This window comes from Oncorhynchus mykiss, chromosome 30 (genome assembly GCF_057628025.1).
Source record: "Oncorhynchus mykiss isolate SJ-2025 chromosome 30, ASM5762802v1, whole genome shotgun sequence".
In the NCBI taxonomy this organism is placed as follows: domain Eukaryota; kingdom Metazoa; phylum Chordata; class Actinopteri; order Salmoniformes; family Salmonidae; genus Oncorhynchus; species Oncorhynchus mykiss.
This window is the reverse complement of record NC_143051.1, coordinates 22,691,300-22,979,027: the sequence shown is the minus strand read 5'-3', so window position 1 is coordinate 22,979,027 and position 287,728 is coordinate 22,691,300. Positions and strand designations below refer to the sequence as shown.

Below are 287,728 nucleotides of genomic sequence, written 5' to 3'. Positions count from 1 at the left end.
TTTTTTGTCCACACACACATACTGTACACACACACACCTCTTGTCACATTGTCACACAGTCTCCACACACACACACACGTCACATGATCCCCGGTGGCGCACCATGCCTGGGCCACTGTTGATGTTATTTCACGGCCCCTTGGGTACCACATAGCACGGTGCTGCAGCTTCTACACATCCTGAGAGGAGCTGAGCCCAGCGGTTTGGTTTGGTGCTTTTGTCCACCTTTCAACTATCTCTTTCTCACACAAAACACACACACACACACACACACACACACACACACAGAGAAATACACATATACACACATACGCACAGACAAGGCGTCCAAGCTGCCCTGCCTCAGCCAGGAACTTCCAGTCACAGTGAAGATTTATGAAGGCCCTCACCGTCGGGGGCTCAGGCTCTCTGCAGAGGGCAGAGGGGTTTGTTCTTTAAACAATAACATCCAACCACACCACCACAGAGGAGAGACGAGATGGAACTCTATGGGCCATAGACTGTAACTCTCTGAGACGGCAGAGCAGAGCTGGGGCCAGGCTTGGCTTGGCTGGACAAACTGTACCTTCTAATAACTATTTACTTCAAGGGTCCTATGTCGGATTCTAGGGAAATGGTCAGAAGCAGATGTATTACATTCAGTTGTCTTTGTAATAACACTGTTTTATTTCTTGTAATAATATTGTCTTAGCATGTTGTTACATAGCATCATGACCATAAAGACACCACATAGGGGCCGTCACATTGCGACCACTCCTATTGACCGTGACCAGGCAACAATGTGAACACTGACGGTCTCTAGTTTAGATCTACTGTGGTCCATGGCTTTAGAGTGAAGTGCTCAACCGTGTGATATTCTGAGTAATATTGCTGACAAAGGATTTTGAGAAGTACCATATAGTTTGTTTTATTTCATTTTGTTCAAGTGCTTTCTACTACCTACCTTCCAATTACTCTCTCTTTCTCTCAGCTTATTCACTCCCTTGCCCCCCACATCTCTCTCGCTTTCTCTCGCTTTCTCTCTCTCTCTCTCTCTCTCTCGCTCTCTCTCTCTCTCTCTCTCTCGCTCTCGCTCTCTCTCTCGCTCTCTCTCTCTGTGTCTCTCCCTCTCCCACTTTCTCTCTCTCTCCTGTTCCGGACAGTTTAACACATGCCAGACATCTCCAGTCCATGCAGAAATGTGTGTGGGGGTAGTGGAAGTGATGAAAGGTCGGTCATAACATGTGCAAAAGTCTGCCATTAGCACATATGCTTCTTTCATATTTCACATTTGTCCTTTTCATTATTCCAATTTGAAAGGAAAAGCCATGGTTTATTATTTAATGACCAATAATTGCTATGAATAGAAGGCAACCACTGCTGAGAAAGAGTCAGGCAGATGTAGCATAAGGATCCCTGTATTCTATCGGACACACACACACACACACACACACACACACACACACACACACACACACACACACACACACACACACACACACACACACACACACACACACACACACACACACAACCTGTAGATCCCTGGACAGTCAGAGACATTTTGGACAGCTTTGGCTGATAATGTCATTCGGAAGTGAACATGATTTATTTTGTTGACCTCTGACATTTTTGGTCGCGGGTTAAAAGTTGTTCTTCAGGAGACGTGATGAGGTGCTACAGACGGGAGACTGGAACTAGGTGCACTGTACTATACTCAGTACACACACACACATAAACCACAAGCATGTACGCACACACACACACACACACTCTCTGTCTGACTGACAGCCTGTTTCCTGTGCCAGATCACATGTGGGAAACAACATGTGGGCATCTGGTTCTCAACCAAAGAGAAGCAAGGTAACTACTGTAGGTAAAAGTAGCCTAACTGGGTTATGGAAGTGCTACAGTAAGTACAAGTCTGAGGGTTATGTGTTTGGGTTATTAGACAGTATTGTTCACATAAGAAAAAAATATTCAGAACTCAGAATAAATACAGTAGTGTAAGAGTATAAGAGTATACAGATGTTGAAGTTGTTTTAAGAATATAAACATGATGTCCTTTTCCAGTGGGTGACAAGTTGTACAAAATGGTATTGATGGTTTTATTTCCGTATACCAAGTACCTGATAATCCACCAAGGTTGTGAGGACTTCTGAGCTATGTTGCACTGAGACACTCCCCACCAGGGCCCCATATTCAAAACGTGTCTCAGATTAGGAATGCTGTTCTAGTCTTAATCATTATGACCTAAAAGGCTAAATTGATCCTAGATAAGTACTGCTACTCTTAGACTTTGTAAATAACCCCTAGTGATCTGGGTCCGTATTCACAAAGCGTAACAGAGTACTGTAGGAGTGCTGATCTAGGATCAGGTCCCTTTCTTATTTAAAGGGCAAAAACTGATCCTAGATCAGCACTCCTGCTCTTCGACTGTGAATAATCCCCAGGGATCTGGTTTATGCTGTATCCCCTCACAGGCTATAAAGTGTTTTAAGCTCTGTGGCCATAAGGAAAGAGGAAAGTGCTGGTCACTCACATTATGTCTCCCATGGCATTTGTTTATAGCTCTCTGTCCTCCTCTCTTCCTCTCTTTACAGCTCTCTACTTCACTCCAACCTTTATCGTCTTCAAACAAACCACCTGTCGAGGCTCCAGTCCTTCTGAACGCTTCCCCTTCTCTTCCCTGTCTTTTTCAATCTAGCATACTGTTTAACTGGCTGCATTCAGACCATGCAGTGGAGCAGCGTTAAAACTTTACCTGTGTGTGTGTGTGTGTGTGTGTGTGTGTGTGTGTGTGCGTGCGTGCGTGTGCGTGTGTGTGTGTGTGTGTGTGTGTGCGTGCGTGCGTGTGTGTGTGTGTGTGTGTGTGTGTGTGTGTGTGTGTGTGTGTGTGTGTGGAGTAGTGTTAAAACCTCAACCTGGCTGCCTCCTGTGGTTTTAATTCAGGACATTCAATTGATGAATTTAAGTTATTTAAGTTATATTTTTCAAGATTCATTCATTCATTTTCACACAGGAATTTCAGCCAGGACTGAAACATACAGACTTCCTAGGATGGAGAGGCCTAGACAGAGTACAGGGGTTGTCTGTCAACAATCTGCTCTCTTCCACTTCCCTTCCTCTCTTTCCCTCTCCTCACTTCTCCTCCACTGCCCTCGCTCTGGTCTCCTGATTTATTTAGTCCCCAAAGACCAACCACTGCCTCGCCACAATACCCCTTTAGCAAAACACCTTCATGGAGACTCTCTTCCTTTCTTTCTTTCTTTCTCTCCCTCCTTACTTCTGCCTGTGTGTGCCTCTCTTTTTTTGATCTGGCTTTGTAATAAACACCTGGACAGTTAGTGGCATAACAACGAACAATCAGCGCTGTTCCTCCCAGAAGCGGCATGTTCCTATTTTGAAGGGGCATTGACGGTCAAATTCAATATCAGTGAATGAAGTGTGTGTAAAGGAAACTGCATCTTGTACGTTTATATCCTACAAATGGATACGAGGGAACATTTGCAATAGGCATGACGTCTCTGTTTCCTCAGCTGCAAGAGGAAAAGGAAGCGGTCACTTCCCAGTAGTCTGAATGTTTAGTAGTTTCTCCAGGAGCCTCAGCACCGTGCCAGGGTCCTATTCATTAGGCCACAAAACATACTAAAATAAACGTTTTACAATGGAAAACAAAAATGTGTATTTCCTATTGGACAAGTGCGGGTAGTCCCTTCTTGATTCAGTGTGTTTTCTTCCGTTTAGTGCCTAATGAACAGGGCCCAGGTCTGCCCAGCATTGGTGTGGAGTCAGGGATCTAGCGGTTGGAAAAGCCAGCGGGGCAGCAACAGCATGTAGCACTTTGGCAGCAGAGAAGAGAAGATTGGTAGTGGTGAACTAAAATGTCCTGATGACTGCTGGGAAAAATAAAAAAACGTTGGAAAATTGCTCAGCGACTGGGACAGGGAAAAGACATGCTGGGCTGAATGGAGTATAGTGGAGAAATAGCAAGAAAATAGCATTGGAAGAGCTAGGGAAGACCTTGGAAATCCCCAGAAGAAGAAAAATCATTGACTTACTGTAGATCAAAAGTGCAATGTGGGTGACATATCTGTCTTCAACTGTGCCATGGGTCAAGGAAATTATACTTATGTCATACCAAACTGGGTGAGTTTCCACTTAAAGAGAATAAAAACAACCTGCAAACCGTTTTTGGTATTGAATAAAATAACAAATATATTACTAGAGATAACACTGGCAGGGCCATAGCTACATATGAGGACACTGAGGTCTGAGCCATGTTAATAATACAAAATAAATAAAACATTTAGGAACTGTCCGGGTCTCAACTTAATGTTGAGAGTTAGACAAGTAGAATACACAAGGTTCAATTTCGAATCTTGGCTGTGCGTCAGCAGTTATATGTTACTCACTGACAGCCACTTAATAAGCCCATGTCAATTAAAACGTTTTGGATTGGTAAATGAATCTAATTAGTATTGCCAGCTATCTAAACTTGTAAACTCAGCAAAAATAGAAACATCCCTTTTTCAGGACCCTGTCTTTCAAAGATAATTCGTAAAAATCAAAATAACTTCACAGATCTTCATTGTTAAGGGTTGTAACACTGTTTCCCATGCTTGTTCAATGAACCATAAACAATTAATGAACATGCACCTGTGAAATGGTCATTAAGACATCAACAGCTTACAGACGGTAGGCAATTAAGATCACAGTTATGAAAACCTAGGACACTCTGAAAAACACCAAAAGAAAGATGCCCAGGGTCCCTGCGTGAACGTGCCTTAGGCATGCTGCAAGGGGGCATGAGGACTGCAGATGTGGCCAGGGCAATAAATTGCAATGTCCGTACTGTGAGACTCCTAAGACAGCGCTACAGGGAGACAGGATGTGGCATACCACGTGTAAGAACACCTGCACAGGATCGGTACATCCGAACATCACACCTGTGGAACAGGCACAGGATGGCAACAACAACTGCCAGAGTTACACCAGGAACGCACAATCCCTCCACCAGTGCTCAGACTGTCCGCAATAGGCTGAGAGAGGCTGGACTGAGGGCTTGTAGGCCTGTTGTAAGGCAGGTCCTCACCAGACATCACCGGCAACAACGTCGCCTATGGACACAAACCCACAGTCGCTGGACCAGACAGGACTGGCAAAAAGTGCTCTTCACTGAAGAGTCATGGATTTGTCTCATCAGGGGTGATGGTTGGATTTGCGTTTATCGTCGAAGGAATGAGTGTTACACCGAGGCCTGTACTCTGGAGCGGGATCAATTTGGAGGTGGAGGGTCTGTCATGGTCTGGGGCGGTGTGTCACAGCATCATAGAGCTGAGCTTGTTGTCATTGCAGGCCATCTCAATGTTGTGCGTTACAGGGAAGACATCCTCCTCCCTCATGTGGTATCCTTCCTGCAGGCTCATCCTGACATGACCCTCCAGCATGACAATGCCACCAGCCATACTGCTCGTTCTGTGCGTGATTTCCTGCAAGACAGGAATGTCAGTGTCCTGCCATGTCCAGTGAAGAGCCTGGATCTCAATCCCATTGAGCACGTCTGGGACCTGTTGGATCAGAAGGTGAGGGCAAGGGCCGTTCCCCCCAGAAATGTCCGGGAACTTGCAGGTGCCTTGGTGGAAGAGTGGGGTAACATCTCACAGCAACAACTGGCAAATCTGGTGCAGTCCATGAGGAGGAAATGCACTGCAGTACTTAATGCAGCTGGTGGCCACACCAGATACTGACTGTTACTTTAAATTTTGACCCCAATTTATGTTAGTTACATGTCTGTGGAACGTGTTCAGTTTATGTCTCAGTTGTTGAATCTTGTTATGTACATACAAATATTTACACATGTTAAGTTTGCTGAAAACAAACGCCGTTGACAGTGAGAGGACATTTTTTGCTGAGTTTAGTAATCATGTCCGAATTGCCGACCAAGCACGCAGGGCACATTCCCAGGGGCCCTGATCTTCCTATGTGCATATTAAATTACAATTATTTTTAATCCCGGTGCTGAGTTAATGTGAGTTATTGTGTAGCGGCTAATTGTATAGCTAATAGGCTATGTGTTTGTAGATTGACTGAGGTGAATGAAGCTACAGCAACCAATGTGATAATGTCTGGGGTAATATTTGCTTGTTTTTCTTTGTTTCCAAATAGAACATTTTATAGAAATGTAGTAAATGAGCTTTAACTTTGTTAAATATTCCTCCGGGCCTCACTAAAACTCAGACCCTGGCTACGGACCTGGACGCTGGCCTAACTGCCACAGCAAAAGCCTGGACCCAGATCTGTTTGTGCTGTCTTGCCAGCTCCTATGGTCATTGTCACACCAAGTTGTACAAGACAAGACAATTGGATCTGGAACCAAGCTACTGCAGCAACACTTTTACCTCTTGGATACCAACCCCTGGAAGAAATAGTGTCTTTGAAGAATTCTGTGATGTAAAAACAGTTGGCTGTCAGCTTTCGAGATAAATGAGACACAACAGATCTGCCTCATCCTTTTGATTACCCAGAAAATCTGCTTTCTTCTGCAAACATAAATTCCAAACCCTTTCTGCTCTTTCTGCTCTGATCTGGTTTTCAGAGAGCTTCTAGTAACCAAGGACTGAGTCTGCATTCTTCCAGACTCACCCCCTACCGTGACATCGTTAACATCTCAACGACATGTATTTATGTTGTCTTTGTGCGAAAGTGCAGGTCAGACAACCTGCCCGGTTTAAAACCCTCTCACTTCAACATCTGGACGTTCTAAACCATCTGGAGAGCAGCAGTAAATCACGGCTTCCTTTTGTAAATCCACTAAAACGTTTGTGTGCCTTTTTCATCTCAGGAGTTTCCCCCTTTAGACTTGGCTTCACTGACCATGCACTAATTTGTCACCAGCCTCCTATTTTAGCTTGTGTAACCACCAAGAGGAGAGGAGACAACCACAGGGGAGCGGAATAGAAATAACCAATGCAAGACAACACAGCATCTCTAAGATCTGAGCAGCCTATTCCATACATTTAACTCGAGATATAGTGGAGTTGTCTAGGCAAGACCAAACTACAGTAGATTTACAAGTCAACACCCTCAAGAAAAGCAATTCCACTCTTCCATGCCATTACTATTAATCCTTACTCATCATCCTACTGATGATAGCACTTACAAGCCTCTTGCTTTTCTTTCCATCCCAAATGGCTTTGCCAGAATGTTATGGCCAAGCTGCATATGTCTACAGGACCAAGATCTACGACCCCAAGACACAAACACCCGTCATTTCTGTGTTTCTGTTGGCCAATAATCCCCTGAAACACCATGGATGAGAGCAAATGTAAACTTGGTAGCATGCTGTTCAGTCATTCCTTTTGGCATCGGGTCAATGCAGGAGGTATTTACTACAGACATTACCACCAACGATAGAGGGATTTGGGTATATTTCTCTAAGTGATCCTTAAACTGTGTCCCTTCAACCTAACCTAATTATTCATTCAGCATTCTGGAATGCAATGGGAACACATTATGTTAGCACTCTGTTTTGTTTCTAACTGTATGAATGTATCATATGTTGATTGTCGGAGCGATTGATTGGTCAGAACTCAAATTTTCTACACCTGAATCATCCATTAAAGGGCATGAGACCAAGCTGTACTGTACATAACGGATACAGCCACACTCAGAACAATAGAAACTGTCGCCACGTGTTTCCATGAGTTGCAGCCAGCTGCTGTAGTCTATGTGTGTGAAGACAAGAGGGGGATAAAACTTACACAAAGTCCTTATTAAAAACACTTTCACTAGACAGAGTCCCTCAGCTGACACGGGATAGACTAGGCATCTAATGCAGGTGCACATCTCTGGCAGAGAGTCCATGGAGGGAGGGAGGCGAGAGAGAGGGAAGGAGAGAGAGGTAGGGAGAGGGAGACAGAGGCCGGGAGAGAGAACATGGTACAGTACGGGTCAGATCTGACAACAATTTGCAGTTTTCCACAGCAGGAAAATAATCCTGCAGCAACAGGAAATGCGAAATATATGTGGATTATAATTGTTGATATATTTTTCAAAAAGGGACAATCAAGTCAAAAATGTCAGTGGAAATTACAAGTTTCAGAGCCCTTTTAAACCTAAATATACTGGAAATACCCAGAAAAGTTCTCCTGCAACAGGGTGATCAAATTAAGATCCTACACCTGTATATGGTACGCAATGTTGTCTCAACTTTACTCTGATGTTGTGTAACAGCGTAGAAGATATTACTGTCCACTCAAATGACCAACTGGGTTAGGAACGTTCTGACGGCCCTTTCAGATGATACCCCAGAAATCAGTCATCATTGAGCAGATGTTTTCAGCTTTAATGGAGACTTGGAGAGCTTTTCATGAGTGGATTTTTTTACACAGGTTTTGAGCACAAAATCTATACACAAACACTTCGTTCTGCACATCATCTGTCACTAGAATATTAGAAACATCCATTTTGCAAAAGTCCTAGAACAGCACTATTGTTCCGAACCTAGTGACCGATATGAGACAGTCAACAGCACACCTCAACACCTTGGCTACGGCCAATCGTTATGGAAAAAGACAGCCCACCTAAATGAAGTATTTCTTAGATGTACTCTCAATCTCATTCACAGTGATTTTCTACAGCCAACCATGCAACAATTGAGACATATCTTCCATAAATGGTAGTATTTTCTTCTCCTAGGCTGCTGAGAAGGGGGAGTTGACCATGTTGCTGTTTCTCATTGCATGGTGACTTATTATTGACTGTAACGTTCACAGTAGCCACAGCTGTATGCCTTGTAGTCAGATAGGTGGTTCGAATAAATACTCACTGTCTGGGAAGATGTATCAAGTCCTCAGTGCAGGAAACTCACACAGCCACAAATATTAATTCTGCGCTGGCAGGTGTGTCCATCAGTGTCAGTCCCTGGGGAAATCCCAGTCACATGGGACCAGACTGCGTGTGGCAGGAAGGAGACTCTAACTAATGTCCCACTTGCTAATCCTGGGCTGAGGCCAGTGGCAGAACCATGGAAGCTTCTGGAAGCCATATTAACTTTTCCCTCTTTATAAATTGAGTTTTAGATTGATTTTCCGATCTCATTTAGGGACTACCCATGAATATGGAGAGGGTGTGCAAAGAATAATTGTATTGTGTTTTTAGCTGACTGTCAAGCACATAACTACATGTATGCAATATAATCTTGAAATAATACAAAGATAAAAGCGGTGCAATTTGTCTCTCAGAAAAATAAAACATTATACTTTAAAACAAAGTAAGTGAACCCTCAAACATTGGCCTTTATGTGAAGTTGCCAAATGTTAAAACTGATGCAGTTTCACAGTAAGTCAAGTTCTGGGCTCAGGTCTTGCATGGAAAGACAATGACAGCATTTGTTGAACAGATGTTTGTGATGTGTTCAAAGTGAACGATCTGGCAGGTCTCAGGATGGCTGCTGTGCTGTGTGTGAAGACTGGTTTTCAGTGAGAAAATCAGTGAGGAAATACATGTAATAATAACAATCATTCCTTTCAGCCTTCAATCAATCAACTTCAATCGATTAGTATATTCATTTTGTTAGGTCCAGTAATGCATTGAAAGCTTTTTGTTTCTGTCCTGAAGAAAAATGAAATACATTCTTAGAAGATTGAAAATACAAACACACAATAAATGTTGTTCGATAGTTTGGAATTAAGATATTTTCCTATATAGCCCTGCTTTTTATTAAAACATTTAATCTGTATTGTTTATGGCCACTTTTAATTAAAATAACAATGACATGCTTGGATAGAAGCGTTCAGGCTGTAATATCATTTTTGTATGTAAGTTGTACTAGGTTACATTTAAGACTAACGGTAAAATGTGATTACCGTGAATGCAGTCTCCACGAACGCAGAAACATTGCCTTTAGATTTCAATCGAGCTTTAACGTGTTACGGATTGAATCCAGACCTTAGTGTTCCTATTTCACATTGTTTATTACCATAATCAATTGCACAACTATTCAATGAAAAATTCTGTATATCAATTTTTTTTTATTTTTCTGATGATAGATGAACATGATTGTGATAGCTAAGTCATTTTAAGCTAATTATCTTTAACTGTATAATATACATACAGTGCATTCAGAAAGTTTTCAGACCCCTTCCTTTTTTCCACATTTTGTTACGTTACACCTTTATTCTAAAATGGATTAAATTATTTATTTTCCTCATCAATCTACACATAATACCCCATAATGACAAAGCAAAAACAGATTTTTAGACATTTTTGCTAATAAAAAGTTAAAAACAGAAATGCCTTAGGACTTTGTGCACCCTCTCCTTCATAAGGGACGCGAGTGGCATTTCCCATATGATTGATGAGTATCTCCACATTGCAAGTGTAAGGTCCCTTGGTGTTATTAAAATAGGCCGACGACCTCAGGTTGTCCCCCAGGGCCTGGTCTTCCCGGGATGTCATCAAATAAAGTCTCTCTGACATTTGGATTCAACGGCATAAAATTTGACATTTATTGACATTTTTCTGCTGTAACAGAAAATTCCACTAGATGGCGACTGGCTGTATATAGCAAATGTACAAAACATCACCAAATGGACATGGCCGTTTCTCATAAATGGAAAAGACTTTGAAGACGAAACTTGGTGAGTACAGGTTTGGCCAAATGTACTTTTAGCCCAGAAACAAGATGGTGTCGAGGCCTCAACGCTCTTAGAGTTTAAAGCCCATTTTCTGGGATTAAAGGTCAAAAACGGTAATACTGCGCTAATTTGACCGCTTCACGTCAAAGTACATAAACCTACTGTGTGAGGAAAAATAGAACCAGCCATTTATTTATCGTAATTCACTGGGAAATCGTACAATGTCCGTTTGATGACGGTTAATATAGATCCAGTTGCGGCATGTTAAGGCAAATCTGTTATTCTGTCATTTCTGTGATTTTCTGTACTCACACACAGTCAATGTGGAGTGACACTGTGTGGGGTTTACAGACACACGGAGCCTGCAAGTTACCTGCGTTCTAACCATGTTTTTATCTGGGGTGTTTTCTGCCCTTTTTGGAAGGATTACAAATTCCATATAGGTAGTGCTATGTATCCATGTGTAGTCTGAATTTAATATATTTTATGGTTGGGGGGCATATAAAGAGCCACATATGTGAAGAGCTAATTCTGTCTCTGACGTTTTTGTGGTAAGATATTGACATCCAGAAAGGTCTTAGCACAAGGCCCAAAATAAAGCCTGACCTAAATTTGTGATGCTTTTGGGTGACAGTGGCAGAACCATTAAGGCTAGAAGCATAATTCAACCACAGGAACGTTCCTAAGGTCCTCCCGATCTGTGCAAACCTAACCTTGACTGTGTGGAATTAACCCTTAACAGTGAAAACAGGGTGTTTTCTTCTAACAGTTTACATTGACATCTCTTCCCATAGGAATACATTGCCTGTTGCTCTAACTTCAACCTGATGCCTATGTGGGTTATGATTGCCAGAAGGTGTTAAATTAACCCTAAAAGTGGTTTTGATTTCACTACAGTTAGTGAAAAACACTGCATTCAACCCTCTGTAAATCAGTCAGTTCTTAACGTAAAGACTTTAAACTCAGGATTCTGTAAAAGCCTGCCCCACTGAAGATATGCGTTTACTTTCAGCTTCCTGTGACAACCGGAAGTGCCTTAAATTGGTGTCACGGGGGCTATTTCAAAGGGTTAAAAAGGTCACATCTTTCTAAAATTTTGTATGTGTGATTAGACAACGCTCATGAACTGTAAATCAGTCATTTCTTCCACCAGATGTCCAAGAAAAAACACACAAACACACACACACACACATACACACACACACACACACACACACACACACACACACACACACACACACACACACACACACACACACACACACACACACACACACACACACACACACACACACACACAGCCTGGATGGAGTGACACACAGAGCCTACAATAGTTACCGGCATTCGCACCATCAAAGAACCGTCAGACCAAGAGCTCTGAAACGTTATAAACTTGTTGTAGAGCTTAACCTCTCTTGGGTAGGGGGCAGTATTTTCCCATCCGGATGAAACGCGTGCCCAAAGTCAACTGCCCAGAAGCTAGGATATGCATATAATTGGTAGATTTGGATAGAAAAGACTCTAAAGTTTCTAAAACTGTTAAAATAATGTCTGTGAGTATAACAGAACTGATATGGCATGCGAAACCCTGAGGAAAAACCATCCCAAAAAGTATATATATTTCAGCTTACCACTATTTTCAATGGCTGTCACTTTTCTTATAAGGCGAAGTCTTCCCAGATTGCAGTTCCTAATGCTTCCAATAGATGTCAAAAGGGTTTAGAAAGAGTTTCAGGCTGGTTTTTGGACAAATGAGCCAGAAATTGTAGTTTTTCTCGGTGGCTCCCATTTTGTCTGTAATGTGTCCAAGCGTGTGAATGAGATTGCGTTCTTTGGTATTTTTCTCCGGTAAAGACAATAACGATTCTCCATCTTAAATGTTATAGTTCATTTACATATTATGGTACCTAAGGTTTGATTATAAACATTGTTTGACTTGTTTGGAAAAGTTTATTAGTAACGTTTGGGATTCATTTTGTATGCAGGGAAACTGGGGAAACTGGGTGGATTATGTATTTTGATGGAGGGAAACTGGGTGGATTATTGACTGAAGCGCACCAGCTAAACTGAGTTTTTATGGATATAAAGAAGGACATTATCTAACAAAAGGACCATTTGTGATGTAACTGGGACCTTTTGGGGTGCCTACAGAAGAATATCATCAAACGTAAGGAATGTTTTTATATCGCTATTTCTGACTTTTGTGTCACACCTGCCTGGTTGAAATTCGAATAACAAGAAGTTAAGCTTTATTTTGATGTATTACACTTGTGATTTTATGAAAGTTAAAATGAAAGGTAAAAATGTATTTAACGAGGGATTTAAGATCACCAAATGGAAAGGCTGAAATCAACACAACCAAGAGATGGAGAGGAACCACTATCACTGCTCGGCCATCCCGAGTTCAATGAGCCAGTCAATTGGGCATTTCTGCAGTATATTAGAGCATGTCCAATTCGTAAATGCCCATTGTAAGATGAGGGATTTTCCATCACCAAATGGACAGGCTGAAATCAACACCAACAAGCGATTGGACAGTGTCCATTACACATATGCTATATTGTCAGTGTGAACATGCTCTTCTGCAAGTTGACAGTGTCCATTGCCAATGTATAAGGACTTCCCATTATGAAATGGACATGCTGAATCAACATCAATGAGAAATTCTTACTTCCTATGACTTCCAATTATCAGACATGACAAATAGACTTTCTATGTTGATTCAGGGCTTAACATAGTGATATATATCAGTTGGTCAGTATATATGCCATTTGGACATTTCTTATGCCATTTGGACATGGTTCCCTGACTTTTTGGGTTCAGAAGCCGACTTCCTATGATCCAATATGGCAAATGGACAAAACATAGGCCTTATGGACAAACTCAATAAAATAAGATAAATGTATGTCCATACACTTACTAGATTTGTATTATTGACCTGACTTTGTGACCATTTCTCGTATGAAAATCTATGGTGGAGCGTGCTCACCCCCTATGGGATTTTTGGTTTATTACACTTGGCATTTGTAATGTTCCGTTTGCAATATGGTTTTGATTAACTGCCGTCCATTTGAGTGGTATTTGCAATTGTGTATATGGTTCGCCCAATGCCAATAAGTTGCCAGTCATTATTGTCCATTTCATGGGGGTCTTCCCTTACTCTGCCAAGATAACAGCTCTGAGTTGTCTCCTATAATGTTTAATGAGGTAGGAGAACACATAGGAAAGGATTTGAGACCATTTCTCCATATGGAAACTCTCCAAATCCTTGGTCCTCGCTTGTGGACTCTCCTCTTCAGCTCAACCCACAGGTTTTTATTGGGGTTTAGGTCAGAGAACTGGGATGTCCATTGCAAAAGCTTTATTCTATGGTCAGTGAACCATTTTCATGTGGATTTGGAGGTTTGCTTTGGATCGTTGTCCTGTTGGAAGATCCAACGACGACCCAGTTTCAGCCTCCTGGCAGAGGCAGATGGGTTTTGGCCTAAAATCTCCTGGTACAGTCCTTGATGGAGTCCATGATACCATGTATCCTAACAAGGTTCCCAGGGCCTTTGGAAGTAAAACAGCCTCACAACATCACAGATCCACCACCATACTTCACAGTGGGGACTATGTTATTTTAATTTTCTGCATGACCATGGCTCTTTTTATGCCAAACCCACCTCTGGTGTTTGTTGCTAAAAAGCTCTATTTTAGTATCATCAGACCATAGAATCTGGTTGCAATCAAAGTTTCAATGACATTCAGCAAACTCGAGGAGTGTAGGCTTGTGGTTTGGTGACAGCACAGGCTTTCTTCTGGCAACCATTACAAATAACTTGTTGGCATGGAGGTGGGGTATAATTGTAGTTTTGGAGACTTAATGACCTCAAAATGTTACCAAATTCTGCAATTCTCCAACTGTGATCCTTAGAGATTATTTTGACACTGTGCGTGGGGGGAAAATACAGTGCCTTGCGAAAGTATTCGGCCCCCTTGAACTTTGCGACCTTTTGCCACATTTCAGGCTTCAAACATAAAGATATAAAACTGTATTTTTTTGTGAAGAATCAACAACAAGTGGGACACAATCATGAAGTGGAACGACATTTATGGATATTTCAAACTTTTTTAACAAATCAAAAACTGAAAAATTGGGCGTGCAAAATTATTCAGCCCCTTTACTTTCAGTGCAGCAAACTCTCTCCAGAAGTTCAGTGAGGATCTCTGAATTATCCAATGTTGACCTAAATGACTAATGATGATAAATACAATCCACCTGTGTGTAATCAAGTCTCCGTATAAATGCACCTGCACTGTGATAGTCTCAGAGGTCCGTTAAAAGCGCAGAGAGCATCATGAAGAAAAAGGAACACACCAGGCAGGTCCGATATACTGTTGTGAAGAAGTTTAAAGCCGGATTTGGATACAAAAAGATTTCCCAAGCTTTAAACATCCCAAGGAGCACTGTGCAAGCGATAATATTAAAATGGAAGGAGTATCAGACCACTGCAAATCTACCAAGACCTGGCCGTCCCTCTAAACTTTCAGCTCATACAAGGAGAAGACTGATCAGAGATGCAGCCAAGAGGCCCATGATCACTCTGGATGAACTGCAGAGATCTACAGCTGAGGTGGGAGACTCTGTCCATAGGACAACAATCAGTCGTATATTGCACAAATCTGGCCTTTATGGAAGAGTGGCAAGAAGAAAGCCATTTCTTAAAGATATCCATAAAAAGTGTTGTTTAAAGTTTGCCACAAGCCACCTGGGAGACACACCAAACATGTGGAAGAAGGTGCTCTGGTCAGATGAAACCAAAATTGACCTTTTTGGCAACAATGCAAAACGTTATGTTTGGCGTAAAAGCAACACAGCCCATCACCCTGAACACACCATCCCCACTGTCAAACATGGTGGTGGCAGCATCATGGTTTGGGCCTGCTTTTCTTCAGCAGGGATAGGGAAGATGGTTAAAATGGATGGGAAGATAGATGGAGCCAAATACAGGACCATTCTGGAAGAAAACCTGATGGAGTCTGCAAAAGACCTGAGACTGGGACGGAGATTTGTCTTCCAACAAGACAATGATCCAAAACATAAAGCAAAATCTACAATGGAATGGTTCAAAAATAAACATATCCAGGTGTTAGAATGGCCAAGTCAAAGTCCAGACCTGAATCCAATCGAGAATCTGTGGAAAGAACTGAAAACTGCTGTTCACAAATGCTCTCCATCCAACCTCACTGAGCTCGAGCTGTTTTGCAAGGAGGAATGGGAAAAAATTTCAGTCTCTCGATGTGCAAAACGGATAGAGACATACCCCAAGCGACTTACAGCTGTAATCGCAGCAAAAGGTGGCGCTACAAAGTATTAACTTAAGGGGGCTGAATAATTTTGCACGCCCAATTTTTCAGTTTTTGATTTGTTAAAAAAGTTTGAAATATCCAATAAATGTCGTTCCACTTCATGATTGTGTCCCACTTGTTGTTGATTCTTCACAAAAAAATACATTTTTATATCTTTATGTTTGAAGCCTGAAATGTGGCAAAAGGTCACAAAGTTCAAGGGGGCCGAATACTTTCGCAAGGCACTGTACACTTGCGTCCTCTTCTTGGCAGGTTCATCACAGCTCCAGTTGTTTAAAAGGATTTCCCTAATATTGGAGATGTATATTTTCAGGCGTGAAGCTATCTTTTTACAGCCACTGCCTGATTTGTGAAAGTCAACAACCTTTTGTTGCATTTCATTTGTGTGTTCTCTGGTCTTTCCATGTTGATGGATGATTGATGGAGTTTAGCCTGTGTGTCACCTCACATTTATACCCTAGTGAAACAGGCCATCACTACAGACCCTGGTTCAATCCCAGGCTCTGTCACAGCCGGCCGTGACCGGGAGACCCATGAGGCGGCTCACAATTGTCCCAGCGTCACTCCTGGGTTAGCTGTGATTTCCTTGCCCATCATGCTCTAGCGACTCCTTTTGGTGGGCTGGGTGCCTGCAAGCTAACTTCGGTCCCCAGCTGGACGGTGTTTCCTCTGACACATTGGTGCAGCTGGCTTCCGCGTTAAGTGAGCAGTGTGTCAAGAAGCAGTGCGTCTTGGCAGGGTTGTTTTTTGGAGGACGCTTGTCTCTCGATCTTTGCCTGTCTCGAGTCCGTAGGGGAGTTGCAGCGATGGGACAAGACTGTAACTGCCAATTGGATATCACAGAAAAGGGGTAAAAAGTCTTAATCAGAATACACATCAATTTAATTTTGTTCTTAAGAATTTCTAGGGGTGTCAATAATTGTGACACATGTTTTTGAATACTTTTTTTTCTTGATCATTTTTTTTCTTTGAACAATTTTAACTAAATTAATGATTAGATTCATATGATATTTTGAATGTACGATCAAGCTGATAAACAAGAATGTGATTTTTTTCCACAACCTTTTTTGTTCATATTTACCTAGGGTGTCAATAATTCAGGAGGACACTGTAGTATACAGACATATTTTGCTGTGATGTCTGTATTGTTTATGATAGCATCTAGTTTGGCTGTAGTATTAATATGCGTGACTGAGTCCTTTATCGCTCCAGGTGTGAAGTCACTATCTGCACCCTTCAGTTCCTGGCCCAGGCCAGAACCATTTCTTCATACCAGCTATTGTAAAAGTGTCTCTTATGCCAATAAATAAGGCTCTAAATGGCTAAAACAGCTGTCACTCATGGTCCCCTGCCAGTTTATTGGAGGACTTGTGGTTTCCTGCATTTCGTCATCCAATATCATCCGGCCATAATCTTGTGATTCGGAACAATTTCCTGAGCACGAGTTCAATCCCTTAGTGTCTCATATTCTGCTCTCTCCACTGTCACAACTATAACTACATTATGATATTAGACTTAACTGTGTTATTATGTTATTACACAAATTCCATCATTATTGTATTAAACAGTGACGTAACCAGAAATTTGCCAATGTCTGAGGAATTTTGTGATGCTGAAGAACTTCATGATGTGGGTCAGTTTGAGCCTTGAGTAGGCCTAGATAATTTTTTGGGCAGAGTGCTGTTTTGTTCAGATCATTATGATATAAAACCCAGGTAAAGAAGATACACTGTTGGCCTTAAACACCCTGGAATGCTAACCAGCCATGAAGCATGTGATGTGACCTGATTTGTGAGTTATGCCTAATTATTTAAATAAACATGTAGTTGTAGATTTTTCAGTTGGCCTTTTTAATTTATCCCAGATGTACCATGTCTTGGACATGTCCCAAACTGCCTGTATAAACGGTGAGAAATTCAACACAGGCATATCCACGGTTAATGTTATTCTCAAAGCAACTCAGTCACTGAGAAAAAGCTAAAAAAGTTTAAACTCACTTTGTAAACAGCAAAATGTCAGTATCTGCTTACATTGTGTTGCTGGAAAGCGATTCTAGATTCAAGACAAGGATTCTGGCACTCCGAGTCTGGATCGCGGTGTGTTTAAACATATTCCGCTACCAGAGAGAAACAGAAATCACAATATTCACTATAGTTTTGGGTATCGTACTACAGTGTACATCATCTTTCAACACCTACACTATACTGAGAATAATACTAAATCCTTTCAGTTGGAAAAGCAAAGGAGATGCTCAGATTCAATGTGGAAAAGACTTTAGTTGGCGTGTGTTGTTCTTGGCATGGAGGGTTGTAATGACAACATTACCCTTCCTGCAGAACGAAAGCTGCTCCCGAAGGGATCAAGGTAGAAGGTTCATTCAAGATCAGAAGTTACACGGTGCAGAGGTATTCCACAACGACAGGCTTTCGCCTGTACCGCACCGTCCCTTCACACTGTAATGCAGAACACTGGAGCACCATTGAAATGGAATTAGACACAATTACGTTAGCTGTCTACATTTGACTACGTGTCATATCAATGGGTATACAAAATGTAACACATGTTAAGTGTGTGATCTACTCTGTCAAAGAAAGCTTTACAAATCTTTCAGATGCTGTTCTTGGGTTGTCAATGTTCATGTTCTTTGTGTACATTTGTTTATCCGCTCATGTAGGAATTCAATTGTCTTGTAATTGTTGCCTCAGCAGGGTCAAATCCATCACACTGTTTAGACAGGTCTCTGATCACTCCAGCTGAACATATGGCTAAGCTTCACGATAAATCCTCATGAATACATTCCTCATTCTAATTTATTCTCCAACAGCTCTGACCGACATTCCTGATGAGAACCGTCTATGTGTTCTACTTTGATCAGGCGATGTCATATACAAACAGCTAAATCAGACAGTCAGCTAATAAAAGAAACAGAGAGAGAAAGCAGGGTTCTGGAGTCTGATGAAATCTGACCACAACTGAACACAAATCCACTTTGTCTGTGATTCTGAGGGAGCTGGAAAGCCACAAATCAGTTAAATCCAAACTTGCGGTTATTGCATAACCAGCTGGTCCTGTACTTTAGGAGGCCACGGTTCTGCCTCGGCCAAAACCAGCTGGTTCTGTACTTTAGGAGGCTACGGTTCTGCCTCGGCCAAAACCAGCTGGTCCTGTACTTTAGGAGGCCACGGTTCTGCCACGGCCAAACCAGCTGGTCCTGTACTGTAAGAGGCTACGGCTCTGCCATGGCCAAAACCAGCTGGTCCTGTACTTTAGGAGGCCACGGTTCTGCCACGGCCAAAACCAGCTGGTTCTGTACTGTAAGAGGCTACGGTTCTGCCAGGGCCAAAACCAGCTGGTCCTGTACTGTAAGAGGCTACGGCTCTGCCACGGCCAAAACCAGCTGGTCCTGTACTTTAGGAGGCCACGGTTCTGCCACGGCCAAAACCAGCTGGTCCTGTACTGTAGGAGAATACGGCTCTGCCACGGCCAAAACCAGCTGGTTCTGTACTGTAAACGCTACGGCTCTGCCACGGCCAAAACCAGCTGGTCCTGTACTGTAGGAGAATACGGCTCTGCCACGGCCAAAACCAGCTGATTCTGTACTGTAAAAGGCTACGGCTCTGCCACGGCCAAAACCAGCTGGTTCTGTACTGTAAGAGGCTACGGCTCTGCCACGGCCAAAACCAGCTGGTCCTGTACTTTAGGAGGCCACGGTTCTGCCAGGGCCAAAACCAGCTGGTCCTGTACTGTAAGATGCTACGGCTCTGCCACGGCCAAAACCAGCTGGTCCTGTACTTTAGGAGGCCACGGTTCTGCCACGGCCAAAACCAGCTGGTCCTGTACTGTAGGAGAATACGGCTCTGCCACGGCCAAAACCAGCTGGTTCTGTACTGTAAAACGCTACGGCTCTGCCACGGCCAAAACCAGCTGGTCCTGTACTGTAGGAGAATACGGCTCTGCCACGGCCAAAACCAGCTGGTTCTGTACTGTAAAAGGCTACGGCTCTGCCACGGCCAAAACCAGCTGGTCCTGTACTGTAGGAGAATACGGCTCTGCCACGGCCAAAACCAGCTGGTTCTGTACTGTAAGAGGCTACGGCTCTGCCACGGCCAAAACCAGCTGGTTCTGTACTGTAAGAGGCTACGGCTCTGCCACGGCCAAAACCAGCTGGTCCTGTACTGTAGGAGAATACGGCTCTGCCACGGCCAAAACCAGCTGGTCCTGTACTGTAGGAGAATACGGCTCTGCCACGGCCAAAACCAGCTGGTTCTGTACTGTAAGATGCTACGGCTCTGCCACGGCCAAAACCAGCTGGTCCTGTACTGTAGGAGAATACGGCTCTGCCACGGCCAAAACCAGCTGGTTCTGTACTGTAAGAGGCTACGGCTCTGCCACGGCCAAAACCAGCTGGTTCTGTACTGTAGGAGAATACAGCTCTGCCACGGCCAATACCAGCTGGTTCTGTACTGTAAAAGGCTACGGCTCTGCCACGGCCAAAACCAGCTGGTCCTGTACTGTAGGAGAATACGGCTCTGCCACGGCCAAAACCAGCTGGTCCTGTACTGTAAGAGGCTACGGCTCTGCCACGGCCAAAACCAGCTGGTCCTGTACTGTAAGAGGCTACGGCTCTGCCACGGCCAAAACCAGCTGGTCCTGTACTGTAAGAGGCTACGGCTCTGCCACGGCCAAAACCAGCTGGTCCTGTACTGTAAGAGGCTACGGCTCTGCCACGGCCAAAACCAGCTGGTTCTGTACTGTAAAACTCTACGGCTCTGCCACGGCCAAATCGACACAAATCGACACAAATTAGAATGCACACTCATACAGAAGGCAAAGAAACTCTAGGTCTACATATGGTTTTAAATTACATTAACATGTTTTTTTTACAGATCTAGTAACATACCAATTGTGCAATATTGTGAGAATGTTCAAGAACCGGACAATGACAAAAATGATTTTGATTGATCAGTTTTATTCACTTCAGAAACCATTATGTCCCAGATTTATATGTAATAAAAGTATACATTTTTCACAAAAAAAATTAACTTTTAAGACTCTTAGTGGAAGCAAAATGTAAAACCAATGGAGATGTTTGCTAATATGCACCATTCAGTTATGTTGTAAGTAAATCAGCATAGTAGAACTCACGGTAATAGCCTACTATTCAATTAAATTCCACATTTTTACTTAAAACTAATTGGATGACTTTTGTATTCCAAACGGAGTAAATACAGTAGAATTTTATATTTGACAGTTCAAAAATCCAAGCCATTCTATCAAGGCACGTGTGGAATGTTCACAATAATATACAATTTTATTCCCAATTTACAGTCTCATGAGGTTGAGGCTTTGCTCACAAGCATATCATTTGTTGTTTTATTTCACACATCCAGTTGTTAATTCCATGCTCCTTCCATTCCTTCTTCTTCTTGCTAACCTTGACTTCTTTCTTTCTTCACTCCTCAACAAACACCTTCAGTCAGAAAACCTGTTTGTTGCTGGTTCCTGAGAGAAAAGGCCTAGGTGTTCTTTCTGAGTTCTGAGTCTAATCTCAACATACTGTATGTAATGCTGTACCTGTAAATGCAACATGATCTCATCAACTCACTGCATTTTTAGACGTTTGTTCAAATGGCCGCAAACTTAACCTTTGACCTCTGCGTGGCATATGTGGCAGGTCAGGGTCATAAGTGAGCATGCTCTGAGCTCTGGTCACTGTCGTGACTGTCCTCATTACCAGGGGAACCAGTGGAGTGATGTAGTCCTCCCACCATGCCAGAGTACTCTGAGGGTAACAGAGTTCCCTTCTTCACGTTGACCAGTTCTTTCTCTCGCGCTGCTGCCCCCTGTTGACCTCCTTTAACACGCTTCCACTTCATCCTTCTGTTCTGGAACCACACCTTTACCTGGAGGAGAAGAGAACAATTAGTTTACAGGGAAATAGCGTGGAAGTTATACGGCGGGGGTCCACCTTAGAACCTGGAGGGCGACAGTGACTGCTAATTTCGTCTCATTCCTTTGGTGTCTGATTTAGACACTCCTATGAGGAATGAAAACCTGCAGATGCTGTGGTCCTCAAGGACTGGAGTTTGACACTTGGGTTGTTTTCAGGAGGGCTGGGGGATCATAGCCCTTCTCAGTAACAAGGGCAATATTAGCCAAGGTTTAAGAACATGTATTTAGTATAATAATAACCACATGAAGAACATTTCAATACATTTGAAGTGCACAAAGTGTTCAGGCATTGTTGTGAGCGAGTGGAGATGGGGTGTATATTGTGTGTGAGGTTCTGAGGTAACTCGATGCCATTGTTGGTTCGTGGCGTTCTGGAGTTCTTGGTATGTAGGCCCATCAATAAAACCCTAGCGTCCCCCCACCTCTTCCCTCCCGTTCCCCCTCAGTAAAACCCTAGTGTCCCCCCACCTCTTCCCTCCCATTCCCCCTCAGTAAAACCCTAGCGTCCCCCCACCTCTTCCCTCCCGTTCCCATTCAGTAAAACCCTAGCGTCCCCCCACCTCTTCCCTCCCGTTCCCCTTCAGTAAAACCCTAGCGTCCCCCCACCTCTTCCCTCCCGTTCCCCCTCAGTAAAACCCTAGCGTCCCCCCACCTCTTCCCTCCCGTTCCCCCTCAGTAAAACCCTAGCGTCCCCCCACCTCTTCCCTCACGTTCCCCCTCAGTAAAACCCTAGCGTCCCCCCACCTCTTCCCTCCCGTTCCCCCTCAGTAAAACCCTAGCGTCCCCCCACCTCTTCCCTCCCGTTCCCCCTCAGTAAAACCCTAGCGTCCCCCCACCTCTTCCCTCCTGTTCCCCCTCAGTAAAACCCTAGCGTCCCCCCACCTCTTCCCTCCCGTTCCCCCTCAGAAAACCCTAGCGTCCCCCCACCTCTTCCCTCCCGTTCCCCCTCAGTAAAACCCTAGCGTCCCCCCACCTCTTCCCTCCTGTTCCCCCTCAGTAAAACCCTAGCGTCCCCCCACCTCTTCCCTCCCGTTCCCCCTCAGTAAAACCCTAGCGTCCCCCTGTGCGTCAGGAAACCAATGTCCTGAATCTGTTGGTGTGAACCCTTCTCTATCAGTGTGTGTGACAGAGATTTACAGCCTCAGTGAAACAGACCTCTGTCTGAGCAGAGCATGTGCGCGCACACGCGCACACACACACACACACACACACACCCACACACACACACACATACATACATACATACATACATACATACATACATACATACAGGAGTGTGCAACCCAGCTCCCCCACCTCTCTTTTCACACACACACACACTCCTCCCGACACACCATTCCCCCCCCCCCACCCTCCCACACACACACAAACACAAGTGTGCAACCCAGCTCCCCCACCTCTCTTTTAACACACACACACACTCCTCCCGACACACCATTCCCCCCCTCGCACACACTCTCTAGCTCCCCCACCTCCCTCTTCACACGGTATGATCTTACGTAAACCCTGAGAGACACCTCGTCTACCAGAGCTGGCAGCCGAGTGCTAAATCATTATCTACAAGAACATTACAGTCGCACGCCACTTGAGTCTTGGTTCCCCCATTGTAGACGACGGGGTACTTTGGGTTTTGACCCCACTGTGTACGATGTAGGTTGCACAGGGTGACACTGAACCCTGGGTGTAGGGTATAGGTAGCACTCGATGACAGTAGGGCCAGTTATTGTTGGCTGTCGTGGTTAGTGTTGGCTGTCGTGGTTAGTGTTGGCTGTCGTGGTTCGTGTTGGCTGTCGTGGTTAGTGTTGCCTGTCATGGTTAGTGTTGGCTGTCGTGGTTCGTGTTGGCTGTCGTGGTTAGTTTTGGCTGTCGTGGTTAGTGTTGGCTGTCGTGGTTAGTGTTGGCTGTCGTGGTTAGTGTTGGCTGTCGTGGTTAGTGTTAGCTGTCGTGGTTCGTGTTGGCTGTCGTGGTTAGTGTTGGCTGTCGTGGTTAGTGTTGGCTGTTGTGGTTCGTGTTGGCTGTCGTGGTTAGTGTTGGCTGTCATGGTTAGTGTTGGCTGTCGTGGTTCGTGTTGGCTGTCGTGGTTAGTGTTGGCTGTCGTGGTTAGTGTTGGCTGTCGTGGTTAGTGTTGGCTGTCGTGGTTAGTGTTGGCTGTTGGGGCGTCTTATTTCGACATGGCCAGGTATGTGCTGATGCATGGGTCACGTCCGCACACTGGCGGGGGGCCCTGCCTCGGATCCTGTTCCTGACTCCACAGATCCTTCAGTATTTGCGTCTCTTCTTCGTGATGATTAAGCTGCTGCCTAAAACGGCCCGATCGGATCGGGAATGAGCGAAGCTCCCTTCCCCATCCCCCACTGACGACCCTTCACAGCCCTACCCCTCCTGTTGGTCCTCCCCATCCCCCACTGACGACCCTTCACAGCCCTACCCCTCCTGTTGGCCCTCCCCATCCCCCACTGACGACCCTTCACAGCCCTACCCCTCCTGTTGGCCCTCCCCATGCCCCACAAACTCCAACCCCCTCCTATACTCCCTTCATCCCCACCCCTCTCTTATCCACCCCCCTGAGCGACCTGCTTTCTCACAGGAGTCCAAAGCTCTCCTGGATTTATTTTAGGCATTGTGGCCTGCCACTCACAGGCCCAAGACAGGAGTTAAGTTTACAGAGTAAACACGCATGTGTGGCTCATTTTCGAATAAACAGGTTTAGCATCGACCGCCTCATAAAACTAAGTCCTTCGTATGTTTTTGTTTTACATACACACAAACACACAAATGCACTCGGACACACATATCCACAAGCCATACAAAATCTTCTGCCAGCCTTGGGTGCAACTCTAATTGGGCAATCAGTAAGTTCTACCTAAGTTGTTGCACACACACACACACACACACACACACACACACACACACACACACTCGCAGGGTTCAGTGGCGAGACGAGATGAGGATTGGTGTCCACAAGTTGTATAAACCCCTGCCACTGTATATGCCCTTGGGCTGAGGCCAGAATGTACAATCATTATTGGTAAAGCTATATAGTAGTTAATAGCAAGATCAGGGAGGTAGAAGCTGCACTGTAAGATAATAGCCACGAGGATGTTAGAGTGGGTTTAACATCCAAGATCAACCCCCACACACGTACACACACACACACACACACACACGTACACACACACTCACTCACACACACACACACATGTACACACACATGTACACACACACTAACACACACAGAGACAGACACAGACACACAACCCCCACGCACATCCAGATTTATAGGCCTTGCATTGGGAATGTGTGGAGAAGAGAGGACAGGAGAGGAGAGAGGAAGAGAGGAGAGGCAGCCAATATGAGTGGGAGTGATTGTGAAGGACAGGGCTCCTAGCTGGAAGGCCTAAGTCCTCAGTGGGTTGTTGCCTGGCTGCCTGGGCCTGGCCTTGAAAGTCTGATTGGACTTATACAACAGACTATGATTTCCAAAAGCACTTATGGGTGTGGTGAGTGTGTAGATTGGTTTGGTTAAACGCATCACTACCAACAGACTTATGCAGACCAACTTTTTAGATCAAGGCAGATTAAGACATTAAAAAATAAATATTTAGATGAAAAGTGTGTTTCTTTTTATCCTGGCCCCAGTTTAATCCTACATACTGGACTAAACAACACTTTCAATAGAGATTCTCCCTTCTGCATACTGTGTGGGAATCCGCCCCTTAATGTCAGTGTACTTCCTATTAGAGTCTGAAGGGAATACAGAAACATCTGGTGTCTGACACATGCCATGAGACAGTCCCTGCACACACAGAGACAGACCAGTGGTGCTGACAACACACACACACACACACACACACACACACACACACACACACACACACATACACACACACACACACACACACACACACACACACAGACCAGCGGTGCTGGCAACACACACACACACACACACACACACACACACACACACACAGACACACACACACACACACACACACACAGACCAGCGGTGCTGGCAACACACACACACACACACACACACACACACACACACACACACACACACACACACACACACAGACCAGTGGTGCTGGCAACACACACACACACACACACACACACACACACACACACACACACACACACACACACACATGCAGCACAGATATATCAAAAAGCCTCAGTGGTTTTGGTTTGGAAGCGATGAGATTCAGAACATTAGCATGACAAGCGTTTGGTAATGTCAAAACATACAGGGTTTTCATCCTGAGGCCTGTGCAGTTTTTAATAGAATCCCTAACAACTGCTGTTAGCTGACATTTCTGTGTGAGTCTTTGAATACATGAGTCTGTGAGTTCTTAGGGTAATTACAGAATCAGTCCTCTAACCGTGATTCTTTCAGATAATTTGTTCACACAAAATGTTCGGATTTATTTGATCATCAAAGAGAGAAATGAACTGCATAATGTTTTGTCATTAGATGATTAGATGATAAGCCAATATGATAAGCCAATATGGTAAACCAATATGATAAGCCAATATGATAAGCCAATATGATAGGCCAATATGATAAGCCAATATGATAAGCCAATATGATAAGCCAATATGATAGGCCAATATGATAGGCCAATATGATAAGCCAAAATGATAAGCCAATATGATAAGCCAATATGATAAGCCAATATGATAGGCCAATATGATAAGCCAATATGATAGGCCAATATGATAAGCCAATATGATAAGCCAATATGATAAGCCAATATGATAAGCCAATATGATAGGCCAATATGATAGGCCAATATGATAAGCCAAAATGATAAGCCAATATGATAAGCCAATATGATAAGCCAATATGATAGGCCAATATGATAAGCCAATATGATAGGCCAATATGATAAGCCAATATGATAAGCCAATATGATAAGCCAATATGATACGCCAATATGATAAGCCAATATGATAGGCCAATATGATAAGCCAATATGATAAGCCAATATGATAAGCCAATATGATAAGCCAATATGATAAGCCAATATGATAAGCCAATATGATAAGCCAATATGATAAGCCAATATGACAAATTAACTTGTTTTGTTTTATCAACACCACACAGGTAAGATACTTATTTTTTTCTTTGTCACTTTTCACTTGTTTTATATGCAAATGTGTAGATTTGATTGCTTCCACACAACAACAGGTAACGTACTTGTCTTTCTGTGAGGTCGAGGTTGACTGCTATCTCATATCGCCTCAGTCTCGTCAGGTAGTTGTGGTGCGCAAACTCTGACTCCAGTTCCCGGATCTGTTCTTTGGTGAACGCTGTCCTCTCCTTCCTGGGCTTGCTGTTCACGTCAGACTTATAGCTCCCGTCCTGGGAATCTGAAATGAAAAACAGAACTTTTTCCAGACACTGTTGAGTCGCCAAAAACGAAAGGAGAGGAAAACGTGGTGAAAAAAGAAGGGATTGTGTGATAAACTGCAGGGCTGAAATGCAAAATGAAAGCAAAACAATTAGGGGTGACAATCACCTTTTATTATGGGGATACTGTTCATGCACACTTTATAGTGTCTTACTGGAGGAGGGGGAAGCTGCATGAGAGGTGGCAGGCAGGGAGTTCTCTACAGTCTCAGAGCCCAGCTCCCTCCAACAACTACCCTGTGTTCTTTCTCTGAAACAAACTCACTCATCTTCACTCCTTGGAGCATAGAAAGAAACAGACTGATATCACTCAAATATTATCAAGTTGTAACACATTCTTACCGTATGTGGAAAATCCACAAATCAATTTTCTATTGCCTCATTTCATTTAAACCTAGGCAACACAGAGAATACTGTAGGCCCTATAACAATCATTTGTTTAACTGGAAAGTTGGTGGAATTGTCTTTGCCTCTCTCCAGTACTTTATCACCTGTTCTAAATAGAAGTTTCATCCAAAAAGAGGGCTAATATTTGAGGCTAGCCAACTCGATACTGTAGTTCTATTGTTCTAAGACAAAAGTGATTCCAAGAGTTCATCTCTGGTGGACCGGAGGGAAGGTGAAGCTGAGGTCAGTCAGGTGTGGGGTAATGTGAAGCTGTAATGCATGTGGTAATGTCTGATGTAATAATGCATGTGATAGTGTGGAGCTAATGTCCCTTGTAACTAAATGATGAGATGGAAGGTATTCTTTCTTTTATTAAAAATGTAAGTAAAGCTATTGAATTTGGCCATCCTACTCATGCCCCAAAAATGAGGTGCATGCTGCCTCTGCTATGTGGGATGTGGTAGCGTGATAATGTGATGTGGTAATGTGGGGAGGTAATGTAGGGTGTGAACCTCCCACCTATCACCTGGCAGACTGAACAATAGACCAATAGATACATAGATCAGCTAAGCACCACCCACGGGCCTAGACATCAAATGGTGCATGATTGGAAATCTTACACCGGCCCACTCTACATACAGGCTGAAGCGTTTCTGCAGATGCCACTGGTAAGAGTGTGTGGTGCGATTCATTGTATATTTGATTGAAGTTAAGTAGACTTCAGAAAGACTTTCCAGATTGTAATTTATTTTGGTCTAATTGTCTGTATTTAATCCAGATTGCTCAATTGGATTCTGAAAAGGGTACATTTAATCAAATCCTTTACAAATGTTTTTTTCATATAGATGTGTCTTCAAATTGGGTGAACCTCATTCAAATATCTCTTAATAACACTACAATTCATCAAAAGAGTTGAGCTGTAATTGACATGTTGTTCTCTAGTCCACGCCAAATAAAACCAGCTAACATTCTCTCAGTTCAACTGTAATTGTTGGACGTTCTGGATGTGCTGACAAATGAAATAGTGTCAGGAAAGTATTTCTCTCTGCCACATCCAGTCCCCTGTATTCATGGCACTCGATTTATAAAAACAGAATATGGGACGAAGACATTTCTGGAAATAAAATCTTCAAACAAAATATCTTTCACATGGTTTAGGTATTTTATTTTATTTGAAACAATTGTTTAATGGTTTATACCGTACAGTGTCTTGCAACACTCCTTTAGTATTCCTACAACATGAATCTACATTACATCTTTAACTTTTGTTTAGCATCCTTTGTTATGTATCAAGAAGGTGCATTTGACCATTATTTTACCACTTATTTCACTATTGCCACAGCATGTTACCTCATAAGACCGTTACCTCATCAGAAATAGGACCTCAAATAAAGCCCATGTTGCCTTTTATAACGCGCAATGGAGGTTAATGTTAGGAAACGTGATTGGTGTTAGAGGTGCAGCTCCTGGGTAGGGCTTCACAGTTCTACTGGCTGTCAATTACAATTGCACCCCGGGGTAAAACTAACCTGAGAGATGGCAAATGGAAGTGGAAAGTTAACTACTGGGAACAACAGCACTTCTACCTGGTGGGTTTCCCTGCAGGGAGAACGATACGATACAGACAGTAGGACCTGGCAGAGCCTTCCTGCTCATTCAATTTGATACATTTTTAGGATGAAAAAAGGCACAATACAGTATAACTAACAGAATGAATGCAAAGGGAATTTGGCCATCCTATCAGTGCCCCAATAAAATTTGTTGGTGCACGACACCACTGGAAGCTGGTGTCAGTGAAATGGCTTCTGGATACAGAGAGCAGTGCTCTTGTCGTGACCCTGCACTGATGACCTGAATCAGCCCTCGTGTAGCCGCCAGGAAGTCCAGACACTGTGCTAGTAACTTATTAAGGGCCTGACTTGTCTGGTCCCCAGCCCAGATATGGATGGAGCTTGCATTATTATGATGACTGCTGATAATGAGGGCTACAGCCATATACAGCCATATTAGGTCTAGTGCGGTGCCCTGCATGACGTGTCCAACGCATTTAGCCATCGGCCATTTTGAGACTCCACCCGGGGTACAGATCAGTTTGTCCTTACAACCTCAGTGCTCTCAAAGGCAACATAGTCGTTGGGAGGACAGTGTGTAAAATTATCTATAATATCACTGACTTAGGTACACATTCCCACGTGCCACTGAATGGGCTCATCTGAAAATAGTTGTTTAACAAATGTGGAAATTGGACCTAAATATAGAGCTTTTTGTTACGTCACCAATGGACGAATAGTTATATTCTATTCTATTTTCTTCCATTACATTTCATTCTATCATCCATACTGTCGATGACCAACAGTGATTTCCAGAAGTGTTATGGATTAATTCTCCACCCACATTATTATTATTATTAAGAGGCGGCTTTTTCACACAGCTGTCGCGGCTAATGCTATAGGTACATACGTTCTACAGCCATAAATACTATGTAGGTTTAGGCCTATGAAAAAGCCCAGGTGTGCCCATTGTAACAGTTTAAAAGGAGGCTTCACAGAAATCACACCTGCAGGCCATTAATACCCTGGAGGAAAATGTCACTGTTGATTATCCCTGGGAGCCTGAAGAGAGGGACAAATAAAATATTGGCTGTGCCAGGCTATAACCTATAAAATGGGGTTGAGGGGGTTGAGATTGAGGAATGTTAAAGGGCACTTTGATTCTAATGAAAATGGAAGATTGTCTCAGTGACTTTCTACCGGTTCAATCTATGTCAATATTGCAGCAAATAACAGAAGTAAATCAATTCCCTATTGCTTAACACTGAGAGAGGAAACCAAAGTATCTTGATATCTGTTAAAACAAATGTAGGCAGAAAGGTAATGGATCTAATGCTTCAACTAACAGAAGATGACTGCAAATCTGTAATGCATCACACTTGCTCATTTCTTCATATAAGATTATCAATAGAATAGTATGACTATTGACCTTAGTATTTAGAAAGACAATTTAACCTTTTTATCAAGTCAAATGGTTTAATTGAATTGTGATTATCATTTTGCTTCCAAAAAAAAACTTTTCCATAATAGATATATTTATAAAAACATTAATTCATTATTTATCTCTTGTTTTACTGAAAAGATAACTAAATGATGGTGTGAGAATAATTTGATTCATTGAATTCAGGTGAAATGAAGTACAAGATCATATTTTAAGTGTGTGGCCTTGCCGCCTAGTGTTTCACACATCAAGGCGCTGTTTCTAAAAAGCACTTGCCTGCATTTAATTTAAATATCAATAAAGTTAGCATAATCCTACCTCGTAAAATTCTAGACAGTAATTCCAGATATGAATGAATGTCAATAGAGCATGGAAAACAGTAGCGATAAGACATAATCGAGCTCAAATAAGATCTTTAAAGATCCTACAACACAAGGTGTTATAGTACTGAAATGTGGGTATACATATCTTCCCATAAAGAGATGCTAATAGAGTTTAATGTTCCATTACAGCTAACTGTAGTGCAATAGCTAGTCATTGAAATGAATGAATTACATTTGCAAGTAGACAATTAAGAAAACAAAATTATATCCAACATTGAACCATGAGCATCAAGCAGTCGGTAATCAAATAAGACATCGGTTTCAATTATCAGAACTAAGTCAGTTTCAAATAAACCTGAAGAAAAATGCCAATGACACACGGCCCTCAATATTATCTGGACAACCAGTGTAAAAACAAGGCCCAAATGCTAAAACAATAAGCCTACCTACTTGTTAGTAAGGTTCAAACTTTGAATTGACTTTGAAACTAAAAAGTATGCACTGAACCCTGTTGTCATTGCACAACTTCTCATGAGGTTCTCGAATTTAGGAGCATTGACGCAGAAGACTACAGCGCTTTCAGTGATCATGAAAACATTAGCCAATTAGTTCAAATGCAAACGATTCATTTGTGTGTTTTATTACTGTATCACAAACTGTTCTCTCCGGTTTCAACATCTGTGGACTGTGTTTGCTTACACACAGATGGTGAAATCCCCAATATGAGAATAGACAAACCAAAAACTTAAAATCGTTATACTCCCTCGCTATGTGATGAAAATTCCTCAGTGAGTTTTGAAAGAAACAATCAAAACTTTGAGCCTGAACTCAAAGCTAAGAAAAGCATAGAGGAGAGAAGAGAATAATGTCCTCATTGTCCTCATCTTACCTGAGCTGTGCAAATCATCTTTCCCCTTACTGTTCCGTCTCTGTTCAGTCTCGTCCGGGGACATCGTCTGTCGTCCAAAGTCCCCAGGGACACAGGATACACCTGTGGGGTCACTACTACCTCCCAGACTGGGGTTGGTGTTGGAGCCACACAGATTTGGGGTCCCCCCACCACACCGTTCTGAGACTTGGCTGTCTGGGGGAGGTAGGCAGAGGCCATGCCTAGTGTTGGTTGAGGGCATCTGGGGGACATGCCAGGGAGTCTGGTGGGTCTGGTGCTGTGGGTGGTGGGGGTGCTGCTGATGCGGGTGTCCTCCACGATGGTGGTGTTGCTGCCCTCCGTACACGCCCTCCTCCCCGGGTCCAGGGTACCCCCCACATGGGGGTGAGGAGCCAGGCAGGTCAGGGTAGGATATGTGGTCAGAGCGTCCGTGCAGCGCCAGCGGGGACTGGCTAAATGCAGGGTGGGGGTGCAGACCCTGGGCCGGGGCGTGGGGGCTACGGAGGCACCCAAACAGGGAGTGATCCATAACAGTGCTCCACAAGATCCACCCAAAAGACGAACCCCCCTAAGTCCACCACACACACAACCACAAAAACTTACAGGAACTACCAGAGTGACTAATTGAGGCCACAAGACAGCGATGTTGCAGGACAGAGAGTAGAGCAGACTGAAGCCAGTTGAGGGAGGTGGGTGGACCCAGAGCCTCAAATCAGGGCTCTCCTCCACGGCTCTCTCACCTCTCACCTCCGTGCGCTCCCCGTTAGTTCCCAGGGAAAGTGATCGGAGGAGGCTGAAGGAAGGCAGAGATCGCAGCGTTGAAAGGTAGGGCCTCCGGTTATCCCGAGCATGCAGCCTGTTGCCAGGCACAGCGCGGGTAAACACTGACTCTGCTGAGCTGGAGCTCGGGTGTCAGGACACAGGGAGACGGTAGACAGAGAAGAGAGACGGAGGAGAGGAGAGACGGCTGAGGCCAGAGTGGTTCCAGGGAGAAGGTGGTTCCAGGGAAGTTGGGAGAGAGAATGAGAGGGAGGGAGGGTGGGAGGAGGCCAGGAGCAGGGATGTTATATATAGGACGTAACGTGAGAGGGAGGCCGGGTCACTGGTGAACTGACTCACTGCTAGGCTTCTGACCACATGCATACGATCTTCCTCCAAAACGCAACGCACAATAAATCTAAACCATTCCAATGGCCTGGCCTCCAGAAAAGTGGGCAATTTATTTTGGACCCACCCGACCCCCTCGACACGATTTCTGAGAAGTGCAGTGTTGCGTCAGACTTTAGGGGGTTGGATATGAGGGTTTGGGGGTTCAACACCCCAACATTATCTGCTGTTTGTGTGTTTACTGCATATAGCTGCTGATGCGTTGCATTTAGGTGTATAGGTCATTTGAAAATATGTTTACTGTGTGTATGTGGCCCAATATTGGACTCCATTCAGCATCTGATTGATTTGATCAACTTTTTATCCAAATCTTCAAATATTGTATGTGTGTTAACATTACCCCTTAACCCCTCCACTCTACTCCCCTCACCCTCACACGCACACACACACACACACACACACACACACACACACACACACACACACACACACACACACACACACACACACACACACACACACACACACACACACACACACACACACACACTCCTAAGCATTTAAGCCCTAGTAATTTTAAACATCACTTTGTCATTCTTTAAATGTATTTTCATGTTTCAAGTCTTCATTAAGTTTTTCCCTTTTTCACTGTGTGTTTTAACTGTCAAAGTATCTCTTTGATCTGAGTTTTTTCAGCCATTAGAAAAGACTTCATGTGAATTCATTATGGAAAATTATAGGGGGGTTGTATAAACGCAATAGAGTGAGAAAAACTAATTTAGCGCAATGAAATGAGTTATTGTTTGTCAAAGTGATTCACTTGGCAGTTGTTTTTACCAGCTTTCATTTACAATTACAGTACCAGTCAAAAGTTTGGACACAGAGACTCATTCCAGGGTTTTCTTTATTTTTACTATTTTCTATAATGTAGAATAATAGCGAATACATCAAAACTATGAAATAACATATATGGAATCATGTAGTAACCAACAAAAATGTTAAGCAAATCAAAATATATTTTATATTTGAGATTCTTCAAAGTAGCCACCCTTTGCCTTCATGACAGCTTTACACACTCTTGGCATTCTCTCAACCAGCTTCATGTGGTAGTCATCAGCAATGCATTTCAATTAACAGGTGTTGCTTGTCTAAAGTTCATTTGTGGAGTTTCTTTCCTTCTTAATATGTTTGAACCAATCAGTTGTGTTGTGACAAGGTAGGGTGGTATACAGAAGATAGCCCTATTTGGTAAGAACAGCTCAAAGAAGCAAAGAGAAATGACAGTCCATCATTACTTTTAGACATGAAAGTCAGTCAATGCGGAAAATATCAAAAACTTTTAACGTTTCTTCAAGTGCAGTCGCAGAGTAGGTGAATGGATGATCTCTGCATATGTGGTTCCCACCGTGAAGCATGGAGGAGAAGGTGTGATGGTGTGGGGGTGCTATGATGGTGACACTGTTTATAATTTATTTAGAATTCAAGGCACACAACCAGCATGGCTACCACAGCATTCTGCAGTGATACGCCATCCCATCTGGTTTTCGCATAGTGGGACTATCATTTGTTTCTCAACAGGACAATGACCCAACACACCTCCAGGCTGTATAAGGGCTATTTGACCAAGAAAGAGAGTGATGGAATGCTGCATCAGATGACCTTGCCTCCACAATCACCCGACCTCAACCCAATTGAGATGGTTTGGGTTGGACCGCAGAGTGAAGGAAAAGCAGCCAACAAGTGCTCAGCATTTGTGGGCACTTCTTCAAGACTGTTGGAAACGCATTCCAGGTGAACTTGGTTGAGAGAATGCCAAGAGTGTGCAAAGCTGTCATCAAGGCAAAGGGTGGCTAATTTGAAGAATCTCCAATATATAATACATTTGGATTAGTTTAACACTTTTTTGGTTACTACATGATTCCATATGTGTTATTTCATAGTTTATGTTTAATTCTATAATGTAGAAAATAGTACAAATAAAGAAAAACCCTTGAATAAGAAGGTGTGTCCAAACTTTTGACTTTTACTGTACACACAGCACCTTCAGAAAGTATTCATAACCCTTTACTTCTTATTTACAATGACGGCCTACCCTGGCCAAACCTTAACCCAGATGACACTGGGCCAATTGTCCGCTGCCCTATGGGACTCCCAATTACGTCCGGTTGTGATACAGCCTGGAATTGAACCAGAGTCTGTAGTGATGATTCTTGCACTGAGATGCAGTGCCTTAAACCGCTGCACCACTCGGGAGCCAAAAATGAAATAGATTTTTTTGTCTCACCCATCTACACACAATACACCATAATAACAAAGTGAAAACATTTCTTTATTTAATTTTAGCACAGTATTGAAAATGAAATACAGAAAAATCTCATTTACATAACTATTCACACAGTCTGTTGGAAAACGGACTGAACTTTGTTTTTCTATAGGATTTTGCCTGTACATAGCTCTATTCCATTTATTTTCATGCCCCAAAACTCCCTAGTCCTTGCCGATGACAAGCCTATCCAGAACATGTTGCAGCCACCACCATGGTTGAAAATATGAAAAGTGGTACTCAGTAATCTGTTGTGTTGGATTTGCCCCCAAACATAACACTTTGTATTCAGGACATAAAGTTAATTTCTTCAACAAATTTTTTGCAGTTTTACTTTAGTGTCTTATTGCAAACAGGATGCATGTTTTGGAATACTTTATTCTGTACAGGCTTCCTTCTTTTCACTCTTTCATTTAGGTTAGTATTATGGGGTAACTACAATGCTGTTGATCCGTCCTCAGTTTTCTCCTATCACAGCCATGGTGAAATCCCTGAGCGGTTTCCTTCCTCTCTGGCAACTGAGTTAGAAAGGACACCTGTATCTTTATAGTGACTGGGTGTACTGATCCACCATCCAAAGTGTAATTAATAACTTCACCATGTTGAAAGGGATATGCTTCTTTTATTTTTACCCATCTACCAATAGGTGCCATTCTTTGCAAGGCATTGGAAAACCTCCTTGGTCTTTGTGGTTGAATCTGTGTTTGAAATTCACTGCTCGACTAAGGGACCTTAAATATGTGTGCGGTACAGAGGCGATGTAGTCATTCAAAAATCATGTTAAACACTATTATTGCACTCAGAGTGAGTCCATGCAACTTATTATGTGACTTGTTAAGCACATTTTTGCTCCTGAACTTATCCTGAACTTATTTAGGCTTGACATAACAAAGGGGATGAATAATTATAGACTCAAGACATTTCAGCTTTTCATTTTTAACGAATTTGTGAAAATATCTAAAAACATAATTACACTGACATTATGGGGTATTTTGTGTAAGCCGGTGACACACAATCTCAATGTAATTCACTTTATATTCAGGCTGTAATACCAAAAAATGTGGAAAATGTCAAGGGGTGTGAATACTTTCTGAAGGCACTGTGGTTCTAATAAATGTTATACAGTTTGTTTCAGTGTTATGCTATTCATAATTTCAAGCAGATTTCTATTCCCTTCTCACCATTTCATCAAAACAATTTCTACATAATGAACACTATAACAAAAGTAGCACTTTAGATTTGAGAAATAAATGCACTCAAAATGGTGGTTACTTGGTAATAGTCTTTGTTTTGGAGACTGATTATGTCTATGATTCAATTCTTTCCAGACTATTCCCTACGATAATTCACTCAATCTCACTCAAACAAACTTTAGCATTTGAGTTAGAAATATTACCTTTGCTGGTTTGCTTTTAAAAGCATCTACTGATATATATCTGCGTCCTGGCTATTTTAAAGGCGACCTCGGTGCAGGAGAAACCACACACACATGAAGCCGGGTAGTGGGAGAGGAAATTAGATTCATTTTCAAGGAAATTGTTTTAACAGAAGGAGAGGGAGTGAGAGCCGTCCCGCCATCCACTGTTGGAGTAGATCTCTCTGAGCTGTAGCCGTATACAAAGAGTCTTAGGCTGCACCAGCACATCCGGTGGTCCTATAGCTAGGGGTCCTGGAGAAAAATACTGTGTTTACTTTACAAATTAGGCCAATTAGTAGCTGTGTAAAGTAATCCGTGGGTTTAGGACCTCACTTATATGCTCATATGGTTTCGTTTTGGTCCTGGGTATGGAGACCGGCTGTAGCATGGAGGTAGGTTTCCCCAGGGGTAGATGTTGCTCTCCAGCCCAGTCCGGGATGCACTTGCAGCCCCTTTCGCAGAACGACGAAGACCCCTAAACCTCCGTAACTAACACCCGGTCGATAATTTGACTGCTCCCTGGAGGAAAGGGATTTTCAACAGGTGAGTCCTTTGACTTTTTTCACACTGTGGGCCATGGCAGGTGTGTGTCAATGTGTGTGTCTGTGCATGTGTGTGTGTTCCTGTGTGTGTTTATATAGTGTCTATAGTGAATATGATGTTAGACATTTAACTGCAGCTGTTGCTCACCCTGTAACCTGGCTTTGTCAATCAGTCTGGGTTTACACTGTGAGAAGCAAAGCCTGTGGCATACCGCTAGCATACAATGCATTACAAACAGTAGCGCCTCACTAAACTTCATAGTTTAGTTTTGATAATTAAAATATAAATATGAATAAAAATTGTGCTTGTGATTTATTGCATCATTGTCAGATTTTACTGTCTTAAAATGTATCAAATTAAATAAAGTTAAACTGAAATAAAACATACATAATGAGTATACCATTTTCTTGTGTGCTGTTAGGTTTCTATATTTTATACTGGGATTCCTCTGAACTTTAATTTCAATTCTTTCAGAAGTCTGAAATTGTTACATATTCATTTAAGGAGTTTTCAAACGACAACTTACCAAATGAAGAACTATAATGAAAGCCTAACTTTGGTCTGTCCTACTCCTTTATTGTGGTGCTTTTAGTGTTGAGCCTCAAAGATTTCCCTGGATCATTTCTCACAAAATTAGAAACTACTGTAACTCTGTTGTTTTGTGATACAAGAAACGGAGAAGGCGTGTGTGTGTGTGTGTGTGTGTGTGTGTGTGTGTGTGTGTGTGTGTGTGTGTGTGTGTGTGTATGTGTGTGTGTGTGTGTGTGTGTGTGTGTGTGTGTGTGTGTGTGTGTGAGACTAACTGTAAAACTCTCCGTCAGCCAGCGTATCAGATAGATTCAACAGCCGTTGCGTCTTCCTTCTGCCGATGCCAGCTACTGCTTCACTGAGATAACACTATATCAAAGCATGTAAAGACATTTCAGATTCTTTCTACAACAACATAATGATTAATAGTTGTCATGGTAATAGTCAATTAATCATAACAAAGGGATAATGTACTTTCAACGCATACAAAAGCAATTCAGACGCTTTCTATATAACAATATACAGTATAATTTGGATGGGTTTTGATGTCATACACAAAATAATATCCCATACTCTTACACCTGTTGTATTACTGTATAGCATGGTGTTAGAGGTTTTATTATGGGATTTGAACTGTCATACTGTCACTATGTGTCTGTTGAGTGAAAGGGAAAGTCTGAAAGTTAGTATGAAATGTAGATTACTATTCCATACTATAAGTACAATAATGAACTACAATAGCTCTACAAATCACTTTCCTATTTTTGAAGAAAATGTGTCTTCATAAAATCAGCATCATTTGTTTAGATCAGGGATGGGCAACTGGCAGAGGGGGTTCAGTCGGGAGCTCAACTTACTGTTGGGAGTTAGAATCGACAAGGTGCAATTTCAAAATTTGGAAAAAATGTGTTCAGCAGTTTTTCTCTTGGCAGGTTTCCGTTGACCCAGGTTTTTACTGACAAAAACAATGTTGCAAAACAAATGTAATGGGAGACATTTTCTAATGAGCGACAACATTTTTATTCGTTCGACAGAGGTGGATTTTTATTTTGTCAAACTTTCTTAATTGCGACAAATGATGATGGAAACAGTGCTTTTCTCATAAATGATGGTAACAATATAGCTCCACTTAATATTTAATTCTAAATGTTAAATAAAATAATTCAACTATAACAATTGTGTTTCTTTGCAAGACTTGTCCTGACTTTCAAGAATGCCTGAATTGCTTCGCCTTGCTTTTCTGGTAGACTTGCAAGTTTCACCATCAATTATTTCAGATCTACAGGAGTTCAAGTTTCACCATTGCACAAACCTTGACGATACGTTGGCTACCTGAAACAAGAAACAGACAAGTAGGAGGGCATACAGGCTTTCACCAGTTTATTAAAGAGCAGTTTGCCTAAATGGGTAATGGAAACTTTCCTTTAGGTGTGACGTCATTACGTCCAGCTGTTTTTATCGACACAAGATACACTGAACAAAAATAGAAATGCAACATGTACTGTAGTGTTGGTCACATGTTTCATGAGCTGAAATAAAATATCCATGAGAATTTTTCCACATGCACGAAAAACGTATTTCTCTCAAATTTGTTTACATCCGTTTGTGAGCATTTCTCCTTTTCCAAGATAATCCATCCACCTGACAGGTGTGGCATATCAAAAAGCTGATTAAACAGCATGTCCATAACACAGGTGCACCTTGTGCTGGAAGCAACAAAAGGCCACTCTGAAATGTGCAGTTTTGTCACACAACAAAATGCAAAATGCAAACTGCAGGAATGTCCACCAGAGCTTTTGCCAGATAATTAATTTACCATAAGCCGCCTCCAACCGGCCTTACAACCACGTGTAACCAAACCAGCCAAAGACCTCCACATCCGGCTTCTTCACCTGCGGGATGGTCTGAGACCAGCCACCCGGACAGCTGATGAAACTGTGGGATTGCACAACCGAAGAATTCCTGCACAAACTGTCAGAAACTGTCTCAGGGAAGCTTATCTGCGTGCTCGTTCTCCTCACCAGGGTCTTGACCTGACTGCAGTTAGGCGTCGTAACCAAGTTCAATGGGAAAATGCTCACCTTCGATGGCCACTGGCACGCTGGAGAAGTGTGATCTTCCCAGATAAAACCCGGTTTCAACTGTACCGGGCAGATAGCAGACAGTGTGTATTGCATTGTGTGGGCGAGCGGTTTGCTGATATCAACGTTGTGAACAGAATGCCCCATGGTGTCGGTGGGCATAAGGTACAATGAACACAATTGCATGTTGGCAAGCTGAAAGCACAGAAATACCATGGTGAGATCCTGAGGTCCAATGTCGTGCCATTCATCCACCTCCATCACCTCATGTTTTAGCATGATAACACATGGCCACAAATTGCAAGAATCTGTACCCAATTCCTAGAAACTGAAAATGGCCTGCATACTCACCAGTCATGTCATCCATTGAGCATGCTTGGATGTTCTAGATCAATGTGTTCGACAGAGTGTTCCAGTTCCCATCAATATCCAGCAACTTTGCACAGCTATTGACTAGTTTTCTGATCCACTCCCTACCTTTTTTTAAGATATCTGTGACCAACAGACATACATCTATCTGCATTTCCAGTCATGTGAAATCCATTGTCATGACTGTCCTGACCAGGTCAGGTTACAGGAGACCACAACCCTACAGATTATCTCTCAACCCCAACAGAGGAGGAGAGATCTAGGGGTCTGAACATGTGGGGGGTTTAATGACCCCTCACGCCGCTGGTAAATCTCAGGCCACAGACAAATTCCTTTGTCCTGTTACTATGGCGAACCAGCCTCAGAACATTAAACATGAAATAAAGGGACTTTGGAACAATGGTTTCCGTCAGCCACAACGGTGGTCATGACGATAGATGGAATATGAAAATGTATGTCATTTTTGTTTTGTTATTAAAGGTTAATAGATGACGTTATTAGGAAAACGTTGTAATGTGAAGAGTTTTCCTAGTATAGGTTTGATGTTTATACATTGTACGTTGTATGGAAAATATCCAAATCAAAGAGAATGTTTTGGGGAAGATGAAATGTTAAGTTAGTTGTCTAAAATTGGATTTGAATCAAATCTAGAACTTGCTTCATTAACTTGGTACACCCAGAGAATTGCCCTAAAGGCGGTTACGCCCACTTCTGACTCAAGGGTATAAAACCTGTGAGTATAGAATTTACAGAGGAGACTACGTGACCCAAGCTGCAGCAAGGTCTAAAAAGTCAACGAACCCAGAACACAACGCAAGTTTGGAGACAAAGAAATCATTTTCTACGCAAGCTATGGATGAGTAGCTGTGTCTAAGCGAGTGAATTCAAGTCGAACCACCTAGCCTCCATCTCCCATCGAATCGTGGTATCTAAAGGGTTTCATTCCTATGCTGTGAGCTCTGAGCTACAGAGCTGTCTGTCGTCAGAAGACCCCTTCCACAGCAAAGGGTGAGGGAACAGACTCCTAAGCCGAAAGGACACTGACATTGAGAGGACGACCAGAGAGGCGCTGGAGTAGTGCGTCATCGAGCAGCCTGAAGGCCTACGTAGAGAATCATCGGAGATCATCCCCACGTAATTACATCTGACCCATAAGAGCGGCAGTTTGGGGCAAGGCTAGGGTTAGAATAGCATAGCTGACAAATTCACCCAAATGTATATTTCTCTGTGTACTTTCTTTTTTCTCTCTCTTTTGAAATCCTCATTGTGGGTAACACGCGCCATAGTGTGTTGGCCCGTTATACTAAGTTCTAATTAATAGCCTATAATGTGTTTTGTCTATGTGTATCTTTTATCATAATTTGAGCTTTTTAGTAAATAAATATTCAACTAAGATTGGTGTGGTACGAACTCATTGGTGAGACCCGGGTCCGTGCAGATTCACGGGCTATACGACGTTCAGAACGATATTGTAGAGGCAACTGGTTAATTAGCGACTGTTGTAAAATCGATATTCTGATATTCTTTGAGTTAATTTGGGAAATAGAAACTCAATAAAAATGCATTTTCCCATGGTGCCCCAGGTTAATGAGTTAATAATTGCTTGATTCAGTTAATTACGCAATTAGAAACTTTAATCTTAATGAACTTTAATGAACAACAGTCGTCACATTAAGTAATACAACTTCACGACACCATAAATGAAGGCTTAATGAATTGATTTAACTTGACTGATTTCTTTAACTGTAAAATCAGTAAAATCTTTGAAATAGTTGCATGTTGCGATTATATTTTTGTTCAGTGTAGTTAAATGGAAACGTTCCCTAGCAGACAATTGTCTATTTTCTATGCAAACTTTCTAAATGTCGACAATAACAACATTTCGCTTAGGACCCCCAAAGGTCTAGGGCCAGCTCTGACTGCATGTGGGTATGGATGTGGATACCCAGATCCGAGAGCCACGGCAGCCCCTCATGATGATTTCATCTTTTTTTGTGGCCCCCACTCCAAACAAAGTAGTGTAGTTATGTTATATACATATTTATAGAGGCATGAAATTAAACACCATATTTTACTGGGGAGAATTTACGGTGTATTATCAGTAATCCAGCAGACATTTGACACTGTGCAGAGTGTGTATCTATGTGAGACCATCTGACCCCAGTCGGTGACGCAGACTCTCTTGACCAATATCAGGAATAAAGGATTCCATGCTGTGTACATCACACTGTCAACCCTTCTTAAAAGTCAAATGGTTTCTAACAAACACAAAATCCACTGGCACTTTTCAGCAGTCACAATCATGAATTACAGAGAAATCCTCTCTCTCTCTCTCTCTCTCTCTCTCTCTCTCTCTCTCTCTCTCTCACTCTCTCTCTCTCTCTCTCTCTCTCTCTCTCTCTCTCTCTCTCTCTCTCTCTCTCTCTCTCTCTCTCTCTCTCTCTCTCTCTCTCTCTCTCCACATGTTGTTCTAATATTAACTGTATTTCAGAAAAGTGAAGCTGACATGTCATGGTTTAATGGTTTCCTCTCCTTCCCTTCTAAAGGTCTTCAGGCTCTCTGGCCAACATCCTAACTGCTATTTCATTCTGCCAATGGCTTTGTACTGAGCAAATTCCCGCATAGATCTAAATGTATGACTAATGATCTTTAAACATATGATTCATTCATCCAGCTGTTTTCCTCCTGCCACAGAATGTAACAAATGTATTTCTCCTAAATGTGTTGCACGCATTCACTGCATTTGTGATCAAGTCCAATGATTCATATGTTCCAATATGTCTCGCTGCCAGTGCGGTTCAATGGGGGCTGGTGACTAATCAGTGCCTATACTGTACATACCAGACCATGTACTTTGAGACTGGATCCCAATTTACTAAACATTGGGGCGTCATGCCCATAGAAACTGAATGGGACACATGTCTATTCAATTTCAACCCTACAGTGTATCCCGCTCAAGGGGTGCAGGCTACTGTTTGGACACACTTCCCTCTACTGGTCTGGAGTGATATTACACAATGAGGTCCAGATAAGGTCCAGTGTGGGATCTTAATTTGATCACCCTGTTGCAGAATAACTTTGCTACAACGCAGGACATGTTTTGTATGTATTTGAGGTTTAAAAAGGCTTCTGAACTTTGTAATTTCCACTTCGGAATTTCAAACTTGATCAACCTCTACAAAAATGTCCATTCATTATAAATCACATTATAATTCACATTTCCTGTTGCTGCAGGATTATATTCCTGCTGTAGCAAACTGGCTCAAGTGAAGATCCTACATTTGTACAGTAACATCAGCTGGAGAGTATAAGGTCTGACTCTGAACCCCATCCATGGTCCTATAGGCTGATCCTTAAATCAGGGGTGACCAACCTGGTCAACCGTGTCATGCAGGCTTTTGCTCCAGCCCTGCTCTAACACACCTGATTCCCCTAACAAGGTCCTGAGGAGCAGCTGATTAGTACAAGAGGTCAAGAACAAAAGCATTGCTTGGTTCACCCTCAAACCATCACAGAGTTTTGGACACAAAACCCACTGTAGAATCACTTCAGTTTTTACATGAGGTGCTTCAATCAGCCTGTTTTAAACAACACACCAGTCGAGGCTAAGCGTTTAATTCTGCCTGTAAATCACAGACCCACATTCTGGAACACATGTTCACACACACGCACACACACATGCACATGTTCAGTCGTGGTTGTTCTCTAATCAGGGACACAGTTTCTGATTTTCCCCCAGAACTCTGATCCTGTTGGAGGATGAACTGTAAACAGAGGGAGCGTGCACACATACAAACACACACAGAGCCCTGTCTGCCATGCTTGCATTGTGGTGTGGGTCGTAAATACAGCATGTACCGCTCCTTTAAAAAAGCCACAATCAAATGGGCCTGAATGCCGCATTTTCTTAGCTAATGGGCCATGACACAGCGCTGAGCCATGTTTACATGGAGCCAGACTGGCCTCTTTACAGAGCTGATTAATCCCAAACACTGTAGGCCTAATTAAGGGAAAACCTTAAATGTTAGATAGCTACACTCTCTCTACTTCCCTGTTACAAGTGGGTAATACAGACATGGACACACACACACGTATGCAAACATGCACACTCTCTTAAAACAGACACACTTTCTCTCTCTCTCTCTCTCTCTCTCTCTCTCTCTCTCTCGCTCTCTCTCACACACACACTCACACTCACACACACACACACACACACACACACACACACACACACACACACACACACACACACACACCAGACCCTGTCAAGGATGTTCATCTGACAGAATTACTGACAGAATTGTAGGAGATAATCCTATTTATTGTGATGATGATGGTGATGAAGGGTAAATAGTACATCTGTTGTGTTTCTGTGATCACACTGCCTGTCATAAACACTGTGATAAACAGACGTGCATAAACCATCAGGTGTGGTAGCCTGGCTCTGTTCTCTCAGTTCTGTCTGGAGGACAACACAATATGTGGATGTGTTCACTGTGTTCATGTCAATATCCTGGGAGTCCTATTTTCATTATGACTGTAATGATTGAGGTGGCAGAACCAGCACAGCCTGAGAGGGACTTGAACCAGTGACCCTTGTGCCATAAAGGTCAACACCTCTTCAACGACTATCTATCCTGCCCAGTCATACAGCAATGATAAAGAAGAGACAGACAGCCCCGTCTGAGAAAGAGGAGAGAGAGAGAGACTGCATCGCTGGCCATTATAACATTATAACTCTCATGGTGAGAGTCTAAACAACAATCCGATTAAATCTGACTGAAGGAATGAGATTATTTGGCAGGCTGTGATAGGAGGAAAGACCACTTTCACTAGTCCCATAGTCTCTGGCCTTCATATGCTTGCCTCCATATAAGACAGAGTGGAAGAATATAAATCATGCTGTCACTCACAGTTCAAACCCTGAATCCAGCCGGTATAGCGCCAAACACTGCCTCTTTCTAAAGCCAGGATCCTGAGGCATATGGAACTAGAGGTTGACCACGGCTGAATCATCCACATGCAATCAGAGCTCTCTAATTGAAGACAAGACCAATGTGTCATGTAGGGCAGCCATGAAGCTGAAGGATGAAAGATACAGCTGCTCCCTCTCTCTGGGTGGAAAGTTCAGTAAGCAGGCAGTTCTCCTCCACCAAGAAAGCTGTTTTATTTATGGCCAGATGATGCCCTGTGGACGACCGGCCTAAGGATATCACACACACGCACGAACGCACACACGCGGAAACACACACACACAGTCACACGCAGAGATCACTGGTATTCCACAGGGCCTCAGACGAGTGACCAACATATCTATTATAGCCTGGCGCAGGCTCAGCACACCAATACAGCCAACGCTAACACAGGTTTGCAATTGGCTACGGTGGCTTATGTCTCCTACCTCATGATTGTCTGTTCAGGAACCCATCATCAACCCAGTCCTGATGGGTCCGGGATGGGCCCCAGAATGTCGGTACCACCGGGTCGACCGCAGACGTCTGGTCATGTGAGCCACACAGTAAATCCAGAGCCCCCACATTAGTTAACGTCTACATTACACAAGTGATTTTGCCAGCATACTGTTTGGGTGAAGCTAGCTGCATGCCATCTAAACCACAAAGATGATTTCATTTCCTGCTTTTAGGAGGGCAAATATTGCTGTGCGATGCTGGAGAGGGACTGAAGGGGGGCTGGTTCAGGGTGCAGGGTGAAGAGTGGTGGAGGGTAGAGAGAGGAGGGCTGAGGGTGGTGGAGTTGGCTCCGAAACATTCTATTTCAGATGTTAGGAAAGAAAAGAGGCCCTGGAAGGGCATGGAGCCTCCATCTTCCATCTAGGGGGCTACCGGCACGTGACGAGAGCATTTCCAACATGACTCACCACCACCACCTTACCACAAACTGAAAGGCAGCAACGTCTGAGCATGCTGAGGATAGGAGGAGGAGGAAGAGGGAGAGAAGGAGGGACAGAGAGAAAGAGAGCGAGAGAGATAGAGAGATGATAAGAGATATGAGAGGTATGAGAGGATATGACAGAAGCATTTTGCTACACTCGCAATAGCATTGCTAACCATGTGTATGTGACCAATAAAATTTGATTTGACTCACAGTTTAGCCTATAACCATGCAGAGAAAGCTGCTCTAAACCTTGCACTCTACTCTTCTCTCTGTGTTGATCTGTTTATGGACCATTGGTTTGTGGTGGAAGTCATATAGGAGTATTTGGATTTAAGACATAGGCCTACAGATGTAGGATCTTAATCCTGCAGCAACAGGAAATGTGAATGATTATTTTGATTATAATGAACAGACATTATTTTGTAGGGGTTGATACATTTTTCATGAAAGAAAATCAAGTCTGAAATTTCTACGTGGAAATAGCAAGCTTCAGAAGCCTTTGTAAAACCTCAAATACACTAGAAGGTTCTCCTGCAACAGTGTGATCAAATTAAGATCCTACATCTGTACAGTACATGGTATTTCAAACCCTGGGATATTCCATGTTTGATGACTAGAGAGTCATTCAGCACAATGCCATGCTATCAATCAAATGTATTTATATAGCCCTTCTTACATCAGCTGATGTCACAAAGTGCTGTACAGAAACCCAGCCTAAAACCCCAAACAGCAAGCAATACAGGTGTAGAAGCACAGTGGCTAGGAAAAACTCCCTAGAAAGGCCAGAGCCTAGGAAGAAATATAGAGAGGAACTGGGCTATGAGGGGTGGCCAGTCCTCTTCTGGCTGTGCCGGGTGGAGATTATAACAGAACATGGCCACGATGTTCAAATGTTCATAGATGACCAGTAGGGTCAAATAATAATCACAGTGGTTGTCGAGTGTGCAACAGGTCAGCACCTCAGGAGTAAATGTCAGTTGGCTTTTCATAGCCGAGCATTCAGAGTATCTCTACCGCTCCTGCTGTCTCTAGAGAGTTGAAAAGGTCTGGGACAGGTAGCACGTCCGGTGAACAGGTCAGGGTTCCATAGCCACAGGCAGAACAGTTTAAACTGGAGCAGCTGCATGACCAGGTGGACTGGGGACAGAAAGGAGTCAGCATGCAAGGTAGTCCTGAGGCATGGTCCTAGAGCTCAGCGCCTGAGAGAGACAAAGAGACAGAGAGAGAGAATTAGAGAGAGCATACTTATATTCACACAGGACACCAGATAAGACAGGAGAAGTACTCCAGATATAACAGACTGACCCTAGCCCCCCGACACACAAACTACTGCTGCATAAATACTGGAGGCTGAGACAAGAGGGGTCGGGAGACACTGTGGCCCCGTCCAACGATACCCCCGGACAGGGCCAAACAGGCAGGATAAAACCCCACCCAATTTGCCAAAGCACAGCCGCCAAACCACTAGAGGGATATCTTCAACCACCAACTTACCACTTACCCTCCTAGGGACGGCATGAAAGAGCATCAGTAAGCCAGTGACTCAGCCCCTGTAATAGGGTTAGATGCAGAGAATCCCAGTGGAGAGAGGGGAACCGGCCAGGCAGAGACAGCAAGGGCGGTTCGTTGCTCCAGAGCCTTTCCGTTCATCTTCACACTCCTGGGCCAGACTACACTCAATCATATGACCCACTGAAGAGATGAGTCTTCAAAAAATACTTAAAGGTTGAGACCAAGTCTGCGCCTCTCACATGGATAGGCAGACCATTCCAGAAAAATTGAGCTCTATAGGAGGAAGCCCTGCCTCCAGCTGTTTGCTGGGACAGTAAGGAGGCCTGCGTCTTGTGACCGTAGCGTACGTGTAGGTATGTGTGGCAGGACCAAATCGGAAAGATAGGTAGAAGCAAGCCCATCTAATGCTTTGTAGGTTAGCAGTAAAACCTTGAAATCAGCCCTTGGAAGCCAGTGTAGAGAGGCTAGCACTGGAGTAATATGATCCATTTTTTGGTTCTAGTCAAGATTCTAGAGGCCGTGTTTAGCACTAACTAAAGTTTATTTAGTGCTTTATCCGGGTAGCCGGAAAGTAGAGCATTGCAGTAGTCTAACCTAGAAGTGACAAAAGCATGGATTAATTTTTCTGCATCATTTTTGGACAGAAAGTTTCAGATTTTTGCAATGTTACGTAGATGGAAAAAAGCTGTCCTTCAAACAGTCTTGACATGTTCTTCAAAAGAGAGATCAGGGTCCAGAGTAACGCCGAGGTCCTTCACAGTTTTATTTGAGACGACTCTACAACCATTAAGATGAATTGTCAGATTCAACAGAAGATCTCCTTGTTTCTTGGGACCTGGAACAAGCATACTACAGTATAGTTAAAGACCGATTCACACACTGCAAATCCATTTTTACAGATATGGTGCTGACAGGCTTTTGACGATGATGGAGTCTCTGGCACCATGTTTTCCATCTCAAAGAAAACTATTTTTGTCACCGACAGCAACGAAACGAGGAAACATTTGGTTTGAATTTTTTTACACTTAGAGTGGATGGATGTGTTTGTGTTGTCAAAGGCTGTAGCAGAATCACCACATGGATCATTCCGGGTCTATTCTGCTCTCTTGTGACCTGTCAGCTTATAAATATAATTAGAACACATTCTAGAGCTGTGTAGGTTTATAACATCAGCCACTCTAGTATAGTTTCTCTGGCCAGCCAAGGACCCATCTCACAGTGCAGTAAACTAAACTTGTCACCATGTTGGAGGTTTATATCCTGGGATGTGTCAATTACATAACTCAAAAACCTGTACCTGCCGGAAGTGGAAATGGCTGCAAATCTGATGTGGGTTTTTTTAGGCTCCCCCAAAAAGACTTTCACACAAATAGGTGCAGTGAATTGCCATGGCTCTAGTTAGATTTATAAGGTGACAGTACTGAAGTAAAAAGACTTTGAAGTACTACTTAAGTCGTTTTTGGGGGTATCTGTACTTTACTGTACTATTTATATTTTTGACAACTTTTACTTTTACTTCACTACATTCCTAAAGAAAAGAATGTACTTTTTACTCCACACATTTTCCCTGACAACCAAAAGTACTTAGCAGGACAGGAAAATACTCACACACGTTTCAAGAGAACATCCCTGGTCTTCCTTATTCTGAACGAGGCCATACATTTTCTCCTGCAGAACATTTCACCCCTTCATTCCCACTCTAAATATCAGTTCACATCAATAACTAACAATACAGAGAGTAAACACGCTGTATTTTCATTGACTGAAAGGGGTGTGGTATAGAGGGGAAATTGCAGTGGTAATGAGTGATTTCTTGGCCCATTTCACTTCATTCATTTTGGGTTTGTACATTTTGAGAATGCAAAGGACAGAACTGGCATTGGCATAAAATGTCCTTCTCCCTTGTGGCTAAAGGTCTATTTGTGTTTATTTTCTAACCGGAAAGACCAAACCACCACAGTGTTGTGATGTGGAAGGGCAGGTTTCATATTTATTCTGTCCTAGAGTATGTCTGTTCACAGTTCTGTGGTCTTACTGTAGACGCTAGCCCTGTGAGACCCTTCCCTGACCCTGACCTCTCATCCCTAACCACAAACTACGGTCTTGTTCAAACCAAAAACAAGCCTTTCTTATTGGACAAGTTCAGGTAGTCTAAACACCACACGTGACTCCACACTGCGAAAAGACTGCAGCTAAGTAAAAGCCCTCTCTGTCCTCACCAAGCAGTTGACATATGGTTAGAATTACTGACACACACCACCAGGTGACACTGTCCTCTCATAATTCAGATGTAGTATTTTATTAGGATCACCATTAGCTGTTTCCAAGGTAGCAGCTACTCTTCCTGGGGTCCAAACTTAGATAAAATATTACATCAGCTCCATTCTTACATTACAATATTACAGTACTACATGGCATTACTAAGAATAATGTATGGGTGTGTGTAGAGTGGGTGTTTTAGAGTGGGTATTATATGTGTGTGTGTGTCTCTTCACAGTCCGCATTGTGCCGCTAAATAGAGGTTTTCATGAATAAAATGTAGGTTTTCATGAGCCTGACAGAAGCAGTTAAATATACAGTGGCTTGCGAAAGTATTCACTCCCTTGGCAGTTTTCCTATTTTGTTGCCTTACAACCTGGAATTAAAATAGATTTTTGGGGGGTTTGTATCATTTGATTTACACAACATGCCTACCACTTTGAAGATGCTAAATATTTTCTCTTGTGAAACAAACAAGAAATAATACAAAAGAACAGAAAACTTGAGCGTGCATTACTATTCATCCCCCTGAAGTCAATACTTTGTAGAGACACCTTTTGTAGCAATTAAAGTCGCAAGTCTCCTGGGGTATGTCTCCATAAGTTTGGCACATCTAGCCACTGGGATTTTTTCCCATTCTTCAAGGCAAAACTGCTCCAGCTCCTTCAAGTTGGATGGGTTCTGCTGGTGTACAACAATCTTTAAGTCATAACACAAATTCTCAATTGGATTGAGGTCTGGTCTTTGACTAGGACATTCCAAGACATTTAAATGTTTCCCCTTAAACCATTTGAGTATTTCTTTAGCAGTATGCTTAGGGTCATTGTCCTGCTGGAAGGTGAACCTCCGTCCCAGTCTCAAATCTCTGGAAGACAAACAAGTTTCCCTCAAGAATTTCCCTGTGTTTAGCGCCAACCATCATTCCTTCAATTCTGACCAGTCCCTGCTGCTGAAAAACATCCCAACAGCATGATGCTGCCACCACCATGCTTCACTTTGGGGATGTTGTTCTCGGGGTGATGAGAGGTGTTGGGTTTGCGCCAGACATAAGCATTTTCCTTGATGGCCAAAAGCTCAATTTTAGTCTCATCTGACCAGAGTACCTTCTTCCATATGTTTGGGGAGTCTCCGACATGCTTTTTGGCAACACCAAATGTTTTTTCTTATTTTTTTCTTTAAGCAATGGCTTTTTTCTAGCCACTCTTCTATTAAGCCCATGGACAGATACTCCAATCTCCGCTGTGGAGCTTTGCAGCTCCTTCAGGGTTATCTTGGTCTCTTTGTTACCTCTCTGATTAATGCCCTCCTTGCCTGGTCCATGAGTTTTGGTGGGCGGCCCTCTCTTGGCAGGTTTGTTGTGGTGCCATATTCTTTCCATTTTTTAATAATGGATTTAACGGTGCTCTGTTGGATGTTCAAAGTTTCTGGTATTTTTTATAACCCAACCCTGATCTGTACTTATCCACAACCTTGTCCCTATCCTGTTTGGAGAGCTCCTTGGTCTTCATGGTGCCGCTTGCTTGGTGGTGCCCCTTGCTTAGTGGTGTTACAGACTCTGGGGCCTTTCAGAACAGGTGTATAGATACTGAGATCATGTTACAGATCAAGTGACACTTAAGTTAAGTCCACGTGTGTGCAATCTAACTAAATCATGGGACTTCTGAAGGTAATTGGTTGCACCAGATCATATTCAGGGGCTTCATAGCAAAGGGGGTGAATACATATGCACGCACCACTTTCCCGTTTTAAATTTTTTAGATTTTTTTTAAACAAGATATTTTTTTCATTTCACTTCACCAATTTGGACTATTTTGTGTATATCCATTACATGAAATCCAAATAAAAATCTATTTAAATTACAGGTTGTAATGCAACAAAATAGGAAAAATGCCAAGGGGGATGAATACTTTTGCAAGGCAATGTAATGAGTAAGTTTCAAAAGTTTTCCAAAATAATAGTTTCCCCCCCCAAAATTCCAAAAGCTGGGCAAACTATTTTTAATCAGTCTCAGTCTACTCATGATGCATTGCATACCTCTCACAGTGAAACCCTTGGTGCTGTTTCACCAGGCCTACTACACAACAGCTTACCCTACAGTAAGACAATGCAAACACTGGTGCATGGGTCTGGACTACCTGCTGTGGTAAGGCACCTCGTGCAATGAAGCTTAAACAAATGTTTGGTTGCTAAGAGACACTCTCTGACAATTATATGAATTACATAGCAACCCACTGTATGTCAACAGCTCCCTGTGGTACTGTCTAATGTCGCTATGGCTGAATGAACTTGTGTCAGGTAAAATTATGATCATAGTCATTCTCTCTTATAGTTATCTAAGTAAATGTGTCCAACTAGTATCAGTACAAAGGGAAGTAATGGTCCTCTGCTAGAGGCGTCTCATGTTTATGGAGCTATTGGCAACTGGACAAAGCACAGCGATATAGCTGAAATCCCCAAGGGACAGAAACAGAGTCTGCAGCTCTTAGACAATCATAATCCTATCTCTTAATCCTGTACAGTATCTCAATAAGATAAAGTGCATTCGGAAAGTATTCACACCCTTTGACTTTTTCCACATTTTGTTACGTTACAGCCATATTCTAAAATTGATTTTTTTTTAAATAATCCTCATAAATCTACACACAATGCCCAATAATGACAAAGCAAAAAACAGGTTCAGAAATGTTTGCACATTTGTTACAAATAAAAAACAGAAATTACATTTACATAAATATTCAGACCGTTTGCTCAGTACTTTGTTGAAGCACCTTTGGCAGCGATTACAACATCGAGTCTTCCTGGGTATGACGCTACAAGCTTGCAACACTTGTATTTGGGGAGTTTCTCCCATTCTTCTCTGCAGATTCTCTCAAGCTCTGTCAGAATGGATGGGGAGCGATGTTGCACAGCTATTTTCAGGTATCTCCAGAGATGTTCGATCGGGGTCAAGTCCGGGCTCTGGCTGGGCCACTCAAGGACATTCAGAGACTTGTCCCGAAGCCACTCCTGCATTGTCTTGGCTGTGTGCTTAGGGTCATTGTCCTGTTAGAAAGTGAACCTCCGCCCCAGTCTGAGGTCCTGAGCGCTCTGGAGCAGGTTTTCATCAAGGATCTCTCTATATTTTGCTCTGTTCATTTTTCCCTTGATCCTGACTAGTCTCCCAGTCCCTGCCGCTTTAAAACATCCCCACAGCATGATGCTGCCACCACCATTCTTCACTGTAGGGATGGAGCCAGGTTTTCTCTAGATGTGACACTGGTATTCAGGCCAAAGAGTTTAATCTTGGTTTCAACAGACCAGATAATCTTCTTTCTCATGGTCTGAGAGTCCTTTGCTTGCCTTTTGACAAACTCCAAGTGGGCTGTCATGTGCCTTTCACTGAGTGGCTTCCGCCTGGCCACTCTACCATGAAGCCTGGTTGGTGGAGTGCTGGAGAGATGGTTGTCCTTCTGGAAGGTTCTCCCATCTACGCAGAGGAACTCTAGAGCTCTGTCAGAGTGACCTTCGGGTTCTTGGTCACCTCCCTGACCAAGGTCCTTCTCCCCCAATTGCTCAGTTTGGCCGGACGGCCAGCTCTAGGAAGAGTCTTGGCGGTTACAAACATATTCCATTTAAGAATGATAGAAGCCACTGTTCTTGGGGACCTTCATTGCTGCAGAAATGTTTTGGTACCCTTCCCCAGATCTGTGCCTCGACACAATCCTGTCTCGGAGCTCTACGGATAATTCCTTTAACCTCATGGCTTGGTTTTTGCTCTGACATGCACTGTCAACTGTGGGACCTTTTATAGACATGTGTGTGCCTTTCTAAATCATATCCAATCAATTGAATTTAACACAGGTGGACTCCAATCAAGTTGTAGAAACATCTCAAGGATGCTCAATGGAAACAGGATGCACCTGAGCTCAAAGTCGAGTCTCATAGCAAAGGGTCTGAATACTTATGTAAATAAGGTATCTGTTTTTTTTTATTTGTAATACATTTTCGCTTTGTCATTATGGGGTATTGTGTGTAGATTGATGAGGGGGAAAAAATATCCCTTTGAGAATAAGGCTGTAACGTAACCAAATGTGGAATAAGCCAACGGGTCTGAATACTTTCCGAATGCACTGTATATTCCGCAGTTGCAGACAAAACTGGGAAATCCATGAGTTCACTGGTTGGGCCGGCCAAACTGTTAGCACTGGTTTGGAGGCAGAATGGATACATGTGTGTTCTAGAGTCTCAGACATATGTGAGGACATAATCACAATATGCCGATTTGCAACAACAATCTATTTGCATGTAATCCTTTGGAGTTTGAACTAGGAATGCATGTGGGGCAGAACTTCAGAACCATACATCGAGTCTATAAATGGAAAAATCCTTGACAAATAATCCAAAACATGTGCTATTTCACTGCTGTAGGTCCTCTCTAGTCTAGAAGGCCTCGTAGTGACGGTAACAAATCTCCACCCACTCCAACAGACATCCTAATATCACATTGGTCGTTAGCAGAATCTTACATCCAATAGTTTGACAAATGACTCGACGTTGGAAGTCCATCCATTGTTTATGTATTTTACACAGACCTGGGATCACTTTTTGTTATCTTTCGAATACTTTGGCCGTGCTCAACTGAGCTTGCCTGGTACAATGGAATCAATGGAATAGCCCCAAAAGTGCAAAACCCTGCACATCTGGCACTCCAGGGCAGGCTCAATCAAACGCTCAAAGTATTTGAAAGAAAACAAATACTATTTGAACCCATGTCTGTGTTCTGCATGACCCTAATTGGGATCTGATGCTCACTACCATAAGAGGCCAACTCTGTCAGCGGGGCTCACAACACTATTTGGCAAAGCAGTAGCGCTTTCTCTGTAACTCGAAACAGATTTTTAGGATTTTAAAGCTGCAGTTATAATTTGTCATAGGAGAAGATATTCTATCCACAGCGATGTTCTTTTCCCATAATATTATTATTATTCACCATTCAACAGATGTATTTTTCCATTACCCTCCACTAAACCACTCACACTCCCCACTAAGCTCATTTATACACACTGCCTCGGTTTGTGGAGCTTTGTCAATCACCCACAGATATATTGGGTTGCCATTTGTATGTTCGGCAAACGTTTTACCTTCTATTTGCCCAAATTATGAGGGCTTTAGTGTCTGTTCACCTCAATGGCATTGGCCTAGATCCCAAAAAGCTAGCAGAAACACAGTGACAAGGAAGACACCTTGAGAGGAACCCATCTCTCAACAGGTGAGGCCCATTTTCCTTTGGCTATACTGGGTTAAGATTAGTGTACACCACAGTAGAGTGTACTTGAGTGCTACCAGTCCTTTACTCTGTCATTTCAGAGCATGGTGCAACCAGCAGCATGAAGTCATCCACAGAGGAGCAGGAGTATCAGGTGGCTGTTGTATATTCATCTCCAGTCACACAATACTCAACAAGAAACAAATAACATCACTCTTTCTATTTCCTGTATTTCAGGATCAGGTGTCTGTCACAATAGCACAGTCTTGTGTACGGGGATAGTTTAATCGTCAGTGATTATGGGGCCTGAGCTCATGCCTAAAGTGGTCCTGCACAGTGACATCGACAGGTTTCACAGTAAAGCTGTGAGCAACGCTTATTACACAGACAGAGAGAGGAGCACTTAACCTTTTAAAGTGGATGAATATAATGGCTTGTCACACTAGATGATTCAAATGTATTCTGATACAATAACCATTATGGGTAGCTATTTCTCATCATCTCAGGCATTATTTCCTCCTACTTTATACTAGCGACTGGGTTTGAACCTGGGTTGGCTTCCAATAGACTTTGTTAGCCCGCTGAGCTAAAGTCTAGGAGTTAGCTTGGGGAGCTATTGCAAGTCTTCAGATCTCAGACAAGATTACTCATCATGTGAGAGCAGCACACCGAACCACCTCTATTACATGGGCAGAAGCCCGTGTAGAAGTTCACTACCACTGCTTGGACAGGTAAGTGTCATTCTACACGTGATCTCACTGCAAAATATTGAATTATAATCATTGAATAAAAAATGTTACATACTGTACTTTCAGGAATCATAGCTTATGTAAGGTAGGGATGTGGATATGATGCATGTACATACAATAGGTAAATTAATATCAAATATACATTTTCCATAGGAGTACTAAAAGCCAATGTAACTCATCATGAATCATCAGGTTGCAGTTTTACAGTGCTACGTGAGCTAGTGAGTTTACCCTAACGTTACCCTCTCTCTCTTTACCTGGGGCTATGAGCTGTCAATCTCCTGTATAACTCTTCGTGTTACAGCCCCTGTCCTGTTGACTATGAGCCATGCTATGCTAATCTGTCATATTTCATCCAAGCTTGACTCTTGACAAAATAACTTGTTTAATCAGATTTTAGTATACAACTTTTCCAGTGATTAGGAATAGTTCTTAAGGAGCAGTGTTGACTAAGAGCCAGGGAGCTGTTTTCTCTCTCTAACACTTTGTTGTTCTTCTAACCAAACTTTTCCAGAGGGTGAAAAGGTTACTTTCGCATGTGGAGATAACACGTTCTTTTATGTTCACTTCCTGTGTGTGTGTACAGTACTTTGGATCAATATGTATCATCACGAGGTTAATAGATTTTCCACAGATCTTATTCAGTACAGATCAAGATCAGGTCAAGAGTTTGATTCAGAGGGAGAAAGTGTTCATTGAGTGAGTGAGTGAGTGAGTGAGTGAGTGAGTGAGTGAGTGAGTGAGTGAGTGAGTGAGTGAGTGAGTGAGTGAGTGAGTGAGTGAGTGAGTGAGTGAGTAAGAAAGAGAGAAGGAGTCCAGTGAGACTACCCCTCTTGGACTGGCTCAGTCTCAGTTATGTGACTCCCCAGCCGGCCCACCCAAGTAGAACCCAGTGATCTCTCCTGGCGATGACTGATGAGCACTCACCAGGAGGAAGAGAGGCTTATCATCGTCATCATCCCGGCAACAAAGCTTGGTGACACACACAACCTGACACACACACACTCTTTGCCTTCTGCAGCTGATGACCTGACAGGCTTGTTTTTCATGGCACACCTGGGACAACACAGACGAGCTCACCTGGGAAGACTCAGAGAGAGAGAGAGAGAAAGAGAGAGAGAGAGAGAAAATGAGAACGAGAGAGAGAGGACCACAGGCTGAGAGTAAAATGCTGAATCACTCCTCCAAGTGGTATTTCAACAGCATACATGTATACCACACAATACACAGCACAGCTAATCTAAACCATATTACAAGGTGACGATGTCTGCCATCATCTCTAGCTGACAGTAGACTATTGACTCACATGAATCAAAGTAAACACCTACAATACAGCATGGCTGGAGAAACAACAGCACACAACATGTCTGCCTGCCTGTCTGTCTGACTGTCAAGATCTCTTAACAGCATTTTCACCACAATAATGATTATAAATATTTAGAGTGTTCAAGTATAGAAACATTATTTATTTGCCCATCTGGTTTCTGCTTTCTGAGTTGTAATCCAGGCTATATCACAACCGGCCCTGATTGGGAGTCCCATAGGGCAGCGCACAATTGGCCCAGCGTCTTTCGGGGTTGGCCGGTGTAGGCCGTCATTGTAAATAAGAATTTGTTCTTAACTGACTTGCCTAGTTAAATAAAGGTTAAATAAAATAAATCAATTGTATTTCTATGTCGTGGTGAGAGGCTGAACTATCACTAGAAATGTGACAATGTTGACCTGACTGGGAATGTCCATTCTATTGTGCTAGTCATCCTTGTAATGGTGTGTGTAACTGGCTACAGGGAAGTCAGGCGCAGGAGAGCAGAAATGGGTAGCAAACGGAGCCCTTTATTGAGGCGAACAAAACACGGCACTCAGAAAACTAAACACACACGGTTTACAATAACCCGGCGCAAACCAGCCTGGAGTACACATACATTTACAAATAACAATTCCACACACAGATATGGGGGGAAACAGATGCAAGACGAGTAATGAGGGAATGCAAACCAGGTGTGTGGGAAAACAAGACAAAACAAATGGAAAATGAAAGGTGGATCGGCGATGGCTAGAAGACCGGTGACGTCAACCGCCGAACGCCGCCCAAACAAGGAGAGGGACCGACCTCGGTGGAAGTCGTGACAATCCTATTTCTTTGGAAACCTACCAACCATCTGCTGGGATCAGGAGAATATTACTGTACTCTTTAGCCTTAAATCAGTCCATCATGTGACCCGATCAGGTGTCTCTTTGTCGTCCTGTCAGCTCTGAGTTGAAAGGGTGTTAAGAGCATACTCAGTCTAGCACTCCCCAGACCACTCTCACTGTTGATATCTCTCTGTAGATGTCTGGAAGCGCTCCCCAAACTCTCAAGGGCCAGATATCTTACGCTCTCTGTCAGGTAAGAGGAATGAACTGAAGATAAGGACATGAGTACCCATGAAGGGCCTCTGTGCAAAGTACCCTCTCACGCAGGCACACGTGTGCCCACACACACACACACAAACACACACACACACACACACACACATGCATGCACGCTCTCACACACACACTTTCAATTATCATTCATCAGTTACGCTGGGGCCAAAAGAACATAACTCTTCCTGTGTGTGACATTTATTTCTCTCAGTGTCGCTGCCAGTTACTGTGCCAGGTCATTACGGAACTAAAATGGCCGTTTCTTCAGATGAGGTGACAAAACCAACACTTCTCACTAATGAGGGAAAATCCTACAGGTGCCAATGAAGAGAAAAGGAAAAAGACTTGAAATGAAAGCATTTATAGATCTGTCAAGATCTAGACGTTTTGAAGTTGTGAGGATAATGATGACAAAATGTCTTAGGAAAATATCCCTGTGTTGCATTTTATAGACTGGGTTGAGGCTTGAACATACTCTATGTAAGGGAGAGTACATTCAGCATCACTCCGTCAAGGGAAACGCATGTATAGTATTCTTTCTAACAATTATGTCTACATATATTTCAGGATGTTGTGTATCTCTGGAGTTAATCAGAATTAGAGGTCGACCGATTATGATTTTTCAACGCCGATACCGGTAACGATTATTGGGGGACCAAAAAAAGCCGATAGCGATTAATCTGCCGATTTTTACATATATATTTGTAATAATGACAATTACAACAATACTGAATGAACACTTTTATTTTAACTTAATATATTACATAAATAAAATCAATTTAGTCTCAAATAAATAATGAAACATGTTCAATTTGGTTTAAATAATGCAAAAACAAAGTGTTGGAGAAGAAAGTAAAAGTGCAATATGTGCCATGTAAGAAAGCTAACGTTTCAGTTCCTTGCTCAGAAGATGAGAACATATGAAAGCTGGTGGTTCCTTTTAACATGAGTCTTCAATATTCCCAGTTAAGAAGTTTTAGGTTGTAGTTATTATAGGAATTATAGGACTATTTCTCTCTATACCATTTGTATTTCATATACATTTGACTATTGGATGTTCTTATAGGCACTATAGTATTGCCAGCCTAAATCTAGGGAGTTGATAGGCTTGAAGTCAATAACAGCGCTGTGCTTCATGCATTGCGAAGAGCTGCTGGCAAACGCAGGAAAGTGCTGTTTGAATGAATGCTTACAAGCCTGCTGCTGCCTACTACCGCTCTACTGCTCTATCAAATATCAAATCATAGACTTAATTATAATATAATAAACACACATAAATACGAGCCTTAGGTCATTAATATGGTCAAATCCAGAAACTATAATTTCGGAAACAAAATGTTTATTCTTTCAGTGAAATACGGAACCATTCTGTATTTTATCTAACAGGTGGCATCCCTAAGTCTAGATATTGCTGTTACATTGCACAACCTTCAATGTTATGTCATAATTATGTAAAATTCAGGCAAATTAATTACGGTCTTTGTTAGTAAGAAATGGTCTTCACACAGTTCGCAACGAGCCAGGCAGCCCAACTGCTGCATATACCCTGACTCTGCTTGCAATGAACACAAGAGAAGTGACACAATTTCCCTAGTTAAAAGTTAGTCATGTTAGCAGACAATATTACCTAAATATGCAGGTTTAAAAATATATACTTGTGTATTGATTTTAAGAAAGGCATTGATGTTTATGGTTAGGTACACATTGGTGCAATGACAGTGCTTTTTTCGCGAAGGCGCTTGATAAATCATCACCCGTTTGGAGAAGTAGGCTGTGATTCGATGATAAATTAACAGGCACCGCATCGATTATATGCAACGCAGGACAAGCTAGATAAACTAGTAATATCATCAACCATGTCACATTCTGACCTTAGTTCCTTTGTTTTGTCTTTGTTTTAGTATGGTCAGGGCGTGAGTTGGGGTGGGCAGTCTATGTTCCTTTTTCTATAATTTGGGATTTCTGTGTTTGGCCTGGTATGGTTCTCAATCAGAGGCAGCTGTCAATCGTTGTCCCTGATTGAGAACCATACTTAGGGAGCCTGGTTTCACGTTTGAGTTGTGGGTGATTCTTTTCCGTGTCAGTGTTTGTTCCACACGGAACTGTTTCATTTGTTTTGTTTATTCACATTGTTATTTTGTATTTTAGTGTTCAGGCAAATAAACAAGATGAACACAAACCATGTGTAGTTAACTAGTGATTAAGATAAGTTTAATGCTAGCTAGCAACTTACCTTGGCTCCTTGGTGCACTCTCGTAACAAGTGGTCAGCCTGCCACGCAGTCTCCTCGTGGAGTGCAATGTAATCGGCCATAATCGGCATCTAGAAATCGGCCATTCAACACAATCACAATCGCTTTTTTGTATTTTAATCGTTTTAAGCAGATGCTCTGCTTTTATGACACTGCACTCCAAAAAGTAAGTCCTGCAGGCTCTAGCTTTGACTTATCTTGATTATTGTCCACTTGTGTGGTCGAGTGCTGCAAGGAAAGACCTAGTGAAGCTGCAGCTGGCCCAGAACAGAGTGGCACGTCTTGCTCTTCATTGTAATCAGACGACTGATATAAATACTATGCATGCCAGTCTCTCTTGGCTAAAAGTTGAGAGACTGAGTGCATCACTTCTTTTTATAAGAAACATTGTGTTGAAAATCCCAAATTGTTTGCATAGTCAACTTACTCAACTCTGACACACACACTTACCCCACCAGACATGTCACCAGGGTTATTTTCACAGTCCCCAAATGCAGAACATAATTCAAGAAAGGGTACAGTATTATGTAGAGCTATATTGCATGGAATTATCTTCCATCTCATATTGCTCAAATGAACAGCAAACCTGGTTTTAAAAAACAGATAAAGCAACACCTCACGGCACAACGCCTCTCCCCTATCTGACCTAGATAGTGTGTGTGTATGTATTGACATGTAGGCTACATGTGCCATTTTTACATTCATGTAGTTCTGTCCTTGAGCTGTTCCTGTCTTTTAATGTTCTGTATTATGTCATGTTTCATGTTTTGTGGGGAGCCCAGGAAGAGTAGTTGCTGCTTTTGCAACAGGGGAGCCTAATACAATACCAAAAATACCAAATCACAGGTTAAAACACTTTTAACATAGGCCAGGCCCTGTAGTTACCTCATATTTCAATGATAATGCCTTGCATTACAGTTGGGAAGAAAACACTTCAATTTGCTCAACTTGCATTGGCTCAACCATTGGCTCAACCATTGGCTCAACCATTGGCTCAACCATTGGCTCAACCATTGGCTCAACCATTGGCTCAACCATTGGCTCAACCATTGGCTCAACCATTGGCTCAACTAACTCCAAGGCAAACATTATGACAATATTAGCCCACACAGCTACAGGGATGTACTTTCATGCTAGGTTAAGGACCTCATATTGAAGATTATAGAGACCCCAATTGGCATATAGAACAATATTTAAAGTATCTACTTTGGTTTAAATACAAGCATCATGAAACCTGTAACACAATAAATTCATTTGACTTCGTGAAAATCTGTTTTTTAGACCTAATTTACCACTTTTCCCATGTGGTTTCTTGCTTCACAGACTCCGTGAAAGTATGAAGCCTCACTAAATATTTGGTCAAATGATATATTTTGTGTATGGTTTCCTAGAAACAAAGGTGGCTCGACTCACCCCTTTTGGCTCAAGGGTCAACTAACCCCACTATCCACTTCCTTCCCTGGCTGACACTAGCCTATATCAACTCTTGACGATGCTCACTGCCCATCACCTCCGACATTCCACTCCATTGCATTTTCCTCATATTTGGCATCATCCACAGTTTGCTAATGTTTAGATATCATGCTAGCATTTTCAAGAGCGTTCCTACTGCTAGACATGTTCCACGCTTGTTATACAACATATCACAAGTGAGTAGAGATGATAACATTGACTGGTTATTATAAAGGTAGCCTACATTGTATCATCGACCTGTAGGCCTAATCACCACAGCCTATTGTCTGTGGACTGTTTGGGATGGTGCGTGCCGGTCACGTAGATATCCAGCCGGTTCGCACGCTCATTAACTAAAATGTTCTATCTGCTCATCTACGTTTTCCTATCTGTGTTGTGTATTGGCCACTGATATTTAAACTGTTGAGAACTATTGACTACAGAGTGATATACTGTATGAATGTTAAAAACCTTTCCAAATCACTCTCTAGTGGCGTCATGTGTGGAATGTTTTAAACATGTTTCATCATTTCATAATTAATCAACTTTTTTTAAAACGCCAAAAATCTGGTGTTTCTATGTCAAACGGTTTCCTTATATTTCAGTCTTCTGTGATGTGTATAACATGTGATGTACTGTATACAAACTCCAAACGTAATACATTTCAACTCTATATCTGACATGGTACAGATGTCTTCTTTTTAGTGAGCCCATAACCTTGTGTGTGAGGTGTAATACTTGTGTTTCCAAGTAGAAAGACTACCAAGAAACACTGTTTGACCCTGATTTAGCCCACTGCAGTAAAATGTTCATTAATAAAATACCTGTTTAGGTGCATTTTTTATTATCCCAGTGTTAGGTGTTGGGCTTCTACTAGACTCTCAAAAGGTTATATTGTAGTAGTTGTCCCAGTGAGGCAATGATGTCAGACTGAAGGGAGAAAATGGGTGACGAGGGCATGGGGATAGAGCCAGCTGTCACAGCATGGATAAACAGGTCATATAATGTAAACAAATAATAATAATAATAATTAAAAACTGTCATTAGAACAGGGTGAAAACTAAATCCACACTGCACTTCTAAGCTCTGGCTTCAAGTCAATTTGGACACTGGATTTTCTCCTGAATTTACATATGAGGTCAACTGCCATTACATTCCACCAATGTACTCTAAAACAGAAACTAACTGAAATTTCAGTTCTAAGATTTGATCTTTTAGAAACGGAAACCCAGGGGCCTCCACTGGGCTGTAGTCTACCAATCACAGGCTGTCTTTGTCTAGCAGGACAGATTCTGTACGGTCTGGATGAAGACATCCTTGTGTAACATCCTGCAGGAATTAGAATCAGGCGTGCATCCCAGAGATTAAACTCCTCTCTCTCTCTCTCTGAGAATTAAGCAGCCATTCCCTGACACCCTGGCTATTGGTTTCAGAATCGGAACACACATGGAGACCGCCCGGCTCGCCGTCCATCTACAAGGCTCTGGCCAAATGTTGTGCACTAAATACTTTAAACAGGGGTGCCATTCCGGAAGTAGTCATTTTATTTTGACTACGACCAATATGCTCTATGCTGTGCAAAAGGGATACGATGTTTGGTTGCAAGGAGATGGATTGATGCAGTGTTGCTGCTTGCTGTGACTGATCATTTTTCCCATCAGTGTCAGATCAGTGTCAGATCATGGAAGCTGCTAGCCCATGTATCCTCATGTCTACTATTGGTGATAGGGAGGATTAGCCTTGTAGTGGCATTGGCTCTAAATGACACTCTGGTTTGGCAGCCAGCCTGGTAATAGCAGATAATTATGTCATAATTAATTGGGCCTCATTATAATGAATCGTTACCACATGGACACCGCTCAGTTCAGCTCCGACCCCCACCTGCCCAGCACCCGGCTGGGGTGAGAAGGTCACCATCTACCCCCTGTCATCAGATCAACCACCTGGTTGAGTTCAGTTGGGCACACCATAGAAAAGGAAACAAAAAAATTTTTTTATGGAAAATGAAAATGACTGTTTTTGATTGGAATAGTATGAAGTCCAAGTAGTCCCTCCCTGATTTAGTTCTTGTTTCTTCAGGCGCTAATGATCATGACCCTAGTTTCTCAGGTATAGGTTCTGGAGGTAGAAAGAAGAAAGGTGCCTCACACTTCCTGGGAAAGTATTCGATGCAGTTCTATCAGTGTGAGACATCAGACTACGACAGGATGTGGAGTTCTGTACAAGTCAAGTATTACAAGATTACAAGGCTGAGCTTCAGAAGTGCTTCCATAAGCATGTAATTATGGTTCACAGTCCTACACAGAGCCAGGGTTGAACAGCGAGAGAGAGAGAGAGAGAGAGAGAGAGAGAGAGAGAGAGAGAGGGGGGATGTGGTGGGGCCAGCAGTGTGGAGATTGAAACACTGGCAGGCTAGGATGTGATGAGAGGGTATAAGTTACAAATTGCATGCTTCAAGATTAAAGAGAGGTAGAGGGAGAGCGAGAGAAAGAGAGAGGGGGAGAGAGCGAGAGGGAGAGAAAGAGAGGGGAGAGAGAGAGGGGGGGGGTGAGAGGGAGAGAAAGAGAGGGGAGAGAGAGAGGGGGGAGAGCGAGAGGGAGAGAAAGAGAGGGGAGAGAGAGAGGGGTGGGGGGAGAGTGAGAGGGAGAGAAAGAGAGGGGAGAGAGAGAGGGGTGGGGGGAAAGCGAGAGGGAGAGAAAGAGAGGGGAGAGGGAGAGAAAGAGAGGGGAGAGAGAGAGGAAAATAATGAGTAAGTAATATGATTGCAGAGTGTCGGACAATGTCTATAATTCTTTAACGGCATCCGATTGACTTTGCAAATATGAGTTTATTGTAAGAGCATTTTTTCATAGTGTGTTTGTGGTAGTTACAATTCAAATTAAAGGTAGTAGTTACAAGTCCTATAGCATCACTGCTACTCAGGAGGAGAATATGTTGTCAGGGACAATTACAGAGAGGAAGTTTTACAAGCCTTGTATTATTGTGTCAATGACACAAGCTCTGCTCTGAGATTCACAGACATGATTTCCCTATGCTTCTTCCACCTTATGGTACACACCACTCTGGTGCTGTCAGATTTAGAACCACTCTGTCCTAATGCCAAAACTAGCTGCCATCCCCTAACTAGGAATATCAAGGGTTCCCAATGCTCTTTGAGGAAGACATAACTTCCCCGTAATACTTGCACTGCAAGTACTAAATATATAGCTTTCATGGTATTACAATGAAGGTGTATCTGACACAATCATGTATGTTAACATGTAGCTCCTGACTGGAACATGCCCAGTAGCCTGAAGGAGAGAGGATTCCTGCACAGAGTACAGTTTCTATTACACTCAATAGAACATTTCATCACTGGCTAATGCTTCTGTTGTTACTGACTTCCTGTTTGCTGTGAAGTTATAGCTCCTCTGCCTGTGGCCTCATGCTCAAGGCATTTAACTACTAATGATTAAAGCACAATTTATTGACAAGTAAATCAATTGTTATTATACAAATAATTAAAGAAAAGTCATTTTTTTATATTAAATCAGTGATTTAATCATAGTAGACAATATTTATTTCATTATCCAAAGGCAAATAATTTGAGACACAACTTGTCCAGAAAGTGATTACATGGAATGTAGCAAATATATATATAAAAAAGATGAGCTTATTTCTATTAAGTTTAGCTATCTCCTTACAAAAATATATTACATTGTCATAGTAATCCGTTACATACTTTTAAAAGTAATTATAGATGTGGCTGATGTACCTAGTGTAACTTTATGAACAAATGCACAATGTTCAATCACCTTATTACGGGCAAGGTCATTAGGATTAAAGGCATGTTCCACAAAAAAAAAGTGATATACCTGATCAAGTGTATTTGTGGCCTATGCCTAACTCTGAAAACAAGGATATCAGAACACAGGAGTAATACCGGGATACTTGTACAGAGAAACCCTGTGGCTGCGTATTTCATGGAGGCTCGTCACGACATCAGCTCTCTGAGATACATTGGTATTGAACATGTAAAGACTCCTAGGAGGGGGTGAGATACTGATCATCTATTACTGAGAAGAGGATTGTATTGGATTCACCGTTGTGGTACCATGTCTCCTAAAGGTCTGAACCAAGAGTTTAATATCAGACTCTTTCTTACATGAATTTGTCACTTTGATTTGCCTTGCCTTCCAGGTCTCTTACTTGGTCCTTTTGTACCTAAATATTATTTTCTGAAACTACTATATGTGCCCGTCTCATTGATATCACATTATTAGAGATGCACAAATTGTTTTTGCCCCCACCATGCATCATGTGCTTATTTGGTCATGTGAGGTGAAATGTGTATATTTTGGGAAGTGAGCACTCAGTCTGTTGGACAAGAAGAAGATCTGTTTGGGTTGGAAATGTTGTCAAGAAAGCGATGATTTGGGAGTCTTAACAGTATGAGGGCCTTCTTGTTCTTTACTAGTATACTTTGAAAAGTAACACAAAGAGTATAGAATCACTATTTATATACATACCATGCCATTTTATGTTATTATAAACATGACTATTTGGACAACATACTCAGCTGTTGATAGGAACACTTCATCTCACGTTGTCTAATGTGGTTCTTGTACTAATCAAACTAGTCTTCTATCACATACAAAAACACATACATTTACAAACACATCCACAGTGGTCAATATTTGGCAAACCAGTTGCACTGTCTGAAGAATCATTGCATAGCCTTCTCCATATAGCTACTTTAAACATAGCGAACACATTGGCTCCAGCTATACAAAACGAGTGTCTGTTGGTGCTGCAGTTGTTTCTTAAGTGGGGGCACAGAGAGACCTTCCATCCCCTCAGAGGTGTACAGAGCACCCCTGACCAGAAGTCTCCTTTCAGTCATTTTTAGGCTGTTCTTCAGCCCAGTCCTCCTGCCCAGAAGGTCCATTCTTCCCTTCCTTTCCCTTCCTCCTCTTGGGCCCCTGGAGTGTGGAGCCCTGGCCCTGGCCCTGCCCCTGGGCCTGCCTGACCTCCACCTCTGACTTCCCATTCCCTGAGTCATTGTTCTGCCTGGAGTAGCGTTTACACTTGCAGGAAGTAACCACAGTGATCTTATAGGTCCTGGAGCTTCCGTTCTGACACTGCAGTCTGATGCGCTGGGTCCGGGTCCGGTCGATGACGCAACGCCACTCCTGGGCCTCCCGCCGGCTCCAGAACTTTCCGGTGTAGCCGGGACCGGAGCCGATCCAGTTGGGCAGTAGGTGGGAGGGAAGACACTCCCCGGCACAAACCAGCTCCTTGACCGGGTTCAGGCTGGTGCACTGGCCATCTGAGATGTACTTGGTGGAGCGCAGCTCTCTGCAGCCCACCTGGCTCTGTGCCTGGCCCTGCTCTGTGACAGAGCGAGAGAGACTGTTACCTTCTGTCAGATACATATTGTCAAAACCTAATCTTGCTGTCACACTTTTAGGCAGAACATTGAGTAATCCCAAAAATTCTAACTAAAATATAAATCAAACGATGCTCAAATGATAATGACATGCAAATACTTGAAAGTATTTTAGGTGTGTTTGATTTATTTTGGAGTTGCATTTGGGATTATTCCATGTAATGCTCTTATTAAAGATTGGTTTTGACAGTTCAACAATAACTGTGGCATGGTCAGGGTAATCTGATGTGCAGCATGAGTTAACAAGAAGTCCAACACAATTACAAATGCTTGAACTTTTAACTTTTCTCCCATTCAAACACTCAAGTCTCCCATTCAAGTCTATGATTCAACTTTAGTTTATTTAACTCCCATTTTTGTCTGTGGAAAATGTGCCTATATACAGAATTATATAAATTCCAATACTATATAATCAATACTTTAGCAATATACATATTGACCTTTTGCTAAATTACACTTCAGGATCAGTGTATACAATGATTCTGTTTGGTCCACTATGAATTGTTGAATTAATCCATTTAGAATGTGCATAAACATGCAACTCACCTTTCCTCGCATCGCTGGTCAAGCGTCTTCCTCCGTTGCGTGCTTGATTCATTGATACATTACTACTCGGTGTATCCTGGACCGTGCTGATCAACTGAGCGTTTAACGTTTCCGTGGCGCCGTTCTTGACAGCTTGACAGCTTCTTATCAGAAGGCAAAATAGCGCAAGCTGGTACCCACTCGTGGTAAGAAGCATCTCTGCACCTCCCCGTAGGCACTCGGCAGGCAGGTAGGTAGAGAGTGAGAGAATGTATGTGCAGCGATCTAAAGGAGGAATTAGGTCGTTATGATGTTACTTTACCTATTGTTCAGTCGCTTATATACCCGCCTCTTGTTTTGCCACAACATCTTAGTGCGCATGCAGTGCATGCTTTTTCTGAATGACCTAGGCGTTTTCACTCACAGCTACGCCCACAAAAGCAAAGGGCAGTGCGTTTTTTTACAGCTTGTATACTCCTCCAAGTACTATGTACATAGGCGGCCAGTCAGTTGAGTCAACACATAGACAGACAATTAATAGATGTTTCTGTCAACATAGTTTGATGAACGTTGCTGTCCTCTATGGATAGGCCAGTGGACAAAACATGATCAACACCTATATAAAGGTTTATAACAAACTAGCAATACTACTGGTTTGTTGACCATCAGGTAAATGTATTCATTATTGAATGAATGTATGCAAATCATATGTAGATAATCAAAGAGTGCCACATACCAGTGGCATATCCTTTGATACTCTATTTCATGATGATTTGTAAGTTTATAGTTTTAAAAAAAATTCAATTTCTGAACGGATTGATTTGTCTTAACAAGGAAGCTCAGCTGGAGACCCTGCAGTCAGACCAGGTGAGTACATAACTCTGGTCCAGGGCGATAGTGTGCGTTCCTAGCGGAAAGCACTAATGCCCTGGATCAGAGGTAGTGATTACTGTAGTTCTCATGTGTTCTCTCATCCAGTGATCTCTCCATCTCTGCAGTTCAGGTGCTTCAGGTAAACTCACCAACATGATGTATGATGCATTACCCAAATCAGAGAATAAGACAAACGTTTAGATCTCCTCCTTCATCCCTCCATCCACCCATTCATCCTGTCGACTCCTTGCCCCTAAGAACCAGTGTCTGTTTTCACTCCTTTCCCAGGCCTGCCCTGACAATGAATTCACCCAACGTCTCCTCAGCTATGTCCCCTCCTTTGATAAGAGTGAAAATAAATCCACTGTAAAACTGTCCAGGCTCATGCCATATTGTTAAATAAGTAGCTTTTCTTTTTCATATCTTATTTCTTCTTTCTTTTTAAAAGCCCCGCTGTCCAAACAATCTCCTATTACCTCCAAAAAGCAATGTTAGTCATACTGTCTGGAAGAAGGGGAGGGAATGGATGAGGCTGAGGGGAAACTGAGAGGAGGGAACCTGGGGGCTTAAAAGAGGACTATCAAAGTTATATGATACCATGACGCAGGCAGCATTCGCACATTTATACATCTCAAAAAACTGAAATTTGAGATCAATCCTTTTATGCTTCCGTGAGTGACATGACATATAGGTGAAGAGAGAGGGATAATAGAGGGGGAAACAGGGGGATGGTAGGGGGGGGGGTAACAGTGGGGATGTGAGGGATGAGGAAACGGAGGGGATGTGGAGGATGAGTTAACAGAGGGGATGTGGAGGATGAGTTAACAGAGGGGATGTGGAGGATGGGTTAACAGAGGGGATGTGGAGGATGGGTTAACAGAGGGGATGTGGAGGATGGGTTAACAGAGGGGATGTGGAGGATGGGTTAACAGAGAGGATGTGGAGGATGGGTTAACAGAGAGGATGTGGAGGATGGGTTAACAGAGGGGATGTGGAGGATGGATTAACAGAGGGGATGTGGAGGATGGGTTAACAGAGGGGATGTGGAGGATGGGTTAACAGAGGGGATGTGGAGGATGGGTTAACAGAGGGGATGTGGAGGATGGGTTAACAGAGGGGATGTGGAGGATGGGTTAACAGAGAGGATGTGGAGGATGGATTAACAGAGGGGATGTGGAGGATGGATTAACAGAGGGGATGTGGAGGATGGGTTAACAGAGGGGATGTGGAGGATGGGTTAACAGAGGGGATGTGGAGGATGGGTTAACAGAGGGGTTGTGGAGGGTGGGTTAACAGAGGGGATGTGGAGGATGAGTTAACAGAGGGGATGTGGAGGATGAGTTAACAGAGGGGATGTGGAGGATGGGTTAACAGAGGGGTTGTGGAGGATGAGTTAACAGAGGGGTTGTGGAGGATGGGGGATGAGTCAGTTATGGCTCTATTCAGACAGGCAACATGACAGCACCATGCTCGTTAGTTAGCTGGCCCCTATGAGCAGCAACCACACACATACACTATGAGCAGCAGCCACACACACTATGAGCAGCAGCCACACACTATGAGCAGCAGCCACACACACAAACACTATGAGCAGCAGCCACACACACTATGAGCAGCAACCACACACATACACTATGACCAGCAGCAGCCATAAGAGGCAGGGGCCACTGTCTGTTCTCCCGTGGGACCCTGGGCAGTGGAAGCTTGAGAACAATACTGACAGGAAGCGGAGACAGGGGTCTATAGAATTCAACAGCATGGCCGTAGGACTTAACTACCTGAAGTATCTGATGTTTGTGTGAGAAGATGGTCCATGAGTGCTCCTTTCCTGCCCTTGGGGAACTATAGTTATTATATAGATGGTGTTGAAGACCCACTCTGGCATAGCAACCAAGAGGAGGCCGCTAACAAAAACAGGTCAACAATGGAGTTATTGAAATATTGGGAGATGTATTTGTTTATGAAGACCTTGTGTCTTGACTGGCTGACACATGACTATGAATTAAAGGTTACTGTCTGCACTATGAGAATTGGAATGAACATTGTTTTATGTAGAGAATGCTCACTCTCTGCAAAGAAAGTCTGACAGCATATTGTATAGAACTATAGATTCAGCCAAAACATCATGCTCCAGTACCCTTTGAACCCTGCCGACAGAGTGCAGTAGCTGAATAACCAGTCATTAGAATCATTGCAATGGATGGCAATAAAGGGGAAAGCTGCCATCTAGTGGCAAAACAAAAATATGGGAATGTCCCCATAACAACAAAATGGACAGTGAAGGACAACTATTAAGGCACTCTTTATTGATGTGATTGCCATTTGTTTTGGTTCCCAGTTTTACATTTTCAATTGGGTGTAAATGTTGGTCCAGCATTGAAGTCAGATCGTCATTGGGTCATCCGTGGATCATCTGTGACATGGACTGATATGGATACATCACTGGTAAGATGATCCATGGGTCTCAAGTTATAGAAGGAAATCACAAGTTTAGAGTAACACATATTGTGTGTTTTATCCACTGCCATAACAATGACACGTATTGTTCAGTCAGGTGGTCCTATTTATACATGAAAGTATTTTTCACATTACAAATGTAAGGGAGGAAATTGTTATTTTAAGACGTTAAAGATTATTAAAGGCTCACATTTGAAATAAGAAAGAATTTGCTCAAAAGACATGCAAACTAGCAAGTCACATTAGAGCCAATACAACTACACCTCAATGGCTGTTTTTACACTGGCAGTCCAATTCTTATCTTTTGCCCAATTTTCAGCAAAAGATCTGATCTGACTGGTCAAAATATGTTTGGGGGGCAAAAGATCAGAGTTGGGCTGCCTGTGTAAACGCACCCAATATGCTATTGTGCATCATATACACACCCTGAATACTTCAGTCTCCCCTATTCTAAACAGAATAGACCTCATTGGGTCCATAGTAACAGTCCTTCCTTAAACTCCAGTCCAGCTGCTTGGTGAATAAAGCATTCATCCTCACTCTCCCCTTTCTCTCAATCTGGACATCCTGGCCAATCAGTAATAATGCTGATTTTCATCATTCCCCTTTCTCTCAATCTGGACATCCTGGCCAATCAGTAATAATGCTGATTTTCATCATTCTCCTTTAAATCAGGGATTGATTCAGACCTCATACACCAAGTGAATGGAATCAATTCAGTTCAATATAACTTCATTATTAATTTCACTGAACTCTGGCCAATCAGTAACATTTCATCAATGAATCAATTAACTACCCAGTAGAAAAGAACACCAGCAGTCCTTCTCATTCCTGGTGGCAGGACAGTGGTCCCTCTGAGGATGTGGAGGGACAGTTTAGCTGGTCTGGCGCTGAGGGACTGGGACACCCTAACGACGCAATGCTCCTCTGCCTTAAAAACGCAGCTCTGCCAGGAAGCTGGCTGTCTCCTTCACCATGTCACTCTCCTCGTCTGGACCCAGGATAGAGAGGGGAAACAGTCTAAAGCTGAACTTTGAAGGCATCAGAAAGCTACAAGTATGTAACAAGCTACAGTAGTAAAGTAGGCTATTGTGGCCTGTATCCCACACTCAGAATAAGCCTATTCCTGGTCTAAAAAGCATGTCCAGTATGGAGCAACATAGCACAGTGTAGTATAACTATAGCAAACCTATTGTATATGTTTTCAACAGATAGGAGTGCGTAGTTTACCACAGTGCTCCCTCAGTCTCGGGGTATCCTTCTCCTGCAGTCCTCTACAGATCTTATGGGTGGGGCAGTGGAGTCGCTGACAAATCAGGCCACAGTAAGTCACCTGTAGTAGTAAAATAAAACATTTATTAGCATATAAGCATGGCGTATTCATGGCTGAAATCATTAAGTGTAACCAAAGTAATAGAGAGGGAAACAAATGAGAGAAACCACGTGCTTCTGTATCAGAGTTCGGAGGTGGTTTTCCTACCATGTTGCAGAGGGAACATCTCTTCTCTGCCCCTCTCTCTCCACACGTAGTGCAGAAATCAGCATCTATGAAGGTCATCTTACCCATGAGAGCCTGGGTTAATACTGAGAACGCTGTCTGGTCGTTACCCTGGAGACGAGAAGCAGTGGAACATGGAATGTTAAACATTGAAGAGTGAACATTGCCATACAGAAAGGCATTTGTAATAACATCAATTGTCAATATAATCTAAATTAATTGAGAATGAACATGGTCTCCTTAATATGCAAATTACACATTTAAAATGTTTTGCATAATCCAATCCATCTTCAATTGATTCATTTCCGCAGGGACAAATTACATGAGTCCATAGGAGCCTTACACCAAATCAAATCAAGTGTTGTTTGTCACATGCACCGAATACAACAGGGGTAGAACTTAGTGAAATGCTTACTTACAAGCCCTTAACCAACAATGCAGTTTAAAACAATTTTGGGGGATGAGACCTAAGTCAAAGGAAGGTTTGAATGGATGAATGAGTGGAAGTTCACTCACGATCTCCACTGTTGCGATGCTCATGACCTGCTGCTGTAGCAGTGCGGCTTCACAGCAGGGAAACTTCCTGATGCAGTCTCTAATGAACTTCTCCTGGTACTGAGGAAAACCATCTCCATCCCTCCCCTTCAACAGGCTGAGAGAAGAGATTTACAAAAAAATATATTTTAAAGACAATGAAACATGGAAATTGTCTAGGGAACTGTCGATACAGTTTACATAAGGTATGCACGCAATATAAAGCACTATAAAACACAACAATTAGTACCCAATGGTTAGTCTGTAAATGTTAAAAGAAATAATTAAATTGGATGGGTACAGGTTAGAATGCTAGCAATGCAATCTTTTCTTTTGTTCTACTGTATTATTGACTATATGTTTTGTTTATTCCATGTGTAACTCTGTGTTGATGTATGTGTCGAATTGCTACGCTTTATCTTGGCCAGGTCGCAGTTGCAAATGAGAACTTGTTCTCAACTAGCCTACCTGGTTAAATAAAGGTGAAATAAAACATTTTTTTAAATCACAGTCCAGAAGAAAGGCCATGCATTTCTGCAGCACATAGCTAATGTAGTGCATCTTCATGGCCAGCACCACGTTCATATCCTGCTACTTCACACACTGCTCACATAGCCGGTCCATGACATGGTAACACTTCTCTAATGCGCCCACGTCCACCAGCAGAGGGCATTCCCTGATCAGAAGCACCAGCTGGGGGAGGGGGGTAGAAAGTGTTAGAGAATGTTAGACAAAGAGACGGAGCGAGGGAGAGAACGAGAGAACTATAAAGAGCGAGGGAGAGAGAGAGAGAGAACTATAAAGAGTGAGGGAGAGAGAGAGAGAACTATAAAGAGCGAGGGAGAGAGAGAGAACTATAAAGAGCGAGGGAGAGAGAGAGAGAGAGAACTATAAAGAGTGAGAGAGAGAGAGAACTATAAAGAGCGAGGGAGGGAGAGAGAGAGAGAACTATAAAGAGCGAGGGAGGGAGAGAGAGAGAACTATAAAGAGCGAGGGAAGGAGAGAGAGAGAGAACTATAAAGAGCGAGGGAGGGAGAGAGAGAGAGAACTATAAAGAGCGAGGGAGGGAGAGAGAGAGAGAACTATAAAGAGCGAGGGAGAGAGAGAGAGAGAACTATAAAGAGCGAGGGAGAGAACTATAAAGAGCGAGGGAGAGAACTATGAAGAGCGAGGGAGAGAACTATAAAGAGCGAGGGAGAGAACTTCACTATGGTGAATCACTAAAACAATACAGAAATACACTACGGAAAAAGAAGGAACAGCATGTCAGAAATCAGCTCAATGCAATTGAAGAATCCATAGACTCTAACCACTTCTGGGAAAATTGGAAAACACTAAACAAACAACAACAAGAAGAATTATCTATCCAAAATGGAGATGTATGGGTAAACCACTTCTCCAATCTTTTTGGCTCTATAACAAAGAATAAAGAGCAAAAACATATACATGATCAAATACAGATCTTAGAATCATCTATTAAAGACTACCAGAACCCACTGGATTATCCAATTGCATTGAATGAGTTACAGGACAAAATAACCCAAAAAGGCCTGTGGTGTTGATGGTATCCTCAATGAAATGATCAAATATACAGACAACAAATTCCAATTGGCTATACTAAAACTCTTTAACATCATCCTTAGCTCTGGCATCTTCCCCAATATTTGGAACCAAGGACTGATCACCCCAATCCACAAAAGTGGAGACAAATTTGACCCCAATAACTACCGTGGAATATGTGTCAACAGTAACCTTGGGAAAATCCTCTGCATTATTATTAACAGCAGACTCGTACATTTCCTCAATGAAAACAATGTACTGAGCAAATGTCAAATTGGCTTTTTACCAAATTACCGTACAACAGACCATGTATTCACCCTGCACACCCTAATTGACAACCAAACAAACCAAAACAAAGGCAAAGTCTTCTCATGCTTTGTTGATTTCAAAAAAGCCTTCGACTCAATCTGGCATGAGGGTCTGCTATACAAACTGATGGAAAGTGGTGTTGGGGGTAAAACATACGACATTATAAAATCCATGTACACAAACAACAAGTGTGCGGTTAAAATTGGCAAAAAACACACATTTCTTCACACAGGGTCGTGGGGTTAGACAGGGATGCAGCTTAAGCCCCACCCTCTTCAACATATATATCAACGAATTGGCGCGGGCACTAGAAAAGTCTGCAGCACCCGGCCTCCCCCTGCTAGAATCCGAAGTCAAATGTCTGCTGTTTGCCGATGATCTGGTGCTTCTGTCACCAACCAAGGAGGGCCTACAGCAGCACCTAGATCTTATGCACAGATTCTGTCAGACCTGGGCCCTGACAGTAAATCTCAGTAAGACCAAAATAATGGTGTTCCAAAAAAGGTCCAGTCACCAGGACCACAAATACAAATTCAATCTAGACACTGTTGCCCTAGAGCACACAAAAAACTATATATACCTTGGCCTAAACATCAGCGCCACAGGTAACTTCCACAAAGCTGTGAACGATCTGAGAGACAAGGCAAGAAGGGCATTCTATGCCATCAAAAGAAACATACATTTCAACATACCAATTAGGATTTGGCTAAAAATACTTGAATCAGTCATAGAGCCCATTGCCCTTTATGGTTGTGAGGTCTGGGGTCCGCTCACCAACCAAGACTTCACAAAATGGGACAAACACCAAATTGAGACTCTGCACGCAGAATTCTGCAAAAATATCCTCCGTGTACAACGTAGAACACCAAATAATGCATGCAGAGCAGAATTAGGCCGATACCCACTAATTATCAAAATCCAGAAAAGAGCCGTTAAATTCTACAACCACCTAAAAGGAAGTGATTCACAAACCTTCCATAACAAAGCCATCACCTACAGAGAGATGAACCTGGAGAAGAGTCCCCTAAGCAAGCTGGTCCTGGGGCTCTGTTCACAAACACAAACACACCCTACAGAGCCCCAGGACAACAGCACAATTAGACCCAACCAAATCATGAGAAAACAAAAAGATAATTACTTGACACATTGGAAAGAATTAACAAAAAAACAGAGCAAACTAGAATGCTATTTGGCCCTAAACAGAGAGTACACAGCGGCAGAATACCTGACCACTGTGACTGACCCAAAATTAAGGAAAGCTTTGACTATGTACAGACTCAGTGAGCATAGCCTTGCTATTGAGAAAGGCCGCCGTAGGTAGACATGGCTCTCAAGAGAAGACAGGCTATGTGCTCACTGCCCACAAAATGAGGTGGAAACTGAGCTGCACTTCCTAACCTCCTGCCCAATGTATGACCATATTAGAGAGACATATTTCCCTCAGATTACACAGATCCACAAAGAATTCGAAAACAAATCCAAATTTGAAAAACTCCCATATCTACTGGGTGAAATTCCACAGTGTGCCATCACAGCAGCAAGATTTGTGACCTGTTGCCACGAGAAAAGGGCAACCAGTGAAGAACACACACCATTGTAAATACAACCCATATTTATGCTTATTTATTTTATCTTGTGTCCTTTAACCATTTGTACATTGTTAAAACACTGTATATATATATATATATATATATATATATATATATATAATATGACATTTGTAATGTCTTTACTGTTTTGAAACCTCTGTATGTGTAATGTTTACTGTTAATTTTTGTTGTTTTTCACTTTATATGTTGTCTACCTCACTTGCTTTGGCAATGTTAACACATGTTTCCCATGCCAATAAAGCCCTTGAATTGAATTGAACTATAAAGAGCGAGGGAGAGAACTATAAAGAGCGAGGATTCCAAAGGGCTTATTCAGCTGTCCCCATTGGAGAGCCCTTTGAAGAACCCCTTTGGGTTCCATGTAGAACCCCCAGTGGAAAGGGTTCTATCTGGAATAAAAGGGTTTTACCTGTAACCAAAAAGGGTTCTCCAAAGGGCTCTCATATGGGGACAGCCAAAGAACACGTTTAGGTTCTAGAGAGCACCTTTTTTTTCCTAAGAGTGTGTGAGAGCGAAGCCGTCACAGCTCATGTTCTAGAGAAGATGTCAAACAAAGCTGTTCAAGAGAAACAAATTAACACTTTCCAATGTTTCAACAAACTGAAATCCTATTACGTAAAGAAGCACTAATCTTCACAGAAACACTGTGGCAGAAACCTCAAGCTGAGTACTGACTGGTCACTTGGTAGGCTACAGAATAAACACTCTCCTATGACTTCATAACTGACTCAGAAAAACACTTGTAAATAACTAGGTTCTCTCATCTAACTGAAGAATGACAGCCACCAGGCGTATGCAGTTGGTTAGACAGTCAAAACAGATCAGACTATTCTTGTACATTGGTGCACTGCCCTGACGATGTATACCATGTGTAACCTGTACATACAACTAATAAAACATGACTGTAGCCAGCAGGCTTATATAGAAGAGGTCTGAGAGTGTTACCTCTCTCTGTGTCCTGCGTTCACGTCCAGACAGATAGATCTCTTCAGACAGATCTAAAGCGGGCAGCAGCACCAAAGTATATACTGTCATCTCTGCTGCCCCATCTGATTCTGACAGACTGGACACAACACAACACAACACGTGGTCTGAAGTAGTCTGTGGGTTACATCTAGTGGCAGCGTGATGCTATTGTGGAACGTCCTGGAGTACTGCATCCTGCCCTCAAGAGTCTTCGCCATCTGTCTACATAACAATGGAAAACACACGCTGCAGGCCTACACCCACGTTACACACGCCTCTATGGCTACATCATCCCAATTACATCACTCTGTTTGTGGCACTAACCATTAGCATGTATGTGTAGAGGATTTTAGTGAAATTCACTTTTAAATGACAGTTATGGTTTATAATATTCTAAACATCTCAGGGGTATTTATGGCTAGCATATGGATCTGGGACAAGGATATCTTGTGCAAATGAATGACAAATCTCATTTTAGCATTGACAAATGACACAAACGCCACAGGTAACATTGTCAGATTTCCACAAGACTCCCTAGCCCCATCCATACCTCATCAGACAGTTGACTCTGACATCATTGGAGCCCAGCAGCTCTACAACATCTTGCACATCACCTGAGAGAGATTTTAGATATAGATTGAAACATGCAATACCTCGATCTCATACATTCTCTTATAAATGATCTGTGCAATATCTCATTCTCACCCCATAGGTATACAATTTGGCAAGAAACTGCGATTGTGAAAACAGCTGCACTCCAGCAGTTTGGTATACAAATATATTTAATTTGTCATAGTGTTATTGCGACTACTATGGGAAGTAACCTAGGCTAATGAAATTATTACTATAAAATTATTACAGCTGTAACGAGTGTGCTGAGAGTCAGGAAGCAGGTACAGGGAGTGTTTTAATTAACAACCCAATCAACATCACCCACAAACATCTCACCGACATGAAAACAAAGTCCATAACACCTGAGGAAAGAACCAAGGGGAGTGACAGATGTAGGGAAGATAATCAAGGAGGTGATGGAGTCCAGGTGAGTGTCATGAGGTGCTGGTGCGCTTGACGTTGGTGACAGGTGTGCGGGATAATCAGCAGCCTGATGACCTAGAGGCGGATGAGGGAGTATACATGACAACAGCAAAAATGCCTGTGGATAATTGCTTTAATCATATTGGTGTCACAACGCAAGACAATATTGTGGCAATATGCACTGAAAAAATCAATATAACAGAAAAGCGTGTTTACAAAGTCAGGCAAAAAAAAATCTTCAAGCAATTTACCTGCAGCAATAACCTTAAATATTTCCCGCTCGTGTGCTGAAATATCACCTTTCTTGGGAGCAGCCATTATCTTTGTTGTTCACATGTAATTAATATTCTGAGTTCACAAGTGTTGACAAACAATATATGGCTGTGGATATGGATTTATCCCAAACTCGTCACTCCATTTGACATGACGACAGTAGAAGATGATTTACTTCACCAAATTTCTAAAAGGAATAAACCATCCTTGGACTACACCACAATGTGAAGAAAGCGGTGACAGAATGTCCATAGCGTTAATGTCATGCATGTATATCGAACATATATATTATTATTCTTTATAATCAAATTGTTTGTAATAAATGTATTTGAAGTACAAAGATCGCCGTATGTTGTCATCGTTTGGTATATTTAATTCTGCCTGGATTCCACTATGCTGACGTCTTTGGTTTATCCCGACTGTATTTCAAGTGGTCAGTCCGACGCTGCGATAAGTGCCTATTCTTTATTCTCTTCTGTCATCTCAACTTGTTGTAGAGTCAACCACTGCAGGGTAAGTCCCTCAAGTATTTCACATCGTGAAATGTAATACTATTTCAGGTTTAACTGTTAAACTTGATTAGTTTGGCGAGATTTTGTGACAAGTTTAGTCATGTAACGGAATTTAAATCATGCCTTACACTCTCCTAAACTGTTTGTTGTTCGTCGTAAGTACTTCTTTATAGAAGTTGTTTTATTCGACAAATATCAAGCTGGTTCTGCCGACCATGAGGTGCGCTACAGGTGCGCGCAGGGGTTGGGCGGTTTTTGGAAATGACTACGGGCATGGGCTACTTACTGTACAATGTAGCTACTACCTATTATGTATCATTTTAAAGAAGCTTTATAAACATTATTTGTGACATGATAGTGCCCACGTCCTCCAAAGACCTAATAACATATTGGAGAACGAGACTGGCATTCGGGTATATTTGGAATTGAATAGCCTCGGGGCTCCCGAATGGCACAGCTGTCTAAGGCACTGCATCTCAGAGTTCGATTCCAGCCGTGATTGGGAGTCCCACAAGTCCCACAAGGCGACGCACAATTTAGCCCAGCATCTTCCGGGTTATGGTTGGGCCGTTATTGTAAATAATAATTTGTTCTTAACTGACTTGCCTAATAAAATAATCATATGCAGCTCTCTCTGTCTTCACGTGTACAGATTATCAGTGATCCAATAATAACGATCGAGGTAACCGCTCTGCTGCTGAGCTCGTTGGGAGTGCATTGGCTAAATGGCTATAGTAGACAGTTTGCTACAGCAGCAACAGGGCATTTGAATTATCATGTGGATTATAAATCATTTACGGTTTTGTATTGAATTATACCTTAACCGTAAGGGAAAATAAAGTCTGAATCATGAGGCTTGTCCTTGAGGAAGAACTTGAGCTATTTCCCCTTAGCTGCAAAGTCAAAATAGTGTCTATTGTAAAATTTCATGAAACAAAAATAAGGTTTTTGGTCTTATTTTATGGTTAGGGTTAGCGGTGAGGTTAAGGTTCGGGCTAGGATTAAAATCTGATTTTATGTGGTTATTGTTACAGAGTCTAGCTAGTACCTCCAGAACAAACATGACAAAATGCCAACCTACAATATGATAGGGCACTCACTTATTGAGGTGCATTATTTTATACCAACCTAATCTCAGAGCATTTCGTATTATTCTGTACATAAATCCGAGACACCCCATTTCGTATGATATTGTAACGACCCTGGGTTTTATCCCACTTCTGACACCAGTGTAATCAAACAGCAGGGAGCAGGTCTCGAACCCTCGACCTTCGAGCCCGAGCTCCGGCGCGCTATCGACTGTGCCGTAAAAGCATGCTCAAACGGCAGAGTCGATTTCCGCGCTTATAAACCCAGGGTCGTTACACTATGTTACAAATTTACAAAACATACAATATTATATGAATTCTAACTTGGTGGTTAACGTTAGCTAGGCTAGGGGTTAGTGGTTTGGGTTCATGTTAGGGTTACCTAACATGCTAAGTAGCTCAAATGTAGTAAGTAGTTGAAAATTGCTAAGGTTGTCCCTGATGATATTCAAACTCACAACCTTTGGGTTGCTAGACGTTCGCATTATACACCTAGCCATCCAGCCTGACCAACCACTCTACTTTTGTTTTAACCATCTGTCTTATTTAACCGTACCAAATGTAACATGTTTACTATGTTATGTCTAATCTATGAGACCAGTCTGTTTATACTGTAGTCACGTTTCAATGTCATTCTCTCATACCAGCACACACTTTCTGTAGTTCTTATCAGAAACATTGAGCTCCACAGAGGCTGTTGAGTCTCCCTGTCAGCATTCTCTGGCGACTGTTGCCTGTTTCCAGGAATTGTATTTTGGGCATTGAATGTCAGTTGGACAGGCCTACAAAGCCTGTGTGTACAACCTGTCCGAGTCTGTAATACCAACATGTTTTAAGTAGACCACCATAGTCCCTGTGCCCAAGAACACTAAGGTAACCTGCCTAAATTACTACCATAGCACTCACATATGTAGCCATAAAGTGCTTTGAAAGGCTGGTCATGGCTCACATCAACACCATCATCCCAGAAACCCTAGACCCACTCCAATTTGCATACCACCCTAACAGATCCACAGATGTTGCACTCCACACTGCCCTTTCCCACCTGGACAAAAGGAACACCTATGTGAGAATGTTATTAATTTACTACAGCTCAGTGCTCAACATCATAGTGCCCCCAAAGCTCATCCATAAGCTAAGGACCCTGGGACTAAACACCTCCCTGGGCTGCCGCCAGGTGGTAAGGGTAGGTAACAACACATCTGCCACGCTGATCCTCAACACGGGTGCTCAGGGGTGTGTGCTCAGTGCCCTCCTGTACTCCCTGTTCACTCATGACTGCATGGACAGGCATGACTCCAACACCATCATTACATTTGCTGATGAGACAAGAGTGGTAGGCGAAACAGTCTATAGGGATGAGGTCAGACCTGGCCGTGTGGTGCCAGGACAACAACCTCTCCCTCAATGTGATCAAGACAAAGGAGGTGATTGTGGACTACAGGAAAAAGAGGACAGAGCACACCCCCATTCTCATTGACGGGGCTGTAGTGGAGCAGGTTGAGAGCTTCAAGTTCCTTGGTGTCCACATCACCAACAAACTATCAAGCTCAAGCACACCAAGACAGTCATGAAGAGGGCTCAACAAACCTATTCCAAATGGCTACCCAGACTATTTGCAGTGCCGCTACCCCCCCCCTTCACACCGCTGCCACTCTCTTTTGTTATCTATGTCACTTTAATAACTCTACCTACATGTACATATTACCTCAACTAACTGGTGCCCCTGCACATTGACTCTGTACCGGTACCCCCCGTGTTATTTAACTGCTGCTCTTTAATTACTTGGCTCATAAGTAAGCATTTCACTGTGAGGTGTTATTCGGAGCATGTGACTAATAACATTTTTTTGGGGGGGGGGGATTTTACCCCTTTATCTCCCCAATTTCGTGGTATCCAATTGTTAGTAGCTACTATCTTGTCTCATCGCTACAACTCCCATACGGGCTCGGGAGAGACGAAGGTTGAAAGTCATGCGTCCTCCGATACACAACCCAACCAAGCCGCACTGCTTCTTAACACAGCGTGCATCCAACCCGGAAGCCAGCCGCACCAATGTGTCGGAGGAAACACCGTGCACCTGGCCACCTTGGTTAGCGTGCACTGAGCCCGGCCCGCCACAGGAGTCGCTGGTGCGCGATGAGACAAGAATATCCCTACCGGCCAAGCCCTCCCTAACCCGGACGACGCTAGGCCAGTTGTGCATCGCCCCGCGGACCTCCCGGTCGCGGGCGGCTACGACAGATCCTGGGCGCAAACCCAGAGTCTCTGCTGGCACAGCTGGCACTGCAGTACAGCGCCCTTAACCACTGTGCCACCCGGAAGGCCCATGACTAATAACATTTGATATGTGTCCGTGCATGCATGTTGGTGGCAGGTAGACGTGTGTTGATGGTGACAATGCACATGGTTTGACGTGAAATCACAAGGGGTGTGTTTTTGAAAGCACTGGTTGTGACTTGGGTTGCACATTTTGGGGAATATTCACAGATGGAAACATTCCGTCGGAATTAACGGGAATATACGGGAATTAACGGGAATATATGCATATAAATACCATTTAAATGTCATGTTTTTTGCATTGAATATATTTACCATATCATATGGAGACAAACAAACCTTTTGCCTTATCATACGTAGACATAATTGCAAATGATTAAATCCTTCCAATATAAATCATTTTTAAAAACAATTTAGTTACAAATTTAATTTTAATTAAATTAGTTGACTCTTCACATGGGATGATTTCACTGAACAACAAAAGAAAGGGAATATTGAATGATCCATCACATCTCCTAAATCTGTAAAATGATCTAGAAACTAAAGCTTTGGTTGTCTTCCTCTCAGGTTTCCATGTCTTCTCCCTGGACCTCCTCAATGTCCACCTCTTGAACATCAGACTCTGAGGCCTCATCTTCACTGTCACTTTCCAACCTTGAGGATGGCTGGTTGTCAGGCTCAAAAAACCTCAAATTTGCCCACATGGCCACCAATTTTTCAACCCTTGTATTGGTCAGTGTTTGTGTGTTCCCAAACAAGAACCAGTTGCGCTCTGAGGCGGCTGATGTTGGTGGGATTTGGAGGATGATGGAGGCAACAGGGGAAAGAGCCTCAGATCCACAAAGTCCCTTCCACCAGGTGGCTGATGAGATATGTTGGCACGACTGCCATATTGCATCTCCATCCCAAAGCCCTTGCTTGGAAGTGTACTTCGCCACACTGCCAAAAACCTTGCCCTCATCCAGGCCAAGGTGGTGAGACACGGTAGTAATGACACCAAAGGCCTTGTTGATCTCTGCACCAGACAGGATGCTCTTGCCAGCATACTTGGGGTCCAACATGTACGCTGCGGCGTGTATGGGCTTCAGGCAGAACTCTTCACTCTTTTTGATGTATTTCAGAATTTCCTCTGCTTGGCACAACAGTGAAGTGGGCAGTACAGATTTATTCTTTTACATCGGCAAGCAGAGTCTGAACATCAATCAGGATGGCATTGTCTCCCTCAATCCGTGCAATGGCTACTGCTATAGGTTTCAGGCTGCTTACCATTCTCCCCCAAAATACATCATCCTGGAGGATCCTCTTGATGGGGCTGTCCATATCGGCAGACTGTGATATGGCCATTTCTTGGAGAGAAATCCTTCCTCTCCAGGAGACTGTCAAACATGATGACAATACCACCCCAACAGGTGTTGCTGGGCAGCTTCAATGTGGTGCTCTTATTCTTCTCACTTTGCTTGGTGAGGTAGATTGCTGCTATAACTTGATGACCCTTCACATACCTAACCATTTCCTTGGCTCTCTTGTAGAGTGTTTCCATTCTTTTCAGTACCATGATGTCCTTGATGAGCAGATTCAATGCATGAGCAGCACAGCCAATGGGCGTTCATGTTCGCAGCATTGTCTGTCACCAGTGCAAATACCTTCTGTGGTCCAAGGTCATTGACTGCCTTCAGCTCATCTGCAATGTGGAGAACAGTGTGTCTGTTGTCCCTTGTGTATGTGCTCTTATAGAATACTAGTTGAGATGATGTAGTTAATTATTTCTTGCCCATGAACATTCGACCACCCATCAGAGACGATTGCAACACAGTCTGCTTTCTCTGATTTGCTTGACCTTCACTTGAACTCTGTTGAACTGCATCCAGCAAATGAGTAGATAAAGCATGTCTGGTTGGAGGTGTGTGTATGCTGGGAGGAAAAACATTCAGAAATCTCTTCCAATACACATTGCCTGTGAGCATCAGAGGTGAACCAGTTGCATACACAGCTCGAGAAAGACATTCATCAGCATTTCTCTATGTTCTTCCATTGAGTAAAAAAAACAACTTCTAATTCCAGGAGGACCATGAGCTGTTGCTATCGATAAGGTGTCTGATTCATCACTTTTCACCTCGACTAGAACTAGAGGGACTTTTGTCAGTTTGCTTGTTGTGAGCGCTGAGGGAACTTTATGCACTTGGCAAGATGATTCTGCATCTTTACATTCTTCACGTATGATTTGGCACAGTATTTGCATATGTACTCAACTCTTTTTGTAAGATAAATATTTTAAAATGAAACATGTATGGAAACAGGTGCATTAACACTCTTCAGTTAGCAGGCTCAAGCAAGCTAAAACCCACATGGTAGCAAAAACTAACTAGCAGAAATTGTTAAATTAGAAATTATTTTAAACACACGTTGCTGTAAGCTACTATTTACTAGTTAATAAAAAAATAGTGTCATATAAAATTATATTCACCCCACCCAGTATTGTAATCAAAACTTACCAGAAAGCATGTAGTCCTTGGCTCAGACAGTGTAGTAGTGTGAGCTCAATAGCATCTCATTAGTGTGGAAGATCTTGAGAATCAGCTGTACATGTGATGGAAGAATGCACTGTGCATGTGATGGAAGAGTGCACTGTGCATGTGATGGAAGAATGCACTGTACATGTGATGGAAGAGTGCACTGTGCATACAATTGCGGATAGTTTAACCAAAATATCCTGCAGGACCTAGAATTTCCTCATGTTTATCCCACAAAAAAGGTTCACTGTTATAAGCTAACTTGTTGTTTTTTTAATTCCCCTAATTCCAGGGCTTAACGTCCCATGGAAAATTTACTGGAAAATATCCTATCCTTTGCAACCCTAGTTGTGACTGACCATATCTACGTGTGGTTATGAAACTGGTCCGCAACGTTACTAGCGCAGCCATCCACATCAAATTGGTCCTCTGTCATGGAGTCAATGAAGTAGAGTAGAGGTCCACTAACAGAGGAGTCTCTCGTGACAGACTGTTACCCTGAGATTTGGCTCTAGATGCCTAAATGAACAGAGGAGTAATATTGTGAAAGGAGGGTTGATTTTTATCTCCCCCCCACCTAGTATTGAAAAGGGACATTATTCAGATTGAATTCCTCATCACAGAAAATGTCAGATTTTCTTCTCCTTTTCACAATGTTACATCTGAGGTGACACAACTGTGTGGAGGTTTACATCAGGTGAGTCCTGTTTACATCTTCCACACTGATAATTGCTGTGGGACCACTTCCACCATCCCCCAAGGCAGACTATCCGTCCTCAGCTCTCTGTGCTCTCACTGTGGTAAAAAGACTGAAGCCGTGGGTATTGTCTGGTGCTTTCTAGAGGTCTTTTTACAGAATAAACATTGTGCAGAGCTGTAGGGAGACAAGAGGCTCACTCTAACCTTAAGTAACCCCTAACCATCAAATGTGATTTGTTGGTAACACTTGCATCTATAATGCTTTATAGATTGTAATAAGCATATATGTGTAACGGTTTTCTTCCTGGGAAGGAGAGGAGGACGTCGTAATTTCTAAACATCTTTAATGAAAGATGAAAACGTGAACACTATACAAAATAAGAAACCGTGGAAAAACCGAAACAGTCCTAACTAGTGCAAAACACAGAGACAGGAACAATCACCCACAACATACCTAAAGAATATGGCTGCCTAAATATGGTTCCCAATCAGAGACAACGATAAACACCTGCCTCTGATTGAGAACCACTCCAGGCAACCATAGACTTACCTAGAACACTCAACTGAACACAACCCCATAGACTACAAAACCCCTAGACAAAACAAGACACAGGGGTGATGGTCGGATTTGCGTTTTAGCGTCGGAGGAATGGGTGTTACACCGAGGCCTGTACTCTGGAGTAGTGAAAATAGTGAAAATAAACGCTGGTATGAGTAGGTGTGTCCAGACTTTTGACTGGTCCTGTATTTATATTACGGTCTCTGACATTGCTCGTTCTGATGAGTGCATTTTTACTTTGGGATTATTTGCATATTGTTTTCTAGCTATTGTTGGCGCACCTGTGATAACTTCTCCAAATCTGTTTACGTGACCAATACACCTTTTATTTGATTTCAGATACAGACAGCCTAAACCCATCTGTAAAATTCAGACAAGTCCTCCCTGCTCTGCTCATTCCTTGTCATGCCAAACATATTAGATATTTCTTTGTCGAAATGTCTGATTTTTGCTTTACGTACAAGAGAATGCACTGCGAAATGGTGAGCGAGATGGCATGTCCCTATTGTTCTCCTTATTTATTCATCAGGGTCAGTTTGTGTGGCACACATGGGAGTCTGTAGTGCTTCCTGGACGGCAGGAGCGCAAACTCTTGAGTTGAACCCAAATGGGAGGGGTACTCTGCTATTTTATTTGCCATCCTCAGCATTTTTGTTTAGTAGCTGTCCAGAAATGTTTTGGGTTTTTTTCCATTTTTTTTCAGCAGACTTGTCACCCTGGCTTTTGCCTGTACCCTGACACTGCTGTACCAATTATGATATGTCACCCAGTCAGAGAAGTTGGCTAAAGCACATCCAGGTCTGGGACAAGGTTACTACTGTGTGCTCTGTGGAATCCCCTCCAGACAACATGTCTTGGTGTGGTAAAGTAGATTATACAGTACCTTAATCACTTGACCCTCTAGTACTGGCCTGTCTGACTGTATATGTCTGTCCTAAGGAGGAGTGTGCCCTCAAAGAACCTTTGTGTGTGTGTGAGTGTGTGTGTGTACCGTGGTCCGACATGTCCTTGGTGTAATTTGACACGCGTCTAAGAGAGGGCGAGGGGGGATTCAGAGGGAATTAGATTGAGCGAATCAGGGAGAGACTAGTTTACGCTGCAGGGACATGGACCGGGATGAGCCTACAACATACAGTATATAGCACAGGGCACAAGGTTGACAGGCAGGACAAGTCTGATACATTCACAGGGCATTCAGTGACACTCTAAATAACTCACTGTCACTGGTAAGAGGGACTCACAGCCGGTAAGCATAGAGCTTTCACCTGTTCCTTTAGCCGTCTGGACTCTAGTTGGGCATAAGAAAATAAGACTTTTAGTTGTGGAAGCCTGTAGAAAATAAATGGTTGCTCAGTGACATTTTGAAGGTCTGAGGTGGACTGAAGCGCTTATAAACTATTATTAAATGGTTTGTTGGCTGTTAGTAAACTGTCAGACATTGTATATTTTGGGCATATTAACACGTATAAATAATGTTACAGGCCTTTAAATATGTTTTGTTTACAGACTGCTGTTGCAGTAGGCCCGACAGAAACAAAGTTATTCTGTCATTCGATGGAATGGTACTATTGTATGTTGTAGTGCTAATGGTCTGCTCATTTCCTGATTCTGTGTGTGTGTTTTCTTCCTCAAGACTTTTATGAATACCGGTAAGCAACAGAAGCCAGTGCTAACAGGCCAGCGGTTCAAGACCAGGAAAAGGGGTGAGTTGAGTTACAGCCACAGACAGCTGTCAACGCCCAATGTCAATGCCTAATGTTTACCACATACAGTATGTTGGCAAGACAACATGCATGGTGTGAAATTGCAATACCAATATGTTGTCAAGACGACAGACAATGTTACGTTGCAGTACCAAATAATTGAACCCGTTTCTTAAATCAACTGCCTCTTTAAGACTGTGAGATGTCTTGATTATCTTTTTGAGTCTCACGACCTCCAGAGTGTCAATGCACACTTTTAGCGTAGATTTCTCCTATTAAGATCTGCTTCTTAGTAAGGGACCAGCAAAGGTTTAGCAGGGTTCTCCTGTTCTCTTCTGTCCTCTCCACACATAAACAGACTATAAATACTCTTTGTGTCTAGGGTTATCTTGCAGCAATGGATTGTTGTGGCTTTACATTCCCTCTTACACAACACCTACTGCGATCCAGGCTGGCTCCCAGTCAATAAGATGTTTAAGTTCCTAGAACGTCAGCTCTCTTGTTTGTGCTCTCTTGGCAACTCCCAGACATGACCACCCAAACAGATCTGGGACCAGGCTATAGCTGAACTTCCTGCCAGTCCAGAAGCAGTGGGTGTTGTTATATATATTACTCACAGAGCAGAAGAACGTGTAGTGTCGTAGGGACATTGGGTTCATACTCCGTGGGGCACCTTGTTGATTCTCTTGAGCCGTGTGTTGATACCCAGTGATCTGTTAATGAAGGGGATATCGTTTGGACACTGTTCTTTGGGAAAACCACAGAGGATCAATCGGGGAGGCTAACTCTCCCCCAGGGTAAGTAGTGTCCCATCAGGGCAGGGTCCCTTGTCCTCATCACACCTTGGCTAGGGAACTGAAGGGATGTCTTATTTGGCCCGACAAGTTTTCTGAGCACATTTTTATTTTATTTGTATTGTAAAAGATTGTGAAAATACGCTTCAAGTGATTTTAATTTAGGAAAATCTGTATACAAATTTAAGCGTGATTGTTTTAGTCAAATATTAAATCTGTTTAGGCTTCTTGCGGTCAATTTGCAGTCTACCAATTATTTGTAATTATTGTTCTGGCCCCCTGACCATCCACTCAAGAAAAAAATCAACCTGCAGGTGAATCTAGTTGATGATCCCTGGCATAAGGAATCTACTGTATTATGCATGGTTTACCATACCTCACTTTCTGATGTTAACTGTGTTAAGGTTTAACACACATTAGTGTACATGCAACAAGGATGTTCTCCTCTGCCCTTTCCTCCCCACCCAGATGAAAAGGAGAAGTTTGAGCCCACAGTTTTTAGAGACACAATTATTCTGGGCCTCAACGAAGCAGGAGGGGACCTCGATGCTGTAGCCAAGTTCCTGGACGTTACCGGGTCCCGACTCGACTACCGTCGCTATGCCGACACTCTCTTCGACATCCTCATCGCGGGGAGCATGCTCGGTGAGTAGATTGCGCCGAATTTAGCAGGCAGCCCGACCGGGCCTTGAATCCAGGTCCCAGGACTGTCAGTACATAATCTTTGCCATTACACCAAGAGGTCTGCCCCGCTTGATGAGGTTGCTAGGTGTTGTACTAAGGTAGCTACAGTATCATGGCCATCTGCACCTGGTTTCAGCTCACTGCTCCGTAATGGGCCATCCTGGTCCCTTCGTATCAGTATTCGCACTAGGGCACCAAGCATGCCCATGTCCTCTCAGGCAAGGACAAACAGATCACTGCTGGCTTTGTCAGATTACCAGGGTCAAAGACATCCTGGCCTATCAGAGAACCGGATACACTGTTCCTCCTGTATGTGTCAGTGGACTGCTCGTTGAGCTGTATTCACTTGTTCTAACTCCCACGTTTTCCTCACTAATAGATGAGGGTACTTGAACACATATTTGTGTTCAGTGAGGTGGGGGGTGGGGCATTGATTAATATGCTGAACCCTTTGTCCTGTTAACTGGTGGTCAGTGTGACCCTGCAGACCTAAGCTGGTAGATTTATTCTATAATCACTGTCTTTCTCCCCACACACTCATTGTTTACATGGCATGGAGTTCTCACAAAGAGTATGTCTTTGACCACACTCACAAACACATGCTCATTCACATCCTGCAGTGTGTAATCTTTGTAGAATGAATTGAATGTAAAGTCTCTGTCAATCTGTCTCCGTCTCTCACACACACACACACACACACACACACAGGATGGGGCCTGTGTCAGTCACTGCATACTGCATGTCAAGCCCATTAGAGATAACCGGTTTACCCTGCTCCTATAATAAGAGCCTGGCAGTGTCAGGGGAGAGACAGCAGCTCAGATGGAAACCAGGGATACATGAAAGGAACCAGCCTCTCGGTACCTGGTTCATGCAGGCACACTATTAATAAAATGTGCTACACTGACGGTATGATATTTGCATGAATACATACAGTAAGTGATGATTTTTTTTTAATCCACCGCAGTCCTATGAAGCAGTTATGAAGTCAACAGGGATAGTAGACATTAGATCCAGATCTAACAGGTCGGCTCTAAGACTTCAGAAAGTGTAGTGAGTAGTTAAGCCCTCACATACATCCTCATTTAGCCCAAACAGGATACAACAATGGATCACCCTATGTCAACAGCCACCTCAGGGGTGGAACAGATAAAGGGGGAAAAAATGGAGAGATGATAGTAAATAGATGATTGACTAGGCGGAAACAAAGCGCGCTCTCTCTCTCTCTCCTTCCTGTGAATGGGTGTAGTAATGTTGTGTAATAATCCAGTTAACGTGTGATTACTAATTACTGTACATCAGGGTCTGATCTCTCCCATCCTTATGCGCCACTATCTCCATGATATCCACAACTTTTTGTTAAATCAATCAATCATGAACATAGGGTAGATAGGTAGGTCTCGCTCTGATTATTCTACAGTTATAGCTGACAGGAAGGACATACCCATGCTGCTAGCTAACGGGGCTAAAGCTTTAACCCTTGACCCTGATGACTTGCCACGTCTTTCTGTCCGTCTGTCTATGTCCGTTCGTCTCTTCTTTCTAATCGCTTTATGGCTGGGCGGGATAGATGGTCATTGAAGTGGTGTGTTGATCTTTATGGCACCAGGGTCACTACCCTCTCCGGCTGTGCTGGTTCTGCCCTCTCAATCACTACAATCGTAATGTAAATAACTGTCTGTCTCAGCTCCCGGTGGGACACGCATTGACGAGGGGGACAAGACCAAGGTGACAGAACACTGTGTGTTTACCACCAAGGAGAACCATGCCAACCTCCGCCACTATGCTCAGGTTGGTACACACACACACACACACACACACAATCAAATACAGCAGCCTCTAAGGTGCATGGTAGAGTAACTAGGTGGTAGTCGACTAGTGACAGTGACCAAATTTAGGGTACTGGGTGGAGGCAGGCTAGTGATGGCCATTTAACAGTCTGATGGCCTTGGGATGGAATCTTTTCTTCAGTCTCTCTGTCGCAGCTTTGATGCACCTTTACTGACCTTGCTTTCTAGATGATAGTGGGGTGAACAGGCCATGGCTGTTCATGAATGCGTGAGCACACATGTATACACATACTCTCTCTGTTTTACCATTGACTGGGGTAGAAGGGGATGTCGGAGGGAGACACCCGCAGTGGAGTGGTATTAGATCTGCTAATACCCACCAATCCCCTGGGAGTATCCAGTGTGTCCACAACAACAATTTTTATATTATCCTCCTGGATTAAAGTCACTGCACTCCTTCACGATCTGTTTGTCTCTCTCTGTCCCAGCTCTCTGTGTCTGTCACTGAATCTCATGTCCCTCTGTGTGTTTGTGTAGGTTTTTAACAAGCTTATCAGGAGGTACAAGTACCTGCAGAATGCCTTCGAGGAGGAAATCAAAAAGGTAAAGTATTCACAGGAAACACGCTCGTATGAAGTCGCTACAGCAGTTCTACTTCAGTTTTGGATTATCCTATGTTTTGGATTATCCTTAGACTTTGCATCTTCAACTGTGTAGATATTTTTTATCCTGTTGTCTTTAGTTTACATAATTTCCTGTCCTGATGTTTTATCCCGTAGCTTCTGCTGTTCCTGAAGGCATTCAGCGAATCAGAGCAGACCAAGCTGGCTATGTTGACTGGTATCCTATTGGCTAACGGCACTCTGCCCCCACCCATCCTCACCAGCCTCTTCAGTGACAATGTTGTCAAGGAAGGTGTGTGTGTGGGGGTGGGGGGGGGGGGGGGGGTCTTGAGGCATATATTTTTGCCATATATTCATAGCTCTGGCTTTCTTCCAAGTTGCTCTCTAACTCTTGTCTGTTATTGGTATCTTGCAGGTATCTCTGCATCCTTTGCGGTGAAGATGTTCAAGGCATGGATATCTGAGAAAGATGCCAATGCAGTCACCTCAGCCCTGAGGAAGGCTAACCTGGATAAGAAACTCCTGGTAAGAAACACTTTTTAGGCAGGTATCCTAGAGCAGTGGTTTTGAACCCTGGAACGGAAAAGGTTGGGAACTTCTGGCCTAGAGGTTAGTGCTACAATTTGTTTTACTGTGCTCAGCCACAAAAGGGAACTGTTGTAGTGAATTTGTAGGGTTGAAGCTCATTGGAAGTTGTTTGAGTCAAGACTTCTTGTTGTTTCTCTAGGAGTTGTTTCCTGCCAACAAGCAGAACATGGAGCACTTCTCAAAGTACTTCAATGAGGCGGGGCTGAAGGAGCTGTCAGACTTTATGCGTGTACAGCAGTCTCAGGGAACACGCAAGGAGCTGCAGAAAGAACTGCAGGAGCGCCTCTCTCAGGACTGCCCCATACGAGAGGTGTAATACCAGATACCATGTCCTGCCTTTGTGCCCTTGAACAAGCTCCAAGAGCACTGCATTGCGTCCCCCTCTGCTTTCAACCCCTCATTGGGGTGTGTTTGTCTCTGGGTTGGGTTGTAGAAGCAAAAATGATAAATTCCATTCTCCAACATAATGGACAGTAAAGAATTATTCTGTGGTTCTAGATGGTGGTGTACGTGAAGGAGGAGATGAAGAGGAGTGCTCTCCAGGAGCAGGCTGTGATTGGTCTGCTGTGGAACATTCTCATGAATGCTGTGGAGTGGAACAAGAAGGAGGAGTTGGTCACCGAGCAAGCCCTCAAACACCTTAAAGTACATCATAACATCAACCATTAATAACTTATCTCACTCCTAACCCAACCACTCTATAACATGAGAGCTGGTCACTGTGGAGGCCCTCAAACACCTTAAAGTACATCATAACATCAACCATTAATAACTTATCTCACTCCTAACCCAACCACTCTATAACATGAGAGCTGGTCACTGTGGAGGCCCTCAAACACCTTAAAGTACATCATAACATCAACCATTAATAACTTATCTCACTCCTAACCCAACCACTCTATAACATGAGAGCTGGTCACTGTGGAGGCTCTCAAACACCTTGAAGTACTGCACAACGCTAACATCAACCATGAATATAATGACAGTTGATGGGGTGTGTATCCTCTCCCCTCCAGCACTATGCCCCCCTGCTAGCAGCGTTCAGCACCCAGGGCCAGTCAGAGCTGGTGCTGCTACTGAGGATCCAGGAGTACTGCTATGACAATATCCACTTCATGAAGTCCTTCTCCAAGATAGTGGTGCTCTTCTACAAAGGTCAGTGTTATCATTTTATACAGGACAATGTTTCACAGTTTCTATGTAAAACAAAGCCTCCTTCACTCACGCCGCCAAGCTTACCCTAGTAAAACTGACTATCCTACCGATCCTCGACTTCGGCGATGTCATCTACAAAATGGCTTCCAACACTCTACTCAGCAAACTGGATGCAGTCTATCACAGTGCCATCCGTTTTGTCACTAAAGCACCTTATACCACCCACCACTGCGACTTGTATGCTCTAGTCGGCTGGCCCTCGCTACATATTCGTTGCCAGACCCACTGGCTCCAGGTCATCTACAAGTCCATGCTAGGTAAAGCTCCGCCTTATCTCAGCTCACTTGTCACGATGGCAACACCCATCCGTAGCACGCGCTCCAGCAGGTGTATCTCACTGATCATCCCTAAAGCCAACACCTCATTTGGCCGCCTTTCGTTCCAGTACTCTGCTGCCTGTGACTGGAACGAATTGCAAAAATCGCTGAAGTTGGAGACTCTTATCTCCCTCACCAACTTCAAACATCAGCTATCTGAGCAGCTAACCGATCGCTGCAGCTGTACATAGTCTATTGGTAAATAGCCCACCCATTTTCACCTACCTCATCCCCATACTGTTTTTATTTATTTACTTTTCTGCTCTTTTGCACACCAATATCTCTACCTGTACATGACCATCTGATCATTTATCACTCCAGTGTTAATCTGCAAAATTGTAATTATTCGCCTACCTCATGCCTTTTGCACACATTGTATATAGACTCCCCCTTTGTTTTCTACTGTGTTATTGACTTGTTAATTGTTTACTCCATGTGTAACTCTGTGTTGTCTGCTCATACTGCTATGCTTTATCTTGGCCAGGTCGCAGTTGTAAATGAGAACTTGTTCTCAACTAGCCTACCTTGTTAAATAAAGGTGAAATAAAAAATAAAAAAATAAAAAAATAAAAAAACCAAAGTTTTTAAGTATCTCTTTCATTTGTCTTAGTAGTCAGGGTTGCGGTCAATTCCATTTCAATTTAGGAAGTAAACTGAAATTCCAATTTCACATAACTTCTCCTTGTGGTGCTATGCTAAATGTTCCTGTTCTGTCCGTCTTCTCTCCACCCAGCTGATGTGTTGAGTGAGGAGGCCATTCTGAGGTGGTACAAAGACACTCACACCACCAAAGGGAAAGGTGTCTTTGTCGAGCAGATGAAGAAGTTTGTTGAGTGGCTGCAAAATGCAGAAGAAGGTACCATTTACAGGTTAAATACAGGTTACAGTTACAGGTAACCTAATCAATAACTGAAAAGAAAGCCATTGCATTTTCAGAAAATCATTGTTGAATCAATGAAACTGGACTATTAACATTCTGTAGACTTGGGCTGTGATGAGCACTCACCTGTAATTCCTATTTTGACCACTAAGAGGAGCTGTTTAATAATAATCTGTATATTTTCTCATGTAGAGTCCGAGTCTGAGGGAGAGGAGGACTAGCAGACCAACCCAACAAGGAGTCTAACTCTGAAGTCTGCTGCATCCTGTGGCCTGTATATGTCAATCAGCCTGTAGTCCCCATCTCGTATTTTTAGAAGATTTGCTAGACTATCATATTAATGTGGTTCCTGTTACATTCAAGATAAATACTTATCCAGGCATTGTAAGAAGTATGAGATAATGTGTGCAGTGTGACTGCAATAAAAAACGACCTGGAACACGCCCATCCATATTGCCTAACCGACCAGGGGTCCTAGACTCCTCAATCACAGTGCAACCCTCAGTGAAAAACCACGGGACCTCCCGACTCAACTTCAGGAGGATAGGAGACTAGATGTCATCTATCAATAAAAACGACCTGGAACACGCCCATCCATATTGCCTAATCGACCAGGGGTCCTAGACTCCTCAATCACAGTGCAACCCTCAGTGAAAAACCACGGGACCTCCGACTCAACTTCAGGAGGATAGGAGACTAGATGTCATCTATCAAGACCACCCATCTGTGATATTTAAGCTTTTTTCTTTTTTTTTAAGAATTGGATTCATTAGAGGTCAGTCAGTGAACTCCCTTTACCAACATTGTTCATGTTTAGAGAGGAAGTCAAGACCTCAATCTGCAGTAGATTGTCATCCTCGTTTTATGAAAACTCAACTTTGTGTAACTTGGCAATGCTTTAATATTTTTATTAATAAAGTGTTTTTCTATGTATTCATTTGTTTAGTATTGTTTCTGTGTTGTATTCTTAAATAAATTGGCAAGTAAATAAGGCTTCTGTTCATATGTCTGATGGAGGTTAAGAGAGTTTATTGAAAGACTTCCTAATTAGTTCGGTGCTCAGTAACTCAGAACTGAATGAGAAAGTGGGTGATTGTGATGGCTATTAAAGAGAGGTGAAGTCTTGCCAATCGTTGTGTAACTTTCATGCACCTGCTTCTGCCCCTGCGTATACACAGGCCAGGTGAAGGAATGCTGTTGACACTACTGTGACCTCTGTCCTGTGCTTCAAGTGAAAAGGCCCAGAGTTCTAATGGACCTTGGGTAAACAAACTGGGTTTGCATTCCAAATGACACCCTAATCCCTATCTAGTGCACTGCTTTTGACCAGGGCCCATAGGGAAGAGGTTGCCATTTGGGTCATAGACTCCAGGGAGTTAATGAGCAACAGGGACCTCCACTGTAGAACTAGAGAATTACATCAACGCCATACTACTGCATTTACTGTAGGTCTGTTTCTCAGAGCAGCATGTTGCCTGCCCTTTTTTTTTCTTGCTTTGGTACTATTTTCACAAGTATGTGGTACAATTTCACAACTCCGTACAAAACTCCAAACAGATGAACAAAAAGGCTGTTTTTTCAAAACTTTAAGCACCTTTTCAATTGACTAAGTACAACACATGAAATCACACTAACTTTTTCATCAAACCTAAATCCGTGTTTCATCTAGAAATACCTTTCATATAAAGTAATTGCCTTTCACAATGCAATGCTCACAATACTTTTCACACGATTCTCTTAATTATTTAAATACATTTGACCATCACTTAATCCAACTGCACTTAATGGTTAATCACTAAACTAACCGTTTGGTAAACCTATAGATTTGTAACTATTTTGTCTACTCTATATGGATTTTGAGAACTACAGAAATGTGTGTGAAGTCTAAACATCTAAATGACATGTAGGATACATGATAACCTTACGTAATGACTACTCATTATTGCTAATTGATTTCACATAGTGGTAACCACAGTTGGTCACCATATAGATGCTAAAGGGGATGTGTGAACACTTGCAATTTCTATCAACATTTGAATTTATTTGATTTATTTCACCTTTATTTAACCAGGTAGGCTAGTTGAGAACAAGTTCTCATTTACAACTGCGACCTGGCCAATATAAAGCACAGCAGTGTAACAGACAACAACACAGAGTTACACATGGAGTAAACAATAAACAAGCCAATAACACAAACAAGTCAATGACACAGTAGAAAAAAGAAAGTCTATATACAGTGTGTGCAAATGGCATGAGGAGGAGGGCAATAAATAGGCCATAGGAGCGAATTATTACAATTTAGCAGATTAACACTGGAGTGATAAATGAGCAGATGATGATGTGCAAGTAGAGATACTGGTGTGCAAAAGAGCAGAAAAGTAAATAAAATAAAAACAGTATGGGGATGAGGTAGGTAGATTGGGTGGGCTATTTACAGATGGACTATGTACAGCTGCAGCGATCGGTTAGCTGCTCAGATAGTTGATGTTTGAAGTTGGTGAGGGAAATAAAAGTCTCCAACTTCAGCGATTTTTTGCAATTCGTTCCAGTCACTGGCAGCAGAGAACTGGAAGGAAAGGCGGCCAAATCAGGTGTTGACTTTGGGGATGATAAGTGAGATATACCTGCTGGAATGTGTGCTACGGGTGGGTGTTGTTATCGTGACCAGAGAACTGAGAAGGCGGAGTTTTACCTAGCATAGACTTATAGATGACCTGGAGCCAGTGGGTCTGGCAACGAATATGTAGCGAGGGCCAGCCGACAAAAGCATACAGGTCGCAGTGGTGGGTGGTATAAGGTGATTTGGTATCAAAATGGATGGCACTGTGATAGACTGCATCCAGTTTGCTGAGTAGAGTGTTGGAAGCTATTTTGTAGATAACATCGCCGAAGTCGAGGATCGGTAGGATAGTCAGTTTTACAAGGGTAAGTTTGGCGGCGTAAGTGAAGGAGGCTTTGTTGCGAAATAGAAAGCATCTCCGCTGACCATGTGGTAAACAGAGGCCTTACCATGGACAAATCTGCCAGATTATTTCACCCCAATCTGAAAAGATCAACTGTCAATTTGATCATGATAACGTTTCGCCAAGAAAACCAGTAAGTCTGCAGGATATGAACTATGCTTCACCATGACATTTACAGGAAATTACATATTATAATGCATGTCAATTCACAGAACATGTTCCAGTATTCTTACAGTATGATATATTGACAGTATACTCTGTTCTACCCTCAGAATTGACAGAACAGCCCATATTGTTGGCCGTGGCCGTGTGCTGACCGACCAGGAGGAGTGGACAGTGGTGGAAATGGTGAGGGCCAGGAATGACAGACGGTTGTCTGAAATAAATCAGGCCGTTGAGGTAAACGATGACACCTTTGCCAATGTGGCATCCCTCAGCCTACCAACAATCGGACACCTTTTGAAGTGGCACCAGGTATCTATGAAACACATCGGCCAAATGCTCAAGACAGGCTTGATGCAAATGAATATGTGCTAAGCCTTATGTTTTATTTTCATTCATTTAATTTGTTTCATTTAATTTATTATATTTGATTAGAGACAGTTGCAATTATATCAGGATTTGTTTTATTTTTTTTGCATGAATGATCGTAGAGGATGTTTTCATTGAGCACACCTTTGATTGGTATAGATTTCTGTCAATTGTTTTGCGTAATGTAGGTGTATTGCCTTATGTGAAAACTGTGTAATCTACTGTAATCTACAGTACTGTAGCATATTACTTTCAGCACTTCTAAGGGCATTGTTTGCTATTGGATTAACTAGTAGTTAAAACGACTAAATTGAAAAGCTATCAATATGTTGTGTTTTGGTGATTAAACCAGTGTTCTCATTACATTTCACAATAAACGTACTGTATATTTTGAATCAAAAGTTTTGTGGGGAGAGATGTTTACAATCCAAATGAATGCACAATGACAGGTTTGCAATGAAAGACTGACTGCGTTACACGTGTGACCAGTTTTGAGTTTTGTACTAAGAGTTGTGAAAATGTACCACAAACTTGTGAAAATAGTTCCAAAGCAATAAAAGAAAACTGTAATATTCACTAGAGCCATAACCTGATATCAGACTGTTTTTACTTCATCCAGGGCATGAGAGTCCACTCTCTTTGGGGGTTTCAGCTTATTGGTGCATGTAGGTCAAGTAAATGCCTGAACAGCTTTCACTCTGACATAGATATTGTGTGTGTGTGTGTGTGTGTGTGTGTGTGTGTGTGTGTGTGTGTGTGTGTGTGTGTGTTTGTGTGTGTGTGTGTGTGTGTGTGTGTGTGTGTGTGTGTGTGCGCGTGTGTGCGTACGCGCGCGTGCGTGCGTGTCATTTCTGGGTATCTGGATGTCCCAATACCCAAACCTGTCTGTCTGTCTGTATTTGTTTTCCTGTCTCTGTCTGTCTGTGTTCAGGTTCAGGTGAGCATGGAGATCCTAGCCATGCAGGGCCTGATTGACCCACAGAGGATGATGAATTATTCATGAACTAGGCCTTCCTATATCTGTAATGTGACTCTGGCCTTACATGCACTTCCACACATGCACTCTCACTGAGAACCTCAACTAATTAGCCAGCTCCAATTCTCATGGGGGTATTCAGATATAGAGGAGGCTGTCATGTGTCCTGAGAAATTAGGTTAGTTGGAGTCAAGGCCTACAGTTGGATTTGGAACTTTAGATGTCAGACTAAAGGGGAGGGATTGGGTAAATTCCAGACACATACTGGACATTCTGCACTGGCAAAGGAAGCACATAAATATGGGCTATCTATCTGGAAGGCACCCAAAACCTGCACCAGTTGGAGCTGTCTGGCGGTGAGACAACAGTTTGAAACCCTCTACCATCATCACTGCCACCGCATCACCGCAATTATTTATATATAAATTACAAACGTGATCCTTTAACCAATCAGAGCACTGTGGAAGCTCCAGAGCAACCTCCCTTTTAGGCATGTCATCCCGCATTACTGTTCTCCTAGCAGCAGAATATTATGCTGGCAGCACGATGCGGACACATTTTTATTTGAATAGCCCCCCTGCAAAGACATGCTAAATGTTGAGAATGTCGATGTATTTTATGACTCTAGTGCAGTACAACTGTTTTACACAGCATTGCAACCACCTTTGAAAAAATAAATGGATAATTTGAAGTATTTTATGTGTAATATTGTATTATTTATAACAGCATTTCTTTTGAAAGTTTACAAAAAAACTGGTATGTTGAAGACTTTTGTGTAGGCTATATTTAAAGAAATACATGTTTAATTAAGACAAATATACACTACCGTTCAAAGGTTTGGGGTCACTTAGAAATGTCCTTGTTTTTGAAAGAAAAGCCATTTTTTTGTCCATTAAAATAACATCAAATTGATTAAAAAAAATACAGTGTAGACATTGTTAATGTTGTAAATGACTATTGTAGCTGGAAACAGCTGATTTTTAAAGGAATATCTACAAAGGCGTACAGAGGCCCATTATCAGCAACCATCACTCCTGTGTTCCAATGGCATGTTGTGTTAGCTAATCCAATTTTATAATTTTAAAAGGCTAATTGATCATTAGAAAACGCTTCTGCAATTATGTTAGTGTAACCGATATGAAATGGCTAGCTAGTTAGCGGGGTGCGCGCTAATACCGTTTCAATCGGCGAAGTCCCTCGCTCTGAGACCTGTGATTATTATTATTTGGCCATGCTGGTCATTTATGAACATTTGAACATCTTGGCCATGTTCTGTTATAATCTCCACCCAGCACAGCCAGAAGAGGACTGGCCACCCCACATAGCCTGGTTCCTCTCTAGGTTTCTTCCTAGGTTTTGGCCTTTCTAGGGAGTTTTTCCTAGCCACCGTGCTTCTACACCTGCATTGCTTGCTGTTTTGGGTTTTAGGCTGGGTTCCTGTACAGCACTTTGAGATATCAGCTGATGTACGGGCTATATAAGGGCTGTATAAATACATTTGATTTGATTTGATTTGATTTGATAGTTGGAAGAATCTCCAATATAAATATATTATGATTTGTTTAACACTTTTTTGCTTACTACATGATTCCATATGTGTTATTTCATAGTTCTGATGTCATCACTATTATTCTACAAGTAGAAAATAGTTAAAATTAACAAAAACCCTTGAATGAGTAGGTGTGTCCAAACTTTTGACTGGTACTGTATGTCCTCAGACACAGTGTTGGTACGTAATAAACATTGTAGTGTAATGCAAACTTCAACTATTATACATTTTTTATGATTTATAGACAAACTACAGCAACATATTTTGTGTTTTATTCAAATAAGTTAGGTTTTTCAAAATAAATGTTTTCATAAAATTAATTTGAATTTCGCAAATGGGAATTTGGAGTGAAAATGTACAAAATACAGGCGAAAATGTACAATAAAAAAAAATAAGACAGATGCATCTAAGATTTGTAGATGCATCATGGTATTGTAACTCAATTTACTACAGACATTTTAAAACTGGTGAAAGTAGGGTATGCTTTAAGACTCTTTCATACTGGTTGAGGGGATATGCCACCCCTCCCCTTTAACAGATAGGCCTATCAAATGATAGATTTCTGTAGGAAATGTTACCCAGCAATAGGAAGCAAGGTCGAAGGAGCACAAGTTAAAACAACCATTATTTAATCAAATATTAAACAGGTGAAAAGGTATTTCATCCTGGTATTGTGCTTGCTTAGGACTTTAAATAAAACAGGTCTTCTAATAAGACAAAGGCCAAGTAATAATCATTTGTATTTTCTCACAAATTACAATTTGTATTGTCCAAGAGGCCAACCTTTGGATTGATTGCGACCAAGGTGGGTTTAAGAAAATTGTTGGAAGGCTAAACTTATAGCAACATGAGTTTACTAGGATAAGGCCTAGAAAATGACCTGATGCATTTTTTGGCACACATCAATGCTGGCCTTGGGCTGATTTACATCTGTCAAGGTGCAGCCACTGCCATCGCCATTGGGCTAGGCTGTTAACAGGTACGCCATTCCACTATTGTTTACATTTTATTTCACACGGGAAGCTAACAGAGTGTTCAAGTGTTTTGTCGTTACAACTGACATTAAACACAACAACAGTACATTCATGTTTTGTTTTGGAATTAATATACATGCAGGACTAAATGTATATGGATAATGGTGCCCGAGGAGATGGCTGCCGTTTTACAATCCCCTAAGTGAGTGTTTTTTTTGCATTATTTGTAACTTATTTTGTACATAATGTTTCTGCCACCGTGTCTTATGACTGAAAAGAGCTTCTAGATATCAGGACAGAGATTACTCACCTCGTACTGGAGGAACACTTCTTCTTTAACGAGTCAGACGGGAAGGATTTAATTCAGACGCCCGACAAGGCCCTCATCCCTGTCATTCGCAGGAGAAAGAGACGGAGATATCGAGAACGAAGGTCTGGGTGCCTTGAAAGGATCTGACAGCGAGTAGGTAATCTCCATTCACCATCGGTCCTATTAGCCTAGAGTTTTGAGAATGACACAAATATTATTTTTCACAAAGTCTGCTGCCTCAGTTTGTATGATGGCAATTTTCATATACACTGCTCAAAAAAATAAAGGGAACACTAAAATAACACATCCTAGATCTGAATGAATGAAATATTCTTATTAAATACTTTTTTATTTACATAGTTGAATGTGCTGACAACAAAATCACACAAAAATTATCAATGGAAATCAAATTGATCAACCCATGGAGGTCTGGAGTCACACTCAAAATTAAAGTGGAAAACCACACTACAGGCTGATCCAACTTTGATGTAATGTCCTTAAAACAAGTCAAAATGAGGCTCAGTAGTGTGTGTGGCCTCCACGTGCCTGTATGACCTCCCTACAACACCTGGGCATGCTCCTGATGAGGTGGCGGATGGTCTCCTGAGGGATCTCCTCCCAGACCTGGACTCAAGCATCCGCCAACTCCTGGACAGTCTGGACAGTCTGTGGTGCAACGTGGCGTTGGTGGATGGAGCGAGACATGATGTCCCAGATGTGCTCAATTGGATTCAGGTCTGGGGAACGGGCGGGCAAGTCCATAGCATCAATGCCTTCCTCTTGCAGGAACTGCTGACACACTCCAGCCACATGAGGTCTAGCATTGTCTTGCATTAGGAGGAACCCAGGGCCAACCGCACCAGCATATGGTCTCACAAGGGGTCTGAGGATCTCATCTCGGTACCTAATGGCAGTCAGGCTACCTCTGGCGAGCACATGGAGGGCTGTGCGGCCCCCCAAAGAAATGCCACCCCACACCATGACTGACCCACCGCCAAACCGGTCATGCTGGAGGATGTTGCAGGCAGCAGAACGTTCTCCATGGCTTCTCCAGACTCTGTCACGTCTGTCACATGTGCTCAGTGTGAACCTGTTTTCATCTGTGAAGAGCACAGGGTGGCAAATTTGCCAATCTTGGTGTTCTCTGGCAAATGCCAAATGTCCTGCACGGTGTTGGGCTGTAAGCACAACCACCACCCTCATGGAGTCTGTTTCTGACCGTTTGAGCAGACACATGCACATTTGTGGCCTGCTGGAGGTCATTTTGCAGGGCTCTGGCAGTGCTCCTCCTGCTCCTCCTTGCACAAAGGCGGAGGTAGCGGTCCTGCTGCTGGGTTGTTGCCCTCCTACGGCCTCCTCCTCCATCTCCTGATGTACTGGCCTGTCTCCTGGTAGCGCCTCCATGCTCTGGACACTACGCTGACAGACACAGCAAACCTTCTTGCCACAGCTAGCATTGATGTACCATCCTGGATGAGCTGCACTACCTGAGCCACTTGTGTGGGTTGTAGACTCCGTCTCATGCTACCACTAGAGTGAAAGCACCGCCAGCATTCAAAAGTGACCAAAACATCAGCCAGAAAGCATAGGAACTGAGAAGTGGTCTGTGGTCACCACCTGCAGAACCACTCCTTTATTGGGGGTGCCTTGCTAATTGCCTACAATTTCCACCTGTTGTCTATTCCATTTGCACAACAGCATGTGAAATTTATTGTCAATCAGTGTTGCTTCTTAAGTGGAACTGAGAAGTGGTCTATGGTCACCACCTGCAGAACCACTCCTTTATTGGGGGTGCCTTGCTAATTGTCTACAATTTTTACCTGTTGTCTATACCATTTGCACAACAGCATGTGAAATGTATTGTCAATCAGTGTTGCTTCCTAAGTGGACAGTTTGATTTCACAGATGTGTGATTGACTTGGAGTTACATTGTGTTATTTAAGTGTTCCCTTTATTTTTTTGAGCAGTGTATATTATGAAGAGTGATCAGATGAATTGCAACAGTGTATATTATGAAGAGTGATCAGATGAATTGCAATTAATTACAAAGTCCCTCTTTGCCATGCAAATGAACTGAATCCCCAAAAAACATTTCCACTGCATTTCAGCCCTGCCACAAAAGGACCAGCTGACATCATGTCAGTGATTCTCTCGTTAACACAGGTGTGAGTGTTGACGAGGACAAGGCTAGAGATCACTCTGTCATGCTGATTGATTTCGAATAACAGACTGGAAGCTTCAAAACGAGGGTGGTGCTTGGAATCATTGTTCTTCCTCTGTCAACCATGGTTACCTGCAAGGAAACAAGTGCCGTCATCATTGCTTTGCACATAAAGGGCTTCACAGGCAAGGATATTGCTGCCAGTAAGATTGCACCTAAATGAACCATTTATCGGATTATCAAGAACTTCAAGGAGAGAGGTTCAATTGTTGTGAAGAAGGCTTCGGGCGCCCAAGAAAGTCCAGCAAGCGCCAGGACCGTCTCCTAAAGTTGATTCAGCTGCGGGATCGGGGCACCACCAGTACAGAGCTTGCTCAGGAATGGCAGCAGGCAGGTGTGAGTGCATCTGCACGCACAGTGAGGCGAAGACTTTTGGAGGATGGCCTGATGTCAAGAAGGACAGTAAAGAAGCCATTTCTTTCCAGGAAAAACATCAGGGTCAGATCGATATTCTGCAAAAGGTACAGGGATTGGACTGCTGAGGACTGGAGTAAAGTCATTTTCTCTGATGAATCCCCTTTCCGATTGTTTGGGGCATCCGGAAAAAAGCTTGTCTGGAAAAAATCAAATCAAATCAAATTTTATTTGTCACATACACATGGTTAGCAGATGTTAATGCGAGTGTAGCGAAATGCTTGTGCTTCTAGTTCCGACAGTGCAGTAATAACAAGTAATCTAACAAACAATTCCAAAACTACTGTCTTGTACACAGTGTAAGGGGATAAAGAATATGTACATAAGGATATATGAATGAGTGATGGTACAGAGCAGCATAGGCAAGATACAGTAGATGGTATCGGGTACAGTATGTACAAATGAGATGAGTATGTAAACAAAGTGGCATAGTTTAAAGTGGCTAGTGATACATGTATTACATAAGGATACAGTCGATGATATAGAGTACAGTATATACGTATGCATATGAGATGAATAATGTAGGGTAAGTAACATTATATAAGGTAGCATTGTTTAAAGTGGCTAGTGATATATTTACATCATTTCCCATCAATTCCCATTATTAAAGTGGCTGGAGTTGTGTTAGTGTGTTGGCAGCAGCCACTCAGTGTTAGTGGTGGCTGTTTAACAGTCTGATGGCCTTGAGATAGAAGCTGTTTTTCAGTCTCTCGGTCCCAGCTTTGATGCACCTGTACTGACCTCGCCTTCTGGATGATAGCGGGGTGAACAGGCAGTGGCTCGGGTGGTTGATGTCCTTGATGATCTTTATGGCCTTCCTGTGACATCGGGTGGTGTAGGTGTCCTGGAGGGCAGGTAGTTTGCCCCCGGTGATGCATTGTGCAGACCTCACTACCCTCTGGAGAGCCTTACGGTTGAGGGCGGTGCAGTTGCCATACCAGGCGGTGATACAGCCCGCCAGGATGCTCTCGATTGTGCATCTGTAGAAGCTTGTGAGTGCTTTTGGTGACAAGCCAAATTTCTTCAGCCTCCTGAGGTTGAAGAGGCGCTGCTGCGCCTTCTTCACGATGCTGTCTGTGTAAGTGGACCAATTCAGTTTGTCTGTGATGTGTATGCCGAGGGACTTAAAACTTGCTACCCTCTCCACTACTGTTCCATCGATGTGGATAGGGGGGTGTTCCCTCTGCTGTTTCCTGAAGTCCACAATCATCTCCTTAGTTTTGTTGACGTTGAGTGTGAGGTTATTTTCCTGACACCACACTCCGAGGGCCCTCACCTCCTCCCTGTAGGCCGTCTCGTCGTTGTTGGTAATCAAGCCTACCACTGTTGTGTCGTCCGCAAACTTGATGATTGAGTTGGAGGCGTGCGTGGCCACGCAGTCGTGGGTGAACAGGGAGTACAGGAGAGGGCTCAGAACGCACCCTTGTGGGGCCCCAGTGTTGAGGATCAGCGGGGAGGAGATATTGTTGCCTACCCTCACCACCTGGGGGCGGCCCGTCAGGAAGTCCAGTACCCAGTTGCACAGGGCGGGGTCGAGACCCAGGGTCTCGAGCTTGATGACGAGCTTGGAGGGTACTATGGTGTTGAATGCCGAGCTGTAGTCGATGAACAGCATTCTCACATAGGTATTCCTCTTGTCCAGAAGGGTTAGGGCAGTGTGCAGTGTGGTTGAGATTGCATCGTCTGTGGACCTATTTGGGCGGTAAGCAAATTGGAGTGGGTCTAGGGTGTCAGGTAGGGTGGAGGTGATATGGTCCTTGACTAGTCTCTCAAAGCACTTCATGATGACGGATGTGAGTGCTACGGGGCGGTAGTCGTTTAGCTCAGTTACCTTAGCTTTCTTGGGAACAGGAACAATGGTGGCCCTCTTGAAGCATGTGGGAACAAAAGACAAGGTGAGCGTTACCATCAGTCCTGTGTCATGCCAACAGTAAAGCATCCTGAGACCATTCACGTGTGGGGTTGCTTCTCAGCCAAGGAAGTGGGCTCACTCACAATTTTGCCTAAGAACACAGCCATGAATAAAGAATGGTACCAACACATCCTCCGAGAGGAACTTCTCCCAACCATCCAGGAACAGTTTGGTGACGAACAATGCCTTTTCCAGCATGCTGGAGCACCTTGCCATACGATAAAAGTAATAACTAAGTGGCTCGGGGAACAAAACATCGATATTTTGGGTCCATGGCCAGGAAACTCCACAGACCTTAATCCCATTGAGAACTTGTGGTCAATCCTCAAGAGGCAGGTGGACAAACAACAACCCACAAATTCTGACCAACTCCAAGCATTGATTATGCAAGAATGGGCTGCCATCAGTCAAGATGTGGCCCAGAAGTTTTGACAGCATGCCAGGGCAGATTGCAGAGGTCTTGAAAAAGATTTGTCAACACTGCACATATTGACTCTTTGCATCAACTTGATGTAATTGTCAATAAAAGCCTTTGACACTTATGAAATGCTTGTAATTATACTTCAGTATTACATAGTACATCTGACAAAAATATCTAAAGACACTGAAGCTGCAAACTTTGTGGAAATTAATATTTGTGTCATTCTCAAAGCTTTTGGCCACGACTGTACAGTCTATATGTCACGACTTCCGCCGAAGTTGGCTCCCCTGCCTGTTCAGGTGGTGCTCTGCGGTCGTCGTCGCCGTCCTACTAGCCGCTACCAATCCCTTTTTCGTTTGTCTGTTGGTTTTGTCTTCTTAGTTTAGTTTCACCTGTGTGTATTTTGGTTTAATTAGCTTCCCTATATGTAGTAGTTTGACCCGCCCTTGTTTTGTGCGGGATTGTCTTTTGTTACGTGTGTACATATTAGGTCGTGGTGTATTTTGTTTTCTATACTGGACACCCTGTGGTTTTGGGTTGTCTGGTATAGTGTCCTGCGCCCTGTATTTTATTGGGCTTATCAGTTTGGTGTGCAATAGTAAAGCACTTTACTCCGTTACTCTCTCTCTGCGTCTGATTCCTGCACACACACCTAGTCCCGCGTGACACTATAGTTAAAAACATAGATGAACCATGATCACATATATCCTACCAACGGGACATTAAAAACTGTAATATCTTATTTTTCACAGAGTTGGAGCGGAACGACGACATGAATAACACACAGATGGGGTGTTTTATGCTTTTCGGCAGGATAGTACAGCGGCCTCTGGTAAGACAAGGGGTGGCGGTCTATGTATATTGTAAACAACAGCTGGTGCACTAAATCTAAGGAAGTATCTAGGTTTTGCTCGCCTGAGGTAGAGTATCTCATGATAAGCTGTAGACCACACTATTTACCAAAATATGTTTTATCTATATTCTTCGTAGCTGTCTATTTACCACCACAAACCGATGCTGGCACTAAGACCGCACTCAATGAGCTGTATACGGCCATAAGCAAACAGGAAAACGCTCATCCAGAGGCGGCGCTCCTAGTGGGCGGGGACTTTAATTCAGGGAAACATATCCGTTTTACCTCATTTATACCATCATGTTAAATGTGCAACCAGAGGGAAAAAAACTAGACCATCTTTACTCCACATACAGAGACACGTACAAAGCTCTCCCTCGCCCTCCATTTGGCAAATCAGACCATAATTCTATCCTCCTAATTCCTGCATACAAGCAAAGACTAAAGCAGAAAGCACCAGTGACCTGATCAATAAAAAATGGTCAGATGAAGCACATGCTAAGAAACAGGACTGTTTTGTTAGAACTGGAATATGTTCCGGGATTCTTCCGATGGCATTGAGGAGTACACCACATCAGTCACTGGCTTCATCAATAAGTGCATCGATGATGTTGTCCCCACAGTGACCGTACGTATATACCCCAACTAAAGCCATGGATGACAGGCAACATCCGGACTGAGCTAAAGGGTAGAGCTGCCGCTTTCAAAGAGCGGGGTCTAACCTGGAAACTTATAAGAAATCCCGCTATGCCCTCAGACGAACCATCAAACAGGCAAAGCGTCAATACATGACTAAGATTGAATCGTACTACACCGGCTCCGATGCTCGTCGGATGTGGCAGGGCTTGCAGACTATTACCAACTACAAAGGGAAGCACAGCCACAAGCTGCCCAGTGACACAAGCCTACCAGATGAAATTACTTCTATGCTCGCTTCGAGGCAAGTAACACTGAAACATGTACTCTGAGCATGCCCTGACCAACTGGCAAGTGTCTTCACTGACATTTTCAACCTGTCCCTGACTGAGTCTGGGATACCAACATGTTTCAAGCAGACCACCATAGGTCCTTTACCCAAGAACACTAAGGTAATCTGCCTAAATGACTACCGACCCGTAGCACTCACATCTGTAGCCATGAAGTGCTTTGAAAGGCTGGTCATAGCTCACATCATTATCCCAGAAATCCTAGACCCACTCCAATTTGCATACTGCCCCAACAGATCCACAGATGATGCAATCTCTATTGCACTCCACACTGCCCTTTCCCACTCCACACTGCCCTTTCCCACCTGGACAAAAGGAACACCTATGTGAGAATGCTATTCATTGACTAAAGCTCACAACATAGTGCCATCAAAGCTCATCACCAAGCTAAGGACTCTGGGACTAAACACCTCCCTCTGCAACTGGATCCCGGACTTCCTGACAGGCCGCCCCCAAGTGGTAAGGGTAGGTAACAACACATCCGTCACGCTGATCCTCAACACAGGGGCCCCTCAGGGGTGCGTGCTCAGCCCCCTCCTGTACTCCCTCTTCACTCATGACTGCACGACTCCAACACCATCATCAAGTTTGCCGATGACACAGCAGTGGTAGGCCTGATCACCGACAACGATGACACAGCCTATAGGGAGGAGGTCAGAGACCTGGCCGTGTGGTTCCAGGACCACAACCTCTCCCTCAACGTGATCAAGACAAAGGAGATGATTGTGGACTATAGGAAAGGAGGACCGAGCACGCCCCTGTTCACATTAATGGGACTGTCGTGGAGCAGGTTGAGAGCTTTAAGTTCCTTGGTGTCCACATCACCAACAAACTATCATGGTCCAAACACACCAAAACAGTTGTGAAGAGAGCTCGACCACTCCTATTCCCCCTCAGGAGACTGAAAAGATTTGGCATGGGTCCTCAGATCCTCAAAAGGTTCTACAGCTGCACCATCGAGAGTATCCTGACTGGTTGGATCACTGCACTACAGAATTGTCAAAGACTCCAGCCACCCTAGTCATAGACTGTTTTCTCTGCTCCCGCACTGCAAGAGGTACCGGAGTGCCAAGTTTAGGTCCAAAAGGATTCTTAACAGCTTCTACCCCCAAGCCATAAGACTCCGGAACAGCTAATCAAAGGGCTACCCAGACATATCTTTTACGCTTCTGTTTTTTATCTATGCATAGTCACTTTAACTCTACCTACATGTACATATTACTTCAATTACCTCGACTAACCGGTGGCCCTGCACATTGACTCTGTACCAGTACCCCCTGTATATAGCCTGCACATTGACTCTGTAGCAGTACCCCATGTATATAGCCTGCACATTGACTCTGTACCAGTACCCCCTGTATATAGCCTCGCTATTGTTATTTTACTGCTGCTGTTTATTTATTTGTTACTTTTATTTTCAATGTTTTACTTATCTATTTTTTACTTAACACTTATTTTTCATAAAACTGCATTGTTGGTTAAATACTTGTAAGTAAGCATTTCACTGTATTCGGAGCATGTGACAAATACAATTTGATTTGATATGTCCATAAAACATTCCCCTCCAAAACTAACCATATTTGGGTGAGTATTTTTCACCCCACTTTAGCTGAGAAAGGTAGAAAAGTGTTCTCCCTACAGCCCAATATTGTCAGTATACCAGTGTCAACATTGTATTTTTTCCATTATAAACATTGTTCATTTAAAAAATATATATTATTTGTAATTTGTTTTCAGAAATTACTTATTGCATTTTCTTGTTGGCACAATAAAAGTGGCCATTGATTAAAATGCAATATCACATTGCAACGAGTTATCCTCATTGCAATGTTTTGAAATGTAGGCTTTTATTTTTGAAGGTTTCCTCATTACCATACACAAGTCACGTCAACGTTTGTGCTGCTGGCAGGATACTAGTTCATCTCGCGACCAGACTTTGTAGTGGGGACAATCATAACCGTCTTGATTTGGAATATTTCCATTTTTATTTCGTTTTTACAAGGATTTGCTTTATCTTATTATTCGTTTGGTTTATTATCAAAAATCTCAATGATGGCCTGCTCCGGTTTCACCTGCTCCAAGCACTGCCTCTGTGCGCTCAATATCCTTTATGTTGTGAGTATGCGATTCCAGAATTGACCATATGGAGTATTACTAAGCTATACTGTAACAGGTTTTGGGCGTTGGTTCGGTAGCCTATATGACGTTTTTTATGCGGTCTGTGCGGGTGTGTAAGAAACATTGTTGCGGTACAGCCTGTTTTAAAAATACATTGGGTCAGACCAGGCTCTGCTGCTATAAATAATTAAAACTGAACCTTTGTCTTGAATACGATTTGCGTCTCCTGCTTGACAAAGGCAACCTCAGCACGTACAAATATTAGGATTTATATTCAGTATTTAGGCAACTGAATATTTAAAATGCCCTATATATATTATTTCCTCTCTCTATTTCCTATCTCGTTTCCTCTCTTGAGTCCTGACACTTTCCAATGCAAGGGTGTATCCTATCTGTGTTCAGCTCTAACCATTCCTGATATCTCTTATCAAGTGGTTGTTACTGAAAACAACATTATATGGGACATAGGGTGTGTGTAGACTCCATAGCATTCCAATACAAACCCTCAACATAGGGCCTCAAATGTTCACAACACGACCCAATGTTTTGCAGGAGTGCTTGTGGCATCAAAACAGACCACAGTGGTGACCTATATTTAAACTGAATATACATTTACAGGCATATAAATGTTTTAATGATAGAAAATTATGTTCCACTTTTGACTGTTGCTTCTTCTATTTCCAGGGGCGCAAATTTCACTGGGGACATTGCGCCCCTGTCTATTTCTAAAAGCACACAGTCTTGAGGTGTAGCTTGTGTCCTTCTGACAGGTTATACCACTGCAATAACATCACTCACTTTGTTTTATTACATATCATACATAACCTGTAACCCTATCTGATAGTTTCCGGTCAATGTCCACACTCACTTTCTCTCTCGCTCTCTCGCTCTCTCTCTCTGTCTGTCTCTCTCTCTCTCTCTCTCTCTCTCTCTCTCGCTCTCTCTCTCTCTCTCTTTTGCTCTTTCTCTCTCTCTCTCTCTCTCTTACACACACACACACACACACACACACACACACACACATACACACACACACACACACACCGGCACAGTGCAGTTTTTACTCTTTGACTGTGGAGAGTTTATACAGTTCATACAGTGCCTTGCGAAAGTATTCAGCCCCCTTGAACTTTGCAACCTTTTGCCACATTTCAGGCTTCAAACATAAAGATATAAAACTGTATTTTTTTGTGAAAAATCAACAACAAGTGGGACACAATCATGAAGTGGAACGACATTTATTGGATATTTCAAACTTTTTTAACAAATCAAAAACTGAAAAATTGGGCGTGCAAAATTATTCAGCCCCCTTAAGTTAATACTTTGTAGTGCCACCTTTTGCTGCGATTACAGCTGTAAGTCGCTTGGGGAATGTCTCTATCAGTTTTGCACATCGAGAGACTGACATTTTTTCCCATTCCTCCTTGCAAAACAGCTCGAGCTCAGTGAGGTTGGATGGAGAGCATTTGTGAACAGCAGTTTTCAGTTCTTTCCACAGATTCTCGGTTGGATTCAGGTCTGGACTTTGACTTGGCCATTCTAACACCTGGATATGTTTATTTTTGAACCATTCCATTGTAGATTTTGCTTTATGTTTTGGATCATTGTCTTGTTGGAAGACAAATCTCTGTCCCAGTCTCAGGTCTTTTGCAGACTCCATCAGGTTTTCTTCCAGAATGGTCCTGTATTTGGCTCCATCCATCTTCCCATCAATTTTAACCATCTTCCCTGTCCCTGCTGAAGAAAAGCAGGCCCAAACCATGATGCTGCCACCACCATGTTTTATTTTTCTTTTTTTTTCTTTTCTTTTTTTCTTTTTTTTTTTTTTGAATTTTACCCCTTTTTCTCCCCATTTTGTGGTATCCAATTGTTGTAGTAGCTACTATCTTGTCTCATTGCTACAACTCCCGTACGGGCTCGGGAGAGACGAAGGCTGAATGTCATGCGTCCTCCGATACACAACCCAACCAGCCGTACTGCTTCTTAACACAGCGCGCATCCAACCCGGAAGCCAGCCGCACCAATGTGTCGGAGGCTACACCGTGCACCTGGCAACCTTGGCTAGCGCGCACTGCGCCCGGCCCGCCACAGGAGTCGCTGGTGCGCGATGAGACAAGGAGATCCCTACCGACCAATCCCTCCCTAACCCGGACGACGCTAGGCCAATTGTGCGTCGCCCCACGGACCTCCCGGTTGCGGCCGGTTACGACAGAGCCTGGGCGCGAACCCAGGGACTCTGATGGCACAGCTGGCGCTGCAGTACAGCGCCCTTAACCACTGCGCCACCCGGGAGGCCCGCCACCACCATGTTTGACAGTGGGGATGGTGTGTTCAGGGTGATGAGCTGTGTTGCTTTTACGCCAAACATAACGTTTTGCATTGTTGCCAAAAAGTTCAATTTTGGTTTCATCTGACCAGAGCACCTTCTTCCACATGTTTGGTGTGTCTCCCAGGTGGCGTGTGGCAAACTTTAAACAACACTTTTTATGGATATCTTTAAGAAATGGCTTTCTTCTTGCCACTCTTCCATAAAGGCCAGATTTGTGCAATATACGTCTGATTGTTGTCCTATGGACAGAGTCTCCCACCTCAGCTGTAGATCTCTGCAGTTCATCCAGAGTGATCATGGGCCTCTTGGCTGCATCTCTGATCAGTCTTCTCCTTGTATGAGCTGAAAGTTTAGAGGGACGGCCAGGTCTTGGTAGATTTGCAGTGGTCTGATACTCCTTCCATTTCAATATTATCGCTTGCACAGTGCTCCTTGGGATGTTTAAAGCTTGGGAAATCTTTTTGTATCCAAATCCGGCTTTAAACTTCTTCACAACAGTATCTCGGACCTGCCTGGTGTGTTCCTTGTTCTTCATGATGCTCTCTGCGCTTTTAACGGACCTCTGAGACTATCACAGTGCAGGTGCATTTATACGGAGACTTGATTACACACAGGTGGATTGTATTTATCATCATTAGTCATTTAGGTCAACATTGGATCATTCAGAGATCCTCACTGAACTTCTGGAGAGAGTTTGCTGCACTGAAAGTAAAGGGGCTGAATAATTTTGCACGCCCAATTTTTCAGTTTTTGATTTGTTAAAAAAGTTTGAAATATCCAATAAATGTCGTTCCACTTCATGATTGTGTCCCACTTGTTGTTGATTCTTCACAAAAAAATACAGTTTTATATCTTTATGCTTGAAGCCTGAAATGTGGCAAAGGGTCGCAAAGTTCAAGGGGGCCGAATACTTTCGCAAGGCACTGTACTTCATACAATGATATAAGATACAGTGGGGAGAACAAGTATTTGATACACTGCCGATTTTGCAGGTTTTCCCACGTACAAAGCATGTAGAGGTCTGTAATTTTTATCATAGGTACACTTCAACTGTGAGAGATGGAATCTAAAACCAAAATCCAGAAAATCACATTGTAAGATTTTTAAGTAATGAATTTGCATTTTATTGCATGACATAAGTATTTGATCACCTACCAACCAGTAATAATTCCATCTCTCACAGACCTGTTAGTTTTTCTTTAAGAAGCCCTTCCTGTTCTCCACTCATTACCTGTATTAACTGCACCTGTTTGAACTCGTTGCCTTTATAAAAGACACCTGTCCACACACTCAATCAAACAGACTCCAACCTCTCCACAATGGCCAAGACCAGAGAGCTGTGTAAGGACATCAGGGGTAAAATTGTAGACCTGCACAAGGCTGGGATGGGCTACAGGACAATAGGCAAGCAGCTTGGTGAGAAGGCAACAACTGTCGGCGCAATTATTAGAAAATGGAAGAAGTTCAAGATGATGGTCAATCACCCTCGGTCTGGGGCTCCATGCAAGATCTCACCTCGTGGGGCATCAATGATCATGAGGAAGGTGAGGGATCAGCCCAGAACTACACGGCAGGGCCTGGTCAATGACCTGAATAGAGCTGGCACCACAGTCTCAAATTGGTCTAAACTCCACTCGCTGTGTTTGGAGGAAGAAGAAGGATGAGTACAACCCCAAGAACACCATCCCAACCGTGAAGCATGGAGGTGGAAACATAATTCTTTGGGGATGCTTTTCTGCAAAGGGGACAGGACGACTGCACCGTATTGAGGGGAGGATGGATGGGGTCATGTATCGTGAGATCTTGGCCAACAACCTCCTTCCCTCAGTAAGAGCATTGAAAATGGGTTGTGGCTGGGTCTTCCAACATGACAACGACCCGAAACACACAGCCAGGGCAACTAAGGAGGGGCTCCGTAAGAAGCATCTCAAGGTCCTGGAGTGGCCTAGCCAGTCTCCAGACCTGAACCCAATAGAACATTTTTGGAGGGAGCTGAAAGTCCGTATTGCCCAGAGACCCGAAATCTGAAGGATCTGGAGAAGGTCTGTATGGAGGAGTGGGCCAAAATCCCTGCTGCAGTGTGTGCAAACCTGGTCAAGAACTACAGGAAACGTATGATCTCTGTAATTGCAAACAAAGGTTTCTGTACCAAATATTAAGTTCTGCTTTTTTGATGTATCAAATACTTATGTCATGCAATAAAATGCTAATTAATTACTTAAAAATCATACAATGTGATTATCTGGATTTTGGTTTTCGATTCCGTCTCTCACAGTTGAAGTGTACCTATGATAAAAAAATTACAGACCTCTACATGCTTTGTAAGTAGGAAAACCTGCAAAATCGTCAGTGTATCAAATACTTGTTCTCCCCACTGTATCTGTTGTTTAGGGTCATCTTGGCTGTCTGTCTCTGTTTTTGTGTCTGCGCCTGCCTGTCTATTTATCCGTCTTTCTGTCGGTCCGTCTATCCGTCCCTCCCTCTCTAGTTGGTGAGTCTGCTGATGATCGGCATCGCTGCGTGGGGGAAGTGGTTCGGCCTGGTGTCCAGCTTCCAGGTGGTGGGCGGAGTCATTGGAGTAGGCGTTTTCCTGTTCTTCGTGGCGTTGGTCGGCCTCATTGGGGCCGTGAAGCACCACCAGGTCCTACTCTTCTTCGTATCCTAACCTTCCACCAAGGCAGACTTGACCTGACCCAAGACCCAAGTGAATTTGGGGTCTAGAATTTGAATTATGGCTTGAGTTCAGGTTTGGGGTCAAGTTTCAGGTCAAGTAGATGTGTTAAATTCAAAAGAACTGAAGTTTCAATAAGCTTTTCCAATAGCTTCAGCAGCTCGCCAAAAGGGATCGTCTGAAAGAGACAATCCTCTCCACGTTGTCCTTTACCCTCACCCGCTGTGCTTTATTTCAATAAGACTCATAGCCCCTTGTGGTATATCCACTAGTTGTTTTCCAGGCTGTGCTGATATCTTACCCCTCCCTACCCTACTGTATGTTGTGGTATATCCATTAGTTGTTTTCCAGGCTGTGCTGATATCTTACCCCTCCCTACCCTACTGTATGTTGTGGTATATCCATTAGTTGTTTTCCAGGCTGTGCTGATATCTTACCCCTCCCTACCCTACTGTATGTTGTGGTATATCCACTAGTTGTTTTCCAGGCTGTACTGATATCTTACCCCTCCCTACCCTACTGTATGTTGTGGTATATCCATTAGTTGTTTTCCAGGCTGTGCTGATATCTTACCCCTCCCTACCCTACTGTATGTTGTGGTATATCCATTAGTTGTTTTCCAGGCTGTACTGATATCTTACCCCTCCCTACCCTACTGTATGTTGTGGAAAAATCCCTGCCTATTTTCCATTCATGCATGGCATGCACACGCAATAACATCTGTGAGACCAGGTCTAGTATCGTATTGCACATTGTAGTCAGCCTGCGTAGACACTGCCGACCCCTGCTTCTGGCTTAGTCATCGGGGCATAATACCGACTGGCTTTCAGTCATTATTACAGTGTTATTATTACATTATTATAGTATTAATCTATAATATTCCATATTACTAATACAGAAGTTTAGAGAAATAAAACAGTTGACTGTTGAAAATAAGTAACCTTTGCCTTCGGAAGTGTGACCAACTGGTTCAAAACTACAAAAGCTCTGTGTTGAGAATGTGTGTATTGGAGTGTTGTTCCTTGACAGTGGAGCCCAGTATATGATCATCCTCTTCATGGTGTTCATCGTCCAGTTCTCTGTCTCCAGCGCCTGTCTGGCCATCAACAAGGATCAGCAGGTAGGAACACAAACTCCTGTCAATCACAACAACATTCCTTTCAGTTCTATAGGAACAAAAACAACTTTTCAGACAAATCACAGAAATCTTGTGATTCAATTCTAGATAGATACAGAGACAACATATGCTAATGAATCATGATGTGTCTGTTATTGGTTAATGTTGTGGTGAAATCTCAGATCTAGGGACCTCCCATGTCTCGGCACTACGGTGTGTTCCGGTTCCATGCGCTATGGAGTACCTTTCAAAATCACTATTTCGGGCCTCCCGTGGTTAAGGGCGCTGTACTACAGCGCCAGCTGTGCCATCAGAGTCCCTGGGTTCGCGCCCAGGCTCTGTCGTAACCGGCCGCGACCGGGAGGTCCATGGGGCGACGCACAATTGGCCTAGCGTCGTCCGGGTTAGGGAGGGATTGGTCGGTAGGGATCTCCTTGTCTCATCGCGCACCAGCGACTCCTGTGGCGGGCCGGGCGCAGTGAGCGCTAGCCAAGGTTGCCAGGTGCACGGTGTAGCCTCCGACACATTGGTGTGGCTGGCTTCCGGGTTGGACGCGCGCTGTGTTAAGAAGCAGTACGGCTGGTTGGGTTGTGTATCGGAGGACGCATGACTTTCAACCTTCGTCTCTCCCGAGCCCATACGGGAGTTGTAGCGATGAGACAAGATAGTAGCTACTACAACAATTGGATACCACGAAATTGGGGAGAAAAAGGGGTAAAATTCAAAAAAAATAAAATCACTATTTCATTCAGACTTACCTCCATCTGGTTCAAGAACAGCAGACTACCTTAGAAATGTCTGGTCCTGTGTATACAGGCATTGTAATGCACCTAATGTATATGTATATGGGTGTATCTATGGTGGTCAGTGCTTGCTGTTGTACCCCTGTTTTAGGAACAACTGTTGGAGGTGGGATGGAACAACTCTCACACCACCCAGAGAGACGTAGAGAAGAGTCTCAACTGCTGTGGCTTCTACCACGTAGACAACAACGGGACCTGTGACGCTGTAAGCATTAACAAATGAACCCTCTGGTGCACTGAATCTGAATGTACAGTATGTTGTCTTTGACCTCTCCATCACAGGTCACAAGCTCTGTTGGTACATATCAAGATGTATCATTACAACAAATGGGATTGTCTAAAAAACGTGTGTTTACCCATACATCTGTGTTGATATGGCTCTGATATTTTTAGCAAACTGGTTCTGATGATATCAGCTGCTGTATATTCAGTATTGTGACTGTGAAGCCGTTTTCCTGACTACCTGGTCTGTGTGGTGTTTCTGTGTCCCTCTACAGGCCTGTTTCCCCAACCACTCCTGTTCACCGTGTGCTGAGCACATCCAGGCGCATGCAGGAGAGGTGCTGCGCTTCGTGGGCGGGATAGGCCTCTTCTTCAGCTTCACTGAGGTGAGATCTCCCTTTATATACAGTCAGAGAATGGTCTGGGGTCTCAATCAAGCATTCAATCAATTGAACTTAATGACTTACAGTAAACTGCAGTTTATAAAATCTAATAGGGAATGAAAATGTATATTTACAGTATACGATCTGTTATTTGTAGGGTCAGTATGATAAAACTGGGCTCAGTAATGTTTATTCTTTATTCCTGCTTCAGATCCTGGGGGTGTGGCTAACGTATCAATACAGGAACCAGAAAGACCCTCGAGCCAATCCCAGTGCCTTCCTGTAACTGCTGGCAACTGCTGGCTCTGCGCCCTGCCCCCCTCACCCCACATCCTGGAAGTGGCTAGCCCTCCTCCTGGAGAGCTAATGGATGTGCAGGCTTTTTCTCAAGCCCTACTCTAACTAACACTAACACAGCTGATTCTAAACAAATGAGTTGCTCATCGGGACCATTTTCAGCTGAATCGGTTGTGTTAGTTAAAGTGGGGCCGGAGCAAAAGCCTGCAGTAGCTCTCCTGGTGGGTTTGCCGCCTGTTTTAGGGGCTGTGTTTGTAGATAAGCGAGTGACTTGTGTGTGTTTTCACCAGCTGAGCGCAGCGGCAGGCCTTTGTGTGGTGTTTCATAAAGGTGTGTGTCTGGAAAATAACTGGGTCGCGTTCGTTAGGGCACTAAACAGGAGAAAACTGACTGAGACAGGAGGAACTACATTTTCCTTTACATTTTCAGTTGCTAAATGTTTTCTGTTGTGTGCCCTAAAGAACACGACCCGGCTGTATATTAAAATGCTGCATGAGTCTATTACCCTAATAGGACACCTGAAGCCACTCCCAATCCCAATCATATCCTGTATTTAACCTCTCATACGTATATGGCTCTGCTTCCGATGACAAATCTCTTGGATTCAACGTTTTCAGAGAATACATTTGATATTTGATACACCGTTGATGGGCAAGCGTTCAGTATGCTCAGACCAGTATTAGAGCATGTGAACTGTGATGTTGTGACTACTGAATGACTCCTGTAGTACAAACAACGACTGACATAATGAAGAACAGTTTGTATTATTTTGAGCGCATGGCGATTGAAGATATCATTGAATATTTGTACATTTGATTTTAACACTCAATAACAGGACTGTAGCGCGCTGTTGACAGTTGTGTGCTGTAACTACATAACTACAGCTATTTAAGCAGCTTGTTGTTGCCTTTACTTCACGTCATCATGCTACACAGTATTCAACAAAGAAGTTGTTCTGTATGTGTATTTCTGTGTAAACATTCCTAATGATTAGAAATCTGCTAAACCAAATGCATTAATGTAAGAGTCAGTTGCTTATGCCGTCTGAATATCAACACTATGTCATTCTGGGGAAGTCTGACCTGAAAACACATATGATACACTTTGTTCTGCTGATAGTGTTACAAAGCCTGGCAGTCGATTGTGTGCTGCTGTATCGTGTCTCTGCTAGGATGTGCTGCTGTATCGTGTCTCTGCTAGGATGTGCTGCTGCATCATGTCTCTGCTAGGATGTGCTGCTGCATCATGTCTCTGCTAGGATGTGCTGCTGCATCGTGTCTCTGCTAGGATGTGCTGCTGTATCGTGTCTCTGCTAGGATGTGCTGCTGCATCATGTCTCTGCTAGGATGTGCTGCTGCATCATGTCTCTGCTAGGATGTGCTGCTGCATCATGTCTCTGCTAGGATGTGCTGCTGCATCATGTCTCTGCTAGGATGTGCTGCTGCATCATGTCTCTGCTAGGATGTGCTGCTGCATCATGTCTCTGCTAGGATGTGCTGCTGCATCATGTCTCTGCTAGGATGTGCTGCTGCATCATGTCTCTGCTAGGATGTGCTGCTGCATCATGTCTCTGCTAGGATGTGCTGCTGCATCATGTCTCTGCTAGGATGTGCTGCTGCATCATGTCTCTGCTAGTATGTGCTGCTGCATCATGTCTCTGCTAGGATGTGCTGCTGCATCATGTCTCTGCTAGGATGTGCAGCTGCATCATGTCTCTGCTAGGATGTGCTGCTGCATCATGTCTCTGCTAGGATGTGCTGCTGCATCATGTCTCTGCTAGGATGTGCAGCTGCATCATGTCTCTGCTAGGATGTGCTGCTGCATCATGTCTGCTAGGATGTGCTGCTGTATCGTGTCTCTGCTAGGATGTGCTGCTGCATCATGTCTCTGCTAGGATGTGCTGCTGCTTCATGTCTCTGCTAGGATGTGCTGCTGTATCATGTCTCTGCTAGGATGTGCTGCTGCGTCATGTCTCTGCTAGGATGTGCTGCTGCATCATGTCTCTGCTAGGATGTGCTGCTGCATCATGTCTCTGCTAGGATGTGCTGCTGCATCATGTCTCTGCTAGGATGTGCTGCTGCATCATGTCTCTGCTAGGATGTGCTGCTGCATCATGTCTCTGCTAGGATGTGCTGCTGCATCATGTCTCTGCTAGGATGTGCTGCTGCATCATGTCTCTGCTAGGATGTGCTGCTGCATCATGTCTCTGCTAGGATGTGCTGCTGTATCGTGTCTCTGCTAGGATGTGCTGCTGCATCATGTCTGCTAGGATGTGCTGCTGTATCGTGTCTCTGCTAGGATGTGCTGCTGCATCATGTCTGCTAGGATGTGCTGCTGTATCGTGTCTCTGCTAGGATGTGCTGCTGCATCATGTCTCTGCTAGGATGTGCTGCTGCTTCATGTCTCTGCTAGGATGTGCTGCTGTATCATGTCTCTGCTAGGATGTGCTGCTGCATCATGTCTCTGCTAGGATGTGCTGCTGCATCATGTCTCTGCTAGGATGTGCTGCTGCATCATGTCTCTGCTAGGATGTGCTGCTGCTTCATGTCTCTGCTAGGATGTGCTGCTGTATCATGTCTCTGCTAGGATGTGCTGCTGCATCATGTCTCTGCTAGGATGTGCTGCTGCATCATGTCTCTGCTAGGATGTGCTGCTGCATCATGTCTCTGCTAGGATGTGCTGCTGCATCATGTCTCTGCTAGTATGTGCTGCTGCATCATGTCTCTGCTAGGATGTGCTGCTGCATCATGTCTCTGCTAGGATGTGCAGCTGCATCATGTCTCTGCTAGGATGTGCTGCTGCATCATGTCTCTGCTAGGATGTGCTGCTGCATCATGTCTCTGCTAGGATGTGCAGCTGCATCATGTCTCTGCTAGGATGTGCTGCTGCATCATGTCTGCTAGGATGTGCTGCTGTATCGTGTCTCTGCTAGGATGTGCTGCTGCATCATGTCTCTGCTAGGATGTGCTGCTGCTTCACGTCTCTGCTAGGATGTGCTGCTGTATCATGTCTCTGCTAGGATGTGCTGCTGCATCATGTCTCTGCTAGGATGTGCTGCTGCATCATGTCTCTGCTAGGATGTGCTGCTGCATCATGTCTCTGCTAGGATGTGCTGCTGCATCATGTCTCTGCTAGGAAGTGCTGCTGCATCATGTCTCTGCTAGGATGTGCTGCTGCATCATGTCTCTGCTAGGATGTGCTGCTGCATCATGTCTCTGCTAGGATGTGCTGCTGCATCATGTCTCTGCTAGGATGTGCTGCTGTATCGTGTCTCTGCTAGGATGTGCTGCTGCATCATGTCTGCTAGGATGTGCTGCTGTATCGTGTCTCTGCTAGGATGTGCTGCTGCATCATGTCTCTGCTAGGATGTGCTGCTGTATCGTGTCTCTGCTAGGATGTGCTGCTGCATCATGTCTGCTAGGATGTGCTGCTGTATCGTGTCTCTGCTAGGATGTGCTGCTGCATCATGTCTCTGCTAGGATGTGCTGCTGCTTCATGTCTCTGCTAGGATGTGCTGCTGTATCATGTCTCTGCTAGGATGTGCTGCTGCATCATGTCTCTGCTAGGATGTGCTGCTGCATCATGTCTCTGCTAGGATGTGCTGCTGCATCATGTCTCTGCTAGGATGTGCTGCTGCTTCATGTCTCTGCTAGGATGTGCTGCTGTATCATGTCTCTGCTAGGATGTGCTGCTGCATCATGTCTCTGCTAGGATGTGCTGCTGCATCATGTCTCTGCTAGGATGTGCTGCTGCATCATGTCTCTGCTAAGATGTGCTGCTGCATCATGTCTCTGCTAGGATGTGCTGCTGCTACTGATGGTTCTGTGAACTAGGTACCTGAGCCTTTGTACAAGAAATCACAATAAAATTGATATTTTACATCTTTTTCATCCCGTTTCTGTTCTCCTATCAACATTGATAGTAACTCATTTCCCAACGATGCCCAGTCAAGTTGACCAGTCGACATTCACTGGGTTAGTTGTGCTCTGTTTCAATAGAAACACAACCTGTGAAGTTGCAAAATGTTGAGCTCAGCTCACAGCAGGAGCCTAAGCATTTCCAAGAAACTAAAATCAGTTTTGTAAGTAATGCTTTTATTTGCTTTCTGGCATATCATTTGCATAGATTCCCATGAAGAGCAAAGATAACTACTCAGGTCACTGTGTGTGTGTATGTGTGTGTTTTTTTTTTTTTTTAAGAAGGAAGCCCCGTTATACAACAAAGGCATTGGTTGAGGTTCGGTAGCCAGGCAACCAGGCTGTGACCGGTTCAGTAACCAGGCAACCAGGAGTGACTCAGAAAAAGTTCTTTCATACCCTCAATGGCCAAGCCCATTCAGGATGTGACCAGGATGTCAGCACTCACTCCCTAGATACACACATACACATGCACACACACATTCATGCGCACACAGTTTCTGTCTTTTTAATAGCTCTTTTAACTTGAGTCAAAAAATGTAATACTGGTAACTCTGGTTTTACAATAATACACACATAATTTAAGAATTGCACTATATTTAATAAAAATACATCTTAGATGTACAGCAATACATTACAAATGTAGACAGAGTTTCAGGGAAAATCCCCCCAAAACATTTAAATTAGTTTGTGAAAGTGAAGACTAGTTTTTTCCAGTGCTTAGGTTTACATGGTGACAGTATCCCACTGGCTGACTCCTAGGCTCCAGAGATCATTCTGAGAATGTTCAGAAAACCTCTGAAGTCACAGGCAAAGGTCAACGGGTCACATGCATTGTCAGTGCTTACAACTCAGTCTTCAGCAGCTTCTTGGCCTTCTGCATGTTGCTCAACACTGTAGGGAGAAGGGAAAATGAAGAGTCACTCAAGAGAATTCAAGACTAAGTCACACAAGAGTCGTTCAAGAGCAGGTTGTTTCTCACAGAGGAGTAATTTGTTGTTGTTGATGATGGCACTAATGGCCAAATGTAATATATTTGAATTATAAAACAATGTCTGGTTACAATTTCTAATACTTTACATTTATAAAACCTTATAAATGTGAATAAATGCTTAAATATTTATAATCTACTAAATACTGATTTATTAACAGTATGTAAACTGTTAGTATGCAATCAAACATTCAAGAGGGAGATAAGATCAAGTTGTACTCACAGAGTTGGGTGTCAGAAGGCTCATAGGCGTACATGCGGTTGGAGTAGCGTCCTGTGATGTCAGCTCTCACTGTCATAGAGGGATCTGAGGGGAGAGAAAGAGAGAGAGAGGGGGGAGGGGGAGAGAGAACTATTGATTCAAATCTGGCACTTTTGTTTGATGCCATCAGAGACAAAGTATTGAAATGTGTTAGCATGTAATGCTGCATGGAAAACGTGACCTCATCACTCACCGACAAAGATGATTCTGGGGACATACTGGCCATCAGGGGAGAGATGCTTGTCTGTGGTTTCATACTGATAACACAGGGAGAGAAACACAACGTCATTATTTATGTCTTTCTAGATACTAAATGTCTGTTTAAAAAAACTAAAACAAAAGTCAAAGTAAAATATGAATACAAAAAAGTATATATACTATAAAGTAAAATCATAAAATAGATCAAAAGATAATTCATGTATGTATTGTGCTTGGCATGATTCTAGTCACGTTTTCCAAAGTCTGAATTTAAAACTCACCACCAGATTGAGAATGATGAAGTCTTCATCAAGTACCTTCTGGATGTCCTTGTCTTCAGCGAAGGCCTTCTTCATGGCTGGATACACGAAAGAGATCATGAAATAAATGATGGAAAACATTATATTGACTTAAGAGATCTCCATCTATTAACAGTTGAGTAACATACTAGGATAGATAACACCTTGGAGATATATAACACCTTGGTAAACAGAGTCCTGTTTGTTCTACTACGAGTTTGATAATTGTTGTTTAAACAAGTCCTGGCATCTAATACAACTGAATGATGCATCACAATTTGGGAGAATGCCAGGATGCATAACTAGCCAAGGGAGTGACTTTGACCTGAGGTCTGTTCAGGAAAGTGCAATAAAGTGGCAGTTTATTTGCTGTAGGTCAGGGGTTAGAGGTCAGGGGTTAGAGATCAGGGTCTTACATGCGCTGTGGGGACAGTCCTCCAGGTGAAAGATGACCATCAGAGGCTTGTTCCTGTGGAGACAAAGTAGTTCTGGTTACAATAGATTAGAATAGAAAGGAGATGCCAAGAAATGCCTTGAAATGTATTTGCTTTTTTTGCGAAGACAACACATCAGTTATCCAGATCTATTATACAGTGGGGCAAAAAAGTTTTTAGTCAGCCACCAATTGTGCAAGTTCTCCCACTTAAAAAGATGAGAGAGGCCTGTAATTTTCATCATAGGTACACTTCAACTATGACAGACAAAATGAGAGAAAAAAAATCAAAATTATGGTGGAAAATAAGTGTTTGGTCAATAACAAAAGTTTATCTCAATACTTTGTTATATACCCTTTGTTGGCAATGACAGAGGTCAAACGTTTTCTGTAAGTCTTCACAAGGTTTTTACACACTGTTGCTGGTATTTTGGCCCATTCCTCCATGCAGATCTCCTCTAGAGCAGTGATGTTTTGGAACTGTTGCTGGGCAACACGGACTTTCAACTCCCTCCAAATATTTTCTTTGGGGTTGAGATCTGGAGACTGGCTAGGCCACTCCAGGACCTTGAAATGCTTCTTACGAAGCCACTCCTTCGTTGCCCGGGCGGTGTGTTTGGGATCATTGTCATGCTGAAAGACCCAGCCCCGTTTCATCTTCAATGCCCTTGCTGATGGAAGGAGGTTTTCACCCAAAATCTCACGATACATGGCCCCATATGAATGGGGTCTTTCCTTTACACGGATCAGTCGTCCTGGTCCCTTTGCAGAAAAACAGCCCCAAAGCGTGATGTTTCCACCCCCATGCTTCACAGTAGGTATGGTGTTCTTTGGATGCAACTCAGCATTCTTTGTCCTCCAAACACAACGAGTTGAGTTTTTACCAAAAAGTTATATTTTGGTTTCATCTGACCATATGACATTCTCCCAATCTTCTTCTGGATCATCCAAATGTTCTCTAGCAAACTTCAGACGGGCCTGGACATGTACTGTCTTAAACAGGGGGACACGTCTGGCACTGCAGGATTTGAGTCCCTGGCGGCGTAGTGTGTTACTGATGGTAGGCTTTGTTACTTTGGTCCCAGCTCTCTGCAGGTCATTCACTAGGTCCCCCCGTGTGGTTCTGGGATTTTTGCTCACCGTTCTTGTGATCATTTTGACCCCACGGGGTGAGATCTTTCGTGGAGCCCCAGATCGAGGGAGATTATCAGTGGTCTTGTATGTCTTCCATTTCCTAATAATTGCTCCCACAGTTGATTTCTTCAAACCAAGCTGCTTACCTATTGCAGATTCAGTCTTCCCAGCCTGGTGCAGGTCTACAATTTTGTTTCTGGTGTCCTTTGACAGCTCTTTGGAGTGTGACTGTTTGAAGTTGTGGACAGGTGTCTTTTATACTGATAACAAGTTCAAACAGGTGCCATTAATACAGGTAACGAGTGGAGGACAGAGGAGCCTCTTAAAGAAGAAGTTACAGGTCTGTGAGAGCCAGAAATCTTGCTTGTTTGTAGGTGACCAAATACTTATTTTCCACCATAATTTGCAAATAAATTCATTAAAAATCCTACAATGTGATTTTCTGGATTTTTTTCCCTCATTTTGTCTATCATAGTTGAAGTGTACCTATGATGAAAATTACAGGCCTCTCTCATCTTTTTAAGTAGGAGAACTTGCACAATTGGTGGCTGACTAAATACTTTTTTGCCCCACTGTAAGTATGTGAAATAACACCCTACTCCCTATTGTGCACCACATAAGAAATAGGATGCCATTTCGCATGTAGTCATAAAGGTTTGTTCACTCACTGTGCCCTGGCCCAGTACAGAGCCTCCTCATAGGTTTGAGCCCAGATCAGCTGATCACCCCAGCCTACAGGAGACCGAAAGGAAGAACAGTGTCAGAATACCTGGGGTCCGCTCACGAAGATGCAACATTACAGAACATTCAGGTAGAGATATATTGCGTAGAACAGACATGCCTCCGCTGACATGTAGAATAAGGAATCGTATGTCAGCTCTATTCATTAGATATCTTAGACCACACAGACCAGTGCTTTGAGAATAAGGAAAAAGTGTACTGTACTCTTTAAACCTTTCTTTCATTCATTCAAACACCACACTGTGATAAGCCTTGAAAAATAGTAAGGGGAGGGAGTGTTACCTCTAGAGAGAGTCTGAGGGATCCTCTTCCCCCTCTTGGCAATGTTCTTCTCAGGCTTGGCCAAAGATGAAGACACAGCTACGGCCACAAGGACAAACAACACCGACAGCAGACCTCGGATCATGATTAATACCTTTCTGGAAGGAAACAAGAGTTTATTATTGAGCATCTCAGAGTAGGTAGGAGTGATGATTGGGGATCATGTTCCCCCTGTCCATATCATTTTAATCATTGTGATCTACAAGTCAAAACTGATCCTATATCAGCACCTCTATTCTGTATCATTGTGAATACAGACCCAGATACCACATGCATGTCACAAAACTGCACAGATAATCTGCTTCTGTCCTCATATCATTATAACTCAAAAGTATAGCTGAGTGGAAACAATAATGAATAACTGCCATGCAGAATTACAAGTAATTGCACATCTATTCAGAGTTGTTCACGTTTTTATAGACTGAAAGAGTCTGGAAAAGTTCACAGCATTTAAGGCACATTTACCAGGAAAAGGATCAGATTGAGGGATAAGGGATAGTGAAGAAAGATTTGTGGTAGAGAGGGAGAGATATATTTCCTACCTGTTCTCCGTGGCACCTTTGTAAGTCTCCTTTTCTCTGCTGCTACTCGCACTGCCGTGTCCCTTCTCTATCACCTGGACATGCTCTTATACACCGGCCCCAAGCTCACCTGATGGCCCCTCCCACACACCAACCCTCTCCCTCTCTCCCCCAAAGCTCTGATGGAATATGTAGAGGCAGACAGTTCCCTCGTTTCTAGAATTTTAACTTTCTCGCCATTATTTCACTATCAGACAGCCATTTTAAGGTATATCATTAAGTTTGATTAAAGTAGAATTTGATAGTGTTGTTATGTACGTTTTCCTTTTATAATAAGAATGGGTAACGGAACTGTTGAATCGTAATAGTTGGCACAGATCCAAGGACAGGTCAGCATTAAATCTAGCAATCTGTTTGATATCGGGGCTATTAGTCAGTTCATGGATCAGGTCAGATCCGTAAGATTGACATCATTCTCAATAAAATCAGATAAACTACAGTGAAATGCTTACATACAGGTCTTTTTCCAACAACGCAGAGTTAAAGATAAAATATTTGTTTTAAAATTTGAAATAGTAATAAATTACCTTTCATAAAGTAAACAAAAAGATTTAACAGATTAAAGGGGAAGTTAACCCATTTTTTGTGGCCTTATTTTCACTCTTTTTGTGCTTTCACTTTTTTAGTTTACTTTTTAGTTTAATAAAAAATAATATTTTGTTTCATTACTGAGATAATTGGTTGTCACATTTTGCTTAGTCATCACTTGCCATTGACTATAATGCAATATGAAATAGGTCTAAAGCATATTAGGAAACACTCTAAAACACACCACTTCAATGCATATTACATCCCAATCCCATTCTGAATGATGTCTGCACTCATTTTTTTATTTATTCCACTGTGCCATAAATCCATGTTTGAATGATGCAAATCTGGATTTATGGGATTCTGATGTAATATGAGTTGGTGTGGAGTGTTTGTTACTTAACCTATGTGAAATGCAAAAGGATAGGGCTGTGTAGTATATCACATTGGACCGGAAATCAGGCTGCCATGAATTCTAGTGTGGATGTTGGAGCAGTGGAATGCTGTGCTGTCCTTAGTATTCTCTCTTTCTTACTTGATTCTTCGCACTCTCAGAATGCTGAGGTGTCCTTAGCTCCTAAGGCACTGACTATCCTCCTTTCTCTCTGTTCCTGACGTGGGTTGTCCCCGGGTCAATATTTGCAGTGTAGGGCCGGGTTAAAGCCACTCCCGGTTACACATTGCATCGTCTGCCACCTGGGCCACCTGTCATTAGCCTCGCCCTGAGAACACGGATCTACCACACACTACTATGGTAATAGGACGTAGGAGCTTGGATTAGGTTGTGTGATGTACATGATGACGCTTGAGATTGTTTAAAGATCCCCTGAAACTTTTGTATGTTCCTTTCTTGGGGTCTTCTGATTATATGAAACCTTCTTCATTGATATTCCAAATAAACAAGTTTAAATAATGGCAGTTATTTTCAAAGAAACTGAGGTAAGAATTAATTCATATAATGAAACATCTGTTAGATAAGAACTTGAAACGAAACTATTAATGGATTACATCTCATTTTCACACCCCAAATGTATTTATAAAGCCCGTTTTACATCAGCAAATGTCACTACAAAGTGCTTCTACAGAAACCGATCTTAAAACCCGAAACAGCAAGCAATATAGATGTAGAAGCATGGTGGTTAGGAAAAACTCCCTAGAACCTAGGAAGAAACCTAGAGAGGAATCAGGCTCTGAGGGGTGGCCAGTCCTCTTCTGGCTGTGAGATCTTCAACAGAGATCTTCTGTTGAATCTGACAATTAATCTTAATGGTTGTACAGTCGTCTCAAATAAAACTGTGAAGGACCTCGGCGTTACTCTGGACCCTGATCTCTCTTTTGAAGAACATATTAAGACCATTTCAGGGGCAGCTTTTTTCCATCTACGTAACATTGCAAAAATCAGAAACTTTCTGTCCAAAAATGATGCAGAAAAATTAATCCATGCTTTTGTTACTTCTAGGTTAGACTACTGCAATGCTCTACTTTCCGGCTACCCGGATAAAGCACTAAATAAGCTTCAGTTAGTGCCATACATACCTACACGTACGCTACGGTCACAAGACGCAGGACTCTTAATTGTCCCTAGAATTTCTAAGCAAACAGCTGGAGGCAGGGCTTTCTCCTATAGAGCTCCATTTTTATGGAACGGTCTGCCTACCCATGTCAGAGACGCAAACTCGGTCTCAACCTTTAAGTCTTTACTGAAGACTCATCTCTTCAGTGGGTCATATGATTGAGTGTAGTCTGGCCCAGGAGTGGGAAGGTGAACGGAAAGGCTCTGGAGCAACGAACCACCCTTGCTGTCTCTGTCTGGCCGGTTCCCCTCTTTCCACTGGGATTCTCTGCCTCTAACCCTATTACAGGGGCTGAGTCACTGGCTTACTGGGGCTCTCTCATACCGTCCCTGGAAGGGTTGCGTCATCTGAGTGGGTTGATTCACTGATGTGGTCATCCTGTCTGGGTTGGCGCCCCCCCTTGGGTTGTGCCGTGGCGGAGATCTTTGTGGGCTATACTCAGCCTTGTCTCTGGATGGTAAGTTGGTGGTTGAAGATATCCCTCTAGTGGTGTGGGGGCTGTGCTTTGGCAAAGTGGGTGGGGTTATATCCTTCCTGTTTGGCCCTGTCCGGGGGTGTCCTCGGATGGGGCCACAGTGTCTCCTGACCCCTCCTGTCTCAGCCTCCAGTATTTATGCTGCAGTAGTTTGTGTCGGGGCCTAGGGTCAGTTTGTTATATCTGGAGTACTTCTCCTGTCCTATTCGGTGTCCTGTGTGAATTTAAGTGTGCTCTCTCTAATTCTCTCTTTCTCTCTTTCTTTCTCTCTCTCGGAGGACCTGAGCCCTAGGACCACGCCCCAGGACTACCTGACATGATGACTCCTTGCTGTCCCCAGTCCACCTGGCCGTGCTGCTGCTCCAGTTTCAACTGTTCTGCCTTACTATTATTTGACCATGCTGGTCATTTATGAACATTTAAACATCTTGGCCATGTCCTGTTATAATCTCCACCCGGCACACCCCACATAGCCTGGTCCCTCTCTAGGTTTCTTCCTAGGTTTTGGCCTTTCTAGGGAGTTTTTCCTAGCCACCGTGCTTCTACACCTGCATTGCTTGCTGTTTGGGGTTTTAGGCTGGGTTTCTGAACAGCACTTTGTGATATCATCTGATTTACGAAAGGCTATATAATTAAATTTGATTTGATTTACGTAGGAGCAAGTCCATGTAATGCTTTTAGGTTAGCAGTAAAGACTTTGAAATCAGCCCTTGTCCTAACAGGAAGACAGTGTAGGGAGGCTAGCACTGGAGTAATATGATCAAATGTTTTGGTTCTAGTCAATATTCTAGCAGCCGTATTTAGCACTAACTGAAGTTTATTTAGTGGTTTAACTGGGTAGCTGGAGAGTAGAGCAATGCCATAGTCTAATCTAGAAGTGACAAAAGCATGGATAAGCTTTTCTGCATCATTTTTGGACAAAATGTTTCAGATTTTTGCAATGTTACAAAGACCGAAAAAAGGTGCCCTTGAAATATTATTGATATGTTCGTCAAAAGAGAGATCACGGTCCAAAGGGATGCCAAAGTCCTGCACAGTTTTATTTGAGACGACTGTACAACCAATATGATTCATTGTCAGATCAAACAGCTATCAGGTATGAAGGTAAGACCCAGATGCAGACAACGTCGAATGAACAATGGTTTAATAATCCAACAGTGGCAGGAAATAGACAGGTCAAGGCCGGCAGGGGTCAGTAAACCAGAGGTGGGGCAACAGTACCGGACGGTAGGCAGGCTCAGGGTAGGCAGAGGTCAAGAATCCAGAGGTGGGGCAAAGGTACAGGTCGGCAGTCAGGCACAGGGTCAGGCAGAGTGGTCAGGCAGGTGGGCTCAGAGTCAGGACAGGCAAGGGTCAAAACCAGGGGGGCGAGAAAGACAAACAAGATGAACTGGCAACAAACAAACAGAGAACACAGGTATAAATACACAGTGGATAATGGGGAAGATGGGCGACACCTGGAGGGTGGTGGAGACAATCACAAATACAGGTGAAACAGACGAGGGTGCGACACAGCAGATCTCTTTTTTTCTTGAGACCTAGAACTAGCATCTCTGTTTTGTGCGTGTTTGAAAGCAAACAGTTTGCCACCATCCACTTCCTTATGTCTGAAACACAGGCTTCCAGAGTAGGCAATGTTGGGGATTCACCATGTTTCATCGAAATGTACAGCTGTGTGTTGTTCGCATAGCATTGAATGTTGACATTGTGTTTCTGAATGACTTCACCAAGAGGTAGAATATATATTGAAAACAATAGTGGTCCTAACCTTGAGGAACACCGAAAAGTACAATTTATTTGTCAGAGGACAAACCATCGACAGAGACGAACTGATATTATTCTGTCAGATAAGATCTAAACCAGGCAAGAACTTGTTCGTATAAACCAATTAGGGTTTACAATCTCTCCAAAAGAATGTGGTGATTGATGGTGTCAAAGGCGGCACTGTCTAGGAGCACGACGAAAGATGCAGAGCCTTGGTCTGACGTCAATAAAAAGTAATTACCACCTTCACGAGTGCAGTCTCAGTACTATGATGGAGTCTAAAACCAGAATGGAGCGTTTCGTATACATAATTTGTCTTCAGGAAGGCAGTGAGTTGCAGCGCAACAGCTTTTAACATTTTTATTGAGAGGAATGGGAGATTTGATATATTTTCTGGGTCAAGGTTTGGCTTTTTCAGGAGAGGCTTTATTACTGCCACTTTTAGTGAGTATGGTACACATCTGGAGGATAGGGAGCCATTTATTATGTTCGACATAGGACGGCCAAACACAGGAAGTAGCTCTTTCAGTAGTTTAGTTGGAATAGGGTCTAGCAGGCATCTGGAAGGTTTAGAGGCCATGACAATTTTCGTGAATGTTTTGAGAGATACATGATTAAAAAACATGAGTGTCTGTTGATTTTAGGTCCTGGCAGTTTTGTGCAGACTCAGGATAACTGAGTTTTGGAGAAATACGCAGATTCAAAAAGGAGACTGTAATTTGCTTTGTAATGATCAGGATCTTTTCGTCAAAGAAGTTCATGACTTCATCACTGCTGAAGTGAAGACCATCCTCTCTTGGGGAATGCTGCTTTTTAGTTAGCTTTGCAATGTTGGATTGTTTTTATAATCCTCAATCAGGTTAGGAAAGTAGGCTGATCGAGCAGCAGTGAGGGCTTTTCGATATTGCAAGGTACTGTCTTCCAAGCTAGTCGGAAGACTTCCAGTTTGGTGGAGCGCCATTTCCATTCCAATGTTCTGGAAGCTTGCTTCAGGGCTCGGGTAGGGAGCTAGGTAGGGAGATAATTTCTTGTGACAAATGTTTTTGGTTTTTAGAGGTGCGACTACATCTTGGGTATTACGCAAGGTTCAATTTAGATCCTCAGGTGGTTAACAGATTTCTGTACTCCAACGTCCTTGGGTAGGTGGAGGGAGTCTGGAAGGGCATCTAGGAAACTTTGGGTTGTCTGAGAATTTATAACGCGGCTTTTGATAATCCTTGGTTGGGGTCTGAGCAGATTACTTGTTGTGATTGCAAACATAATAAAATGGTGTTCCAATAGTCCAGGATTGTGAGGAAAAACATTTAGATCCACAGTTTTTATTCCAGGGGATAGAACCAGATCCTGGGTATGACTGTGGCAATGCATAGGTCTGGAAACACGTTGGACAAAACCCACTGAGTCAATGATAGCTCAGAAAGCCTTTTGGAGTGGGTCTGTGAACTTCTCCATGTGGATAGTCACCAAAAATTATAATATTATCTGCCATGACTACAAGGTCCGGTAGAAATTCAGGGAACGCCGTATACGGCCCAGGAGGCCTGTAAACAGTAGCTATAAAGTGCTTGATTAGGCTGCATAGTCTTCATGACTAGAAACTCAAAATATTAAAAAATATATATTTTTAGTTTTTATATACATTTAAATTTGCAGCAAAACATTTTTAGAATCTCTTCTGCTTTTGCGGGATGCAGATATGGTCACTGGAGGAGAGGCCTCATTTAATTTAGTAAATTCATTAGGCTTAAGCCTTGTTTCAGTCAGGCCAATCACATCAAGGTTATGATCAGTGATTAGTTCATTGACTATGACTGCCTTGGAAGAGGGATCTAACATGAAATAGTCCTATTTTGAGTTGAGGCATTATCACAGTATCTTTCAAAAATTATTTTCAGTGAGATTGCTAAAGCAAACACTATCATGTTTATATTTTTCACGACCTAGATCGAGGCACAGACACCGTCTCAATGGGGGAAACTAAGCTGACTTCACTGACTGTGCTATCAGCAGACAGCCTGCCGCCTGGCCTGCACACTTTCTACTTTCTGTACTCTCTGGTGGTACGGATACGGTTTCATCCTTTCCAAACGATTGCGTCTGAAATTGGGCTTGCAACTCGGTTTACCCTCACCCATAAGGCGATAGTTCTCCTCCATATTAGGAGTACAGCGACTGTAATTAATGGCATTGCGTTAATGTCACTACTTAGCTGTTTCTGTAGAAACACACCCAGAATCTGTCAGGGTGAAAAAGTTGAATAAAAAACATAGAGCGAGAACAAAACCAAGCCAGTGATAGATTTGTTAATAGCAGATTCTTGATTAAATGGTTATTAAAAGTTTGGCACGTAGCCAAGTAGCAACAAACAGTACAGCAGCAGAGACAACGCGGATACATTCATTTTAGGACATTTATTAATACATGTACAAAATAAATGGATACAAGAATTTAACAAAAACGTGGACCTAATTGGAGAGATCCAACTCATCAGTATCATATCAAAATAAAAATGCAATAAATCCAACCCAAAACTAAATTTGACATAATTATAGTCCCACAAGAGACATGAAGGCCACGGTTTTCACAGAAAACACTTTGAATTAGTTGACCCAGAGAATGATTCCTTAGTTTTACCCCGTTGGACATAACACTGACCGAACACTGAAGCCCATACAAGCTAATACAGGCCTGTGTATGAAGAAGCACTTCTATAAAAGGGGACTGTGTGTCTGTCACAGGGCATCCAACCATCGCTTTTGTCACATGGAAGAGATATATACTCCTGGTGGTACAGGTTATACAGTTGTTGAAATATAAAAATCACAGAGGCTTCCATTAGACCAGAACTTCATTCACTATAATGTACTCTTCTAGGTAAAAGGCTCAGTCAAATCAAGCAATGCTTTTTCCTGTTGTTCCCCTCTCCTGTGATAGGCTGACCACTAGTACTCACTATCAGAAAACGCAACACGTTTGTTCGTTCAGTGCGTAGGCATTCATCTATGGGTGTTTCAGCTAAACGTTTTCTTAATACTGTTTCATTCATTTGATCTTGAGGGGAAGTGTTTGAGGCAGGCCTTTCTAGAGCAGGAGCTAGATAGTAGTAGAACAAGCAGCGTGGTGGGTCCTGTCCTGACAGTCAGGCTGCCTGGTGGAAACAACTTGGATTTGGCCCTCATCTTTCCTCTTAAAGTGCTTCCTAACTGATAACTCTCTTGCCTATGGGGAAGTTGGCAAACAACATCAAACAATGTTACAATTATTTGGTCGACTTCACATTCATTGTCTTGTTTTCTGTTGAAATCCTACGGTAGAAAAAGTGGCATGTCTTTCTTGCATGCCACTTGGCCGTAAATATGTTTTAAAATGGTGTACTGACCATTGTAATTTGGCCACGTCTTTTTGACTACAGTTTGAAAACTCAGAGGACCACAGCGCTACATTGTCATTCAGGAGGGAGGGTGGGGCTTAGACTCATTCTGGAGCTGACGGTTAGCTAAAGATCCTGTCTGTCAGGGGAACATGGTCCAATAGACACAGCCAGGTCAGGAGTGACGCTACACAACTACAGAACAGAATGATGTTAGAGTAATTTAGCTTCAAGAAGTCCAACTCAATACTGGGGAGATCCTGGAGATGTTTCTATTGATTTGCCATCTTCATTGCTGACCTCTTAGCTCAGTGCTGATTGAAGTAGCAGACAAAGATGTAGAGACAAGTGCATTAGACAAGGCTGGCTGATAGGCTATATGGGAAAGTGACAGACCGCAACCATAAGTCATAGTGGTCATAGTGTCTGGTTACTGTACATCTTCATCAACCTGAAGCAACTGTGTTAAAAATGATCACAATAAAACATTTAAACAAACCTACTAAATGATCATCTCAAAGCTATAGCAGTACCTATACTTTTACAAAGCCAGGGCATGAGCGTCTGTGTATTCTGGTGTACAAGCCATGTCCTCTGTCCCTGATCAAGGGAGTATGAGCGAGCAGGGCAAACAAAAATGGACGTAGGAAGTCGAGAATTTCTTGGGGGGACATATTGTGTTGGTGTGGGGAGAGAGGAAGAGAAAGTAGTAGATAAATGTCTGATTCTGCCCTCTATATTCAGTGTCTTCCTCTGCTACTGGTGAGCCTTCAAATCAAAGTCTCAGTCACACAGTAGGAGAACAGTAGTGGAACTGCTTCTTCAACAGACCTGCAGAAAAATCACATTGAGATTACCAGACCAGAGCAGCTGTTAAGGCTGCAGGACACAGCCTTGTCTGTCTCTCACATTGATGGTCACATTCGACTCTCTTTCTAGCCTGGTGGGCTGTCTGTCTCTCTGTTCCAGTGGTGAAACTAAACCAGCAGCTCATGAATTCGGAGTTCTGCCACCTAGTGGTAGTATCAGGGTATTGTCATGTATTTGTGTTCGAGGTGTGTTGGTGGTCTAGTGCCCGTGTTGGGGTCCGTGGTCATTGTACTGGTTGTGGGCAGGGTGGTTGGGGGGCAGGGGAGGACCGTTGACGCCAGGGTGGTAGAAAGCACAGTTGCTCTCGTAACGGCAGTTTCCTTTCATCATGAAGTGGCGACACACTGGCCTCTTGGACATGTCTGAGAGGAGAGAGAAAAGAACAGAGTTAGTAAACTAGCCAGGCAAACCAAACGTCTGTACTGACTGCATCAAGGCTAGAAGATGGCAAACGGAAATCAACTTCGTCTTTACTTTTATTGCACGATAGTGGGGCAGAGTCCTACATGGGCAACACAGGGTGGTGTTTCAGACTGGCCCTATATGTCTAAAATAAATAACATTTGTAGAAGGAACATTCCCTTTCTAAGTCAACTCACCTCCCATGTTGTGTCCTCCTCTAGGCCCCCCTCGTCCTCTCCCTCTGAAGCCCACCTGTTCCCCTCCTCTCCCTCGGCCCCCTCGGTGGAAGTGGCCCCCTCCGCCCCGGTGTGGGCCCCCCCTCATTGAGTCGTCCCCCCAGTAGTTGCTGTTGTCTCCTCCGTGGCCCTGGGGTGGCGGGGGGCCCATCATGCGGGGGTTGGCGTTGAAGCCAGGGGGTCCATGGTTGTGTGGGGGCGGAGGATGGTTATAGTGGGGGCCTCCAGGGCCCAGGGGCTTGCCTGCAGGAGGGTACCCAACTCCGTTCATGGGCATGCCCATGTTGGGCATGTTGTTCATGCCTGGACCGTGGCCCAACAGGCCCTGGCTCACTGTGGAGGAAAGACATACTTTAACAACCATTCTAGTATGCATATCATGATATACAGTTAAGAGTAGGAGGAAATGTAAGAATATTTGGCTTGTGTTAGAACTAGAGAGAGGAAGGTGTGTATTTATTATGGATCCCTATTAGCTGTTGTCAAGGCAGCAGCTACTATTCCTGGGGTCCAGGACAATTAAGGCAGTTATACATTACAGTACATTCACAACAGATTTCACAACGTATTAAGTGTGTACCATCAGGCATATCTACAACACAAAATCAATGTGTATGTGTGTATAGTCCGTTTGTTATTGTGTGTGTGTGTGTATGCATGTGTCTGTGCCTGTGTTTGTGTTGCTTCACAGTCCCTGCTGTTCCAAAAGGTGTATTTTTTATCTGCTTTTTACATCTCATTTTACTACTGGCGTGAGTTACTTGACGTGGAAAAGAGTTTCATGTAGTCATGACTATGTAGTACTGTGCGCCTCCCGTAGTCTGTTCTGGACTGTGACGAGACCTCTTGTGGGATGTTTTGTGGGGTATGCATGGATGTCTGAGCTGTGCGCCAGTAGTTTAGATAGACAGCTCGGTGCATTCAACATGTCAATACCTCTCATAAATAAAAGTAGTGATGAAGTCAATCTCTCCTCCACTTTTAGCCACAAGAGACTTACATGCATATGATTAATGTTAGCTCTCTGTGTACATCCAAGGGCCAGCCGCGCTTCCCTGTTCTGAGCCAATTGCAAGTCTCTATTTGTGGCACCTGACCACACGTAACAGTAGTCCAGGTGCGACAAAACTAGGGCCTGTAGGACCTGTCTTGTTGATAGTGTTGTTAAGAAGGCAGAGCAACGCTTTATTTTAGACAGACTTCTCCCCATCCTAGCTACTGTTGTATCAATATATTTTGACCATGACAGTTTACAATCTAGTGTTACACCAAGCAGTTGTCTCCTCAACTTGCTCAATGACCACATTATTCATTACAAGATTTAGTTGATGTTTAGTAAATGATTTGTCCCAAATACAATGCTTTTGGTTTAAAATATTTAAACTTATTCCTTGCCACCCATTCTGAAACTAACTGCAGCTCGTTGATGCAGTCATTTCAGTCGCTGTAGTAGCTGAGGTGTATAGTGTTGAGTCATCCGCAAACAGATACACTGCCTTTACTCAAATGTCGTTAGTAAAGATTGAAAGAAAGGGGCCTAGACAGCTGCCCTGGGGAATTCCTGACTGTGCCTGGATTTTGTTGGAGAGGCTTCCATTAAAGAACACCCTCCGTGTTCTGTTAGACAGGTAACGCTTTATCCACAATATAGCAGGGTGTGTAAAGCCATAACACATACCTTTTTCCAGCAACAGACTATGATCAATAGTGTGTTGTGTAGGGGGTTTGTGTGTGCTTATGTGTGTGTGTTGTAAAGGTTTGTGTGTACCTCCGGGCGGGGGTCCAGTGGGGGGGCCCTGGTTCTGGGTCTGCTGTAGAGAGCCCAGCAGCTGTTTGATCTTCTCAGAGAAGTCTGGCTGCTTGATCAGGTCCTCAGTAGACTGGCCACCACTAGCTCCCTACAGGGGAGGGAGGGAGGGGTTAAGCCAAATCATGACAGACTAAAATAAACATCACAGATACACTGGTTACAGGGCTTTTCCGGGGGTACCAGAAGGTGTTTTATAACAGTTACGGTAAACACATTAATACTTGTAATCCTCCAATCATAAAGTTTCTCAATGAGATTACATAATGGCAGGGTTACAAAAACAGGATTAGTTCATGCTATATCACTTACCATGATGGAGGTGAGTAACTCCTGTACGTTGACGGAGGGGTTAGCAGGGGCACCAGGCGTGCCCTGGGCAATGTTGCCTAGGTTACTCAAAAGGTTGTTGGCCCCCAGGTTGCCCATGAGGTTGGCGAGGACGGGGGGCAGCTTGGAGCCCTCCACTCCCCCGGGGCCCACGCCAGAGCCAGGCTGGGACGACGTGTCCATGGGCTCCATGTAGCTGTCATCCACCATGGTCGAGTCCTGGAGAAGAGAGGGAGTTAGTTCACTGGACAGGATGTTTGGAGCATTGAGCGTTATCTTTATGTATTACAGGACTTTAGAACTTTTTTCAGATTCAAAACGGATAACACTTGTAATGTTTCCTATTTTATGTTCAAAACGTTTGGTTGTGCATTCATTTTAGTTGAACACATCTTTCAAACGGCACCAAAGTGATTGACAGAAAAGGGTATATCCCACCTCGTCCAGGGGTATAAGGCGTGGAGGCATGGGTTCGTAGGCCTCAGGCTCTGGTTCATGGGGGCTGTCAGGAACACTGAGGAGAAGAAACAGGAGGTGAGTTTCCGCAATAGAATGTGAGGCATTTTGAGCACCTGGTAACCCACTAGGCTATAGAGATCCATATTTTAAGGTCTGTGTGAATCCGTACCTCTCCTTGGTGAGGAAGATCTCCTGCAGGATGCCCGTCTCGCGGTCCCTCTGTGTGAGTCTCTCTGTGCTATTGGCACCAGCGTTGACCAGGGGGCCGGTGAGGGCCAGGGGCCTCGGGGGGCTCCAGGGGACGCGCTCCTCCATGGAGTCATGGGACAGGCGCCTCGCCATCTCAAACGTGTGGCGGTCCATCATCATCTCTCGCTTCGCCGCTTCGCCAAAGTCCTTGACCTTGTTGACGTTGACTGGAGAGGGGGATAGAGGGAACAGGAGGAAGGAGAGAGGTGCAGAATGAGAAGGTTAGCCATGGCACACAACAGGGATGTGATCACGACAAGATAGAAAAGCAGAAAAAGCTGGATTTTGACAGGGGAATAGGTATTTTTCGAAGATAAATGACAGGAAAGCAGGGGGGGGAGGGGTCACGTCCCTGCCAAAAGACTAAATTTAACAGAAAAGTCAAATGTAAAGTGTTGAGCATGTCTTTATTGGGCTGTTTGCTATCTAGTTTGACTATACAACCACAGTTTAACGTGCAATTACACACAACACCGACCGAAAAAATTGAATTGAAGTTACCGTTAGTTTTTGTTCTCTCACCTCTCTCGGTCTCGTCCAGGTCGAAGTAGAAGTACTGTGTGAGCTGCTCCTCCTCGGCCCAGCGCACGCTCTTCTTCTTCTTGCCCTTCTTGGTCAGCTGACCCTCCTCTTCGCCGCGGGGTTCAGCCAGGGCGCTGGGCTTCTCGCTGCCCGTGTCCATGGCCTCTGGGTCGTCGGCGGGCACGGGCGTCCCGGGTTGCTCCAGGTCTACTGGGACCTCGTGGGGAGGGGTGGTGGAGGCCACCTGGGTCTCTGGGGACGAGGGCTTGGTGCCACCCTGAGGTGAAGGATAGTGAGGTTTACCCTCAAATGGACACGGCTGAGAGGAGGAGGGATGTAAAGAGAGAGAGACGGGTGAATACTCAATTCCATTTGCACGGCCTTCCCATAGATTCAGGTGTAGAGTCAGAATAGCAGAGAGAGTAGTCTGTGCGGTCTGTCTGCTCAGGAAGTTATGTGTTTACCTTGTTTGACGTGGGAGAGACAGCTTTGGGGTCTCTCCCTTCCCTTCCTTTCTTCTTCTTGATCTTGATGAGAGAAACAGGGGCGGAGTTTAGGGCATCCAGGAAGCCTGTACCCTCAAGGGCTGCAGAGAGAGTAGGGTACCTTAGTCATGTCACTAACAGTCAAAATACTGCAGGTTTTGTTGAGGGGGAGATGGGTTTCAAAGTGTGTACTACACACATCACACTATTTTCTCAGGGCTGGGTGCAAAACAACATGTCATGTGAAAGAAACAAATGTGTGTTCATGCTCTGAAACAGTTTGTATGCTCTCTTAGTTTACTGCAATGTTTCAGTCTTGAAGACCTTCCAGTAGTGGAACATTTATAGCAGTGTGTGGGTATCTACCAGGGTTGAGGAGGTCTATTCAATTTCAATCCAGTCAACTCAGGAAGTAAACAAATTCCAAAAAGTTCTCATAGACAAGTACTTAGGATACTTGGAATTTCACGTAACTCCCTGAATTGAAAAGAAATTGACCTCAACCCTGATATATTCTCCATGTTGAGGGGTTAGGTCTAATCTTCTCCATGTTGAGAGGTTAGGTCTAGTCTTCTCCATGTTGAGGGGTTAGGTCTAATCTTCTCCATGTTGAGGGGTTAGGTCTAATCTTCTCCATGTTGAGGGGTTAGGTCTAATCTTCTCCATGTTGAGGGGTTAGGTCTAATCTTCTCCATGTTGAGGGGTTAGGTCTAATCTTCTCCATGTTGAGGGGTTAGGTCTAATCTTCTCCATGTTGAGGGGTTAGGTCTAATCTTCTCCATGTTGAGGGGTTAGGTCTAATCTTCTCCATGTTGAGGGGTTAGGTCTAATCTTCTCCATGTTGAGAGGTTAGGTCTAGTCTTCTCCATGTTGAGGGGTTAGGTCTAATCTTCTCCATGTTGAGGGGTTAGGTCTAATCTTCTCCATGTTGAGGGGTTAGGTCTAATCTTCTCCATGTTGAGGGGTTAGGTCTAATCTTCTCCATGTTGAGGGGTTAGGTCTAATCTTCTCCATGTTGAGGGGTTAGGTCTAATCTTCTCCATGTTGAGGGGTTAGGTCTAATCTTCTCCATGTTGAGGGGTTAGGTCTAATCTTCTCCATGTTGAGGGGTTAGGTCTAATCTTCTCCATGTTGAGGGGTTAGGTCTAATCTTCTCCATGTTGAGGGGTTAGGTCTAATCTACTACTGTACATGCAGTAAAGGGGTCCATAAGTACATACCGATTTCTGTTGAGGTCTTACGTTGTGCCGGGATGATCTTCACCTTGATCTCCTTGGTGTGGTTAGGAGTGGTGTTGAGGGGTTTATACTTCTTCTCCACAGGGGGAGGGTCCAGAGGACCAAAACTGGTAGAGAGAAAGACAAGAGAAACATGTTAAATTTGACTCCATATAGGACCCAAACTGGTAGAGAGAGATACATGGGAGAGGTTCAGTGAGTAATAGTTCCAATATATTCATTACAAATGGCAAAGACAGGTTTGGTCAATACTCTCATTAACCACCTAGGGGGAAGCACTGAGCAGTGTTTTATGTTGTGGTTAGGCAATTTTTGTATCCTGTTATTGCCTGGTAAAACGCAGAAGGACGATGACTATACACAATATGAACAAAGCTGTTATTACTGTCTGAAGTGTAGGTTACCTGGGTCTCTTGAGGACTTGGGATGGTTTGATATTGTACTTGTCTCCCAGCTGGAGGGCCACGGGGGGCTTCTTGACTGGGACAGGGGAGGGAGCATCCATCTCCAGGCCTGGACAACAACAAACAGGACAGGGTCAGATCAGGATATTATATAGTCCAACATCCAGCACTTTTGCAACAGCAGGAGCTTCATCCCTACAGCCAGAAACACAATTACTTCTTCATTTGCATATTGCTGTTGCCTGTCTTTTATCGAAGGACAACCTTATACACAGAATCATATTTTGTAAATGAAACTTTGTGATAAACTGAGGACAGGGTGTGCGTGTAGTTTGACAAGATGGCGGTGAAGGGAGCGTAGTCTACCTATGGAGCGGATCTTAGCATGGCTGGGAGCGTGAGCTTTGGGCTTCTCCCTCTTCCTCTCCTCCTCCGCTGCCTTCCCTCCATCAGCCGCCTTCACCTCTCGGACTGGCACTTTCCCCTCCTCCTTCTTCCGTTTCTTATCTAAGAGAGAGAAAGAGGGTGTTATGTAAACTGAGATTACAGGGGAGCGGAGAGTTAACGAGAGGAAGAAAGTGAAAATGAGGGAACGAGGGATAGGAGAGTAGTCGTTACCTGCAGGAGAGGTGGCGGAGACACTCTGGGAACGGATGGTAGCCATCCAGCCATCCACCAGCCCAGCAGACAGCTTCCTCAGCTCTGAGAGACAGAGACAACATTAGTTGCAAATCAACCTCAGACACGATCATAAAAAAAAATGTACATCTACTGCATAGATACCACCACTAGGAACTGTATCATGAACTTTTGGTTTGTGAGAAAGTGAGTTACAAATAAAATGCTAAACTATTTCCTCATAGAGGTCTATTTAGTCAGCTCAGTGTATTGAAGAGGGTGGCACGCAAGAGAAATGAAAGTTGTTTAAAAACATACCCTCAGTCTCTCCAGTCTTGCTGAGCTGCTTGACGAGCTTGGCAGTGTTGTTCTGTTTCAGGTGGTCTACAGTGAGGGGCAGTTTCTGCAGCGTTAGCAGGATGAGCTGTAACAGGGGGGTGTTGTTGCTAGATTTGGAGTAGGTCAGCCACGCGTTCAGCAGCTTGTAGCCTCCCACTCGAATAAACCTGGATGGAAGAGTCAATCAAATTGAATCTAAATGGCCCATTTTCAAAGCGCTTTACAGTAATCTGGCCTAGACCCCCAACCCCCCAAAGAACAAGCAGTAGCACAGTGGCAGAAAACTCCCTAGTGAAGTTACTAAACAAGTTACTAAACAATAGATGACATAAAATGGGAGTAGATCTTACCGGTTGAGAATGTCATGGGACTTGGTCTGCAGTAGGATATTCAGGTACATACACCTGCTCACCATCTTGTGAGAGCCCTTCATGAGACTGTGGAGAAAAGACCAAGAAAACCAATGGTCAGAACAAGAATGCTACCATTACGGTCTACACTGGCAACTCAAAATAATGTCAAAATAATTCATGAAAAACACTAAACATTAAAAGCTGGAAAAATGTTATACAAGTTCAAAAGCACATCATAAAAGTAAAAAAAAATGGCAGTATGTTAATTACCTGAAAACTTTGGGGACACCCTCCAGGCTGCGGAGCTCTCCATCTTTCCCCAGCAGGTTCTCTACTCCCTTTAGGACCTCCCTGGGGTCCACTGGGCCCACTGCCATCTCTTCTCAGAGAGGAAGAGACAAACATACTTTACAGGATATCATCAAATCGTATAACTCTGGTGCTTACTAAACAGTTATTGTTATATTATTTTTCAATGTGCTGCTAAAGTGATGTTTGCACTGAACTGCATCCAGGCATGTCAGATTTGACTTTGTTTTGGGAGGGATCCTTGGAACTGACACCATCCGTTCATCTCTAAATCCTGCAAAAAGTAACGGCTTACAGACGATTCAACCTAGGTACTAAACCATAAGACATCTCCAAACTTCACTCTACCACACGACCGACCAAGGCTGAAATCCATACTGCAGTTTGTACTGTTTCCTTCTAGCTACAAAGCCGAGAGCAACATCACAGTGGGCCGAGGTCTACGTCAAAAATACCCACATTGCTAGATCTTCAGCTACACTGAAATCTGTGAAAACAAGGAAAAGGGGGGCAGTGACAGTCCCAACTAACCCCCCAGCCAAGGTGCTGCCTTCGCATTCCAAATTATGCACTAGTGAACACCATGACTCACTGATGTGTTGCCTCATTCTTTAAAAAAAATGTGCAATTCATTTTCTCCGGAGGGATAGATTGGTCTGTTCTGTGGGGTTATTCCCAAAGCCGAGGGAGAAGAGGTAATGACTGACAGGGCCTACTGTCCCTGTTCTCCCAGCAGCTCCGGGAGGATTCCCCTAAGACAGCAGGGTAGAAGCTAATACAAAGACTGCTTATAGGCCATGCTGCTAGTTCATTTTCTCTATGTCAGTAATTCAATAGAACAGAGAGAGAGAAAATGTGCAAGGAGTCAGTTCAACACCAGACATTATGGGAAAATGACAGGTTGGGCTGTAGTTTAGAATAGGTTCATGTGGACTTCCCCCAAGGCCGGCGCAATACATTCAAGTAGCTATGCTTTATTCAGATTATTAAAACATTACAAAATAAGTTTCAACAAAACCTTCCACTCATGATTGCCTTCATAATATGTACAACATAAACAAGTTCATGGTAAGTGCAAATTAAAAACAGATGAGTGATTAGGCTTGGATATGAGGAAACAACCAGTAAACCTACAGTGGAGGGGAAATGAGTCATTGGGCTGAGGAGCAGCCTTGTCAACCTGCCATTTGTACTGTTCTAGTCTCAGAGAAATTACCTATTGAATGTCAATGGTGACGAGAGCTGTAGAAGCTAGAATATGTTACTGATGATGTTCTGGTAACAGACGATGCTAGTCTACGTTGTGTGGGTGGGTGGAAAATACCATGAGTAGCTTCCCCCTTTACTAATAAGACACATATTGGAAGCTAAACACTGAAGCACACACAAGGAAGGCCCTCAAACTGAAAGTCTACAGGTATTGTTTCAGGCTTGCGGTGCACTAAACTGGTAGTTGGAATGACTGACCAGCTCCTTCACTGATAGAGAAGGGTGCAGTCACTTTACCAGTAGTCTCAGGTAGCACGGGAACTCCAAGGAATACAGTTGGTTGAACAGAGCGCAGAAGAAGCCTATTCTAAGAAATGCATAGTACTATTAATTTCAGTTATCTAAGGAACATATTTAACTTTTGTGTGTGTTTGTAAGTATAAATAATTATTTTGAAAGTAATATTGAAGTTATTTGAATTGATATTGTAAGTATTGGTTTTGTAAGTGGTTGACCTCGCACATACATCCCTTAAAGTGTACAGGACTATGTTAATTGCCTATGATTAACATTAAAATAAAGGGAATGTTTCATCTGAAGCATAACCAATGACAACCCCCTTGGTTCAATGGTCTGCCCCATGGAGCAGTGGATGAATGTTTTAGCATTTACTGCCACCTATAGCTTAGTACAAGGAATTACAAATTGTATCAAATGTACAAGCACTACACCTCCATGCAAATGTAGACAAAAGAAATCCACACATTTCAATGTACTAATTAATGAATACATGTATCAAAGCAAATGTATACAAATATATTTAAAAATGTCAAATTCACCAAAAGAAAGTAATTTAATTTGGCTATGAATATATTTGAAATGTATACTTAAGCTGAGCAGGAGATTGGCTCAAGTACAGGTGGGTGGTTAAAACAAGAATAGTTAACAGAAAATACCGACGTCATATTACTGTGCCATATAAAAAGAGAACACTGGTAGACCGACCTCAGTTGAGAATCCAGTGACTATAGATGGATCCTTTACGTATAAAAAAATAAGTCAAATCTCCACTAACCTATTAAACCAATACAGTAAAATAGGAATAGAATTTTTACTTAGCCTTGCTCAAACCCAAACTATGCATAATCATAACACTAACAGCAGGGGCGGGACTTCTGCATGCATTTTCCTCATTGTTCAGTGCATAACTGAACCCTTATCATGTTAATATTTTAAGTCATTATAATATGGTTATGACTATTCATTATTTACTTTGAATTACTGTATCCAGGTATTGCTTGGATAATATCCAAGTATTTCATTTTGAAATGCCATGTGAGGAAATCAGTTTGGTCTTACCCGATTAACTGTAGAAGTTTTATATAGTCTCAGAACTCCACAACACGGGAAATAACACACAACTCCTGAAAATGTCACAACTGTTACACACGCACACAGTCAACAGAATGAAGTTATTGATAAGACAGCCTAGTAAAGAATAATTCAATGGGGGAGAAGTCAAGTAAATTAATATTCATACACACACACACACAATTGCTTTGCTGTATTTACTCAAATATATAGCAATGCAGTTGAAAAGGGGATATCACATGTTATCATTTAGCTACAACGTAACAAATACTTGTCACACTCGCTGAAACCCCTGCCAATAAATAGCAAGCAATTTTTGTTGACATAATATTTTAGTAGTTTAGTTTTAACCCTGGTTGACAATCATTATTATATAAAATAAACACTTTTGTCCTATGGGGTCAATGTTACTGCTGTTTGTAGCCTATGCCAATCAGATATCCTAAAATAAATGACTTGTCACAAATAGAAAATAATGGAGGGAAAGCCTGTAGATAATCAAATTACTGAAACTGTATATGCCTTACAAACGCACCACGGTTATATAATTAAATATCACGCAGCTGGGAGCCCTTTATGACAAATGGTATGTCATTGCAATGCACGCCCTACCATACCACCAGAATAAAGATCCCGTTCAATGACCGAGTTCAGGCTAGGGGAGTTCGCCGTAAAAGGGGAAAAACTAACCCGTTATACAGACAATCCATCTAGGCCCTGCCCTCTTTTGTTAACTGCTTCGTGGCTGCAACAGCCTCGAGAACATAAAGAACAATGTATGCCAGCTAACCCGGACACAACACAGCTAGCATACTATCACATTTGCACGGCCGGAGAATAATTTACAATTGACAAAAAACGAGAAGGTATCTATAGCTGTAACATGCGATAAGGACATCGCGAGAAGAAAGTCGTTCCACTATTCTGGGAAGCCAAACACATGACTGTCGCTCCATATAAACACAGTAGCCATTATGGCTGCATGTTCTGCAAGGACAAACGACAACAAGCCCGCCATTTTGATGTAATTCCGACACCACCGTTCTGCCTTTTGTAATATTTCGAATGGACGTTTCCCTCCCTTGCGCATTTCAATAAGGCAATCTTTATCCTTAGATTGCCGTATACATATCGTACACCTGGGGAATGTAGGAATGTATTTCCTGCTCTAACCAGATCGACGATACAACGTTGTCGCAAACTACCAAAAGTCCGTAATCTTCAATCTAAGCAATCTTTATGTATAGATTGCGGTAGGTGTAAATTCCAAGGATCTCTCCCCTATTTAGATTTAAAAAAAACATCCAGATTCATAGGCAAAAAAATATTTCCTACGGCAATCTTTATGAGTAGATTGCTTATGATTAACTTAAAACATGTGTTAGTTGATTTGTATCAGTCTCACACACAAAGAACCGGAGCGTTTCCACTCTGCACTTTCCTGTGTGAGCTCATAAACTATCGTTAGCCTTCGCTGCATTTGAACTACAAAAAAACAGCTAACCACGTACGGAGAACAACTAGCACACTTGACATTTAATCTACGACTAAACAATTAATAATTTCGTGAATTTAGGTTCAGATTGCTTTGAAAATAAACACTTACTATAAATACTTCAGCGTCTCGAGTAGCTATATTACTACTGTATATTGTGCTTTACAGCAACAGATCTCTTGTTACATCAGTTTTATATCGTTAACCGTCATGTTTTTATAACGTTAACAATCTATGGCTGGAACAAACTGGTTTATGGGCGGGGTTGTGGCAGCTAAAAACTAGCTTTTCCCTCTGGAACAAACTGGAGGCAAAAATAGTAATCAAATGTCCATTACTTGAAGAAAAAAAACTGTTTTTTTTTGAATAAATGTTCAAAGTCCTCGACGGCCACTCTTCCTTCAAAATACCTGAAGGGGAAAAAAAGAGCAAACAAAACGAAAAATACATTTAAGATACATTCACTTGTTTTCTTCGTGTGTTCATACACACCTTAATCTTAAAATAGCTATGTTATGATGGAATATGATTAAAATAAATAATTGCGCAGTCGTTTTTGTTCCAAAACTAGCAGTATTTCTTTCGACGTTACTCACCTCAGAACAAATCCAGGAATGAACTGGAAGGGGAGGGGCTTGGTATTTATACCCTGTGACGTTTTTGACGTCATATGCGTTTTCGCGCATGCACTTTATGGGTTTTTCATGGTAACAAAATGGAGTTTTGGTGACGAGCTGTTGTAGAACGACCTTCATCAGTGTTTTCTGTATGTGCCTTCAAGGATAGAAAGATGGCGCTGCACGTTTTGTACATTCTCTTTTCAATTTACCTCACATCCCAAGTCTATTGTTGCTTATCTAAACAAATTGTAATGAGTACCAGTGCTAACTCACAAAATATGTTGCTTGTATTGAGTCATAATATCACATTTGGGTATAAATTCGATTGTAATATTTTTACAAAATGGCTGCGATGCACTCGAGCATGCTGCCTGCCACACCCTCGGACACTATCAACACCTTGCCGTTTAATTTCAAATGATTAAATGAATAATTAACTAAAATTCATAAGATAAATGAATTGGAGTCCAAATGGAAAGTCTTTGACCATGCACAAAAATAAATGTGCTACTTGCCCTTTCACCTGTAACCTTTCAACCCTTAGTTGTCAAAGGCAAAATGGCAGCGTCCATACCAAGTATTGAAAGGATTTTATGCCGTGTGTCCGCTTTACTTTACAGAATATTCTGCAGAATCTGGTATTTGACAATTATTGTCTATAGTACATCAGATAAGCAAAAGCTTGGACGTCTGCTGCACACACACATCACGAAACAGTGACCGAGCTAAAGTAACGCGTTAAACACTAGCCAGCTACAGCTAGCGGAAGTTACAGAGTTAGCTAGCTAGCAACATACCTAAATACATACCAGTACCTTACTTTATACATTGTGCATATTTTATCTTCACTGTACATCATCCAATGCAACCCCAGTAATATGTTTCACATAGAACCAGTCTATGAAAATGTATCAGCATCATTGTCTTGTGTACAGTACACTGTATTTGCAAATTTCACACTTGACTGGCAGAGTTAAATTAAGGTTAGGTAAAAAAAAAAAAAAACTGACAGTCACTGTGTTTCCAGGTGTGCAGTCCAGCCTGTCGGTGCACTGCAGCCTGATACCCCCAGTGATGCAGTGGAGGCTCTTGCCACCGACAGAGCAAAGGTATGGAGATTAGAGTTTGAATTTCTTCTCTGTGCACTCTGCTGTATTTTCTAAGGGATGGTTCCTCGGAACCAGATTAAGCCTACTCCTGGTTCCTGCACTAAAAAGCATGCTCAATGGAGTGTAATTTAAATACTGTTAATCCATCCATATCTGTGACCATTGACTACCTCTCCTATCACTAGAGTACATAGAGCGCTATGGACAAGTCCAGTGTGGTCTGACTACAGGAGGAACCACAAAGGAGGGATCCCCCCTTCAGAAGACACACACAACCTACATTGTAAGTGTAACAGAGATGGTTCTGTAATCTTGCCTGAAACCTGGATACTCTCTGAGCTATTGTTTAGGCTTTGGGGAGTGCACAGATGATCAGAGGATGTCTACCATGATGCGGTCTGCTTTGTATTAGGCTATGTAACGCCATATTATTATTATTATTGTTATTATATTCTCAGACAGACGTGACTGCAACCTCTAATCACTATTTCTGTTTTGTTTTGATCAGAGATGAGACAAGATATTTGGGAACCCCCATCCAATTTGCCGAGACCCCAACGTCATCATCCACTATCAGGTTTGGTCTCTCACATTGACTTATGGAATGTACACACACACACACACAATCATTATGAGAGATGGAAAATTAGATGGTATTTCCTTTGATTTTGTGAGGTTGATTTTAACAAGCTATTCAATGTTATGTTTGGTAAGCAATGGACCATTGTCTTTCTGCAAAATGTGAAGCTGCTGCAACAGTTTATCAGTCCATATACCAAGATTGAACTCTTTGGCCTGAATGCCAAGCATCACATCTGGAGGAAACCTGGCACCATCCCTACAGTGAAGCATGGTGGGGGCAGCATCATGTTGTGGGTATGTTTTTCGGCAGCGGGGACAAGGAGACTATTCAGGATCGAGGCAAAGATGAACGGCGCAAAGTACAGAGAGATCCTTAATGAAAACCTGCTCCAGAGCGCTCAGGACCTCAGACTGGGGTGAAGTTTCACCTTCCAACAGGACTACGACCCTAAGCACACAGCCAAGACAACGCAGGAGTGGCTTCTGGACAAGTCTCTGAATGTCCTTGAGTGGCCCAGTCAGAGCCCGGATTTAAACCTGATCGAACATCTCTGGAGAGACCTGAAAATAGCTGTGCAACGACGCTCCCATCCAACCTGACAGAGCTTGAGAGGATCTGCAGAGAAGAATGGGAAAGACTCGCCAAATACAGGTGTGCCAATCTTGTAGCACCGTACCCAAGAAGACTCTAGGCTGTAATCGCAGTCAAAGGTGCTTTAACAAAGTACAGAGTAAAGGGTCTGAATAGTTATGTAAATGTGATATTCTTTTAAATACATTTGCAAAAATTTCCCCAAACATGTTTTTGCTTTGTCGATATTGGGTGTTGATTGTGTGTAGATTGATGAAGAAAAAAAAAAAAAATAGTCCATTTTAGAATAAGGCTGTAACCGAACAAAATTTGGAAAATGTCAAGGGGTCTGAATGCTTTCCGAAGGCAATGTTTGTGTTCAATTTATGTCATGTGAAAACAATTCTATGAATGAATCTGAATCAACCGTGATGATTTCAGCAGGTGTTATCTACATTTTGCGTTGGACTTGTAACCGAAAGGTTGCAAGATCGAAACCCCGAGCTGACAAGGTGAAAATCTGTCGTTCTGCCCCCGCCATTGAAAATAACAATTTGTTCTTTACTGACTTGCCTAGTTAAATAAAGGTAAAAAATATATATATATAAAAGAAAAAAGCTTGCTGGTTTCATCGAAATAAGTTGTCTTTGATTAAATTAATTTACACAGTTGACACAGCCAAGAATCTCACTTTTTGTGAGGTTTGAGCTAACCAAAGTGGCACATTTTATATTGTTATTCTACATTTGTATCCAGGAGTGTCAGAAACAGAAAAAGTAACTCAATCAGGCGATTGCCGTTGCTAGAGACCAGGTTAAGTTCAGCTTCTGTGACGCTGGAGCAGTACAAACATATCTATCCTACCCTGCCTTTCTAAAGTCTTCGAAAGCCAAGTTAACAGATCCCCGACCATTTCCAATCCCACCGTACCTTCTCCGCTATGCAATCTGGTTTCCGAGCTGGTCATGGGTGAACCTCAGCCACACTCAAGGTCCTAAACGATATCATAACCGCCATCGATAAAAGACAATACTGTGCAGCAGTCTTCATTGACCTGGCCAAGGCTTTCGAATCACCGCATTCTTATCGGCAGACTCAACAGCCTTGGTTTCTCAAATGACTGCCTCGCCTGGTTCACCAACTACTTCACAGATAGAGTTCAGTGTGTCAAATCGGAGGGCCTGTTGTCCGAACCTCTTACAGTCTCTATGGGGGTGCCACAGGGTTCAATTCTCAGGCCGACTCTTTTCTCTGTATATATCAATGATGTTGCTCTTGCTTCTGGTGATTCTCTGATCCACCGCTACGCAGACGACACCATTCTGTATACATCTGGTCCTTCTTTGGACACTGTGTTAACAAACCTCCAATCAAGCTTCAATGCCATACAACTCTCCTTCCGTGGCCTCCAACTGCTCTTAAATGCAAGTAAAACTAAATGCATGCTCTTCAGCCGATCGCTGTGGACTTCTCAGGGGGGGACTATTCCAACTCCCATGACGCAGTTGGCTCGACCCCTCCATGACCCCTTAGTATAGGTGGTCTAGAAGACCCACAATACCTATTTGACATAGACTAGGGCATATCAGAGGAATCATGGTGAAATTATTTTTTTATTTCGGCTTTCTGGAAGTAGTAGAGCCCTATGCATAAAAGTACTGCCATTTCCTGGTTGCTAAAATTCTAATAGTTCGTCTAATTTCAGTTTGTGATTAAACAACTGCTGTGAAATATATTTTCCTTAACCAAAAATATTGGATTTTCAGCTGTTTGAAGCTGGTGTACAAAAATGAAAGTAAAAGATACAAAAATGAATCTTAAGCACAGAAATATCGCACGTAGAACAGAACTACCACTTCTTGGACTTGCTTTCAATGAGACAACAGATCTATATAACACTTCTATGTGTATTTGGTCAGGTAGCCCAAAATCACATATTGCAGATTTAAAACAAGAATATTGTGTTTTATTTGTTTGTTTTCATGGCAACATAGGTTTTTTTAATTGCTTTTGGGAGTGTGGGAGGGTAGCAGTTGCAATTTTGATAAAGCATCACTGATTAATTCCAGCCTCTTCTCACAGGCTACAACTTAAAATCCAATTAATGTTCCTCACATGCTTCGCAGACAATAGGTAGACAAACAGTGACATGCTTACTTACGGGCCCCTTCCCAACAATGCAGAAAAATAACAAGGAATAACTGTAACAATAACTTTGCTATATCCACGGGGTACCAGTACCGAGTCAATATGCAGAGGTACAAGGTAATTGAAGATATTTTTTATTTAACCCTTAATTAGACAAGTCAGTTAAGAACAAATGTTTATTAACAATGACAGCCTACCCCGGAAAACCCCTAACCACGCTGGACCAATTGTGCGTTGCCCTATGGGACTCCCAATCACGGCTAGTTGTAATACAGCTTGGAATCGAACCAGGGTCTGTAGTGACACCTCTAGCACTGAAATGCAGTGCCTTAGACCGCTGTGCCACTCGGAGATGTGTGTGTATTTATTTATATATATTGGGAGAGGTAAAGTGACTAGGCAACAGGATGACTGATAAGTGAATTATCAGCTCATGTACAGTACATGCTACTTACCATATGGACCATTGATGAGAAATCTGTCTAATCTGCTCAGTTGTATTCAGAGACAAGTTGTACAACAAAGACATTGTAATAAATAAATAAAGACATTGCAAAATCAATTTATTTAATTTCCTTTTTGTCTGTAGTAAATACTTAATCATACAGGTGTCAACATGTTTATTCCCAGGTAATAAGAGCCTGGTTTCTACATGTGTGGTTCCACTGGTAATGTATTGCCATTTCCTCTATAATAGAAATACTTCAGCATATTGCTTTCTTTCTGTCCCATTGTCACCTGGGTGAGACATGCCCACTTGTCCAGTCAAATTCTGAATTCCAAATCACACCCTATCTTTTCAGATATACAGTTGTGTGGAGGGGGGCAAGGTGGCAAATTGGACTCAAGAAAATGTATACATCTCATAGGCCGAGAGGATACTGCAGTACACCAGGGGTGTATTCTCAATACTCTTAACGTGACTTCCTCGCCACACCTTTCTTCAAATAAACTGATTTGGGAGAGACTTAAGCCATGATGCCTATTCAAATAGGTGAGGTGAGACAAGGAAACAAAGCCACGTTAGACTATCGAGATGCACTGAGCTAATGACATAGCCAGCTTCAGCGGTAGGTTATTTTGCATTACATTTCTATTTCCTCCTGGGTCTGTTGGAACTCTATTCCCTACATAGTGCAGTACATTTGACCAGGGCCCATAGTGCTCTGGTGAGAAATGGTACAGTACAGGGAATATAGTGCCAATAGAGCCCTGGTTCTGCAGTAGGTAGGTCACTCTTTGACCTTGTGGACCAGGGTCTCCCCCAGTGTTTCCAGAACCTGTTTGTAGTCCTCAAAGTCTATCTGGCTTACACCACTCCAGCAGACGCTTGGCATGGTGATCTTAGGCTTGTGTGAGGCTGGTTGGCCATGGAAACCCATTTCATTAAGCTCCCAACAAACATTCGTGGTGATGTTGCTTTCAGAGGCAGTTTGGAACTCTGTAGTGTGTTGCAACAGAGGACAGACATTATCTTCACGCTACAGCACTTGCCGGTCCCGTTCTGTGAGCTTGTGTGGCTTACCACTTCGAGGCTCAGCAGTTGTTGCTCCCAGACGTTTCCACTCCACAATAACAGCACTCACAGTTGACCTGGGCAGTTCTAGCTGTGCAGAAATTTGACTTACTGACTTGTTGGAAAGGTGGCATCCTATGACGGTGCCACGTTGAAAGTCACTGAGTTCTTCAGTACAGGCCATTCTACTGACAATGTTTGGGCGGGGTTGTGGCAGCTAAAATAAAGCTATTCCGACGAACAAACTGGAGGCAAAACTAGTAATGAAATGTCAATTAATTGAAGAAAACGTTTTTTATTAGGTATTCAAATTCCTCGACGGCCACTCTTCAGACAAAATACCTGAAAAAAAAGAGCACACAGTGAAAAACACATTTAAGATATTCACTTATTTTCTTCGTGTGTTCATACACGCCTGAATCTTAAATATAGCTTTCTGATTATGGTTAAATTAAATAATTGCGCAGTCGTTTTTGTTATAATTTTTTTTTTTTAAATTGCAGTATTTCTTTCGACGTTACTCACCTCAGAACAAATCCAGGAATGAACTGGAAGGGGAGGGCCTTGGTATTTATACCCTGTGACGTTTTTGACGTCATACGCGTCTTCCAGCATGCATTTTCTGGGTTTTTCATGGTAACAACATTGAGTTTTTGGTGGACGCGCTGTTGTAGAACACCTTCATTAACTAAAGAGTGTTCTATCTGTGTCTTCATTGTCCATTAGGACAGAAAGATTACGCTGCACGTTTTGTAAATTCTCTTTTCAATTTACCTCACATCCCAAGTCTATTGTTGCATATCTAAACAAAGTTGAATGAGTATCAGTGCTAACTCACAAAATATGGTGCTTGCATTGAGTTATAATATCACATTTGGGAATAATTATAATTATAATATTTCTACAAAATGGCTGCGATGCAAATCAGGTAGACTGCCACACCAGCGGACACAATCAAAACCTTGCGTTTAATTAAAAATAATACAATTAATAAATAAATAAAATTCATAAAATAAATTAATTGAAGTCCAAAAGGAGAGTCTTTGGCCATGCACAACAATAAATAATGCGCTACTTGTTCTTTCACCTGTAACCTTTCAACCCTCAGTTGTGAAAGGCAAAATGGCAGCGTCCATACCAGGCATTTGAAAGATTTTATGCCGTGTCTATCCTTTACTTTTAGGCAGAATAAGGTATTTGACAATTATTTTCTATAGTGCGTCAGATAAGCGAAAGCTAGGACTTCCGCTGCACACATACGTTACAGATTATCAGATCACGAAACAGTGACCGAGCTAACGTTACGGTCGGTTAATGAACACAGTGAAGTTACAGCTTTAGCTAGCAACATAGTGAACTACATACCAGTACCTGACTTTGTGTACTGCGTATGCATATTGCATCTTCACTGTACATCATCCAATGCAACCCCCTTAATATGTTTCACATAGAACCATAGTCTATGCAAATGTATCAGCTTCGTTGTCTTGTGTACTGAACAGTACACTGTATTTGCAAGTTTTGCACTTGATGACTTGACTGACAGTCACTATTTGTTTGGTTTCTAGTTTCCAAAGAGGTTACCTGTCAGGCGTTGGACCCAGGCTGTTTCCATGTGTGAAGTCCAGCCTCTCTCTGTGCACTGCAGCCTAACCTGAAATCTCCAGTGATGCTGCTGTGGCAGTGGAGACTAACTGTTACAAGGACAGACCATGGGGCAACCTGGAGAGCGAAGGTATGGAGATTAGAGATTGTATGTATTTTCTATGTACTCTGCTGTTTTCTAAGGGATGGTTCCTCGGACCCAGACTAAGCCTGTTCCTGCACTAGAAAGCATGCTCAGTGGAGTGTAATTAATTACTGTTAATCCATCCATATGTGATCATTGACTGTCTGTCTACCTCTATCTCTAGAGTACATAGAGCACTAACTACAGGAGGAACCAGAAAGGAGGGATTCCCCCTCAGAAGACACGCAATACCTGCATTGTAGGTGTAACAGCAGTGGTTCTGTAACCTTGCCTGAGACCTGGAGACTTGTGGCAGCTCTCCAAGCTATTGTCTAGGCTTTTTTGGAGAGTGCACAGATATTCAGAGGATGTCTACCATGATGCTGTCTGCTCTGTGTTAGGCTATGTAACTCCATATTATTATTATTATATTCTCCACCAGACAGTCACACGAGTTCGTACTGTTAGGTGACCTAAACTGGGATATGCTTAACACTCCGGCCGTCCTACAATCTAAGCTTGATGCCCTCAATCTCACACAAATGATCAAGGAACCTATCAGGTACAACCCCAAATCTGTAAACATGGGCACCCTCATAGATATCATCCTGACCAACCTGCCCTCTAAATACACCTCTGCTGTCTTCAACCAGGATCTCAGCGATCACTGCCTCATTGCCTGCGTCCGTAATGGGTCCTTGGTCAAATGACCACCCCTCTTCACTGTCAAACGCTCCGTAAAACACTTCAGCGAGCAGGCCTTTCTAATCGACCTGGCCTGGGTATCCTGGAAGGACATTGACCTCATCCCGTCAGTAGAGGATGACTGGTTATTCTTTAAAAGTGCTTCCCTCACCATCTTAAATAATCATGCCCCGTTCAAAAAATGTAGAACTAAGAACAGGTATTGCCCTTGGTTCACTCCAGACCTGACTGCCTTCAACCAGCATAAAAACATCCTGTGGCGTACTGCATTAGCATCGAATAGCCCCCGCGATATGCAACTTTTTAGGGAAGTTAAGAACCAATATACACAGTCAGTTAGGAAAGCAAAGGCTAGCTTTTTCAAACAGAAATTTGCATCCTGTAGCACAAAATCTAAAACATTTTGGGACACTGTAAACCTCCTCCCAGCTGCCCACTGCACTGAGGCTAGGAAAGACTGTCACCTCCGATAAATCCACGATAATCAAGAATTTCAATAAGCATTTTTCTACGGCTGGCCATGCTTTCCACCTGGCTGCCCCCCCGCTTCTCCTTCACCCAAAATCCAGATGTTCTGAAAGAACTGCAAAATCTGGACCCCAACAAATCAGCTCAGCTAGACAATCTTGACCCTCTCTTCCTCAAGGTCCTAAACGATATCATAACCACCATCAATAAAAGACAGTACTGTGCAGCCGTCTTCATCGACCTGGCCAAGGCTTTCGACTCTGTCAATCACCACAGCCTTGGTTTCTCTAATGACTGCCTCGCCTGGTTCACCAACTACTTGATAGAGTTCAGTGTGTCAAATCGGAGGGCCTGTTGTCTGAACCTCTGGCAGTCTCTATGGGGTGCCACAGGGTTCAATTCTCGGGCCAACTCTTTTCTCTGTATATATCAATGATGTTGCTCTTGCTTCTGGGGATTCTCTGATCCACCTCTACGCGACGACGCCATTCGGTATACTTCTGGCCCTTCTTTGGACACTGTGTTAACAAACCTCCAGACGAGCTTCAATGCCATACAACACTCCTTCCGTGGTCTCCAACTGCTCTTAAATGCTAGTAAAACTAAATGCATGCTTTTCAACCGATCGCTGCCCACACCCTCCCGCCCGACTAGCATCACTACTCTGGATGGTTCTGACTTAGATATGTGGACAACTACAAATACCTAGGTGTCTGGTTAGACGGTAAACTCTCCTTCCAGACATTAAGCATCTCCAATCCAAAATGAAATCTTGAATCGGCTTCCTATTTCGCAAACAAAGCCTCCTTCACTCATGCTGCTAAACATACCCTCGTAAAATTGACTATCCTACCTAGAGGTAGACCGATTATGATTTTAACGCCGATACAGATTATTGGAGGACCAAAAAAAGCAGATACTGAATAATCATTTTTTTTTTTTTTTTGTAATAGTGACAATTACAACAATACTGAATGAACACTTATTTTAACTTAATATAATACATCAATAAAAATCAATTTAGCCTCAAATAAATAATGAAACATGTTCAATTTGGTTTAAATAATGCAAAAACAAAGTGTTGGAGATGTAAAAGTGCAATATGTGCAATGTAAAAAAAGCTAACGTTTGAGTTCCTAGCTCAGAACATATGAAAGTTGGTGGTTCCTTTTAACATGAGACTTCAATATTCCAAGGTAAGAGGTTTTAGGTTGTAGTATTTATAGTAGTAATAGTATTTATAGGACTATTTCTCTCTATACCATTTGTATTTCATATACCTTTGACTATTGGATGTTCTTATAGGCACTATAATATTGCCAGTGTAACAGTATAGCTTCCGTCCCTCTCCTCGCCCCTACTTGGGCTCGAACCAGGAACACATCGACAACAGCCACACTCGAAGCAGCGTTACCGATCGCTCCACAAAAGCCGCTGCCCTTGCAGGGCAAGGGGAATAACTACTCCAAGTCTCAGAGCGAGTGATGTTTGAAACGCTATTAGCGCACACCCAGCTAACTAGGTAGCCATTTCACATCAGTTACACCAGCCATTAGGCTGATTGGCTTGAAGTCATAAACAGCGCTGTGCTTGCGAAGAGCTGCTGGCAAAACGCACGAAAGTGCTGTTTGAATGAATGCTTACGAGCCTGCTGCTGCCTACCATCGCTCAGGCAGACTGCGCTATCAAATCATAGACTTAATTATAACATAACACACAGAAATACGAGCCTTTGGTCATTAATATGGTCGAATCCAGAAACTATCATTTCGAAAACAAAACGTTTATTATTTTAGGGAAATACGGAACCGTTCGGTATTTTATCTAACGGGTGGCATCCCTAAGTCTAAATATTCTTGTTACATTGCACAACCTTCAATGTTATGTCATCATTACGTCAAATTCTGGCAAATTAGTTCACAATGAGCCAGGCTGCCCAAACTGTTGCATATACCCTGACTGCGTGCAATGAACACAAGAGAAATTACACATTTCACCTGGTTAATATTGCCTGCTAACCTGGATTTCTTGCAGGTTTAAAAATATATACTTCTGTGTATTGATTTTAAGAAAGGCATTGGTGTTTATGGTTAGGTACAGTCGTCCAACGATTGTGATTTTTTTCGCAAATGCGCTTTTGTTAAATCATCCCCCAGCGTTGCATCGATTATATGCAACACAGGACACGCTAGATAAACAAGTAATATCATCAACCATGTGTAGTTATAACTAGTGATTATGATTGATTTTTACAAGATAAGTTTAATGCTAGCTAGCAACTTACCTTGGCTTCTACTGCATTCGCGTAACAGGCAGTCTCCTCGTGGAGTGCAATGAGGCAGGTGGTTATAGCGTTGGACTAGTTAATTGAAAGGTTGCAAGATTGGATCTCCCGAGCTGACAATGTGAAAATCTGTCGTTCTGCCCCTGAACAAGGCAACAATCTAATTTGCTCTCACAGTGCCATCTGTTTTGCCCCCAAAGCCCCATATACTACCCACCACTGTGACCTGTATGCTCTCGTTGGCTGGCCCTAGCTTCATATTCACCAAACCCACTGGCTCCAGGTCATCTATAGTCTTTGCTAGGTAAAGCCCTGCCTTATCTCAGCTCACTGGTCACCATAGCAACACCCACACGCCCTCCAGCAGGTATATTTCACTGGTCACCCCCAAAGCCATCTCCTCCTTTGGCCGCCAGCAGTTCTCTGCTGCCAATGACTGGAACGAATTGCAAAAATCACTGAAGCTGGAGTCTTATATCTCTCTCACTAACTTTAAGCATCAGCTGTCAGAGCAGCTTACCGATCACTGCACCTGTACACAGCCCATCTGTAAATAGCCCACCCAACTACCGCATCCCCATATTATTTATTTTTGCTCTTTTGCACCCCAGTATCTCTACTTGCACATCACCTGTACTTCTATCACTCCAGTGTTAATGCTAAATTGTAATTATTTCTCCACTATAGCCTATTTATTGCCCTACCTCCTTAATCTTACATTTGCACACACTGTATGTAGATTTTTCTATTGTTATCGACTGTTTGTTTGTTTATCCCATGTGTAACTCTGTGTTGTTTGTGTTGCACTGCTTTGCTTTGTCTTGGCCAGGTCGCAGTTGTAAATGAGAACTTGTTCTCAATTGGCCTACCAGGTTAAATAAAGGTGGGAAAAGAAAGACAAAACCCTCATCACTATTTCTGTTTTGTTTTCTTCAGAGGAGACACGATATGTGGGAACCCTTGTCCAATTTGTTGAGACACCATCATCCACTATCAGGTTTGGTCTCTCACATTTAGTCATGGCATATATACAGTGCCTTGCGAAGGTATTCGGCCCCCTTGAACTTTGCGATCTTTTGCCACATTTCAGGCTTCAAACATAAAGATATAAAACTGTATTTTTTTGTGAAGAATCAACAACAAGTGGGACACAATCATGAAGTGGAATGACATTTATTGGATATTTCAAACTTTTTGAACAAATCAATTATTCAGCCCCTTTACTTTCAGTGCAGCAAACTCTCTCCAAAACTTCAGTGAGGATCTCTGAATGATCCAATGTTGACCTAAATGACTAATGATGATAAATACAATCCACCTGTGTGTAATCAAGTCTCCGTATAAATGCACCTGCACTGTGATAGTCTCAGAGGTCCGTTAAAAGCGCAGAGAGCATCATGAAGAACAAGGAACACACCAGGCAGGTCCGAGATACTGTTGTGAAGAAGTTTAAAGCCGGATTTGGATACAAAAAGATTTCCCAAGCTTTAAACATCCCAAGGAGCACTGTGCAAGCGATAATATTGAAATGGAAGGAGTATCAGACCACTGCAAATCTACTAAGACCTGGCCGTCCCTCTAAACTTTCGGCTCATACAAGGAGAAGACTGATCAGAGATGCAGCCAAGAGGCCCATGATCACTCTGGATGAACTGCAGAGATCTACAGCTGAGGTGGGGGACTCTGTCCATAGGACAACAATCAGTCGTATATTGCACAAATCTGGCCTTTATTGAAGAGTGGCAAGAAGAAAGCCATTTCTTAAAGATATCCATAAAAAGTGTTGTTTAAAGTTTGCCACAAGCCACCTGGGAGACACACCAAACATGTGGAAGAAGGTGCTCTGGTCAGATGAAACCAAAATTGAACTTTTTGTCAACAATGCAAAACGTTATGTTTGGCGTAAAAGCAACACAGCTGAACACACCATCCCCACTGTCAAACATGGTGGTGGCAGCATCATGGTTTGGGCCTGCTTTTCTTCAGCAGGGACAGGGAAGATGGTTAAAATTGATGGGAAGATGGATGGAGCCAAATACAGGACCATTCTGGAAGAAAACCTGATGGAGTCTGCAAAAGACCTGAGACTGGGACGGAGATTTGTCTTCCAACAAGACAATGATCCAAAACATAAAGCAAAATCTACAATGGAATGGTTCAAAAATAAACATATCCAGGTGTTAGAATGGCCAAGTCAAAGTCCAGACCTGAATCCAATCGAGAATCTGTGGAAAGAACTGAAAACTGCTGTTCACAAATGCTCTCCATCCAACCTCACTGAGCTCGAGCTGTTTTGCAAGGAGGAATGGGAAAAAATGTCAGTCTCTCGATGTGCAAAACTGATAGACATACCCCAAGCGACTTACAGCTGTAATCGCAGCAAAAGGTGGCGCTACAAAGTATTAACTTAAGGGGGCTAAATAATTTTGCACGCCCAATTTTTCAGTTTTTGATTTGTTCAAAAAGTTTGAAATATCCAATAAATGTCGTTCCACTTCATGATTGTGTCCCACTTGTTGTTGATTCTTCACAAAAAAATACAGTTTTATATCTTTATGTTTGAAGCCTGAAATGTGGCAAAAGGTCGCAAAGTTCAAGGGGGCCGAATACTTTCGCAAGGCACTGTATATACACAATCATGAGAGATATAAAATTAGATGGTATTACCTTTGATTTCTTTAGGTTGATTTAACAAGCTATTCAATGTTATGTTTGGTAAGCAATGGACCAGTCTTTCTGCAGAATGTGAAGCTGCTGCAAAATTTTATAAGCCCATATACAGGCGTTGTGTATGACCCCACGCGGACAGGTAAGATGGTTTTATTTATGTAATGTGAATACAATTCTATGAATGAGTCTGAATCAACCATGCTGAATTCAGCAAGCGTTATCTAAATGCTTGCTGGTTTCATCAAAATAAGTTGTCTTTGATTTGATGAATTTACACAGTTGACACAGCCAAGAATCTGAGAGGCTGCCAATAGGTGTTTTAGTGATGAAAACCTTTCTGCATAAAGTAACATCTGGTTCAAGACCAACACTTTTTGTGAGGTTTGAGGTAACCAAAGTGGCACATTTATATTGTTATTCTACTTTTTTTATCCAGGAGAGTCAGAAACAGAAATTAACTCAAATCAGGCAATTGGCACTGCAAGAGACCATGGTAAGTTCAGCCTCTGACTAAGGAGCAGAATGCTACAGCAGTACAGTAATGAATAATATTTTTTTTTTGTGACCAGTGCAGCGGTTCAACAATGCCACCAAAAGAGAAACTGCAGTTCCCTACAGTACATAAATATTGTCCATATTTCCAGAGCTGCTACCCTTCCAGGTTCCTCATGTGGACTTCTCAGGGGAGAACTATTCCAACTCCCATGACGCAGTTGGCTCGGCCCCTCCTCCCCCCATCATGACCCCTTGGTACAGGTGGTACCACACCATACAGCCAGACGAGACTGAAGTGGCTCAAGTCAAGAAGACCAACGAGGCCCATTTGACATGGACTAGGGCCTATCAAAGGAATCATGGTGAAATTATTTTTTGTGATATCATTTGGGCTTTCTGGAAGTAGTAGAGCAAGTTTTAAAGATGCACTATGCAGAAATCACTCCACCATTTCCTGGTTGCTAAAATTCTAATAGTTTGTCTAATTTCAGTTTGTGACAAAACAAGCAAGTATAGTGTAAATAATCATTATACCATCTAAACCGCAGTGTGAAATCTTTTCCATAACCAAAAATATAGTATTTTCAGGTGGTGTACAAAAACAAGACGCTAAAAGTAAACTTAAGCATAGAAATAGCGCTCAGAGCATATTACTGCTTCTTGAACTTGCTTTCAACGAGTGACAGATCTACAACTCATATTTCTGTGAATTTGGTCGGGTCGCACTAAAAGTTCTAGAATATTGTTTATGGCAATATTGCTTTTGGGAGAGTTTTGCTAAAACATGTCACAGATCACCGATTCATTCCAGACACTTTTCACGGGCTACAACTAAAAATCAAATTGTATTTGTCACATACTTTGTAAACAACCAGTGTAGACTAACAGTGAAATGCTTACATCTACTTTGTGCATGACACAAGTCATTTTTCCAATAATTGTTTACAGACAGATTGTATCACAATTCCAGTGGGTCAGAAGTTTACATACACTAAGTTGACTGTGCCTTTGAACAGCTTGGAAAATTCCAACAAATTATGTCATGGCTTTAGAAGCTTCTGATAGGCAAATTTACATAATTGTAGTCAATTGGAGGTGTACCTGTAGATGTATTTCAAGGCCTACCTTCAAACTCAGTGCCTCTGCTTGACATCATGGGGAAATCAGCCAAGACCTCTGAAAAAAAATGTAAACCCCCACAAGTCTGGCTCATCCTTGGGAGCAATTTCCAAACCACGTTCATCTGTACAAACAATAGTACACAAGTATCATGGGACCACACAGCCATCATACCGCTCAGGAAGGACACGTGTTCTGTCTCCTAGAGATGAACGTACTTTGGTGCGAAAAATACAAATCAATCCCAGAACAACAGCAAAGGACCTTGAGAAAATGCTGGAGGAAACAGGTACAAAAGTATCAATAGCCACAGTAAAACGAGTCCTACATCGACATAACCTGAAAGGCCGCTCAGCAAGGAAGAAGCCAATGCTCAAAAACTGCCATAAAAATACCAGACTACAGTTTGCAACTGCACATGGGGACAAAGATTTTTTTTGGGAGAAATGTCCTCTGGTCTAATGAAACAAAAATAACTGTTTAGCCATAATGATCATCATGTTTGGAGGAAAAAGGGGGAGGCTTGCAAGACGAAGAACACAATCTCAACCGTGAAGCACGGGGGTGGCAGCATCATGTTTGGGGGTGCTTTGCTGCAGGAGGGACTGGCGCAATTGACAAAATAGATGGCATCATGAGGGAGGAAAATTGTGGAAATATTGAAGCAACATCTCAAGACGTCAGTCAGGAAATGGGTCTTCCAAATGGACAATGACCCAAACACACTTCCAAAGTTGTGGCAAAATGGCTTAAGGACAACATAGTCACAGTGTTGGAGTGGCCATCACAAAGCCCTGACCTCAATCCTATAGAAAATTTGTGGGCAGAACTGAAAGTGTGTGAGCAAGGAGGCCTATAAATCTGACTCAGTTACACCAGCTCTGTCAGGAGGAATGGGCCAAAATTCACCCACCTTATGGAAGGCTACCTGAAATGTTTGACTTGGGTCAAACAATTTAAAGGCAATGCTACCAAATACTAATTGAGTGAGTGTATGTAAACTCTGACCCACTGGGAATGTGATGAAAGAAATAAAAGCTGAAATCACTATTATTGACATGTCACATTAAAATAAAGTGGTGATCCTAACTGACTTAAGACAGGGAATTTTTACTAGTATTAAATGTCAGGAATTGTGAAAATGAGTTTAAATGTATTTGGCTAAGGTGTATGGAAACTTCCTACTTCTACTGTGTGTAGAGGTAAAGTGACTACAACAGGATGACTGATAAGTGAATAATCAGCTCATGTACATGAGAAATCTGTCTAATCTGTTCTACATCTATGCTCAATGTTTAATATTTAGAGACAAGTTGTACAATAGACATTAAGATGCAAAATCCATTTATTTAATTTCCTTTTTGTCTGTAGTAAATACTTAATCATACAGGTGTCAACATGTTTATTCCCAGGTAATAAGAGCCTGGTTTCTACATGTGTGGTTCCACTGGTAATGTATTGCCATTTCCTCTATAATAGAAATACTTCAGCATATTGCTTTCTTTCTGTCCCATTGTCACCTGGGTGAGACATGCCCACTTGTCCAGTCAAATTCTGAATTCCAAATCACACCCTATCTTTTCAGATATACAGTTGTGTGGAGGGGGGCAAGGTGGCAAATTGGACTCAAGAAAATGTATACATCTCATAGGCCGAGAGGATACTGCAGTACACCAGGGGTGTATTCTCAATACTCTTAACGTGACTTCCTCGCCACACCTTTCTTCAAATAAACTGATTTGGGAGAGACTTAAGCCATGATGCCTATTCAAATAGGTGAGGTGAGACAAGGAAACAAAGCCACGTTAGACTATCGAGATGCACTGAGCTAATGACATAGCCAGCTTCAGCGGTAGGTTATTTTGCATTACATTTCTATTTCCTCCTGGGTCTGTTGGAACTCTATTCCCTACATAGTGCAGTACATTTGACCAGGGCCCATAGTGCTCTGGTGAGAAATGGTACAGTACAGGGAATATAGTGCCAATAGAGCCCTGGTTCTGCAGTAGGTAGGTCACTCTTTGACCTTGTGGACCAGGGTCTCCCCCAGTGATTCCAGGACCTCCCGTTTGTAGTCCTCGAAGTCCCCGTCTATCTGGTTGACAGACCGATCCTCCACCACCCACAGCTGACAGGCTGTCTCAGTGATCAGCCGGGCATCGTGGCTCACGATGATCACAGCTATGGAGGGACAACAGCAAGGAATTAACATGTTACATATGAGAAACACTGTCAGAAGAGTCTACCAAAATGCACTATCAGCAGCATGCTAATTATATGTTTGATGTTGACAGACATTTTATTTATGCCACCACCACTGTTCCCAGCTCCCCCGTGAATGCCCCGCAGGAGAAATATCAGCACGCGCAGAGAAGCATGAGATTGAACTTAACTAAAAGGGGAAAACTAGTTAACACTTCCCTCTACTGTGCGAATTGTGATCAAATCAACATACCGAAACAAAATGAACAATGCAATAGATTTTATTGTAGGCAGAGCACATTGCAGTCGGATTCTATTGCATTGACAGGCACAATTCAGGCCCATACTTTACACAAACCGGTGTGCCATAACCAATCAGACCTCAGTATCCCTATATGTAAATAGACCATCGCCATATGGATCTGTGCCATTTACTTTGAACTGGACTGTGTTTACAGCATGAGTGGTCGAGAGTAGATGTGCTTGTTTTGAGCTCAAAGCAAGAGCTGCATGTAGCCAGGTGTGTATATTTGTTCATATTCTTTGCTAGTTAGTGAGTTATTAGCCCAGTTATAGCTAATTTCTAGTCAACAATGGGGCAGTGGTTGCTTCCTACAAGAGCACAAAAGTGTGCATTTCTAGCCATCTTTGAAAAGCAAGTTAGGTAAAGAGCAGTGTTGCATTTTGAGACGGGCTTGAATAAGCTAAGTAGTCAATCGGCAGAGTGTAGCATAATTTGTCTGATTCTCTGTAATAATAGTATGGTAATAATGAATTTTACACTGAACAGAAATATAAACACAACCTGTTTCATGAGCTGAAATAAAAGATAACAGAAGTGTTCCATACGCACAAAAAGCTTATTTATCCCATTTTGGGCACAAATTTGTTTACATCCCTGTTAGTGAGCATCTCTCCTTAGCCAAGATAATCCACACTTGTCAAGTGGATGGATTATCAAGAAGCTGATTATTAAACAGCATTATAATTACACAGGTGCACCTTGTGCTGGGGACAATAAAACGCCACTAAAATATGCAGTTGTGTCTCACAACACAATGCCACAGATTCCAATTGCACTCTCTCTCAACTTGACATGCTGACTGCATGAATGTCCGCCTGAGCTGTTGCCAGAGAATTGAATGTTCATTTCTCTACCATAAGCTGCCTCCAACATTGTTTTAGAAAATTTGGCAGTACATCCAACCGGTCTCACAACCGCAGACCAGGTGTATGGTGACGTGTGGGTGAGCGGTTTGCTCATGTCAATGTTGTGAACGGAGTGCCCCATGGGAGGGATGGGGTTATGGTATGGGCAGGCATAAGCTACAGACAATGAACACAATTGCATTTTATCGATGGCAATTTGAATGCACAGAGATAACGTGACGAGATCTTGAGGCCCATTGTCGTGCCATTCATCCGCTGTCATCACATCATGTTCCAGCATGATAATGCATTTCCCCATGTCTCAAGAATCTGTACACAATTCCTGGAAGCTGAAAATGTCCCAGTTCTTCCATGCCCTGCATACTCTTATCCATTGTTACCCATTGAGCACGTTTGGGATGCTCTGGATCTACGTGTAAGACAACGTGTTCCAGTTCCCGCCAATGTCCAGCAACTTCGCACAGCCATTGAAGAGTGGGACAACATTCCACAATCAACAGCCTGATCAACTCTATGAGAAGGATATGTGGTCTCATGCAGCAGGACACATCAGATACTGACAAGTTCTTATCACGCCCCTACTTTTTTTTTTAAGGTACCTGTGACCAACAGATGCATATCTGTATTCCCAGTCCTGTGATATCCATAGATTAGGGCCTAATTAATTAATTTCAATTGACTGATTTCCTAATATGAACTATAGCTCAGTAAAATCTTCTAAATTGTTGCATGTTGCGTTTAGATTTTTGTAAAGTTGTTTCTTGCATCAATTTGTTTCAGTCACCTTGTCTGAAGGACAAGTGGATAAACATTAACCTGTCAATCCCTACATGTTTTTTTTTTTCAAAAGTCTCATGGAATGTAGGCCTACATTTAACACCACACATTGGCTGCTACTGTAGAATGAATGATAGAACAGCTATTTCCATGTTAATATATTTTGGCCCTATTTCCATGTAAACGCACACCAGAAGTTAAACAAAATTTTCACAACGTTCAAGTTTGTGCGCAGCAGACCTGAAATTTGCTCAGTGCCCGAAAACAATTAGAGGGAACATTGGCCACAGCTACCCCATATCTGAGGCTACTTTCTGATCCTACATTTAAACAAAAGAAACCCTCAATACCAAACAGCCTCTTGTATTTGTGTACATACCTCCTTTGTACTCATTAATCGCTTCTGATAAGGCATCGATCGACTCAATGTCCAGATTGTTAGTAGGCTCATCCAGGATGAGAACGTCAGGTTGCCGACAGGCCAGCTCAGCGAACACCACTCTGGCTTTCTGACCACCTGGATGGAGAGGAACATAAACAGATTGACAATGGATGATGGTGTGTGTGCTTGCACATGTGTGTGCATGCATGTTTCTATTCCTAACCTGATAGCTTGGAGATCTGGATGGTGTGTGCATGACTCTCCAGTCCGAAGCGGCCCAGACACTTCCTGCTGTCCTGGTAGGGCAGGTTGAAGTTCCTCTGGAGGTACTCTGTAGCTGCCTCCTCCATGTTCAGCTGGTCAGCATATTGCTGGTTAAAGAAGCCCACCTTCAGCCGATGGTTCTTTCTCATCTCCCCCTTGATCTGAAAGGCAAACCAACACACATTTAGTCTGACACACAGTTAAACCAATCAGTGAAAAAGCAGATGCCGTATTTGCATTTGTAAGGATACTTTTGTTGTTATTTTTGTTTGGAGGCAAACTCACTGGATTTAACCTGCCAGTGAGAAGTAGTAGTAGGGTACTCTTCCCGACTCCATTGGGTCCAACTATACAAACTGAACAAGGATAAAGAGCTGTCAGGTATAGTATGGAGGCTAATGACATGGCCCAGGTTTTCAAACAGAAATAATTTCTCCATACTTCTAGTCTCCATGTCGATACCAAAGTCCACATTCTTGAAGAGAGGTTTGTGTCCCTCAAAGGCAAAGTCCACACCTGAGACAGACAGAGAGCAGAGGGTTAACAGGGATATACAAAGAGAGAGAGAGGAAGAGAAAAAAGAGGAAGAACTCACTGTGCAGTCCGAGGATGGGAGGAGAGAGAGAAGGGGGGTTGGGGAAGGTGAATTTGACAGTGTACTCTTTGGGCCGTTTGAGCAGCTCTGTTGCTTCCAGACTCTCCTCTTCCACCCCTCCCTTCTTCTTTCCCTTCGCCTGCTTCCTGGTCAAGGCTTCCTTAGTCTGCTTCTCCTAGAGAGATAGACAGAAAACAGTGGATGATGGGAGAAGTACAGAGAGCGAGACAGATCCAGGTAGAACCATGTCTAAACAGGTAGCTGAACTAAACTTACGGCCTGTTTGGTGGACTTCCCTCCAGCCTTGAGATCCTTGAGCTTCTTCTCCTGTTTGTCGTACTGTTTCTGGAGCTCCTTCTGCTTCTGAACGTACATCTTCTTAAACGTCACTGAGAGGGAGACAGAGTGAAAAATACATTTTAGTAAATTAGCAGACACTCGTATCCAGATGTAGTGCAACAGTTCATCTTAAGATAGCTAGGTGAGACATAGCTCAGTCATAAATAACAAAATCTCAGTCGTATCAACTGTCAGTGCCAGTGGAAAAAGACAAGTGCGAGGGTTAGATGCCCCTAGCATGCAAAAGACAACTGATGCTACTCCTGGAGAGATCAGATACATGTTCTACATTAATAGAAGACGTACCTACACAAAAACAAATACAACATACAACAATTTCAAAGATTTGACTAAATTACAGTTCATTAGGGCCTAATCAATGGATTTCACAGGACTTGGAATACAGATATGCATCTGTTGGTCAAAGATAACTTAAAAAAAAAAAAAGATAGGGGTGTGGATCAGAAAACCAGTCGGTATCTGGTGTGACCACTATTTTCCTCATGCAGCGACACATCTCCTTCGCATTGAGTTGATCAGGCTGTTGATTGTGGCCTGTGAAATGTTGTCCTACTCTTCTTCAATGGCTGTGCGAAGTTGCTGGATATTGGCTGGAACTGTAACACATGTCGATCCAGAGCATCCCAAGCATGGTCAAAGGGTGACATGTCTGGTATGCAGGCCATGGAAGAACGGGGACAATTTCAGTTTTTAGGAATTGTGTACAGATTCTTGCAACATGGGGCTGTGCGTTATCATGCTGAAACATGAGGTGATGGAGGTGGATGAATGGCATGACAATGGGCCTTCAGGATCTCGTCACAGTATTTCTGCACATTCACATTGCCATCGATACAATGCAATTGTGTCCGTAGCGAATGCCTATCCATACTATATCCACACCACCACCACAGGGTACTCAGCAAACCTCTCACCCATACAACTCCAAACACACTGTTTTCCATCTGCCCGGGACAGTTGAAACCGGGATTCATCTGTGAAGAGAACACTTCTCTAGCATGCCAGTGGTCATCTAAGGTGAGTATTTGCCAACAGAAGTCAGTTATGCCCCCGAACTGCAGTTAGGTCAAGAACCTGGTGAGGACAACGAGCACGCAGATGATCTTCCCTGAGACGGTTTTTGCAGAAATTATTTGGCTGTGCAAACCTACAGTTTTATCAGCTGTCCAGGTGGCTGGTCTCAGTCGAACCCGCAGGTGAAGATCCTGGGCTGGCGTGGTTACACATGGTCTGCGGTTGTGAGGTCGGTTGGACATACGGCCAAATTCTCTAAAACGACGTTGGAGGCGGATTATGGTAGAGAAATGAACATTCAATGCTGTGGCAACAGCTCTGGTGGATATTCCTGCAGTCAACATGCCAATTGCACTCTCCCTCAAAACTTGAGACATCTGCGGCATTGTGTTGTGTGACAAAACTGCACATTTTAGAGTGACCTTTTATTGTCCCCAGTACAAGGTGCACCTGTGTAATGATCATGCTGTTTAATCAGCTTCTTGATATGCCACACATGTCAGGTGGATGGATCATCTTGGCAAAGGAGAAATGCTCACTAACAGGGATCTAAACACATTTGTACAGAACATTTTTGAGAAATAAGCTTTTTGTGCGTACGGAACACTTCTGGAATCTTTTATTTCATCTCATGAAACATGGGACCAACAATTTACATGTTGAATTGCCATTTTTGTTCAGTGTAGTATGTCAATAACCAAATACACACATTTTTGTTTTTTGTTGTGTTGAAGTATTTCCAGGCTAACAGTTTGTGGGGAAGGAGAAAGAATGTACATAGCAAATACTCACAGTAGTTCCCTCTGTAGTAGTAAAGTTTCTGGTTGTCCAGGTGAACGATGTCAGTACACACATCGTCCAGGAAACTCTGGTCGTGAGACACGATGAGGAGAGTCTTCTTCCAGCCCTGAAGGTAGCTAGGTGGAGAGATTGATATATTAGCCACTGTAGTGTATCATTCACAGATGCAGGGCTGAAAGGAGACCCATTGAGTAAGCAGCTGTATGTTGTGTGGTGTCCTGTCCCTGGGAAATAAATGATATTTAAGTAAAAGACTGTGTGGTGTGCCCTTACTTGTTGAGCCAGATGACAGCGTTGAGGTCAAGATGGTTGGTGGGCTCATCCAGCATCAGCAGGGTGGGCTCCATGAACAGAGCTCTGGTAGGAGAGAGAGCCACAGGAAGCTTAGGTTAGAGTTTTCACTGCTGTTTTTATCTCTGTTATGCTTTTGTTTTATTATCTCTAAAAGTGACGCTTCAAAAATGTACTTTTAAAAAAGTAGCTAAAGAAAAAACAATTGAAGCAATTGCCATATAGCTAAAACCTCTAAATCAAATCCCTTCAGATAAGTGCCTAAGCAGGGCAAGGGGGTCTACAGATATAGGATCTTCATTTGACCTATGTTGTTAAGGTAAAATAATCCTGCAGCAACAGGATTTGAATGTTAAGTCCATAATGTTGCTTGATCGGTGGTTATGCTATTAGCTGGCCAAAACTGGGTTACATTAAAAGTGCGATACTGTTAATAACCATGTGGTAGTGTGGGTTTTCAGTGAATTTATTGAAATCATGAAACTCATCTGCATTTCAAATTCTCAGCAACAAAAGAGTGATCCAATTAAGATTCTACACCTGGAATTCCAAAAAAGTCTTACCTGGCAAGTGAGACTCTCATCCTCCAGCCTCCAGAGAACTTCTTGGTAGCTCGATTCTGCATCTCTGGGGTGAAGGAGAGACCAGCCAGGATACGACGGGCTTTAGCCTCCGCTGCTGCTGCCCCGATGATCCTCAACTCCTCATAGACCTGGTTGAGACGGACACACAATATGTAGACAAGCAGTGGCTTAGTCTATTGACAGATATTATATTTATGTCTTAATGCAGCCTAAGAGACAATAACTCCAAAGTCTGTTACCACAGTCTGAATTTAAAAAACGGTGTATCCAATACATTATCATAGAAATTAGGAAGTGGATATTTCAGCTGGCAGATCTAACTACATTTTATAAATTGTTTTTATTTTATTTAACTAGGCATTAGGGTTTCATTATAATGCTTCACCATACCTTGTCCAGTCTCTCAGCCACGCTGTCTTCTCCTTTCTCCAGCAGAGCCTGGAGTTGTCTCTCCTCTTCTAGGAGCTTCAGACGCCTCGTGTCTGCCTTCAACACAGCCTGGACCGCCGGGGTGTCATCAGCTATAACCTCTATGGAGAGATGGAGAGTGACATAGGGTGTTAGAGAGGGGGAGAGAGGGTAGGGGTGAAGGGAGTAGAGGAGTAGAGAGGAGTGTTGAGACAGGGGGTAGGGACAAAAGACATGCAAACAGATAGATGATGAGAGGGAGACAGAGAAGGGTATGATGGGGTGGGGTGGGGGGGTATTCTTCAGAGGGCAAGTGAAATACCTTGCTCACAGAGCAGCACGTCAATGTTAGGAGGGATACTGAGAGCTCTGTTGGCGATATGTTTTAGGAGAGTGGTCTTCCCCTTCCCGTTAGGTCCAACCAGACCGTAGCGTCTTCCTGCCACCACCAGGAGATCTGCGTTGACAAACAGCTCCTTCCCGTGAGCTGATATACTGAACCTCTCCAGCTGGGGGAGACATTAAAACACTGAAACCCCTACAGGTGAACTCTGATACTCATGGAACTTCATGGATTCCCATTTGACATTCTGCAGGCAGGATGGGCAACTGGTGGCCCGAAGGCCCTCAGATCAATTTACATTTTTGTTTTTAATTAGGAACTCAGTTGGGGTGTCAACTTACTGTTACACATTAGAGCAGTAGAATATACAAGGTGCAATTTCGAAATTTGGTTGTGCATTAGCAGTTGTCGTCAAGTCAGTCAGCAAATCTAAAAAATGTTAGCTGACATGGGCTAAGTTAGCTGGCCGCTAAACTATCTAAACTTACTATCATGGTCGAATTAACGTCCGGGGTGCCCCCATTGACTGTTAGTTAGTCCCAATCAGATATCATATTCAAAAATGAAAACATTTCTCTCCACCCTATGGCAAAATGTGTAGAATTACAGGAAATTAGTTATAAAACTGAATAATCTTCCCTGACCATGGGGTTTTGTGGCCCCCACACCCATTAAATTTGCCCATTCCACAGTATAGAATGGTTGAAGGAACTACCTCATACTGTCTACGTTTAATACATTTTCTTCAGTATTCAAGAACTATGTTCTATTAACTTTTCACTTAATTCTTCAGAGTAAAGTAACACTCGATGAGTTGAGACGGTCAGGTCACCTTGATATCGGATGCGTTCTCCAGCATGGCCTGCCTGGAAGACAACTCAGCCTGGGACACTGAGAAATCGCCCTCGATGGCGTTGGCAGCACGCACACTGGCCACCTGCTTCTCATATTCTATCTAGAAACACAGAGGCATGGATACACACTTCCAATGAATAAAAAGCTTCTTCTGTGTCTGGTCGAGCATACACTACCGGTCAATAGTTTTAGAACACCTACTAATGCAAGGGTTTTTCTTTATTTGTACTATTTTCTACATTGTAGAATGCGAGTGAAGACAACACACACATATGGAATCATATAGTAGCCAAAAAAGTGTTAAATCAAAATATATTTTATATTTGAGATTCTTCAAATAGCCACCCTGACAATGGTGCCGGAAGAAATGGCAGCAGTTTTACGGGCGCCCAACCAATTGCTATTATGTGGGGGTTTTTCACGTTATTTGTAACTTATTTTGTACATAATGTTTCTGCAACCGTATCTTGCTGCAAAAAAGAGCTTCTGCATATCAGGACAGCGATCACACACCTCAGATTAGACAAAGATTTTTTCTTCAACAAGCAAGACGCACAGGACATTCTCCAAACACCCGACAGGGCCAACATCCACATTATTTGCAAGAGGAAGCGACACAGGTACAGAGGACAAAGAGCCTGGTAAAGACCCGGAAAATGCGAGTGGGAAAGCTGCCGTTACCGTCAATACTACTCGCCAACGTGCAATCATTGGACAATAAACTAGACGAGGTACGACCACAAATATCCTACCAACAGGACATAAAAAACTGTAAATCCTATGTTTCACGGAATCGTGGATGAATGACGACATGGATATTCAGCTAGTGGGATATACGCTGCACCGGCAGGATAGAACAGCACACTCTGGTAAGACGAGGGGAGGCGGTCTGTGCATATTTGTAAACAACAGCTGGTGCACGAAATCTAAGGAAGTCTTTAGATTTTGCTCGCATGGAGTATATTGTGATAAATTGAGGGCAACACTACTTGCGTAGAGAGTTTTCAGCTATACCTTTGTGGTTGTTTATTTACCACCACAGACAGATGCTGGCACTAAGACCACACTCAGTCAGCAGTATAAGGAAATAAGCAAACAGGAAACCACTCACCCAGAGGCGGCGCTCCTAGTAGGCGGAGACTTTTATGCAGGGAAACTTAAATTTCCATCAACATGTTAAATGTGTAACCAGAGGGAAAGGAGTACGCCACATCAGTCACTCGCTTTATCAATAAGTGCATCGAGGATGTCGTCCCCACAGTGACTGTACCCCAACCAGAAGCCATGGATTACAGCCAACATTCGCACTGAGATAAAGGGTAGAGCCGCCGCTTTCAAGATGTAGGACTCGGAAGCTTACAAGAAATCATGCTATGCCCTGCGACAAACCATCAAACAGGCAAAGCGTCAACACAGGGCTAAGATTGAATCATACTACACCGGCTCGGACGCTCGTCTTGTGGCAAGGCTTGCAAACTACTACAGCCTTCAAAGGGAAGCACAGCCGCGAGCTGCCCAGTGTCACGAGCCTACCAGACGAGCTAAATCACTTCTATGCTCGCGTCAAGGCAAGAAACACTGAGGCATGCATGAGAGCATCAGCTGTTCTGGATGACTTTGTGATCAAGCTCTCCGTAGCCAACGTGAGTAAGATCTTTAAACAGGTCAACATACACAAGGCTGCGGGGCCAGACGGGTTACCAGGACGTGTGCTCCGGGCATGTGCTGACCAACTGGCAGCTGTCTTCACTGACATTTTCAACATGTCCCTGATAGAGTCTGTAATACCAACATGTTTCAAGCAGACCACCATAGTCCCTGTGCCCAAGAATACAAAGGTGACCTGCCTAAATGACTAGAGACCCGTAGCACTCACGTCCGTAGCCATGAAGTGCTTTGAAAGGTTGGTAATGGCTCACATCAACACCATTATACCAGAAACTCACTCCAATTTGCATACCGCCCAAACAGATCCACAGATGATGCAATCTCTACTGCCCTTTCCCACCTGGACAAAAGAAACACTTATGTGCAGTGGGGGAAAAAAATATTTAGTGCAAGTTCTCCCACTTAAAAAGATCAGAGAGGCCTGTAATTTTCATCATAAGTACACTTCAACTATGACAGACAAAATGAGAAAAAAAAACAGAAAATCACATTGTAGGATTTTTAATTAATTTATTTGCAAATTATGGTGGAAAATAAGTATTTGGTCAATAACAAAAGTTTATCTCAATACTTTGTTATATACCCTTTGTTGGCAATGACAGAGGTCAAACATTTTCTGTAAGTCTTCACAAGGTTCTCACACACTGTTGCTGATATTTTGGCCCATTCCTCCATGCAGATCTCCTCTAGAGCAGTGATGTTTTTGGGGCTGTTGCTGGGCATCACGGACTTTCAACTCCCTCCAAAGATTTTCTATGGGGTTGAGATCTGGAGACTGGCTAGGCCACTCCAGGACCTTGAAATGCTTCTTACGAAGCCACTCCTTCGTTGCCCGGGCGGTGTGTTTGGGATCATTGTCATGCTGAAAGACCCAGCCACGTTTCATCTTCAATGCCCTTGCTGATGGAAGGAGGTTCACTCAAAATCTCACGATACTGACCCATTAATTCTTTCCTTTACACGGATCAGTCATCCTGGTCCCTTTGCAGAAAAACAGCCCCAAAGCATGATGTTTCCACCCCCATGCTTGACAGTAGGTATGGTGTTCTTTGGATGCAACTCAGCATTCTTTGTCCTCCAAACACAACGAGTTGAGTTTTTACCAAAAAGTTATATTTTGGTTTCATCTGACCATATGACATTCTCCCAATCTTCTTCTGGATCATCCAAATGTTCTCTAGCAAACTTCAGACGGGCCTGGACATGTACTGGCTTAAGCAGGGGGACACGTCTGGCACTGCAGGATTTGAGTACCTGGAGGCATAGTGTGTTACTGATGGTAGGCTTTGTTACTTTGGTCCCAACTCTCTGCAGGTCATTCACTAGGTCCCCCAGTGTGGTTTTTGCTCACCGTTCTTGTGATCATTTTGACCCCACGGGGTGAGATCTTGTGTGGAGCCCCAGATCGAGGGAGATTATCAGTGGTCTTATATGTCTTCCATTTCCTAACAATTGCTCCCAAAGTTGATTTCTTCAAACCAAGCTGCTTACCTATTGCAGATTCAGTCTTCCCAGCCTGGTGCAGGTCTACAATTTTGTTTCTGGTGTCCTTTGACAGCTCTTTGGTCTTGGCCATAGTGGAGTTTGGAGTGTGACTGTTTGAGGTTGTGGACAGGTGTCTTTTATACTGATAACAAGTTCAAACAGGTGACATTAATACAGGTAACGAGTGGAGGACAGAGGAGCCTCTTAAAGAAGAAGTTACAGGTCTGTGAGAGCCAGAAATCTTGCTTGTTTGTAGGTGACCGAATACTTATTTTCCACCATAATTTGCAAATAAATTCATTAAAAATCCTACAATGTGATTTTCTGGATTTTTTTTCTCATTTTGTCTGTCATAGTGTAAGTGTACCTATGATGAAAATTACAGGCCTCACTCATCTTTTTATGTATGTGAGAATGTTATTAATTTACTACAGCTCAGCGCTCAACACCATAGTACCCTCAAAGCTCATCACTAAGCTAAGGATCCTGGGACTAAACACCTCCCTCTGCAACTGGATCCTGGACTTCCTGACGGGCCGCCCCAAGGTGGTGAGGGTAGGTAGCAACACATTGCCACAACAAAGCCTATTCCCCCTAAGGAAACTAAAAAGATTTGTCATGGGTCCTGAGATCCTCAAAAGGTTCTACAGCTGCAACATCGAGAGCATCCTAACTGGTTGCATCACTGCCTCTTACCACAAGGCACTACCAGCAGCTCTTCGTTGTGCGTCAAGCATTGCGCTGTTTATGACTTCAAGCCTATCAACTCCCGAGATGAGGCTGGAGTAACCGAAGTGAAATGGCTAGCTAGCAAGCGCGCGCTAATAGCATTTCAAACTTCACTCGCTCTGAGCCTTCTAGTAGTTGTTCCCCTTGCTCTGCATGGGTAACGCTGGTTCGATGGTGGCTGTTTTCGTTGTGTTGCTGGTTCGAGCCCAGGGAGGAGCGAGGAGAGGGATGGAAGCTATACTGTTACACTGGCAATACTAAAGTGCCTCTAAGAACATCCAATAATCAAAGGTTAATGAAATACAAATGGTATAGCGGGAAATAGTTCTATAATTCCTATAATATCTACAACCTAGAACTTCTTACTCATGTTAAAAGGAACCACCAGCTTTCATATGTTCTCATCTTCTGAGCAAGGAACTGAAACGTTAGCTTTTTTACATGGCACATATTGCACTTTTACTTTCTTCTCCAACACTTTGTTTTTGCATTATTTAAACCAAATTGAACATGTTTCATTATTTACTTGAGGCTAAATCGATTTTATTGATGTATTATATTAAGTTAAAATAAGTGTTAATTCAGTATTGTTGTAATTGTCATTATTATAAATAAATTGGCCGATTAATCGGTATCTGCTTTTTTTGGTCCTCCAATAATCGGTTTCGGCGTTGAAAAATCATAATCGGTCTACCTCTACTACAGGGTAGTGCGTACGGCCCAGTACATCACTGGGGCTAAGCTGCCTGCCATCCAGGACCTCTACACCAGGCAGTGTCAGAGGAAAGCCCTAAAAATTGTCAAAGACCCCAGCCACCCCAGTCATAGACAGTTTTCTCTACTACCGCATGGCAAGCGGTACCGGAGTGCCAAGTCTAGGACAAAAAGGCTTCTCAACAGTTTTTACCCCAAGCCATAAGACTCCTGAACAGGTGATCAAATGATTTGCCTTGTTGATTTGGCTTGTTGACAGCTTTGCACACTCTTGGCAATCTCTCAACCAGCTTCATGATGTAGTCACCTGGAATGCATTTCAATTAACAGGTGTGCCTTGTTCAAAGTTAATTTGTGGAATTTCTTTCCTTCTTAATGCTATTAAGCCTATCAGTTGTGTTGTGACGAGGTGGGGTGGGGGGATAAACAGAAGATAATTTGGTAAAAGACCAAGTCCATATTATGGCAAGAACAGCTGAAATAAGCAAAGAGAAATGACAGTCCATAATTACTTTAAGACATGAAGGTCAGTCAATGCGGAACATAAGAACATAAGTACAGTCGCAAAAAACATCAAGTGCTATGATGAAACTGGCTCTCATAAAGACCGCCACAGGAAAGGAAGACCCAGAGTTACCTCTGCTGCAGAAAACAAGTTCATTAGAGTTAACTGCACCTCAGATTGCAGACCAAATAAATGCTTCACAGAGTTCAAGTAACAGACACATCTCAACATCAACTGTTCAGAGGAGACTGTGAATCAGGCCTTCATGGTCAAATTGATGCAAAGAAACCACTGCTAAAGGACACCAACAAGAAGAAGAGACTTGCTTGGGCCAAGAAACACGTGCAATGGACATTAGACAGGTGGAAATTTGTCTTTTGGTTTGGAGTCCAAATTGGAGATTTTCGTTCCCAACTGCCATGTCTTTGTGAGACGTGGTATGGGTGAACGGATGATCACTGCATGTGTATTTCCTACCGTAAAAGCATGGAGGAGGTGGTGTTATTGTGTGGGGGTGCTTTGCTGGTGACATTGTCTGATTTATTTAGAATTCAAGGCATACTTAACCAACATGGCTACCACAGCATTCTGCAGTGAAACGCCATCCTATCTGGTTTGCGCTTAGTGGGACTATCATTTGTTTTTCAACAGGACAATGACCCAACACACCTCCAGGCTGTGTAAGGGCTATTTTAACAATAAGGAGAGTGATGGAGCGCTGCATCAGATGACCTCCTTGCCTCCACAATCACCCAACCTCAACCCAATGGAGATGGTTTGGGATGAGTCAGACCAGAGTGAAGGAAAAGCAGCCATCAAGTGCTAAGCATATGTGGGAACTCCCAAGACTTTTGTAAAAGCATTCCAGGTGAAGCTGGTTGAGAGAATGCCAAGAGTGTGCAAAGCTGTCATCAAAGCAAAGAGTGGCTATTTGAAGAATCTCAAATATAAAATATATTTCGATTTGTTTAACACTTTTTTGGTTTCTACATGATTCCATACGTGTTATTTCATAGCTTTGACATCATCACTACTATTCTACAATGTAGAAAATAGTTCAAATAAAGAAAAACCCTTGAATGAGTAGGTGTTCTAAAACTATTGACCGGTAGTGTATGTATAGACTGGTTACCATTTTCTTTTTCTTCTTCTTCTCCTTCTTGCTCATGTTGGCAAAGGGGTCGTCACCTTTCTCCTGCTCCTGCTCTGCGATCACATCTTCAGCACACTGACAGTAGAGAGGGAGGCAGACAGAGAGAGAGACAGTTCTATGAGAGGGAGTTAGGCGTTCTATGGTGGCTCTGCATGCTATGTATGACCCTTCCATATAGCAGACTCAGATTAGACATAAAAACACACCTTCATTGTGTCGTCTTCATCGTCTTCACCCTCTTCATCTTCGCTGCGAGGCGGGCGAGCAGGTTTGTTCATCCTCTGAATGGGACAAGTCACATAGCATTATGGTTTTACAGAAACTACCTTGACAAGACATTAAGTGTAACTGTGACCCATACACTGTGACCATGCATTATATTGGCCTGCATTCTTGACAGTTTACAGGTGGGGGTATTGGGACTTGGTCACACTATACGTCGCTAACCCAATATGATTTTGTCAATCGAATGCCATCCCTACATTCCAGAAGGAAAGCTTTTTTAAACAAATTATGTGTTGTTAACACCAAAGAGAGCTCTTCACTCACCTTGGGCTGTTCCTTCTTGCCTTTCTTCGGCTGAGGCTTCTCCTCCTCTGCTTCATCCTCCTCAGTTGCCTACAAGGGAAGAGAAAAGGAGTCTCTCATTTAGTTCTCAACATAATGCTGAATCACAAATCAATACTCTCTAGATACTCCTGTAGATCTAAAATGATTTGATAGGTGTAAGCAATATTCCACCAAGCCAATCAGAAGCCTGACCTTGGATGTTTTTTTAGCCTCTGGGTTCTTGTTCACCGCTTTTTTCTCATCCTTGTCTTTCTCCTCTTCCGCCTCATCATCATCGGAGGGAGCCTGGTATTATGTAGTAAAAATTGAGTGAGTCTCCATGTCTGGGAACAAGTGAGATCAGACTCACACGGTTTTATTGTATCGAGTATCTCAGTGGGTTAGATCTGCAGATATGAGGTGTACGAAGAGAAAAGACATCAAACAAAGAGTAGAGTGGAATAAAAGGAAATGGATTGAGAAGGGAACATTTAAAATGTGCTGCTTATCAACCCTGTTGGATGGGAAACAGACAGACACAGGGGCGAAGGGTATGAAGAAAGGGGAAAGGAGAGGGAAAGAAAAGAGTGCAGAAGGAGAAGAAACATTCAATCACCCACCTTTGCATTTGGTTTTGGCTTAGGTTTATCTTTTTTCTTGCCCTTCTGCACCTTCTCAACCTCCTGTGTTAAAGTATTAAAGACGCACGGACACGCACACAGATACACAAGTTCCTTTATATTAGACATGTCCTTACACCAGACCACCATGTCATTATGAAGAAAAATAACATGCTTGATTCAAATCATTAGATTCTAAGTGCCTTGCAAGCCCCAACCTTTCTGCTTATTTGTCCAAAGCATGTAGATGAAATGCAAAAAAATGTAATAATTTAGGAATCACTAAGAATATGGATGTGAACATGTGTAGCAGGTCTTATTGTGAGTGTGTGATGAAATCCAAAGGAGAAGAGAAGGCAGTAGAAAAGGAAGAGGAAAGAACAATACGAGGAGGGATGGATGAATTAGTAAACATAAACACATTCTTAGAGATGCCTGGACCTCTGAAACAAAAAGTATCAATAGAATCAACATTCAAAGTTAGAGAATGATACATAAACATAAGAAGCAAACCCCACACACCTTCATCCGTCTCTCTTCTTCATCATTATCATCCTCCCCTCCAGCCACTCCATCATCACCATCACTGTCTCCCTGACTGAGAGCTGCAAATATGTTCCCTGCCTGAGACAACAAAAATAACAAATACAATTTAAAAGTGGATTATAGTGTAGTCTCCCCTCAAAATGTAATAGAATAGGACAGTGATCAAATATGCTAAGTCTGTAGATATAGTGATCAAGACTGTTGCATGCAAAACACGCTCACCTTATTTCCCTTGCCTTTTCTGGGGGCCACAACTGAAATAAGAGAGAGAGCAAGAAGTTGATTAAAGTCTCGTTAAGCTATCAACTCCGCACATTTCCAGCTTGAAATGTATACATAATTTATGTTTGACAGACTTACTAAGCAGTCAACTTACCCTCCTCTTCCTCGTCATCGCTGGCTTGCACTGACAGCTTCTTCAGTTTCTCCATCATATCCTCGTCATCATCATCGTCTCCCTCTCCACCTTTACCTTTCCGCCGGTCTTTCTTTTTCTTCTGAGGCTGAGAGCAAGAGAGATTATATTAGATGGGCATGAAGGTTTACATGATAACTACTAGGGTTAGGTATTAGCAGGGAGGGACCACACGAAACACATAGGTCATGATTTTTTAAATATATATATCATGATTTTCTATGTTGGAGATTCAATACTGCAAGCTAGCTACAACTCTGGCTAGTAGTGGCTACCTCCCCAACCTCTTCAAGCTCATCTTCTGTCTTTCAAGAGAGCAAATTAGGTGGGATGGGAAGAAACATAACAATTATGTAATAGGTGGACCTATTAATGACAACATATCACTGGACATTGTGTTATTGATACAGTAATGCAAAAATAAGTAATCCAACTGAAAATGACCTATATGATCATCTGTATTAGTCAAGGAAAACAATTACCTGCTTTCCTTGAGTCTCCTTCACCACAGGTCCATCCTCCTTTTTGTTATCTGTGGCCAGCTCATCAAAGAACTGTGAGAGAGAGTGTGTGACAGTCAATGAGAGATGTTGATACATTTTGTTTAATGTGTTCACACATCGTGGATTACATTTTCTTTCTCGCCTCATTCAATCTACTAAAAATATCCCCAAAAGATGTATACTCACACTCTTCTTCCCCTTCTTATCCTTCTTTCCTTTCTTTACTGATTTTTCTGAAGTGGTGAGAGAAAATGTAGGCAACAAAATTAGCAAGTTTGTCATCAACATATGGATGCACTGAGTGACAAAAGAGAGGGTCAGAATGAGCCGGCGGGGAGGTAAAGCCCGTTATAAGGGAAGCGGGGGCTGGCGCATTTTCAGAATGACTTTTGGCAACACAGCAGTTCTTCTAACAATGCATATTAGCTATGACAGATCTAACCTTGTCTTCATGACTTCGAATGAATGAGAAATTCATAACTAGCCATGCATGACCCTGTGTTGATTATTCTTCCACAAATGACCCCTTTTACATGTTGAAGTGTGTGTCTACTTGACTGTCAAGTAGAGAGAACAATGAATCATGTCTGACAATTACAAGGAATGCATATGGCATTGCATCATTTTCAAAACATTTATAGCAAGTTAGCTAACGTAGTTTCTAGGTAGTTAACCATCGCCAATGCCACACTGCTGTCAAAATAATCCCTATCATATGACAGCCAGGACAGCTACTTGTTAATTACATTTCACATTGATGCACAATAGCTAACGTTAACAACTGTGGTGCAGTGGCTGGAAAGGATTCAGATGTAACCGTTAGCTTAGCTGCTAACAATTAGCTACCTGCCGCCGCTGGTGGGGCTGCTCCCTCTTCTCCTTCCCACTCTGCATCTTCTTTTGCTTTCTTGGGCATTTCCGTATATTTATTTATACGTATATTAACAGATAACCACCTGAATGTGTCTTCTAATAACTTAAAAGCAGTGGTAAGAGTGGCTGTCAGTGAAGCGCAAGTGTTTTGTCACAACACATGCGGCCTTAGAATTTCTCTCTTCATGACGTAGCGAGAGCACCACCAAAGAGGAAGAAGCAAAGCGAGAGGCCTAACTCAATGACGTGTATAAACACATCATTGGCCCAGCTCGGCCAAAAATCTGTCTTCTTGCTGAGAGAAAGAAACAAAAAATGCCACCTGATGGATCAGGTGGCATTTTTCGTTTCTTTCTCTCAGCAAGCGAGGAGTTTTCGTATGGAGGTCAATGAGTGTCGAATTTGGTCCATTAAAAAATCGTTGGGGTAAACAGTAAACATTACACTCACAAAAGATTCAGAGGACTAGAGACATTTCAAATGTCATAATGTACAGTTTATAACAATGTGAAAATAGTAAATTACAAAAGGGAAAAATAAACATAAATATGGGTGGTATTTACAATGGTGTTTGTTCTTAACTGGTTGCCCTTTTCTTGTGGGAACAGGTCACAAATCTTGCTGCTGTGATGGCACACTGGTATTTCACCCAATAGATATGAGTTTATCAAAATGTGTAATTGTTTTCAAATTCTTTGCAGGTCTGTGTAATCTGAGAAAATATGTGTCTCTTATATGGTCATACATTTGCCAGGTTAGGAAGTGCAGCTAATTTTCCACCTCATTTTCTGGGCAGTGTGTACATAGCCTGTCTTCTCTTGAGAGCCAGGTCTGACTATGGCGGCCTCTCTCAATAGCAAGGCTATACTCACGTCTGAATATAATCAAAGATGTCCTTAATCTTGGATCAATTACAGCGGGCAGATATTCTGCCACTCTCCATTGAATATAGGCGGTTGACTTCAACAACCCTCGTCGAATATTTAAAAAGTAACAATGAAATGTATCCACAAATCCTAAGAAAGGATAGGCGGGCGCTAGACAGCCCGCAGAGACGCTTTATGGACAACGAGCCCCCTTGTTAGGGGGTGGACACTAGTATCTTGTCAGTATATCCATAATCTTTGGCACCACCGAGTTTCATTCGCTAGTGAAAGAAAAGCAAAATTTCACAGCGCCACCAGTAGGTTTGTCACACAATTGTAGTCTATTGTGAGTAAAAAAAGCAATTGATAGTGAAATAATAATTTTGTTTAATGGATAGGATAAGTATTACATAATTATATGTTTTCTCAATAAATTGCTTGAAAAGTTTCATAAAAAATGTAGCTAAAGAAGGTAGTCTAGACCTACAAAATGTTTACAGCAGTCTTCGATTTAATACTAGTATAGTCAGACTGAAATATGCATTCTCCACCAATCAGAGCTACGCCGGTGTATGACGTGTGGCGGTTTTTCTTCTAGAAACGTTCATACGCTTGCGTGAGGCGCGTTGCTGCTGGACAAGGACATTGGGAAATGGAATGACATTTGTGTAACGTTTGATAACTTCCAATTTTGTAACATTACGTGGGAAATAAAAGTAAAGTACCTGACTTGGAGGATTATCATCTGGTCCTTGCTAAACTGACTCATCGCAATTTCTATCCAATCCGCTTCTGACACAGGTAACATGCTAGCTCCTAGCTAACCCAATGTTGTGCTGACATGTGATCTAGCTGCTAGCTTATCAACTAACAAGTTAGCGAGTTGTAGAACGTTGGAGTGCGTTTTACAACTGCATTGAGGGGTCCCTATATTCGTCAATCAATGATGTATTTCCATACATAACATCAGTTGCTGCATGGTTCACTTGTTTCTGGTTGTGTCTGTACGATTGTTAATCGTCCAACCAATCCACTCGGCTACCAAAGGTTGAATGTCAGTTCACGTTTAATAAAGTCTAGAACGTGAAATGTTACATCATAGTATTGTATAATATTGTAGCTGCCAGAAAAATGGGTTGCAATCTATTCTGCCTCTGCAGTCATGAGTAAATATCGTTTGTCTTAATGACAAACACGTACTGTTAGGTATGTACGTTTTTTCTATGTAATGTATCAACATCAGGGTTCTAAAGTTATAGAAGAAACATCACGATATTCGCTACTGTAGTTATCGAGTTAAAATGTACCAAATTACTGTGTTATTGGGAAGACGAGACGTCTGAGTATCAATTACGATCTCGTGGTTTGCGGTTTCCACCACTCACTGTCATGGGCAGTGTTGCCAACTCCTCAGTAAGGAAAGTTGGTATTGGCTGTCCTAGAAGTCGCTAAATGATATCACCTAATTTGCATAATTGGCCATGTGCATGTAATTGTGATGGACACTGTAGGAGAGAGCAATAAGGTCGTGGGAGAGACAAAAAAAGTGAGTAAAAAACACCCTAAATATGTTTAGAACTACAAATGAACTTCTGTCATTCTTGTTTTTTTTATGTCACAATTCCAACCCTCCTTTGTCCGGGCTTGGGACCTGCAAAAGTGACCCAGAAGAGAGACTCTGGCGTAGTTACTTCGTTTTTTAGTTTAGTTTTTTACATTTACATCCCACCCTGAATATAAGCCAGGGCGGGATCAGCCAGCTTCCCACATACGCGATTCGACGGGAGGGGTGAACATCTCCTGCTCTGACTGCAGCTGGGAGGGACTGCTGCGCGCATCTGCTGCTCGTTGAGAAGAGTAGGAAGGATACGTGCTTTCATGTCAGTCTCCAATAACACCAGAAAAAGTCGCTAAGTTTGTCGCTAGTCGCTTTTAAAAAAAAAAATTGCTAGAGGGGTCTGAATACTCCTAAATATAGCAGCAAAGTTGGCAACACTGGCTCTAAAAAGATCTTTCAAGTGGGGTGGGTTAAACTTTAAAGTAAAAGAGGACCGACATGCTTCAAATCTTTTTGCTCTTAGATGAGCACTTCCAAGGCTGTGTTGTGTTGATTTATGGTAATTTGGCAAAAAGTTTAAAAGGAAACTTTTAGGAAAATTCAGTCAAATACTGAATTTGAATTTGAAGTTGAACCACTAACTCCAAGGACATTTAAACATGTATTGAATCATTCCCACCTCATTGAAGTTCTCTTCCATATCTAGAATTTTGAGTATTTGGAAACAAAACCAATCTGTGAAATTCCATGGATGCTAGATCTGACCTTTGTCATGGTATAGGCATGCATGTATGTGTTATGCGTACCGTATGTATACCTGTCTGGCATAGCAGTGAATGCCAGTAGTATGAAGGTCACATGGGTCTTGATTTACAGCCTAGCAACCTATGCATGAACTCACAACTGTTCCTTGAGGAGCCTACACATTCACACACCAGGCCATATGATCATATGGACATATCCTTGAGACGATGGTCTAAAAATAACTGTTTACCCTCAACTGCCCCCCCTTATCTAGGTTTCTTATTTGGGATTGAGAGGGGACCAAGAAGATAAAGAGCTGGTCCTTCCTTTGGGTGGCTGTAGCATGATGGTCTGGTGACTGTCTGGGGTGTCCCCTGGTGACTGGGGTTACACCCTACCCCCTGTCTTGAATGGCTGCATGTAGAGGGGCCCTCGCCTTGTGGGCGGGGTGTGTGAGGAGCCATGGCAACAGGCAACCAGTCAAGCAACAGTGCTGGAGTCTTGCACAGGTATTGTCTCGACAGATAGGCCTACATTCATTATTTGAATAAACGCAAGGCTGGATCCAAGTCTGGGACCATGCTATATAAGAGCACCTTATGGAAAATCTTTACTTGTCCTATGTGAATTTGCAGGCGCTGGATGTGCAGTGGAGTGGACAGATTCGGCCTCTCAGCAGCGCGTCATGGGCCCTGGTTCCCCCCAACAGTCTGAGGTACCAGAACATCAAGCAGCCATCCCTGTCACACCCCTTCCACCATGCCAGCCACAGCCAGATGCCCCCGGGCCTGGACGAGGACTGGGAAGAGACTGTCAGCCTGTGTGTGCTGGTGCGGACTGTCCCTGGGGAGTGTGATGACCAGCACACCCTGGTGGAGGTGCCTCTGTTTGGGCAGACTAAACTAAGTGAGATCCTTGCTCCGAGAGGAGTCAGTAGGCCCGTGGAGTTCCTCTTCCCCATGACCACTGTGGATGGGAGCCGAGAGGATGACATCAGCGTTGGGAAGATGAACAAGGGAGAATGGCTGCATGATGATGCAGAAAAGAGGGAGAGAGGATCGTTCCGAAGGCTGTTTGAGACGGAAGGATGTCCTGCTCCATTTATGTATGGATCCAGGTTTTACTGCTTCCACTGTCCTGGAATGGAGCCGTTACCTGGTTACGGGGACAAATCGGGCAATATGATTGGACTAGAGAAAGAGTTGTTGCTGTTCCACACCTCTCTGTATAGTAGCTACACCGAGAGAGAGACAGTGGAGGGGGGACACAGCGACAAAGAGAGGGAGGATGAGGAGAAACTGGCCTTGATGTATGAAAAGCTGAGGATTGAGGTAAGAGGGGTTTGTTTGTTAAAGAGTGCTGTTTGATGGCATACACTGCTATTTAGTTATTAGTATTGATTATCATTTGTTTGATTTGCAGCTTCCAAGTTTTTTTGTGAAGAGTCATGACTACACCATGTACACAAATGATATCGAGTTCGTCAACTGTATTCTAAATGCCAAGACCAGGTAAACACTACATTCTGGCTACTCAATAGCAGTTCACTTCCTAAATTGAAATCGAATTGACCCGAACCCTGAAATGTATACGTATGTAACTACACACATTTACACCCCCATAATAGGTCTATATTATAATACAGTTATACTGTCTCTATCCTCTAGGGGCAGAGTTCTGTACCAGCTGAGCCTGTCTCTGTGGAGGCTGCTGTGTCTCTGTTACTATGCTGAGGCCCGGTTAGAGGTACTGAAACTGACTAAGCACCCAGAGGACAGGACTATCAAGGCCAGGTGGAGGGTCAGAGGACTGCCCTTCCTCTCTCTGCTGCTGAGATTCTACCGCAAGGACAAAACTGACCTCTACAGGTACAGAAACCTGACTGGGATATGTTCATCTTTACACAATGTTCAGATATAAATGTATTGATTTGGTATTGGAATGGATAGGGGTTCTAGTTAGTGTTCCTCTTCATTGTTAATTACTTTTGATCATTCATATAGTAAACACAGTCTTTCAACAGGTCATATGATGCGTTCTCCACCTTCTACCTTGGCCATGATGGACTCATACACTGTCACAAAGTGGAAAAAGTGAGTGGCCCTGTTGTGTACTGTCTCCTCTGACTCTGAAATGGACATGCCTACAAATTGCTGAGAAATATTATCAGATTCTCTGCCTTGCCTAAACTGATCACATCAAACTTGCTGAGTATTGTTTTCCCATCTTCCTCCAGATGATGAAGGCCCAGCCGCCCATCCTGCCCAGGGTGACCACTCTGTTAGCGGGGGCCCTTGTGGCCCTGGGGGTCCAGGAGCACCGGCCGGCCCTCAACCTCCTGCCCCCCCTGCTCTCCTCCCTCCGACAGAGCCGAGACTGAGAGAAAGGAGGGTCTAGAGGAAGGAGCATGTGTGTACCATGAGAGGGGAAACGTGATCAATGTTGTCCAGAAAAACAACTTGTTTATCCCTGATCACCCGTACAATCTCCCCCTATTGTGCGCCTGCTCTGGGGGAAATGTTTTAATTAAAATAAACCTTTCCAAACCCGTTCTCTCTCTGGACTCCCACAGCATTCAAATAGCCGCTAATATTTTAGTTCATATGCAATCCAGAACTTCAGTTTATCCAATAAGTTGAGTTGGTACCTTGATCAGTACCCTGTTAACGCACAAACAAATGATCGCACGGCACTGAGTGACTGCTTGTGGGATGTTGAACCTCTCTTTGGGCCTAAACGCTCACCATGCACATAGCCTGCTGCTCATAAAAGTATCTGCTAAATGGCATATATTATTGGACAACCCTATTTTCACTACCTTACATGAAGACACTGTTAAATGCAAAAAAAAAATTGAAGACATGCAAGCTTAGTATTAAAGTTAAATTGAGTCATTATTGGAATCAGTCATTTTGTGTTTCATGTGTTCTCAGCCTATGGGGCAGTCAAGCGTGCCTGGGAACTGGGCACACATTTGCCACTGGTTTCCGTTGAATACAGTTGTCACTGGTGAATGCATTGTTGATGTAACAGTTTGCACACAGCCCAAGAAACCCTTTACTGAGGCCAGGGGGTCTTAATATGGAGAGATTAGACCCCATTCCATATAGCCAGTTGAAGTTGTCTTATCTATGGCCTGCCATGACTCAATGTGGGCCTTGTTCTAACAGACCCTCTGATCTCTGTGTGCCAGTGGAAAGTCATCGAGATAGCATCCATGTGGCATAAAGCAACCTAATACTAATGCATGATGTGTCGGTCTCTCTGTCCCTGTACAATCTTATTTTGAAGAGCCTTAAATCTCATGTCCTCATTGCTGTACCTTTAACTCACAACCCCATTTGTACCTTAGTTGGAAACTGCTAATGTCCTTCCATGTTGGATGGCTAACTGGCTGTCAGGGAGAGGAGACAGCTGCAGACTGGCTGGCTTGCAGTTAATGTTTGACCTGACCTCAGCTCATGTCCCTGACATTGCAACACAGTTGCATGACATACACTACATGACAACGTATGTGGGCACCTGCTCAATGACCCTCTAATTCCAAAATCATGGGCATTAATAATATTAATATAACAGTCTCCACTCTTCTGGAAAGGCTTTCCACTAGATGTTGGAACATCGCTGTGTGGACTTGCTTCCACACAGCTACGAGCATTAGTGAGGATGGGCGATTAGGCCTGGCTTGCAGGCAGCGTTCCAATTCATCCCAAAGGTGTAGGATAGGGGGTCAAGGCTCTGCAGTCCAGTCAAGTTCTTCCACACTGATCTCAACAAACCATTTCTGTATGGACCTTACTTTGTGCATGGGAGCATTGTCATGATTAAACAGGAAAGAGCCTTCCTCAATTGGAAGGACATATTTGTCTAGAATGTCATTATATGCTTCCAGAGGCAGTTTGGAACTCGGTAGTAAGTGTTGCAACCAAGGACAGATTATTTTAATATGCTTCTGCACTTGGCGGTCCAATTCTGTGAGCTTGTGTGGCCTACCACTTCGTGGCTGAGCCGTTGTTGCTCCTAGACATTTCCACTTCACAATAACAGCACTTACAGTGGACTGGGAAGCTCTAGCAGGGCAGAAATTTGCTGAACTGACTTGTTGGAAAGGTGGCATCATATGACAGTGCCACATTGAAAGTCACAGCTCTTTACTAAGGCCATTCTACTGCCAATATTTGTCTATGGAGATTGCATGGCTGTGTGCTCGATTTTATACACCTGTCAGGTTTGTAATTTGGCTGAAATAGCCAAATCCACTAATTTGAAGGGGTGTCCACATACCTTTGTATATATAGTGTATATAGCACTCTGGAGTCATGTTTCTGAAAACGTGCATTTGCCTGTTCGGGACTGAGACTTCTCTGTTATTTTCTGAACGGTAAACAATACTCTTGATTGGAATGACAGTTGACTTTTAATTTAATGGTTATTATAAGTTGCAAAAAAAGCAGTATGTGTAGAATATTGAGTACCTGTCATCAGAATGCGACTCAAGCTTCCTCTGCATCATTGATAAAATGTGTTTCACTCAACATGATGTGTGTGTTTGAGACTACAATGCTTTCTTAAACTAGGTGACAAAGCATGCCATGTGTTAAATCTAGCATGACCGTTAATACTCAATAACACTTTACTTTGAAGGGGCATACGTAAGGCATTCATAACACCTCATGAATGACGTTGAATAAATAAGTTATGAAGGTTGTTATGAATGATACTGGAACACTTGTAAAGTTGTTACGATCTCTTTCATTAAGGTTTTATCCCCTTCAAGTAACGTGTTACCGAACTCTTTAGTATCAGTAAAATTCAATCAGTACAAAAATCGTAATGGAAAAAATGACAATGAATCATTCTCTTCTAGTGACGTGTGTTTGTTGTTGTTGCAATAACCTGGCTATGTATGTGTGAATAAAACTAGTGATTAGAAATGTGTATCTGCTGATATTCTTGACTTGAGTCCTATCATCCTACCCAACATTAGCACCGTAACACCTCAAAAGGACCGCACCAGACACTTATCTGACAACTTCAATCATATTTACATTTCTGCAAGAGCCGAGGGCTCAGTCAGTCAGTCAATCAATTGTTGAAAAAAATATATTAAAAAATCCCTTATTTCACAAAGTTAGCTTTTCGACATCGACAATTTATTTTAAAGCAATGTTCACAGGTTACATAGCATTCAACTTTTTACAACAGTCAGGTTCTAGAAATGACAGCCGTGGTCGCCTAGAAAGAAATACAATGGCATAAAACGAGACTTGTCTTTATCATGGTCTTGATTATGGCAGTTATTATTACAACTTAACATAATTATGGCTAAAACACCATTGAGCCTCGTATTCACAGTCACTTTAAAATAGCTCAACTCAAAATGTCACTGATGACATGACAATCACCCCTAACACCTAAACCTCTACCATCCTCTCTATCCTGAAAGTAAATACGTAAAGATGTAGCACGATTATACCAGACAATGTTGCGCTCACCACTGTTTCACTTGTTCGCACGGTTCAGTCTGGTTTAACCAGGCCAGTCAACATGTAGAATCTGTGCTTCTTTCATCTCTAGTCAGGATACCAAACTAAACGCCCCCCCCCCCACCCCCAAAAAGCCTACGGAAGGTTTTCGTTACTTAACAAGGAATAGCTGTTGCATTATCACTAGAATATTATTACATCACGTTCTTAATACAATGTACAATTTGTGCTAATTTACAAGTTACAGCAAAACCTTAAGGACAACCAGACATACAGATGACCACAACCGGTTAGAAACAAGTTTGTTGGAATGAGAAAGCGGTGCTTTAGGGGAGATACCACAGAGAGACTGACATTTTCCATTGATAGATGACAGACCGGTTGTAAAGCTCTTCTCGGTTTTAAATACGTGTCATTTCAATGAGAAAGCAGGATTTAAGCAAGTCAAGACTCTTGTGTTTTCTTTTCTCTTTGTTCTTCACTGGACATGACAGACCCACAGGGAATGTTGCAGAATCGAATCTGGGGCGTGTTATAGAATGTTGAAGATAGAAATTTCACGAATAGAGCAGACATGTTTTGGGATGTGATGTTGAGATGCATGATGCTGGATACATCATGGTTGTGAGTGATTGGCTAGATAGGGTTATTGACAGGTGTGGCGACCAATCAGATTTTGAGTCATCCAGGGAGAAAACTGTGATTGACTAGATGGAATGGTTGACAGGCCTGAGGACCAATAATATTTAGGAGTCGTCTAGAGAAAATGCCCGGTGTGTGTTGGGGAAACGCTGGGAGCTGAATTCTGGGTCATCTCTCACTCTCTCCTTGATGTCACTCCTCACCTGAGAAACATAGGAGTCAAGGTTAGGGTTGGTCAGTCTCACGTTGCCACGCTTTAAAATCTCGCTCACCCTGCTGTTTCAGAGTGAAAGTGAGCCAAATATTTTTTAGGTTTAGGCCCGGTTCATATACTTTTGAAATGCTTCTGTGGTTCCGCCTATACTTGGAGGTTATTACTAATGTACAGTGTATTCGGGAAGTATTCAGACCCCTTGACTTTTCCACATTTTGTTACTTTACAGCCTTACTCTAAAATTGATTAAATAAAATATTTTCATCAATCTACACACAATATCCCATAATGACAAAGCAAAAACAGGTTTTTATACATTTTTACAAATGTATTAACACTTTAAAACAGAAATACATTATTTACATAAGTATTCAGACCCTTTGCTATGAGACTCGACATTGAGATGTTTCTACAACTTGATTGGAGTCCACCTATGGTAAATTCAATTAATTGGACATGATTTGGAATGGCACACACCTGTCTATATAATGGTCCCACAGTTGACAGTGAATGTCAGAGCAAATACAGATATAGCCCTTGGTTAACTCCAGACCTGACTGCCCTCGACCAGCACAAAAACATCCTGTGGCGGACTGCAATAGCATCGAATAGTCCCCGCGATATGCAACTGTTCAGGGAAGTCAGGAACCAATACACACAGTCAGTCAGGAAAGTCAAGGCCAGCTTCTTCAGGCCGAAATTTGCATCCTGTAGCTCTAACTCCAAAAAGTTCTGGGACACTGTAAAGTCCATGGAGAACAAGAGCACCTCCTCCCAGCTGCCCACTGCACTGAGGCTAGGTAACACGGTCACCACCGATAAATCCATGATTATCGAAAACTTCAACAAGCATTTCTCAACGGCTGGTCATGCCTTCCTCCTGGCTACTCCAACCTCGCCCAACAGCTCCGCCCCCCCCGCAGCTACTCGCCCAAGCCTCCGCAGCTTCTCCTTCACCCAAATCCAGATAGCAGATGTTCTGAAAGAGCTGCAAAAACCTGGACCCGTACAAATCAGCCGGGCTTGACAATCTGGACCCTCTATTTCTGAAACTATCCGCCGCCATTGTCGCAACCCCTATTACCAGCCTGTTCAACCTCTCTTTCATATCGTCTGAGATCCCCAAGGATTGGAAAACTGCCACAGTCATCCCCCTCTTCAAAGGGGAAGACACCCTGGACCCAAACTGTTACAGACCTATATCCATCCTGCCCTGCCTATCTAAGGTCTTTGAAAGCCAAGTCAACAAACAGGTCACTGACCATCTCGAATCCCACCGTACCTTCTCCGCTGTGCAATCTGGTTTCCGAGCCGGTCACGGGTGCACCTCAGCCACGCCCAAGGTTCTAAACGATATCATAACCACCATCGATAAAAGACAGTACTGTGCAGCCGTCTTCATCGACCTGGCCAAGGCTTCATCGACCTGGCCACCATATTCTTACCGGCAGACTCAGTAGCCTCGGTTTTTCTAATGACTGCCTTGCCTGGTTCACCAACTACTTTGCAGACAAAGTACCCTCGTAAAACTGACTATCCTACGATCCTCGACTTCGGCGATGTCATCTCCAAAATAGCCTCCAATACTCTACTCAGCAAACTGGATGCAGTTTATCACAGTGCCATCCGTTTTGTTACTAAAGCACCTTATACCACCCACCACTGCGACCTGTATGCTCTAGTCGGCTGGCCCTCGCTACATATTCGTCGCCAGACCCACTGGCTCCAGGTCATCTACAAGTCCATGCTAGGTAAAGCTCCACCTTATCTCAGTTCACTGGTCACGATGGCAACACCCACCCGTAGCACGCGCTCCAGCAGGTGTATCTCACTGATCATCCCTAAAGCCAACACCTCATTTGGCCGCCTTTCGTTCCAGTTCTCTGCTGCCTGTGACTGGAACGAATTGCAAAAATCGCTGAAGTTGGAGACTTTTATCTCCCTCACCAACTTCAAACATCTGCTATCTGAGCAGCTAACCGATCGCTGCAGCTGTACATAGTCCATCTGTAAATAGCCCACCCAATCTACCTACCTCATCCCCATACTGTTTATATTTATTTACTTTTCTGCTCTTTTGCACACCAGTATCTCTACCTGTACATGACCATCTGATCATTTATCACTCCAGTGTTAATCTGCAAAATTGTAATTATTTGCCTACCTCCTCATGCCTTTTGCACACAATGTATATAGACTCTCTCTTTTTTTCTATTTTTTCTACTGTGTTATTGACTTGTTAATTGTTTACTCCATGTGTAACTCTGTGTTGTCTGTTCACACTGCTATGCTTTATCTTGGCCAGGTCGCAGTTGCAAATGAGAACTTGTTCTCAACTAGCCTACCTGGTTAAATAAAGGTGAAATAAAATAAAATTAAATAAAAATACCAAGCCACGAGGTCAAAGGAATTATCTGTAGAACTCCGAGACAGGACTGTGTCGAGGCACAAATCTGGGGAAGGGTACCAAAAAATGTCTGCAGCATTGAAGGTTCCCAAGAACAGTGGCTTCCATCATTCTTAAATGGAAGATGTTTGGAATCACCAAGACCCGGCCAAACTGAGCAATCGGGTGAAAAGGGCCTTGGTCAGGGAGGTGACCAAGAACCCGATCGTCGCTGACAGAGCTCCAGAGTTCCTCTGTGGAGATGGAACCTGCCAGAAGGACAACCATCTCTGCAGCACTCCACCAATCAGGCCTTTATGGTAGAGTGGCCAGACAGAATCCACTCCTCAGTAAAAGGCACATGACAGCCCACTTGGAGTTTGCCAAAAGGTACCTAAAGGACTCTCAGACCATGAGAAACAGGGTTTTCTGGTCTGATTGAACTCTTTGGTCTGAATGCCAAGCGTCATGTCTGGATGAAACCTGGCACCATCCCTACCAGAGGTCGACCGATTACGATTTTTTTAACGCCGATACCGATTATTGGAGGACCAAAAAAAAGCCGCTACCGGCTAATAATGACAAGTACAACAATACTGAATGAACACTTATTTTAACTTAATAATAACAATAATTAAAAAATCAATTTAGCCTCAAATAAATAATGAAACATGTTCAATTTGGTTTAAATAATGCAAAAACAAAGTGTTGGAGAAGAAAGTAAAAGTGCAATATGTGCTATGTAAGAAAGCTAACGTTTAAGTTCCTTGCTCAGAACATGGCAGAACATATGAAAGCTGGTGGTTCCTTTTAACATGAGACTTCAATATTCCCAGGTAAGAAGTTTTAGGTTGTAGTTATTATAGGAATTATAGGACTATTTCTCTCTATACGGTTTGTATTTCATATACCGTTAACTATTGGTTGTTCTTATAGGCACTTTAGTATTGTCAGTGTAACAGTATAGCTTCCGTCCCTCTCCTCGCTCCTACCTGGGCTCGAACCAGGAAAACATCGACAACAGCCACCCTCGACGCAGCGTTATTCATGCAGAGCATGAAAATAACACGTTTATTCTTTCAGTGAAATACGGAACCGTTCTGTATTTTATCTAACAGGTGGCATCCCTAAGTCTAGATATTGCTGTTACATTGTACAACCTTCAATGTAATGTCATAATTACGTAAAATTCTGGCAAATTAGATCGCAATGAGCCAGGCGGCCCAAACGGTTGCATATACCCTGACTCTGCGTGCAATGAATGCAAGAGAAGTGACACAATTTCAACTGGTTAATATTGCCTGCTAACCTGGATTTATTTTTAGCTAAATATGCAGGTTTAAAAATATATACTCCTGTGTATTGATTTTAAGAAAGACATTGATGTTTATGGTTAGGTACACGTTGGAGCAACGACAGTCCTTTTTCGCGAATGTGCACCGCATCGATTATATGCAACGCAGGACATGCTAGATAAACTAGTAATATCATCAACCATGTGTAGTTATAACTAGTGATTATGATTGATTGATTGATTGTTTTTTATAAAGATAAGTTTAATGCTAGCTAGCAACTTACTTTGACTTTTTACTGCATTTGCGTAACAGGCAGGCTCCTCGTAAGGTAAAAATCTGTCGTTCTGCCCCTGAACAAGGCAGTTAACCCACCGTTCCTAGTCCGTCATTTAAAATAAGAATGTGTTCTTAACTGACTTGCCTAGTTAAATAAAGGTGTAAAAAAAAAATACTGATTTCCGATTGTTATGAAAACTTGAAATCGGCCCTAATTAATCGGCCATTCCAATTAATCGGTCGACCTCTAATCCCTACGGTGAAGCATGGTGGTGGCAGCATGTTTTTTAGCAGCAGTGACTGGGAGACTTGTCAGGATCGAGGCAAAGATGAACAGAGAAAAGTACAGAGAGATCCTTGATGAAAACCTGCTCCAGAGCGCTCAGGACAACAGACTGGAGCGAAGGTTCAACTTCCAACAGGACAACGACCCTAAGCACACAGCCAAGACGACAGGTGTGCCAAGCTTGTAGCTTCATACCCAAGAATACTCAAGGCTGTAATCACTGTCAAAGGTGCTTCAACAAAGTACTGAGTAAAGGGTCTGAATACTTCAGATTTTGCTTTGCCATTATGGGGTATTGTGTGTAGATTGATGAAGAAAAAAAACAAATGTAATACATTTTAAAATAAGGTAACGTAAGAAAATGTGGAAAAAGTCAAGGGGTCTGAATACTTTCCGAATGCACTGTACATGTGATTGGATTTACCTGTTCTTGGTAGGCCTCCTGAAGCTCTGGCTCCTCTAGCTCTCCCTGGAGGCTATCTGGGGTAGTGACAGGTCTGACTCCTGCCGCACGGGCCGCCCGGCTCACTGCCTCAGACAGGGACAGGTGAGGGCCTTCACCCTGGTGGGTCTGCGAGAGGGGGATAACAACAGGTCAACACTAACCAGAGCTGTGTTCAGTAGGCACGAAACAGGAGAATAATATGTTTTGAAATTGGGAGGTATTACACAAAATTGTCCAACGATAAACGCTAATTCCCCTCTTCCGTATCAAAATGTTTGTCTCTCAATTCCTATAGAAACACTGTTAGAATAACCAGGTATACAGACTACAGACTTTCTGTTGAGAATATTCCTTGGCCCGGTATTACTTAATGGGCATAGCGTCCTCATGACAAATTATTAATTATAATTTACAATGGCACATTAGGTTTCTAAGCAGATGGACAGCTCACCTTCCTCCTCTTGGCAGGCATCCCGTGGAGGTATGCATCAGACAGAGGGGGCTGAGCCTTCATCTTCCTCTGAGACAGCATGTCATGTCTGATGATAGGAACCCACTCCTGATGAACCCAAACACACAGCTCAGTGGTTAAACAGGTGGGCCTGTAACCGAATAGTCACAAGATCAAATCCCATGTCTGACTGGGGAATTCTAGGTATCCTAGAAGCCATTGTGTCCTTGAGCAAGGCACTTAACCCCTAAACAATAAAGCATAGGTCCTATGTCCTTACAGGGGGCACTGCAGCTGCCCAGGGCTCCACGTCTCCTCCAGACTCCTCCCTTCCTCCTGCTGCCATGGCAACAGCTCCTCTGGTCTCCCCTGATGATGCTCTCTGCGAGGGGGCGGTCACCTCGGGATATGCTCCGACCTCCTGTCTGTTCCCTGATGAAGCCATGGCCTCCTCTGCAGTGGTGGCCGGGGCTGGGGACAGACCTTCATCCATCTAGATAGGTAGAGAGAGGAGAGTAGGTTAACTAAGGTTAGCTGTACTGTCTGAAGACAAAGATAACCATGTCCTCAAAGCTGTCTGAACTTCGTGTTCCTTGCTGATTTCCTGGTATTACCAGATGTTTTTCTAGGCGAGCCCAAGCATGCAGTGTCCTTATAACCCTCAGATAACAACACCTGGAAAGACTGACCACAAACACACACACACACACACACAATCACTCACCTCCACACTCTGTGTGTCTGTCTGCTGTCCAGCCTGTGCCCCAGGCTCTGCTCTCTGTGTGTGGATGACATAGTGCTGGATGTGGTTCTCAGTGACTGGGTTGTGCTCCAGGATGACGTGGAGTCTCATGGTCATCATACTGGTCAGCCAGTTGACCAGGCTGGGGTTGACCTCTGCTGACATCCTCCTCTGTGGACATAGAGAGGAGAGAGAAAACATGTATAGATCTTTACATCATACACACCAAGCAGATATACCAGGACTCAACCCACAACCTACCAGATACAATGGGATTCAACTGATTCGTTCATTGACTAGTTTAGCAACTAGCTTGTACTGAAATGGGAAAATGTTGTTGACCGGCTATGGGTCCTGAGGACCGGGTTGGGAAACACTCAAGTCTATCAAATAGTAGAGTGGATAGAGTAGTGGAGGAGTGTACTAACGATGCGGTGGTTGATGACTTGGGTGAGTGCTCTCTGTTCCCCTCGGAGACAGTAAAGGTTGAGAGCCAGACACTCAAACAGACCCTGGGTGCAGAGCAGCAGCAGGCGGTGACCAAACGTTTGGTCTGCAGAGAGGTAGAGACACACAACACCAGCAACAGATTTACAGTCATGCTGCTCGTAGGTACTAGACTAGGGTTGACAGTAGTCCGGTAAACCAGTTTGGTCACAATGTGTAGGACCCAGTATATAAAAGCTTTACAAGGGGTTTGAGTGTTTTACCTGTGCAGCGTAGGATGTGTGTGGCCACGCGGGTGAACTGCTGTCTAAGGAAAGTGATGTTGGTTTGAATGATGTCCACACCCTCTCTCACGGTCACTGTGGCCTGAGAGAGAGACAGGGTACTGTACAATATTACAATATTCTAAACATTTTGTGACAATTTAATAGTCAGAGAGTGGGAGACTTACAAAGCTCTCTGCTATGTACTCCTCCAGATCATTGATGAGGTCCACAGATGCTGCCTGAAAAGACAAAACATAGTGCTTTCAGTTTCTAATCTTTTGAGGTGAGATGCCACAAACATTGGCCTTAATAAAGTTCACTGCAAATGGAGAGGATACTGTGCCAATTTCATGTCATGATTCTCATTAAAACAGCAGCTGGCAGTAGAGCAAAGATACTCACGTTGATATTGGCGTCAGTAGGCTCTCGACCCTGAAGGTAGTGCTGGTTGAAGAATTCAGTGAGCTGGGGCTGGATCCGGCTGATTGGCTGGGCGTTACCATGGAGTAACAACACCATGTCCACCATGGAGAAACTGTGACACACCAGGGACAACAGGTCCCCAAAGAACCCTGCAGAGAGATGAGGTCAAAGAATATGTTCAGCAAAAACTAAGACACTTCGGTCTTCTTTCACTTTTCCAAGAATGCTATCACAGGTGTAGATTTATACAAAATATATATTTTTTTACATTTACAGTCGGACGTTTACATACACCTTAGCCAAACACACTTAAACTCAGTTTTTCACAATTCCTGACATTTAATCCTAGTAAAAAATCCCTGTTTTAGGTCAGTTAGGATCACCGCTTTTATTTCTTTCATCACATTCCCAGTGAGTAAGAAGTTTACATACACTCAATTAGTATTTGGTAGCATTGCTTTTAAATGGTTTAACATAGGTCAAACATTTCAGGTAGCCTTCCACAAGCTGCCCACAATAAGTTGGGTGAATTTTGGCCCATTCCTCCTGACATAGCTGGTGTAACTGAGTCAGGTTTGTAGGCCTCCTTGTTCACACACACTTTTTCAATTCTGCCCACAAATCTTCTATAGGATTGAGGTCAGGGCTTTGTGATGGCACTCCAATACCTTGACTTTGTTGTCCTTAAGCCATTTTGCCACAACTTTGGAAGTATGCTTGGGGTCATTGTCCATTTGAAAGACCAATTTGCGACCAAGCTTTAACTTCATGACTGCTGTCTTGAGATGTTGCTTCAATATATCTACAAATTTTCCTTCCTCATGATGCCATTTATTTTGTGAAGTGCACCAGTCCCTCCTGCAGCAAAGCACCCCCACAACATGATGCTGCCCCCCCCGTGCTTCACGGTTGGGATGGGGTTCTTCGGCTAGCAAGCCTCCCCCTTTTTCCTCCAAACATAACGACAGTCATTATGGTTAAACAGTTCTATTTTTGCTTCATCAGACCAGAGGACATTTCTCCAAAAAGTACGATCTTTGTCCCCATGTGCAGTTGCAAACCGTAGTCTGGCTTTTTTATGCCGGTTTTGGAGCAGTGGCTTCTTCCTTGCTGAGCGGCCTTTCAGGTTATGTCTATATAGGACTCGTTTTACTGTGGATATAGATACTTTTGCACCTGTTTCCTCCAGCATCTTCACAAGGTCCTTTGCTGTTGTTCTGGGATTGATTTGCACTTTTCGCACCAAAGTATGTTCATCTCTAGGAGACAGACAGAACGTGTGGTTGAAAAACAAGTTTTAATGACTCCAACCTAAGTGTATGTAAACTCCGGACCTCAACTGTATATTCTAGTCATTTGGCAGCCGATTTGAACCAGAAACACTTACCTATTTAAGTTGAATGCTCATATTGTAAGGCAACCACATTTCCCCATTATTACAAGTAAATCCATCTAAATAGGCACTATCTTTTTGGTGCTAGTAAGAAAAGTGTGTATGAGTGCAAGAAAGACAAATACAACAGTTAAGTGTTAGAAGGTTTTTACTTTCGTCAGTGACTCACCGACAGCGTCTCCAGATCCAGGTGTGAAGAGGTTGGTGGTCTGAGACAGTCTCTGGATGAACTGAGCGATGCTCTCCCCGTTCCCCTGCGGAGCCCCCAGAGACCCCATCATGGTGGAGAGGACCCCTTGGACAATACCTGTAAATAACTCTGGGCTCAGGGATGGGTCCCCTCCACCCCCAGGGGCCGCCTGGTGAGGGGGGTTAGGGGTGCCTTGGCCAGGGGGAGGCTCCTGGCCAGGTAGGGGTACGGGTGAGGGTCGGGAGAAGATGGGTTGGTTAGCCTAGAAATGGGAGAGGAACTATTGGGTAACTACTGGGTGACACTTTGTTGCACAGTCATCTAGTTGTCTAGAGTTTACTTCTACTAATTGTGACTACTTCAACTTCGACTAATGACCACAACTTCGACTAATGACGACAGCTTTGACTAATTACAACAAACTTCTACTAATTACAACAACTTCCGACTAATTCAGACTTCTATACATTTCGATGACTGTGACAAATTCAGACAACTTCTACAAATTCAGACAACTTCGACAACTTGAAACTACTTCCGACAACTTCGACAAATTCAGGCAACTTCCGACTAATTCAGACTTCTATAAATTTTGACGACTTCCGACGACCTCTGACAACTTCGACAAATTCAGACAACTTCGGCCTAATTGCGGCGGCTTCGACTTCGGCCTAATTGCGGCGGCTTTGACCTAATTGCGGCGGCTTCGGCCTAATTGCGGCAGCTTTGACATCTACTAATTAGGACTAATTTAATTACGACTACTACTAATTAGGACTAATTTAATTACGACTACTACTAATTAGGACTACTTCAATTTCTATTACAGCGTGATAACAGAGTAATTACATAATTATAAGAGTTACTTTTCAGTCACATTGATTATAAGAGTTACCAATACGGTTCAATAATTTCCTCTCTGACCTGGATGAAGTCTGACATTCCCTGGAAGAACCCTGGGACTCCAGGTACGGTCACAGTGATGTGTGGGTTAGCTCCAGAACCAGGGGCTCCTGGCCCACTAGCTCCACCCAGTAGGGAGCCCAGGAGTTGGGCTAGGTTGGCCTCGGCGACCCCTTCCGGTGGCTGGCCCATGGAAGTGGTGTTGGTGGTGTGGGTGGTGGTCTGGCCAGATGTGTTCGCCCCACAGGAGGGGTGGGGAGGGACGGGATTGGAGGAGGAGAAGGAGGAGGAGGCAGAAGAGGATGAAGAGGAGGAGGTGGAGAAAGAGAAGGAGTGGGAGGCTGAGGAGGAGCTGGTGGATGTCTGATCACCTGGAGGAACTGGGAAAAAGAAGACTTCTGATTCATTGTCCATTTTCTTTGAACACTACAAAATAAAACCCATCATTCACCCATTATAATAATCAACCAATCAATCACTCACCTTGCTGTCCAGGCATCTGTCCAAACATCTGTTGTCCAGGCATCTGTTGTCCAGGCATCAGTAGCTGTCCAACCAGACCACTGATCATCTGAGTTAGGGGAGAGGAAGCCAGAGGTGTGCCCTGGAAGAAGAGAAGAAATGGACGAAGAGATCAGTTGATTAGTTGAATCAGGTGTGTTAGAGCAGGGCCGGAAACAAAAGTCTGCAAAACCAGTAGCTCTCCAGGAGGATTGGCCACCCCTGTCAAAGTACAACAGCACAAGGACATAAGAGACCAAAGTCATTCCTCACAGACTTCTCCATCTCTGCCCCTCTCCTCACCTGAAGGTTCTGTTGCCCGCCAGCAGGGGGCACTGAAGCCCTGAGGTTGATGGTGGTGCCCCTGGTGCCCACAGGCTGGGGGATGTGGGGGGAGAAGGAGGGGTGCGTGATCACCACCCTGGCTCCAGGGGGCAGAGGCCCGTGAGGGTGAGGGGGGGCAGAGGTGTCAGAGCTGGGGGTGGTCCCGGGGATGCCTACTCCTGGTTGCCCGGGGTGACCCGTGGCAGCAGCGGTTGCCATGGCAGCAGCCTGCTGAGAGATCTGGTGGACGATGGCCTGCATGAACTCTGGAGGAAGGCCTGCGATTTGGACTGGAGTAGCACCTTCAGATTGAGAGAGTACAGAGATAAATAGTTGATATAACGGTCAGCAACATCCCAGGGACTAGTGGTTCAGAGACTGTGGTATAGGGGTCTGGTGTATATACCATAATGAACATAGTGTGATGTAGGAGTCAAAAGCACTCACCAGGCTGTCCAGTACCCATAGGGATCGGTTGTCCTTGGACCTGAGGGCCGCTGCCAGATTCTAAGAGAGAGACCGAGAGACATTAACTGACAACTCTGAATATGTATACTGGGTATGCAAGCTTTTGCTACATTACAGCTCTCCTCAGACACACCTATAAGTTTCCTACAGGAAATCAACAATGACTATGGTCTCTCTCGGTTTGGAATGATTATCTAATGTACTGATTATTTGGTACGCATGAAAGACACAGTTAGGGCATGACAACTCCAAGATGAGCCAAGAGCAAGAGAGAGAGAAAATAACAAACGTGTCCCCTCCCTCACCATCCAGGTTCATCTGCATCATTACCACAGGCTCCATGGTCTGGTGGGTGATTCTGATGACATGCGGAGCCCCCTGGCCCTGAATTGGCTGCTGATTGGCTGCATTGGGCTGTGGAAGCGGGGCCTGGCCCTCTGACTGGCCAGGAGCCTGAGATGTTTGGGCCCAGCCTTCGGCTGCATGCCTCCCATTGGACGTCATGGTGACTGTGGTTCCCAAATTTCCGAGGTTCCCCAGGTTTCCAAGGTTTATCTGAAGACACAAGTCAAGTTAGTAACGTCCCAAGAAAATGGAAATGTGCATGTACAAAGTTAAATTTGAAAAGACCTACAGCTAAATGCTGGTAAAAAGTATGAATGGCTGGTGATTTTGAATTTGAATCCACCAACCAGTGAGGTTTAGTTTTAGAACCTGGTGCTAAAATTACTGAGAGTGTATGTGGAGGACTCTCTCCACACAGTGACCTACCGGTATGGGGGTGTGGTGTGGCATACCACCCTGCAGCAGGACGGGGGAGCCGTAGTGGGACATGGGCCGAACCACGTGGAGGTGACGGGGGGGAGGAGTGGCCAGGTTACAACGTAGGTCACTAAGGGCAACCAGGGTGTTGCCAAGGAGACGTAGAGACTCCCCGACCAGGTTGAGAACGTGCTGGTCCTCTTCTCTTTCCTGGGTCTGTGAAGACAGATGAACAAAGTGGTGACTGATTCACATGTGGTTTATTCAAGTCTGTTTGGGGCTCCATTTCACTCATGCAAGCAGCACTGTGACTGACCTATTCAAGAAGACTAACTCAACTCTGCGGCACAGTTTATGTTGTAACTTTTCTTCTCATGGACACCATTGAAGTTAAAGGACGAATATGTAACAGGAGTTTAAGTTTGAAGTAAAAACAGTGTGATAATGTGTTGCATGGGTTGAAGAGGTAGTTGCTGTGCAACTGAATATAATGGAGTTGTAGTGTTTACGTTGTTGTTGTAGTCTGCTGAAGTGGCAGCCCCAAGGATGGAGTGAGTTCTCTCTATGAAGGGACGAAGCCTCTCCTCCACCCTCCTCACCTCTGACAACACCTCCACTAGCGCTGCTGGGCTGGGGTGGCTGGGGAGGGAGTGGATGAAGCAGAGAGAGAGAGAAAGAGAGAGAGAGAGGGAGAGAGAGGTATGTGTTCAGTAGGCATGAAACAGGAGAATGCATTTTGATTCTATTTGAAACACTACGCTGTGCCCTCCCGAGCACTTACTTGGGCCCGGGGTGGGGTGGTCCCTCTGTCTGGCTGGAGGAGGTGGGAGGGGGAGGTGGTGGAGCAGGAGCAGGAGGGGAGGTGTCCATAGGCTGGGATGCTCCTGCAGTGGCAGCTGTAGCAGAAGAGGATGAGGAGGAGGAAGAGGAGGAGGTGGACTGAGATGTCTCCGGCTCGGCTTGAGATGGAACACCACTGGGCTGACCCTGCAAACACAAACATGTTGTCTAAAAGGTAAATTAGGCACTAAAAATAGATTTCTGTATAATATAGAATAATAGCATAACATAGCATAGTATGCAAGTTGTTACTGTACCTCCAGTCTGTGGATCAGAGACTGGGTATCCCTTAGCAAGTTCTCAGCCAATTGCAGCCTCATCCTGGGCTCGCTCTGCACTGATTGGTCAACGTTGATATGCACATCCACTGAACCATTGCTCTACAAACAAGACAGATCATAAACATACCCTAATAGTAATGTAATAGACACATATCTATGTGTACACATATTCCTTGATTTTGAAAGATAATCACATTATTTTGTCCATTTAAATAACATCAAATTGATCAGAAATACTGTGTTGACATTGTTAATGTTGTAAATGACTATTGTAGCTGGAAACGGCAGATTTTTTATGGAATATCTACATAGCAGTACAGAGGCCCATTATCAGCAACCATCACTCCTGTGTTCCAATGGCACATTGTGTTAGCTAAATCAAGTTTATCATTTTAAAAGGCTAATGGATCATTAGAAAACCCTTTTGCAATTATGTTAACACAGCTGAACACTGTTGTTCTGATTAAAGAAGCAATAAAACTGGCCTTCTTTACACTAGTTGAGTATCTGAAGCATCAGCATTTGTGGATTCGATCACAGGCTCAAAATTTTATCTAATTAGTCCAAATTTTAGGTTTTTGGTTCCAAACGCCGTGTCTTTGTAAGACACAGAGTAGATGAACGGATGATCGCCGCATGTGTGGTTCCCACTGTGAACCATGGAGGTGTGATGGTTTTGGGGTGCTTTGTCAGTGATTTATTTAGCATTCCAGGCACACTTAATCAGCATGTCTACCATAGCATTCTGCAGTGATACACCATCCCATCTGGTTTACACTTAGTGGGACAATCATTTGTTTTTCAACAGGACAATGACCCAACAAACCTCCAGGCTGTGTAAGGGCTATTTGACCAAGAAGGAGAGTGATGGAGTGCTGCATCAGATGACCTGGTCTTTTTTTTGCAAATGTATTACAAATGAGAAATGAAACATAACATTTACATACTTTTTCAGACCATTTACTCTCTACTTCGTTGAAGCACCTTTGGCAGCTCTTACAGCCTCGAGTCTTCTTGGGTATGACACAACAAGCTTGGCACACCTGTATTTGGGGAGTTTCTCTCATGCCTCTCTGCAGATCCTCTCAAGCTCTGTCAGGTTGGATGGGAAGTGTCACTGCACAGCTATTTTCAGGTCTCTCCAGAGATTTTCGATCGGGTTCAAGTCCGGGCTCTGGCTGGGCCACTCAAGGACATTCAGAGACTTGTCCCAAAGCCACTCCTGTGTTGTCTTGGCTGTGTGCTTAGGGTCGTTGTCCTGTTGGAAGGTGAACCTTCGCCCCAGTCTGAGGTCCTGAGCGCTCTGGAGCAGGTTTTCATCAAGGATCTCTCTGTACTTTTCTCCGTTCATCTTTCCCTCGATCCTGACTAGTCTCCCAGTCCCTACCGCTGAAAATCATCCCCTCATGATGCTGCCACCACTATGCTTCACCGTAGGGATGGTGCCAGGTTTCCTCCAGACATGATGCTTGCCATTTAGGTCAAAGAGTTCAATCTTGGTTTCATCAGGCCAGAGAATCTGGTTTCTCATGGTCTGAGAGTCCTTTAGGTGCCCTTTGGCAAACTCCAAGCGGGCTGTCAAGTGCCTTTCACTGAGGAGTGGCTTCCATTTGGCCACTCTACCACAAAGGCCTAATTGGTGGAGTACTGCAGAGATGGTTGTCCTTCTGGAAGGTTCTCCCATCTCCACAGAGGAACTCTGGAACTCTGTCAGAGAGACCATTGGGTTCTTGGTCACCTCCCTGACCAAGGCCCTTCCCACCCGATTGCTCAGTTTGGCCGGGCGGCCAGCTCTAGTAAGGGTCTTGGTGGTTCCAAACTTCTTCCAGAGTGATGGAGGCCACTGTGTTCTTGGAAATCTTCAATGCTGCGGACATTTTTTGGTACCCTTCCCCTGATCTGTGCCTTGAATCGTGTCTCGGAGCTCTACGGACAATTCCTTTGATCTCAAGGCTTGGTTTATGCTCTGACATGTACTGTCAACTGTGGGACCTTATATAGACAGGTGTGTGCCTTTCCAAATCATGTCCAATCAATTGAATTTACCAGAGGTGGACCGCAATCAACATGTAGAAACATCTCAAGGATGATCAATGAAAACAGGATGAACCAGAGTTCAATTTCGAGTCTCTGAATACTTACGTAAATAAGGTATCTGTTTTATGTTTAATAAATTTGCGAACGTTTCTAAAAACCTGTTTTTGCTTCATCGTTATGGGGTATTGCGCGTAGATTGCTGATGATTTTTATTTATATAATCTATTTTAGAATAAGGCTGTAATGTAACAAAATGTGGAAAGATTCAAGGGGTCTGAATACTTTCTGAAGGCAATGTATATGACAGTAATAAGGAAGACTTACTCGAGTGCTGGTGCTGACTCTGGTATTCCTTCCTGCTTCTCCCACTCCTGCCATCATCTGCTGCACTTGCATCTTCCAAGGAAACCACAGTTATTACACTTGTATTACTTCATTGTTAATACACTCGATGTTCAACAAATCCTACAGACACATTTGGTACCGATTAAAACGGTTTGATTCAATACATTTTTTAGGTGCTCAATATTTTTTCTGAATAAAGACTATGACACAGCTGCACACCAACACACAACCTTGACTCACCTGTATCTGCTGAGGGTCCATGATGTTGACGGGCAGGTTAAAGGTTCCCAGCATGACGTAGCTGTTCCCGTTGCGGTCCTGGGGGCCTCCTTGGGAGGAGGTGGTGGTGGTGGCACCTCCCTCTGTTCCACCTGAGGACACTCCTCCTCCCCCACCGCCAGACTGGGAGGTCTGAGGAGGAGCACGCTCCACCAGGTGGATCACCTTACCAGCCACATCTGAGAGGAGGCCATAGGAGGAGAGAATGAGAGTAGAGGAGAGAGAATGAGAGTGGAGGACAGAGAAGGAGAGAGGACAGAGAATAAGAGCAGAGGATGACAGGACAGAGAAGCAGAGTGGAGGACAGAGAAGCAGAGTGAAGCAGAGTGGAGGACAAAGAAGCAGAGTGGAGGACAGAGAAAGAGAGAGGAGGACAGCGAAGGAGAAGTTCGGGGGTTACTGGAGCAAGGTGCTCTCATGTACATTCTCAATAACACAAGATGTCTAGCAATGTTAACTGTTTTGCTGTTTTACAAAAGATCAGAGAGTATGTATGTAGTATATTACTTACTGTGTCCTTTGAATAGAATAGAATAGTTGCTGGCTTTTTTACTCACTGTATTCATTCAGTGTCCTCTCATCCTGCAGCACTCTGCCCTGGTAGATTAGTCTCTGCTTGTCCACTGGGATCTCCACTGATGCAGCTATGTGTTCTTTGAACTCCTTCACTGTCAACTGAGGGAGAGGTTGGAGGCTCAGTGCATTGCTAGTACAGAGCTGAATAAATATATTTCCCACTCATAAGTGTACAATATATAGGCCACATAGGAGTAGCCTGGAATCTAAACTGATATGTTCAGTTGGATTTCAGATTAAGACAAAAGCAGACAACAATAACAACAGGAAGTCACAGCCTACCTCCCTACGGACAGTGTAGCTCCTGCTCTGTGAGTCCAGGGTCTTCACAGTGACCTCTATGGTGCTTGCTGACTCCTCCATGGTTTCTCTGCTAGAGCACAGAGAAATAGTCGGCAAATGTGTTTTCTCCCAGAAATGTTTCACCCATGAAGACAAATGGGGTGTATTCATTACGGAAAACGTTCAAAAAGCATTTCGCTACACCCGCAATAACATCTGCTAAATATGTGTATGTGACCGATACAATTTGATTTGAACCCCCCCCCGCTACAAAGTCGATTGGTACCCAGATCGTTAATAGTACTGTACCTGTTTTGGGTAATTTCACTTGAATCAGGGTTGTTGTTAGCTTGCTAGCCAGCTAATCCAAACGAAATGATCAGAAAGCCAGCTAACCTCCCAGAGGAACTTCTTTGTCTTCGTTCAATGTCAAAGCAAGGCAATTCCGTTACTTTCTCTGCATCCAACGGAATACACTGTCGTGGAAATTGCAATGGTATTACATGAGCAATTGGGCACTTTGTCTATTCTTAAAATATTTAAAGTTCATATTCCGTTCAATAGTTGCTAAAAAAAAGTGCGACACCACCTATTCGGGCAAGGACCCATATGACGCACAACATGCAAGCGTCCATTTTAAATGCCTGTTTGTTTTAGTGTGAATCTGAGTGTGAGAGAGAGTAATAACTGGGTACAGTTAAACAAAATTGACCAATTATCAGTTTACTGATGCAGTTTAACATCAGTGTGTCTAATGTACTTGCGTACTCTACTGTATGCTCTCCCTCCTAATGTTCTTTCTATCTCTCCAAGACCCTTACTTCCTTCCTCTGGCCCTTGGGAATTAGATTTGGAGCACAGTGTTCCCTCTATTCATCCCTCACTCCTTCACCTCTTTCTCATCTCAGCTTGAGCTTAATCCTGCCTATTTTTAGCTGAAGCCAGGATGGTTGGTGTGTGTTAATGGGCACAGTGTTAACTTTACCTTCATGACACAATGTTCAGCTTGTGCAAAGAGGGTGTGAGAGGAGAGGGAACACAAGAGGCCATATGCACTCGATTGGAAATAACTGGACAGTTGAGAAATTCCAGACATTGCTTTCACCTTTTCTGTGTTCTGAAATTAGTCCAGATGTAGGGTGGTTGGCGGGGAGTGAAAGTTACCATTAACTACGAAGATATATATATATATATAATTTGTAATTTTTCCAATCATCCTTGCCGAAGGCATAGAATAGTCACCATCTAATAAACTGAATATGTATGTTTCCACAGCTCCCACTAGTGGCAATAAAGAATAACGCCGCAGCTGTAGAAATGTCATGATTTAATTCAACATAAAAGGCAGGGAAGAGCACTGCATAGGTATTCATAATTTACAATTCACTTTCTTACAAAATGAATATATTCAAACATTCAAAGATGTAGATACCACAAATGTACAACATACAAAAGGTGGCGATTTAAAGTCAAACTGCAGAGAATTCCCAAAACAAAACCAACCAGTACAAAAAGCCAGAACAGATTGATGGTTTATCATAAAGTCAGAACTGATCACAGATCAGTTTTATGATGGCCCCCTGCATAATGGTTAATGTTAGGATTTCAGCAGGGTGGGCTGATCCTATATATTTGTGTAAGGTCAACTTCATTCCAGAGTGATATGAGAAAGGCAATTAAAAAAAAGGGAGGTAAGGATCTGAATGTACCCCCCAATAGAATCCTATTCCCCATATAGTGCACTACTTTTGACCAGAGCTAAATATGCACTCTTTAGGGAATAGGGTGTCATTTGAGATGGAACCCAACTCTTTTTCTCTGTTCATCCAATAAGAAAAGGGAAAACAACAAATGTTCATGTTTGAGACACCAATGTTTATGCCTATGAAAATAAATACACTTAAGCTGTGGGATGTTTCACTCAAGCAACATTAAAACCATTAACACGTTTAAAACCATTTAAAAAGGCAACAAGGAGCTCAATGTGAACGTGGTTTAAAAATAATAAGTCTAAGTTTGGTCCCATATTCACCCATTTTAACAGTTTGTCTTGAGTTGCTATGGTCTACAAGGCAGTGAGATGCTTAGTTTCAGCTCGATCCAATTGATCTCAGTCAGTCTCGTTATGATTAACGGCAGTGATTAAGCTCAGCTCAGTTTGGTGCTTAATCACCTGATAAAACTAATCTTGAAAAAAAATATGAATCATCTTACCAGAGTGTGCATTTCATTGTCATTATGATAAAAAGGAAAGACAAATAAATACCTATACTGTACATAAGAGAAAAGTAAAACCCTTTTGAAAATAAATAGCCAAAGTGTTTGATGAACTCAGGTGTCCAGGTCCTTAAACTCATGTTGGAAATCAGAAAGCATACAAAGTCCTTGAAAACAGTAGCAGACAAAACCAGAGATGGGAGTATTGGTGTGAGATGGTGTCCGGAGGAACAGATTGTCTCCACCCTCCATCATATTCTCTCACTAACCAAATCTCTCCCTCTACTCTACTTCAACATACCTAACCCTTCCTTCCCTCCATCTCTCCCTTTCACAGTCTCAATCTCTATCCACCTAATAGTTTCTTACTTCTCTCTCCCTCTGTCTATCCACCCCTTCTTATCTCAATATATCCTATCCCTCACTCCCTCCCTCCCTCCTCCTCTCTGGTAGAACATGCGGGCCACAGTAACACAGAAGATACAGTAACTGTAGAAGATAGATTTGTTTGATAGAGGCCCAGGACCTCCCGATCGTCCTTCTATCCCGCCATCTTTTCCCTCCTCCCTCCATTCCCCTCCTCTCTCTGTGATAGGCAGAAGATAGATCCATTTGAGTCAGTCTTCTTTCCTCTTTTGTCCAGGGAGGCTGCAGGTCTGCTCCTCCATGTCGTAATGGGCCACACTGAAGCCGTTGACCAGGGGGGCTGTGTGGGGGGTAGAGGGGGTTGTCCTGGAGGAGAGGAGGTACTCCTGAGCAAAGTCTGGGTGCTGCTCCACGAACCGACAGAAGTCATCTACAGATGGATATAGAGAGAGAGAAGGACAGAGTGAAAGAGAGATTGTAATTAGTGTTGGCCATGATCCCGTTAGTTGGACGCTCTTAACCAGAGTGATTTACAGTTAGTGCATTCAACTTAAAGTAGCGAGGTGAAACAACTACATTTCACAGCAAGTAAAACGTTTTCCTCAATAAATCAACTATCAGCAAAGTCAATGCTAGTAAGAAAAGACGAGTGAGAACGTTAGTGCAAGAAAGGGCGTTAGTGTGTGATATCACCGTGTGTGATCTTCCCCGCGTCAAGTGTGTCGATTGCTGAGAACAACTCTGTGACGTCGACCTCTGCTACTCCCAACGCCGTTCTCAAAATGGATGCCAGATCCTTTTCCACGATCGCCCTGTCCTCCTTCGCCTCGTACATCTGACCAGGGTCAGGACATAGGACAGTTATAACGTTTTATATAGCAGACGGTTTATATCTTTTCTAGGTATTTATATTATAAATGCCTTACAAGAGCAGACATTGGGTTCTTATAGTGCTTCATAGGAACTGTTATAAAGCTTCATTGCCTGTCACTCACCCCAAAGGCCAGCCTGAGGGTGTCCATGGCTTTAGAGGGTTGACATGCCACAGACAGGGCTATCACATACTCCCTGATGTCAATCTGACCATCTCCATGCTTCAGAGAGTGAGTAAGAGAGAGAGAGTAAGAGAGAGAGAGAGAGAGAGTAAGAGAGAGAGAGGGAGTAAGAGAGAGAGAGGGAGTAAGAGAGAGAGAGGGAGTAAGAGAGAGAGAGGGAGTAAGAGAGAGAGAGGGAGTAAGAGAGAGAGTAAGAAAGAGAGAGAGAAAGAGAGAAAGAAAAAAAGAGAAAAAGAGAGAGAAAGAGAGAAAGAAAGAGAGAGAGAGAAAGAGAGAAAGAGAGAGAGAACGGGACAGAGCAAGAAAAGAACACTAATGGTTATTTATTTATCCTAATTTGATTGACTGACTGAATAAAATCAGTGTGTGTAGGACCCCATGTGAGTTATACACTGTGTGTTAGATATCTACCTGGTTGAAGAGGCTGTGTAACTCTGTGAGCATGTCCGTCACAGGTAGGTCGAGGTAATGAGCAAAGTCCCCCAATCCCAGTGTGTATCCCCAAAGCTTCCTGGCTTTGCTAGCCTGCTGCTCTAACACCGTATCTGTCGTCCCCGCTCTCAGCCTGCACATAGAAAATACATGGTTTAGAAATACATTTCCTACTGTCCAGGGTTGTGGCTAGAAGCTTGATTTTGTCCATTTAATGCAGCGTTATTCAAAGTCGGGCCCGCGAGAATTGCAGTGGGATTCACAAATTAAATATATATATAAAAATCGGGAACCAATACAGATTATTTTAATGGGACAATATACAAACTTTATTGAGAAATAATTTGACATTTGATTGAGTAAATGTATGTATTGGCTGTCTTAATGTTGATAGGAGAAATGAGAATGTAATGAATTGAAGGTTATTTGTTGATGTGAAAATAAACATGTACCGGTTTTAAAGATGTGTCATTAGATTTGGGGTGGGATGAATTTCTGGTGCCAAAAATGGGGTCCCTGCTGAAAAAGTTTGAAAACCACAGATTTAAATGGCAAAATCAAGTACATCTCAAATAATTTGAAATAATACACTTTCTAGTATCTGAATGTATTCAACACATTCCTTTGACATTGATCTGCCATTTTCCTTAGTACTATTTCCCAGTATTATCAGTAAACCCAGTAGTATTTCCTAGTAAACCCACTAGCATTTCAGTAGTATTACCCAGTATTATAACTAAACCCAGTAGTATTTCCCAGTATTATCAGTAAACCCTGTAGGATTTCCCAGTTCGACCAGTAAACCCAGTAATATTAGTCGTAGTATTTCCCAGTAAATCCAGTAATATTGGTCGTAGTATTTCCCAGTAAACCCAGTAATATTTGTCATAGTATTTCCCAGTAAATCCAGTAATATTAGTCGTACTATTTCCCAGTAAATCCAGTAATATTAGTCGTAGTATTTCCCAGTAAATCCAGTAATATTAGTCGTAGTATTTCCCAGTAAATCCAGTAATATTAGTCGTAGTATTTCCCAGTAAATCCAGTCATATTTCCCCAGTATGACACCCTTAAAATGTCAAAACGAGGTACAGGAGATCACTCATACCCTACCTACCCATTCAGACACCTCAACAAAAACAGAATGTACGATTTTAGAATAAACATTTATAACATTTTTAAATGTTCTTATTCATTCAACATCAATGTTTTGTTACATCAGCAAAACAATTCTGTTTTTAAAAACTATTAAGGACCTGTAATAACGCTTAACAACCAATAGTAAAGTAAACTCCAACTCACCCGAGCCTTCGCGCTAGTCTATTGAACTGCAGTAGGCTGCTGTTGCTAGGGACACGCATTGGGCCCTTTGCTAGGCTCAGCTGGCAATCATCAAACGACAGGTCTGTGATGGGCAGCTCCAGGGCCCTATCAGAGCACAGAGAGAGCAGTCAGGATACCCCCCTGACATGTCAGATATACTGTATATGTGGCAGGCATTTAGAGAAGTATAAGACACACAGATAGCCAGATGTAAATTATGTAACCTGGGGAGGCCACACACACACACAACTAACTTGGCCATGATGCTTCTGACATTATTGGCGAACAGAGCAGGGTTGTTCTTCTCTTCCTCAGAAGGAGTGTAGAGAGGCAGGTACTGCATGGAAGAAAAACTCATTGTTATCACCTGCCCATCTTCCATTTCTCTTCCTTCAAGAAAGATTGGACGTCCGTACGCAGTAAGATGCCCCACTATGTAACAATGACATCATATTTGCTGAGTCCACCTTTAAAAAAATAACCGTTACCTCAATCTCTATGGGGTTATGAAACTGGCACAGTGTCAGCCACAGTATCTCAAACCTGAGTGGAAAGCGAGAGAGAGTAATCAGCTGATTCAGAAAGAAAAAAGGGGGAGGGGTGATGAGAGAATAGAGATAAGTTGTGCAAGGGGATACTGTGAAGATTAACCACAGGCCTAAAAACACAACATCCCCGTCCAATCTAAAACATATTGCCAGATGTGTGCCGTTTTTGAATATTGATTAGTGATTGTCAAGGACGCACAGAAATCCCAAAATGTGCGGAGTTTTTGTTTGCAATGTGTATAGGCTAAGAGAGCTTCATCAGCTGTTTATTGGTGAAGTATTGTTATAGCGTGAGAAGAAAACCTATTTGGTGAGAATTACAACACAAGGTACAACATCTATTCTAGCTCCTAAAGGGGCAGTTTTTATCTGCAGTTTTTCTATTGCTATTTATTCTGCTACCAATCAAATTTACATGTTAATTGTATCTTCTGATTACAATTATTATGTCTCATATTTCCCCCCATTTGCAATCTATTAGCTTCCAAAATATCGGTACTGTAAGTATATCTAGCTGTCCGATAACGCATTCTGATTGAATGGCTGGTCTGTATTTTGTAAAAACAGAGTGAATGTTGGGAAAAGATCTTGGTTCCTTTCTAAACATAGCAATGTGAATGCAAAGAGGACTCTGTCCACAAAAATAGGTGAAGTGAGCTGGCTAAAGAGTGGTCCTCATTCAAAGGCAGTGTGAATACAAAGAGAACAGAGTTCACATTAAAGAGGACTGTGGTCGGTTCTTTTAAAGAGGCCCATATGTGAAAACACGCTGAGAGAGAGACAGAGAGACGGAAATAATGAGGAAGAGATACTCACGCTCCAGGGCCTTGCCATGTCCACGTGATCGTATCCTGTCGGAAGAGGAAATTAGTTACACAGCAAGAATGGGGCCTACACAGAGGCTGCATCTCAATACTGTACACTGGCTTCCTCTCCTCTGCGGGCCAGACACACAGACGCATGAATAGGGATCAAATCGTACGACGTACATCATTGTCCGTTTTTGTCCGTCAAAAGTGCAACTCAAGCCAACTATTTTCAGACGAGTGCCGACGAGTTTCATCTGTCTAAAGACAGACCATTTGTGCATTTGTCAGACAATCTCTGTTGTCATTCATCTGTCAACAGATAACTCCCATTGAAAAAGCATTGGCTCCTTCTGAAATACTCAAACACAAAAATCACAGTGTGCTCATGGCCTAAATGAGTGACACACAGCAGGACTGGCACCTACAGAGGCTGCATCTCAATAGTCTACAGAGGCTTCCTTTCCCCTCTCCTTCATCTACAATGGTCTGAAAACTATGTACAAGTGAAAGCAACTTGGGGCATCGTCTATTTGAGACTTGCTTTGACGGTTTCAGTTATTTTGTGCTATCGCAGGTCAAGAGGAGAGGACGACATTGTAGAGATGAAATATCACTCCGCACAAGTATGAAGCCACTCAAAATGGGCACAGACTGACTCACACCTTGAGAAGAGAAAAACTAGGGCCTCCCAGGTGACGCAGTGGTTAAGGGTGAAATTGGGGAGAAAAGGGACAAAGGGTCAAAGGACAAAGGGAGGGAGAGGGGAAGGAAGGATATGGAAAGGAAAGTAGGCATGGAGAGAGGGTGGTTTGGAGGAGAAGAGGGAGGGAAGGAGAGTAGTTGTATGCTTACCATTCTGTTGGGGTAACGTAGGACTACTGGTTGGACTGGAACTGCTGGAATGAAGGCCCCTGAGAGAGAGAAATGTTACTGAGTGTGTGTCTGTGCGTATTTGTGTGTGTGTCTGCGTATGTGTGTCTGCGTGTGTGTGTCTCTGCATATGTGTGTGTGTGTGTCTCTGCGTATGTGTGTGTGTGTGAGCATATTCATAATCTCCCATATATACCGTATATCGGTTATTTGGAAATAGCCACGGGATGGTTTTTCAAAACTGTTGTAACAATTTTTGTATAAAAGTGAATATTTCTAGGTACTTTTTAAGTATACTGAAAAAAAGATATGAAACGCAACATGTAAAGCGTAGGTACGATGTTTCATGAACTGAAATAAAAGATCTCCGAAATTTTCCAAACGCATAAAAAGCTTATTTCTCTCAAATGTTAGCCACAAATGGATTCCTCCTTTTCCAAAATAATCCATCCACCCGACAGGGTTGGCATATCAAGAAGCTGATTAAACAGCATGATCACTACACAGGTGCACCTTGTGTTGGGGACAATATAGAGCTGACCCTATTTAGTCGACTGGTCGATTGTTTGGTCGCTAGGCTGTTGGTGGGCTGAGCAGTCTAAAATATATATGTTTTTATGGCATATGAGACACCGGTCTGATTCCCGCCTGTCGCAGTAGACAAATCCATTGCTGAGGCCGCGGGGTTGGCACACCATTATCACCAGTAGTACATTTACCGTTAATTCCCATCATTTCCCATGTTTTGTTACGGTAATTTCTGTTAATGCATTCAATATATTCTTATTACAATCTTTAACCTTTCTCATTGTCTAGGGGGCCGCACAACCTAGGCTACATTTGTGAGGAACAAGTTTTCATTGTCGTTTGTTTGTAGCGCTGTCAATGTTGAGTAAGGACGCACACCTGATTATACATAGAAGTAGGCCGAGGCTACCTGGCCTGCGCGCAAATATAGACCTATAAAATGTGCCCATTTGAGGATCTGATAGTATTTCTGATTGTCTTAATGCACCACCACTGTGGAACTTCTCAAAGTAATACATTCTTCACCTCAAACAGCAAGTAAACAAAGTCTGTTCTTACATGAATTGAGAATGACATTAGTTCCTTAACTCAGCCTAGATAAAAAAATCTTTCAAGCCCTCTTTCAATAACCACTCACCGTGAAAAGGGTAAAAAAATCTAATAAAAGTCATGCTCTGGTCCAGTGGAAACGTCATAAAATAGGCCTACCTGATTATTTCTTATCCCTTGCGCAAATAGCCTACAGCTATGTCTGTCTGGAGCTGACTGGAGCAGGAAACTGAGGGCCCAGAAAATGTTACGCAATGTTGCAAGTTCGCTAGTGCTAGCTTCAGATTGGACCAAGTTAATAGTTGACACAATGTTTCAAGTTCCTTACAGACAGGCCATGCATAGCCAATTAGATTTATAGAATACTTATAGAATACTTCTACCTACAGGCTGCAATGTTATTTGTTGGCCTTATGTAGGCTGTTTATATAGTTGGCAATGGCAATAGAAGTTACTTTGAGAAAAAAATGTAACTACATGATAATAATTTTAAGATACGAAGACTATTATAAATGAAAATAAAACTGTTTGACGAAAATGTGCACTTAAAAATAATAACTGGTATGCAGAAAAGGTAAGATAAATCGTCACTCCAAATGGTAGCCTATTCGTAGCATTACAGCAGGAGCTTAACAGCAGAATCTGCAAAGGCCAGCAGCAGTAGGAGGAAGAGGGTCGAAAGAACAGACAACTGTCTGAGACAGCCCTAGGACAACAAAAAGCTGATAAAATGTGCAGTTCTGTCACACAACACAATGCCACAGATGTCTCAAGTTGAGGGAGTGTGCAATTGGCATGCTGACTGCAGGAATGTCCGCCAGAGCTGTTGGCAAAGAATTGAATGTCAATTTCTCTACCATAAGCCGCCTCCAATGTCATTTTCGAGAAATTGGCAGTACGTTCAACTGGCCTCACAACCGCAGACCAATGTGTAACCACGCCAGCGCAGGACCTCCACAGCCGATGAAACGGGGGAGTATCTGTCTAATAAAGCCCTTTTGTGGGGAAAAACTAATTTAAAATTTGCATTTTCTAGGCCTGTCTCCCCAGTGGGTTAGGCTGGCTCCCAAGTGGGTGGGCCTATGCTGCGACCCTGCCCAGTCATGTGAAATTCAAATATTAGGGCCTAATGAATTTATTTCAATTGACTATTGACTAAATAACTAACTCAGTAGAATCATACATTTTTGTTGCATGTTGAGTTTATATTTTTGTTTGGTATAAATACCTGCAAATCAAATCACATTTTATTTGTCACATACACATGGTTAGCAGATGTTAATGCGAGTGTAGCGAAATGCTTGTGCTTCTAGTTCCGACAATGCAGTAATAACCAACAAGTAATCTAGCTAACAATTCCAAAACTACTACCTTATAGACACAATGTTTGCAGTTAACTTACATGTGTCATTTCACCGGTCACATAACTGTTCATAATGAAGCTTAGCGGTAGACCACAGTCACCTTATGTTTGTTTACAAGCACACAACATTAAGAGACTGGAGCCTTGGGAGTCACTCACTTTTGTGCAACATGAGTCAGGTGACGTAGTTACAGTATGGAATTCACAACCAAATGTTTGCCAGCTAGATGTATTATAACTATTAAAGTTAACTGTCTAAAAATGTGCTAAATGCTCTGTAGTTGTGCATTTGGTTTGCTAAATGAGTAGCTAGCAAGTTAGTTAGTTATCTAGCTAAGTGGTTAGCTCGTTTCATAATCAAGCTGTGCTTGGTAACAGCAGAGAATCTCCTCCTGGATCAAGAGCCTTGCGGTCTAATATTTGTTTTGCGTGTGCAGCAAACTGTCAGTAGCATTTTTGAGTTACTTGTATAACTTGATGAGCTGGGATGTCTGCCCTGTAAATTGTTTGTCAGAGACTGTATAGAACGTTCGCAATGACTCGGTTAGCATTTAACTAGCATTCATCATGGGATTTTACATGGACTTATTAGCATTGCTAACCTTCAAATTAGAGACTCAGTGGGGTTTGAAAACCGTGCCCTTTGTGTTCAGTGCTGCTATTACCAAATAACCTGGGATGGCATAAGGTTGGTATGAAGGTATGACAATCTGGTCAACGCCCATGCCTAATTCACAGTCGGTGGATGACTGACATTCTGACAACCTTCTGTGTGTGTGTGTGTGTGTGTGTTTAAGATGACTGACAAACTTCCCCCTGAGGACACACAACATCAAAATCCTGCGTTAATGGTTACAGTGTTATACAGTAGTACAGCCTGGTCATGAAACTGCTGGAGACTACCCTGACCTCTGGGTGCAGTGGGACCATTACCACTAGGATACTGTAGGAGTTATGACTGGATGATTATGTAGGAGTATGGAGAGAGGGATGAGGAGGTATGAGAGGGAGAGAGGGGGCGAGAGAAAGAACAAGGGGATAGAGAAAGAGGGAGAGAGAGGGGCATATGCATGTGAAGATCGGTGAGATTGACATTTTAGTACAGCAGAGAGGAAGAGATGAGGGAATTCAGAAAAGAGAGAGAAGATCAGACAAAAGCAAAAAGAAGGGAAGATGAAAATATGATTGAGACATACTGTATGCCAGGGCTGTTTGGCAGAGAGCCAGTGAGAGGACTAAACAAGAGACACATTGGACAGCTAAATCCAGACAAGACCGAGGTACTTATTGTTGGAGCCAAAGCACAGTGAGAGAATTTAGCCTCACATTTTAATTCACGGGCAATAAAGGTAAAACACCAAGTAAAAAAACATAGGTGTTATTCTATTGGTTTTTAAATCAATCCACGATTGTGCATCCCAATACACGTCAGACATGTTTTTAAGTTATGTACCCAGTAGGTCCCTCAGGTTCTCTGGCCTTTTAACTATCCCAAAGCCTAAGATCAAGAGGAATGGAGGTGTATCCTTTAGTTAATATGCCCCCAGCCTCTGGAATAGCCTGCCAGAGAACCTGAGGGGGGACCAAGAGGCATGGAAAGGTAGCTTTTAGTTACTATGCCCCCAGCCTCAGGAATAGCCTGCCAGAGAACCTGAGGGGGACCAAGAGGCATGGAAAGGTAGCTTTTAGTTACTATGCCCCCAGCCTCAGGAATAGCCTGCCAGAGAACCTGAGGGGGACCAAGAGGCATGGAAAGGTAGCTTTTAGTTACTATGCCCCCAGCCTCAGGAATAGCCTGCCAGAGAACCTGAGGGGGACCAAGAGGCATGGAAAGGTAGCTTTTAGTTACTATGCCCCCAGCCTCAGGAATAGCCTGCCAGAGAACCTGAGGAGGACCAAGAGGCATGGAAAGGTAGCTTTTAGTTACTATGCCCCCAGCCTCTGGAATAGCCTGCCAGAGAACCTGAGGGGGACCAAGAGGCATGGAGAAGCGAGACTGAAACTGTGGACAAAAAGAGATCTTAAAAAGCTTTGCTTTTCCTTAGGGTGCTTTTTATTTGTTCAGATTTTACTGTTATTCTTTAGTTTTTTTAATCCTCTTACTTAAATATTTCATTTTATTTTCATTGTTTTTATTAGTTTTTTCCTGTGACGACCACTGTATTGCATTTCTGAAATGTGCCGTATAAATAAAAATGGATTTGGACCGACAACCCAGAGTTAAACTGAAAGCTGGGTTTCAAGGGGCAACACTACACAGACGGGAACACGCTTAGATAAACAGGGATTTACAGCTCCAGTCAGAGCTGGTCAGTGAAATTCCTATTATATATAACTATTTACCTTTGCCATAGCCCAAAATATAACAATGTTACTCCATTGTTTACAAACAACAATGTATGTCTTTCCTTGCATCTGGAGCCCTGTCTATGAACTTGTGGTGACATTTCCCTAGCCCCAACCCTCAGCTGTATACCATCACAAACGGCGAGGACACCATTTTGTTGTTTTTCGTTTCCCAGAATGTCGCTTAACTGAACAGGGTGAGACAGGTTTAGAAAAGCTTGGCTTATGGGGACAGGACAGTGACACAGGGGTAGAACAGAAGGGATTACTCTGTGGGGACAGCTACAATGAAGAGGGGTCACTAGTGGGAACACACACACAAAGCGACAACACACACACACACGCTGAACAGAAATACACACACATGGAAGTGCGCATTCAAGACTCACATACACAGTGACAGGCACAAGGGGTGCAATTTTCAAACCCCACTGAGAGAGAGGGCGAGAGAAACAGACACACACACAGACAGAGAGAGAGAGCGACGGCGCGAGAGAGAGAGCGTGCGCGCAAGAGAGGAACAGCGAATGAGAAACAGCGAGCGCGACACAGAGCGCGAGAGCGACACAGAGCGACAGACAGAGAGACGCAGAGACAGAGACGCAGAGACAGACAGATGAGGACCTGGTCAGCATAAAGAACACATACCAGGCTTGAATGTGATGAGGCAGGATCTGTTGGTACACGTCCCCTCTGGAAATATCATTATCTGCAAACACACACACACACAGTACAGTACACATATGGGTACTTATCTAAATACACTGTACATTGAATTAGACTTCCAAGATTGAGGAAGGTTGGTCTTTACGTTACCTGAGGCCACTCCCCTCCAGCGTGGGCTCTGCGTTTGATCTCCTCAACCGTCTTCTTGCGAGAATCCTGGTCCGACCGCGACACGAACACTGGCCTTATGAACTTTATCAGAGCTGGTGGGGCAGGGAGAGACAGAAGGGGATGAGGGAAAGACATTGGGGAGAGAAAGAGGAATGATAGATTAGTGATTAGCACAGCATAATATCAATATAACAATAATGTTATAATGACAATATGGTCATCATTAACACCTGGTCTCACCACCTCATACTGTTCCTCTCTCCAACCGTCATGTCAACTCTGATAACCTCACTAACACACAACAGTCAATATCTATCAGAAGACTATGGTTCTCACTGCCCCTGACAGAGACTGGGGTGGGTTTCTCATGCATACTACCGTGCTCCACACTCTCATGCTCTGAGCGCATTCTCCGACAACCTTCTCTTGAGTACATTCTTGTGAGGTTGAGTGTGTGGAGAACGCATAAAACAATACATTTGAGAAGCAGTCACACTCCCCCAACTGTATTACCTCACGCTGCACCTCCCCATTCACTGAACCTTCTTCCAGCCAGGACAGTGGCAACCATAGACGATACAAGACATACACAAACCAAATGTTTTACTGCGTAATTATACGCTAGATATGTGAACTGTAATAATCTAGCTAGCTAGCTAGTTAAACAGGCAAAATGTCCTAACACTAACGTTATGCAAGGTAGATGTACATATTTTGTGGGTAGCTACCAATTCTTCGTGGTTTGCCCTATTGACTTACTATGGACATGGGACTTACCCATTCACTGAACGGTCTTTCAGCCAGGACAATGGCAATAGAGACGAAACAAGATATACACAAGGCAACCGTTTTACTTCATAACTATCAGCTAGCTAAATGTGAATTGTAACAATATAGCTAACCAGATAGTTTAAGAAGCAAAAATGACCTAAAACTAATAATAGGCAATAGATTCATGGGTAGCTAGCTAACTATTCTTTGTGGCTATCTGGTTAGCTAACAGTAGTAGCTAGCTCTATTGACCTATTATGGGCTTGCCAGAATTAACAGTATTTATTTACTAATGTATCAAGATCAAATATTGTAGTCAGGCAACACACGAGATGTGAAGAGGCAACACACGAGATGTGAAGAGGCAACACACGAGATGTGAAGAGGCAACACACGAGATGTGAAGAGGCAACACACGAGATGTGAAGAGGCAACACACGAGATGTGAAGAGGCAACACACGAGATGTGAATAGGAAACATTTCATTGCAAAGTCGGAGTGTATTTTCTATCACTTCCGTTCAAATAATGGCCACCATTGATTTGAACACATTTTGTATATTTGTTTAAAGTGGTTGCGTCATATTTCTTTGCATACCTTCCGTTGAAGCTTGTGCATCGATGCATGCTTCAAAATATGTACAAACGGAGTGCGCATTCGAGAAGTGCCCTCCATGCTCTGTTTCGCATACTTTCATTTGGACTCATACTCTGACCCTCCCGCGCTCCAATTTGCGTGCTTGGAGCACAGTAGTATGCATTTTGAGACACACCCAGAGAAAAATGAAGAAGACTGCGGTACCAGAGAGAGAGAATGAAGATCAACAGACCGGGAAAGAAAGAGATGAGGAAGACTGTGGAACCAGAGAGAGAGAATGAAGATCACGACTAGAGTACACACTTCCCTAGACAGTGAGACAGACTGAAAAGGCCTGACAAATCAGGAAGAGGCAGAGAGAAGGCAAAAGAGAGGTGAGGAAGACAGTGGTATTTAATGAAGATGAGAGAGATGACAATGAGGACGACTACTCACTGCCCCAGACGGGGATGTTCTTGCTCTCGGTCTTCATGACGATAGAGGCCATGGTCATGGTGACGGGGATGGCGTCAAAGTAGGACGAGTGAGGGGCCAGGGTGAGGATGGGCGCCTGCGAGGGCGGAGCCGGTTCCCCTTTCACCGTCACCCAATGGAACCCTCCACAGAACCACATGGCACGCATGATCCCCCTCAGGGCGATGTCACAGATCCTGTAGGAGAGAGACTGATTGAGGGCGTGTGTGTTTATTTTTATTTAACCTTTACTTATACAGTTAGTTTACTTAAGACTTGTTTGCAATTATGTCCTGTTGCGCGCACATGTGTGTTTGCCCTGGCAATGTCAATTGTATCCAAACCTTCTACAAATATTCCACAATATTTGTCATTATCAGGTGTTTTCATTTTATACACCGAGTGTACAAAACATTATATTGAGTTACACCACCGTCGAAAGCATTTCACAGGGATACTGGCCCATGTGGACGCCAAAGCTTCACACAGTTGTGTCAAGTTGGCTGGATGTCCTTTGGATGGTGGACCATTCTTGATACACACGGGAAACTGTTGAGCATGAAAAACCCAGCAGCGTTGCAGTTCTTGACATACTCAAACTTGTGCGTCTGGCACCTACTACCATACCCCATTCAAAAGGAACTTCAATATTTTATCCAGCCCATTCACCTTCTGAATGGCACACAAAACATCCATGTCTCAAGGCTTAACAATCCTTCTTTAACCTGTCTCCTCCCCTTCATCTACACTGAGTCATAGCATTTACCTGGCCAGTCTCATGGAAAGAGCAGGTATTCCTAATGTTTTTCTGTCACTCGCTCACTCACACTGACACACACAGTGACAGGTGTACCTCCTCCACCAGGTCTCGGTCTCCACGGCCAGTTCAGATCGTCCCAGAGAGGCAGCGAAGGCAAAGGGCCAGGCCAGCAACATGAGGAGCACTGCAAAGAACAGCCGTACTGGGAACACAGTCACCGTCATCACACCGATCTAAGAGAGGGTGGTGGAGAGAGAGAGAGAGAGAGAGACTAAAGCAAATGGTCATGCATTCATCCATAAAAACAGAGATCAAGAGAGGGAAATAGAGGGGTACAAATGATCACATCTAAGCGATTGGCCCACAACACACAGTTCAGGACAAGCATCTATTTTTGTGTAAACAAGTAAAACTACTATAGCTTTGCCTTGGGCCTACACATTTTCCCTTCTATGAAATAAAATCTAATTTTATCAGTTGCGTAGACATATTTCGCAGATGTTCCAGCTCCAACAGTGCAGTATACCTAACAATACAAAGCAATACACAAACTCCAAAAATAAATAAAGAAATATCAGAACGAGCAATGTCAGAGTCCAGAATATAAAGGGTCTGAATAAGTATGTAAATGTGATTAGTTTTTTTAATGAAAATTAAAAAAAATAGAAGTTATTTTCATTTGTCATTATGGGGTAGTGTGTAGATTGATAAAAACATTTTTTAAAAGATAATCAATTTTACAATAAGGCTGTAACCTAAGAAAAAGGGGAAAATGTCAAGGGGTCTGAATACTTTCCGAAGGCCATGACTAGAAAAACAGTATATACATATGAAGTGGGTAAAACAGTACGTAAACATTAAAGTATGTTTTCTCCAGAGTGGTCAGTGCTGGTCTATTGATGAGCAGTGTGAGGATGTGGAAGAGAGCTAATAAATTAGATTGACCCATCAGGAAAGGCTCTGTTGAAGTAGAGACTCGGGCTTGCCTTTAACCATCAACCATACAGCAATGACAGACATACAGCTAATCATCCCTCCTATCTTTCCTTGTTCACTCTACGCTCCTTATGTTAGCGCAATCATGGTCGATGCATACATTAGCTTATACAGAACAAAAAAGGTCATTAAGGTCAAAGGATCATCTGAGATCAAAGCTGATAACTATTGACCCGTCATCCCTTGCAAGGAATATGGTCATCTTGTGTGTGTGTGTGTGTGTGAGGGTCATGTCATCACGCCTAATAACAGGGTCAAAATGTCACGGCCAGAGGTGGAAAAAGTACCCAATTGTAAAAGTAAAGATAACTTAATAGAAAATGACTCAAGTAAACGTGAAAGTCACCCATTAAAATACTACTTGAGTAAAAGTCTAAAAAGTATTTGGTTTTAAATATACTTAAGCATCAAAGTATAAATCATTTCTCATTCCAGATAGCCAGGGACACACTCCAACATAATTTACAAAATAAGCAATTGTGTTTAGTGAGTCCACCAGATCAGAGGCAGTAGGGATGTTCTCTTGATAAGTGTGTGAATTGTCCAATGTTGCTGTCCTGCTAAGCATTCGAAAAGTAACTAGTACTTTTCGGTGTCAGGGAAAATGTATGAAGTAAAAGTACATTATTTTCAGAAGGAATGTAGTGGAGTAAAAGTTGTCAAAAAGATATGTAGTCAAGTAAAGTACAGATATCCCAAAAAACAACTTAAGTATTACTTTTTACTATATTTTACTAGTACTATTTTTTACTAAAGTAGAGGAGGAAGACTACTCACTGCCCCAGACAGCAAACACTGTCATTTCAGATCCCATCCCCCCAGTCCTCTCCCCATCTCTAGAGATCTCTTCCCTCTCCTACTGGGTGTTACAGTAGTGCGTTGTTGTTCTCCATATTGTACATCTTATCTGTCTATTGCCTTCTCTCTATAATTATATTTCCCTCTCTCCATCTCTGCCTCCCTTCATTACAATGATGTGGTCTCCTTTCCTCTCTATGATTTGCTTCTCCTCTCTTTCCTTGTTTAAAAGTAGCCTAGGCAAAATCCAACCATATCCGTGGAGGGAATTACTTTCTACAGACTTCCATATGCCATTGAGACCAGTAACCTATTGTTTTATAAAGACTTCCATATGCCATTGAGACCAGTAACCTATTGTTTTATAAAGACTTCCATATGCCATTGAGACCAGTAACCTATTGTTTTATAAAGACTTCCATATGCCATTGAGACCAGTAACCTATTGTTTTAGAAAGACTTCCATATGCCATTGAGACCAGTAACCTATTGTTTTAGAAAGACTTCCATATGCCATTGAGACCAGTAACCTATTGTTTTAGAAAGACTTCCATATGCCATTGAGACCAGTAACCTATTGTTTTAGAAAGACTTCCATATGCCATTGAGACCAGTAACCTATTGTTTTAGAAAGACTTCCATATGCCATTGAGACCAGTAACCTATTGTTTTAGAAAGACTTCCATATGCCATTGAGACCAGTAGCCTATTGTTTTAGAAAGACTTCCATATGCCATTGAGACCAGTAACCTATTGTTTTAGAAAGACTTCCATATGCCATTGAGACCAGTAACCTATTGTTTTAGAAAGACTTCCATATGCCATTGAGACCAGTAACCTATTGTTTTAGAAAGACTTCCATATGCCATTGAGACCAGTAACCTATTGTTTTAGAAAGACTTCCATATGCCATTGAGACCAGTAACCTATTGTTTTAGAAAGACTTCCATATGTCATTGAGACCAGTAACCTATTGTTTTAGAAAGACTTCCATATGCCATTGAGACCAGTAACCTATTGTTTTAGAAAGACTTCCATATGCCATTGAGACCAGTAACCTATTGTTTTAGAAAGACTTCCATATGCCATTGAGACCAGTAGCCTATTGTTTTAGAAAGACTTCCATATGCCATTGAGACCAGTAACCTATTGTTTTAGAAAGACTTCCATATGCCATTGAGACCAGTAACCTATTGTTTTAGAAAGACTTCCATATGCCATTGAGACCAGTAACCTATTGTTTTAGAAAGACTTCCATATGCCATTGAGACCAGTAGCCTATTGTTTTAGAAAGACTTCCATATGCCATTGAGACCAGTAACCTATTGTTTTAGAAAGACTTCCATATGCCATTGAGACCAGTAACCTATTGTTTTAGAAAGACTTCCATATGCCATTGAGACCAGTAACCTATTGTTTTATAAAGACTTCCATATGCCATTGAGACCAGTAACCTATTGTTTTAGAAAGACTTCCATATGCCATTGAGACCAGTAACCTATTGTTTTAGAAAGACTTCCATATGCCATTGAGACCAGTAACCTATTTCTCTCATGTTCTGTTTTGTTTTCTTTCTTTCATTGTCTGGTAGCAAAAACATTTGTGCGTACTCTACTGCCTTGTGCGCATTGCTGCCCTAATAATGTTAAGAAAAAAATTGTTGACCAACATTTTAAGCTAAACGTCCTGATCTATTGCATCAGATTTGTTGCGGTTTTTTTTATGTAGCCTAGGCGTACTGGTTCTATGAATTTGGGATCTATCGTCCCGCAACTGTGGGAAGGCAGGGGGTCTAGTGCTTAGAGCGTTGGGCCACTACCCAAAAATGTTGCTAGATCAAATCCCCGAGCTGACAAGGTAAAAATCTGTCGTTCCGCCCCTGAACAAGGCAGTTAACCCACTGTTCCTAGGCTGTCATTATAATAATAATTTGTTCTTAACTGACAAGTTAAATAAAATACAAATTAAAAACTGTCCCAGAGTCTGGGCTATTTATTTCTTGACAAGCTGACCAATAGAATAGGTCAACTTTTCTACTATGGTGTTCAGGAGATTGACATAGCGGTGCGTCCATAAAGCTAGGGGAAGCTAAGCTTTCCCTAAGTATATTGAATTACCAAAATAATATAGCCTAATTAGCCTATTCCTGTCTATACAGAAATAAATCAATTCAAAATAGGCTACTAAAGCATGACTTGGCCAGAGGATCATTACTTTCCATTACACCTAAAAAAAAAAAAATTTTTAAATAAAAATAAAATGTTGCGCTCTTGGAATAGCATGCTATAGCACTAGTGAAAATTGCTATTTACATGTGAAAAATAAATGCAATATCAAATCAAAATGTATTTGTCACATGCACATGGTTAGCAGATGTTAATGCGAGTGTAGCGAAATGCTTGTGCTTCTAGTTCCAACAATGCAGTAATAACGAGTAGTCTAACCTAACAATTTCACAACAACTACCTTATACACACACACAAGTGTAAAGGGATGAAGACTATGTACATAAAGATACATGAATGAGTGATGGTACAGAACGGCATAGGCAAAATGCAGTAGATGGTATCGAGTATAGTATATACACATGAGATGAGTAATGTAGGGTATGTAAACATAAAAGTGGCATTGTTTATAGTGGCTAGTGATACATGTATTACAAAAAGATGGCAAGATGCAGTAGATGGTATAGAGTACAGTATATACATATGAGATGAGTAATGTAGGGTATATAAACATTATATTAAGTGGCATTGTTTAAAGTGGCTAGTGATACAGTGCCTTGCGAAAGTATTCGGCCCCCTTGAACTTTTCGACCTTTTGCCACATTTCAGGTTTCAAACATAAAGATATAAAACTGTATTTTTTTGTGAAGAATCAACAACAAGTGGGACACAATCATGAAGTGGAACGACATTTATTGGATATTTCAAACTTTTTTAACAAATCAAAAACTGAAAAATTGGGCGTGCAAAATTATTCAGCCCCCTTAAGTTAATACTTTGTAGCGCCACCTTTTGCTGCGATTACAGCTGAAAGTCGCTTGGGGTATGTCTCTATCAGTTTTGCACATCGAGAGACTGAATTTTTTTCCCATTCCTCCTTGCAAAACAGCTCGAGCTCAGTGAGGTTGGATGGAGAGCATTTGTGAACAGCAGTTTTCAGTTCTTTCCACAGATTCTCGATTGGATTCAGGTCTGGACTTTGACTTGGCCATTCTAACACCTGGATATGTTTATTTTTGAACCATTCCATTGTAGATTTTGCTTTATGTTTTGGATCATTGTCTTGTTGGAAGACAAATCTCCGTCCCAGTCTCAGGTCTTTTGCAGACTCCATCAGGTTTTCTTCCAGAATGGTCCTGTATTTGGCTCCATCCAGCTTCCCATCAATTTTAACCATCTTCCCTGTCCCTGCTGAAGAAAAGCAGGCCCAAACCATGATGCTGCCACCACCATGTTTGACAGTGGGCATGGTGTGTTCAGGGTGATGAGCTGTGTTGCTTTTACGCCAAACATAACATTTTGCATTGTTGTCAAAAAGTTACATATTGGTTTCATCTGACCAGAGCACCTTCTTCCACATGTTTGGTGTGTCTCCCAGGTGGCTTGTGGCAAACTTTAAACAACACTTTTTATGGATATCTTTAAGAAATGGCTTTCTTCTTGCCACTCTTCCATAAAGGCCAGATTTGTGCAATATACAACTGATTGTTGTCCTATGGACAGAGTCTCCCACCTCAGCTGTAGATCTCTGCAGTTCATCCAGAGTGATCATGGGCCTCTTGGCTGCATCTCTGATCAGTCTTCTCCTTGTATGAGCTGAAAGTTTAGAGGGACGGCCAGGTCTTGGTAGATTTGCAGTGGTCTGATACTCCTTCCATTTCAATATTATCGCTTGCACAGTGCTCCTTGGGATGTTTAAAGCTTGGGAAATATTTTTGTATCCAAATCCGGCTTTAAACTTCTTCACAACAGTATCTCGGACCTGCCTGGTGTGTTCCTTGTTCTTCATGATGCTCTCTGCGCTTTTAACGGACCTCTGAGACTATCACAGTGCAGGTGCATTTATTCAGAGACTTGATTACACACAGGTGGATTGTATTTATCATCATTAGTCATTTAGGTCAACATTGGATCATTCAGAGATCCTCACTGAACTTCTGGAGAAAGTTTGCTGCACTGAAAGTAAAGGGGCTGAATAATTTTGCACGCCCAATTTTTCAGTTTTTGATTTGTTAAAAAAGTTTGAAATATCCAATAAATGTCATTCCACTTCATGATTGTGTCCCACTTGTTGTTGATTCTTCACAAAAAAATACAGTTTTATATCTTTATGTTTTGAAGCCTGAAATGTGGCAAAAGGTCGCAAAGTTCAAGGGGGCCGAATATTTTCGCAAGGCACTGTACATTTTTTAAAGATATTTTTCCATTATTAAAGTGGCTAGAGTTGAGTCAGTATGTTGGCAGCAGCCACTCAATGTTAGTGGTGGTTGTTTAACAGTCTGATGGCCTTGAGAAAGAAACTGTTTTTCAGTCCCTGCTTTGATGCACCTGTACTGACCTCGCCACTACCTGTTCACCCCGCTATCATCCAGAAGGCTCGGGTGGTTTTTGTCCTTGATCTTTATGGCCTTCCTGTGACATCGGGTGGTGTAGGTGTCCTGGAGGGCAGGTAGTTTGCCCCCGGTGATGCGTTGTGCAGACCTCACTACCCTCTGGAGAGCCTTACGGTTGTGCCGTACCAGGCGGTGATACAGCCCGACAGGATGCTCTTGATTGTGCATCTGTAAAAGTTTGTGAGTGCTTTTGGTGACAAGCCGAATTTCTTCAGCCTCCTGAGGTTGAAGAGGCGCTGCTGCGCCTTCTTCACGATGCTGTCTGTGTGGGTGGACCAATTCAGTTTGTTCGTGATGTGTACGCCGAGGAACTTAAAACTTACTACACTCTCCACTACTGTCCCGTCGATGTGGATAGGGGGCTGCTCCCTCTGCTGTTTCCTGAAGTCCACGATCATCTCTTTTGTTTTGTTGACGTTGAGTGTGAGGTTATTTTCCTGACACCACACTCCGAGGGCCCTCACCTCCTCCCTGTCTCGACGTTGTTGGTAATCAAGCCTACCACTGTAGTGTCATCTGCAAACTTGATGATTGAGTTGGAGGCGTGCATGGCCACGCAGTTGTGGGTGAACAGGGAGTACAGGAGAGGGCTCAGAACGCACCATTGTGGGGCCCCAGTGTTGAGGATCAGCGCGGTGGAGATGTTGTTACCTACCCTCACCACCTGGGGGCGGCCCGTCAGGAAGTCCAGTACCCAGTTGTACAGGGCAGGGTGTCAGGTAGGGTGGAGAGATATGGTCCTTGACTAGTCTCTCAAAGCACTTCATGGTGACGGACGTGAGTGCTACGGGGCAGTAGTCGTTTAGCTCAGTTACCTTAGCTTTCTTGGGAACAGGAACAATGGTGGCCCTCTTGAAGCATGTGGGAACAGCAGACTGGGATAATGATTGATTGAATATGTCCGTAGACACACCAGCCAGCTGGTCTGCGCATGCTCTGAGGACGCGGCTGGGGATGCCGTCTGGGCCTGCAGCCTTGCGAGGGTTAACACGTTTAAATGTTTTACTCACGTCGGCTGCAGTGAAGGAGAGTCCACAGGTTTTGTTAGCGGGCCGTGTCAGTGGCACTGTATTGTCCTCAAAGCGAGCAACGAAGTTGTTTAGTCTGTCTGGGAGCAAGACATCCTAGTCTGCGACGGGGCTGGTTTTCTTTTTGTAATCCGTGATTGACTGTAGACCCTGCCACATACCTCGTGTCTGAGCCGTTGAATTGCGACTCTACTTTGTCTCTATACTGACGCTTAGCTTTTTTGATTGCCTTGCGGAAGGAATAGCTACAGTGTTTGTATTCGGTCATGTTTCCGGTCACCTTGCCCTGGTTAAAAGCAGTGGTTCGCGCTTTCAGTTTTGCGCGAATGCTGCAATCAATCCACGTTTTCTGGTTGGGGAATGTTTTAATAGTTGTTGTGGGTACGACATCGCCGATGCACTTGCTAGTAAACTCGCTCACCGATTCAGCGTATTCGTCAATGTTGTTGTTTGACGCAATGCGGAACAAATCCCAATCCCCGCGATCAAAGCAATCTTGAAGCGTGCAATCAGATTGGTCGTACCAGCGTTGAACAGACCTGAGCGGCGGAGCTTCCTGTATTAGTCTCTGTCTATAGGCAGGGAGCAACAAAATGGAGTCGTGGTCAGATTTTCCGAAAGGAGGGCGGGGAGGGCCTTATATGCGTCACAGAATAACAATGATCCAGGGTTTTACCAGCCCTGGTAGCACAATCGATATGCTGATAGAATTTAGGGAGTCTTGTTTTCAGATTAGCCTTGTTAAAATCCCCAGCTACAATGAATGCAGCCTCAGGATATGTGGTTTCCAGTTTACATAGAGTCAAATAAAGTTCGTTCAGGGCCATCGATGTGTCTGCTTGGGGGAATATATGCGGCTGTGATTATAATCTAAGAGAATTCTCTTGGTAGATAATGCGGTCGACATTTGATTGTGAGGAATTCTAAGTCAGGTGAACAGAAGGAAAATATGCTGCATTTTCTTAGGCCTATTGTTTACCTTTTTGTTGGTGACATTTTGATAATATGCAGCTGTTTAAAGGGCAAATCCACTGATGAAACAATAACAAAACGGCCACCCCGCCTGTTTTGGTAAAAAGCTGAGGGATGGGCATGGATAAATGTGACCACTCTCAGATGAATAGACAGAGCTATGGATGTAAGGACCGACCATCCATGATATCAAAAGTATTGTTTTAACCATGTTATGAGGCTATACAGTGTTTGTTTACATTTACAATGTTTACAAACATTGGAGAAAAACAAGTTTATATTTTGGGTTCTCATGGAGTGTGACAGTTGAACTAAGCTCATGAGGAATGTATAAGTTATATTCTTCAAGAATCAATGGAAATAAACTTTTTAAAGGACCCTGTCTTTCAAAGATAATTAATAAAAATCCAAATAACTTCACAGATCTTCATTGTAAAGGGTTTAAACACTGTTTCCCATGCTTGTTCAATGAACCATAAACTATTAACGAACATGCACCTGTGGAACGGTTATTAAGACACTAACAGCTTACAGACGGTAGGCAATTAAGGTCACAGTTAGGAAAATGTAGGGACACTAAAGAGGCCGTTCTACTGACTCTGAAAAACACCAAAAGAAAGATGCCCAGGTTCTGCGTGAACATGCCTTAGGCATGCTGCAAGGAGGCATGAGGACTGCAGATGTGGCCAGGGCAATAAATTGCAATGCCCTTACTGAGAAAGCGCTACAGGGAGACAGGATGGACAGCTGATCGTCCTCGCAGGGGCAGACCATGTGTAACAACACCTGCATAGGATCGGTACATCCGAACATCACAGCTGCGGGACAGGTACAAGATGGCAACAATAACTGCCCGAGTTACACCAGGAACAAACAATCACTCCATCAGTGCTCAGGCTGTCCGCAATAGGCTGAGAGAGGCTGGACTGAGGGCTTGTAGGCCTGTTGTAAGGCAGGTCCTCACTAGACATCACCGGCAACAACGTTGCCTATGGGCACAAACCCACCATCGCTGGACCAGACAGGACTGGCAAAAAGTAACGGTTTTGTCTCACCAGGGGTGATGGTCGGATTTGCATTTATCATTGAAGGAATGAGCGTTACACAGAGGCCTGTACTCTGGAGCGGGATCGATTTGGAGGTGGAGGGTCCGTCATGGTCTGGAGCAATGTGTCACAGCATCATCGGATTCAGCTTGTTGTCATTGCAGGCAATCTCAATGCTGTGCGTTACAGGGAAGACATCCTCTTCCCTCATGTGGTACCCTTCCTGCAGGCTCATCCTGACATGACCCTCCATCATGACAATGCCACCAGTCATACTGCTCATTCTGTGCATGATTTCCTGCAAGACAGGAATGTCAGTGTTCTGCCATGACCAGCGACGAGCCGGATCTCAATCCCATTGAGCACGTCTGGGACCTATTGGATCAAAGGGTGAGGGCTAGGGCCATTCCCCCCCCAGAAATGTCCGGGAACTTGCAGGTGCCTTGGTGGAAGAGTGGGGTAACATCACACAGCAAGAACTGGCAAATCTGGTGCAGTCCATGAGGAGATGCACTGCAAAACTTAATGCAGCTGGTGGCCACACCAGATACTGACTGTTACTTTTGATTTTGACCTCCCCTTTGTTCAAGGACACCTTATTCCATTTCTGTTAGTCACATGCCTGTGGAACTTGTTCAGTTTGTGTCAGTTGTTGAATCTTATGTTCATACAAATATTTACACGTGTTAAGTTTTCTGAAAATAAACGCAGTTGACAGTGAGATGACGTTTCTTTTTTTGATGAGTTTAGATATATACACACACTACCATTCAAAAGTTTGGGGTCATTTAGAAATGTCCTTGTTTTTGAAAGAAAAGCACATTCTTTGTCCATTCAAATAACATCAAATTGGTCAGAAATACAGTGTAGACATTGTTAATGTTGTAAATGACTATTGCAGCTGGAAACTGCTGATTTTTATTGGAATATCTACAAAGGCGTACAGAGGCCCATTATCAGCAACCATCACTCCTGTGTTCCAATGGCACGTTGGGTTAGCCTTGTAAAATGATAAACTTGGATTAGCTAATGGATCATTAGAAAACCCTTTTGCAATTATGTTAGCACAGCTGAAAACTGTTGTCCTAATTAAAGAAGCAATAAAACTGGCCTTCTTTAGACTAGTTGAGTATCTGGAGCATTAGCATTTGTGGGTTCGATTACAGGCTCGAGTACGACTCCCTTCACAGAACAGCGCAAACTAGCTCTAACCAAAATAGAAAGAGTGGGAGGCCCCGGTGCACAACTGAGCAAGAGGACAAGTACATTAGAGTGTCTAGTTTGAGAAACAGATGCATCAAGTCCTCAACTGGCAGATTCATTAAATAGTACCTGCAAAACACCAGTCTCCACTTGACCAGTGAAGAGGTGACTCCGGGATGCTGGCCTACTAGGCAAAGTTGCAAAGAAAATGCCATATCTCAGACTGGCCAATAAACCATGCCCCAGGACTACCTGACATGATGACTCCTTGCTGTCCCCAGTCCACCTGACCGTGCTGCTGCTGCTCCAGTTTCAACTGTTCTGCCTTATTATTATTTGACCATGCTGGTCATTTATGAACATTTGAACATCTTGGCCATGTTCTGTTATAATCTCCACCCGGCACAGCTAGAAGAGGACTGGCCACCCCACATAGCCTGGTTCCTCTCTAGGTTTCTTCCTAGGTTTTGGCCTTTCTAGGGAGTTTTTCCTAGCCACCGTGCTTCTACACCTGCATTGCTTGCTGTTTGGGGTTCTAGGCTGGGTTTCTGTACAGCACTTTGAGATATCAGCTGATGTACGAAGGGCTATATAAATAAATGTGATTTGACAGAGGAACTCTGCCTAGAATAGCAGCATCCCGGAGTCACCTCTTCACTGTTGACGTTGAGACCAGTGTTCTTCGGGGGGGGGAAAAAATGTTTGGCAGTGAAACAAGGCTACTCAGGCGAGAAAATAACCTCACCCAAATGTATAGCCCCATTGGAAAATATAAATATAAATGGGCTGTTTGAAAATGTGAGGGAATTTTTATTCTATTTTTAAATATATATTTTTTTGTAAATGTGAATCACATTTGTATTTGGTGTACCCTAGTTTGGGGAATACCTGGACTACACCACCACTGTCATCCTTACCTCCACGCGTTCGAATTAGATAATCTTTGGATGCCGACGGCAGTTGTACCATTTGAAGAAATCGCTTGGAATGCAGCCTACAAAAGCCTATTCCTGCTCTTTTCCCACAATCCATCAAACCCATTTGGTGTGTCATCATAGTGGTCTCTGACTTGTGGTCAGACTCGCTCAGGTGGAACAAACCTTTTTTTCCCCCCAATGCTGATTTGAATGTCATTGAGAAAACAGAGAAGTGTCAAAGATTTGTCTTATTGGCACCATGGGAGAGCATCGGCCATATATCCAGTGAGTGCACACTGCACACGTTCACTCTATCATTGTGGGTCAGTGCCACGTAAAAGTTAGTTTTTGAACAATAACTACCTCATCCAGTAATATTATATTTCTCTCCCCCCTTCTCATAGGCATATTATATGACCAATGTCATTTTTATTGATCTGTTTATCAGTTTCAGCAGAGTAGGCTACCCTGTAATTTGTCGTATTAAAAACATATTCTGCTAATGTCTCCAGTCATAGAAAAGTGGGGCAGAATTGCATGAAATGTGTTTTTCCCCAAGCAAAGAAAGAAATGTATCTGATAGGGCCTATAGCCCAGGCCTCTACACTACACACGCTCAGCCCATGCATTGAACGGTATTTTTTGTGAACAGTGATTGAGTTATATTATTAGCCTATATTATGACTATCCAATCTACTCGTCACATTACACATAGGACTCTTACATACTATACTGTAAGTCTGCACATGCGATGACGCATGGAATGTTTTATTATAAAGGTGAATTTTTAATGGACAAAATGTGCTTCCCCAATCTTGACTCTCACGCTCCGCCAATGCATAGGCTAGTGATCTTTTAAGATTCATTACCATAACCTAAATATGATTTGTCATTGTGAGCACCATGTGTGGACGCCATAATCAGGCAACAAACGCATATTAGTCCGGTACATTTCTCAAATGTCCGGTAAATTAAAATGCTGCCGGTCAAACGGAAACGCTGGCGCACACGTAGGGGTGGGTCTCTGCCCTCTAAAGGCGTCCTCATGCATATATTATGACAGCACTTTATGACGATTTTTCTGGTCTACTGCAAGATTATTATTTATTTTTTTTAACTTTGTGCACATGACAGTTTTCTCGAGGCAAGCCGAAGTTCGGTTGCCGAAGTGTATGCCCCTTCGTCCGTGATTGGTCAACAGTAGGGATTCCTCAATTAAAATGGTTGTTGACTCGTTTTCATGCATTTTCTTTTTTAATACTTGTGAAATACCGCACCAAAGATCTCCTCCGCAAAAACAGCCAACTTAATGACAGATTTAGTGAGTTACCTTACACTGAACAAAAATATAAATGCAACATGTAGAAATGCAACAAGTGTTGGTCCCATGTCTCATGAGCTGGAATAAAAGATCCCAGAAATGTTTCATACACACAAACTTCACTCTCAAATGTTGTGCACATCCCTGTTAGTGAGCATTTCTCCTTTGCCAAGATAATCTATCCACCTGACAGGTGGGGCATATCAAGAAGCTTGATCCTTACACTGCTGCACCTTGTGCAGGGGACAATAAAAGGCCACTTTAAAATTTGCAGTCATAACACAATACCACAGACGTTGGCACAAGCATTTCGCTACACTCGCATTAACATCTGCTAACCATGTGTATGTGACAAATAAAATTTGATTTGATTTGGCATGCTAACTGCAGGAATATCCACCAGAGCTGTTGGCAGAGAATTTAATATTAATTTCTCTACCATAAGCCACCTGCAACATCATTTTAGAGAATATCACAGTACGTCCAACCAGCCTCACAATCACAGACCACCCGTAACCACACCAGCCCAGGACCTCCAAATCTGGCTTCTTCACCTGCAGGATCGTCTGAGACCAGCCACCTGGAAACCAAAACATTTCTGCACAAACCGTCAGAAACCGTCTCAGGGAAGCTAATCTGCATGCTCGTCGTCCTCACCAGGGTCTTTACCTGATTGCAGTTCGGCGTCCTAAACGACTTCAGTGAGCAAATTCTCACCTTCGATGGCCACTGGCACGCTGGAGAAGTGTGCTCTTCATTAATGAATGGCGTTGGGGTTATGATACAGGCAGGAGTAAATCTACAGACAAACAGTTGCATTTATTCGATGGCAATTTGAATGCAAAGAGATAGTGACATGATCCTGAGAACCATTGCCGTGCCATTCATCCGCCGCCATCACCTCATGTTTCAGCATGATAATGCACGGCCCCATGTCGCACAAATCTGTACACAATTCATGGAAGCTGAAAATGTCCCAGTTCTTCCATGGCTGCATACTAACCCAAAATGTCACCCATTGAGCATGTTTGGGATGCTCTTATTAACAGAAGCTGCTATTATTTAGTTGCATCATCAGTGCCGCCAGGGAGAAATGCAAACCCCAAGGACTTCAGCTCCCTGGGCTAACTAACACTAACTAAATGTCAACAAACACGACGTGTACGACAGCGTGTTCCAGTTCCCGCTAATATCCAGCAACTTCACACAGCCATTGAAGAGGAGTGGGGAAAACATTCCACAAGTCAAAATCAACAACCTGATCAACTCTTTGCAAAGGAGACGTGTTGGGCTGCAAATGGTGGTCACGCCAGATACTGACTGGTTCTGATCTTTTTTTTAATTTTTTTTAAATGTATCTGTGACCAACAGATGCATATCTGTATTCTCAGTCATGTGAAATCCATAGATCAGGGCCTAATGAATTTATACAAATTAACTGATTTCCTGTATACTGGATAGTGAGTCAAACAGTACTAGGAGTTCTACTTGGGGCCAATTGAACCCAGACGCCTTAACTCCCCATCTGTCCTTCAGAACCAATCCACCCATCTGCTGCTGCTAGGGTCACACACACACATCACAATGGTCTTTGGAATCTTGGTTTGTTGACCTTCGTGGTTGTCAAATATAACAAAATATCCCCCCCTCTTTCTTCCTTCCGGTCTATGTCACCGATAGCCCCAATCCCTTATTTTTCCTCCATCCCCTGCACTCCCTCTCTTTTTTCTATCCCTGTACTGTCACTGATAGTATGACCTTTCCATCCTCCGCCTCTCTCCCACCCATCTCCCTCCTTCCGGTCTGTGGGGGATAGTCCCAGATCCCCCTCTGGGCGTGTCTGTCAGTCTAATGAACCAACAGCTTGAAGTGCTTATTAGCAGAAGCTGATGTTATTATTTAGTTGCATCATAAGTGCCGCCAGGAAGAAACGCAAACCAGAAGGACTTCAGCTCTGCGAGGGCTAACTGAACCTAACTAATGTCAACACACAGGTTCCTCAAATAATGCAGACCTTATCCATAGGCTAAATGGCAGACAGAGACACTACAATAGAGATTCAGTCAGTGAGTGACTTCTTTATTAGGGACATTTTGTTAGTTCATTGTGAAGTTAATTCATTTGGGGTGTTTTTGTTGTTTTGCAAACTCCTCTTCTTCAAAAATAGGCCGTCTGGGAGAGAGAGAGAGAGGCCTGAGGGAGGAATGTACTTACATGTGTTGGTGTGACACACACACACACTAAAACGTGTTACCCAGTTATATGACTCTGTTGCCAGCTGCGTGAAGGGAACTAGTGTTTATCTTCAGGCAGAGAGAGAAAGGCAGCTCTTAAATGAACCAGTCTGTGTGTGTGTGTGTGTGTGTGTGTGTGTGTGTGTGTGTGTGTATACATAGAATGGAAAAACACACCTGGACAACTTCACAGTAAGCGCAGGTAGTAGGCTAGTGAGAACAAGACTGAGATAGACCCATACTATAGTTCACTAACTCAACTAGCAACCTTCACAACTCTGATTGGCCCAAGTGTATGTGTGTGTGTGTGTGTACTTCAGCCCAAGTAACCTCCACCTTTTTCTGTCCCACTAGCCTAACTATTACTTTGATCTGAGTTTAACAATAATGTAGATGTAGTCTTTGACAGACATGCAACAGCAATGCAATTGGATACACTGTGACAGTCTTCTAAGAAATACATTTAAAAGGCCAACGTGCTTGTGTTACAATAGAAAAGACACGCACATTTCCAGAGGCTTGGCCTAGATCCAGAGACTGGAATAATTAGCACCAGATTCAGAAGCTAAATGCTGTTCCAAAGTCTCTGTCCTTTCTGCTCCTTTATCGAGTTACATTCTTCCCCTTGTCTCTGTCTGCAGTGTGTGTGTCGACATTATGTGTAAAGTGTGTGTGCATGTGCGTGTGTGTGTGTGTGGCTGTGTGCAAAGCAAGCCTCCTGCTGCAGGAGTAAACTTGTTCACCGTGTTTCTCTCCCACTGCTGGCACAAAATGTTCTGTGCCAAAATGGAGGCAAGTTTCCTGGACACTGTTGAGAAGGGCTCTCCATCCCTGTTCCTGGAGAGCTACCGTCCTGTAGGTTCACTCCAACTCTCATCTAGTGCACTTGATTCTAATTAATTACCTGGTTGATAAACTGAATCAGGTTAGTTATAACTGGGGTTGGAGTGAGAATGTACAGTGAAAGGCATGCATGCAGTTTTACAGCAAAGAAAACAGATAGTCTCAAACGGTTGAAGAAACACGACTCCTATAACCAGAGCTACCTTTCTTCTTCCTGCGCGATTTCCATTTTCGATATGTCGCAGGCCGTTTTAAACTAATCCCGGGTCGCTAATTATTGGTTTGATAAACAACGTTTTTCAGTCGCATTACCTAGCTAGCTAACAACCAAGTAACTTGAAAGTAGGTCTAGGAAAATTTGATTGGCAGAGGAAGAAAGCTCTGCTACTCATGTGCTTTAAAATATAGGACTCCTATAGGCCTAATGTAAGGACTCCTATAGGCCTAATGTAAGGACTCCTATAGGCCTAATGTAAGGACTCCTATAGGCCCAATGTAAGGACTCCTATAGGCCCAATGTAAGGACTCCTATAGGCCCAATGTAAGGACTCCTATAGGCCCAATGTAAGGACTCCTATAGGCCTAATGTAAGGACTCCTATAGGCCTAATGTAAGGACTCCTATAGGCCTAATGTAAGGACTCCTATAGGCCTAATGTAAGGACTCCTACAGGCCTAATGTAAGGATTCCTATAGGCCTAATGTAAGGATTCCTATAGGCCTAATGTAAGGATTCCTATAGGCCTAATGTAAGGACTCCTATAGGCCCAATGTAAGGACTCCTATAGGCCTAATGTAAGGACTCCTATAGGCCTAATGTAAGGACTCCTATAGGCCTAATGTAAGGACTCCTATAGGCCTAATGTAAGGATTCCTATAGGCCTAATGTAAGGACTCCTATAGGTCTAATGTAAGGACTCCTATAGGTCTAATGTAAGGACTCCTATAGGTCTAATGTAAGGACTCATATACGTCTAATGTAAGGACTCATATAGGTCTAATGTAAGGACTCATATAGGTCTAATGTAAGGACTCATATAGGTCTAATGTAAGGACTCATATAGGTCTAATGTAAGGACTCATATAGGTCTAATGTAAGGACTCATATAGGTCTAATGTAAGGACTCATATAGGTCTAATGTAAGGACTCATATAGGTCTAATGTAAGGATTCCTATAGGCCTAATGTAAGGATTCCTATAGGCCTAATGTAAGGACTCATATAGGTCTAATGTAAGGACTCATATAGGTCTAATGTAAGGACTCATATAGGTCTAATGTAAGGACTCATATAGGTCTAATGTAAGGATTCCTATAGGCCTAATGTAAGGATTCATATAGGCCTAATGTAAGCCTAAACTATCAAAAATATTACATTCTGTTTGGTGCTTAATGTTTTTTAAAGTGGGAGTAGTGTGTATGGGTTTGTGGACGAGAGAGTGGTGTGTGTTTATGAGAGGGAGACAAAGTGAATGTGTAAGGGAGTGTGTGGTAACTGAAGAGTAAAGAAGGTTTTATGCAGTTTTCCCAATTGCCACAATGACACGCCACATTATGCACGCATATTCCTCCAGCCAAGTCACAGGTAGGCCTTTGCAAATATGAGCAAAGTAGCCATTCTATTCAGCGTTATTATACAGTGTGAAGTTAAATTCAATATATGTTGCATTGAGTAGAAGTATGAATACAGCCCCACGGTGGAGGTGGCATATTACCCATAAAACCTAGCGGTCAAACGGGGAAATGGTTCCAATCGTTTTTCCACCCTTCATTTTCCCATGGGGAATTTTAGAAACACTTCAAATAAAGGCTGTGCCTCGTGTCGGCTTGATGATGTTTTAATAACCATGGAAATCTCTCTCGTACAAGGCGACTTATCAATATAGTCGGCTCTACTTACTCTGACAGGACCATGCTATTTAGCATCAAAGTAGACATTGTGTAAGACTACAAATCCCTGCAAGCTCCTTCACGTCATCTCTAGAGGACACCTTCGCTAACAGGTATTGTGTCAATTTAAAACTTCCTACTTGACCTGGTATTGTATCGTTAGTAAAATGCTGGTATCGTGACAACACTACAGGAGGGTAGCTCTCCAGGAACAGGGTGGGAGAGCCCTGCTGTACAGTATATGGCGGAGAGTGACTGGGACACACCCTAGTCCTGGGGCTGTGTGAGAGCCGAGAGACCAAGGAAACAGGAACGGGACATACCACATTTCCTGCACTTATAGGAAGAACGCCTGGTATACTTTCTAATGTTATTGTAATGAAAGTCAGTTACATTTCTCTCACTCCTCAAAATACTAACTAGCTACACACATTAGCTAGAATGTTACGGTCAGGAAATGGAACACTTGGTGCAAATAAGGAAGATCATTTTCTGAACGATGCCATATGCTACAGCGATTCTGTCCTTTGCAGCATGGTCTCATAGTGACAACTGCATGTCCAAGCCCCATGGCTGTGTTTAGAAGGCTAAACAGAGAGCATGGGGACAACTGTGTGTGTGGTCTTGTTTTTCTATCCAATGAGGCCAAAGGCCATTTTAAACTTAAGGGTTAGGTTTAGGGTTAGGTGTAGAGATTAAGGTTAGGGGAAATAGGATTTTGAATATAAAAAAACAAAAAGTAGAACTCCGTGAGGATATAAGAATGTGTGTGTAATCAAATTGTTTTGGGGCATACACAGTTTAGCAGGTGTTATGCAGATGCAGCGAAATGCTTCTGTTTATTAACGTTATTTCCTATCAATCAATGAGATAGAGAAAGAATGTGTGTGTGACCCAGATCTATTCAAAAGCCACAGTAGGCAACCCCCCCCTTTAACAGTGAACGCTGTCCAGTCATTTAGGACAACAGTTTTACAGTTGACTGCTATTATTGGACGTGGAAATCCAATGCCAACGTTTGACATGCAAATGATGAAAATCAATATCACCAATTCAATAGCTACAAAACGTTGGCTCTGGTATTTTGTAAATAAACTCTTCTTTATTTGATCAAATCACCATAAAATTACAGCATATGTTTAGATTTGAGTTGAGTCCCTAAATGTAGCTTATGGTCGAGATATACCAATTATTCTAGCAACATGCAACAACAAGCTTAAAAGGCACGGAAAACTTGGTGGGCGGAGAAAAATCAAGTACCTACTAGTAGCTAGCCTGCTAGTACCTACTGTAGAACATAGTAATGTTAACTGTCTAGCTAACAGGCGAAATAAAACACCAACACATAATTTGAATGTTCATTAGATACGATGTCATGAAAAGTTGAACGGTTGCTTACCCTGATTTTCTCCAAGGGAGTGAATCGTAACTCGTGAACGAAAGGATTTCTGAACGGGGGAGGCAAGTCCGACCCATCTTCATTCTCCGAGGAATGATGCTGCTTATTTGGCAACTTCATAACTGAAAACAAATAAACAAACAGTTATCAGTTAGCAACAGGTTCTCTTCCACAATAAACAGGCAATGCTTCTTTGAAATCGACTATGTAGGCTAGCTACACCGTGCTGATCTGTCGGCTCGAGGACCATCAATTCGTTCTCGTCTGTGAGGGAGATGACGTATGTGTGGTGAGCAACAATACTGGAATCGGTTGTTTGCCTTAAATAAAAGTTCTCCAAGTTCCCCATCTAGTTGGACTAGATGCTAAACAGGTTTGGGATGTTGCTATATAGGATCAACTGAAGACAATAATTAGTTAATTTGACAAAAGTAAAAAATCAGTTGAAATCGCACTGTGATGTATTAGACATCAGAATTGAATTGGAGGCATACTTATATTGCAATGTATAGTCTTACCTATGGCTCTTGGGTCCATGAAATGGGCTATCAGCCTACTCAGTGACACTCAGAACACATCTGTGAAGAGCATATAGGTGAGGCTGTACGTTAAAATATGAATGGTGATTTTCCCACAATTAAAGTCCCACAATAACAGTTGTGACACTAATATGTGTGTGTGGGGGGGGGGGGGGGACACTCATGATGAGTTCCCTTTTTTTGTGGCACCCACCCCCATCAAAGTTGCCCATCCTTGGTCTTGTCCAATTGTGGAATGATTCCACTATTTTAACCGTTTACATGTTTCAATTGGGACTTTTATTCTGAAGGCAAACCGCCGATTCCACTATTGTTGTTCACAGCACACTGGTAGGGAGATGTGGGGCGGTGAAGGGAGGATGGCTAATTTGAGCATGCAGGGACTGCGCACGCGTATTAAGGAGTCCCTTTTTCTGAGCTGAGATCCTTTTAACACTTTTTTTGTACAGTGGTGCCACAAATTCAGCACACATGCCACACACAGACACAGGCACACACACAGACACAGGCACACACACATCGATAACTGATATGTGTCTTTGAGAAGTGCCAGATACCTTTGAGTGTGTGTGTACGAATATGTGTGTGAAGTTGCAGTGCTTCCTCTCTCACCTGATCCACCAATAAATGTGTTACTCCGTGCAGATTAGTCTCATTGACTAGACGTAACATAGTAAACATAAATCTGGGACACTCAAATTACCATAATATATTATGTTAGGTATGGTCACATAAGAGAGAAGGTTACTTGAGGCAAAAAGGATAGGAGGGTGGTTGGTCGGAGGGGTGAGCGTATAACGGAAACATCTAGCAAAGCAAAGTTTGCATGTTCGAATCTCATCACAGACAACTTGAGCTTTTTAGCTACTTTGCAATTACATAGCATACAATTAGCCACAACAAATTGTAATTCCTAACACACCATACGTTTTGCAAAATAGTAACATATTGTACCATTTGTAAATCTGTAACATATTGTATGAATTGCAATTCATAATATATCATAGGGAATAGATGATGGACAGCCACAAATGAATACTTAACAAACACAGACAAAATAATATGAAATGCTCTGAGACCATGTTTCTCAGTTTGAAGTCTTTGGGTCTCTCTTGTTTTAGCCTGGTCTCATAGACTAGACGTAACATAGTAAAAGTACACTCAAATTACACTGAACAAAAATATAAATGCAACATGTAAAGTGTTGGTCTCATGTTTCATGAGCTGGGATAAAAGATCCCAGAAACGTTCCATATGCACAAAAAGCTTAGTTCTCTCAAATTTTGTGCAGAAATTTGTTTACATCACTGTTGTGAGAATTTCTCCTTTGCCAGGATAGTCATCCACCTGACAGGCGTGTTATATCCAGAAGTTGATTAAACAGCATGATCATTCAACAGGTTCACCTGCTGCTGGGGACAATAAAAGACCATTCTATAATGTGCAGTTTTGTCACACAACAATGCCAAGATTTGAGGGAGCGTGCAGTAGGCATGCTGACTGCAGGAATGTACACCAGAGCAGGTGCCAGATAATTGAATGTTCTCTACCATAAGCTGCCTCCAACATTGTTTTAGAGAATTTGGCCGTGTATCCAACCGGCCTCACAATCGCAGACAACATGCAAACACGCCAGCCCAGGACCTCCACATCTGGTATTCTTCAGCTGCGGGATCGTGACTACTAGACCAGCCACCTGGACAGCTGATGAAACTCTGGGTTTGCATAACCAAAGAATTTCTGCACTAACTGTCAGAAACCGTCTCAGGCAAGCTTATCTGCGTGCTCGTCTGTGCAAATGCTCACCTTCGATGGCCACTGGCACGCTGGAGAAGTGTGCTCTTCACGGATGAATCCCGGTTTCAACTGTCCCGGGCAGATGGCAGACAGCTTGTATGGCATCGTGTGGGGAAGTGGTTTGCTGATGTCAGCGCTGTGAGAATGTATTATTATTGTTCATTCAGTATGGATGTCATAATAATTTGGGATGATTTTCATTGAAAGTTCTCTCTCTATCAGGACAGGAGAGGCCCTGCCAGAGAAACAACAGCAGGGTCAACAGTTAAAGAATAATTCCCAGTAAATTAAAATAATGAATCACACACTGACAAGGTGGTTCCTATGTGACTGTGACCAGAAGCTTGATTTACGTACATGCCAGTCCACAAAGTCAACCACGAGGTCAATATTATTTATACTACTGACTGCCAGGCTTGGAAACCCATGCACTTCACCCACACACACCCACACACACCCACGTTATGTTCTTCTTTCCTCGTGGGGACATAAAATGAATTTCCATTCAAATTCCTATTTTCCCTAACCCTTTCCCTAACCCCACAACCTAAATCTAAATCCTAAACCTAACACTAACCTCTTACTCAAACCCTACCCTTAACCCTAATTGTAACCCTAACCCTAACCCCTAAGCTTAAAATAGCCTTTGTCCTCATGGGGATGTGGGAAATGTTGTTTTACTGTCCCTGTGAGGAATTTAGGTCCCCACAAGGATAGAAGAACCAACCCACCAGATTTCTCCACTTCGAGTCACACAGTAGTACTGAAAGAGATAGCTAGGTGGCTATTGCACTTGCCAAGATTGTTGTTTAATGAAAAATATCTCAAAGTAGACAATCCGGTTTCCAGAGCTCAGGTGATCCGTCAATACTGCACTATGTGCATTTCAAATGTTACTGTGTGTCTTTGTCCTACAGAGAATGCTCTGCACAAAAAAAGTAATCCTGGATTCATAACTGGAAAAACATTTTGTAAATTAAGATCTAACACCTCCCTCTTCAAATGGAAATACAACTTATGACAAGGCTTATTGATAACCTCAGCATATATTTTTATTCACCAAACATCAGACTCTAGCTAGCACTAACTGTAACAAGGGCATGACTATCTGGTTTGCATAGATCGGGGATGTGCCCGGGTGCCCCCCACACCCATTTTAGTGGCCCCCCTAGTGAAAGCTAAAACAAAACATTTAAGTTTTAAAGTTCATTTCTTGCAATTCTACACATAGTTTTTTTCACCATGGGGTGGAGGGGTGATTTTGCAATTGTCTAACTCATTCAATTTCATTTTGCCATGGGGCGCATATTTTCTTTTGCAGTTTTACAGCTAAATGTTTGCCATGTTTAATATGATAATCAATGGGCCTCGGGCGGTAAAGCAACCATGGCTGCTAGACTAACTTACCAATGGAAGAAAAAAACATGGGCAAGGCTAATTAGGCCTTTCCTGCAGTCATTGACCAAAAGCCTCTTTGGCCTCATGGGTGGAATGTTATTCATATATTTTCCATTTTTAAAAACCTGACCAATTCAGTGTTTCTATGTCAAATAGTTTTGTTATATTTCAGTCTTCTGTGAAGTATATAAAGTGTAATATTGTGATCCAAACTCACAATTGAATACATTTCAACTCTATATCTGACATTCATTTCAATATCTGACATGGTACAGGTGTCTTCTTTTTCTAAGCTCATAACCATGTGTGTGAGGTGTACACTTTGTTTCTAAGTGGATTTGTTTAAGACTACCAAGAATCACTCTGTGTGACCCCGATTTAGCCCACTGCAATTAAAGGTACTGCTGACGCACAACCAAATTTCGAAATTGCACCTTGTGTATTCTACTATTCTAACTCTCAACAGTAAGTTGAGACCCCGACTGAGACCCCCCCCCCCCAAAAAAATACTGTATATATATATATATATTTCTTTGGTGTGCGGGCCTACAAAATGGGGGCCACCAGTTGCCCATCCCTAGCATACATAATACAGGATGTGGCTAAACGTCTCACTGCTGCAATCAGTCAAAATGAGAAGCTTTATTCCACTTTCAAATGTAGCCTATATGTTGGATAATTGCTTGAATCTAAATTACATGTCAGCATGGATACACATGGTTTTTATACAGCTCACAAAAAGCAGTGAGTAGTTAAATAATTACATTGAGTCCAGGAATAGAAATGATTGGTACAGAGGAAAGCAATAGGCAAATTAGACCCTGGATATTTGATCTTCCTAATGACCTCCATGGCAACCAAAAACTTGGTAGCGTTAATAGTTCTCCTAATTATTAAGCTCTATCGAACCTTTCGATCCTCATTGAAAGGGCATAATCTTGGAGAATAAGGCAGAGGAAAGTGTGTGTCCTTGATGCATATTGTTTGAAGATATTTATGGCATGATTTTCTAGGGTTCTGTGAACTGACGTTTTGGCGCCATAGTGTGGTGATGGACAGCACTTGAACAGTGGACATAAAAAATGCATTTGCTGGGGTTTATTAATTATGGAAGCCGTTTAAGAACCAAACGAAGCAAACAGAGTTAAACAAGTTTCTATTGGACAAATTCTGGTAGGTCCATTCCCATTTCGTTCCAATTAAGAAATGTTTTGTAACAGAAACGGTGTAATGAATACACCACTAGCTTATTGCTACCCTCACATTGTCTCCTAGCTATGGATGAGGATTGGAACAAGGCAAATAGAGAACTACTCCTGATTCCTCATATCACATAAATGAGGTTCAGGAGACCAAATGGCTCTCTATTAGATCAGCATCATTTAGTCCCTAAATAATGAATGGGTGCATTAGCTCTTAGCGACTATTAGCAGAGTAGCTAGCTCTCATAGTAGCAAAATGTTCTCCATTGAGGTAATAGTGCATTTAGGCTGCCAGCTGTACATGTATCAGAATAGTTTCTTCTCTACTGTGTAGATTTCAAAGGTATAACAGAAGGGCAGAATAGGACTTGTTGAGAAAGAGAGAAGACAGGGAGTTGGCGGTGAGAGAGAGAGAAGACAGGGAGTTGGCGGTGAGAGAGAGAGAAGACAGGGAGTTGGCGGTGAGAGAGAGAGAAGACAGGGAGTTGGCGGTGAGAGAGAGAGAAGACAGGGAGTTGGCGGTGAGAGAGAGAGAAGACAGGGAGTTGGCAGTGAGAGAGAGAGAAGACAGGGAGTTGGCGGTGAGAGAGAGAGAAGAAAGGGAGTTGGCGGTGAGAGAGAGAGAAGACAGGGAGTTGGCGGTGAGAGAGAGAGAAGACAGGGAGTTGGCGGTGAGAGAGAGAGAAGACAGGGAGTTGGCGGTGAGAGAGAGAGAAGACAGGGAGTTGGCGGTGAGAGAGAGAGAAGACAGGGAGTTGGCAGTGAGAGAGAGAGAAGACAGGGAGTTGGCGGTGAGAGAGAGAGAAGAAAGGGAGTTGGCGGTGAGAGAGAGAGAAGACAGGGAGTTGGCGGTGAGAGAGAGAGAAGACAGGGAGTTGGCGGTGAGAGAGAGAGAAGACAGGGAGGTGGTGGTGAGAGAGAGATAGGAAAAGGTGCATCTGTCAATCAGTCAAACACTTTAATGTGGCAATACAATACAAGTAACAAACAATTCACAGGGCCATACACAAATCATTATCATAACCCCTGCTCCTCTTCACCACCTCATCCCTGCCTTTGCTTGTGTCTGGGATGAGCCTTACAGAACACAAACAGACATCCCCGCCGCACCACAAAGAAGCAGTCTTTACAGCGGCGTTTCAGAGCACTCTTGGTTTTCATCCCTACAGCGGGCTGGAGGCAGGCCAGGTGCTGACACTGGCCCTGGAGGGCGACCCGGCCCTGGGAAGAAGATCCAGGGGAGAAGGCCAAGGGCTGGATGGGTCTACTTGGCGTCAGGAGCACTCTGACTGGGTAGGAGGTAAGGGAGGAAAGGCATCGGGAGATGATGGTGGTGGTGATAGGGTAGGATTGGCTGAGGGTGATCCGGGTCAGATGGCGGGTTAGGGAGCTGACGAGGTGGTTCAACAGGAGTGGAGCCATGCTGTCACCAACACCTGCCTGGAGAGAGAGAACAAACAAACAAACACACACACACACACACACACACACACACACAATATCTTTTTTTTAGGACGTATCTAGTTTAGTTTCATTTTTTTATTTTTACAGGGACAGTGCACATTAATCAACGTTTCAGTAAAAGTGCCGGTTTTAGCCAGCCGGCTAATTTTCAACCGCAGTCCCTGGGCAGGTTATTAAAAACAATTACAATATAGACAATAGCAGAATAGAACAAGCAAGACATAGCAACATAGGACAAGCAAGACATAGCATACAGACAGAGCAACATAGGACAAGCAAGACGTAGCATACAGACAGAGCAACATAGGACAAGCAAGACGTAGCATACAGACAGAGCAACATAAAACAAAAAGCAGCAAGACAAAATTCATAAAAGCAACAAAGTGTTTCCATACCTCACAAGCTACAGACAACAGACAATATGGAAAGCGGCAACACACAGCTAGGGACCATGTTCACAAATCTGATTGACCTTTAGCCATGTCTTCAGGCATTTTGTGAAAGTGTGATATGTGGTGCAGTTATGTGTGTCTGATGGCAGTGTATTCCAGACATGGGAAGCTCTCACAGAGAATGCAGATTTACTAAAGGTGCTTTTCCTTAGGGGAACTATACAGTCACCTCTCATGGCAGACCTTGTGGATCTGCTGCCAGATGTCTGGGTTTTCTGTTTAACAAAAATATTGAGTGGAGGGGGAGCCAGGCCATTAAGGATCTTGAATACAAGACATGCGTCGGTGTATTGCACAAGATTTTCCCAACTCAAGAACTCATGCTTTCTAAGAATGTGACAATGATGATGGCCATTGGGCTTCCTATCAAGCACTTTGAGAGCCTGTTTGTAGACAGACTGAATAGGTTTTAATGTTGTACAGCAAGCTTGGGCCCAACTAGTCAAGCAGTATGTTAAGTGGGGGAGTATCATAGATTTGAAGTACAGTTTTGCTACCTCTGTAGTCAAACAATATCGTATAAATCGGAAATTAGCTAGGTTGAATTTGGTTATTTGAATTACCTTTTTCACATGCTTTTTAAAAGAGAGGTTGGAATCAAGTATGATGCCAAGGTACTTAAAATCGGATACCACCTGGAGCTTCTCCCCTGACACATAGACATCTGGCTCAGTAGCATCTGTTGCCCTCTTTGTGAAGAACATGCAAACAGTTTTTTTCACATTGAGATGCAAACACGAGTCACTGAGCCACTTTGTAACCTGGACCATTACAGTAGTGAGTTCTTGTGCAGCTTGTTGTTTGCTCTTTGCATGCACATATATCACTGTATCTTCTGCATACATTTGAACTTCAGACCCAGTACAGACAGAAGGCAGATCATTAATGTACAGGCTGAACAGGAGGGGCCCCAGTATTGACCCTTGGTGCACGCCCACATCATAGCTACGAGTGGGCGACAGCTCATTGCTCACTCTGACACACTGAGTTCTGCCTTCAAGGTATGATTTCATCCATCTCAAGGCATCAGGGGAAAAGTTGAACTTGGACAATTTTGTGATGAGAATCTCATGGTTAACAGTATCAAAAGCCTTCCTTAGGTCCAGAAACACAGCCCCAACAGCACCCCCTTTGTCCATCTTGGACTTCACATTTTCCAGAAGAAAGCAGTTGGCCGTTTCTGTGGAGTGTTTCGCTCTGAAGCCAAACTGCATGGAGTGTAATGTGAAGGGGCTGTTGTTGAGGTGGGCAATCAGTTGTTCTGCTACACACTTTTCAACAACCTTTGACACCACAGGTAGTATACTAATGGGCCTGTAGTTACTCACGTCAGCAGGGTCACCTGATTTAAAGATGGCCGTTATTATGGCCGACTTCCATACCCTTGGAAACACCCCGAGACCAATAGATGTGTTGGTGACCTTAGTAATGGGGCCAATTAGTGACTTTTTGTAGTTTTTAAGAAAGGTAGAGTCCAGCCCAAACACATCTTTGGCTTTAGAGTTCTTTAGTGAGCTAATCACCTTGTTCACCTTTGACTCAGAAACCTCCCTTATGATGAAGACAGGTTGAGTGTCATTCACTAGCACTGAGCCCAAGAAACAAGTGGAGGGGTTCTGTGTCAGTGCCCTGACAGAGTTATTAAAGTAGGAATTGAAGGCTATTGCTATTTCGACTGCATCCTGTGTTAGATTGTTATTCACCATGATTTCTAGTCTTTTTGCAGTGTTACTATGGTCTTTCCCTGTTAACTTTTTTAGATTCTCCCATATCAATTTAGAATTTCCCTTTGCTTCACCAATTATGTTAATAAAAAAGTTTGCCTTGGCCTGTCTGATTTCTTTCATCACCTTATTTCTCAACATGGTAAACCTACGTCTGTCATGCTCTAATTTAGATTTTAGGGCTATTTTTAGAGCATAATCTCGTTCTTTCATCAATTTCCAGATTTCTCCATTTAGCCAAGGAAGAGTGCTCTTTTGGCCAGATTTGGATTTGATTTTCTTTAGGAAACCATTTATTGTAGTCTGGATTGTGGATAGAAAAACCTGACTATCAGCTTCCACGTCTGTATAGGACAAGAGATCATTCCAGTTTATTCCCTTAATCTCAATAGTTTAGTTGCTTTGTTCTTTCCATTCCTTCATTATCACTGATCTGACAGAACAAGCAATATGGTGGAAATCCATCCAGTCCTTTCAGCTGCTAGTGGTATTGAAGGAGTAGAGGCAATCAAAACAATGCAGATAGAAATATAATATGCAGTGTCTATTATGCTTTGCTTATCCTGGATATGTTATATATACTTTTTTTGCAGATTGTATCAGGCTATACAGTGCATGATTCATGCAGCATGGTGGATTCTGAAGGCCAGACGAGATCATCTTTCTACTGCTCATTTAGTACTTGATCCAAATAAATTTATGAATGTAACATAATATGCACCAACCTTTCAGTTATAAGAACGGGTTAGAGCTGGGAATAAACTCCAGGAAATGCACCGTTTAATCAAAGCAACACTGCCGAAGAAGGATTACTCTCGCACGGAGATATCGCTGCTTCCTGACTGTGACGTAAATGACTTTGAGAAAAGTCACAGCGCGTGCGCTGGGTCGTAGAACACCAATGGGGAGAATCTGTGCCCACTAAATACATTTTCTCGCTTTCATTTAAACTGTAACGCGTTGCATAATTGATTAACTACAAAGTATTTACAATAATCCATTCCTTAATGCAACAAGTATGTTACTGTTGGTTGCAAACGATTCGTGAATATTTTATGAAATTCACAGCACTAGGACCAGGCGGTCGTCTTTGGAGGTCGGAGAAGCTCCCTCATCTTGTGTATAGAATCCATTGTAAACATGGCTGCCGCTGTGCATCGGATTCTGTCCTTCAGTAGAAATGCTAAGGCGCTTGTATCGCCTTTGAAGACCTCGGCGGTTTCTCTACAGCGCTACAGTTTACAAGCGTCGACCACTGGAGAGCAAATTACCCACACCGGACAAGTAAGGCTCAAACGTTAGGTTGTGTGTGTTGGTTACCCCGAAAATATGTAGTTACTCGCTAGCTACCAAGCTAACGACACCTACTAGCACCACTAGCTAACGTTTGGCAAACGTGTCAGATGTTGGGGTTGTCAATTAAGATTTGACAGTTGGTTCAGCTTTGAATTGTGGTCACCAGCTAGATAGCTGCTCAACCACTAGTGGGGTAGTTAGGCGTTTATTCACGGTCAGTAAGTATTGGCACTTCTATCACCATAAAAGCTAGTAAGGGCAAAGGCAGATGACACTTTAGATAACTAGGTGGAGTGTCAGTTTACATAACTATTTTATTGATGGTTGTGAGATAACCTTACTGTGATCATGTATTGTATGTGTAGAATTTGATCAGCGATATCTGATTGTTCTGGAACATATCTATTACAGTGTCTGCATGTTGTTTCAGGTGTATGATGAAAATGATCCCAGGCGGGCCAGGTTCGTGGGCCGACAGAAAGAGGTAAAACGACATTGTCTGAAAGGGCCACAGTTGCCATGTGACTTAAATATATTATTTACTTTTTTTGCACACCAGTATTTCTACTTGCATCATCATCTGCACATTTATCACTCCAGTGTTAATTTGCTCAATTGTAATTACTTTGCTACTATGGCCTATTTATTGCCTTACCTCCATACTCCCATTTGCACACACTGTATATAGATTTTTCTATTCTGTTATTGACTGTACTTTTGTTTATCCTATGTGTAACTCTGTGTTGTTTTTTGTTGCACTGCTTTGCTTTATCTTGGCCAGGTCACAGTTGTAAATGAGAACTTTTTCTCAACTGGCCTACCTGTTTAAATAAAGGTGGGGGGAAAATGTAGAAGTTGAGTCCTATGATTCATACCACACTACCTGTTCAAGTAAGGCCTAGAGCCTCTTTACATTGCTCGGGAAAGTGGCCATTGATAGATTTACAATGCATATTTAGTATTCCACTGAGAGGGAATGTGGACTACAAAACAGAGTGTAAGCTACTGACGGTGCTGTGTGTTTCAAGGTGAACAAGAACTTTGCCATCAAGCTGGTGGCTGAAGAGCCAGTCAGTTGCATAGAGGCCAGAGTGGTGTCATGTGACGGTGGTGGAGGAGCACTGGGCCACCCAAAAGTCTACATCAACCTGGTAATGACGTCTGTAGTGCACATGTCCCTATAATGTACACTAGTTGGTGTAAAAGTCAGAACTCCTAAGCTGTGACTACATAACAAGCGCTTCACGCTACTTGGTGATTTGGTCTATTTTATGTGGTGTTCCATTGTGCTAATGTCTGTTTTCTGTCTGTTTCTCCAGGATAAAGAAACTAAAGTGGGCACATGTGGCTACTGTGGACTGCAGTTCAAGCAGACCCATCATCATTGAGATGCTTTCTCGGTCCTCTCTCTCTCTCTCTCTGTAGTCTGTCATTCTGGTTAATAAATTATATCTACTTTTCTCCTCAGTCTGTATCAGTTCCTATGATGTGGGCTCTATGCATATGGAAGCTTCATCAGTTGGTAAATGCCTAGTCTTGGCACCCAGACCCAAATCAAGGCTCCCATGAGAGACTAGTAAATGCCACAATATTCTTTCTAGATGGCTTGGTTCAAAATGTGTTGCATCTATTCCGCAAGTGATTGCAATGAGTTGTGTTTCTGGACCCTGCAGAAAATAATAATTGGGTAACTTTTCGATCTTACAGTTCCCTGTCTCACTGCCAGAGGGCAGCATTGGCTGACTTGTCAAAAGTGTTCATGCAATAGTAAATGATTCAGTGAAACAACAAGGTACAGGACAGACAGGGTGTTGTGGTTACTGTAGAAGCTGTGATGGGGTTAGTTTTGACAAGGCATTAAAGACTTATTGTGTTCGTGACTATAACCCAATGGCTTATTAAATAGTTATGCTGTGCAAGTGGCACTTCCAGTCCTGGTATCTTAATTATTTTTCTTAAGACATGTGGTGCCATCAGAAAGTATTCACTCTCACCCCTTGACTTTTTACACATTTTGTTGTGTTATAAAGTGGGATGACAACTGATTTAATTGTCTTTATTTTTTTGTCAATGATCTACACAAAATACGCTGTCAAAGTGGAAGAATAATTCTAACAGTAGTAAAAAAAATAAAATAAACATGATTAGGTAAATATTTAACCCCCTGAGTCAATACATGTTAGAATCACCTTTGGCAGCGATTACAGCTGTGAGTCTTTCTGGGTGAGTCTCTAAGACCTTTCCACACCTGGATTGTGCAACATTTACCCATTATTCTTTTCACAATTCTTCAAGCTCTGTCAGGTATTGCTGCAGATTTACAGTACCAGTCAAAAGTTAGGATACGCCTACTCATTCCAGGGTTTTTATTTTAACAATGTTATTCGTTGTAGAATAATCGTGAAGATATTCAAACTATTAAATAACACACATGGAATCATGTAACCAAAAAAGTGTTAAACAAATCAAAATATATTTGATATTCTTCAAAGTAGCCACCCTTTGCCTTGACAGCTTTGCACACTTGACATTCTCTCAACCAGCTTCATGAGGTAATCACTTGTAATGCATTTCCATTAACATGTGTGCCTTGTTAAAGTTAATTTGTGGAATTTCTTTCCTTAATACGTTTGAGCCAATCAGTTGAGTTGTAACAAGTTAGGGGTGGTATATAGAAGATAGCCCTGTTTAGTAAAAGACCAAGTCCATATTATGGCAAGAACAACTCAAATAAGCAAAGAGAAATGACAGTCCATCATTACTTTTAAGACAAGAAGGTCAGTCAATAGAGAACATTTCAAGAACTTTGAAAGTTTCTTCAAGTGCAGTTGCAAAAAAACATCAAGCTCTATGATGAAACTGGCTCGCATGAGGACCGCCACAGGAAAGGAAGACCCAGGGTTACCTCTGCCGCAGAGGATAAGTTCATTCGAGTTACCAACCTCCGATTGCAGCCCAAATAAATGCTTCACAGAGTTCAAGTTAGACACATCTCTTTATCAGAGGAGACTGCATGAATCAGGCCCTCATGGTTGAATTGCTGCGAAGAAACCACTACTAAAGGACTGAAATAAGAACAAGAGGATGGCTTGGTCCAAGAAACACAAGCAATGGACATTAGATCGGTGGAAATCTGTCCTTTGGTCTGGTGAGTCCAAATTTGAGATTTTTGATTCCAACTGCCGTGTCTTTGTGAGACGCAGAGTAGGTGAACGGATGATCTCTGCATGTGTGGTTCCCACCGTGAAGCATGGATGAGTGATGGTGTGGGGGTGTTTTACCTGTGACACAGTGATTTATTTAGATTTTAAGGCACACTTAACCAACATGGCTACCACAGCACTCTGCAGCAATACACCATCCCATCTGGTTTGCCCTTAGTTGGACTATCATTTGTTTTTCAGCAGGACAATGACCCAAAACACACCTCCAGGCTGTGTAAGGGCTATTTGACCAAGAAGGAGAGTGATGGTGTGCTGCATCAGATCACCTGGCCTCCACAATCACCCAACCTCAACCAAATTGAGATGGTTTGGGATGAGTTGGACCTCAGAGGGAAGGAAAAGCAGCCAACAAGTGCTCAGCATATGTGGGAACACCTTCAAGGCTGTTGGAAAAGTATTCCAGGTGAAGCTGGTTGAGAGAATGCCAAGAGTGTGCAAAGCTGTCATCAAGGCAAAGGGTGGCTACTTTGAAGAATCAAAAATCCTAAATAGATTTAGATTTGTTTAACACTTTTTTGCTTACTACATGATTCCATATGTTTTATCTCATAGTTTTGATGTCTTCACTATTATTAGAATAGTAAAAATAAAGAAAACCCTTGAATAAGTAGGAGTGTCCAAACTTTTGACTGGTACTGTAAGTCAAAACTCTAACTCAGCCACTCAGGAACTTTCCCTGTCTTCTTGGTAAGCAACTCCAGTGTAGATTTGGCCTTGTGTTTTAGGTTATTGTCCTGAGGGAAGGTGAATTAATCTCCCAGCGTCTTGTGGAAAGCAGACTGGGCCAGGTTTTCCTCTAGGATTTTATCCTGAAAAACTAATGTCCTTAACAATTACAAGCATACCAATAACATGATGCAGCCACCACTATGCTTGAACATATGGAGATACTCCGTAATGTATTGGATTTGCCCCAAACATAACACTTTGTATTCATGACTGTGAGGTTGACCATGCAGTCGGATTGGAACAGTGTGGAGGCATACGAGGATGATGTGTTGTTTCTTCCAAAAGTGAGGCTTTTTATTAGCAGATAAAGAATTAATATAGCTGGCGACTGTACAAGTATTTACAAAAACAAACAGGACGATGAACAAAAAGAGGCCTAATAAACTCAAAAGAAAACCCATGCTCAATAATTGTCTGTTAACCTAGCAGCATGCCATCCTTACCCTGTCTGTCTCTCAAACAGAAATACCAATACCCATCATGCATTTGACAAATGGGAAGAAGCCCTTTCAAAGCCTGTTCAATTAACATTAAGCTGCATGAATTAACATCTAAACTTTTTCAGATGCTACACACATAACCTTAAGCGCAAATGTCAATAACGGTGCAACCATGCTTTTAGCATAAATAAAATCTGGGATATGAACATGTACGTCCATCCGGGGATAAGAAACTTCCAAAATACTGTACACTGAATAAACCATGCGCTCTTGAATGCATCCCATTACCTGTCAATGCTCTGACCAGGAAATTAACAGATAACCCTCTACAATCAATGAGGAAATGCCAGGTAATAATGTCTGATTATTAATATAAGACATGTCTTTAGATAATGTGACGGGGATCATAGGGCGATCATCACAAGGAGATCATAGGGCGATCATCACAAGGAGATCATAGGGCGATCATCACAAGGAGATCATAGGACGATCATCACAAGGAGATCATAGGCGATCATCACAAGGAGATGTCGTGTCTTTGGCTATGCCGGATTAAGTGATATGACATGCTATTCTATAAAATAATTTCTCCATAATTAATATTACCTGATTGAGCTAATCACGTAAATGTAATTAACTAGAGAGTCGGGCACCACAAAATAATATTTATGGAGCTGTTATCTTCCGAATAAACTCTTAAAGACCTAGTAATATTTTACATCAATAGCAGTCAATATTAATCGTCATCTTAATTCAGTCTCATCTGAAAGTTGTAAATTCTTGGTTATCTGCACGAACCCTGGCTAACAAGTTGAACCAGCAATACAAAATTGGGTTGAATTATTTATTTACTAAATACCTAACTAATCACACAGAATTACACATACACATAATTAAATCATAACTTGATTACAAATTACGTCATAAAGGAAAACGTCCCTAGCGGGCGGAACAGATATGACAGCTGGTTACACAAAAAAAAAGGGGCTGGGTTTGAGTGAAAGAGCGGGAAGACTGAGGAACAAAGGGCGAAGCTGTGCTATCGTAAATACAGTATCTTATGCATTCTAAATTACCGGCTATTTGGAAAAGGAAAATGCAATAAATATTTACTCTGAGCTGCGCTTCGGTAGGTTGGTGGTAGATGGAAGGCCATGTTGCCCAACCGAGTGCTTTGTCCTTTGAAGAATGTCTTTGGTGGTCAATTGGATACGTTGTAGTAACGCCGTTGTGTGGTAGATGGGATACTCTGTCTGTTCCTTCCTAACCTGCGTTTGCAGCTGCGGTAGCTAACTCAACGGCTAGGAGGTATCACTCCTGTAGTGAATAAGAGTTCAAAGTTCATACCATTCGCAACCAAAGCTCACGCTGATGTTGGCTTCGTTCTGTAGTTATTATCTGAACCATTCTGACATCAGACCGTCGTCCTCACATCCTTGGAACAGGAGGTTGTATTGTCGCCAAGGCTTTATATAGGAAGGGAAAGTTTTATAGCCCATGTCCCTTCACAGGGGCGGGCCACTGATTGAGCAGAGCCCTATCTTATGAAAACCCAAATCTCACATTTTAGAAGCTAAAATCACATTTCATCCCATCACGAATAATTTCATATTCAAACATTTAAATTGAACAACAATTCCATGTGAATCCGATAACTCTGATGTGTGGACTTTCCACTGTAGAGTTTATGTAATCTTATCATTGATGAGAATGTCTCAGATGACAACCGAACTGACATAATATTCATTAAGTACTACCGCATATGTTCAATTGGTCGGATTACCAGAATATAGTTAATTTCCCCCCACCTTCTGATGTTCCCAGAATCTCTATGTTAACCAAAGGGGTTTGCAAATGTAACATCAGTAGGGTAGAGAGAGGAAAAAGGGGGGAAGAGGTATTTATGACTGTCATAAACCTACCCCCAGGCCAACGTCATGACAGAGATCATAGGACGATCATCACTAGGAGATCATAGGACGATCATCACAAGGAGGATCATAGGACGATCATCACAAGGACAAAAACTTAATTTCTTTGCCACTTGTTTTGCAGTAACGATGCATGTTTTGGAATATTTTTATTCTGTACAAGCTTCCTTCTTTCCACTCTGTCATTTAAGTTCGTTTTGTGGAGTATCTAAAATGTTGATCCATCCTCAGTTTTCTCCTATAGGCCCTCTTCACAGGGACCAGGGAGATCCTTATAGGACTCATCCTGCATTAATCCACCCTTCCACTCCCAATCCCCCCTTACACATACTCTCGCACCCCACCCCCTCCTCACTCCCACTCCCCACGCTGCGCTCTGCCACCCCTGGAAGATGTCAGGGGGGCTCCAGTCTGATAGGGAACAGCCGCGCGGAACAATACATGTTTGAAAAAGATGATATATATATTTCAGCAGCCATATTCTCCATAGACCTGCATGCCAAATTGGCCTAGGCAGGGTGTAGTAGGGCTGGGCTACAGATACAGACAGGCAGTGCTAGAGCTATCCTGTCCTGTCCCGGGCTGGCGATGCAGGCAGCCATTGGAACAGCGTTTTCCACACCATGGCGCTCAGGTTGGAAGGAAAGCATCCAAGCTGATATAATTGGTCCTGGTGACATAGGAAGAGAAGGTTTGATGCGATGGTAAGAGGGTAAGACTCATTCATAGTCAGACCAGGGATGGGTGATTGAAAGAGAGAAGAAAAGGCCATTGTTAGAAAGGATGTTCGGTCAGGGTTAGGGAGTTGAGAGGTTGAAAGGCGTGGAGGTTTTAGTGAGACACACACACTGGTTGGTTAAGAGGTGTGTGTGTGTGTGTGTGTGTGTGTGTGTGTGTGTGTGTGTGTGTGTGTGTGTGTGTGTGTGTGTGTGTGTGTGTGTGTGTGTGTGTGTGTGTGTGTATAGGTTGCAGGCTCTTGGCTGGCTGGGGCATTGCTCTGAGCAAAATTTTCAGATGAAACTGAGCATATGAATTGTGTTGAATAAAACAGCGCCTTTTCAATTATTCATCGCTCTAAAATAGGCGGACCACCTAATAGATATAGAGATGCAATGCTGTGAGGAAACTGTAGGTATAATTTAAGACTGTCATCAAACTCTTCAGATTCAAAATTATTTTAGTCCGATGTGCAATTAAGCTTATGTTCATTGTCTAGGATGGGTGCATGCTGTCAAATCACTTTTTTACAGGAAGAGAAAACGTATAGAAATGTTAAAGAAGTTGTCTGTAATAATGTGTCCTTTTTAAGAATGTCTTCAAAGTTCTGTTGTTTCTTATGCAAACAAAGGGAAGTAAAAGTAGATGTGTTGTGTGAGAAGAGCAACTCAGTAAAAATCTCCAATAGATTCCTCTATGCAGAAGATGAGGAGGATAAATACCACTGAATTTCCTCTGTGCGTGCACACACACACACACACACACACACACACACACACACACACACACACACACACACACACACACACACACACACACACACACACTATAATCACTGTATTCTCCCTCAACATAAAATAACAATTCTCACCGTATAATTGCCCCATTAAAAGATTGTACCTCTAAGATCTGTCACATTACTGAGCCTCCAGCCTTACTAAGGAGCTACCCCTGATCTCTCTTTAGCCAATTATCTAACCTTCACTTCTCTAAAGTCACTCTGGATCTAAAATGCCCATAGACACAGGTCTAGGATCAGCTCATCATCCTTCAATCCTAACCTTTACTATTAAGGGTACAAAAATCATAGCTGACCTTAGATCAGTGTGTTGGAGGGGCTTCCTCCTACTCAGCTGAAGTAACAGAGTACAGACGTCGTGACCTTTACCATGGAGACGATATGACATGTTCTAGTGCCAGGGACAGAGAGGGTAGCTGGGGGAAGCAGACACCTCCGCCAAGGGGGGTGACGTGACAGTCTAGGGAGAGAGTTAGCTCTCAGCACTCTGATAGCCTCAAAAGACCTGAGTGTGTGTGACAGGACACAGGAGAGAATGGTGTGGCTGTGGTGTGTGTCTTGGAGAGAGAGAGGGAGAGAGGGGGGGGGGGGGGGGGAGAGAGTGTGTACGTTTGTGCGTGTATTCATATAAGTGTTTGTGTGCGAGTGTGTCCGTAGGTGCATGTGTCCATAGGTGCGTGCGTGTCCGTAGGTGCATGTGTGTGTGTGTGTGTGATGGAGGGTGTTGAGTGGGCTAGGTGTTAGACTGAAGGTGTAGACAGTGTTTAGGATAAGTCAATATAATGTTCTTAGAGCCTAGAGAAATGAACTTCCTCCTCCTCTGGAGTCTGCAGAAACACCCTTACACAGACCTTCTTCAGAGTTAGAAATTCTGAAAAACAGGGCTTCCACCTTATTATGGGAGAGAGAATGCAATTCTATTAGAATGCACAATATATCAATTAATGTTGTGGATAGTTCCACCCATATGTAACTGTCAAATTGCTGTGGTCGGAGGGGCTTTGCCTGTTCTAGTCATTTCTATGCTTCCACCACTATCGAAAATCTGAATGTGATGGAAGACTTCATGTTGCAAGAAAGAAATTCACCGGTCGGGCATTTGACAGATGCTTGACTGTAAATGTTTGCATGATGCGTCCCCACAGGGTGTGCTGTGGTGGGGCTGTTTTCTTAGTGGTGTGAAACAAACAAGCTAACATCAGGTCCAACCTGTCTCTGCTACTCTACCAGACTGGGGCATTAAACACACTATGGCTTAATGCATTATCTGGCCCATAGAGCTTGGTGTTGTGTGGGAAAAGTGAGAGAGACAAGGCAGGGTGGGATATATTGTTTGTGTGTCTAGACTGCTTCTCTGGTTTAAGTTGAGAGAGAGGGAGAGTAGGGGGCAGTGGAGGAGAGAGGGTGAGAAGAGAGAGGGTGAGAAGAGAGGAGGAGATGACAGAGAGGAAGAGATGACATAGAGAGGAAGGAGAGAAGAATTTAGCAGTAGAGGTAAGAGAATGGAATGGAAGGAAAGTCAGAGGACGGTAAAGAGGGAGAAAGGACAAAGAGAGGATGGAGAACAGATAGACATCTCCACTGGACAGACAGAGACATGGAACACATGCAGTATTGAACTTAACCCACAGTGAGAAAACCTACAAGTTGCCACTCATCAGTACAGTGCTCTGCAAGACAGGCTAGTGCTCTCCAGCACTTGAGGCCCCATGTCACCGCAGCAGCTGAGGGTGTAAACAGGTACTCCAGTCCCGTTAAGCCTACTCTCCCTCTCCCCTCACATCTCTTCATATCTTTTCCCTCATATCTCCTCTCACCTCAGAGCTAAACGCCATGGATGATATAAGCACACTGAACTTTGGGGGTGGTTTGTTTTGAACCTTTTGATTTAGGCCTATTATTGAGCGTCTTGGTTTGGGGTAGAGTTCTCATTCAGGTTTGAGAGTTTATCATCTCACAAATTGCGATTGAATAAAGTGGAATGGTAGCCTATACACTAAAAAATGAGGGTTACTCAAAGCTTCTTTAGGAAGGGTGATGGTTCTATGTGGAACCATAATGACTCAAAGAACCCTTTTGAGCTTTTCAATGGTTATTTACAGATCACAAAAGGGTTCTTTGCTCTTTTAGTGAAACTTTTAATATAGGGTAGGCAGCTCATTAGAATATTTTGTGGCGTGGTTTTCTCATAGCTCTTTTTGTACCACCATGAGTGAGTATATCCAATGTGTTGTGTTACAGCACCTTCAGAAAGTAGTCACGCCCCTTTACCTTTTCCACACCTTGTTGTGTTATCAGCACCTTCAGAAAGTAGTCACGCCCCTTTACCTTTTCCACACCTTGTTGTGTTATCAGCACCTTCAGAAAGTAGTCACGCCCCTTTACCTTTTCCACACCTTGTTGTGTTATCAGCACCTTCAGAAAGTAGTCACGCCCCTTTACCTTTTCCACACCTTGTTGTGTTATCAGCACCTTCAGAAAGTAGTCACGCCCCTTTACCTTTTCCACACCTTGTTGTGTTATCAGCACCTTCAGAAAGTAGTCACGCCCCTTTACCTTTTCCACACCTTGTTGTGTTATCAGCACCTTCAGAAAGTAGTCACGCCCCTTTACCTTTTCCACACCTTGTTGTGTTATCAGCACCTTCAGAAAGTAGTCACGCCCCTTTACCTTTTCCACACCTTGTTGTGTTATCAGCACCTTCAGAAAGTAGTCACGCCCCTTTACCTTTTCCACACCTTGTTGTGTTATCAGCACCTTCAGAAAGTAGTCACGCCCCTTTACCTTTTCCACACCTTGTTGTGTTATCAGCACCTTCAGAAAGTAGTCACACCCCTTTACCTTTTCCACACCTTGTTGTGTTACAGCCTGAATTTCAAATGGATTACATTTAGATTTTTGTTCACTGGCCTACACACAATACCCCACAATGTCTAAAGTGGAATTAAGTTTTTCTAAAATGTTTTGATATTAATAAAAAATGAAAGAATACAATTAGCTTTAAGATCCCTCAGTCGAACAGTGAATTTCAAACACAGATTCACTCACAAAGACTAGGGACATTTTCCAAAGCCTCACAAAGAAGGGCACCTATTCATAGATGGGTAAAAAAAAAACAGACATTAAAAATTGCCTTGAGCATGGTGAATTTATTAATTGCAACTTTAGATCAATGCACACAGTCACTACAAAGCTACAGGCGTCCTTCCACACTCAGCTTGCCGGAGAGGAAGGAAACAACTCAGGGATTTCACCATGAAGCCAATGGTGACTATAAAACAGTTAGAGTTTAATGGTTGTGACAGGAGAAAACTGAGGATGGATCAACAACATTGTAGTTCTGCCACATAACTAACCTAAATGACAGAGTGATAAGAAGGAAGCCTGTACATAACATGACCTGAATTCAAAGCGTTATGTTTGGGGCAAACACAACACAACACATTACTGACTACCACTCGTCATATTTTCAAGCATGGTGGTGGCTGCATCATGTTATGGGTATGCTTGTCATCGGCAAGGACTAGGGAGTTTTTTTTTTTGGATAAAAAGAAATGGAATAGAGCTAAGCACAGGCAAAATCCTAGAGGAAAACTTGGTTCAGTCTGCCTTCCAACAGACACTGGAAGACAAATTCACCTTTCAGCAGTACAATAACCTAAAACACAAGGCCAAATATACAATGGAGTTGCTTACCAAGACGACATTAAATGTTCCTGAGTGGCCTAGTTACAGTTTTGAATCATATCAGCTTGAAAACCTATGGCAAGACTTGAAAATGGCCGTCTAGCAATGCTTAACAATCAACTTGATAGAGGTTGAAGAATTGAAAAGAATAATGTGCAAATGTGCAAATATTGTACAATCCAGGTGTGCAAAGCTCTTAGAGACTTACCGAGAAAGACTCGCAGCTGTAATCGCTGCCAAAGGTGCTTATACAAAGTTTTGACTCAAGGGTGTGAGTACTTACGTAAATACGATGTTTCTGCATTTCATTTTTTACACATTTGCAAAAATCTCCCAAAAAATGTTTTCACTTTGTCATTATGGGGTATTGTGTTTATATGGGCGAGAAAAAAAATATTGAATCCATTTTGAATTCAGGGTGTAACACAACAAAATGTGGGTTAAGTGAATACTTTCTGAAAGCACTGTATGCCATTACATATTATATATGACTGTGGCCAGTGACGTGTCTTGTGAAATAACCTTTCAGATTGAGAAAGGTTCTTTATAGAACCATTCTCCATAAAGGTTATATAAAGAACCATAAAAAAGGTTCTGTACATCCACATAAAGGGTTGTAACCACAGTGGAACCTTTTTTTGCTGCTATTTAGATCATTTTTTAATTGTTATTTTTTATAGAATCTTAGGGTTCTTTATAGCACCATAAGGTTCCAGGTAGAACCTTATGAGCATGGTTCTTTATTGAACCTCCAAAAAAGGGTTTTAAATTACATTAAAAGGGTTTATGCTATGGTTACAAGCCAAATAACCTCAATCTGGTACTATTTAGAAACATTATTTTTTGTGTGTGTCGAGCATTATTTCAGAGATTGTTCATTGTACCGCTTTGTAATCCTTAGCTAGCTCTATGTAAATAAGACTACAGGATTGTTCGATATACTATGTCTACATTCATTGCGCTGAAGAAAGAAAGTAAACTTTACAGGAAGAGCCAGATGTCATTATTTATCATCTTAAATCTAATTTATTTATGAAGCAGAAAAAGAATGGAATTCTCGGTTGAATTCGTCTTGAATTATTTAGACTGAAATGGTTAATTCCATACAAGGCCTCGGAAGATCTCGGCTCTGTTCTGTTTAATACTTTATCATCTTTCCTAAACCCGAATACTGAGGAGAAAAGAAGAGAGGGAAAAGTAGTTTATTCATCCTGGACCCTACCGCTTAATTGTTCTTTAACTCTTATTTAGAAAGTGTTTATGGAACATTTTATAAAGCCTCAAATTCGTGAAGTTATGTTGAATAATTTATTGTTCTTGACAACTGAAGGTTTTTGGGATATTGTAGGATTTGAGTTGAAGAGAGGGTGAGAACTATTCCATTAGGCCTATAATGTTATATATTTACTAAATTGTATTTGAAGCAACGACATTAAGCATCTTATAAAGATATGATGGGTGTGGTGATTCAAAGACCAAAATAAGTCCATGATGTAGGCCTTTACTGAATATATATATATATATATATATTAAAGATGTTTACCAGATCGAATTGTACCTCATTTGTATCAATAGTATCCATCCATTCGATCCCTCTCATGCCACTTATTATTCTAGCCTTAATATTTGGAAAAGTCTCCCTCAACCCTCGGGTTGAACGGCATCATGTCATGGATCGTCTTACAATGTCAGACCTAGGCTACTCCTAACCCGTCAGCTGGCAAATCAGAAGAGATATTGCATGAAGTCAGTGGAGATAAAGCTATTAGATTAAGAAGTGTGTTAGGCAGCTCAACTCCTCGCTAATGGAGTATATTCTATAATGGAGTGACCCGTTTAGAGAGCGGTGGATGCGCAGCTCATGGTCCCAGGTTGATGCAGTCAAAAGCCGGCTAATGAAAAGAGACGCATCACTGATTGCTGCTATATCTGGGCCCGCGGTGGAAGTGGCATCGATTTAACAATTTAGCAGCCCTGTCCTCTGTGTGTTGGAATTAGTCACGGCTCAAGGATGCCCAGCTTGCCCTCTTTTACAAACATACACACACACACACACACAAACTGAGGGAAAAATAGCCTACTACAGTATATCTCGATCTCCAATGTGCATTCATTGAGGAACTAACTATATGTGCAAAATATTCCGTCTTGGAGGAAATTTAAATTTACATTTTAGTTCAATAAAAAATGTAAAATAAACCTATTTATATTTCATTTGTGGGCTATGATATATTTTCATGATTTAGCGACACAGTTTCAGGACCATGGAGAGCGAACGCCACGAGCAAACAGACGCATAAAGAGAGAACATCATTCTGCAAAAAACGATTGTTTATTTCAGTGACTCAACAACTGCAATCGGACTTTAGTGCAAGAACATGTATACACGTGTGAAATAGTCATATCAGATGTGATCATAAGCAAAACATATATGATGCTTTATTTCGTTTAAGAGAAAAAAATGGTGCTCTCATGCATCTGGTTATTATAAAAGGTCTGTAAACGGTGTAGGCCAGTAGGCTACTCCCCCTAAGGTATTCCCACGGTGCTGTAGGAATGACAAAGTTCCAATAAACGACTAATGTGATACTCCAACATCATAAAACTACATATTTTCAGTGTTTTTGTGATCAAACCATCCAGCACTTTCCAATCTGTTGAGGGGTTCATTTTACCTGAAGAATGAGTAGGCTACTACATTGCTTGTCTATGTCCAAAGGGATTGAATCCCTCTTTTCCACTCATTTACATCTGTGTTTTAAACTGAAAGTAGTAAGAATTTGAAGTTCATGCAGAACTTATTTACTGACACTGATGTAGCCTACATGATGCATTGACACTTTTCTAAAACAAAAAAAAGGCATGGAAGCATGTGCCATCACAGGGAGTTCATATACCTTTCTACAGCAGTCTCTGTAAGTCTCTGTACATCTCTGTAAGTCTCTGTAAAGAAGTCTATACATTCTGCAAAGACGAGGTAACATGTTCAACAGAACGTTGTCCCAGAGTTCTGCCTTCCATCACCTGTCTATTTAACCCAATCCATGCCCTGTCCATGGCTGGCTTGGACAACACAGGGTTAAAGGAACTCTGTCTGAACAGTGGGTCGTGGAAGACCCCGTCCACCCAATCTCTGAGGGTAGTCACCGGGGAGTCCTGCTGCCCAGCCGCCCCCACCTTCAGGTGGGGTACTTCAGTTGGATACCCCCCTGGGGAGAGAGACTCGCTGGGGGTGGCTGTGTGCATGCATGCAGGGAATTCAGGTTGGATAGCAGCAGTTTGTGCGATGGACCAGATTTTAGGTTTGCTGCTCTCTGTACTTTGCAGGTCCTGTTGAGTGTAGAATGAGTTGGTTGTTCGGTTGTGCTCTGGTGTGTGTTTGGGACAGTCTGCTGACAGTGACAACCGCTCGTTCCCGTGTCGGGATGTGTCTGGGGTATGTCTGAGTGGGCTGGTAGAAGGGTCTTTGGGGTGGTGGTGGTGGTCCGGTGGTGTGTGTACTGGGGTGTCCTTGGTGTGAAACTGGTGTTTAGGGTCGCAGTCAGAACCATCCGACTCAAGCAGATCAAAGTCCTCCAGATCACTCTGTTGTAGGTCCACACACCTCACTGTTACAGAATCTACAGCCAAAAAATACATAGATGTTTTAACAATCATAAACTTGACAGCCTGATAGAAAGCAACTTCCATCTAAATTAATAGACGCCCTTTTAATTGCTTCTTCTAGTTAATGATATAAATCTATGGTACGCATGCACTCACCATCAACATCTATCTCGCTTTTGATTGGCTCTTCCTCTTGTGATCCCTCTGCACTGTCACTGTCATCATCACAGCCCCTCTCGTCAGAGCTCTTATTGGCTCGTGGTGACCATGTGACTTTGTTCTCCTTCTTCAGCCTCCGCCGTGCATTGGCAAACCACGTGGACACCTGAATGAACAAACACATTAAGATAGTATTGCATATTTGATCAATTCCCCATCTGGCCTTTGTGGCGTTGAGCAAGGCACTTAACCCCTAAAACTGCTTCAGGGGCACTGCAGTACGGCTGCCCTCTGCTCCAACCTCTCCAACCTGTGTTTCTAATTGTTTTTAGGATAAAGCAGAAGACATTTCTGTGGGATGTAATCTTTATCTGTGAGTATCCAGTGCTGACACTGTAACAGAAAACTGTAATTTATACGGTAATTTGGGGTATTATCAGCAGTAAAATACTCTAGCATATTGTAAATGATGGTGCATTGTGGAAGAATGTTGTGGGTGGGGAAATACTTACTGTATTTCAAATGGTACTGAAATTCCATCCCACAGAATACAGTAGCGTACCATGTCTTTGGAGATCCCAAAATGTTTTTACCACTAGCGGGTGCATGGCATTGTTGTTTCTGTCTCATTAACATATTTTGAGGTGTGCCTTGTAAGAGACTATATTTGTTGCACCCAAAGGCTGCAACACAGGTTCAAAAGTGATGAGGCAAAATTCGTACATGTCTTTGCTGGGCCTGGAGTTTGTACTGATATCATGACCTGGTCAGGTAAAACTCTGGGTCCTATTCGTAGGCTATGACAGGGTCCAATGTTAACTTGGCTCAAAATTGACTGGCCCAAACAGAATCTCTACTGGCCCGGACATGGTGTAATTTTAAATGCATTGGGGTCACACAGGGCCTAGGTTTGCATGCTTTCTATCTATATTCAGCTATTAATAGCCTATATTTGATTAGTATGATATGTATTAAAAGCTGTTTAATATAATTTAGCAATGTAAGTCATTACGTTGTAATAATTGCATTCATTTTTGTTTCTAAAGTATGTTATTTAAGACAATTGCGTTCCAAAAGAGATATCTAACTGGCTACAGTAGGCCAGGAAAGAGGAATGCTATAAAGGGTATTTTGTAGCTTACTCCTTGCAGACTATGAGGAGTAGCCAGCATAATGCTAGTGTGTTCACTATTGAAGGTTTACTTTTGTAAATTACTTTCACTAAAATAAATAAGCTCAGCAAGTAGATTGATGGGCGCTTCTTTTTACTTGAGGACAACTCGTACGTGCTGTTCGATTTTAGCTATCAACTTCTGCAGTGCTCGAGAAGTTGTGACTTGCGCGAGTGTAGTGGTGCTTGACTGTGCGGTCAATTATATTGCACAAATACAAATAGCACGACTTTTCTGAGTGTAGTCTTCAATGGTTTTCAATGGTAGGCGGCGACAGAGCAGGTAAATGTTGAACTGGAATTCAAAAATGCGCTGAGAAGTTACTGGCCCTGTCGGTACTGCTGCTTTGAAAATGGCAACACCAGATTATGAAGTACTGGGGGAAATGCTGTCTCGCCACACGTTTTCCGGTGGCTCTGTTTGCACCTGTGAGTAAGAATGCTGTACCAATTTAACTCGGAACTCGAACATGTACTTCATGTTTTTGATTTAACTGACCTGGAAGACCAGTTGTGCGGAATTTAGTCAATCACTGAACAGATCAATTAGCTCAGTTGACCTGGTATGGTGCCTAGTTGTACCTGTGGCACTCCAGGAGCAGGGTTGTCTACCCCTGGAGTACTGTTTTTAAGCAATAAGGCCCGAAGGAGTATGTTATATGACATATATATCATGGCTAATGGCTGTTCTTAGACAAAACACAATTCGGGGTGCCTGGATACAGCCATTAGCCGTGTTATATTGGCCATATACCACAACCCCCTGAGGTGCCTTATTGCTATTATAAACTGGTTACCAACGTAATTAGAACAATTTTGTATTTTTTTTGTCATACCCATGGATACGGTCTGATATACCATGGCTTTCAGCCAATCAGCATTCAGGGCTCGAACCACCCTGTTTATAATATGACATATATAATTTTACTTGCCACTGAGCTGCTTGTAAGTTACTGTCAAAGTCACTGCAACCCCTTTACAGTGTAGTGCTCCTCAAAAAGTGAGGAGCACTGTGACTAACCAGTACATAGTGCTCTTCGGTCGGACATGTACTGGAACACAACAATAAGTTCAGTAGAGCTCCAACTAACATATTCAGTCTCCAAACTGAGCCAGTTGTTACCTGTGTGAGTGTCATCTTGGTGATGATGGCCAGCATGATCTTTTCTCCCTTGGTGGGGTACGGGTTCTTCTGGTGTTCCTGCAACCAGGCCTTCAGAGTGCTGGTGGTCTCCCTGGTAGCGTTCTTCCTCCGGGCAGCTGCACTGTCCACTGATGACCCATACCTGGGAGAAGGGAGGAGATGGGAGGGGTGTCAGAATAGGAGTTTATTTGAAAGAGAAACTCTTCCAAATATTTATTTTCAACCCTCTGTTTATTGGATCTAAGATGTGCTGGAGTTTTCAAATATTTGACTTTTTCCTCCTTGTACTTGGAACTCTAAGGGGTTTGACTTATTACATTGTGCAGGAGACATGCGTTTGTAAATTGAACTATTTTATGCCACAATTACGCATGCGTTATCACCATTTCTCACGGTTAGATACAATTGAAATGTTTTCTAACGGAATTACAAGTTATTTAGAAACAGATAGCACGTTTAGTAGACATACCCATATCGGTCATATGGATACTGTCCAAATGCGTAATCGTACGGATAGTAAGCAGGGGTTTGAGAGGCCCCCACATGCGCAGCCGCTCCATCTTTGGACTCCAATGTTCCCTGCAAATATGAAATCAAAATATTGAATTATTCATTATTATTTCATTGTGATTGAGAAAACTTAAGAAAACCTTTCAAAACCTGACTGTCAAACATAGTTTTGTTTAGGCTACGTGCCCACCACAGATATGGAACAGTCCAGTACGTACGAATTGGGCAAATGTCTGTCCTTTTAATTTTCGCTGACATGATGAATTAAGTGAAATAAGAAGATATATATAATATATATATATATATATATATATATATAAACGAAATTCAATATAGATAAGTACATACCCTGGCATATAAAGCTGTTGCGTCGCCTCCGCAGGTGCCATAGTACCCCTGGCTCTTTCCATAGGCAGCGCCGTACACACCCAGACCTATAGCCGGGGTTGGTAGCTCTTGGCCCGGGGAGCCGAGCAGTCTGCTCTCGTACACCGGACACCGGAGAGGCTGGGGAGAGGGGGGCATCACACCGGAGTCCAGCAGAGACCTTCCGCTAGGCTCGAGGCAGTTGGCTAGAGAGCTCGTGCTCATGAGGAACTGGCGCGAATACAAGAATAGATTCTTCAGGAAGAATATAACCAATATGCAATGCATGAGCACAAAACGAAAAAGGCTATCTATAAATTCGTTATTTTGTCAAGCAAACAAAAAGTTGGGCTACAGGATTTATGTGCAAAACCGAAGACACTATAGTAACAGAAACAAACAATGTTTTCCTTCACCACACTGTGATGTTTGTTCTAGTGAGAGACGCCTTACCGGGTGTGTGGGTGAGTAGGGATATCCTAACTGCGGGTAAGCCATGATATCAAACATCAGTGAATGTCGGCAAACTTCAAAGGATCGAGCACGATTTCCAACTGTCACTCATCCGTGCATCAGGATTAAGTAGCTCCTAGACGTTGATCTAAGGTCACTTTTGCAATTGCCCTCCGATTGTGGGGTCTGGAGAGGTTATGCTTGTCTTAGATCTGTGAATAAAGGTAACTTTTACCAAATCAAACCAACACCGAAACGCACTGCTTTTCACCCCGGGTAAAGTGCCCGCACCCAATATTGGTTTGTAATGAACAGTCTGATCAGCTCCTCTTCAGCTCTTCTTCAGTTCTTCTTTCGATGTATTTGGGAAACATCAGCTAGGGAAATGTCCGTTCTCCCCAATTCCCAGTAATGCCCTTGGGATGTTTTTTGGGGGATGGCTTAGGTGTCCAAGTCGGTTGACAGTTGGTGACTCGCTGAATTAATGAATCTGTTTACTGTCCAGTCAATCTGACGCGGTGAAACGCATCATTTGCAGTCCAAAGCGGTAGTGATGTTGTGATCTATCATCCACAAACCAACCATGCCACTCCTGATGCGCTCTCTGCTTTTAACGCGCCTGTCTCTCTGACGTCACATGGACTCCCGCAGGCACCCTACGGGTCCTCTCCTTCAGGAACTTATATTCAGTTTAGAACCTTCGATTTATCCCCTTTCATGGAGAAATACAAATGTTTTAAATGAAACAAAATAGGCCTATGCCCCAAAAATACAATGGCAGAAATCCTTGTGCACGGAGTTGTTCTTCCTCAATGAGAGAACAGAACAAAGCCGAAGGTAGGCCTACATTCATCCAAATAATCTTGCAGAATAAACTTAGAAAAGTCTGATTTAATTGAAATAGGCCTACAAGACAGGAAATAAAATATCTATATACCTCATATACTAGGACTACTGTACTTACCGTTATTGACGGTGTCTGTGAACGACAGACCTGCTCACTCAAAGATTCCCTCCCGTTTACACACGAGCGCACACACCGCCCCGGGGTCCCGGTAAATATAATGAGGATGTGTTCAATTCGCCCCCCCTCCCTCCCTCCCTCCCTCCCTCCCTCCCTCCCTCCGACACACACACACACCGCATCAGAGGGGGAACACGGAATGACGTGACAGCTCTATCGCGGATGATTGATGACTATGAGATGAAATTAGCATAATAGCTTTTTATTCCTGTAGTTTAGATAACATGTCACCTCAATGAAATTACCTCCTGACTCCTGATCAAGCTGTTACAGTGGAGATGAGATTATAATAGCCAGGTCTGAACGAATTAATCAAACAATAAGCACTTCTGTTATCTTTAGAGGGCATCATTTCCAACTCAGTGGTTGTGATGCTGATAAATTCAAAGTTGCCCTGGAAGGGGAAATGCTTATTCATATTGTGCTTTAGATTTATTATGCAGTACTTTATTTACCTGTTTTTTAATTACTAAAGGCCAAATTGTAATTATAGCTTAATAAGGTGTGTGTGTGTGTGTGTGTGTAGGCCTACAATCAGAGTAATTCTTATCAATGTCATCTCTCCCCAGAGACTATCCAAACACTTCATCCTTGATAAAACACTTGACTTGAGATATTACTGATATAACAATACTGTAACTGTATCTGTCATCACTAATCCACAGCATTAATGATGATGTGTACCTCATCTCTCTCCCCCCTCTCTTGCTTTCTCATCTCTCTCTCTCCCTCATCTCTCTCCCTCTCTCCCTTATCTCTCTCCCTCTCTCCCCCTCGTTCATCTCTCTCTCCCCCTCTCATCTCTCACTCCCTCTCTCATCTCTTTCCTGCTCTCTCCCCATCTCTCATCTCTCTTCCTCTCTCATCTCTCTCTCTCCCTCTCTCCCCCTCTCTCATCTCTCTCCTGCTCTCTCCCCATCTCTCATCTCTCTCTCTCTCCCTCTCTCCCTCTCCCCCTCTCTCATCCCTCTCTCCCTCTCTCCTCCCTCTCTCATCTCTCTCTCATCTCTCTCCTGCTCTCTCCCGATCTCTCTCTCTCTCTCTCTCTCTCTCTCTCTCTCTCTCTCCCTCTCTCCCTCTCCCCCTCTCTCATCTCTCTCTCCCTCTCTCCTCCCTCTCTCATCTCTCTCTCATCTCTCTCCTGCTCTCTCCCATCTCTCTTCTCTCTCCCGCTCCCCCTCATTCTCTCCCTCTCTCTCATCTCTCATCCCCCTCTCTCATCTCTCGTCCCTCTCTCTCATTCTCTCCCTCTCTCTCATCTCTCGTCCCTCTCTCTCATTCTCTCCCTCTCTCTCATTCTCTCCCCCTCTCTCATCTATCTCCATCTCTCTCATTCTCTCCCTCTCTCTCATAGCAGCTAAAAGGGGAAGCATGTTTCTGTTCACTTATTCTGCATCATTGATGAGAAAGGTCAGTGGATTTATACCGTACGCTTAGTTCACTGACTCCTTCCCCTCTTTAGGGCTCTTCTTTAGGGCCCTTATTAGGAGAATGAGAACACCTCCTGATAGCCTGGCTAATGTGGAATTATAGTATGGAAGCGCAGTATAGAAGTATAGTATGGAAGTGTGCACTTTAAGACATTACAGTGTGTGATACAGTATGTTAGATTGTGGGTTAGGCTAATTCAAGTCTACAACGGTATAGGTTTGGTATTATCATCTTCAGAGAGAGAGAGACAGAGAGACAGAGAATAAAAGACAGAGACAGAGACAGAGAGAATAAAAGACAGAGATACAGAGAGAATAGAAGACAGAGAGAATAAAAGACAGAGAGACAGAGAGAATAAAAGACAAAGAGACAGAGAGAATAGAAGACAGAGACAGAGAGAATAGAAGACAGAGACAGAGAGAATAGAAGACAGAGACAGAGAGAATAGAAGACAGAGACAGAGAATAAAAGACAGAGAGACAGAGAGAATAAAAGACAGAGAGAATAAAAGACAGAGAGAATAAAAGACAGAGACAGAGAGAATAAAAGACAGAGACAGAGAGAATAAAAGACAGAGAGAATAAAATACAAAGACAGAGAGAATAAAAGACAGAGAGAATAAAAGACAGAGAGAATAAAAGACAGAGAGAATAAAAGACAGAGACAGAGAGAATAAAAGACAGAGGGAATAAAAGACAGAGAGAATAAAAGACAGAGACAGAGAGAATAAAAGACAGAGACAGAGAGAATAAAAGACAGAGACAGAGAGAATAAAAGACAGAGAGAATAAAAGACAGAGAGAATTAAAAGACAGAGAGAATAAAAGACAGAGAGAATAAAAGATAGAGAGAATAAAAGACAGAGAGAATAAAAGACAGAGACAGAGAGAATAAAAGACAGAGAGAATAAAAGACAGAGAGAATAAAAGACAGAGACAGAGAGAATAAAAGACAGAGAGAATAAAAGACAGAGACAGAGAGAATAAAAGACAGAGACAGAGAGAATAAAAGACAAAGACAGAGAGAATAAAAGACAGAGAGAATAAAAGACAGAGACAGAGAGAATAAAAGACAGAGAGAATAAAAGACAGAGAGACAGAGAGAATAAAAGACAAAGAGACAGAGAGAATAGAAGACAGAGACAGAGAGAATAGAAGACAGAGACAGAGAGAATAGAAGACAGAGACAGAGAGAATAGAAGACAGAGACATAGAATAAAAGACAGAGAGACAGAGAGAATAAAAGACAGAGAGAATAAAAGACAGAGAGAATAAAAGACAGAGACAGAGAGAATAAAAGACAGAGACAGAGAGAATAAAAGACAGAGAGAATAAAATACAAAGACAGAGAGAATAAAAGACAGAGAGAATAAAAGACAGAGAGAATAAAAGACAGAGACAGAGAGAATAAAAGACAGAGACAGAGAGAATAAAAGACAGAGAGAATAAAATACAAAGACAGAGAGAATAAAAGACAGAGAGAATAAAAGACAGAGAGAATAAAAGACAGAGAGAATAAAAGACAGAGAGAATAAAAGACAGAGACAGAGAGAATAAAAGACAGAGGGAATAAAAGACAGAGAGAATAAAAGACAGAGACAGAGAGAATAAAAGACAGAGACAGAGAGAATAAAAGACAGAGACAGAGAGAATAAAAGACAGAGAGAATAAAAGACAGAGAGAATTAAAAGACAGAGAGAATAAAAGACAGAGAGAATAAAAGATAGAGAGAATAAAAGACAGAGAGAATAAAAGACAGAGACAGAGAGAATAAAAGACAGAGAGAATAAAAGACAGAGATAATAAAAGACAGAGACAGAGAGAATAAAAGACAGAGAGAATAAAAGACAGAGACAGAGAGAATAAAAGACAGAGACAGAGAGAATAAAAGACAAAGACAGAGAGAATAAAAGACAGAGAGAATTAAAGACAGAGACAGAGAGAATAAAAGACAGAGGGAATAAAAGACAGAGAGAATAAAAGACAGAGACAGAGAGAATAAAAGACAGAGACAGAGAGAATAAAAGACAGAGACAGAGAGAATAAAAGACAGAGAGAATAAAAGACAGAGATAATTAAAAGACAGAGAGAATAAAAGACAGAGAGAATAAAATATAGAGAGAATAAAAGACAGAGAGAATAAAAGACAGAGAGAATAAAAGACAGAGACAGAGAGAATAAAAGACAGAGAGAATAAAAGACAGAGACAGAGAGAATAAAAGACAGAGACAGAGAGAATAAAAGACAAAGACAGAGAGAATAAAAGACAGAGAGAATAAAAGACAGAGAGAATAAAAGACAGAGACAGAGAGAATAAAAGACAGAGGGAATAAAAGACAGAGACAGAGAGAATAAAAGACAGAGACAGAGAGAATAAAAGACAGAGACAGAGAGAATGAAAGACAGAGAGAATAAAAGACAGAGACAGAGAGAATGAAAGACAAAGACAGAGAGAATGAAAGACAGAGACAGAGAGAATAAAAGACAGAGACAGAGAGAATGAAAGACAAAGACAGAGAGAATAAAAGACAGAGAGAATAAAAGACAAAGACAGAGAGAATAAAAGAGAGAGAATAAAGACAGAGAGACAGAGAGCGAAAGAGAGGGAAGAGAGTAGCTGTGTCAGAAGACCTTGTACTGTGGTGATGAAGGACAGTGGATCAGCTATTTATTTTTCTTCCTCCTTTCCCTTCCTCCTCCTCTCTCAGGTAAGAAGTAGAAATGAAGTAGAGGAATTTGATAATCCATTTAGTAGATATGGACAAAATACATAACCAATATTCAATTATATTATATATTTTTCTGATCTAATCTATTCAATATTTTGTTCCGTTCCATTGTATTGTATTGTACTGTACTGTGTTGTATTGTATTCTACTGTATTGCATTGTATCATTTTGTTCCATCATATAAGAAGACGATGAGAGCAGATCCAATACTTAGAGAGGTGAACTGTACATCCTCCATCGTTCTACCTTCATAAAGCACTTCTCTCTCTCTCTCTCTCTCTCTCTCTCTCTCTCTCTCTCTCTCAGCAATCTCCAGCCATCTCTCATTGTTCTATAAGTGATTCTTCATCAGAGACATTTAAACCATGTTTTTCTCCCCTCTGCCTAAGACATTACCAGTTATACCTCTTCTCCCAGTCTTTTATGAAAAAAAACAAAAAAAACCTGAGAGACGAAAAAATCATCTACATGTTAAAGAATGATTAAAATTGTATAGTATTCGTACTTTCAGGTAGGAAATATTCAAATGTGTATAGTGATTGAAGGAAGTTGTGATTAGAGTTTTCCCCCTTTCTGCATTTATCTACCATAATGCTTTCTTCTCTCACATTACCGTGTGTGTGTGTGTGAGTGTATGTGTGTGTGTCTCTCTGTGTGTGTGTGTGTATGTGTGTGTGTGTGTGTGTGTGTGTGTGTCTGTGTGTGTCTGTGTGTGTGTGTGTGTCTGTGTGTGTGCGTGCGTGTGCGTGTGTGCGTGTGTGTGTGTGTGTGTGTGTGGGAACCTGCTGTGATGCCTTTCCCTTTCTCACATGAACTCCACACCCTTCCCACTGTATTATAGTTCAGTATGCAGAGAGGAGAAAAAGGGAAGTGTTTCCTGTTGAGTAGATTATGAATGAATTACAGTAATCACAGTCTAATAGATAGGGTGTATTCTCAGTAACCTGTAGTAGTAATATACATGTATACCATCTACACTACCATTCAAATGTTTGGGGTCACTTAGAAATGTCCTTGTTTTTGAAAGAAAAGCATATTTTTTGTCCATTTAAATAACATCAAATTGATCAGAAATACAGTGTAGACATTGTTCATGTTGTAAATGACTATTGTAGCTGGAAACGGCTGAGTTTTTATGGAATATCTACATAGGCGTACAAAGGCCCATTATCAGCAACCATCACTCCTGTGTTCCAATGGCACATTGTGTTAGCTAATCCAAGTTCATCATTTTAAAAGGCTAATTGATCATTAGAAAACCCTTTTGCAATTATGTTAGCACAGCTGAAAACTGTTGTGCTAATTAAAGAAGCAATAAAACTGGCTTTTAGACTAGATGAGTATCTGGAGCATCAGCATCTGTGGGTTCGATTACAGGCTCAAAATGTCCAGAAACAACTAACTTTCTTCTGAAACTCGTCAGTCTATTCTTGTTCTGAGAAATGAAGGCTATTCCATGCGATAATTTGTCAATAAACGGAAGATCTCGTACAACGCTGTGTACGACTCCCTTCAAAGAACAACGCAAACTGTTTCTACTAAAATAAAAAGAGCAGTGGGAGGCCCCGGTGCACATCTGAGCAAGAGGACAAGTACATTAGAGTGTCTAGTTTGAGAAACAGACGCCTCACAAGTCCTCAACTGGCAGCTTCATGAAATAGTACCCGCAAAACACCAGTCTCAACATCATCTTGCTTGTTTGTAGGTGACCAAATACTTATTTTCACCAGAATTTGCAAATAAATTAATTAAAAATCCTACAATGTGATTTTCTGGATTTTTTTTCTCATTTTGTCTGTCATTGTTGAAGTGTACCTATGATGAATTACAGGCCTCTCTCATCTTTTTAAGTGGGAGAACTTGCACAATTGGTGGCTGACTAAATACTTTTTTGCTCCACTGTATACATATGAGATGAGTAATGCAAGATATGTAAACATAATATATGTAAACACAGATATGAAAAAAATGTGTCTTCTGTATTGTTTTATTTGGAATAACAAATTTTGTTAATTTCATTAGAAAAAACTGTCTTCTTGAAACTGAGTCTCACAGGAAGAAATAACAACATCTTGTTCGTTGTCAGATGTAAAACACATTGTCATCCTCTTGAAGTGATGTATGTTTGTGTGAATAGCATCCAAAGCCAGAGCAGAATAATAGACAAATATAGAGATATTTATATTTGTAGTGTTAAACCCAAATGAGGGATAGACAGTCCCCTTTCATGGGACAAATGGAATGTCAATCAAGCACTGAAACACAGAAGGGTTCTCCCCCGGGACATAGGGGTTCTAGAACAATGATGGGGCTCTGTTGGAACATCATCACTTTAGGTGCAGTGGGATTGATGTTGGGGAAACCAGTGTCCTTTTATCTCTCTCCTGTCCCTCTCTCTTCTCTTCCTCAATCTTCTGTCTCTCCCCAATACCTCCCTCTTTTACTTTCTCCTCTTTGCTCCCTTCTTCCTATCGCTCTCTCCTTCACCCACTGCCCTGTTCACCCTTCTTCCACTCTTTTCTGCTCTCTATTTCCTCCCCTCTTTTATTTGCATTTGCTTCCCTCCCTCCCGCCTCCCTCTCTCTCCTTTACCCTCTACCCTCTACCCCCTCCCCATTTCCTCTCCCCTCTCTCCCATCTCTCTCTCCTCTTCCCTCCATCTCCTGGTCTTGTAGTTTGGCTGGAGTGGGTCAGAAGGGACTGTGTTGAGTGGTCTCTCTCAGTGGTCAACAAGGCAGTAAAAGTGTGTGTGTGTGACAGAGAGAGAGGGTCGATAAAAAGATTGGTGAAAGAGGCCTTATATCAGATTCCATCCAATGAAAAGTGTAGAGAGAGAGAGATGACGACAGAAAAAGTACAAGAGAGATGTGAAGAGAGGAAAAAGAGAGACGGAAAGCAGGAAGGTGAGGAAACAGAAGGAGTAGGAGACCAAATGTGACAAAACATGAGAAAGCGAGAGATGGAGATACAATGTAGAGAGACAGAGATACAATGTAGAGAGACAGAGATACAATGTAGAGAGACAGAGATACAATGTAGATAGACAGAGATACAATGTAGAGAGACATAGATACAATGTAGAGAGACAGAGATACAATGTAGAGAGACAGAGATACAATGTAGAGAGACAGAGATACAATGTAGAGAGACAGAGATACAATGTAGAGAGACAGAGATACAATGTAGAGAGACAGAGATACAATGTAGAGAGACAGAGATACAATGTAGAGAGACAGAGATACAATGAGAATTAGTTAGATGGAGAAAAAGGTAGATGGAGAGGTTGATAGATAGAAAAAGGGAGAGAGAGAGGTATAAGAGAGAGATAAATAGATGTATACAGAGAGGTAGATAAATAGAGAGGTATACAGAGAGGAAGATAAATAGAGAGGTATACATAGAGGTAGATAAATAGAGGTATACGGAGAGGTAGATAAATAGAGAGGTATACAGAGAGGTAGATAAATAGAGGTATACAGAGAGGTAGATAAATAGAGGTATACAGAGAGGTAGATAAATAGAGGTATACAGAGAGGTAGATAAATAGAGGCATACAGAGAGGTAGATAAATAGAGGTATACAGAGAGGTAGATAAATAGAGAGGTATACAGAGAGGTAGATAAATAGAGGTATACAGAGAGGTAGATAAATAGAGAGGTATACAGAGAGGTAGATAAATAGAGGTATACAGAGAGGTAGATAAATAGAGAGGTATACAGAGAGGTAGATAAATAGAGGTATACAGAGAGGTAGATAAATAGAGAGGTATACAGAGAGGTAGATAAATAGAGAGGTATACAGAGAGGTAGATAAATAGAGGTATACAGAGAGGTAGATAAATAGAGAGGTATACAGAGAGGTAGATAAATAGAGGTATACAGAGAGGTAGATAAATAGAGGTACACAGAGAGGTAGATAAATAGAGGCATACAGAGAGGTAGATAAATAGAGGTATACAGAGAGGTAGATAAATAGAGAGGTATACAGAGAGGTAGATAAATAGAGAGGTATACAGAGAGGTAGATAAATAGAGGTATACAGAGAGGTAGATAAATAGAGAGGTATACAGAGAGGTAGATAAATAGAGGTATACAGAGAGGTAGAAAAATTGAGAGGTATACAGAGAGGTAGATAAATTGAGAGGTATACAGAGAGGTAGATAAATAGAGAGGTATAGAGCGAGAGAGGGAGATAAATAGAGAGGTATATATAGAGCGAAATAAAGGAGGTAGATATAGAGAAATACAGAGGTATATATTGGGAGAAATAAAGGAGGTAGATATAGGGAGGAGGGATAGAGGGAGAGAGAGGTAGATGAATAGATGTATAGAGGGAGAGAGAGAGATTGATAGAGGTATAGAGGGAGATAGATAGGTAGATTCATAGAGGGAGAGAGAGAGAGGTAGATTAATAGAGGTATAGGCAGAGAGAGAGGTAGATTAATAGAGGTATAGAGGGAGAGAGAAAGAGAGAGAGAGAGGTAGATTAATAGAGGTATAGCGGGAGAGAGAGAGAGGTAGATTGATAGAGGTATAGAGGGAGAGAGAGGTAGATTAATAGAGGTATAGAGGGAGAGAGGTAGATTAATAGAGGTATAGAGGGAGAGAGGTAGATTAATAGAGGTATAGAGGGAGAGAGAGGTAGATTAATAGAGGTATAGAGGGAGAGAGATAGAGGGATATTAATAGAGGTATAGAGGTACATTAATAGAGGTATAGAGGGAGAGAGATAGAGGGATATTAATAGAGGTATAGAGGTACATTAATAGAGGGAGAGAGGGAGAGAGGTAGATTAATAGAGGTATAGAGGGAGAGAGATAGAGGGATATTAATAGAGGTATAGAGGGAGATTAATAGAGGTATAGAGGGAGAGAGGTAGATTAATAGAGGTATATAGAGAGAGAGGTACATTAATAGAGGGAGAGAGGGAGAGAGGTAGATTAATAGAGGGAGAGAGGGAGAGAGGTAGATTAATAGAGGTATAGAGGGAGATTAATAGAGGTATAGAGGGAGAGAGGTAGATTAATAGAGGTATAGAGGGAGAGAGATAGAGGGATATTAATAGAGGTATAGAGGGAGAGAGGTAGATTAATAGAGGTATAGAGGGAGAGAGGTAGATTAATAGAGGTATATAGAGAGAGAGGTACATTAATAGAGGTATATAGAGAGAGAGGTACATTAATAGAGGGAGAGAGGGAGAGAGGTAGATTAATAGAGGTATATAGAGAGAGAGGTACATTAATAGAGGGAGAGAGGGAGAGAGGTAGATTAATAGAGGGAGAGAGGGAGAGAGGTAGATTAATAGAGGTATAGAGGGAGAGAGATAGATTAATAGAGGTATAGAGGGAGAGAGAGGTAGATTAATAGAGGTATATAGAGAGAGAGGTAGATTAATAGAGGTATAGAGGGAGAGAGATAGATTAATAGAGGTATAGAGGGAGAGAGAGGTAGATTAATAGAGGTATATAGAGAGAGAGGTACATTAATAGAGGTATAGAGGGAGAGAGAGGTAGATTAATAGAGGTATATAGAGAGAGAGGTAGATTAATAGAGGTATATAGAGAGAGAGGGAGATTAATAGAGGTATAGAGGGAGATTAATAGAGGTATAGAGGGAGAGAGGTAGATTAATAGAGGTATAGAGGGAGAGAGATAGAGGGATATTAATAGAGGTATAGAGGGAGATTAATAGAGGTATAGAGGGAGAGAGGTAGATTAATAGAGGTATATAGAGAGAGAGGTAGATTAATAGAGGTATATAGAGAGAGAGGTAGATTAATAGAGGTATATAGAGAGAGAGGTACATTAATAGAGGTATAGAGGGAGAGAGAGGTAGATTAATAGAGGTATATAGAGAGAGAGGTAGATTAATAGAGGTATATAGAGAGAGAGGGAGATTAATAGAGGTATATAGAGAGAGAGGTACATTAATAGAGGTATAGAGGGAGAGAGAGGTAGATTAATAGAGGTATATAGAGAGAGAGGTAGATTAATAGAGGTATATAGAGAGAGAGGGAGATTAATAGAGGTATAGAGGGAGATTAATAGAGGTATAGAGGGAGAGAGGTAGATTAATAGAGGTATATAGAGAGAGAGGGATATTAATAGAGGTATATAGAGAGAGAGGGAGATTAATAGAGGTATAGAGGGAGATTAATAGAGGTATATAGAGAGAGAGGGAGATTAATAGAGGTATAGAGGGAGATTAATAGAGGTATAGAGGGAGAGAGGTAGATTAATAGAGGTATATAGAGAGAGAGGTACATTAATAGAGGTATATAGAGAGAGAGGTACATTAATAGAGGTATATAGAGAGAGAGGTACATTAATAGAGGTATATAGAGAGAGAGGTACATTAATAGAGGTATATAGAGAGAGAGGTACATTAATAGAGGGAGAGAGGGAGAGAGATAGAGGGAGATTAATAGAGGTATAGAGGGAGAGAGGTAGATTAATAGAGGTATAGAGGGAGAGAGATAGATTAATAGAGGTATATAGAGAGAGAGGTACATTAATAGAGGGAGAGAGGGAGAGAGGTACATTAATAGAGGTATAGAGAGAGAGAGGTAGATTAATAGAGGTATAGAGGGAGAGAGGTACATTAATAGAGGGAGAGAGGGAGAGAGGTACATTAATAGAGGTATAGAGAGAGAGAGGTAGATTAATAGAGGTATAGAGGGAGAGAGATAGAGGGATATTAATAGAGGTATAGAGGGAGATTAATAGAGGGAGAGAGGGAGAGAGGTAGATTAATAGAGGTATAGAGAGAGAGGTAGATTAATAGAGGTATAGAGGGAGAGAGATAGAGGGATATTAATAGAGGTATAGAGGGAGATTAATAGAGGGAGAGAGGGAGAGAGGTAGATTAATAGAGGTATAGAGGGAGAGAGATAGAGGGATATTAATAGAGGTATAGAGGGAGATTAATAGAGGTATAGAGGGAGAGAGGTAGATTAATAGAGGTATATAGAGAGAGAGGTACATTAATAGAGGGAGAGAGGGAGAGAGGTAGATTAATAGAGGGAGAGAGGGAGAGAGGTAGATTAATAGAGGTATATAGAGAGAGAGGTACATTAATAGAGGGAGAGAGGGAGAGAGGTAGATTAATAGAGGTATAGAGGGAGAGAGATAGAGGGATATTAATAGAGGTATAGAGGGAGATTAATAGAGGTATAGAGGGAGAGAGGTAGATTAATAGAGGTATATAGAGAGAGAGGTACATTAATAGAGGGAGAGAGGGAGAGAGGTAGATTAATAGAGGTATAGAGGGAGAGAGATAGAGGGATATTAATAGAGGTATAGAGGGAGATTAATAGAGGGAGAGAGGGAGAGAGGTAGATTAATAGAGGGAGAGAGGGAGAGAGGTAGATTAATAGAGGTATATAGAGAGAGAGGTACATTAATAGAGGGAGAGAGGGAGAGAGGTAGATTAATAGAGGGAGAGAGGGAGAGAGATAGAGGGATATTAATAGAGGTATAGAGGGAGATTAATAGAGGGAGAGAGGGAGAGAGGTAGATTAATAGAGGTATATAGAGAGAGAGGTACATTAATAGAGGGAGAGAGGGAGAGAGGTAGATTAATAGAGGGAGAGAGGGAGAGAGGTAGATTAATAGAGGTATAGAGGGAGAGAGAGGTAGATTAATAGAGGTATAGAGGGAGATTAATAGAGGTATAGAGGGAGAGAGGTAGATTAATAGAGGTATATAGAGAGAGAGGTACATTAATAGAGGGAGAGAGGGAGAGAGGTAGATTAATAGAGGGAGAGAGGGAGAGAGGTAGATTAATAGAGGTATAGAGGGAGAGAGAGGTAGATTAATAGAGGTATAGAGGGAGAGAGATAGAGGGAGATTAATAGAGGTATAGAGGGAGATTAATAGAGGTATAGAGGGAGAGAGGTAGATTAATAGAGGTATAGAGGGAGAGAGATAGAGGGATATTAATAGAGGTATAGAGGGAGAGAGGTAGATTAATAGAGGTATAGAGGGAGAGAGATAGAGGGATATTAATAGAGGTATAGAGGGAGATTAATAGAGGTATAGAGGGAGAGAGGTAGATTAATAGAGGTATAGAGGGAGAGAGATAGAGGGATATTAATAGAGGTATAGAGGGAGATTAATAGAGGTATAGAGGGAGAGAGGTAGATTAATAGAGGTATATAGAGAGAGAGGTACATTAATAGAGGGAGAGAGGGAGAGAGGTAGATTAATAGAGGTATAGAGGGAGAGAGAGAGAGGTAGATTAATATAGGTATATAGGGAGAGAGAGAGAGGTAGATTAATAGAGGTATATAGGGAGAGAGAGAGCGGTAATAGAGGTAAAGGTACCATGTTCATCTGTACAAACAATATTATGCAAGTATGCATCATACCGCTCAGAAGGAGACGTGTTCTGTCTCCTAGAGATGAACGT

The 287,728-nt window shown here is 42.7% G+C and overlaps 13 protein-coding genes and 4 long non-coding RNA genes across 32 annotated transcripts; 7 read left to right on the top strand and 10 right to left on the bottom strand.

Moving 5' to 3' along the window:
- Positions 1-20,923: 20,923 nt before the first annotated feature.
- meox2b (mesenchyme homeobox 2b) lies at positions 20,924-32,975 on the bottom strand. The gene is made up of 3 exons (XM_021560155.3): positions 31,933-32,975; positions 27,130-27,302; positions 20,924-21,874 (listed from the first exon to the last, which is right to left on the bottom strand). The coding sequence occupies exons 1-3, from the start codon at positions 32,459-32,461 to the stop codon at positions 21,653-21,655; spliced, it is 924 nt and encodes a 307-aa protein (XP_021415830.1). The 5' UTR covers positions 32,462-32,975; the 3' UTR covers positions 20,924-21,652.
- Positions 32,976-65,583: 32,608 nt separating this feature from the next.
- Positions 65,584-68,405, bottom strand: LOC110488124 (sclerostin domain-containing protein 1-like). The gene is made up of 3 exons (XM_090227842.1): positions 68,044-68,405; positions 66,050-67,440; positions 65,584-65,998 (listed from the first exon to the last, which is right to left on the bottom strand). The coding sequence occupies exons 1-2, from the start codon at positions 68,237-68,239 to the stop codon at positions 66,944-66,946; spliced, it is 693 nt and encodes a 230-aa protein (XP_090083968.1). The 5' UTR covers positions 68,240-68,405; the 3' UTR covers positions 65,584-65,998; positions 66,050-66,943.
- Positions 68,406-79,533: 11,128 nt separating this feature from the next.
- Positions 79,534-96,367, top strand: LOC110488123 (eIF5-mimic protein 1). Of its 2 annotated transcripts, none has more exons than XM_021560152.3 (12): positions 79,534-79,650; positions 88,419-88,488; positions 89,751-89,927; positions 91,654-91,757; positions 92,294-92,359; positions 92,536-92,671; positions 92,795-92,904; positions 93,107-93,277; positions 93,466-93,612; positions 93,984-94,122; positions 95,233-95,355; positions 95,572-96,367. In XM_021560152.3, exons 2-12 carry the CDS (start codon positions 88,425-88,427, stop codon positions 95,598-95,600), a joined length of 1,266 nt encoding a protein of 421 aa, XP_021415827.2. In that variant the 5' UTR covers positions 79,534-79,650; positions 88,419-88,424; the 3' UTR covers positions 95,601-96,367. The 2 variants fall into 2 exon arrangements, with proteins under 2 accessions (XP_021415827.2, XP_021415828.1); XM_021560153.3 differs by lacking the exon at positions 79,534-79,650 and adding an exon at positions 87,849-88,031.
- A 14,967-nt stretch (positions 96,368-111,334) lies between these two features.
- Positions 111,335-123,310, top strand: LOC110488121 (tetraspanin-13). The gene is made up of 6 exons (XM_021560148.3): positions 111,335-111,604; positions 116,425-116,592; positions 117,647-117,727; positions 118,619-118,732; positions 119,025-119,135; positions 119,344-123,310. Exons 1-6 carry the CDS (start codon positions 111,539-111,541, stop codon positions 119,416-119,418), a joined length of 615 nt encoding a protein of 204 aa, XP_021415823.2. The 5' UTR covers positions 111,335-111,538; the 3' UTR covers positions 119,419-123,310.
- Positions 123,311-123,926: 616 nt separating this feature from the next.
- Positions 123,927-127,815, bottom strand: LOC110488122 (anterior gradient protein 2 homolog). Its single transcript, XM_021560151.3, has 7 exons — positions 127,687-127,815; positions 127,332-127,395; positions 125,513-125,565; positions 125,079-125,155; positions 124,793-124,856; positions 124,561-124,644; positions 123,927-124,240 (listed from the first exon to the last, which is right to left on the bottom strand). Exons 1-7 carry the CDS (start codon positions 127,808-127,810, stop codon positions 124,191-124,193), a joined length of 516 nt encoding a protein of 171 aa, XP_021415826.1. The 5' UTR covers positions 127,811-127,815; the 3' UTR covers positions 123,927-124,190.
- A 7,228-nt stretch (positions 127,816-135,043) lies between these two features.
- LOC110488120 (serine/threonine-protein phosphatase 1 regulatory subunit 10) lies at positions 135,044-149,312 on the bottom strand. 2 transcript variants are annotated; one of them, XM_090227840.1, is made up of 16 exons: positions 148,825-149,312; positions 144,600-144,708; positions 144,327-144,413; positions 143,956-144,143; positions 143,638-143,721; positions 143,386-143,526; positions 143,020-143,128; positions 142,598-142,722; positions 141,357-141,478; positions 140,893-141,211; positions 140,291-140,537; positions 140,101-140,176; positions 139,645-139,881; positions 139,294-139,423; positions 137,487-137,858; positions 135,044-137,249 (listed from the first exon to the last, which is right to left on the bottom strand). In XM_090227840.1, the coding sequence occupies exons 2-16, from the start codon at positions 144,704-144,706 to the stop codon at positions 137,086-137,088; spliced, it is 2,508 nt and encodes an 835-aa protein (XP_090083966.1). In that variant the 5' UTR covers positions 144,707-144,708; positions 148,825-149,312; the 3' UTR covers positions 135,044-137,085. The 2 variants fall into 2 exon arrangements, with proteins under 2 accessions (XP_090083966.1, XP_021415821.1); XM_021560146.3 differs by having other exon boundaries at positions 140,872-141,211; positions 148,825-149,126.
- Positions 149,313-149,854: 542 nt separating this feature from the next.
- On the top strand, positions 149,855-154,305 carry LOC110488119 (uncharacterized). 5 transcript variants are annotated; one of them, XR_002468351.3, is made up of 5 exons: positions 149,855-149,971; positions 150,361-150,442; positions 150,628-150,725; positions 150,951-151,019; positions 151,190-154,305. It is a non-coding gene; the product is annotated as an uncharacterized LOC110488119 (long non-coding RNA). The 5 variants fall into 5 exon arrangements; XR_002468349.3 differs by having other exon boundaries at positions 151,157-154,305; XR_016493562.1 differs by having other exon boundaries at positions 149,861-149,971; positions 151,335-154,305.
- Positions 154,290-156,097, bottom strand: LOC110488118 (uncharacterized). The gene is made up of 2 exons (XR_002468348.3): positions 155,785-156,097; positions 154,290-155,601 (listed from the first exon to the last, which is right to left on the bottom strand). It is a non-coding gene; the product is annotated as an uncharacterized LOC110488118 (long non-coding RNA).
- A 247-nt stretch (positions 156,098-156,344) lies between these two features.
- Positions 156,345-161,348, top strand: LOC118946453 (uncharacterized). Its single transcript, XR_005041282.2, has 3 exons — positions 156,345-156,452; positions 156,828-156,994; positions 157,173-161,348. It is a non-coding gene; the product is annotated as an uncharacterized LOC118946453 (long non-coding RNA).
- Positions 161,349-162,075: 727 nt separating this feature from the next.
- Positions 162,076-172,546, top strand: LOC149970235 (uncharacterized). Its single transcript, XR_016493564.1, has 2 exons — positions 162,076-163,608; positions 163,760-172,546. It is a non-coding gene; the product is annotated as an uncharacterized LOC149970235 (long non-coding RNA).
- LOC110488117 (ATP-binding cassette sub-family F member 1) lies at positions 166,057-184,862 on the bottom strand. Its single transcript, XM_021560145.3, has 24 exons — positions 184,509-184,862; positions 183,849-183,895; positions 183,642-183,713; positions 183,121-183,247; positions 182,967-182,998; positions 182,721-182,822; positions 182,199-182,261; positions 181,792-181,884; positions 181,579-181,647; positions 181,236-181,310; positions 181,009-181,104; positions 174,753-174,875; positions 173,900-174,086; positions 173,560-173,699; positions 173,149-173,297; positions 172,568-172,651; positions 172,286-172,410; positions 170,396-170,508; positions 170,120-170,294; positions 169,966-170,040; positions 169,810-169,880; positions 169,484-169,685; positions 169,258-169,395; positions 166,057-166,910 (listed from the first exon to the last, which is right to left on the bottom strand). The coding sequence occupies exons 1-24, from the start codon at positions 184,576-184,578 to the stop codon at positions 166,744-166,746; spliced, it is 2,595 nt and encodes an 864-aa protein (XP_021415820.2). The 5' UTR covers positions 184,579-184,862; the 3' UTR covers positions 166,057-166,743.
- Positions 184,863-185,914: 1,052 nt separating this feature from the next.
- Positions 185,915-192,641, top strand: LOC110488116 (uncharacterized). The gene is made up of 7 exons (XM_021560144.3): positions 185,915-186,202; positions 187,978-188,212; positions 188,339-189,034; positions 189,126-189,214; positions 189,371-189,571; positions 189,727-189,796; positions 189,940-192,641. Exons 2-7 carry the CDS (start codon positions 188,114-188,116, stop codon positions 190,081-190,083), a joined length of 1,299 nt encoding a protein of 432 aa, XP_021415819.2. The 5' UTR covers positions 185,915-186,202; positions 187,978-188,113; the 3' UTR covers positions 190,084-192,641.
- Positions 192,642-192,834: 193 nt separating this feature from the next.
- Positions 192,835-211,142, bottom strand: LOC110488113 (large proline-rich protein BAG6). 4 transcript variants are annotated; one of them, XM_021560138.3, is made up of 24 exons: positions 210,553-211,142; positions 210,244-210,331; positions 209,943-210,060; positions 209,347-209,564; positions 209,086-209,157; positions 206,701-206,823; positions 206,385-206,590; positions 206,113-206,242; positions 205,613-205,819; positions 205,147-205,396; positions 204,821-204,880; positions 204,353-204,675; positions 204,032-204,152; positions 203,570-203,928; positions 202,625-202,856; positions 201,042-201,211; positions 200,825-200,878; positions 200,637-200,739; positions 200,355-200,479; positions 199,909-200,097; positions 199,465-199,677; positions 199,185-199,292; positions 198,713-198,859; positions 192,835-194,034 (listed from the first exon to the last, which is right to left on the bottom strand). In XM_021560138.3, the coding sequence occupies exons 2-24, from the start codon at positions 210,322-210,324 to the stop codon at positions 193,936-193,938; spliced, it is 3,708 nt and encodes a 1,235-aa protein (XP_021415813.2). In that variant the 5' UTR covers positions 210,325-210,331; positions 210,553-211,142; the 3' UTR covers positions 192,835-193,935. The 4 variants fall into 4 exon arrangements, with proteins under 4 accessions (XP_021415813.2, XP_021415811.2, XP_090083964.1 ...); XM_021560136.3 differs by having other exon boundaries at positions 202,625-202,907; positions 210,244-210,334; positions 210,553-211,102; XM_090227838.1 differs by having other exon boundaries at positions 210,244-210,334; positions 210,553-211,102.
- A 411-nt stretch (positions 211,143-211,553) lies between these two features.
- Positions 211,554-245,951, bottom strand: LOC110488115 (lysophosphatidylcholine acyltransferase 1). Of its 6 annotated transcripts, none has more exons than XR_016493560.1 (16): positions 245,849-245,919; positions 245,331-245,452; positions 226,161-226,300; positions 225,290-225,504; positions 223,466-223,578; positions 223,298-223,358; positions 217,846-217,904; positions 217,001-217,035; positions 216,125-216,179; positions 215,891-215,973; positions 215,616-215,741; positions 214,766-214,832; positions 214,293-214,446; positions 213,822-213,920; positions 213,520-213,661; positions 211,554-213,256 (listed from the first exon to the last, which is right to left on the bottom strand). XR_016493560.1 is itself a non-coding variant. In XM_021560141.3 (15 exons), the coding sequence occupies exons 1-15, from the start codon at positions 245,865-245,867 to the stop codon at positions 213,078-213,080; spliced, it is 1,602 nt and encodes a 533-aa protein (XP_021415816.1). In that variant the 5' UTR covers positions 245,868-245,951; the 3' UTR covers positions 211,554-213,077. The 6 variants fall into 6 exon arrangements, 4 of the variants coding, with proteins under 4 accessions (XP_021415816.1, XP_021415815.2, XP_090083961.1 ...); XR_016493559.1 differs by lacking the exon at positions 245,849-245,919 and adding an exon at positions 245,553-245,704; XM_021560141.3 differs by lacking the exon at positions 214,766-214,832 and having other exon boundaries at positions 245,849-245,951.
- Positions 245,952-251,205: 5,254 nt separating this feature from the next.
- mrpl36 (mitochondrial ribosomal protein L36) lies at positions 251,206-254,770 on the bottom strand. 2 transcript variants are annotated; one of them, XM_021560134.3, is made up of 2 exons: positions 254,632-254,770; positions 251,206-251,706 (listed from the first exon to the last, which is right to left on the bottom strand). In XM_021560134.3, exon 2 carries the CDS (start codon positions 251,686-251,688, stop codon positions 251,311-251,313), a length of 378 nt encoding a protein of 125 aa, XP_021415809.1. In that variant the 5' UTR covers positions 251,689-251,706; positions 254,632-254,770; the 3' UTR covers positions 251,206-251,310. The 2 variants fall into 2 exon arrangements, with proteins under 2 accessions (XP_021415809.1, XP_090083960.1); XM_090227834.1 differs by having other exon boundaries at positions 251,206-251,702; positions 254,632-254,742.
- On the top strand, positions 254,725-256,669 carry ndufs6 (NADH:ubiquinone oxidoreductase subunit S6). The gene is made up of 4 exons (XM_021560133.3): positions 254,725-255,190; positions 255,633-255,686; positions 256,231-256,353; positions 256,522-256,669. Exons 1-4 carry the CDS (start codon positions 255,047-255,049, stop codon positions 256,588-256,590), a joined length of 390 nt encoding a protein of 129 aa, XP_021415808.1. The 5' UTR covers positions 254,725-255,046; the 3' UTR covers positions 256,591-256,669.
- Positions 256,670-269,045: 12,376 nt separating this feature from the next.
- Positions 269,046-275,121, bottom strand: LOC110488110 (iroquois-class homeodomain protein irx-4-B). The gene is made up of 6 exons (XM_021560132.3): positions 274,139-275,121; positions 273,668-273,916; positions 273,279-273,388; positions 272,789-272,951; positions 270,492-270,660; positions 269,046-270,349 (listed from the first exon to the last, which is right to left on the bottom strand). The coding sequence occupies exons 1-6, from the start codon at positions 274,193-274,195 to the stop codon at positions 269,685-269,687; spliced, it is 1,413 nt and encodes a 470-aa protein (XP_021415807.1). The 5' UTR covers positions 274,196-275,121; the 3' UTR covers positions 269,046-269,684.
- Positions 275,122-287,728: the final 12,607 nt, after the last annotated feature.

What these genes read in the sequence shown, in the direction of transcription:
- LOC110488121 (XM_021560148.3), top strand. Translation starts at nt 111,539, where the DNA reads ATGATGGCCTGCTCCGGTTTCACCTGCTCCAAGCACTGCCTCTGTGCG. An exon ending in CGCTCAATATCCTTTATGTT is followed by an intron (nt 111,605 to 116,424) that starts GTGAGTATGCGA and finishes CTCCCTCTCTAG; the next exon opens with TTGGTGAGTCTGCTGATGAT. An exon ending in ACAACGGGACCTGTGACGCT is followed by an intron (nt 118,733 to 119,024) that starts GTAAGCATTAAC and finishes GTCCCTCTACAG; the next exon opens with GCCTGTTTCCCCAACCACTC.
- LOC110488120 (XM_021560146.3), bottom strand. Translation starts at nt 144,706, where the DNA reads ATGGCAGTGGGCCCAGTGGACCCCAGGGAGGTCCTAAAGGGAGTAGAG. An exon ending in GGTGTCCCCAAAGTTTTCAG is followed by an intron (nt 144,414 to 144,599) that starts GTAATTAACATA and finishes TTTTCTCCACAG; the next exon opens with TCTCATGAAGGGCTCTCACA. An exon ending in CTCCGCCACCTCTCCTGCAG is followed by an intron (nt 143,527 to 143,637) that starts GTAACGACTACT and finishes TCTCTCTCTTAG; the next exon opens with ATAAGAAACGGAAGAAGGAG.
- meox2b (XM_021560155.3), bottom strand. Translation starts at nt 32,461, where the DNA reads ATGGATCACTCCCTGTTTGGGTGCCTCCGTAGCCCCCACGCCCCGGCC. An exon ending in AGATGATTTGCACAGCTCAG is followed by an intron (nt 27,303 to 31,932) that starts GTAAGATGAGGA and finishes TTTTCATTTCAG; the next exon opens with ATTCCCAGGACGGGAGCTAT. An exon ending in TCGACCTCACAGAAAGACAA is followed by an intron (nt 21,875 to 27,129) that starts GTACGTTACCTG and finishes CTTCTCCTCCAG; the next exon opens with GTAAAGGTGTGGTTCCAGAA.
- LOC110488123 (XM_021560152.3), top strand. Translation starts at nt 88,425, where the DNA reads ATGAATACCGGTAAGCAACAGAAGCCAGTGCTAACAGGCCAGCGGTTC. An exon ending in TGACAATGTTGTCAAGGAAG is followed by an intron (nt 92,672 to 92,794) that starts GTGTGTGTGTGG and finishes GGTATCTTGCAG; the next exon opens with GTATCTCTGCATCCTTTGCG. An exon ending in GCTGCAAAATGCAGAAGAAG is followed by an intron (nt 95,356 to 95,571) that starts GTACCATTTACA and finishes TTTCTCATGTAG; the next exon opens with AGTCCGAGTCTGAGGGAGAG.
- LOC110488122 (XM_021560151.3), bottom strand. Translation starts at nt 127,810, where the DNA reads ATGATCCGAGGTCTGCTGTCGGTGTTGTTTGTCCTTGTGGCCGTAGCT. An exon ending in GGACTGTCCCCACAGCGCAT is followed by an intron (nt 125,156 to 125,512) that starts GTAAGACCCTGA and finishes TCGTGTATCCAG; the next exon opens with CCATGAAGAAGGCCTTCGCT. An exon ending in TCATCATTCTCAATCTGGTG is followed by an intron (nt 124,857 to 125,078) that starts GTGAGTTTTAAA and finishes CTGTGTTATCAG; the next exon opens with TATGAAACCACAGACAAGCA.
- LOC110488110 (XM_021560132.3), bottom strand. Translation starts at nt 274,195, where the DNA reads ATGTTTGATATCATGGCTTACCCGCAGTTAGGATATCCCTACTCACCC. An exon ending in CAACAGCTTTATATGCCAGG is followed by an intron (nt 273,389 to 273,667) that starts GTATGTACTTAT and finishes TCATATTTGCAG; the next exon opens with GGAACATTGGAGTCCAAAGA. An exon ending in TATCCATATGACCGATATGG is followed by an intron (nt 272,952 to 273,278) that starts GTATGTCTACTA and finishes CCCTTCTCCCAG; the next exon opens with GTATGGGTCATCAGTGGACA.
- LOC110488124 (XM_090227842.1), bottom strand. Translation starts at nt 68,239, where the DNA reads ATGCTTCTTACCACGAGTGGGTACCAGCTTGCGCTATTTTGCCTTCTG. An exon ending in GACCAGCGATGCGAGGAAAG is followed by an intron (nt 67,441 to 68,043) that starts GTGAGTTGCATG and finishes GCTCTGTCACAG; the next exon opens with AGCAGGGCCAGGCACAGAGC.
- LOC110488115 (XM_021560140.3), bottom strand. Translation starts at nt 245,679, where the DNA reads ATGGGGAACTTGGAGAACTTTTATTTAAGGCAAACAACCGATTCCAGT. An exon ending in TACGTTACCCCAACAGAATG is followed by an intron (nt 217,036 to 217,845) that starts GTAAGCATACAA and finishes CTCTTCCGACAG; the next exon opens with GATACGATCACGTGGACATG. An exon ending in TACACAGCCTCTTCAACCAG is followed by an intron (nt 213,921 to 214,292) that starts GTAGATATCTAA and finishes CACTCTCTGAAG; the next exon opens with CATGGAGATGGTCAGATTGA.
- ndufs6 (XM_021560133.3), top strand. Translation starts at nt 255,047, where the DNA reads ATGGCTGCCGCTGTGCATCGGATTCTGTCCTTCAGTAGAAATGCTAAG. An exon ending in AAATTACCCACACCGGACAA is followed by an intron (nt 255,191 to 255,632) that starts GTAAGGCTCAAA and finishes ATGTTGTTTCAG; the next exon opens with GTGTATGATGAAAATGATCC. An exon ending in TCGTGGGCCGACAGAAAGAG is followed by an intron (nt 255,687 to 256,230) that starts GTAAAACGACAT and finishes GTGTGTTTCAAG; the next exon opens with GTGAACAAGAACTTTGCCAT.
- LOC110488117 (XM_021560145.3), bottom strand. Translation starts at nt 184,578, where the DNA reads ATGCCCAAGAAAGCAAAAGAAGATGCAGAGTGGGAAGGAGAAGAGGGA. An exon ending in ATAAGAAGGGGAAGAAGAGT is followed by an intron (nt 183,714 to 183,848) that starts GTGAGTATACAT and finishes TCTCTCTCACAG; the next exon opens with TTCTTTGATGAGCTGGCCAC. An exon ending in ATGAGAGTCTCACTTGCCAG is followed by an intron (nt 172,652 to 173,148) that starts GTAAGACTTTTT and finishes CTCTCCTACCAG; the next exon opens with AGCTCTGTTCATGGAGCCCA.
- mrpl36 (XM_021560134.3), bottom strand. Translation starts at nt 251,688, where the DNA reads ATGGCTCCACTCCTGTTGAACCACCTCGTCAGCTCCCTAACCCGCCAT.
- LOC110488116 (XM_021560144.3), top strand. Translation starts at nt 188,114, where the DNA reads ATGGCTGCATGTAGAGGGGCCCTCGCCTTGTGGGCGGGGTGTGTGAGG. An exon ending in AGTGCTGGAGTCTTGCACAG is followed by an intron (nt 188,213 to 188,338) that starts GTATTGTCTCGA and finishes GTGAATTTGCAG; the next exon opens with GCGCTGGATGTGCAGTGGAG. An exon ending in ATTCTAAATGCCAAGACCAG is followed by an intron (nt 189,215 to 189,370) that starts GTAAACACTACA and finishes TCTATCCTCTAG; the next exon opens with GGGCAGAGTTCTGTACCAGC.
- LOC110488113 (XM_021560136.3), bottom strand. Translation starts at nt 210,324, where the DNA reads ATGGAGGAGTCAGCAAGCACCATAGAGGTCACTGTGAAGACCCTGGAC. An exon ending in CAGCAGACTACAACAACAAC is followed by an intron (nt 205,820 to 206,112) that starts GTAAACACTACA and finishes CTGTCTTCACAG; the next exon opens with ACCCAGGAAAGAGAAGAGGA. An exon ending in ACAGATGCCTGGACAGCAAG is followed by an intron (nt 203,929 to 204,031) that starts GTGAGTGATTGA and finishes TCTTTTTCCCAG; the next exon opens with TTCCTCCAGGTGATCAGACA.